At 40.4% G+C, this 288,358-nt stretch overlaps 2 protein-coding genes and 1 pseudogene across 6 annotated transcripts; 2 read left to right on the top strand and 1 right to left on the bottom strand.

Moving 5' to 3' along the window:
- The first annotated feature begins 36,376 nt into the window (after nucleotides 1–36,376).
- Nucleotides 36,377–63,359, top strand: LOC116753203 (annotated as a pseudogene).
- Nucleotides 63,360–85,027: 21,668 nt separating this feature from the next.
- PIK3CB (phosphatidylinositol-4,5-bisphosphate 3-kinase catalytic subunit beta) lies at nucleotides 85,028–280,652 on the top strand. Of its 5 annotated transcripts, none has more exons than XM_032630188.1 (24): nucleotides 85,028–85,259; nucleotides 132,098–132,202; nucleotides 174,399–174,585; nucleotides 177,593–177,818; nucleotides 187,118–187,341; nucleotides 190,079–190,258; nucleotides 192,696–192,866; nucleotides 193,819–193,896; nucleotides 210,967–211,218; nucleotides 212,611–212,707; nucleotides 216,537–216,667; nucleotides 218,953–219,003; nucleotides 232,675–232,863; nucleotides 237,134–237,255; nucleotides 240,503–240,646; nucleotides 241,896–241,995; nucleotides 255,719–255,897; nucleotides 256,723–256,832; nucleotides 258,724–258,802; nucleotides 271,815–271,982; nucleotides 273,385–273,508; nucleotides 277,177–277,322; nucleotides 278,655–278,787; nucleotides 279,158–280,652. In XM_032630188.1, exons 3-24 carry the CDS (start codon nucleotides 174,433–174,435, stop codon nucleotides 279,293–279,295), a joined length of 3,195 nt encoding a protein of 1,064 aa, XP_032486079.1. In that variant the 5' UTR covers nucleotides 85,028–85,259; nucleotides 132,098–132,202; nucleotides 174,399–174,432; the 3' UTR covers nucleotides 279,296–280,652. The 5 variants fall into 5 exon arrangements, with proteins under 5 accessions (XP_032486079.1, XP_032486080.1, XP_032486083.1 ...); XM_032630192.1 differs by lacking the exon at nucleotides 85,028–85,259 and adding an exon at nucleotides 120,422–120,482 and having other exon boundaries at nucleotides 256,723–256,793; XM_032630189.1 differs by lacking the exon at nucleotides 132,098–132,202 and having other exon boundaries at nucleotides 85,054–85,259.
- Nucleotides 103,376–104,199, bottom strand: LOC116752954 (60S ribosomal protein L7-like). Its single transcript, XM_032630194.1, is given in 2 exon segments — nucleotides 103,376–104,049; nucleotides 104,052–104,199. Coding segments are annotated over 2 exon segments (741 nt in total). The 5' UTR covers nucleotides 104,185–104,199; the 3' UTR covers nucleotides 103,376–103,441.
- Nucleotides 280,653–288,358: the final 7,706 nt, after the last annotated feature.

Raw genomic sequence — 288,358 nt, 5'->3', positions numbered from 1 at the left:
GGTAATGAGTTGCTACACATGGCATTGAATGAGGAGTATGTGCGCACTTGTATGCGTGTAAACATCCTCACACTCAGCACTGACAAGATGAGCCCCTCTCCTCACATTTACACACAAATTCTTGGTCATCCCCACCCCCTAGAACTGCCCAGCCAGAGTACTTGGGTTCTGGTGGGGGAGAGTGTCCAGTTCTCAGGGGGACCTGGGAGAAATCTTTGCCAGTGCAGTACATGCACCAAGGGACTGTAAAATGGGGACCTAGGAGGTTCTCTGGGATGGCTCTGCACCCTACTCCAGAGGGTGTTCTGGGCCTGTTTCCCCCTTGTCTAAGTAAAGCGTTCACTGCTCTCCCTCCTGGCTTTGGGCAGGCAGGAAGCCCAAGACCTTTCGCCTGAGGTTAGGTGTCCTTCTGCCCTTGCCTGGGCCTCTCACTAGCCAAGGCTGGAGCTCCAGGCTGGGAAGAGCCCCCTGGTGGTGGGTAGAAACCAGGGGTGGACCAGGGCTTCTTGCAGCCAGATGGGCAGGAGAGGATGGGCCAGGAAACTGGGTCAGACCCAAGACAATCGGCCCATGAATAAGCTCTTCCCGTAATGGAGGTCTGGTGCACCAGAACCGCTGAGCCAGGCTCCTGGTCTCCAGGAGTGGGTCAGGCTCCAGGAAGAGCGGCTTGGTCAGGCTGAGGTTTCCTGCGATGCTCCCAGTCTGTGGAGATAAGCCAGCGGTGACTATGCCTTGTCAGTCCCGCTGCCTCTGGAGGGCAGCCCCTGCTTCTGGGAGTAGCCTGTGGAACCTATATGAAGGGGTGGGCCCAGGAGCCCACACCTCTCCTCTGTGGTGGGGACCGGAGGCCTGGAGTGGTTGGGAGCGACCTTCATGCCCCAGAACCACAACCAGAAATGAAAGATTCTTCACTTCACTTCTGAAGGATTCTTGAAACCAAGTGATCTGATTGGCTTTCTGCTTTCTGGAGAGAGGGCTCCATTCTGTCACAAGAGTGTCTGGGCCCCAGGAACCCCAAATCTTGTTTGGGGTCCTGAGAAGAGAAGGAGCCAGACAGAGGTCACCCAGCTGTCTGTCAGGCAAACAGCCTCAGAAGTTTTAAGGAGAGGCCTGAGAGTACCGAGCCCAGCTGCCCACCTGCCAACCGATGTTCGATGTTGGGGAGCTCAGTGGGTGAAGGGGGAGCCATCCAGAGGAGAAGGAAGCACAGGGCTGGGTCTGAGCTGTGGGCAGATTTTACTCTGGAAACGTCTGCTATGCCAGCTGTTTGCTGCTCCCTCCTCGGTGGTAAGCTCTCACAAGCTTGTTCTGGGACCATGTCACCCCAGGGAGATGGTTTGTGCAGGAGGGGGCAAGGACAGGGACTGTTCAGCCTGGAAGGACTAGTGTGGAGGCTGGTGACCTCCTTTAATAACTGTGGGACCTTGGGGGAAAAAAAAAACCCTTCTGAATTTCAGTTTTCTCGTCTGTAAAATAGAATTACACATACCTTGCCAGGGTTATTAAAATAATTAAATGTTCTCATGTCAAAATGCCCAGTTTATAATAGATAGTCAATATGGTTTTCCTTCCCCTATTGAAAGAGGAAAGTAAGAAAGAAGGGAGGACGGGAGGGAGGGATGAAGAGAAGGGGGAGAATGGGGAAAGGAGGGAAAGAGGAAGAAAGGAAAAGCCTTTGGTAGTAAATCTGTAGAGTATGACATACAAATGCAGCAGCTGTGGCCACCCCTGCACGGCCCAAGAGCCCAGGCCACTGATCACCTTGGCCATCCGGGCTCGGACGATTGCATCCACCCTGCCTCAGCCCCTTGACCCTGGGGGTGAGGCACGTTCTGTTGCTGTAATACCCGATTCGTGGGGGCACAGACGGAGAGCCTGGTCCGGGGCTCCTCCAACCGCCCTCTCGCTTCTCCTAAGCCAGTCTTCACCAATACATGAGGTTTTCCCTGAGAAAGGCCCACTGACCTGCGAAGTGACACCGACTCAGGCGCTTGGGACCAGCAGCAGCCGCCACTCTCAAGCTCTTGGGCCGACGCCCCCACGCCCTCAGGTGCCTCCCTCTGGAACGCGGTGCTGTTAGAACTTTTTCAGAAAAGCAGTAGGTAGCCACGAAGTGGGAGGTGGCGGAGGTCAGCTTGTGGGAGAGGCTCTCCCCGGTCTTTGTGGAGAAACGGGAAACCTGAGGGGTAAACGCAGGAAACGGGTTGGCCGAGCTGCGGCGGGCAGAGGCGCAGCCCGCGGGTGACAGCGGAGACCGCATGGGGCCGTGGCTCCGCACAGCCGGGCCCGGGCGCCAGAGCCTCCAGTCCGCGGGCCTGGTGACGGCGCTACAAGCGCGGATCCCCAGGCGCGGACCCGGTGCCTCCTGGCAGCTCTAAAACTTCGGTGAGAACGACTGGGCCCGTCTGAGCTCAGGGTGCTCCGGACAGCAGGGCGAGCAGGGGAAGCGCAGGAGACCCTGACCGTCCCCAGAGGTGGCGGGGCGCACCGGGCATTGGCCGCCCGAGCCCCCGCCACGCCGGGAGACTGACTCCGCTTCTCCGCGTTGGGAGCTCAACCTGACCTCGTTGTCCTTAGTAATAGCACTATCGAACCGAATAAAATAAAACCTTTTCCGGATTCTCCACGGAAAGTTTTCTTTAGGCAGGCGAAGAAAAGGAAAGGACAGGATCCCGGGAAACTTCAATCCCTATGGATGAGGAGGGAAGGTGAATGTGCTTTTTGCTTTTTTTTGTTTGTTTCTAGGGAGAAAGAAGGAAATTCGACACATATTTTTAAAAATCTACCCCCAACAAGTCCCAAAGGCTGTGAGTGTGAGCAGAGTCAGGAAACCGAGCCCCTGCCCGCAGTGACATCGGGCCTTTGTCTTCTTTCCTGAAGCCCCCATGACTGCTGACCGCGCCAAGATAAAGGCCGGGTCAGAGCCCTGTGGAATCCTGAGGGAGGGGGCAGCGGGGCTGTCCATTGGCCGCTTCCAACAGGCCGGCCTTGCCGGAACGGGGCTACCCAGCCAGAGGCTGCTCCCCCAGCCCCAGGCCCAACTGAGGCACGGATCCGCGTTTCTCGACTTGCCCTGAGTCTTCTGCCACTAAGTTCCCTGGACCTAGTCCCCACCAGCGTTATATTTTCCTATTTAAAGGCTCCAGGAGGGGTGAGGGGCCATGCCCACCGTCTCCCCCCACCTCCCACCCCCGGGACGGACGTCGCCTGATTTGGTCCTCTAGAGTGGAATCGTGAGCAACTTCTGCTGCGTCTCTGGCGTTTGCGGCCGCTGGGCTCGGTTGGCCAACAGGATCCGAACCCGTGCCGTGACTTCGCCGCTGCGCCTCTGTGCCTTCTCGCGGTCCTGGAGACCCCTCCAGCTCTTGGCCTCAAATTTTCGGCGTAACGCCCTCCTGTCGGCCGAACGGGTCTGCGGAGGTGGCAGGAGAGCATTTGTGACCCTATCCTACCGCTTTTTGTGATTTAGTAACGCGCGTCGCCGCGGAGCTCAAGCCTCCGTGCTGTTGCCTTTGCACGGCGGTGTGGAGACCCCAGGGTACGCGTAGGGTCGGTTTCTCCGCAGACACACGCAGGTGATGCGAGTGCTGCGCAGCTCAGACTTCTTCCGAAGAAAGAAGGGGAAGACGAGCCCGGCGACCTGCGCGTGCGGAGATGGAGGGATCTTCAGCAGTCAGGCTGCGCGCCTCCCGCGTACACCAACAAGGCTGTGCGCTGGGGCCCCCAGCCGGCGCTGCAGCCGCACATTTTCCCAAGCTGAGGGCGAATCCTCGGTTCCCTTCCCTTCATGATGGCTTGTGGGGGTAGGGGCCCGGGCCGTTCTCCCTGAGCCTACTGGAAGATCCGGGCCCCTCTTTTATCTTCCATGGGGACGCGACCTGGGGAGGAAAAGGAAAGGCGACAGACCAGGGAAGTGAGGCCCTGCAGCCTCGCGTGCCGGGAGCGCCCTCCACCTCTTCCTCTCTCGCCCCTGGCCCCCACCCGCTGACTCGGGGATCTTGGTCCCCACTGAAACTGGAGCTGCCCACCGGCCATCAGATGAGAGATAAAGGAGCCTGGCGGCGCCGAGGCTCTGACCGGATCCGGGCATTGCCGCACCCTGGAGCGGCACCTGAGATCCTACTTCCCCAGGTGGCACTGACTCAGTTGGAGAGAAACGGGTCGGCTGAGCAGTGTGTACATTCTGCCTCCAGGCACCAACAGTCGCGTCCGCGTGCTCAGTGTGCCTAGACACCTCTGCACGAGGGTATCCCGTATCCGTGTGCGTGTACACGCATACGTGTGTGCATCTGTTATCAGTCTAGAAAGACAGGCAGACACATTTACACACGCGTGGTATACCTGTGCACACGTTTGAACTCTGTTGCATCTGCCCTGTTCGCGCGCTGCGCAGACGCTGATGGAGCCGGCTGCTCGTGAGTAGTAATTGTGCCTCATATTTACATAGGCCTTTACAGTTTCTAATCACGATTTTTACAACTACCCTGGAGATACTGTCCTCTCGAATTTTAAGTGGGTAAACAAGCCAAGACAAGTTAATGGGTGCCCGTTTGCATGCAGACTGTGAGAGAGCGGGGCCAGCCAAAGACCTCGCCCGCTGTTGAACGTGGATGTGTTTGCTAGACGCGCTCCGAGGTTGGCCCGTTTACCGCCCTAAGCTACCTCCAGGCCCGGCGGGCCTTGGCCTTTCGCCAGGCTTCCAGGGAAACCCACAGCGCCGGGTGTCTAGTCTCAATTCGTTCGCTGATAAAAGTGCGCACTGCTAGAGCTCGGTGACCCTGGTGCCCAGAGCAGGGGAGCTCGGGGCTCGCCGGACTGCCGCGAAAGAGAACCCTAAGAGTCCAGGGCCGTGACCGCCCACGCGCAGCTGGGTCCCAAAAGTCTGGCTGGCCTGCATCCCCAAGGCAGCCACGACAGGCAAATGCGCGATCCTTTCACCCCAGCCGCAAAACCAGGAGCCCTGAGTTGTGCCAGAGCAGAAGACGAACGAATTCTGCTGTCTTGAATCTCTAATGACCCTGCAAGAGCCGGAGCTCACCATGCCCATTTTACAGAAGTGATTAGTCGGAGGCAAGAGAGGTACAGTAAGTTGCCCCAAATTCAACAGCCGGGAAGTGACCAGGGTCGAGGCTGGAATCCCCAGTTAGCTGAGTCTGGATCCCTTGACCGCGGCTCCGATGCCCGCAGCCGGGATCGCCAGGTCCTTCCTTGCGCCACGTCTCCTGTGCGCGGCTCGAGACATCCGGCTCTTAGCCTCCGACTTCCCCCGCCAAGGACGCGAAAACTATTCTAGCTCTCACCAACATAATTTTAAAAGGTTCCTACACGCTTGGAACCTGTTTCTTATACATATATTCCCTGTGTGTTGGGCTTGGCATCGTGCTTTTTCTCCTGGGGCATTTGGTTGCCCCCCCGCCGCTTCCCCGCCCCAAGCCTTCGCACTCGGAGACTAAGGTTGCCCGAGGGCTGCAGCCTGACCACATCTCGCCGGGTGCCCTTGGGTCTCGGCGCCCGGCTCCGGCAGACTGAGGTCGCTGGTCCCCGGGCTCCAAGGCCGCCCCCATCCCGCCGAGCAAGGGCACTGGAAGGGAGCCCGCGGCACGGCGAGGTCGCCTTGCGGCCTCGCTGCCTCCAGGCTGCCCTCTGCTGGCATTAAGCGACATCATCGCAGACTCCCTCAGAGGCCCAGGAGCTGAGCCCACGAGAGAGGCTCGCGCAAGGCAAGGCTACCCCACAGCGCAGAGTGGCTGACACCACTCTTGCTGGATCCCGGGAGTGACCGACGCGCCTTCAACCACTGCCGATACCCTCTGATATCTCTCAGTTTCTGGTCCCTGCTCCCCGCCGGCCCCGGACTCCGGGTGCTCCAACCAGGGGCTGCTCAGAGAGCCGAAGCTCTGCGCTGGCAGTCCAGCTGCTCTGGGGCTTCCGTCCGGATCACCGTCCCTCGGGGGAAGCGGGGGAAGGGTGGGAAGCCGCAACCCGCAGGCGTCCACCAGGCACGTCGCGTCAGGTCATTTGGCGGACTCTGGGGAGCCCGAGGAGAACCCCAGTCTGTGCTCAGGCCCCTTTCTTCTCAGCACCATGGCACTAGCACCCCTGGGTCAAGACCTAGAAAACCCTGCCCTCCCACTCCGTTCGACTTACAACTCCACTACATAGTCTCCTTGTCGCTTGGCTGCCTCTATTTCTCGCAGAGCACTTGTCTCCTCAACCAAATTAAGGGAGCCCCAAGGATCCGAAAGGACCAGTTCCCGACCCGCACAGTTCCCGACCCGCACGGCACACTCGCTCAGAGTCGGCCTAGTGGTGACCGCGCCTCCGTAGTCACTCTTGAAACAAGCCTTGGGCCATGAGGGGAGAAGACGCTTCCGCCTGCTGGAATCTAAGGTGGGATAAAAATTATTCAGTAATTATACCTGTGCCCTTCCAGTGCTACATATTAGGACTTTGCACGTTTTCCCTTTTCCTCTTATTTACAAAGATAATTCAAATTGAAGAAAATTGAGAAAATAGAAAATTGAGAAAAGAAAACAAAAATTACAGGTGATCCCACCCCTCCTCCACGAGGTAACCACGGTGAACATTTTGGTGACTTTCCTCTGATCTTTTATTTATCTATTTTAATAAGTCTAATTTCCATAATTACAAGAATATATTTTATATAGGATTTGCCATTTTGTATCCTGCTTCTTTTAACCTCTCACTATGGGGGTTTCTCCATATCTGATTCTTTGAAAGATGATTTGGAATGAATGCTTAATAATTCATCATATAGGTGAGCCATAATTTTTTAATATAAAAGCACTAATCAGATTTTTTTTTTTTTTTTTTTGGCAGTATGCGGGCCTCTCCCTGTTGTGGCCTCTCCCGTTGCAGAGCACAGGCTCCGGACGTGCAGGCTCAGCGGCCATGGCTCACGGGCCCAGCCGCTCCACGGCATGTGGGATCTTCCCGGACCGGGGCACGAACCCGTGTCCCCTGCATCGGCAGGTGGACTCTCAACCACTGCGCCACCAGGGAAGCCCACTAATCAGCTTTGTTTCAGGTCTAGGAATCACACTCTCCTGGTCATTAACTATGGAATCAGTAGCTGATCAAAAAATCTTGAGTCCCTTGCTGGCCCAAAAAGGAATGTTGTGGTCCCACTCTCAGGGCACAAAGGATCCACCCAGAAATTGGGAATTGCCTTGAGCTGGGAGAGGGCCTTCCAGACTCTGCTGACAGCTATTATTTCTCTTTCCTGGAGACCAGTGGAGCTGGGGTGCTGGAAGAAATGTCCTGAAAGAGAGCAGGGACCAGCAATGTGCCTGAAGAGCTGCCCTGGCCTGCCTCTAGGACCAAGCCCTGTATCCCCAGCTGGCACTCAAGACGGTATCTGCAGCCTGGGTTTCTGCATGCAGTATCTTGTAATAGGAGTCAAACATGCATTTATTTGGATCCTGGATCTTCCCTCAGAGGCTGTGTGACCTCGGAAAAGCTGCTCAACGTCTCTGAACCTCATTCTAAAACTCGGAATAATAATGCTCTCACACTGAGCCTTTTTAAAGTATTCAGCTAAATTATTGCATCACTTAGCCTAGCGCCTGAACAAAGAAATTCTCAATACATGGTAACTACTGCTCCTACTGCCTCTGCAGCTGCTGTTGCTTCTGGCATTAGCTTTGGTCTTGGGGATCACTGCAGTTGCCCTCTCCCTCAACTCCTGACCCCATTGCTACTGTTAAACACAAGCCTGAATCCTGGCACTACGCCGGGTCCAGGTTCTCAGGGCTGAAGGAGTCATTTCCAGCACTCTGGTTGGGCTGCTCAGGACCTACTGACAATCAGGCCTGGGCTTGGGTTGTTTATACTAGAACCGTTAAAACAGGAAAATATGCAAACCCTTCATTCACAGGGATCCGGCTATTGTTGGGTCAGAAATGATATTTTTGTTTCTAAAATAAAAAGTACATTTGCTGCTTTACTCACACACACATACAAACACTTTTTTGGGGGTGGGGGTTGGATGGGGAGGAGTTGAGTCTATAGGCAAAGTAAATGATCTAATTCATTTGACCAGTTCAACAAGCCTGAACTTCACGGGGCTCTTTTGTATATGTCCACAGACTAGGCTCTTATCCATCTCTCAAACAAAATGCCTTCAAAATCCATCTCCCAGGGACTTCCCTGGTGGTCCAGTGGTTGAGACTCCACGCTTCCAATGCAGGGGGCGTGGGAACTAAGATCCTACATGCTACACGGGGCAGCCAAAAAAAAAAAGAATCCATCTCCCAGACATGATGGGGGGATACCATCTCCAACTAGAAAAGAGGCTAAAGGGGAATTTCATAAGTTACACTAATTCAGCCAGCCTGATCCCAGTAGACTCAAAGGCACATCAAAATCTCAGAGAGAGGACTTCCCTGGTGGCCCAGTGGTTAAGACTCCATGCTCCCAATGCAGGGGGCACAGGTTCAATCCCTGGTCAGGGAGTTAACATGGTGTGGCCCCCAAAAAAAATCTCACAAAGAAAGTTTTAAAAGTGTGGATTTCATGATCCTCTTCAAACTGGATAGCTTTTGCCTCTCTGGGGCTAGTGCTTGGCAATCCTTGTATGTGTATCTGTAAGTCAGTTCCTCCAGGTGATTCTGATGAAGCCCATGGAGGCACATTAGGGAACCACTGCTGTTCCCAATTGAATTGAAAGCTGAGGTTTCTCCAAGTGGACTCCGGAAAATACAGATTCCAAAGAGTCTTCCATTGGGACCACATGGAGTTACAAAAAGCCTGGTTCAAACACCGGATGTATGTATGAGTGTATGTGTGTATGTGTGGGGTGGTGAATACACGCTTGTTTTTGTGTGCTTTTGTTGTACTGTTGCCTTTGCATATGTCAGGCCTCTTCGGTCACAAGTAACGTAAACCCACTAGAGCTGGCTTAAGCCAAACAGTAGGGGCAGGGGGAGATTGTTATAAGGATTTGTGGGTGACCTCTGGTGCTCCTGGCAGGGTGGCAGCCACACTTCCTGAAGGACTGGGACAACAGGGGCTGAAGTGATGGCAGAAACAGAGGTAGCTTCTCTCTGCAGACCAACTTTTTTCTTTTTAATATATATATTTTTTTCACTTTGTCAATCTTTTTTAAATTTATTTTTGGCTGTGTTGGGTCTTTGTTGCTGCGGTCAGGCTTTCTCTAGTTGCGGCGAGCGGGGGCTACTCTTCAGTGCAGTGTGCGGGCTTCTCATTGCAGTGGCTTCTCTTGTTGCAGAGCACGGGCTCTACGTGCGTGGGCTTCAGTAGTTGTGGCATGTAGGCTCAGTAGTTGTGGCTCACGGGCTCAGTAGTTGTGGCTCACGGGCTCTAGAGCACAGGCTCAGTAGTTGTGGCGCACGGGCTTAGTTGCTCCACGGCATGTGGGATCTTCCCGGACCAGGGCTGAAACCTGTGACCCCTGCATTGGCAGGCCGATTCTTAACCACTGCACCACCAAGGAAGCCCCAGATCAACTTTTCTTGCTGCTCTGACCAGGCCTCTCCTCTGCTCTGTTCCAGGGAAGAGCCCAGTTATAGCTCAAATCTCTGAGTCCCAATTCCATTTTCCTGTGAGAGAGAAACTGACCCACCTGGGTTGGGTCTTGTCATCTGGAGCTGTTGGTGATGGGGAGGGTCTTGTAGTAGTTTCTGAAGGTTCCTTCCTGCGGGGAGAGAGCAGTCGTGGCACTCATTGAAGGCTAAGCAGACACCCCAAAAGTCTGATTTGCTTCAGAATGGCCCCTTCAACCACTCAATCTGTAGCTCAGGGGTTCATGATACTAGCTGCACTCCAAAAATCACCCAGGGATCCTCAAAAACTATTGTGTCCAGGTTCCATATATGGGGTATAACCAGGGCATCAGGATTTTTCAAAGCAACCCTGGTGATCCCAACATACAATAGCAATAACTAAATAGGGAACCTAGAGCAAATTTAGCCATTTCCTAAATATGCAGTGTCAAAGTACAACCAATTAAAAGAAAAAGTTTGAAAACCTAATGGGTTGCACATGGCTTATTTTCATCTTAATTGGAGACTGACATCCTAATCCCAATGTTAAATGCCATGATTATTCACATTTGACGTTTTCTAAACCTCCTAGTGTAAATGTTCATTTACATTCCTAAAGAAACTTGCCTTTTCTGGAGACCCTGAGCTACTAAAAACAAAGGATGCCTCCCTGTGGCTTTGGTTGACCCCAGCCCACTAAGGACCACCTGCCCCTTCTTTTCCTTGGTCTCCAGCTTGCTGAGACAGTCCCAAAGCTCCCAGCACTGAAGCACACTGACCTTGCTGGCTCCCACTCCAGGCTGGTGCTTCAAGGTTCCCACCCAGGGGCCTCTGACACAGGAGACCAAAGAGGAGAGACCCTGCCTCCTTAGCCAAGCTGGCAAACGCCTATCAAAACTTTGTCCTAGTCCATGGCAGGCTTGAGGAGAATCTTCATTTTATTCTATTTCCCCTCCTGGTAAGTTTCCCCAAACAGTTAATCAGCCGATCAGCAAGTATCTCATAAATAGCTACGATGTGCAAAGAAGGGAAAAAAAAAAAAAAGCATCACGCCCAGGACATCTTGTCGCTGGCAGAAGTGCAACAGCGACCCCTCTAGGCCTGGCCTTGCATGAATCTAAAGGAGCACATCAAAGGGATCCCTTCCTCAGGCCCTTTCCAGCCTGGCCCAGGGCTAGGTCTCAAGCACACCTAGAGGGTGAGGGATGGCAGGAAGGAGAAGGTAGCTATCAGCAGAGAGCTGTTCCCTGCCCCAAGAACCAGACAGCACAGACAGCAAGACCAAATTGTCTCTGAAAGCCGGGAAAGGCAGTCAACACAAAGGCCAGTGACTGATGGAGGATGTACAGAGGGTGGGGCTGGGCACACACAACCATGACCACTTTGCAGCTACAGTAAGGGCTTAGAGATGCCAAAAGAAGCCTAGGGTAGTGGTTTTCAAAGTGTGGAATCCAGATCATCAGCGTCACCTGGGACCTTATTGAAATGCAAATTCTCAAATGATTCAAACCCACTGAATTAGCAACTCTGGGGGTGGGGACTGCAATCCAAGTCCTCAAGTTGGAGAACCAATGGTCTACTCTACAGAATGCAGGGAGAGGAGGCACTCTTTCTAGACGTGGTAAGTCTAACTCTTCCAGGTTCTTAGATCTCTAAATGGGTTCCATGAAGCCAAACAGGACCTCAGAGATGTCACCCCAGCAAGAATTACTGCCCCTGTCTTCCCTAGTACCAAACCACTCACCCACCCAACACACACACGCACACACACACACACAATCACTCACTCACTCCCTGCCAGGAACTTCTGGCACAGGCAGGGTGACACAGAGCCAGGAGACTCTCTAGAGCCAGGGAAGTTGGAACAGAAACATCACCCAGATGCGTTGCCTAGAGTCTTAGAGCTGTTACCAGTTCTTTTCCAAAGGCCTTTGGCAGTCGCCAGCTTACCTGCACAGGCTGCTGGGAAATTCCAATCCTTGAGCTTTGGAGTGGGACTTAATTGGTTCACTTTTGGACAGAGGTCTTTTAAGCAGTTACCAGATAGTTGACCCCCTGTAGACCGCGAGACTCAGCCCTCTGAATGCCAGGGCCATGTTTGTCAGATGGTTCTCAAAGTGCTGTCCATAGACCAGCAGTACCAGCAGTACCTGGGACATGCAAATTCTCAGACCCCACCCTACCTCACCTACAAATCCGAAATTCAGGGGGTGGGGCTCAGCAATGCGCACTTCAACAAGGCCTCCAGGAGATTCTGAGACTCCCTAGCCCAAGTCTGAGGACCACTGGCCTGGGGGTGATTTCGGCTCAACCGGGAACCAGCCCAGAAGCAGGGTGTTCAAATGACTTAAAGGATTCGGACCCCCGAGGGTCAGGGATCGCCTCTCCCCGCTGTAGTGCAGTGGGCGAGCAGACCAAGTGCTCGGTCCCTGCGAAGCTTCGCGGGGTCGGCAGGTCCCGGGGCCGCCGGCAGTGGCCTTGCGGATTGGAATGACGGCCGTGAGACTCCACTCTGACTTGTTTTGTTCCATTCCGGGAGGAATAATTTGTTTCGTATTGGAATCAAAGCGCCTCTCGCGGCGCTTCCGTTTTATCTCGGAGGCTCTCCGGCCGGGGCGCGGCGGCTGCTTCCCATTAGGACGGGCATGGTCCCCATTACGTGCTGAGCCCGTCCCGCCGATGGGACTGCAGCTGACCCGCCTCTGCGCCGCGACATCCAGAGACCCACCCCTCCCCCTCCCCCCCACCCACCCACCCAGTTACAGTTGGCCCCAGAGAGAAGCTGGAGCGGCCCTGGCCGTCCCAAGAGCTGGCCTCCACTGCTTGGCTGTCCCTTGCCTGCCAATACACCATCAGGGCGCTCCTTGGGGTCAGGCACCGCCCTCCAAAAGGGTACTTACAGGCCCCTAGCTCTTCAGTGGAAGTAAGTTCAAAGAGCTCTCAGATTTAGGACTTGGGCCTACCAAAAACGGCCCCTAAAGAGGAAAGCATCACAGGGATTTTCTAGCCGGGGAAGAAAATGTTTCCAGTTTACCTGTTTACCCAGTACCTGAGCCCAGACCCTTTACAGCTGCTCAGGGAAATCAGGCCGACCTGGTTTTCTCCTACTTTGGTATCCATTTTACAAACAGTATAGAACATCAAGGAAGAGAAGATTAAGAAAGAAAAGCCACACCCAGTCCCCCTGACTTAATGTCCCCTGCAGATAAGGGGACGCTGAAGGCTCTCCACCACCTACTGAAGGAGGGGTCTCCACACACGCCAGCCAAATCAGGGAGCTGTGCCTGCCACATCCTGGCTTCCCCAGGATGGCGAAACGTCTGTGCTGGGGACCTGCCAGGGCTTGGGAACACAGCCAGCTATCCCAACAACCACCAGAGCAAAGTGTAACAAATGGCCCTCATGTTCCCGTCAAACTTCACACTTATTTTCTTTGATTTCATTTATTTTTTTATTGCACAAACAATACTCTAATAATCACGACAACTTTAAATTAGGATGGAAAGCCAATAATCATCCTAAGTCTGACCACTAACAAAGCAATTATTTTCATTTTTCCATTTTGCTACACAGTTCACAATATTTAACGAGGTGTGAGACTCAGCCATGTGGGTGTGGCCTAATTTTTTTAACTCTGCAATTTAAGATGCTCGCAAGCTTTTCACCGTTATAGAATGGAAACACTTGTTGAGGCGTGTGTACTGTATCTTAATAACTTTTATGGGATTAGGCAATGGATTTTTTTTGCAGGGAATTTGAAAACTTCATAACATTATAAAAATTAACTATAATCCCAACTCCCCTTTTGTCCATCAAGCTTTCCTCACCTCTGTACTCCTATAGCACGTGTCTCTATACTCTTACGACTTTACTCCCTTTCAGGTTTTGCTTTGTATTTAATGGTGGTTTGTCTTTTCCATACTCTTTGATTAATATTATTGCTTAACATTATTGAAGCAAAGACCATACCCTTTTCATCTCTATAATAATCATAAGAGCTAGTTTTTATTGGGTGCCTAGTCTGTGCCAGACATAATACAACATTATCTCACTGAATTCCCACAGGCTATATTTTATTTCCTTTTACTATATGAGGAAAGTGAGGCTGAGCAAGATTAAATAACTTGTGTGGGGTCACCCAGCTTGTAAAGAGCAGCCAGGGGACAGAAACTGACTTCACATTCATGCCCTTTCCCCTGTATGAACTTAGAGTAGAATCGCATTGATAGATGACTTCTCAAATCTTTACTCGTTCAGAATTATATTAATCTAGTTGTAATTAATAACCTGCTGTATCTTTGCATCAATGACAATGCTTTTGGATTTAAAAAAAAAGAAATTTTAACGATGAAGTCTTCATTATCTCACAAAAGAGAAGACTCAGAGATTAATGGCTCCTGGCTTTGGTTAGTCATTCAAAGATTTGGGTATGAGCCCTCATCATCTTTCTCCTTTGTAGACTGTAGCCAGTCCAAGCATCACATTCAGATTTTTAAATGTCCGATGGGAAAAGGAACCATTTCTTCCAGGCCCTTTCTTAGGAATCTGGACCGCTTTCCCAGAAGCCCTCAGCACACCTCCCCACTCATCTCATGGGCCAGGACTGAGCCACATGCTTGCTCCTATTTGCTGACAAAAAGATGAGAGCACCATGGCTGGCTCAGACTAACTGTGGTCCGCCCAGGAGCGGGGCCAGGGTCTCCGAAGCATTCGAATTACCTGCGTCGCTGAAGAAAATTAGGGTTCTCTGAAGAAGGAAGAGAGGCGGAAAGGGCGGTTAGAGAGGCAGCTAACTCGGTAATCTTAAAGGGCAATGTACCGAAAAATTAATGCATGTGAGCTAAAGTGAAAGCAATTTGAAAATTTCCTCCCCCGACTTGAAATACTATTATTTGTCTTTAAATCTGTCTATAGTTTTAAGTAAATCAGTTAAATGTAAACTGTCAAATGATTGTGTTTTAGTTAGACTATGAAGTGACGTTGGGGAAAGAAAAGGGGTTCAACTGTATGGCTTTGAGACTGAACAGCCATTGGGATCCGAGATTGCTCTGCTGTCTGGCCCTGTCTTTCTCCTCAACTGCCTGGTCTCTCCCAGGGCCACCCTGCTTCCCTTGCACATCCCCCTGCTTCCCCTGTTTTATCAAGTGCTCCCTCAGGCCACTGGCCCCCTCCTGGATTTGGTGGCCACCGAGGCCCCTCCAACCACCACTGCCACTGCAAATTAACAACCTCTCTTGGAAGCTCCTAATTCCAGTCTCCAAGAGAGGCGGCTCTGTTTGGGGCTGCTCATCCTGTCAGTACAGCCACTTCAGAGGCTGCTGACCCGGCCAGCATCTGGAGTGGCTGCCCTGGGGTCATGAGCTACCCCAGGTCCAACTGGCTGACCAAGGAAGGAAGCAGGTTCACTTGTCACAGAAACTGACTGCTGAGATCGGCCCCTTTGGGAAGGCGCTGGCGCTGGCGGTGGGGTGGTGAGGCTGGGCACCTCCCATTAGAAGGTCTGACACTTGGAGTTCATTTTGCTTTTCTATGGCTGAACTTCCACTGCAGATGAGTCTGCTCCTTATCTCGTTCAAATCTGAGCACACAGTATGTGCTCCATAAATGCAAGCTGGTTGGTCTAGTCATCCTAAGAGGCTGTTATAGGCCAGTGTTTATCCAACTTTAACATGCATGCAAATGACCTGGGTTTTATTAAAAATGCAGATTTTAATTCAGAAGGGCTGGGGTGGGGCCTGAGCTCTGCATTTCTAACAGGCTCTGCATCAGGCTCATGGGAGCAGGTGCAGCGCATCTGGGACAAGGTTGTAGGTGACCTTGGGACTTTCTTCCAACCCAGGACATCTGTGGTTTTAAGATTCTATCAGCATGCACCCTCCCCTCCTGCCAGGCTGCCTATGACCTGCCCCCATCAACCAGACACTTCTTCCTCCTTCAGTTCCTTTGCTTAGAATGCCCTCCCTTGGTTCCATGCTCTCCAGACTGCCACATTACTACTGACATTTTGAACCAGGACTTGGCTCTGAAGGGCTGTCCCGTTTGCTGGAGGATGTCTAGCAGCAACCCTGGTCTCCACCTATTAGATGCCAGGAGCCCCCTTCCTCAGGTGTGACAACCCAAAATGTCTCCAGACACTGCCAAAAGTCTCCTGGGGGGGGTGCTGGATGGAGGCAAAATTGTTCCTGGTTGAGAACTACTGCTCTGAGACGTTGAATCAGAATCTACATTTTAACAGGGCCCCAAGTGATTCACATGCATATTAAAATTTGAGAAGCACCGCTCTATGACACAGCTCCAGTCCGAACATTCACTCCCTCCTCCGAGCTCTCACAGCCCTTGCTCTCTGTGCCTCACGTCTGACGGGTCCTCGCACCTCTTCTGTACCGGTATTTAGCAGGATGCAGATGGGCCTGGATGTAGCACACACCTGAGATTTTGGTCCTACCTGACATCTGTCCTCCTCTCTTCTTCTAAGAGAACCTTGATTTTCTAGGGGAACTACCTCTCCCTCACTCTCATTCCAGTAGTTCAGATGGAGCCATACACACTCCTATCTCCACTCTCATGGGAGGGATGTATATTTCACCCCCCTCTTCCACACGGATTGCCCCAATAGCAGGCAAGTGATTTAAGCCAAGAAGACCCAATTCCAGAACTTTTGTAGGGACTGAAGGCAAAGAGAAGCTCTCTTTCCACCAAGACTGATAGCTCTAGAGAAGACATAAGCCTGGAACTTTTTTTTTTTGGGGGGGGGTTACGCGGGCCTCTCACCATTGTGGCCTCTCCCGTTGTGGAGCACAGGCTCCGGACGCGCAGGCTCAGCGGCCATGGCTCACAGGCCCAGCCGCTCCGTGGCATGTGGGATCTTCCCAGACCGGGGCACGAACCCGTGTCCCCTGCATCGGCAGGCGGACTCTCAACCACTGCGCCACCAGGGAAGCCCAAACCTGGAACTTTTTAGGGCACCCAAGTGGAGAAAGTCTGCCTGACAGTGAAGCCAACACAAAGGAAAGCAGAATAGACAGGAGAGACTGAGCTCCAACCACATTGTTTGAGCTCCTGGTTCCAGCCATACCTGAAAACTTGCCATGAGTTTTCAGTGATATAAACCAATAATATTCTTTTTTAAAAAAAATTGTAAGCAGCTTGAGTTGAGTGCGCATCAACTGCAGACAACAGACTCATGACTAATATGCAGGGCCTTTCTGAGGAGTTAGGTCATCACGGATGTATGGCAGGGTCCTATGGAACCACAGGCTGAGGCGGAAGTGTCCTCATCAGGAAGGTCCTCAGAGCCCCAGGACAACAGGCAGCACTACATCTGTGCCCAGGTCACCAGGTGCAACCCTGAGCAAGGGAGGGGGCATCCTCCCACTTCCGCCGAGGTCACTGCCTGGCTGCAGGGAGACCACAACCTTGTGGCCCCCTGGATCCTCAAGGACTGCAGCTTTGAGAGGCTGGCTGATGCCCCCTGGACAGGAGAAGAGCCTCCCAGCCATCAGAGGCCTGGGCAGCTATGGCAGTGAAGAGTCACCACCCTCAAGTGGCATCACAGGCAGCCACATTCCACCAGGGGGCGGGGCAGACCAGAGTAGAGGAAGGTGAGAGCCATGTCTGAGCTCTCCTGAAACATCGCCAGGCAACCCCAGAAGCACGGAAGGCCGGCAGCTTTGCGGCAAGTTGAGGTCTTGCATCCCGCAGATGGGGATCAAAGCCACCCACGTCGGGGTTAGAAGTACGTACCCTTAGCACCCACACACAGAAGAGGCTCCATAGCTCTAAGTTTCAATAAGTTTTCCTGAAGATGCCCTGGGGAGGTGGCAGATAATCAGAGGGGATGACCACGGGCTACCTGTGACCTGGGCACTGGTGTTCCCAGCTCCACCAGCATGGCACTGAAACAGCAGAGATGCCAGGCCCAAAGGGACCGCACAGCTTGGGACAGCAAATAACTCGGCAGTAACGTCTGAGGACTGATGTCCCAAGGCCCCTGATATCAGACAGGGTGGGTGATTAGAAAAAATTAGGATCATTTGAAGAGGACCACAGCTGGTGCTGTTTCTTTCACACCTGAGTTTTTAGAACAGCATTCAGTCCTCTGTGTGTAGTCTCTGCCCTGTCCAGGGCAAGCTGTCAGGGAAGGGAAGGTCCCTGAGCGCCTGAGCAGACTTAGGAAGGGTATCCGAGCAGCAGAGACCCGTAGGAGCCCAGCTTTCCCGTATCCCAGGGCCCCTGACCCTAGGAGCCTGGGTGTGAGGTCTGAAGCATCCTTTCCAGTTGGGAAAGGGCAGCCATGATTCAGCCACGCAGCCTCTCTCCTGAGCATAAATACAAGTGCCCCAACCTGCAACCACTTAGCAAGCAGAAACCAAACTCCAGCAATAAACAGACTGGCGGGAAACCTGCTCTGCAAGTGGAAGCATCAGAGGAAATTCTAGATTCAGAGGCTCTGAGATGGAAACCTCCTCACACACATCACCCAGCCCAACCTGCTCAGGAAGCTAGAAACCAACGAAGGCAGGGGACTTGCCTAAGGTCACACAATGAGTTGGTGGCACAGCCAGGAGCCAAAACCAGGCCTCCCCACCCCAGGTCTGGGGCTCTGTGCCCTGGGCTTCAGACACCCCCTCCCCACCCCAGGGAATCTCCACGTTTCAGAGGAAGAAAGGGACAAGGATTTTTTTTTTTGCGGTACGCGGGCCTCTCACTGTTGTGGCCTCTCCCGTTGCGGAGCACAGGCTCCGGACGCGCAGGCTCAGCGGCCATAACTCACGGGCCCAGCCGCTCCGCGGCATGTGGGATCTTCCCGGACGGGGGCACGAACCCACGTCCCCTGCATCGGCAGGCAGACTCGCAACCAGTGCGCCACCAGGGAAGCCCGGGACAAGGATTTCTATGCCATGTGTTTATCTTTGCACTTGGACTTCACCCTCTGGAATTTTATAGTGGGAGCTCATAGCTATCTCTTCCTTGGGATAATGCCCATTGCCCTGACCTATAAAGCTGCAGCCTTATTTATTGCCTCAAACCAGCCTTAGCCAGAATTCAGTTATATGGTAACAATAGTGGTCACCACTGATTGAACACTGTATTAGGGTTCTGCAGATAAACAGAACCAATAGGGAGAGAGAAAAAGAGAGTGATTGATTTTAAGGAATTGGGGGCTGGCAAATCTGAAATCCTGAAATCTGCAAGGATGCCAGCAGGCTGGAAATTCCAGCAGGAATCCACATTGCAGTCTTGAGTGGAAAGGCAGTCTAAAGGCAGAATTGCTTCCCCGTGAGGGGACCTCAGTCTTTTCCCCTAAGGCCTTCAACTGTTTCAAGGCCACTCACACTCTGGAAGGTAATGTGCTTTACTCAGACTCTGATGATTTAAGTGTTAACCACATCTAAAAAGTAACTTCATATCAACATCTGGATTGGGGGACTTCCTTGGTGGTGCAGTGGTTAAGAACCCACCTGCCAATGTAGGGGACAGGGGTTCGATTCCTGGTGCGGGAAGATTCCACATGCCGTGGAGCAACTAAGCCTGTGCATCATGACTACTGAGCCTGCGCTCTGGAGCCCATGAGCCGCAACTACTGAGCCCACGTGCTGTAACTACTCAAGCCCACATGCCTAGAGCCTATGCTCCGCAACAAGAGAAGCCACCACGATGAGAAGACCGCACACCGCAAAGAAGAATAGCCCCCACTCGCCGCAACTAGCGAAAGCCCGCGCGCAGCAACGAAGACCAAACGCAGCCAAAAAAAAAAAAGAATCTAGACCAGTGTTGCACCAAATAACTGGGAGCCATCACCTAGGCAGTGACACATAAAACCAACCATCACAAGTACTTACTCTGTGCCGGGTACTCAGATAATCTTGACAAGACGCTATGAGGGGGCTTCCCTGGTGGCACAGTGGTTAAGAATCTGCCTGCCAATGCAGGGGACACAGGTTTGATCCCTGGTCCAGGAAGACCCCACATGCCGTGGAGCAACAAAGCCCGTGCGCCACAACGAAGAGTAGCCCCTGCTCACCGCAACTAGAGAAAGCCCGCGTGCAGCAGTGAAGATCCAATTCAGCCAAAAATAAAAAAATTAAATAAATTAAAAAAAAAAAAAAGAATGCTATGAGGCGGCCAGCATCATCCCCACCTCACAGAAGGAAAACCGAGGGCTTAAGCCCACAGGAAGTTGTGGACCAGGCCTGGAACCCCAGTCTCCCTTCCTTATTCAGAACTTCCCCCTACCCCACCATTTCCTTTCGCTCAGTTGCTAGAGCACAAAAAGATGCTTCTAGTCTACAGGCCCTCAGTCACTGATGCAAATTAGAATCACCGGGGAAAACTACTTTAAAAAACAAAGATGGGGGGCTTCCCTGGTGGCGCAGTGGTTGAGAATCTGCCTGTAATGCAGGGGACACGGGTTCGAGCCCTGGTCTGGGCACATGCCGCGGAGCAACTAAGCCCGTGCGCCACAACTACTGAGCCTGCGCGTCTGGAGCCTGTGCTCCACAATAAGAGAGGCCGCGATAGTGAGAGTCCCGCACACCGCGACGAAGAGTGGCCCCCGCTTGCCACAACTAGAGAAAGCCCTCGCACAGAAACGAAGACCCAACACAGCAAAAATAAATTAATTAATTAATAAACTCCTACCCCCAACATCTTCTTTAAAAAAAAAAAAAAGATAGGGGAATTCTCTGGCTGTCCAGTGGTTAGAACCCCACGCTTTCACAGCCAAGGGCGTGGATTCCATCCTAGTTAGGGAACTAAGAGCCAACAAGCGGTGGGCCATGGCCTAAATAAATAAATAAAACTACATAAACTTCAAAAAAAAATTTTAAAAACAAAGACACACTATTATATATAAAATAAACAACAAGGACCTACTGTATAGCACAGGGAACTATATTCAATATCTTGTAATAACCTATAATGGAAAAGAATCTGAAAAAGAATTGATGTATACATCATATATAACTGAATATACAACTGAATCACTTTTCTGTACACCTGAAACATTGTAAATTAACTATACTTCAATTTAAAAAAAAGAAAGCAGGGCTTCCCTGGTGGCGCAGTGGTTAAGAATCCGCCTGCCAATGCAGGGGACACGGGTTCGAGCCCCAGTCCGGGAAGATCCCACATGCCGCGGAGCAACTAAGCCCGTGATCCACAACTACTGAGCCTGAAAACCACAACTACTGAAGCCTGCATGCCTAGAGTCCATGCTCCACAAGAGAAGCCCGCGCACCACAAGGAAGAGCAGTCCTTGCTCACCTCAACCAGAGAAGGTCTGCGCACAGCAACAAAGACCTAACGCAGCCAAAAAAAATTTTTTTTAATAAAATTTATTTATTTATTTATTTTTGGTTGCGTTGGGTCTTCGTTGCTACCCACGGGCTTTCTCTAGTTGTAGAGAGCAGGGGCTACTCTTTGTTGTGGTGCGTGGGCTTCTCATTGCAGTAGCTTCTCTTGTTGTGGAGCACAGGCTCTAGGCACGTGGGCTTCAGTAGTTGTGGCACATGGGCTCACTAGTTGTGGCTCACGGGCTTAGTTGCTCCGCAGCACGTGGGATCTTCCCAGACCAGGGATCGAACCTGTGTCCCATGCATTGGCAGGCCGATTCTTATCCACTGCGCCACAAGGGAAGGCCAATATAATTTTAAAAACAAATAAAAATTTAAAAACCAGACCAGAAAACAAACAAAAAAACAAAGCTCAGACCCCATCCCCAGAGATTCTTATTCCATTGGTCAGAGGTGGAGCCCAGAGCATCAGTATTTTAACCTCTCCCAATTGATTCTAATGTGCAGCGAGGCTGAGAACCCCTGTTCTAGAAGATGGAGCGGTGAAAGGCATGAGTTCCTCTCTTTTGTGGAGTGTAGGTTGCCCAACAGAAAATATACATCCTAAAAGGAAATCAAATAGCTATAAAATAGCCTGCGGGAAAAACTAGCAAATACATTTCCTCTCTCAGCATGAAATTAGCTATTTCCCCTCTCATTCTGAAGTAGCTTACAATGAGGACTTCCTTAATTATTTAATTGGAAATACAAAAGAGTGAAATGGAGTATAATTCATTGGGGCAATAAGCATTTGGTGAGCACCTGCTGAGTGCTGGGCACGGTGCCGGGCAGCCAGCAGCTAGATCTAACGCAGTTCCTGTCTTTAGCCAGCAAGGCTTTAAGTGGGGCAGTCAGAACCACAGAATTATGTGGGGAGGAAAATGACAAACACCTGTCTCGAAGTTCCCAGATTCCAGAGATGGTGACCTGCCGCAGACCTGGCAGGTGGAACTTTGATACAGTGGAGTCTGTGTTTTCAGAGACTTACACCCTAAATGGATGTTCCTTCTAGGTCAGCAAGACCTCAAATGCTCAGGGCAGCCAGCCTCCTATGAAGGAAGTCAGCCAGGGCTCCCAGATGCCCAAGAAGCATATGGGAGCCCTGTTACGCCAGTCCTTGGTGAAACGAAAAAAACTTCATTTTTTGAGTTTTCTTAAAACTCTTGGGGTTAAAATATCCCTTTTCTGAACCCATCATAGAATTTGTTTTTGCTAATGTCCTGGTGTGCCGAAGCAACAGTGGACAAGTCTATGTTGTTTCCCCAATAACCACAGGGGATACTTCACTGGTTTCCAAAACCTGGGAACCGCCAGACTAGACAATGACCTGAGGCCTCATATGAGCAGAAATCTCTGGAAACATCGTCTTCTGCACCCAGTCTTGTCCTGATCCTGTCCACCCACGGGCTCCTGAATAAATCACATGACATACATAGGTTGTCAGCTCTTTGAAAGAGGACACCTGTGTTTTGGAGCATTTTCTGGGCAGAATTGTTGAACTGGTATTTTCAGGTGTTTATTAGGAACAAATAAATACAATTTTGTACTATGTAAGGTAGAAAATGAGCATAACTTTGGTACTATTGGAACCTGGACTTCCGGGACTGGACACCCCTGACTAAACCGGGAGAGTGGGCCACAAACTTGGCCTCTGACACCCCAGATCTGGGATACTGGCCCATCATTGATGTGGCCCTTTGTGAGCAACTCAGATCAACTGAGAAAAGGGCTCACCCATGGTATGAGTGACTACTAACATGTCAAGGTAAACCTACTTCAATAAAATAAAATTGTCTTTGAGTAGGCAAGAACCTGACAAGGACAAAAAATACCAAAACAATCAAGTTATGCAAAAAGAAAAAGAGAACAGTGAGAAACCTTGAGGGAGGCCCCTTGCCTTCCCCTCTGACTGCCCCCAGACTCCTCCAGTTCTAGAGCTGCCTCCAATGTCGTTTCCAGCCCTACCAAAATGAGGAAGGGAATGCTGACCCTGAGTTAACAGTCCTGCCAGGATCTAGGAAAGAGAACCAGCAAACTTGTACTTCCAGGGAGCACAGACCTACGTTCCAGTGAAGGGGAGGACTTCTAACAGAAACCATAAGATATTTTCTCCGTTTTTTTTTTTCTTTTAACAATGATTATGCATTCCTTTTATAATCATACATGCCTTGTCCAAACTAGAATAAGAAGAACAATATAAGGACTTGCCTGGCAGTCCAGTGGTTAGGGCTCCACGCTTCCACTGCAGGGGGCACGGGTTCCATCCCTGGTCGCGGAATTAAGATCCCACAGGCTGGTGGCAAGGGGGGCAGAATCAGAGATACCAAAGGAAAGAAGAGTACAAAATACTAGAAACATGTAGGTAAATAAAAGTAACTATTAAAAACAAGAAAAGAACAATACATATGGGGGACAGGAGACAGTGTAGAGGGGAGGGAGGCTCACTTGGAGCCCTCACATGATCCACGAAGGCAGGAAACTAGAGTGCCAACACCAACAGGAACCATCCTGTTTTTGCCATTCCTCGGCAATCCAAAACCTGATCCCACCTTAACGTACCCAGTTCCAATGATCCAGGACCCCAACCACTAAGTGAAATGGACACGGGGATCCTGCGTTAAGGGCAGGGCCTGGGAAGAGACGCCCCAACCAAGGATCCCTCTGACCAAATAGCCCCTAAGGCGCACCTGGGCTGCGGGATGCGGGCTGCGACCGCCAGGTGGCGTCCTGACCTCGGCTGGGGTGGCCGCCGGCTCTTCCCTCCCAATAGTTCGTGAGGCAGGGCTTCCACCAAATCGTGCCCGAGGGGACGCGCCTAGTGCCCGCAGACCGTGGAGCTCGATCCCAAACACAGAGGCATCGCCTCCCTTGACCTCAAAGCCCTTGGACAGGACCGAGTGACGTCAGGTCCCAGGGAGGACACTGGCACGGCCCTCGCCTCCGCCTTCTGACGTCTCAGCCCCTCGCCTCCCGGGGTTGGGGGCGGGGAAAGGAGCGGAAGATAAGACCGGAGGGGGGCCGAGGGAAAAGCAAGGCTGTCCCAAAATGAGGAGACCTCGCACTTGAAAAACCACTTCTTTTTTTTCAAATGTATTTATTTTTGGCTGTGTTGGTCTTCCTTGCGGTGCACGGGCTTCTCATTGTCGTGGCTTCTCTTGTTGTGGAGCACGGGCTCTAGGCGTACAGGCTTCAGTAGTTGTGGCCCATGGGCTCAGTAGTTGTGGCTCACGGGCTCTAGAGCTCAGGCTCAGTAGTTGTGGCGCAAGGGCTTAGTTGCTCCATGGTATGGGGGATTTTCCCGGCCAGGTCTCGAACCCATAGTCCCTTGGCATTAAGAGGGGGATTCTTAACCACTGCGCCACCAGAGAAGACTGGAAAAACCCGTCTTGCGGATGACGTGGTGGAAAAAGGCGCAGGACCCCGACCTCCCTCCCGCCTCCCCGCCGGCCCCGCGCTTCTTCCTTCCCCAGTCCTCCTCCCTCTTCCCGCGCTGGGCAAAAGCAGAAGCGTCTCAAAGGCCGGAGGAAGCGGGCCCGGAAGCTCCAGGGCTTTCCAATGCGCCGGCGGTAGGGAGGTCCCTCCGCAGCCCAGCGCGGCGCCCGCTCCGGCCTCAGGGAGGCCGCCAGAGGGCGCTGTGGGGCAGGCAGGCCGCGCCCCTTGAGAGCACTTGCTGCCCTTTTCAGATTTCCTTAGAAACGCGCCCAGTGATCTTGAGCTCAGCGGCGGAGACCCTCCCCGGGCTCCTAGCCCGGGGCAGGATTCCTGTCGGGCCCTGAGGGCAGGTCGTCTGTCCCACTGGCTGCTGCAGCTCCAGCTCCTCGAACAGAGAAGAATAAGTGCCATATTCACCAAAAATTGATTGAAAGCTTGCTAAGGCCAGGAAATGTCCTCGGCACTGATGATAAATGAGTGATCAAAACAGACAAAGCCACGACCCTTGTGAGGTTAATATTCTGTTGTGGAAGCAGGGAGGGGAGACAAGGAAGATAGGCAATAAACAAAATAGAAGCGTTAAAAACTAGTAAATAGGTGTCAGAAGGGGATAGGTGCTATGGAGAAAAAGCGGAGTAAGAGGGATATGGAGACCGAGACCTAGGGTGAGGTGGGGTTTCTTATTTTATACAGGATGATTACAGAAGGCCTCTCTTATCTGAGGGAGACGCTTCAGCAGATACCTAAAGGAGGGGCCGAGGGCAGCCAAGTAGCTGTCTGAGGTAATAAGGAACACTTCACACTTGTGTTAAATGAATGAGTTCTCAAGGCAGGAGCCCACGCTGGGCAACGGCCCCTCTGATGTGACCTAGGTCACACCTGTCTGCCCCACTTCATCCATCCGACCATTTCTGAGCAGTCCTCAGGCACCCTACCTTCTTTATGGTAGACCTTATGCTGGGTGTATTTCATTTCGATATCCCCAAAACCCAGGATATGGAAATGAAGAAGACATAGTCCTTGGAGGAAAAAGAGGCCTTCATGGTCGCTCTGGTAGGATCAGAGAATGAAACAGCCTTCTTGGAAAGTAATTTGACAGCATCTCACTCTTAAATGTGGGCACCCTTTGAACCAAATTCTCAGTCTGGGACTCCAGGCCAGGCGTCTCAGCATGGTGGTCAGGACCACTGGTTGGAACTAGACTGACTGGGTTCTAACTCCAGCAGCAACTCTTATCAGGTCTAGGACCCCGAAAATATTATTCATCTGTGCCTGAGCTTTCACGTCAGTAACATTAAGCTAATAACAATATGACCTAACTCATAAGATTTTTGAGAAAATACATCTCAAATGGTTTAGAGCAGTGCCTGGCTGATTGCCAGTGTTTGATACATGTTAGCTATTATTATTTGCTTAGGCAACTGTTTGCACAGAAGTGCAAATTGACCTGTTCACCAAAATGCTCTCTGCAGGATTATCCACATAGCTCCAGATGAGAGCAACCTCAGTAAATATCCAACAATAGGGAGATGACTAAGCAGATTATAGTACATCCATTCTATAGAAGAAAATGTAATTTTAGAAAGATTGTGCTGGGATTTCTGTGGTGGTCCAGCGGTTAAGACTCTGCGCTCCCAATGCAGGGGGCCTGGGTTAGATCCCTGGTCAGGGAACTAAAAGATCCCGCATGCTGCAACTAAAGATCTCGCGTGCTGCAACTAAAGATCCCGCATGCTGCAACTAAAGATCTCGCATGCTGCAACTAAAGATCTCGCATGCTGCAACTCAGCCAAATAAATAAATAAATAAATTTTTCTTTAAGGAAAGAAAGATTGTGCCAATGAGAGACATCATATCAGCAAGTCAGACCAAATGTCAGAAAGTGGTGAGTCTCATGGTATGCTGGAATGTGTGTCATGGAGGACTGGGGAAGACTTGTCTTTGGGGATCTCTGTTCCTCTGATAAGAGCTATTTGGACATGTTACTTGAATAGTCAGTCAATATCAATCAAAATTTTTAAATGTACATATCTTTTGACCCAGAAATTCTACTTCTAGGAGCTTATCGTAAAGACATACTTGCACATTTGCCCAAAGACTCATTAACAAGAAGGTTTGTGACAGCATTGTCAAAGACAGAAAGAACATTATTGTCCATCAACAGAGGATTAGTTAAATAAATTATGATACATCCATCCCATGAAAGATTGAGCAGCCATTAAAGTTAAAGAAGCAGATCTATATGTGCTGATGTGGAAAAATCTCCAAGATGCAAAGTTAAAAACACAACATGACAACAATGAGATACCACTTTATACCCATTAAAATGGCTAAAATTAAAAAGACTGACAACACCAAACATTTGTAAAAATTTGGTACAAATAGAACTTATGCACTCTGCCAGTGGTTGTATAAAATGGCACAACCATTTTGGAAAACAGTTTGGAGGGTTGTGTTTGTCTGCTTGTTTTTATTTATTTATATATTTATATTTGGCTGTGTTGGGTCATCGTTGCGGTGCGCAGGCTTTATCTAGTTGCAGTGAGCGGGGGCTACTCTTCGTTGCAGTGCGCGGGCTTCTCATTGTGGTGGATTCTCTTATTGTGGAGCATGGGCTCTAGGTGAGCAGGCTCAGTAGTTGTGGCACGCAGGTTTCAGTAGTTGTGACTTGCAGGCTCTAGAGCGCAAGCTCAGTAGTTGTGGTGCACGGGCTTAGTTGCTCCGCAGCATGTGAGATCTTCCTGGATGACCAGGGCTCAAACCCGTGGACCCTGCATTGGCAGGCGGACTCTTAACCACTGTGCCACCAAGGAAGCCCTGTTTGTTTGTTTTTAATAAAGTTAAACGTGCACATAAGCAGAGACCTAGCAAATCCACTCCTAAGTATTACCCAAGAGAAATAAAAATATATGTCCTCATATGTTGTACACAGATGTTGATAGCAACTTTATTTGTAATAGCTCCAAACTAGAAACAACTCAAATGTCCATCAGCAGATAAGTGAATAAACGGATTGTTGTATAACTATTCAACTATAAAAATGGTGTTCTTGGAACTTCCCTGGCGGTCCAGTGGTTAAGACTTCTCCTTCCAATGCAGAGGGTGCAGGTTCAAGCCCTGGTCGGGGAGCTAAGATCCCACATGCCTCGAGGCCAAAAAAAAAACCCACAAAACATCAAACAGAAGCACTATTGTAGCAAATTCAATAAAGACCTTAAAATGGTCCACATCAAAAAAAATCTTTAAAAAAATGGTATTCTTCCTCCAGGAGTTCACCACTATGAACTTACGTCTCCCAGTCAACAATAAAAAGGAATGGACTGCTCATATGCAACAAATGAATGAATCTCAAAATTATTATTCTGCGTGAAAGAAGCTAGAACATAAAGAGTTCCATTTTTTGAAGTTCTATAACAGGCAAAACTAAGCTAAGGCAATAGAAATCTGACCAATGGGTTAGGGTTGGGGAGGTTTAACTGGAAGTGTCAACTGGGAACTTGCTGTGGTGACTGAAAGTTTCCATGTCTTGATTGGGATTTGGGTTATAAGGGTGTACGCATTGTCAAAAGTCAGAAAACACGGGCTTCCCTGGTGGCGCAGTGTTTGAGAGTCTGCCTGCTAATGCAGGGGACGCGGGTTCGTGCCCCGGTCCGGGAAGATCCCACGTGCCGCGGAGCGGCTGGGCTCGTGAGCCATGGCCAAAAAGTCAGAAAACTCTTAAGATTTGTGCATTTTATTGAAAGTAAAATATTCCTTAACTTGGAAAAAAGCAAAGAAAAGAAAGAAAAGGCTAGGCCCTCACAACAGGAGCCATGAAGAATTTGAGAGAGAGGGGGCTGCCCTGGGGACCCCAGGGAGAGGTTGCGTTCTCATAGCGGTGAGCTCCTGGGGCAGAACCCATCGGATTCTGCACTGTTCTTCTCTCCACCCTCAGTGCCCAGGACAGGACAGGGCAGGACAAGTATTCACAGAGCACCCCAGGGAAGGGGGAGACCATGAGACGGGCACAAGGTCCTCTGAGCCTCACAAACAGCGGAAAGGACAGAATGTGATGGGGCAGCCCTTGGAGTGATGCCGAGTCAGAGCTCAGGAGGGCGAGTTCTGTGGGCCTGCGAGAAGGCTGAATGTGCAGACCCCAGGGCTCCCATCCCTTGTCCCTGCTGGTGCTCGGGGCTGGGCTTGCAGCAGCTTGTTTCTGGTAGATTTGGAACAAACACACGAGAGCTTGGAGGTGGCCTAGTAAGACATACTGATCCTCTCAGGCTAGCCGAGCACAAGGACCTCCCTGGCTTTTCTCACCATACATACCCTCTGAGGCTTCTTATCTGGTTCCTGTAAGTCTTGGCCTCCAGCCCATCTCCTGGCAGAGGGTCATCTCAATCCCAAACACCCAGAACCTCTCCCCTCGATAACCTGAAGTCCATAAACTTTCAATGAAGCAAGGCAGATCCCTTGCTGCTGCAGTTTTCAGTCCCAGAGCAGTGATTCCTGAAATGACTGATTTCACCTAGTACACGTGCTCCAGTATGAGAAGAAATTCACAACAAAATTCTCATATAATCTTGGAGGGAAAAAAAAGGCATTTTTAACTATGACCTCAATCACATTCCATAAAACAAAAGACTGATAAATTCAACTAAATTTAAAAAATTTTATTTCTTAAAATTATTTATTTATTTTTGGCTGCCTTGGGTCTTTGTTGCTGTGTGCGGGCTTTCTCTAGTTGCGGCGAGCGGGGACCACTCTTCATTGCAGTGCACGGGATTCTCATTGCAGTGGCTTCTCTTGTTGCAGAGCATGGGCTCTAGGCACGCAGGCTTCAGTAGTTGTGGCTCACGGGCTTAGTTGCTCCTCGGCATGTGGGATCATCCTGGAACAGGGCTCGAACCCGTGTCCCCTGTATTGGCAGGTGGATTCTTAACCACTGCCCCACCAGGAAAGCCCTAAAATTTTAATTTTTAAAGTGTTTTTTTTTTTTTTTAATTTCTCTTTGGTCGAGCCGTGTGGCTTGTGGCATCTTAGTTCCCCGAACAGAACAGCAATCGAACCCAGGCCCTTAGTAGTGAAAGCGCTGAGTCCTAACCACTGGACCACCAGGGAGTTCCCTAAAAAATTTAATACTTGACTGTAAAACCTGTGTAAACAAATTCAGAAGACAAGTAGCAAACTGGGAAAATATTTTTAAATTCATATAACAGAAGAAGAGCTTAATTTCTCTAATATAAAAAGAGATCCTCTAAATAGGTAAAGAGCAACCCCCTAAATTTTAAAATGGTAAAAGTTATGAGAAGAAAAATTATAGGTAAACGACTCTTAAAATTAAAATATTCTCAGGACTTTCCTGGCGGTCCAGTGGTTAAGACCTCACCTTCCAATGCAGGGGGTGCGGGTTCAATCCCTGGTCCGGGAGCTAAGATCCCACATGCCTCTCGGCCAATAAACCAAATCACAAAACAGAAGCAATATTGTAACAAATTCAATAAAGACTTTAAAAAACTGTCCACATCAAAAAAAAAAGATTAAAATATTCTCGGTCTTACAATGAGAGAAATAAAACTACGTAAAGTTGGTGATAGTCAACAATTATTTTTACCTAAAATTCACGGCAATTTCCTATGGCTAACATCAATACAAATTAAAACAACATTGAGGTTACTAGTTTCATCCTTTCCTATTGACAAAGGGTTCATGTTGGCAAAACTGCTAAAGTAACACAGACCTTGAGGGCAGAAGGCTAACTCATACAATCTCTATGGAAAGTGATTCAGCAGTTTTCTCTTAAAATGACAAATGTAAATACCCTTCGACCCAGCTATTCCTCCACTAGGAATGATTCTACAGATCTACTCACATACTTGAAATGTACACAGTTATTTGCCACATTGTTGCAATCTCAAATGATTAGGAAAAAATAAATGCTTGTCAGTTGGTAAACTGGTTAAATAAATTATGGTACATTCACACACACCCACATACCACAAAGCAACAGTAAAAATAGAATGAAATGATCTCTAAGATACACTGATAGATTTTTAAAAACCATACACACAAGGCTCAGAACAATGTGTTACCATCTGGGTAAACAAATATAAATGTGTGCCTTATGGTATCTGGAAAAACTGAAGACGTTTGTTTTGCCTAGAAAGGGGACCTAGGGTGAATGAAAAACAGAGGTAGTAGGGAAACATTTCACTAAATATTATTTTGTGCCTCTTCGATTTTGAACCCTGTGAATAATTACCCCGTTCAAAACGACACAACAAACAAAACAACCAGCCCTGGCAGGGCTCTCAGTATATCCTATCAAAGACCCTTCCCTCTATACCAAGGCATTAGCATAACAAGAAGTAGAAAGATAGATAATCTCAGCAATTCGGGGTCCTCCCTCCAAAAGTCTGCTCTATTCTTGTTTTGTGTATTGTCCCGGGACATTCTGACTGGGCAAAGTTCTGTGGAGCCATTTGGTAACACTAGACTTAAGGTCTTAAGCAGATTGCTAGTCTGAGCTTCCTGAGCTCTGCTGGGGCTGGCCCTGGCCCTTGAGGAATCAATGAGGCAGGAAGCCAGGGACCTGATGGCAGGAGCTTAGAGGGCAACCTGAGGAGTCAAAACTAATCCAAGCTGGAGACCTTGAGTTCATGGACAAGGTAGGAAATCTGCAAAGTGAGACTGGGGAGCAGCCTGCCAAGAGACAACAGGCCAGCTAAGCCTGAGAAGGTGATCTGCAGTGGACCAGGAAGTCCTCCTGGGTCTGGGAGCCAAAGCGGGGATAGCAGGAGTGGCCCCATTAACCATCACTCCCAGGACCCACTTTGTGTCTTCCCATGCCTGCAGCTCAGCTCTGCGTGGTTGAAGGTTCTGGCCCCCAAAGGGGCTGTGTTCTCGCCAGGGGAACACAAGCAGGGTCCTCACACTGAACTACGAACCACAGCTCCTCCTCAGGGTCCTGCCAATGGAAGGAGTCACCACACTGGCAAGAGAAATTGACCCTGCTGAGGCAGATGCAGGTAGAACTGCTTTTACACCGTGACGGGGGTGAGGGGGTGGGAACCCACGTGATCCACATCAGTGCCCCTTGGTACTCCCTGTGAATGGACACGTGTAGCAAACACCGGCCTCAGATGGTTATGATTTATATTGACTGAAAAAAATGCAAAAATTCTCAACCCTAAAAGTTGAGAGTTATGTTTTATTTGGCAGACGTTATGGGGACTTCCAAGCCCGGCAGGCAGCCTCTCAAATAGCTCTAGGGTCTGTTCCGAAGAGGGAGAGGAGGAACCAGGATATATAGGAGTTTTGCAACAAAAATCAGATAAAGAAAACCAGACACCAAGTTAATTTAGTGCCTTTTCTAGTGTATGGGAAGATGCAAGAGTCAGGGCTCTTTGAAATCATCTTCACCTTTGATTTGCACCTTAGCTACGTAGGGCATGTATCCTGTACTTCCCATCCCCAGTCCCCTCAGGGTGTGCCGTTGGGGGCAGCTGTAGTGGCTGGAATGGCTTGATGGCCACCATCCCTTTGTTTGCTCATATGGCAAGCAGCAATTTCTTAGTCCACAAGTAACAAGAGTCATACCACCAGGTAAGCTACAGCCTGCAGAGGTGACCAATGAGGGTGAGTGAAATTTAGAGTAAGTAGTGGAGCAGAGAGAGGATAAGTGCCAGTTGTAACCGAGAGATCAGCTGCATGAACGGGGACTGTCATTGTCCAGTAAGCTCCTCTGTTCCCCTCAGAAAGAGAGACCTCCAGGAGCCAAGCAGGAGCTGCTCCCTGGACCTGTGGAGAAGAGAATTTGTACAGTGAAGTGGCCATGAGACTGTGCCTCTCATATCTCCAACTGCGGGAGTGTGTTTGACCATCACGACTTCCTTCAGGCCACTCACAGTCAGTGACTGAGCACAACAGGGGCCCCAAGGTGGGCCTGTACCCTGGAGACATGGGACTCTGCTGACTGGCAACTTCAGCTCAAGGACCCCTCATCAGCAGAGCCAGAACTTTTTTAGAAGTGCACTGCTCTCTGAGACTTCGTGTCTACCCTTCTCCCTCCTCCCCTCTCCTCCACACAGCCTGATGCTCTCTCAACCTCTTCCTCCAGCTTCCTAACTGGTCCCCTCTCAGGTCTTTTCCCAGTGAATCTCTTGGGGTCTAACCTCATCTTGGCATCTACTTCTTGGGAGACCTGAACAAACACAAACGTTATTGCTATTGTGTTTAAAACATAGTTCTGAGCTTCTCGGCAACCAAAGGAAAAAGCCTGTATTATTGTGCGATAACCATTAGTGCTCTTCATCAAATAATTCCAGTTCCCCCACTTCCAGGCACATTGGTAAGATTGCTTCCTTGAAATAAGTTGCTCCAAGTCAATAAGGTTCTTGGGACCCTTTTTATAACCTTAACCCAGGCTTTCCTGACTAATATACATTGGTTTCTTTTATCTTATTCATTGTTTGCCAATAGCCACACGACTGCCATTTTGGATCAGACTACTCTTTGCTGTGGGAGACAGAACTTTGCATTGTAGGATGTTTAACAGCATCACTGGCCTCCACTGACTAGATACGAGTAGCCCTCCCACAGTTGTGACAACCAAAAATATCTCCCGACGCTGGCAGATGTCACCTAGGGAACAAAATCACTGTCAGTTCAGAATCACTGACGTAACTAATAGCAGCAAAACGTTTCTTCAAAAAGAGATAAAGTTTAAAATGGAATTATATAAATGCTCAATTAAAACCAGACGGTAGGGACTTCACTGGTGGTGCAGTGGTTAAGAATCTGCCTACCAATGCAGGGGACACTGGTTCGAGCCCTGATCCGGAAAGATCCCACATGCCACGGAGCAACTAAGCCTGTGTGCCACATCTACTGAGCCTGTGCTCTAGAGCCCATGAGCCACAACTACTGAGCCCATGTGCCACAAGTACTGAAGCCCTCGTGCCTAGAGCCCATGCTCCACAGCAAGAGAAGCCACCGAGCACACTGCAACAAAGAGTAGTCGCTGCTCGCCACAACTAGAGAAAGCCCGCACGCAGCAATGAAGGCCCAACGCAGCCAAACATAATAAAATAAATAAATTTATATATATATAAAAAAAAAGACAGTAGAAAGAAGAGGAGAGGAAAGAAATAAAGAACAAGTACAACAAAGAAAAAAAAGTTACCAGCATGGTGGATATTAATCTGATGATACTAATAATCACTTTATTTTATTTTTTTATTTTGACCGAGCTGTGAGGCTTGTGGATCTTAGTTCCCCACCCGGGGATCGAACCCGTGACCCCTGTAGTGGGAGCGTGGAATCCTAACCACTGCACAGCCAGGGAATTTCCCCCCAATAATCACTTTAAATGTTAATTGTCTTAAGCGAATGAGAAGGCAAGCCACAAACTGGGGAAAATATCTGGGAACTCTCTGCTTTCTGCTCAGTTTTTGCTGTAAGCATAAGACTGCCCTAAAAAATAAAGTATATTTTTAAAATAGATTAAAAATGTAAGTGGGCTAAATACACAGATTAAAAGACAGAGATTGGGCTTCCCTGGTGGCACAGTCGTTGAGAGACCGCCTGCCGATGCAGGGGACACGGGTTCGTGCCCTGGTCCGGGAAGATGCCGCGGAGCGGCTGGGCCCATGAGCCATGGCCGCTGAGCCTGCGCGTCCGGATCCTGTGCTCTGCAACGGGAGAGGCTACAACAGTGAGAGGCCCGCGTCCGCAAAAAAACCCTTCTGCACAGCAAAGGAAACCATCAACAAAACAAAAAGAAAACCCACAGAATGGGAGAAAATATTTGCAAACAAAGTGATTAGCAAGGGATAAGTCTCCAAAATATACAAATGTTAGCGGAAGTTCATGTACCCAATGCACAGTGAGGCCAAACAAACCAAATGTCGGAGTTTGGAGCAGAGAAAGGCTTATTGCAGGGCCATGAAAGGAGACGGGTGGCTCATGCCCTAAAAAACCCTGAGCTCTCTGAAGGGTTTCAGCAAAGCATTTGTAAAAGCCAGGTGAGGGATTGGGGGTCACAGGGTAAGTGATCAACTGGTACACACTTCTCTGACTGGCTGATGGTGAGGTAACCAGGCAGTGTCACAGGGGTTAACCTTATCAGTCCTTAGGCTCCAGGAGGCTATGTGCTCATGGTCATCAGGTAGTTAACATCTTCCATTTAATGGGGGGTTTTCACTTCTGTAAAACAACTCAGGAAATGTGCATCAAATACTGTTATCTAGGTACTTCAGAGAGGAGCTAAAGCAGAGGATACGGGGGAAGGCCTGTCCCAGGAAGCCCCCATAGGGTCCTGCTCGGTTACACAAATAGCTCATGCAGCTCAATATGAAAAAAAAAAAAACCCAATCAAAAAATGGGCAGAAGACCTAAATAGACATTTCTCCAAAGAAGACATACAGATGGCCAAAAAAGCACATGAAAAGATGTTCAACATCACTAATTATTAGAAAAATGCAAATCAAAACTACAATGAGGTATCACCTCACACCGGTTGGAACACCCATCATCAAAAAGAATACAAATAATAAATGCTGGAGAGGGTGTGGAGAAAAGGGAATCCTCCCATACTGTTGGTGGGAATGTAAATATTCTCCACTACGGAGAACAGTATGGAGGTTCCTTAAAAAACTAAAAATAGAACTACTGTATGATCCAGCAATCCCACTCCTGGGCATATATCTGGAATAAACCATAATTTGAAAATATATATGCACCCCAATGTTCATAGCAGCACTATTTGCAATAGCCAGGACATGGAAGCAACCTAAATGTCTATCAACAGATGAATTGGTAAAGAAGATGTGGTGTATAAACAGTGGAATATTATTCAGCCATAAAAAAGAATGAAATAATGCCATTTGAAGCAACATGGATGGACCTAGAGATTATCATATTAAGTGAAGTAAGTCAGACAAAGACAAATAACATATGATACCACTTACATGTGGAATCTAGAAAATTGATACAAATGATCTTATTTACAAAACAGAAACAGACTCACAGATTTAGAAAACAAATTTATGGTTACCAAAGGGGAAAAGTGGGGAGGAGGGATAAATTAGGAGTTTGGGATTAACATATACACACTACTATATATAAAATAGAAAATCAACAAGGACCTACTGTATAGAACAGGGAACTCTTCTTAATACTCCGTAATGAACTATATGAGAAAAGAATCAGAAAGAATGGCTATATGTATGTGTATAACTGAATCACTTTGCTGTGCACCTAAAACTAACACAACATTGTAAATCAACTATACTTCAATTAAAAATAAAAATAAAATAAATAAAATTGAAAATACATAAATAGGAAAGATGTGATAAATCTCCTTTGCAGAAGAATTCCAGATAATTTATATAGATATTCTCCTGTGTTATGGGTTGAACTGTGTCCCTCAAAAAGATATTTTAAAGTCCTAAACCCCAGAATTTCTGACTGTGACCTTCTTCGGAAAGAGTGTTGCGGGTGGAATCAAGTTAAGATGACGTCATTAGGGTGGGCCCCAATCCAATGTAACTGGTGTTCGTATCAGAAGAAGAGAAGGCCACAAAGACAACAGGGGGAGAACACTGTGTGCCAGTGGAGGCAGACTGGAGTGATGCATCTACAAGCCTGGCAATGCCAAGGGTCGCCAGCAGCACCTGATGCCAGGAGAGAGGCATGGAGCAAATTCTCCCCTAGAGGCTTCAGTGAGAACATGCGGGAGAATAAATTTCTGTCACTTAAAGTCACCCATTTGTGGTACTTCGTTACAAAACCCTAGGAAACTAAGTCATGCGTCAAGGAGCTAGAGCATAATTCCCCAGTCCTTAAGTGTGTGTTGGGCATAGTGATTTCCTTCCAAGGAGCACAGTGTGGAAAGGGGGGAAAGAGTAACTTTCCAATGGAGAAACCTGACAGACACGACCTCAGCCAGGTGATCAAGGTCAGTATCAATAGAGATCACATGTTGACCGTGTGCATCTTCATAATATACAATGAATATTGGACGTTATCTTTGTGGTCTTCCTCGCAAGAACCCGTAACTCCAGTCTAACCGTGAGAAAAACACCAGACAAATTCCAACAGAAAAACATGGTACAAAAGGGACTCATGCTCCTCAAAATCGTCAAGGTCATCAAAACCAAGGAGAAGTTCTCACAGCCAACAGGAGCCTTAGACATGATCACTCAGTGTAACTCAGTGTAATGGGATCTTGGATCAGAAAAAGGACATTAGGTAAAAATTAAGGAAATCTGGGCTTCCCTGGTGGCGCAGTGGTTGAGAGTCTGCCTGCCGATGCAGGGGACACGGGTTCGTGCCCCGGTCCGGGAAGATCCCACATGCCGCGGAGCGGCTGGGCCCGTGAGCCATGGCCGCGGAGCCTGCGCGTCCGGAGCCTGTGCTCCGCAACGGGAGAGGCCACAACAGTGAGAGGCCCGCGTACCGAGAAAAAAAAAAAAAAAAATTAAGGAAATCTGAATAAAGCATGGTTAATGATTAATGATTATTTATCAATATTGGTTCATTAATTGGAACAAATGTACCATATTAACATAAGATGTTAATAGTAGAGGAAGTTGGATATATGGGAACTCTCTGTACTAGCTCCTCAATTTGTATGCAACTGTTCTAAAAAATAAAGTGTATTAAAATAAAAAAATTTTTAATGACAATAAAAGCCAATGCTGCCAATATGTCAGTATTCTCCAAACTATAAAAGTTGACAGATTTTGTTTAGAAAAGAGATCAAATTTTCTCTGGTGCTCACTCAAAGAAAATTTGGCATTGGCTCTTTATACCAGTGCTGGTGGTCGCTGTAACAGGGCCACTTGTCTTCTACTGAGGCTTTGTGTTTTTTGTGACAGGAGTGTTCCCTGTGTCACTTGATGACTGTAGATGAAAGATAAGGGCCAGAAAACCAATCTGACCAGGTGATCTCTTAGGAATATGCAGAAGCAATAAACAAGTCTAGGTAACGCATAGAACTTGCTATGTAAGCATTTTAATTATAATGACTCTTTTTTCTTTTTTTTTTTGCGGTACGCGGGCCTCTCACTGTTGTGGCCTCTCCCGTTGCGGAGCACAGGCTCCGGACGCGCAGACTCAGCGGCCATGGCTCACGGGCCCAGCCGCTCCGCGGCATGTGGGATCCTCCCAGACCGGGGCACGAACCCATGTCCCCTGCATCGGCAGGTGGACTCTCAACCACTGCACCACCAGGAAAGCCCTATAATGACTCTTTTTATCCTCACAATATCCTTATAGAATAAATATCATTAATTCCCCATGTTACATTATGGAAACTAGCGCACAGAGAACTTTTAATAACATGCCCAAATCATATAGCATGTAAATAACCTAGCTGGGATTTGAACCCAAGCCAGCTAGCCCCAGACTCTGGATCTAGACATTATAGCATACTGTGGGAAGCCAAAATGTAATAGAGAATTTCATGATAACTTATGAAATCATGGGGAAAGGGTGGCTGGAGGGATTATGCAAGTCATAATAAACTATTCCAAACCTGTTACTTAGTACGTTTGTATAGGAAGCATAACATAGGGATCAAATTAACTGTACTTCAATAAAATTTTTTTTAAAAAAGCAAAACATAGGGATCAAAAATGTGGGCCCTGGAACCAGACTTCCAGAGCCTAAATCCCAGCTCTGCTACTTACTTGCTGTGTGAACAAAGCAAGTTACCTTCTGTGGTAGCCAGAATAACGGCCCCTCCAAAGATGTCCAAGTCCTAATGCCCAGAAACTGTGAATATATTAGGTTATATAGCAAAGGAGAATTAAGGTTGCAGGTGGAGTTAAGGTGGACTAATCAGCTGGCCTTAAGATACGGAGGTTGTTCTGGGTTATGCAGGTAGGTCCAGTGTCATCACAAGGGTCCTTAAAAATGGATGAGGGAGACTGAAGTGAGATTCAGTCAGGGTCAGAAGAGTTGTGGCAATAGAAACAAGATCGGAGTGATGCTATATGAGAAGAACTCGACCCACCATTGCTGGCTTTGAAGCTGGAAGGGGACCATAAGCCGAGCAATGCAGACAGCCACTAAAAGCTGGACAAGGTCAGGAAATAGATGTTTCCCTAGATCCTCCAGAAGTAAAGCAGCCCTGCCTACACCTTGATTTTAGTCCAGTGAGACCCATTTCAAACTTCTGACCTACAGAAAGCTAAGATAATAAATGTGTTGTTTTAAGCCACTGAGTTTTTGGACTTTTGTTACAGCAGCAATAGGAAACGAATACACCTCTCTATGCCTCAGTTTCCTCACTTATAAAACGGAGAAAATAAAATTATCTCATAGGGTTATGGTGATGATTAAAGAAAATACAGGTAAAACCCTTGGAAGAGGGCACAGTACATAGTAAGTTGCTCAAGAAATGCTAGAAAAATACTTAATATAAACAGTTGAGGGAAGGAACCACAGTGGATGCTAAAAATATTAGGTGAAATATTGGTCAGGAACAGGATGTCACAATGGTGACCAAAGGTTACCCCATAGTTTACATACTCATTGCAAAAGGGGCAAGTGACTTTATGATGGAGAAATCTGCAACCACCACCTAAGCTCAGTCTTCAAACATAACATCACCGTAGGTGGGACCCCAGACGTTGATGTCCCTCCTGATAGGATGCAATATAAAGTACAACATTAACTTTGAAATACTTCTTACTAAAAAATGTTAATCTGAATCGAATCAAGCTACAGAGCTGACTTTCCATTTGCAGCAAATGCAAGGAATAGAGGAGGAAGTTAAATAACAACATGAAGAAACATTGAGATAAATCCTGTACGTGGGGATACTCTACAACTGTCCTTTTCTCTTCAAAACTGTTGTGTCATGAACCAAAAAAAAGGTTGTGCAAAGATGGTTCTCGACTCTACCCGTCATTCAGGAACCCAGGCCTCTCCCATCTGTGATGCTGCCATGGTTCACACTCCTCCTATAAGGAAGGAGAAGGGGGCAGGATGTTGTGGGATGGCTTTTAGTACCATGCCTTAAAGTGACATCCTTCAGCTGCCACTTACATTTCTTTGGCCATAACTTCACCTGGCCCGTACCTAACTGGAAGAGAGCTGGGAGATGTGCCTGGACTCTTGGAAAGGTCAAGAAAGGGGTATGGTGACCATCCAACCAGACTCTCCACACATGTTAACACCACTTACCCCCAGTAATGCAGCACTCAGCATGGCCCCTGCCAGGCGGTCCTAAGCCATGCACACCTTCAGTGTCGTGGTATTCCTCGCTCTGAGATGGACCAGCAATCCAGGGTCCTCCCTTCCCCCTTACCCCCACACAGCCAGTCGGTCACAAATCTGACAGGTTTTACATATCTTTAAATAGCCTTCCCCTCTCCCACTGCAACTGCCAGACCTAGTGCAACAGCCTGTGGTCTGGCCTCCCTTCACGCAAGGATCCTGCTCTTGGAGGAGCGGGTGGGAGGTGGGACTATATTCTTGTAACAGGCGGCAAGTGAGCAAATAAATGGGCAAGACAACTTGCTGTGAATAAGCCAGAGACTGAAATGGTAAAGAATGACTCTGCGGGGTGAGGAGGAGAAGGGAATTTATATCGGGCTGTCAGGGAAGGCTGCACTGAGGAGGTAGCCGTGGCAGAGAGAGTCATCCGGAAAAGCAGTATTCCTATTTGTGTGTGCTGTTGCAGAACCCTGCCGCTCCGCCTTCAAGTGGTAGAGCCTGTGTTTCCTGTTTCCTCCACTTAAACTTGCACAGGTGTTTCTTTTTGTTTGTTTGTTTGTTTTAATATTTATTTATTTATTTACTTTTTGGCCGCGCAGCGTGTGGGATCTTAGTTCCCTGACCAGGGATGGAACCTGCGCTCCCTGCAGTGGAAGCCCGGAGTCTTAACTGCTGGACCGCCAGGGAAGTCCCTGGACAGGTGTTTCGACTTGCAAAATTAATAAAGTACAATAGAAGTGATGCTATGTGACTTCTTAGGCTGGGTCATAAAAGACATCACGGCTTCCACCTGACTCTCTTGGGACCCCTTGAACAACCAAGGCCCCTCACCTTCAACCCTGGTTTAACTAACAGACGACTGCCAGCCCCAGCGTGCCAGCCATGAAAGTGAGCCATCTCTGAAGCAGATCCTCGGATCTCGGTTGATTTGCCCCAGCTGTCGCCATGTGGAACAAAAATGCATCTTCCTCATCAAGCCCTACCCATATTACAGATAGATAATAAGCGAAATAGATAACTGCTGTTCTGAAGCCACTGAGTTTGGGGGTGTTCCATTAGGGAGCGATAGTACTGAGTTAAGTTCTAAATACTAAGGAGCCAGCCATGAAGAAATCTTCACAAAGCATTTTAAGCATTGCTAACAACAAATCCCATGGCTCTAAGGCAGGAACAAACTCGGCACAGGTAAGCAGGTAAGGCCATGTGGCTGAGGGGGAGAGTAATAAGACGTGTGGCTGGAGAGGAAGGCTGGAGCCATATCACGCAGAGCCTCGCGCACTGTGGTAAGAAGTTTGAAACGTATCAGAAGTTCTGTGGGAGCCTTTGGAGGGTTATGAGCAGAATAATAGTGGGATGGGCTTGTCCCTGAAAGATGGCTCTGGCTGCTCTGGGGGGAGTGATCTACAGCAGGACAAGAGTAGAAGCAGGAAGACCAGTTAGCACATCACTGCAGTTGTTCAACACAAACACAACGGTCACTAAGCGGTGAAGAGAAGAAAATAGATTCTGGGCATATTCTGTAGACACAGCAGGCCTTGTTCTTTTTTTGTTTTGTTTTGTTGTGTTGTGTTTGTTCTTTTGTTTTTAATGATTTTTTTTTTTTTTTTTTGCGGTACATGGGTCTCTCACTGTTGTGGCCTCTCCCACTGCGGAGCACAGGCTCTGGACGCGCAGGCTCAGCGGCCATGGCTCACTGGCCTAGCCACTCCGCGGCATGTGGGATCTTCCCGGACCGGGGCACGAACCCGTTTCCCCTGCATCGGCAGGCGGACTCTCAACCACTGCGCCACTAGGGAAGCCCTGAATTTTTTTTTTTTTAAGTATAGTTGATTTACAAAGTAGTGTTAATATCTGCTATACAGCAAAGTGATTCAGTTATATATATATACACACACACACACACACACATATACCTTCTATTTTATTTTTTTAGTTTTAAATTTTTGATTAATTAATTAATTTATTTATTTATTTATTTTTGGCTGTGTTGGGTCTTCGTTGCTGCGCATGGGCTTTCTCTAGCTGCAGTGAGTGGGGGCTACTCCTTATTGTGGTGCGTGGGCTTCTCATTGCGGTAGCTTGTCTTTGTTGTGGAGCATGGGCTCTAGGCACACGGGCTTTGGTAGTTGTGGTGCATGGGCTCAGTAGTTGTGGCTCACGAGCTCTAGAGCGCAGGCTCAGTAGTTGTGGTGCACGGGCTTAGCTGCTCTGTGGCATGTGGGATCTTCCCGAACCGGGGATCAAACCCATGTCCCTGCATTGGCAGGCAGATTCTTTTTTTTTTTCCTTTTAAAAACACTTTTTTTATTATGAAACATATCATACACACAGATAATTATTTAAAACCTACATGTTCAACTTAACAACTAGGTATAAAATAAACACCCATGCCACTATCACCCAGGTCAAGGCAAGAACATGGCCAGCAGTCCAGAAGTACCCCCAGTTATAATTATTTTTCAGCTGAATTAGTTGTCAGCACTTCAGATTCAGGAGATTTTATACGAAAACCCACTTTCTGGCCTCTCTTGAAAAATCAGACAATGCAGTCGCACTGGGCCCACATCCAGCAGGCAGATTCTTAACCACTGCGCCACCAGGGAAGTCCCTATACCTTCTTTTATAAAACATTCTTTTCCATTATGGTTTATCATAGGATATTGAATATAGTTCTCTGTGCTATAAAAGGACCTTGTTGCTCATCCATTCGGTATATAACAGCCCACCTCTGCTAACCCCAACCTCTCACTCCATCCCTCCCCCAACCCCCTCCCCCTTGGCAACCACCAGTCTGTTCTCTAGGTCCGTGATTCTGTTTCTGTTTCATAGACAGGTTCATTTGTGTCATATTTTAGATTCCACATATAAGTGATATCATATGGTATTTGTCTTTCTCTTTCTGACTTACTTCACTTAGTATGATCATCTCTAGTTGCACATACAGTACGCCTTGTTGATACACAGGATGAGAGGTGAGGGATAAGGAAAAATGAAGGTGAACTTCTAGGTTTTTCTCTCAAGCAGTCAGGTGAATAACACTGCTACTGGCTGGAAGGGGAGGGCTTGGGGAGGAGCAGGGTTGGGGTGGGGAAACTTCCCTTTCCCTCAGGATATCCAATTTTAATGTGGTTGTAGAAAGAATTTCAAACTGCTTAAACAATGTTCACTAAGTTATGGGGAGGCGAGTATAGAGCTTCTGGGTCTGGTGGGGTTGGAGATTCTGATAACTACTTGACTTTCCTTAAGAACTCCTTTCTGTTTGTTTGCCTATATAGCTTTAAGATCCTCCATACAGAGTGTGGTTATTATAATTACTATGGCAAAGATCCCAGTTGGAAGCTAAAACACATCCAGAGGAGGAAATTGAACTCAACAGGTAGGGGACCCAGCCAAGCACTTTCTCCAAACCAAATTCCATTAGCTGGTCTGGAGAAGAGTCCCTGAGTGACCAAGAGAAGGGGACCAGGTCTTAGGTGCCTACTGGAAGAATGGCTAAGAAGAGTCAGGGGAAAGAAGGATGAACTTCTGGAAGGGCTCTTAATATAGGCAGAAGACCCAGACTGTTGGAAGCAGCTGCTGGGTCTCCTATGGGGAGAGGGAGGAGAAGGGGACATGGGGCTGCCCAGCAGCAGAGGAAGCAATTTCAGGCCAAGCCACACCTAGATGCCTTCCTTTACTTTCCTCTTCAGCCCAAGTTCCAGGAGCTTGCCTGATTCACTCAATTCCCTCCCTCATTGGAGGCATCTCTGAAGCTCAGAAGGAAACTGCTCTTCACCTGGTCTTCGGTGAGGGTCATTCACCTCCAGCCTTCATGGAAATCACCTCACAGGACCCCAGGTTGGATGGGTCAACAGAGGGAAGCAGGGTATCCATCCAGGCTCTCTATACAGGCAAAGGATAGGCAATCACAACAGCAGGGACAAGGACACTCAGTGACCTGGATTGTCTTTGCTGATTCCCACTCAGAGTCCCAATTCTACTGATTCCTCTCTCCTGTATTTTTCAAGTTTGCTTCAACTTTCCACCCCATTGTTTCCTCAATGGATCCACAGTACTTGCTGCCCAAATACTACTTCTTCCCACTCTCTCTCCAAAATATGGTAAAGAGTCTCAAGATTAACCATGACCCATCAAACAGCCAAAGATAACTCATACCTGAGAATTGCTTCATTTATTCATTCAACAATTATTTATTGAGGTCCTACCATGGGTGACTGTTAAGGAGGTTATTGCAGTAATCCAAGTAAGAGATGATGGAGACTTGGACCAGTATGGTAGTAGTGGAGGTGATGAGAGGTGGTTGGATTCTGGATATATTTTGAAAGATAGAGCCAACAGGATTCCCTGATGGATTGGACATGAGGAACAAGAGACAACAGAAGAGAAAGTTGCTTCCAGGTTTTGGGCCTAAGCATCTCAAAGGGTGGAGTTGCCATTTTCTGAGAGAGGAAAAAGAGCAAGACAAGCAAGTTGAAAGGACTAAATCAAGAGCTTGATTTTTGGACATATTAAACTTGAGATGCTTATTTAGACATTCCAGTGGCAATATTCAGTTAGCAGCCTGGAGTTCCTGAGAAAGGTTCAGGCTGGAGATAAAAATTTTCAAAACCTTATCCTGCCTTACTCTGCTCATAAGCAAAAAGAAATGCTGGAATCAGAGGGAAACTGCAGAATTTCAACCAACAAATAGCAGGAAGCATAACACCAACCAAGATATCTAGAAATGTTGTGGTTGGCATTGTCTAACAGAGTTGGTGAGCAACTTCTCTCAGAGACCGAATGAGATCATGTATCTAGAGTTCTAAGCTCCTATACAATGGGCACCATCACTGAAAGTGTCTGCAGTGGTCCCCTGCCCATAGAGACTGATGTAGGAATAATCTTACCCCCCTAAAATGGAACCAATGGCTTTTCTAGATCTCTTCCCTCCCAAGGTCAACATCACTATTTAAAACCAAACACCCTTTCCTCCCTCAATAAACTTTCTCCTCTCTTCCTTCACGTTGGCCTATCCCTTCTCCTACTTAGAAAATAAAAGCTACCATCCACATTAATGAGGACAAACAGAGGGTAGGGGTAAGGGAGTAGGAAATACGGCATGACCATACCTAGCAATAACCAACCTTAAATTCTTGTTATGTGTATTTTATTTTATTTAAATTTTGTTTGTTTGTTTTTTTGGGGGTACGCGAGCCTCTCACTGTTGTGGCCTCTCCCGTTGTGGAGTACAGGCTCCGGACGCGCAGGCTCAGCCGCCATGGCTCACGGGTCTAGCCGCTCCACGGCATGTGTGATCTTCCCAGACCGGGGCACGAACCCGCGTCCCCTGCATCGGCAGGCGGACTCTCAACCACTGCGCCACCAGAGAAGCCCTAGTTTTTTATTTTTGTCTGGATTGGGTCTTCTTTGCTGCGCACGGGCTTTCTCTAGTTGCAATGAGCGGAGGCTACTCTTCATCGCGTTGCCTGGGCTCCTCACTGCAGTGGTCTCTCCTGTTGCAGAGCACAGGCTCCAAGCGCACGGGGCCAGTAGTTGTGGCTCACGGGCTCCAGAGCACAGGCTCAGTAGTTGTGGCACACAGGCCCAGCTGCTTTGCTGCATGTGGGAGCCTCCCGGCCCGGGGATCGAACCCATGTCCCCTGAGTTGGCAAGTGGACTCTTAACCAATGTGTCTCCAGGGAAGTCCCTGTTATGTGTATTTAAAAAAAAAATTTTTTTTTTGCAGCTTCTCGAATTTATTTGGATTTGCTTCTTTTTTTTTAAATGGATTTTATTGAAGTATAGTTGATTGACAATGTTGTGTTAATTTCTGCTGTACAGCAAAGTGATTTAGTTATACATATATATACATTCTTTTTCATATTCTTTTCCATTATGGTTTATCATAAGATATTGAATATAGTTCCCAGTGCTATACAATAGGGCCATTTTGTTTATTCTATGTATAATAGTTTGCATCTTCTAATCCTAAACTCCCAATCCAACCTTTCCTCAACTCCCCCTCCCCCTTGGCAACCACAAGTCTGTTTGTTAAAAATTTTTTTAAATTATTGTTTTGTTTTAAGATATTTGCTGTCAGCGTAATTGTCCTTTTATTGTTGGTTATTTGTTTTTCTTTCTGGATGCTTGGGTGTTCTTTCATCCTCTTGGATTTTTTTTTTTAATTTATTTTTATTTATTTATTTTTGGCTGTGTTGGGTCTTCATTTCTGTGCGAGAGCTTTCTCTAGTTGTGGCAAGCGGGGGCCACTCTTCATTGCAGTGCACGGGCCTCTCACTGTCGTGGCCTCTCTTGTTGAGGAGCACAGCCTCCAGATGCGCAGGCTCAGTAGTTGTGGCTCATGGGCCCAGTTGCCCCATGGCATGTGGGATCTTCCCACACCAGGTCTCGAACCCGTGTCCCCTTCCTTGGCAGGCAGATTCTCAACCACTGCGCCACCAGGGAAGCCCTCTTGGATTTTTTTAATAGACTTTATTTTTCAGAGTTTTAGACTCACAGCAAAATTGAGTGGAAAGTACAAGGAGTTCCTATTTACCCCAGACCTCTACACACACACAGACTGTCTTTACTATCAACATCAGTCACCAGAGTGGTAGGTACATTTGTTACAATCAATGAACTTCCATTAACACATCATTATCATTCCAAGTTTATAGTTTACATCAGGTTTCACTCTTGGTGTTGTACATTCTATGAGTTTGGACAAATGTATAATGCTATGTATCCACCATTATATTATCATACAGAATAGTTTCACTGCCCTAAAAATCCTGTGCTTCACCTATTCATCCCTCCCTCCCCAATAACCCCTGCCAACCACTCATCTCTTTACCATCTCAATGTTTTTGCAAAACTTTTTTGCATTCTTCTGGAATGTCATATACTTGGAATCATACAGTGATGTAGGCCTTTTTCGGATTGGTTTTTTCACTTAGTAATATGCATTTAAGTTTCCTCCATATCTTTTTACAACTTGATAGCTTATTTCTTTTAGCACTGACTATTCCATGTATTAATGTACAATGTACACATTGTGTGATGTACCATTGCCTACTTACCCATTTACCTACAGCCTTCAGTAGTTGATCATGTATCTGTGTTGCTCTCAAGATGCTATTAATATAGTCTCCCTGTCTTCAATCTTCTGCAGTTTCCCTATAAAGGACTGTAGGTTTGGGGAAATTCCCTGGCGGTCCAGTGGTTAGGACTTGGAGCTTTCACTGCAGTGGCCCGAGTTCAAAACCCCTGGTTGGGGAACTAAGATCCTACAAGCCATGCAGCACAGCAAAAAAAAAAAAAAAAAAAAGTCTATAAGTTTGGATTTATTTTTATTTATTTTTATTCTTGAGATTCATTCTGATTTCCAAACCATGAGTAGTCATATTTTTCACCAATTCTGGAAAATTACTCAGGGTATTTTGTGTTTGAAATAATATCTCTTTTCTATTTTCTATATTCCTTTCTTCTGGAGCCCAGTTGTCCTGTGTGTTAGACCTCTCACTGCATCATTCATGTTTTCCTAACATCTCTTTGTTTCTCTGTTTTGCATTCTGAATAATTTCTGCAGCTATATCTATCTAGTTTATTAATTCCCTCTTCAGTTATATCTAATTTGCCTTTTTGACCTGTTCATTTGGTGTTTTATGTTTTTTAATTGTAAAAACACATACTTAAAAATTTATCATCTTAACCATTTGTTAGCGTACACTTCAGTAATGTTAAGTGATATTCACATTGTTTTGCAACCAATCACCAGAACTTTTCCATCTTGCAAAACTGAAACTTTATGCCCATTAAACAACAACTCCCCGCATTCCCCTCCCCCTGGCAACCACCATTCAACTTTCCATCTCTATTAATTTAACTAATTTAGATACCTCATGTAGGTGAAATCATACATACAGCATTTGTCTTTTTGTGACTGGCTTATTTCACATAGCATGATATATTCAAAATTCATCCATGTTGTAGCATGTATCAGGATTTCTTCCTCTTTAAGGCTGAATAATCCTCCATTGTATGTATATAGCACTTTGTTTATCCATTCATTAATTAGCTGACACTTGGCTTGCTTACACATTTTACCTATTGTGAATAATGCCACTGTAAACGTGGGTGTGAGAATATCTCTTTGAGACCTTGCTTTCAATTCTTCCAGATACATACATACTTCCAGAAGTGAGTTTGCTGGATCGTATGGTAATTTCAGTTTTAATTTTTTGAGGAACTGCCATAATGTTTTCCACAGAGGCTATAACATTTTATGTTCCTGCCAACAATGCACAAAGCTTCCAATTTCTCCATGTCCTCAACAACACTTGTTATAAAGCACAACTGTCCTGGATCAACAAACATAGACAATTTTGAAATTCCTCAGTTTGAGGGAAGTCCTCCAACCACCCAATTTGTGGTTAATTGTTCATTGCCCAACCTGAGCTATTGACTCCTAAATGGGGAGTTTCATGATGTGTGACAATAACTAGTGAGAGAGGTGTTCCCCACAGCTTCTGGAGATCAGTCCCCAGGGAAACCTGAGAATACAACTCTGGAGAAAAGTTTGGGGAGGAAGTCACTCCTGGGCAGCTGAGGACCACAGATACTTCCTCAGGGCGACCAGAGATTAGCAGATCCTTGAACAGGTTTCTCTATTCTCTTCTCATTCCAAGGACCAAGAGTTCCTCTGCCCTTGTCAGAAGAACAGACACACCTGCTCTGTTCATCCTAGAGGAGGATACTAATCAGAGAATATTCAGCCTTTAGAAAATGGAATGAATTCCCTGGTGGCCCCGTGGTTAGGAATCCACTTCCACTGCAGGTGGCAGGGGTTCAATCCCAGGTCATCCCACAAGCTGCATGGCGTGACCCCCCCACCCCAACCCCACAAAAGAAAGAAAAAGAAAATGGAGACTTTCTTTGGTGGAAAGAAAGCTGCACTGAGAATCTGCAGCTCAGAACCCTGGATTTCAGTTCTGCTCCTTTGGCTCAGAGGCTGTGTGATATCAATTGAAGTTCCTCCAGGAATTTCCTTTTTCATGGAATACAACTCACTCACCCGCTCTGGACCCAAGCGGGAGACAATGGCTCTCAGAATGCTCTGAATGCCTGTTCTGGTTCAAGTGTGCCTTGTTCTTTTAGCATTCATATAGAGCAGTGAAAAGTCCACCTTTATGAGAAATCTTCATTACTATGTGGTTCCTTCCACCACAGCAAGCCAGGCAAAAATATGACCATGTGTGATCCCTGCTCAGGGCAGTACATAGAAATGAAATGACTTGTGCTACAGTAGTGAGACTACTGGGTGGGAAGGGGGAGAGTTATGGGGGCATGAGAGTTTCTTTTTTAAAAGTTAGCTCAACCTTGTTCTTATAGTTTCTATTTAATGGTAATATTTAAACACAAATTAAAAATTATATAAGTCTTATAAATAAATTATTCCAGTTTATGTAAGGGAGCAAAATGTGAAAAACCCACCCACCTACACTCCACCACTCAATAATTTATTGCCTATGGCAGGAGGCTGGGTACCCCAAGAAATAGACTGTCAGACAAACTTGTGTGCGGATGGGTTATTAGGAAGTACTTTCAGAAACATCTGTGAGGGAATGAGAGAAGTGAGACGCGGCCAAGAGAGAAGTTAGGTTGTCAAGTAGTAGCAGGTTGCAGCAGAGGCTGCAGCAATCCCTGGGGGAGCTCTGAAGCTAGGATTGCCCTTCATAACTGTCCCAAACTGAAGCAAAGAAGATATGCATTTATACTGCATAAGAACCAGTCATTAGGGCTTCCCTGGTGGCGCAGTGGTTGAGAGTCCGCCTGCCGATGCAGGGGACACGGGTTCGTGCCCCGGTCCGGGAAGATCCCACATGCCGCGGAGCGGCTGGGCCCGTGAGCCATGGCCGCTGAGCCTGCGCATCCGGAGCCTGTGTTCCACGACGGGAGAGGCCACAACAGTGAGAGGTCCGCGTACCGCAAAAAAAAACAAAAACAAAAAAAAAAAAAACTTAAAAAAGGAAAAGGTAGGGACTTCCCTGGTGGCGCAGTGGTTAAGAATCTGCCTGCCATTACGGGAGACATGGGTTCAAGCCCTGGTCTGGGAAGATCTCACATGCCACAGAACAACAAAGCCCATGCTCCACAACTACTGAGCCCCCGCGCCTAAAGCCAGTGCTAAAAATAAATAAATAAATAAATGGAAAAGGTAACACCTGCTGGTAGAAAGGATATAAAGAAAACTGAATCACTTTGCCCTGTGCAGCAGAAATTAACACAACATTGTAAATCAATGATATGTCAATAAAAAAGAATAATTATTTTTTAAAAAGAAGAAAAATCAGGGGCTTCCCTGGTGGCACAGTGGTTGGGAGTCCTCCTGCCGGTGCAGGGGACATGGGTTTGAGCCCTGGTCCGGGAGGATCCCACATGCCGTGGAGCAACAAAGCCCGTGCGCCACAACTACTGAGCCTGCGCTCTAGAGCCAGCGAGCCACAACTGCTGAAGCCCATGCGCCTAGAGCCCGTGCTCCGCAGCAGTAGCCACAGCAATGAGAAGCCCCGTGCACCGCAGAGAGGAGTGGCCCCTGCTCACCGCAACTAGAGAAAGCCCCCTCGCAGCAATGAAGACCTAACGCAGCCAAAAATAAATAAATAAAATATATAAATTTATAAAAAAAAAAAAAAAAAAAAAAGAAGAAGAAAAATCAGCTGTAATCTCATATTAAAAGAAAAATCTGGGGCTTCCCTGGTGGCAGTTGTTAAGAATCCGCCTGCCAATGCAGGGGACACAGGTTCGAGCCCTGGTCGGGGAAGATCCCACATGCCAAGGAGCAACTAAGCCTGTATGCCACAACTACTGAGCCTGCGCTCTAGAGCCCGCAAGACACAACTACTGAGCCCGTGCGCCTACCGCCCGTGCTCCGCAAAAAGAGAAGCCACCGCGATGAGAAGCCAGCGCACTGCAATGAAGAGTAGCCGCCCACCCCCCGTCACCGCAACTAGAGAAAGCCCGCGCACCAACGCAGCCAAAAATAAATTAAATAAATCAATTTTAAGAAAAGAAACATCTGTCAACATTTTTTTTTTTTTTTTTTTTTTTTTTGCGATACGCGGGCCTCTCACTGTTGTGGCCTCTCCCGTTGTGGAGCACAGGCTCCGGACGTGCAGGCTCAGCGGCCATGGCTCACGGGCCCAGCCGCTCTGCGGCATGTGGGATCTTCCCAGACCGGGACACGAACCCGCGTCCCCTGCATCGGCAGGCAGACTCTCAACCACTGCGCCACCAGGGAAGCCCTGTCAACATTTTAATGTTAATCTTTTCAGCTCCTTTTCTATGTATGACTAATTTTTTAACCTAGCTGACAGACTGAATGGTATTCAAATTCTGTTTATCCTTCTTTCTTTAACTTTCTCCGGAGCTTATCTCTAGTCTGGAATTCTCCCTCTTCCTTTGAAGTCACTATCTTCTTTCAAGCTCTGCCTTTGGGTGAAAGACAAGGCCACTAGCTCAGGAAGGACTCTCCCTTGCTGATGACTTGAAACTCCAGATCCTAGCCCCAGGGCACAGGAATGGCCCAGCAGGAGCCACTATCTTCAGACTGCTCTGGGGTAAGCAGGAAGAAAAGGCATTCCAAGGTGCAGGACTGATTGGGCTTGAGGATCAGAAAAGGGGACTGAGGATCCCCTGGCTGTGGCTGACGCTGATTATCGAAAACAACTATTCAAAAGACAACAGTTAGTAAAAGAAGTCTCCCCAGGTGAGACTGGTCACTGCTTCTGCCAGGATCAGGACCCCACAGAGCCTAAACTTTGCTCCCTTTAATCGGGTTGCAAGGTGGTGTGAACCTGAATAAGGGCATTTACTGCACCATGAGATTCCTTAACACTTGAGCCTAATTCAGAAGGGAAGGTGTTTACCTAGACCACAAGGGCAAATCTACATTTCTGGTTTAGAAAAGACCCTTGGAAAATGCTCCTTTAAACTTAACCGCAGGAGAAGCAAGCCAACCTTCGGTCAGTCTTAGTCAGAAAACTACTCCTTAGGGGTTCCAGCTGCGCCTGCGCAGGACTGCATCTGCTGGGGTGCGCAGAACCTGCACCTCAGTGAGCGGGCCCTGACGTCTGGAGAAGGAGCCACCAGTTACGCTAGCATCTGAACTTTCTATAATAGTGATCTTATACACTATGGGATAAGAATCCATGGATACATTTATAATCAGAGGAAATAAACATTTAGTATACAAGAGTCAATAAGGAGATGAAAATCCATTACAGAACCAAAAATGAAAGTTACCGAGATTGTTTCAAAATCCCTTAACAGTAATCATTTTGCAAGCTTCATATATCAAATCATTATGTTGTATACCTTAATATAATGCAATGTTATGTCAGTTATAGCTCACTAAAACTGGGAAACAATAAAAAATAAAATCCTCTTTGGGAATTCCCTGGTGGTCCAGTGGTTAGGACTCCGCACTTTCACTGACGAGGATGTGGGTTCAATCCCTGGTCCGGGAACTAAAATCCGCCAGCCGGCCAACATGGCCCCCTCCCCCAAAAAATCCTCTGGTCCTCTGCCGTCACAATCTAGACCCTAGAATATTTTAGAAGTTCCTATAGCAAACATACTTGCTGATTTATAAATGAACACTATGGCAGTAATATTGTCTTTGCAATGGCCAAGGTCTTCATGATTAAGGTTTGGACCTGCCACCTCTTTACATCCCCTGCTCTTCTACCATAGTCTGAAGCTTCATAAATGTTTTTGGTTGATGGCAAAGCTGTTGAGTTTCAGTAGACAAATCCGATTATTCTCCCAAAGGAGTGGGGAAAAGGCACAAATAATTGACTCCATGAATATATTTGATTTTGAAGTATAGTGTGATCATTTTATGATAAGTTCACCTTGGTATTCACTTTACTAGTAGCTCCTGAGCATAAATTAATTACTAGGAAGCTGCAAGTGTCCCTAGAAGATTCTTTTTTTTTTTTTTTTTTTAATTTATTTTATTTATTTATTTTTGGCTGCTTTGTGTCTCTGTTGCTGTGCGCGGGCTTTCTCTAGTTGCGGCGAGCGGGTGCCACTCTTCATTGCGGTGCGCAGGCTTCTCTTTGCGGTGGCTTCTCTCGTTGCGGAGTACGGGCTCTAGAGTGCAGGTTCGGTAGTTATGGCACACGGGCTTAGTTGCTCCGCGGCATGTGGGATCTTCCCGGACCAGGGCTTGAACCCGTGTCCCCTGCACTGGCAGGCGGATTCTTAACCACTGTGCCACCAGGGAAGACCTCTAGAAGATTCTTTCAATAGGAAGTTCCTCTCACTGCCCCCTTGGGGCATGTGACAGAAGCTCTGCCAATCAAATGCTGTCTTCCAGGGTTTTGATATTTCAACAAACAGGAGAGGAGGGGTATAACCTTTGGTCTCAGTGGACTAAGAGTGGGGTAGAGCTCTAAAGACCAAAAGGAATTTACTGTCCATATAGTAAACTCAAAAAGGGACACTAGGATTCAATTCCCTCATTAAATTATTCATTTCACAAACATTTACTGAGCATGCAATGTGTGCCAGGCATTGTACTAGATGTTTGCACCTACTCATTTCATTTAACAGACGAAGACAGATTCAAAAACTTTCAAGAAACTTGCACAAGGTCACACAGCCAGGCGAGGATCCGGGCCCCTGAGTCTATTCTAGTGCTTTATCTTCTATTCCACAGTTTACACCAAGGCTTGCCCACATCTAGTTTTAGGGGTAAAATGAAAGAAAAACACCAAACAGATTCTTTTTAAACAGATGAGGCTGACTTAAAAAGTAGAATTAACTTTATTTCAAGTGAGTATTAAAACTTATGTACAGTTCCTGAGAACACATGGCTGGTAGGGGCGGAGACTGGAAGGGAGATTTCCCAGGAAAGAATGGGTGAGGCCACACGCACACACACCAATACACACAAAACAGAATTCTCCCCCATCAGAAGGGATGAACCTCAAATAGAAAGCTGATGGTTGAGGTGCTTGGAATGAAAACGGTAAACAGTTAGCCTGCCAAGTGAAAGAAACCCAGCTCTACTAGCTTAGACAACCACAGAAACAGCCTCAAGGGCAATGGCAAGTAAGACTGACTCTCTCTTTCTCCCCTTCCTTTTCTTGTCTGTGCATCTCTCTGTAGGTCAACCACTTTGTCTCAGTCAAGTTTCTACAAGTGAATGGAACAATAGCTGTTGGCAGTTTTCAGACTGCACCTCCCAGCCAAGAAGTTTATTCCTTTCCCTAGTGCCAGTTCAAACATCCTGGTGTACTGCCAGATTGTGTGTGTGTGTGTGTGATTAGCAGTGAGGGAGGGGGAAGCAGCCAGTGGTGATAATTATCCAGGAGAAATGGGGAGATATGAGCCTGCAATGAAAACTTTAAATGTCCTCCACGTGGAGTTATCATTCTAATTAGCCTCTGTTCTTTCTGGTTATAATTGCAGCATGGTCTCCACAAGTTCGGGAAAGATGTGACTGAAACAGGAGGTTAATCAGCTCAACTGTATCCCTCATCTACATTTTAAAATTTTTATTTATTTAATTAATTTATTTTTGGCTGTGTTGGGTCTTTGTTGCTGCGCACGGGCTTTCTCTAGCTGTGATGAGCGGGGGCTACTCTTTGTTGCAGTGCGCAGGCTTCTCATTGCAGTGGCTTCTTTTGTTGCAGAGCACGGGCTCTAGGCGCGTGGGCTTCAGTAGTTGTGGCGCGTGGGCTCAGTAGTTGTGGCTCGCGGGCTCTAGAGTGCAGGCTCAGTAGTTGTGGCGCACGGGCTTAGTTGCTCCGCGGCATGTGGGATCTTCCCAGACCAGAGCTCGAACCCATGTCCCCTGCACTGGCAGGCAGATTCTCAACCACTGAGCCACCAGGGAAGCCCCCTCATCTACATTAATAGCATCATTATTTTCATTTATGGGTCTATTCTGTTTATTAGCTTTTATACCTATTAGCTTTAATGGACTGTAACATATGGAAATTTGAGTGTGCTGATCATCTCTGATAACCATCCTAGACTTTTCTGTAGATTTTCTTTCTATATTGACTCAACTTCTATTTCTGTATGTGGCCCATTAACAAGAATAATTCCAAAGGCTTAAATATAACATTTCAGAATTGATTAAGCATGTTATATCCCAGTAGATAGATTCAAACCGATGTTTGCTTGCAAAAGAATTCATTAGACTGTATAGCAAAGGGAACTATATCCAATCTCCTGGGATAAACCATTATGGAAAAGAATATTTTTTAAAATGTATATATGTGTGTAACTGAGTCACGTTGCTCTATAGCAGAAATGAAGCACAACATTGTAAATCAACTATACTTCAATTAAAAAAATAGATTGGGGCTTCCCTGGTGGCGCAGTGGTTGAGAGTCCGCCTGCCGATGCAGGGGACAGGGGTTCGTGCCCCGGTCCGGGAAGATCCCACATGCCGCGGAGCGGCTGGGCCCGTGAGCCATGGCCGCTGAGCCTGCGCATCTGGAGCCTGTGCTCTGCAACAGTAGAGGCCACAACAGGGAGAGGACGGCCGTACCGCAAAAAAAAAAAAAAAGTAAAACAACAAATAGATTAGACCCCTATATTTGCATTTTCCTCCTCATTTAGCGTAGGAAAAGAAAGGGGGAGCAATTGGGGTGGGTGTGTGGGCTGGATTGACTCCCTGCCTTATCACACACCCTGTGACCTTGGGTAGGTCCTTTAGTCATTTAAATTTCCTTTTCATTCTCTCTGAAATGGTTAACATCACCAACTTAGGGGTATTGGGAGGAGTAGAGATAACAGATGCTTAGCACAGGGTATGTATGGGAGGCTTAAAAAATGGTGCTTATTGATTTTAACCAAAGCCATTCTCCTACAATGCCCTGAGAGATCTTTATCCCAGGTTGGGATGACCCAGCAGTGCTCCACTATACACTCACTCACCTGTCCAAGGTACACAGAAAGCGATCAACCATCAGTTTACTGGGATATTCCCTCTCTGAGCCCAAATTGCCCTGCACGGCTCATGGTCCATTTGATCTTCCTATTGCACTGCTGTATGACATGGCTTGCATTGTTAACTCAGACTGTTAACTCTTACATTGTACAATGTTTCACCAACAGTTGCCAAACTGACCTCATTTCCTGCCAAGTTAACCTCATTTCCGTTTTCGATAAGGTTACTAAACTGAACGGATCCTGAGAATACTGCAGACAGTATTATCTGGGTTCTGCCAGGGAGATGATAAGGTCCTGTGGTGTCTCTGTGGCCAGGATGGCCAAAGCAGTGGGGAGACAGTGTAGATAGCAGGAGTCATAACTGGCTGGACAGTTCCTCCAGCAGCCCTTTGATCAGACCAAGAAGTTTGGTTGTGGGAAGTAGGTAGGTAGGTACAGAGAGGTCAAGCTGGGAATAAGAACTGAAGTGGTCATGAAAAAGATCCTTCAAAATCCAGAGTAGGAAGCCCTTTGGCTCATTCACAGAGCAAACTGAGTGCATGGGCAGGGCACTGAGTAAGGCTCTGGGGACAGAAGAGAACAAAACAGACATGACTTCTGCCTTTTTGGAGCTTATATTCTAGTGGTGGGGGGAGAGACAACAAACACACAAATCATCTGGAAATTTCTAAAACTGATGTGATACCAAGAAAGTAGCATGACTTGGGGCAGGAGAGGGCTGCTCCTTTAGGTATGATTGCCCAGTGAGCTAGAGAATGAGTAGCCAGCTGTGCAAACTTCTGGGGCCATAGCCAGCTAGGCAGAGGGAAGAGCAAAGGCAAAGGTCCCGAAAAGAGAACGTGCGGGGCTTCCCTGGTGGCGCAGTGGTTAAGATTCCGCCTGCCAATGCAGGGGACAAGGGTCCGAGCCCTGGTCCAGGAAGATCCCACATGCCGTGGAGCAAGTAAGCCCATGCACCACAACTACTGAGCCTGAGCTCTAGACCCTGTGAGCCACAACTACTGCGCCCATGAACCACAACTACTGAAGCCCGCACGCCTAGAGCCAGTGCTCTGCAACAAGAGAAGCCAACACAATAAGAAGCCCGCGCACCACAACGAGAAGCCCGCGCACCGCAACGAGAAGCCCGCACACCGCAACAAAGAGTAGCCCCCACTCGCTGCAACTGCAACTAGAGAAAGCCCGCGGGCAGCAACAAAGACCCAACGTAGCCAAAAATAAATGAAATAAATAAATTTTTTTAAAAAAAGAGAGAGAGAATGTGCTTGGTATATTAAGGTCTAGAAAGAAAAGCAGGTCTGGGGAGCAGAAATGAGGTGGAGAGGGGCAAGGAGTGGAACTTCTAATGAAGAGCCTCCCAGATGATGTGCCCTAGGGGGGTTTCACAGGGTCCCAGCTGTAGCTCCCTCAGCAAGTCAGCAGAACTAGGGCTTGGAGCAGCCTGCTTCTCTCCTTACCAACACCATCACCTTGGATTGCAAAAAGTTCATCTACTTACCCCAGTGTTCACTGCACATTTACAATTTCCTTTGTGTTCCATGATGTAGAAGGTTGAGAAGCGCTGATGTAGCTTTTTGTAGATCATGTTTAACACTTTAAATGTTAACTCCTGTATAGTTTCAAATGACAAAATTAGAACTATTGCTTAGAAAATATAAAGAGATATACCTCAAAACAACGGGAAATTGAAAAACTATCAGAATCATCCAATGATAGAATGGGTTGCCTCAAAAAATAGTCTGATAGGGCTTCCCTGGTGGCGCAGTGGTTGAGAGTCCGCCTGCCGATGCAGGGGACACGGGTTCGCTCCCCAGTCCGGGAAGATCCCACATGCCTCAGAGTGGCTGGGCCTGTGAGCCATGGCCGCTGAGCCTGCGCGTCCGGAGCCTGTGCTCTGCAACAGGAGAGGTCACAACAGTGAGACACCCGCGTACCACCAAAAAAAAATAGTCTGATAGGAGGAGGAAAATACATATATTGGGTAGGAAGACTCAGTATTATAAAGATGTCAATTCACAATAAACTAATCTACACATTTAACATAACCAGGATTAAAACATCGAGTTTTTTTTAACTACACAATTTTAAAATTTATATTCTAAGAATATCTGGGAAAATTCTGGAAAAAGAAAGATGACCATCTCTTCTAGGTATTAAACATATTAAACACAGAATAATAAAAACAGTGTGGTAAGGGACATGAGGAAAGTTAAAAGGAAAACCACAGTCCCAAAATGGCATCACTCATGTTAAAAGCCCATGACGCCAAACCTAGATTTAATACCTGATCTAATTGCAGTTTCAACCTCTCCCAGAAATGTAATCTTAACCAACCAGTCTGGAATTTTCCAATCAAGCACCAGTAAGGTAATCTGTCACATGGGCCCTCTCCCTTTCCACCCCGCCTCCCCCAACCAAGAAAAGCCAATCTGCATGATAAAACCTTTGCTGCTCCCTTCCTCTAAAAAAAGATGCCCTAGCCTAAAAATAATCTTTTCTTTTCTTTTGCTAATAGCTGCCTTTCCCCACCCTTCTTCCCATAAAAACCTTCCATATTGTACAACTCCTTGGAGGCTCTTCTATTTGCTAGATGAGATTCCACCCAAATAAAGTCAATTAGATCTTCAAATTTACTTGGTTGAATTTTGTTTTTTAAACACTAGGCAGGGAAAAAAAAAACAACACAAAAAAAACACTAGGCAGGGGACTTCCCTGGTGGTGCAGTGGTTAGGAATCCTCCTGCCAATGCAGGAGACACGGGTTCCAGTCCTGCTCCGGGAAGATCCCACACGCCACGGAGCAACTAAGCCCATGCTCCACAACTACTGAAGCCCGCACACTGCAATGAAGAGTAGCCCCCGGTCAGCACAACTAGAGAAAGCCTGCGCCCAGCAACGATGACCCAATGCAGCCAAAACAAAAAGCAAACAAACCAAAAGAAACAATAGGCAGATAGATCAATGAAACAAAATTAAAAGCCCAGAAACATATATATGTGTAAAATTTTATATATAATTTATATATATAAATTTAGTTTATTATAAAGATAGTATTCTAAAAATAGATTATTCAGGGAATTCCCTGGCTGTCCAGTGGTTAGGACTTGGCGCTTTTGCTGCCTTGGCCCGGGTTCAATCCCTGGTCAGTGAATTAAGATCCCACAAGCCATGCAGCGTGGCCAAAAAAATAAATTAAATAAAAATGGATTTTTTTTTCTTTTTTGGCTGTGCCGGATGGTTTGTGGGATATTTGTTCCGCAACCAGGGATTGAACACATGCCCCCTGTGGTGGAAGCACAGAGTCCTAACCACTGGACTGCCAGGGAATTCCCCAAAATGGGTTATTCAATAAAAGATGTTAAGAAACTGAAGAGCAATCTGGAAAAAAAAATACAATTGGATCACTACTTTATAGTTTAAAGCAAAATAAATTACAGATGGAGGAAAGGTTGGAATGTGAAAAGTGAAAGAACAAATGTACTAGAAGAGAACGTGGTAGAATTTTTGTATCTTGCTATAGACAAACTTCGCTCAGTATGGTAAAACAAACACTAAAATAAATAGGTAAAACAAGATGTTGTAAAAGAAAATACTAATAAGTTTCATCTTTTTTTCCCCCAGTTTTACTGAAATACGATTGGAAAGTGAAATTGTATATATCTAAGGTAAACAACATGATGTTTGGATATACATTGTGAAATGATTACCAAAATCAAGCTAATTAACAAATCCATCACCTCACCAAGTTACCTTTTTTTTTTTTGGTGATGGTGGTAAGAACCCTTGAGATCTACAATGTTAGTTGATTTAGTTGATAGTTGATAGATAGTTTAGTTGATAGTTAGATAGTTAGTTTAGTTAGTTGATCTACAATGTTAGTTGACTTCAATACAATACATTATTATTAACTCTAGTCACCATGCTATACATTAGGTCTCCAAAGTTATTCATCTTTTTTTTCTTTTTTTGCGGTACGCAGGCCTCTCACTGTTGTGGCCTCTCCCGTTGCGGAGCACAGGCTCCGGACACGCAGGCTCAGCGGCCATGGCTCACGGGCCTAGCCGCTCTGCAGCATGTGGGATCTTCCCGGACCGGGGCACGAACCCGTGTCCCCTGCATTGGCAGGCAGACTCTCAGCCACTGAGCCACCAGGGAAGCCCAAAAGTTATTCATCTTATAACTGAAAAGTTGTATCCTTTGACCAACATCTCTCCATTTCCCCCACCCCCAGCTTCTAGTAATGAGCCTCCTACTCTGTTACTATGAGGTCCATTCTTTTAGATTCCACATATAAGTGAGATCATATAATATTGGTCTTTCTTTGTCTGGCTTACTTCATTTACATTCACTGAATTGAACAATTAAAAAATTAAAAAAATTTTTTTTTAAATTCCTGCATGGAAAAAAAAAGTCATAAGAGAAATAACAAACTGGAAAAAATTTTCAATTTAAATTGTTCTTATTTTCAAAAACGTATGTATATATAAAGCCTAATATTTACAAGAAAAGCAGCAAGGAGAAAAAAATAGAAAAACAGGTAAAGGATATGAACAGACGGCACACAGAAAATAAACACGATGACTCTCACATATATGAAAGGATGCTCAACTTCATTCATAAGAGAAGTGCAAATGAAAACAGCTAAAGGTAACTATTTTTAACCTACCAAGTTGGCATAAGTTAAAAAAAAAGTAATTAATATCCTAGTAATAGCTTGGGGAAAAAGTACTCTCATAGTTGATGAATGGAATACAAATTGATACAACATCTACTGAGAGCAACCGGCAATATCTATCAAAATAACAAATGTATCTGCCCTTTGATCCAACAATTCTACTTTTAGATATTTATCCCACAACCTTGCGTGCATATGAAAAATATGTAGTATAGTCAAAGTTATCCATTGCAGCCTTGTCTGTAATAGCAAAAGGGCAGAAACCCCAAAATAGTCATAAATAGATTGATTTATTAAATTATGACATATCCATATAATGAAATGCCATGTACCTGTTAAAAGGAATAAAGCAGCTTGCTCTAAGTATGGAATAACTTCTAAGATATGTAATTAAGGGGGAAATATTGTATTTAATCTGCTAACACTTGTGTTAAAAAAAAAAAGAGGGATTTCCCTGGTGGTCCAGTGGTTAAAACTCCATGCTTCTACTGCAGGGTGTGTGGGTTTGATCCCTGGTCAGGGAACTAGGAACCCATATGCCATGCAGTGTGGTCAAAAAAAAAAAAAAAAAAAAAAAAAAAAAATATATGCTTGTAAAACGCACAGACTATCCCTGGAAGGATACATATAAAAGTAGTAACAGTGGCTGCCTCTGGAGAGCGGAACTGAGGTGCTAGAGGAAGAGGGATAGAAGAGACTTTCTTTTCATTGTATATTCTTTCATACCCTTTGATTTTTATATTGTATATGTTATCTAATTTAAAAAACAGATTACAATTGAAAGTATGGGGTGCAAATGTCCATATATGTGTTTGTACAAGTATAGAAAATAACCATTCTTAGCATCCTGTAGCAAATGGTAGGGAGGTGAGGGATTTGAGGTGAGGCTTGACTTTTTACTTTGATACTCTGCCATATTTTTTCAATGTGTTACATTAAGCAAATACAGCTTTTCTTTTTTTTTCTTTTTTTTTTTTTTTTGTGGTACGCGGGCCTCTCACTGCTGTGGTCTCTCCAGACGCACAGGCTCAGCGGCCATGGCTCACGCGGCATGTGGGATCTTCCCGGACCGGGGCACGAACCCACGTCCCCTGCATTAGCAGGCAGACTCTCAATCACTGCGCCACCAGGGAAGCCCAAATACAGCTTTTCTAATTAAAAAAATTAATAGTAGTTTCCTCACCAGAGGAGAGTTGGTACAAAGCTGAAAAGACTATTTGCAAAGTACTTTGTTTTTTTGTTTTGTTCTGTTGTTTTGTTTTTGACTTTATTTATTTTATTTTTTTACATCTTTATTGGAGTATAATTGCTTTACAATGGTGTTAGTTTCTGCTTTATAACAAAGTGAAATCAGTTATACATATACATATGTTCCCATATCTCTTCCCTCTTGCGTCTCCCTCCCTCCCACCCTCCCTATCCCACCCCTCTAGGTGGTCACAAAGCACCGAGCTGATCTACCTGTGCTGTGCAGCTGCTTCCCACTAGCTATCTATTATACGTTTGGTAGTGTATATATGTCCATGCCACTCTCACTTTGTCACAGCTTACCATTCCCCCTCCCCACATCCTCAAGTCCATTCTCTAGTAGGTCTGTGTCTTTATTCCTGTCTTACCCCGAGGTTCTTCATGACATTTTTTTTTCTTAGATTCCATATATATGTGTTAGCATACGGTATTTGTCTTTCTCTTTCTGACTTACTTCACGCTGTATGACAGATTCTAGTGCAGAGTACTTTGTATGGGGAGTTCCACCTTGGTAGGGAATTTCAGACCAGATGGGTCTTTAGCAGCTTTCAACATAAAACATTCCTTAGTTCTATGATCTATAATACTAGGTGGACTGGCCTTATTTCTCCAACTGGATTATAAGCTATTTAAGGATGGGGAGTGTCAATTTTGCTTAAAAAAAAAAAAATGTCCGTCATCTCTTAGCACAAAGGTACATAACTTGCCAAATAAATTCTGCGACTTGAACGGAGGGACATCTCTTTTTTTCACAGGTGACATAGTGCAGATTCAGTGCCCAGAGTTGTTAAGGTCACATATTGTTGTTCTAACCTTTCCTATCACAAAGAAATGTAATACAATTTTACTGGTAAAGAAGACTTAGTCAGCACATTTTGCTTTGGGTTTAGTAAAACAAGAATTTACTTGGTCAAAGTTAGTGGGCCAAGAACGGCTGGCCAGCGCACAGTCGTGATCTTGATTTACACAATGCCAGCAAGAGGACTGTAGGTCTGGAGCCTGGGACTTTTCCCTGGGCACCCACTTGGGTCTCTAATTATCATCAATCCTTCTGGCATCAAAGTAAAGAGTCATAACTCTTTTTTTTTTTTTTTTTTTTTTGCGGTACGCGGGCCTCTCACTGTTGTGGCCTCTCCCGCTGCGGAGCACAGGGTCCGGACGCGCAGGCTCAGCGGCCATGGCTCACGGGCCCAGCCGCTCCGCGGCATGTGGGATCCTCCCAGACTGGGGCACGAACCCGTGTCCCCTGCATCAGCAGGCAGACTCTCAACCACTGCGCCACCAGGGAAGCCCATAGCTCTTTTTTTTAAAGTCACAACTCTTATAGTCGATGTGTACTAAATAAACGACTGTGCTAACGTATGAATACATGCCCAAATGAATAGATGGATCAATTATTGGGTAAATAAGTGCATAAATGCATGCATTAATTAATGAATGAAACACTTTCTCATGGGGCAAACAGACATACTATGTATGGGTCATGGACACTGACAGACCTAGAAAGTAGAGATAGGAACTATGGAGTGACAGGCACTCGGAGCATGTCCCCACGACTGTCCACAACCTGTACCTGTTTGACCGGAATGGAGTGTGTCTGCATTACTGCGAGTGGCACCGCAAGAAGCAAGCAGAGATCCCCAAGTAGGAGGACTACAAGCTGATGTACGGGATGCTGTTCTCTATCCTTTCCTTTGTCAGCAAAATGTCCCCACTAGACATTAAGGACGGCTTCCTGGCCTTCCAAACTAGACATTACAAACTCCATTAGTACAAGATGCCTGCTGGGATCAGCGCTGTCATGAATACTGACTTGGGCGTGGGACCCATCTGAGATGTGCTGCACCACATCCACGGTGAGCTGTACGTGGAGCTGGTGGTCAAGAATCCCCTGTGCTCGCTGGGCCAAACTGTGCAGAATGAGCTCTTCCGCTCCCGACTGGACTCCTGTGGCCACTCTCCGCCCTTCTTCTCCGCCCAGGCTGGCTGACGGAAGCACTCTACCTCACCCCTCAGAAGAATCTCTGTCTGGGGCCCTTCCTAACCTGTTTCAGCCGAGGGCCCCCTACTGCAAGTGCCACCGTCCCAGCACCCCCAGCCCAGTCAAGCCCCTCGGTAGCCCTCCCAAGGGAACAGCCTAAAACCGTCCCTGGTGCCCTCCCCGGCACAGAAAGAAAGCCTACCAGAGTCCCTACACCTCCGAACCAGGCCCTCTCCAGTTTTATCCCCTACCTGATGCTTCGAGAAGTACAGAATAAACTTCTTATCACTAAAAAAAAAAAAAGAAGAAGAAGAAGAAGAAGAAAGAAGGTAGAGATAGACACAAGAAGCACATTGAGCCCAAGACTGGGGCCCTTCCTGTGAGGACCACAAGTGGCCCCATCTCCTGGTCAGTGCCTAAGAGTGTACTCAGCCAAGCAGAGTACATAGCACAGGGTCAGAGCCATACATGCCCAGATGGGCTCCCACCAAGGAACCTTTTATCCCTCCTAAGGGCCAAGATTAGGCTGCCACTTCAAGAAATACCTACCTAAGCCCTCTGATTAAAAATATTTGGTTTCCTCTGTACTTGGCTGTTTATGATTCCAGATATTGTATCCCCAGTTTTTTTCACAACAGGAAACATGTATATGTCAAAGTGTGGTCATATCAAAAAAAAATTTTTTTTTGCCACTTAACCTCTCTCTCCCTCTCTCTCTCTCTCTCTCTCTCCCTCTCTCTCTCTCTCTCTCTCTCCCTCTCTCTCTCTCTCCCTCTCTCTCTCTCTCTCTCTCTCTCACACACACACACACACACACGCACACACACGCACACACACCCCAGAGCAACAGAAAATGGCAATTACAGCTCAAAAGTTTACAAAGTCCAAAAGGTGGTCAAGATAAATGACAATATAACATTCTACCTTGATGAAAGGTATCCAGACTCACCTATTAAATTGGCAAAGGTTTTTTTTTTTTTAATAAGAAGCTCAGTGTTACTATGGTCAAAGCAGCTCATTTGGCGAACTCCTGCTGGTGGTGATATAAACTGGGAAAACTCTTGGGAGAGCATTGGGCCATCCATCCATCTTGAAAGCTTTAACAATATTCCTATCCTATGTCCTAGTGATCTCACTTCTCAAACCAGGGATGTGATGCAAAAGAAATAATTCTTTATTCTTAGAACATAATCCCAAAGCATTTTTTTAAAGACTTAAAATAGCAAACCCCAGCCCTCCACCCCAATCCGCCAGGCTCTAATCTCCTTTCCCTGCTTCTCTTCATAGTACATATTATATATTCATGTGTTTGTCTGTGTTTCCTCCCCACCCCTCCCAAAGAATCAAAGCAAACTGTGTCCCTAGCGCCCTTGAATAACTCCTTACACGTAGTAGGTACTCATAAATATCTGTCTAACTAATGAATTATTTATAATAGTGAAAATTAAAACAAATGTAAAAATAGAGTAATAATGATTAAGTACATTTTGGCAATCCTTTGATTGGCTGTTGTGTAGTCATTACAAATGTAATTATAAGAACTATATCAACTTGGAAAATAAATATACTGTTAAGTGAGAAATCAAAATGCAAAACAGGGGACTTCCCTGATGGTACAGTGGTTAAGACTCCGCGATCCCAATGCAAGGGGCCCGGGTTTGATTCCTGGTCAGGGAACTAGATCCCACATGCCGCAACTAGAAGATCCCGTGTGCTGCAACTAAGACCTGGCACGGACAAATAAATAAATAAATATTTTAAAAATGCAAAATAGTATGTAGGTGTGGCTGATTGTTACAGTAATGACCCCAACGAACCATGCCTACCTGTATCTGTATTTTCTTTAAGTCCCCTCTCACACTGACTCTAGGCTTCGCCATGTGACTTGTGGATGATGGGACGTGAGCAAAGATGATTCTGGCAGCAGCTTGAAAGATGTTTGCACAGTGGGTCTTGACCTCTCTCCCTTGCTGCTTTTGGAACCCAGCTGCCCAGGTAGCATGCTGGACATATACCACCCAGCCCGCAGCCAGCGCCAGACACTGAATGTCTCATTCATAGAAAGAGGCCATATTATACAGCCTCCAGCTATAGTTGAGCCAACAGAAGACTGCAGTGGCATGAATGACCCTAGCTGATAATAGCAGAAGAAAAGCCCAGCTAAGCTCTGCTCAAATTGATGACTCACAGAATTGTGAGCAAGTGAAAGGGTTGTAGTAACAAGCAGCAAGTTTGGGGGTGGTTTGATATAATATCTGCGTTGTTGAAATAGGTGTGCATATGGAGGAAAAAAGTACAGTGCAGAAAGAACTCACAGCAATCCTGTGATGAAAAAAACTCAGGTGAGGAGACCTCTTGACTAGGCATGACTTACCAGGCATGACTCTGTCAGCACAGGGACCAATATATTCTAGCGGAAAAACAAGCACAGAAATGAGTACAGAGGTTCTGTTTAGAGTGATGAAAAAGTTTTGGAGATAGATAGTGGTGACGGTTGTACAGCATTGTTAATGTAATTAATGTCATTGAATTGTACAATTTAAAAATGGTTAGTTAAGGGATTTCCCTGGTGGTCCGTGGTAAAGAATCCGCCTTCCAATGCAAGGGACTGCGGTTCGTCAGGGAACCAAGATCCCAAATGCCTCGGGGCAACTAAGCCCGTGTGCACCACAACTACTGAACTCACACGCCTCAAATAGAGAGCCTGCATGCCACAAACTACAGAGCCCACCGCCCTGGGGCCCGTGTGCCACAACTAGAGAGAAGCCAGAGTGTAGCAACTAGAGAGAAGCCCAAGTGCTGCAACGAAGAGACCACGCACCGTAACAAAAGATCCCGCATGCCTCAACGAAGATCCTGTGTGCTGCAGCTAAGACCCGATGCAGCCAAAAAATTAAGGAAAATAAATAAAATAAATAAATATTTTTTTAAATGGTTAGTTAAAATGGCACATTTAGTGGAATTCCCTGGCTGTCCAGTGGTTAGGATTCTGAGCTCCCACTGCAGGGGGCACGGGTTCGATCCCTGGTGGGAGAACTAAGATCCCACAAACTGCAAGGCATGGACAAAAAAAAAAAACCCCACAAAGAAACAAAACAACTGCCTGCCCCAAAACCATATAAGCAAAGTCACCTGTCACAAACTTCCTCCAAAGATGGCAATCTTTCCCTAACGCGCAATACAATTGGCTCCTCAGCCACTGTGAACAGCTCTTACAGTGGGCCAATATCCGCCCAGGATAACTTTCTATCTTTCCCTGCAGACCTCGGCTGAGTGATGCAAGCTGGTCCTGCCATCCTTTCAACAGCTCTGAATGTCAGGATGGGGTGGTGGAACTTACCTTCCTCAAAGGAACCTGATGCCAGTTGGCCGATCCCCACACCCACCGTTCCTCACTCTCTCCCGTGAGGCACACACTGCACTTACAGCCATGCCCGTGACCAAGAATGTTCTTTAGTTTCAGAGCGTGCTTCCTTGCCTCCTGCAGCAAGCAAGATGTGACAGTCACCACATCATCTGTTACTCACCACTTTGCCCTCTGCGCTATGCCAACCCTGGCTTTAGACAGCTCTGTGAAACCGACGGGCGGCATTCCCCGCTGAAACTTCCTGCAGGGGAAGCCAAGGGGGATTAACAGGGCATCTCACTCTCACCCTCCCCGAGAAGGAGCTCTTCCTCAGGGTCCAGGGCCCCTCTAGTTTCCCTCATCTGGCTGAGGTTCCTCACTGGATAGTCAGCGAGCCCTCTCACAGGAAATATGTTTGCCCAGTGCCTTCCCAGTGGCTTTTGCCCTAAACTTGAATCTGGTGGCACTGACTCATCTTTCCCTTGCGACACCGATACTCAATACTAGGCCATGGCAGCCGCCGTGAAATACCGGCCTGGCTTGTAGTTTTCTCTCTTCCTCTCCCGATCCTGCCTCGGCTCAGACCTGGCTGCCTACCTCAGCTTTCCCCAGTGCCTGTGCTTCAGCGCTGAGGTTTTTTACTTTTTGGCTTCCCTGCACAAGTGAATATTTGTTACTAATTTCCCCACTCTTCATCTTTGTGGGCTGTCTTTAGCCCTTCTTTCTGGGAGCTACTTTACCTCTGCTCCAGGGTCCTGGTAATTACCCTTCTAACTCAATTAGATGACCTTATTCTTTCCCACTTCCTCTTTCCTTCCATTGTTATGCAGGGGGCGGGGAGGTGGCTGAACGTGCGCGGAGAATTGGATTAGGTAACAGGGTAACTCAGCAGGTCTCTTGGGGGTTATGCCTCTGCCCCTGCTTCCAACGAGCCCTACACCCGCTCCACACTGTCTTCCCACCTGCAAAACCAGGAACAAAGGAGCCAGGAGTGTGGGAGAAATGAATAAGGGGGCCTTGGCTGAGGCACTGGAGAGGAGGAAAAAGTTTCCCTCTTACGGCTCCTGGCTGGGTATGAAAATTAAACTGACAAAGACAGATTAACAAGAGAACTGCATACAACTTTTATTAAATTTTTATTAAATTCTTCGCAAGAGAATGAAGACCTGAAGAAGTGACCAGAGCAGGAAGATTTTATATCCCTTAGACAAATAATAAATGTGTGAAGAATTAACAACACAAAGGGGTTTGGGCTAGGAGTAGTAAATGGTGAAAAAGTAACTAGGAAGATAAGGGTTAGTTTAACGCACTTTATACAGCCTCGGTCCCAAATTCCCTGTCCTGGTGACAAGGAAGTCCTCCTTCCTCCTAGTACAGGGAGGGTACTTTTCACATGGGAGTTTTATGACCTGTTTCAGGTAAGAAGGGCACAGAGTGACCCTCCTACACCTGCCACTTTTTTTTTTTTTTTTTTTTGCGGTACGCGGGCCTCTCACTGCTGTGGCCTCTCCCGTTGCGGAGCACAGGCTCCGGGCGCGCAGGCTCAGCGGCCATGGCTCACGGGTGCAACTGCTCTGCGGCATGTGGGATCTTCCCGGACCGGGACACAAACCCGTGTTCCCTGCATCGGCAGGCGAACTCTCGACCACTGCGCCACCAGGGAATCCTTCCTGCCACTTTTAAAAATTCCTTCAGCTTAAAATATTTAATATGCCAAGGTGCCATATTTTGGGGTTGCGTGTCCTGAACCCTGTCAGCATCTTATTACGATTTCCTCAGATGAACGGGAGATTGTGACATTACAAAATAAACGCCAAGAGACTATGTACAGGAAGAAAACAGTAGTGTTGGGAAGAAAAAGTAATTTGGTCCAGGGAAATCGATGCAGAGAAAATTTATATAAAATCTCCGTCTTGGACTACATTCTCAAGTGATTCTTCTTATCCTTCTGGGGGGACACACACCCCTTTCAGATGAACGATACAGGATCATATCCCCAGGAAAATACATGTAAACACAGAAACCAAACATTAGGGGCTCACTACCTCCTTGAATCCCGACGGCACAGGGTAAGTGGGTAATTTCCTTCTTTGTAACCCCATCTAGAAGCTCAGTGTGGTTTGTAGAAAGCATTCATTTGTTCATTCATTCAACAAGTAACTCTTTGAGAAACTTCCAAGTGTCAGGCCCCACGCTGGGCCACATTGTGAGGCAGAAAGAGGTGAATCGGACACAGTGCCTGCTCCCGGGACGCTCATGGTCTGGTGGGGAGACCTACAGAGAGCACACAATGAGTGTAACAGTGATGGAAGAGGCAGCCGAGCGAACGGTGGGAGCCTGGAGGGAGGGGGCAGAACTGCTTCCCACCCTTCCCCCTTCGCCCTTCCCCCTTCCCCCAGCAGTCAGTGCTGCACCTCTGACTACAAAGCAAAGAGGTTTGAGAAAGCCCAAGTATGCCCTGAGGGGCTAGCTGAGCGGTCCGGGTCTGAGCTCTCACGCCCCACCCACGCCCCAGCCCCCGTTCACACCTCCACTGGGATGGACCCGTTTTCCTCTCTCCCCACAGGCTCCCTGGGCGCTGTCCATTCACAGCCAGCCCACCGCCGGCTACCCCATCTGGGGCTGTTCTCAGCTCCCCAGGCCAGCTTTTAAATAAGTAGCCAACCCCCCATTGCACTTCCTCCTTTCGTTGCTTAAACCCTATTCATTTTACTAGTTAAGCTGCGTGGAAACAAGGAATAACAAAAATAACTAACTTTAAGGAAGTTACAGATTTGCAAGGAACCTGGGGAGTCTTGGTATGAGCTGGTCTTTATTCACTTGATGGAAGGCTGGGCTGGGCTGGGCTAGGCTGGACCTGGCCCTTCTTCCTCTCACCTCTTCTCCCTTCTTAGAGTCCCAGGAAAAAGCCACTTGATACAAGTTTGTGTGTCAACCATTCTGCCTGTCTGGGTTGGATGCTAAACTACTCCCCTTATTCCAGCTGCTTCCCTATCACACCTTTGGCTACTGGAGCCCCAGAGCACCCATTGGAAGGCTCTGGCTGCCCCTCTTCCCTTCCTCGTTTCAGCTCTTGACTCCTGAGGGAGAAAGTCCCTTTCCTCCTTGGTTTTGTTTTGGTTTTTTAAAATATATTTATTTATCTATTTTTGGCTGTGTTGGGTCTTCGTTGCTGCGTGCGGCCTTTCTCTAGCTGTGGCGAATGGGGCTTCTCTTCGTTGTGGTGCACGGGCTTCTCATTGCGGTGGCTTCTCTTGTTGCAGAGCACGGGCTCTAGAGCACGGGCTCAGTAGTTGTGGCGCATGGGCTTAGTTGCTCCGCGGCTGTGGGCATGTGGGATCTTCCTGGACCAGGGCTCGAACCCGTGTCCCCTGCATTGGCAGGTGGATTCTTTTTTTTTTTTTTTTGGCAGGTGGATTCTTAACCACAGTGCCACCAGGGAAGCCCTCTGGTTTTGCTGTTGTTCGTTTTTCGTTTCTTTTCTGAATGTTAAGGGCCCCTCTGCTATAAACTCCATGAAGGCAGGGACTGTTTTCATCTCTGCTCTCCTAGCTTCTACCACAGGGTCTAAGACATTCCAGCTGCTCTGTGACTGTTTAACTCAGCATGTGTTAATTTATCCATTTTATTCATTTGTCTTGACAGTTCAGTCCCTTATATCTAATCCATAATGACCGAGTACTAGCAGCTTTACTAAAACTGTTCTTAAATTTTGCTTCTCTTGATCTTCTATTACTTGGCACCACACCTTCGTCTAAGCCACTCTAGCTAGATATTTTTGTAGCTGGGAATATATCATAGCTTCCCAGCTTTGTCTAAAAACTCCGTAACGTTTCTTCACTCAGCTGATACAGTAATGATAGAGAGAGAGATGGAGTTTGAGAGAGAGAGAGAGAGAGAGAGAGAGAGAGAAGGAAGGAAGGGAGGGAGGGAGGGAGGGGATGAAAATGACCAACCTCATAAATCTGGAACTCTTGAAACCTGGCATATTCCAGGCAAATTTCCCATTCGTGGAAGTATTGGTCTGTGACCCCACAAACATTTCTGTTCTTCTTTTAAAAAGAAATTAATTGGCTTTTCTACCCTTCTTTCACACTTGCAAGTCAGTTGCAAATAGCGGAGAACCAACTAAAACCAGCAATAGGAAAGAATGGAGTTAATAGCTCAAACAATTTGAAGTGTTTGCTGGTCTGCTGGCTGAGGCCAGTCTGGACCAGAGTTCACTTGATGTTCTTTCTCCCGCTATTGCTCCTGCTTTTAGCACTCTCTTCTTCTGTATGTCGGTTTCATCTTTTTTAACCCACTCTCTTCACACAATGACATAGAGGTCTGGCTTTACTTGATCTTACAGAGAAAAAGAGACCCTCTTCCACATGCCAATCTATAAGGTGACCTCGATTGGTCCAGTTAGAGTCACCTGCTCAGACTTCCCTGGTGGCACAGTGGTTAAGAATCTGCCTGCCAATGCAGGGGACACGGGTTCGAGCCCTGGTCTGGGAAGATCCCACATGCCGCGGAGCAACTAAGCCCGTGCGCCACAAGTACTGAGCCTGTGCTCTAGAGCCTGCGAGCCACAACTGCTGAGCCCATGTGCTGCAACTACTGAAGCCCACGTGCCTAGACCCCATGCTCTGCAACAAGAGAAGCCACTGCAATAAGCCCACACACCTCAACGAAGAGTAGCCCCCACTCGCTGCAACTAGAGAAAGCCCGCACGCAGCAACGAAGACCCAACGCAGCCATAAATAAATACATTTATTAAAAAATTAAAAATAGGGTTCTGTGGTGGCGCAGTGGTTGAGAGTCCGCCTCGCCGATGCGGGCACACGGATTCATGCCCCGATCTGGGAGATCCACATGCCACGGAGCGGCTGGGCCGTGAGCCATGGCCGCTGAGCCTCTGCGCAGTCCGGAGCCTGTGCTCCGCAACAGGAGAGGCCACAAGAGTGAGAGGCCCACGTATCGGAAAAAAAAAAAAAAAAAAAAAAAAATTAAAAGTAAAATAAAGTCACCTGCTCCTCCCCGAACTAATCACATTCATCATTATTGTCAGGAAGGTTCAGAGCTCTGATTGGCTGGGCGCCAACTCATGCGTGTGGGATAAGCGCAAAGCTCCCACAAAGCAGTCCTACCAGGCCCATGTAGAATAAACGGTCAGGGCTTCCAAAGGAAAAGTTGGGACACAAACAACACAGGTCCAGGCCCCTTTTTGCAGAGTGGGTATGGGGAGGGATTTTACATGTGCCCAACTCTTTCTTGCCTCTGTTCATTGACATGAGTGCTCTTTCCTCTGCCTGGAATGCTCTTTCCACTCACATCCTATGTACCTAAATTTTTTTTTTTTTTAATTAATTAATTTATTTATTTTTGGCTGTGTTGGGTCTTCGTTCCTGTGTGAGGGCTTTCTCTAGTTGTGGCAAGCGGGGGCCAGTCTTCATCGCGGTGCGCGGGCCTCTATCGCGGCCTCTCTTGTTGAGGAGCACAGGCTCCAGATGCGCAGGCTCAGTAGTTGTGGCTCATGGGCCCAGTCGCTCCGTGGCATGTGGGATCTTCCCAGACCAGGGCTCGAACCCATGTCCCCAGCATTAGCAGGCAGATTTCTCAACCACTGCGCCACCAGGGAAGCCCCATAAATTTTTTTTTTAAAGAGATTTATTTATTTGTTTGTTTGTTTCTTGGAGGCGTTGGGTCTTCGTCGCTGCACGCGGACTATCTCTAGTTGCAGCGAGCGGGGGCTACTCTTCGTTGCAGTGTGTGGGCTTCTCATTGTGGTGGCTTCTCTTGTTGCGGAGCACGGGCTCTAGGCGCGTGGGCTCAGTAGTTGTGGTGCACAGACTCAGTTGCTCTGCGGCATGTGGGATCTTCCGGGACCAGAGCTCGAGTCCGTGTCCCCTGCATTGGCAGGCATATTCTTAACCACTACACCACCAGGGAAGCCCCTATGTACCTAACTTCTACATGGACTTTAAGTCTCAGCTTAAATGTCACTCCAAAAGATGCTGCCCCTGACCCCATACATTGTCACCTATATCTGACTGACATTCTCATAGCAATTTAAAAAAAAAATTATTATGAAAGGTCCTTTTTATCTGTAAGACTCTGACTCTGAGTATTGAACACCCACATCATGGAAAGCACTATACCTGATGTTGGCTTTTTTTTTAATTTATTATTTATTTATTTTATTTATTTTTGGCTTCATGGGGTCTTAGTTGCAGCACGCGGGATCTTTGTTGAGGCACGCGGGATCGTTTTTTGTTGCAGTGCACAGGCTTTTCTCTGCGGCGCGCGGAGCCTCTCTCTAGTTATGGAGTGCGGGTTTTCTCTTCTCTAGTTGTGGCGTGCAGGCTCCAGGGCACATGGGCTCTGTAAGTGTGGTGCGTGGGCTTAGTTGCCCCACGGCATGTAGGATCTTAGTTCCCTGGCCAAGCATCGAACCCGCGTCGCCTACATTGGAAGGCAGATTCTTTACCACTGAACCACCAGTGAAGTCCCTAAAAGGTTATTTTTAATTTAATTTCGTTTTGGTTGAAAGTCTGTCTCCCTCAGTAAGCTCCACCAGGGCAAGGATTCCCTCAGCTTTGCCTCTTAGTGTTGCTCATGATTGCATTCCTAGCTCCTGGTTCAGATGCACATGGTAGGTATTCACTCCTTCATTTATTCAGAAATAAATAAATAAATAAAAGGGGGTGTGTGATAAGTGCTAAAGATTCAGGTAAATAAGATATATGTATCCCTGACTCAAGGAGTAGCAACTTCTATATCTCCATTAGACCAGTGTTTTTCTTTTTTTTTTTAATTTAATTTTATTTATTTTTTTTATGGCCGGTTCTTATTAGTTATCTATTTTATACATATTAGTGTATATATGTCAATCCCAATCTCCCAGTTCATCCCACCCCAGCCCCCTGCCACTTTCCCCCCTTGGTGTCCATATGTTTGTTCTCTACATCTGTGTCTCTATTTCTGCCCTGCAAACCGGTTCATCTGTACTATTTTTCTAGGTTCCACATATATGTGTTAATACACGATATTTGTTTTTCTTTTTCTGACTTACTTCACTCTGTATGACAGTCTCTAATACATCCACGTCTCTACAAATGACCCAATTTCATTCTTTTTTATGGCTAATATTCCATTGTATATATGTGCCACATCTTCTTTATGCATTCGTCTGTCGATGGGCATTTAGGTTGCTTCCATGGCCTGGCTATTGTAAATAGTGCCGCAATGAACATTGGGGTGCATGTGTCTTTTTGAATTATGGTTTTTCTCTGGGTATGTGCCAGTAGTGGGATTGCTGGGTCATATGGTAATTCTATTTTTAGTTTTTTAAGGAAACTCCATACTGTTCTCCATAGTGGCTGTATCAGTTTACATTCCCACCAACAGTGCAAGAGGGGTCCCCTTTCTCCACACCCTCTCCAGCATTTGTTGTTTGTAGATTTCCTGATGATGCCCACTCTAACTTAGACCAGTGTTTTTCAAATTGCAAGACTGAATGGATGGTGAAATTAACTTGGTGGATTGCAACTACAATTTTTAAAACATATTTAAAACAATTTTTAAGCAGTATAGCATAGAAAATAGAAATGACCTAGAAAACATCAGAGTGCATCACACATGATAAGGGTGTTATTCCATCACAGTTTTATTTCAGCGTATAATATCAATACACACACACATACACACACCTCCTTATGTATTACTTACTGGGTTGCAGTAAAATGCTTCTTTTACTAGAGGGTGGGTCAGAAAGTTTTGGGAGACTTGCATGAAGCTGCTTGGACTGAAGTGTGATAAGATAGTATCTTTCCTGTTCAGATCAATCCAGAGCTCCAGATGTTGTCATGTCATCACTGGAAAATAACACATGGGAAGCTCATTCTCATTCAAAAACCCAGAGTGGAAGTAGACACAATTTCAAGATGCTCTTGTAGGGTGAACTCTGGGTTTCTGTGCTTTGGTTGGCTTGTGTTACATCCTCAAGGCCATTTAATCATATGTACAGTTAAGTGTGTTTTCTCTATTCTTTCTTTTTCAAATGACAGATGACTTGGGCTTCCCTGGTGGCGCAGCAGTTGAGAGTCCGCCTGCCGATGCAGGGGACACGGGTTCGTGCCCCAGTCCAGGAAGATCCCACATGTCGCGGAGCGGCTGGGCCCGTGAGCCGTGGCCACTGAGCCTGCGCATCCGGAGCCTGTGGTCCGCAATGGGACAGGCCACAACAGTGAGAGGCCTGCGTACCGCAAAAAAAACACACACAAAAAAACAGTTGACTTAATGGTTTTCAAAGTTGAATACAAAATTTAAAAAAACTTTTTCTTGCTGCCACATATGGTTGGGCCATAAACTGCATATTCCTAGAAATCACTGAATTAATTAAGATCCTGGAGGAATAGAACTCAGGGAGACTGGGGTGGTGTGAGTGTGGTGTGGAAGGAACTGGGGCTATTGTCCTGAACAGATCGGGCTTGAATCCCTATTTCAGGACTTGCTATGTAGATTTGGGTGAAGGGATCTAATACGCATTTGCTAAAGACTCATTCAGAGCTAGGCCCTGTGTCAACTGTGGGAAGTATAGAAATAAACACTATACCATCCACTGTCTCCAAGGAATATACAATCTGGTAGGAGATACAAGTACAACTGAGCCTCAGTTTTCTCATCTGGAAAATGCATATAATAGACCTTCATTCAGTCTATTAGGAATGTGAAATGAACAAATTCAGATACTTAGCTTGGTGTTAATAGACAGTAGAGAGGCATGTGATAAATGTTTTCTATTCAGCTTTATAAAATGAAAAAAACAGTCTTCAATGTTTATGACATCATACAGAAAATCAGATGGTACAAATCAGGTGCAGTTTTGAAAAGCTAGATATGGAAATTCATAACTGAATAAAGGTCTGTGAAAGCAGATGAGGTGTAGATATAGTTGTAGATGAAAGAAAGTGTGTAAATTTTGAATTATTTTAATGGTCTTCCTTTGGGTTATGTGCTTCCTTTGTGGAGTTTCTCAAATTTGGGTCTATATCAGTAAGATATAGGTTTGCTGCAGTTACAAACAACTCCTAAATCTCAGCGGTTGGATATGGCGAAGGTTTATTTCTAGTTCACACTCAGTTGGCTCCTGTCAGCTCTCCAGGGTAGCCATCCTTCATGTGTTGTCTCCAAGATCCACAGCACTGATCCATTCTTGTGGTACCTTTACATCAGCATGTGGGAAAGAGGATCTGGAGAAAAACACACTCCATTGCTCTCTCTTCTTTTTTTTTTTTCCTGACCATGCTGCAGCTTATGGAATTTTAGTTCCCTGACCAGGGATTGAACTCAGGCCTTCATCAGTGAGAGTGTAGAGTCATAACCACTGGACTGCCAGGGAGTTCCCTCACACTCCATCTCTTAAATGCTTCCATTGAGAGGTAGCAGATGCCACTTCTGCTCACATTTCCTTGGCCAAAGCAAGCCTTATGGCTCTGCTCAACTGTAAGGATTCCATCTAACTTCAAGGGAGCAGGGAAGTACAATCCTCCCAAGTGCTCTGCAGGGGAAGAGAACTGGAAGTATTAGCAAGTGGTGGTAATCTCTCCTGAGGGTCTCATACTGTTACCAAGGCTGTTGCCCCAGAATCATACTCCTGCCCCTCCCTCAAATGCAAGCCAATTATTCTTATCTAAGTTTCAGGAGGGAGATGCAAAGAGAAAAAAACAAGAACTGCTTAGGCCTAAGATGGTGTAAGATTCAACTTCCGGTAGATCTTGAGCTTCATTATATGCTCATTGTGATGCATTAGAATGCTCAATGACACAGCCACCAGGCCACGACAGTTGACAATTGCCATGACCACAACCAGAAAAGCCCACACAAGAACTGAAAAGGAGATCTGCATCAGTTCCAGGTCCAAACCACACCCCTGTTCCAGGATAACTCATGAGTATTCCTCCTACTCTTTCCAAATCCCTCCCTTTTACTTTTTTTTTTTAAGGCCTATTCTGTGGACTTTTTTTTTTTTAATTAATTAATTAATTTATTGGCTGCATTGGGTCTTCATTGCAGTACGCAGGCTTTCTCTAGTTGTGTTGAGCGGGGGCCGCTCTTCGTTGCAGTGCCCTGGCCCCTCACTGCAGTGACCTCACTTGTTGTGGAGCACAGGCTCTAGGCGCGTGCGCCTCAGCAGTTGTGGCAAGCGGGCTGTAAAGCACAGGCTCAGTAGTTGTGGCACACGGGCCCAGTTGCTCCGCAGCATGTGGGATCCTCCCGGACCAGGGCTCGAACCCATGTCCCCCGCATTGGCAGGCGGATTCCTAACCACCTCGCCACCAGGGAAGTCCCTCCCTTTTACTTTGACCCTCCAGTATATTTGGTGTCTCCACCAGAATTGGAATGAGAAGTTGATTTGTGAACTAGGTTCCTGCTTCTCCATTTTCTGGCTATTGAATAAAGTTTGTGCTCTTCTAGTCTTAGTATAGGTTTCGTTATTGGTTGTGGGAATCTGGTTGGAAAAAGAACCTCCCTGTCTGAGACAAGGGGTCTCGGCCTGGGTTAGGATCCTGGCGCAGGTTCAGTGGACCAACTTGGTAAGAATACCATGCTTCCTGCACTCCAGCTGGTCTTTTTGGTTTTTCAAGTGGCCGCACAAAGGACCCTTGCCTTGGCTGTTTTTTCTGATTGCGATACTCTGGGCCTCCACTCTTTGCCTGGTCTCATCTTCCTTCAGACTGAGGCAAGTTTTCCCTTCCTTAGAGAAACTTGCTTTCTCCTCTCAGTAAATTCCTCCATTATTACTTACTTTCAAAGTGTCAGGCACCCCTCCACCTTATGGTGTGGGGCCTTTAGGGACTTTCCACCCCCTCACTTGTTCCCGTAAACCAATTCTTCTCCCTATCGTGCGCCACTCCTTCTCCCTATCGAAACCAATTCTTCTCCCTATCGTGCGCCACTCCTTCTCCCTATCGAAACCAATTCTTGGAGTTTTTCAGTTGACGGGGACTTGCCAGACAGCGGGTAATTTTCCAGTTGCCCGTAACAGGTATACGCCCTAACCGCCACAATGAACAGACAACTATAACGGCCAGAAGGTGGGACAAAAGTTCCTAAGCCAATGAATTCAAAAGTCACCACATTTACCCAATCATTGTGAGAATATACCCGCCCTATGAGTAAATAAACCTATAAAAAGTATGTGATTCCGCTTTTAGGGGTTCCCCATCGGCCTCCTGCGTGAGGTTCAGGGAACCCCGGTGCATCGGCTCCTAATAAACCTCTTGCGTGTTGCAGCGGCTCTCGACTCTTGGCGGTTCTTGGGCGAGTTGGAATCCCTCGTAGACCGTTTGGGTCTAACAATGGCACTTAGGTAATTTGCAGTTATTCATGAGATGTAATTTGCAGTTAATCATGAGATGACTTCATTAATGACTGTTTCTTCCTTTGCAGCAGATGCTGTATGAATCATGTTGTTTTGCTCACCCCCGTATCACCACCATTTATCCAGTGCCTGGGACTGTTGCTGGTGAATGAAGAAGAGAATATTCTCAAGAGTCTGGGACAATTTTTTTTTTTAACCCTCCAAACAGTCTGTGTATTATTGGAATTTAACTGTTTTCTATGAATTTCTCGTGGTATCTATTAAGGAGACACTTGACAAAAACTTGCTGATTTCATTGTGGAAGTTCTGTCCGGATGGAACATCCCTGAACCCTCTGAATATGTAAATCTTTTTTAAAAAAAATAAATTTATTTATTTGTGCCTGCGTTGGGTCTTCATTGCTGTGCGCGGGCTTACTCTAGTTGTGGCGAGTGGTGGGCTACTCTTTGTTGCGGTGCGTGGGCTTCTTATTGCAGTGGCTTCTCTTGTTGTGGAGCATGGGCTTCAGTAGTTGTGGCATACAGGCTCAGTAGTTGTGGCTCGCTGGCTTAGTTGCTCTGTGGCATGTGGGATCTTTCCGGACAGGGCTCAAAGCCGTGTCCCCTGCTTTGGCAGGCGGATTCTTAACCACTGTGCCACCAGGGAAGTCCCCAGAATGTGTAAATCTTGATCCTTGTAAGAGGAACATTTATCCACCCCTTGACCAATCTGGGGGATTGAGGACTAGAGGAGTCATTTCACATTGTGCTCTTGTCCCCAGTCTTTCAAATTGGGCGATCCAGGTTTCTGTTTTCCAGAGCCATCCTGTACCTGCTATTTTCCCCATTCATTTGCATAGGTATTTCAATCCTGCTCTAGACATGTGAGCTCGGCTTGATTGAAGTATCAAAATTTGCTACAGGGACTTCCTGGTGGTCCAGTGGGTAAGACTCTGAGCTCCCAATGTAGGGGGCCCGGGTTCCATTCCTGGTCCGGGGAACTAGATCCCCCATGCTGCAGCAAAGATCCCACGTGCCACAGCTAAGACCCAGAGCAGCCAAAATAAGTAATTAAATAATTAAATATATTTTTTAAAGTTGCTACAAAAAGTCAAACTGTCTCTTCTACTTACATTTGGAAATATTGACTTGATTAAAAAGCAGAAGTAAAGTCAACTCTTTGGTTTGGTGTTTGCTTAAAGGAAAAAAGGCTCTGATGAAGCTCATTTTTTAGCTAAAGGAATTCCCTTTGAAGTTAGGGCTTTATTTTGCAAATATAAGGCTCTGTGAGCTACCACAGGAGCTGAGTATAGGCTCTCCAATAAAATTTCAGTAGTGGGTGAATCAGGGTGAAACTGCAAATAGGCCACTGGCCAGTTTGAGACATTTCTGCTTCTGATGCCTTCTTAATGGGCCAGAAATTTCTGGATTCCAGCTCTTTAAGGTAGCAGGTTATTTAAAATGTTAATTTAATTACATTGCATCCTTTTTTATAGAAACAGGTTAAACTGCAGTTTCAGGTGGCTTGTCCACAACAACAAACAGGGCAGAGCCTTTGTTGATAAAGAGCTCACATTCCACAAGGCAGAGTCACACCCAAACCCCTTGGGAACCAGGGGTACAATCTTTGATCCAGCTAACACTGCATACCAGAGCTAATTGGTTTTAAAAGTGCCTGATTTATTATTTTTCAACATTCAACTTATATTTCTTTAGTGAATGACACCATTCTAGACTTGCAAGTTAATAAGGCTGAAGACAAATTGCACTTAACATACAATGTGATAAGCATTCTCAATTTGCAAGGCTAGTCCTTGAGTGTCCTTCCTGTCCTTTAGTGCACCCATTGCCTCACTGGCTCCCTTACTAGGGCTCCACCACTTCCTTTCTTGTTTTTTGCCTCTCCTTACTCAATGATGGTCAAACTTCTGGCTAAATTACAACTCTTTTATATGCTTTCTCTATACATATATTTATCTATCTATATTTATATAATAGGTAATATGTGAGCATGATAAAATTTCAAACAGCATAAAAGACAATAACCATAAAAATTAATTCTCCCTTCCACTCTTGTTTCCCAACCTCTAGTTCTCCTTTTCCCAGGCAACCACTGATAGTTTCTTCTGTCTTTCTGATAATAATCTATGCATATACAAATTGTAGCTGACTTTACTGTTCTGCATCTTGCCTATTTCATTAAATAATATTTTGGAGATTGTTCCAGATCAGTTCATATAGAAACACCTCATTATTATTTTTAAAAAAAATAAATTTATTAATTTTATTTATTTATATTTGGCTGCGTTGGGTCTTTGTTGCTGTGCGCAGGCTTTCTCTAGTTGCAGTGAGTGGGGGCTACTCTTTGTTGCGGTGCGCGAGCTTCTCATTGCGGTGGCTTCTCTTGTTGCGGTGTGCAGGCTTCAGCAGTTGTGGCTCATAGGCTCCAGAGCGCAGGCTCAGTAGTTGTGGTGCACGGGCTTTGTTGCTCTGCAACATGGGAGATCTTCCCGGGCCAGGGCTCGAACCCGTGTCCCCTGCATTGGCAGGCAGATTCTTAACCAGTGCGCCACCAGGGAAGCCCCTGCCTCATTATTTTTACAGTTGTATACAGTCACATAATTCAGTTATGACCCGTGTGTATGTATGTGTGTGCTCACCTGTGTGTGTAATTGTTTTATTGAATTTCCCTTCAAAGCCTTATATATATCTTACTTTGCTTTCCTGGAGAATGTGTCTTGTTCCCCCTGAGTCCCTTCTGTCCTCCACTGCCTTTCACTTTCTGTCTCCTTTCTCCTAAGGTTCCTGGCCTTGATGTGTGTGTGTGTGTGTGTGTGTGTGTGTGTGTGTGTGTGCACCTTTTTGAAGTGGTCTTTGAAAGCACTTGGGGAAGAGGAGGAGAGAGAGGCAGCATGCCAATAACTGTGGCAGGACAGGATGTTTGAGGCTTTGTTGGCTCTCTCTGATATGGAGACGAGCATCCCGGCCTCCTCCTTCAGAATCTGGGGATGGTAAGTAACTTGTTCTAGGACTCTGTGCAACTCTTTTCATCTTTAAGGGCTTAGATTTCTCCCTGTATAAGATGAGTAGGCTATACAATGTAATTTCTAAGTCTCCAAGCTCCAAGCTCTAAAATTCTAAGAAAATAAGCTCTCAAGTATTCTGCTGGTGGGAGTGTAAAGGGTACATTCCAGAGAGAGGGCAATTTGGCAATATCCTTCAAAATTACAAATACCTATACCTATTGACCAAATAATTCTACTTCTAAGGATTTATTCTGTGGTTACACTTGCATATGCACAAAATGGTATAAATTCAAGGTTGTTCATTGCAGCATTGTTTGTATATCAAAAAATTGGACATAGTCTAAAAATATTCATCAATAAGGGACCAGATAAATGTAGTATTGATATATCCTTACAATGGAACATTATATAGCCTGAAAATAAATGCAGATAGAATGAAATACTGTATCACAATGAGAATGAGCAAAATACAGTTATATGCAGTAGTGTATGAATATCAAAGCAGTGTAGAGGAAATGTAGGGCAAAAGCCAAACTCAAAAAGAGCACACACCGTATGAATCTGTTTAATTAAAGTTCAAAAACAGGAAAAAGGAATCTCTAGTGATAGAGATTGTGGTAACCCCTGGGGGTAGGGCAGTGACTGAAAGGGATCACAAGTGGGTTCTGAGATATTTGTCATGTTCTCTATTGAGGTGAGAAGTAATTACACAGGTGTGTTCCGTTTGTGAAAATTTATGACGTGGGCAGTTTTTTCTATTCTGTATACCAGTAACAATGTAAAAGAATAGATAAACTCTATAAGCACTGATATCAAACAACCTGATAGATATTATGTGGAAAAAAAACCAAGCATGAATCAAACACTTCCATATGTGTTAAAAATGGAGAAATAGGGCTTCCCTGGTGGCGCAGTGTTTGAGAGTCCGCCTGCCGATGCAGGGGACACGGGTTCGTGCCCCGGTCCGGGAAGATCCCACGTGCCGCGGAGCGGCTGGGCCCGTGAGCCATGACCGCTGAGCCTGTGCGTCCGGAGCCTGTGCTCCGCAACCGGAGAGGCCACAACAGTGAGAGGCCCGCGTATCGCAAAAAAAAAAAAAAGGAGAAATATACCTGTACTTGCTTATAAATGTATACAATACGGCTGGAAAGATGCTCAAGAAGCTGACAACTTTGGTTGTGAAGAGCGAGTAATAGCTGAGAGAGAGACTTTTACTGAACGTTCAGTTGTACATTTTGGATTTCAAATCATGCATATTTACTACTTATAAAATGAAGAGGAAGCACTCAAATTCTAAAAAGGAAAAATAAAAAATGTTTCTGAGCCTAGGAAATTCTCAGAAGTGAGGAAGTACTCATAAGTAAGAAGAAGGAAAAAAGGGGAAAAACACTCCCTAAAAAACACCAAAAGATTATATATTGAATGTATAACTCAGAACTCAGTAGTGGGGAAGTAGAGAACATTTGAATCTTCTAAAATTGAACAGATAGAACCTTTTCTTTATGTTCACCACTTTTTTTATCTTTAAAGCTGTATTTATTAAATGCATAAGATAATACATACAATTTTTTTCACATCTTTATTGGAGTATAATTGCTTTACAATGTTGTGTTACTTTCTGCTGTACAACAAAGTGAATCAGCTATATGTATACATATATCCTGATATCTCCCAAACAATGGTTTTAACAGTAAGATATCAAATATCTATAAAGACATTTCAGCCCTCTGAGCTATCCAATGTGATCAGCCTAGTACAAATTCTTCAATCCCTTTCTCTATGCCCCCATGGATATACCTATAAATGGTCAGCAATATACTAACAGGATCATACCACTCTTTATCCCTCTTCAGTTTGCATTTTCCACTTTAGCAATATATCAAGGACATCCCTCTAGGTCAATACAGATAGGTCTAACTAATTTTCATCATTGATCAGTGTATAATATTGCAGAGTATGGAGGGAGTACAATTGGTTCATATATTCCATTACCTATGGACAATCACATTGTTCCTAGTTTGTGTTTGTTTTGCACTTCACATAACACAATAAGCATCTGTGTTAGTTTCCTGTGGCAACCACAAACTGAGTGGCTTAAAATAACAGAAATTGATTCTTTCCCGGATTTGGAGTTCCAAGTCTGAAATCAATGTGTTAGCAGGCTCTGCAAACCTGTTCTGTGGCCCCCTCCTAGCTTCTGGTAGCTGCCAGCAATCCTTGGCATTCTTTAGCTTGTACATGCATCATTCCCAACTGCCTCATTCTTCACATCCCCTTTATCTCGGTGTCTCTATCTCAAATCTTTCTCTGCCTTTCTCTTGAAAGGATGCCTGTCATTGGATTTAGGGCCCACCCGAAATCTAGGATGATCTCATTTCAAGATCCTTAACTTAATTACATCTGTAAAGATCCTTTTCCCAAATAAGGCTATGCTCACAGGTTCCAGGTGGGCTTCTTTTGGAGGGCCAACATTCAACCCACCACAACATCCTTGGATCCATCCTTACAATTAGTATTTTCTTTAGTTTTTCTATAGGGCAGAGTTAATGCATTTTTGGGTCAATGGATAGGTACATGTATTTTAAATTTAAATAGGTATTCTCAGATTACTCCTAGAAAGTTTGTGGCATTTACACTCCCATCAGAGCTTGTTTCCTATGTATCGATTGGTCTTTTTGCCAGTCTAATGAGTGAAAAATGGATTACTGTTTTAGTTTGCTTTCTCAATAGAGACTCTTTTATGTTAGAGATATGTGTTTGCCATGTGTTTTGTGCAGTTCTATTCCGTCTATTGTTTTTTGTTTTAACTTGTCTTAGTGTGATGTTATGCAAAACTTTCAAAATATTTAGGTAGAAAATTTTTTTTCTTTGATGATTCTGAGCTTCCTGTCTTGCTTAAAGTTTCCCCTCGCTAACGTTATATTACTATTCTTTAAAAAATTTCCTCTAAGTCTTTGTTTTGTATATTTTTAAGTCTAACTCTTCTGGAACATATTTTTGAATATGGTATGGCTCTAGATTTATTATGAATAGTCAATTAAATCAGGATCCTTGATCAAATAAACTATTCTTTTATCACAGGCTTGTTTGCCACCTTTGCTTTATATTAGGTTTACTTGAGATTCCATCCCAGACTACTCAACTATTTGCCTGAGCTATTACAGTAGCAATAAGTTACAATAACCTTACAATATAGTAGCTTTACAATAAGTTTTGGTTTTCAGTAAGTGAAATTGAAGTGTGCCATTAAGAAAGAGGACCATGAGATTTCCCGGTTGAGGTCAAAAGATAACAGGAGATAAGGTATGCGAACAGGGCTGGGTAAACTGTAAGCCTCTGCAGATAAATGTTAATTATCGCAAAAATGAACACACAGAAAAAGAATCTTGGGCTTGGAATGCTGGACTTTTGCTTTATAACCAGTGCAGGGATTGAAGGGCCAGCTGTGGGTCAGCCGACCTAGCGGCCCCACCCCCAGAAGAGGAGTGACACAGGGGGAGAGGGAAAAGCAAAGTGTAGGGCCCAGGAACCGAGATATCAGTTCAGAGTCGCAGAACTGGGGAGAGTGGCTGTGAAGAGAAGGCCGGCAAGGAAACTAGGAACAGAGAAATCTCTCGGAGGCGGCTACGAAGGCCGGGGCAGGTGGTGGGTCTCTCCTGAAAGCGGATTGCTGGGGATTCCCGATTCCGAGTCCTCCGGGAGCCTCAAAGAGGAGCTGCCGCACAGCAGCGCCGCTGCTGGGCGGACAGCCGGAGAAATCTAGGCGGCGGTTCAGCCTCCCAGCAGGCACCAACCGGAGAGGGCTAGGCGGCGGTTCCCCTCCCAGCCGCGACCAACTCTGCCCCGCCCAGCCCGCAGACCTGGTATTGGCCGGAGCGGCTCGCGGGGCGGGGCGAGGGCTGCTGGGAGGCGGGCCCTTGAGGCGGGCGGGCGCGCGCGCGCGCGCTCCGTCAACGGCGCGCGCGTGCTCCGTTGGTCGGTGCGGCGGCGGCGGCGGCGGCGGAGCTGGCCATGGCCGTGGGCGACGGGCTGGTGTAGCGCCGCGCGGGGCAGGCGGGTGGCGACTGAGAGAGACGGGCATGGGAGCGCCGCAGCTGGACGGTCGCGGTGGCCTGGGCTGCTAACTGCGCACCTGGAGCCGAGAGCCGGCGGCAGCGGCGGCGGCGGCGGCGGCGGCGGAGCGCCGGGCAGGTGAGTGCAGTGGAGCGGGACCCGGATGCGGCGCGGCTGACGGGCGACGCGGTCGCGGCGGGCCTCTGAGGTGCCCCCGCGCGGGCCGGCGGCGCGCTCTTGCCCGCCACAGCCTGCGGCGCCGGCGACTGAGTGGCCGCTCCGCGCTTCCTGCCGACGCGGAGGACGCCGGCCCGCGGGGGTGCCTAGCTAGCCTGCGGCCCTCCCGGGGCTCTCCAAGGTGAGCGGCTCTCCCCGGCCTCCGGGCGGCAGGGACGCGGCCCTTTGGGTTGCGTTCCTGAGGGGCGTCTGGGGAGAGGCGGCGTCCTCGCCCCTTGTGTCTGTGCGGACACCCGCGAGCTCCTGATCCTCAGATGCCTTTTTGCGCAGGGTGTATTTTAGGGGCGGGGATCCTGGACTGTTGGGATAGGGTCGTGTTTTCAAATGCCGGCGCCGCCACTGAGCAGCCCTGGGGCTTTGGGCCAGAGTATCCGGATTTGTTAGTGGGAATAATTATACGTACTTCACAGGGTTGTTGTGAAGCTAGGACAGGATGATGTACATGACCGAAAAACGAGTGGTTGGTCAGTGGTAGGCTGTTAAGAGTAACTCTGCTGCAGCATCTTCCCTTGTTAGCTATTGCTGATTCTTGGCTGCGGGTGTACTTTTGGGGGGCATTTATTTCCGAAGCGCTTTGATGTTGCAGTAACCTCCACTGGAGTTGTTTAATACAGGAGCCTGTTATCTTAACAGTGGCCAAAATACGAATCCTATAGCCTCATCCTAGAATGCTGGAGTCTCTCTTTTTATTTTTTCTAAGGCTGCCTTGGAATACCTGTCTCAGGTACCGAGTGGGAATTGCTGTTTAAATAAAACAGCGAGTTTTAGGATTCGCTTCAGATGCAAGGTGCTGGGACATATCAAACTTGAAGTGCTTTGCTGTTTAAATAATCTTAAGTGACACTTAAACTGTCACTTGTTACAGAGTATAAACAGAGAAGAATATGGAAACAGACTCCTTTTTTTGCATTGCTACATACGAAGGGAGTGACAAGTGCTTTTGTAAACATCATCGTGGGCAGTGTTATTTCTGGTGAAGTCATCATAGTTAAATTAGATGAGTACTTATTTTGAAGCACTGAATGGGTGTTTGGAAATATGATTCCTAATAAAATCATCTCCAACGAGTCAGAATTCTCAGCAGTTCATTAATCATTTGGGGATTTTTTGGTTACACTGTAAGATTTTTATGGTAAAAGCAGAACTGCTTAAGTCATGATAAAGTAGCATAGGAAAGGGTGGTCAGGATAAAGATCTTAACCTAGTTCCAGAGGCAAGTGTGGAACAAAGTAAAAATCTTTAGCTTTAAAACTGGGATTGTGTTCACTAAAGCAAAAATGACTGAAATCAAAAAACTTTTTTGTACAACCCCTGATTCACATCCTAATGAGGGTCTTCTACCTTCAGAGTGGTTTTTTTTTTTAAATTTAATTTATTTATTTTTGGCTGCGTTGGGTCTTCGTTGCTGTGTGCGGGCTTTCTCTAGTTGAGGCGTGCCGGGGCTACTTTTCGTTGCGGTGTGCGGGCTTCTCATTGTGGTGGCTTCTCTTGTTGTGGAGCACGGGCTCTAGGTGCGTGGGCTTCAGCAGTTGTGGCTGACGGGCTCAGTAGTTGTGGCTCTTGGGCTCTGGAGTGCAGGCTCAGTAGTTGTGGCCCACGGGCTTAGTTGCTCCGCAGCATGTGGGATCTTCCCGGACCAGGCTCGAACCCATGTTGCCTGCATTGGCAGGTGGATTCTTAACTACTGTGCCACTGGGGAAGACCCACAGTGTTTTTTAGAAGTGGAGAAAATCGAGTTGGGTTTTGATTTATTGCCTTTTTTCACCTCTTGTCTGTATTTCTTACTTTTCTTAGAGACTCATCCATAAAGGCTTTTGATCCAACTTGCTTTGTGAATGTAAACAAAATACATAGGAAAAAAAATTAACCTTGTAATCTAAATTATCTTCTTCCTTGTAGTCTCATTGTGTTCTTCCTAGATTATAACCTTCCCTGTTGTCTCACTGGTGAACCCAACAGTAGAAGCGCTGCTAGCCACTGTGAAAAGGCTAGGGGTCAGAAGTCACACCTTGGCTCTTAGGCCTGGTCCTGGGTCCCAGGTAGCTGAGACTTTGGGGATGTCACCCAGTCTTTCTGGGCCTCAGTTTTTTTTTTTTTTTTTTGTTTATAGAATTTGAGAGTGTGTGGCCAGCAGGATGGGAGGGTGGTGGTGGATTAGAGTATCATATTATATAAAGGAACCTTCCAGGATACTCCACTTTTATGGTTTTCCTTCTCTTCACTCTGTTTCTCTATCTCTTTTGTTGACTTTTCCTTCTCTTCTTGAATTCAAAAAGTCCTAATGCCTCAGGGTGTCCAAGTCCGTCCCTCTACTTTTTTCTACCTGTATTCTCTCTGAGTGATCTCATCAAGTCCTGTGGTTTAAATACTGTCACTGTGCTGTTGACTCTCAGATTTTTATCTCCAGTTCTGAGCTTCACATTTCTTCTACCTGCCTACATATCTTCACTTCATTTGTCTATCTTAAACTTGACATGTTCAAAGTGGAGCTCTTGATTTCCATTCTTCAACCTGTTCCTTCCCCAGCAGTCTGCATTTCATAAGAGCACCCCTCTACCCCCCTGTTCCACCTACTTAAGTGAAAAATCTGGTGGTCATCCTTAATTCAACGCTTTGCCTCACTGCTCCCCCACTGCCCCACACAACCAGTCCTTCAGCAAACCCTGTTGATTTTGCCTCCAAAATGTATCCCGCATATATTTACTTCACTTTATTTTTTATTTTTAAAAAATATTTATTTACTTTTTGGCTGTATCGGGTCTTAGTTGTGGCACATGGGCTCAGTAGCTGCAGAATGTGGACTTAGCTGCCCCGTGGCATGTGGGATCTTAGTTCCCCTGACCACGGATTGAACCGGCGTCCCCTGCATTGCAAGATGGATTCTTAACCACTGGACCACCAGGGAAGTCCCTACTTCACTTTATTTTTTATTGTCACCACCCCAGTTGTTCCTAGGTAGTAGCTTCCTAACTAGTCTCCTTGCCTCTGGCCTTGCTCTCCTACAGTCCATTTTCAGACAGCAGTCAGAGTGATCTTTACTTAGTCTCCTGCTCCAGGGGCTTCTTATTGCACTAAAAAGTAAGTCCAAACTCTACCTACATTATCAGCTAATTATCTTGCTTATTTTCTTGTTTGTTTATGGTCTTTTCCCTCCAACATATTATAAACTCTCTGATGGAAGGGACTTGGTCTTCCCTGGGGTATTCTCAGTAACCAGAACAGTGTCTGGAAAATTTAACTAATGTTGAATGAATGAATGTGTGAATGAAATACATTATAAAATCTTCCGATTCCAAGTATAACATGTACTGAACACACTTGACCCTTTTTTGGTCCCAGATTTGTGCAAATGAGGAAGTGATCACAGGGCCTAGAGTTATTCTATTAGGTATCCTTACTTTCTCAGTCTTCATTAAGGTACTGTACCTCCTGAAAAGGCTAAGCATTTAGACGTCAAGCCGTTAATAACAAAAACAAATGTGGATTTTGTTCATTGTATACTGGATCATTAGTATTTTTGTGAATAAGAAACCATACAAGTTTTCCAGCCTTGTTTTGTTCTTTAGAAGCGTTGAATTTTGGTCTTGACTGGAGGGGACTGGTTCTATAGAATGTGGTAGTTTAATCCAGTATTGCATACCAAATCCTATAGGGTAGCAGTTGCAATTTTTACAGAGAACAGGTGTGTTTATTTATTTCAATTACACTATTTTTTAAAAATCTGAGCCCCCCCCTTGTGTGCATTTATGTAAATATCCTCTGAACCATTTGATTCAGTTATCATATCTTACCATATCTTGGAGAGATAAGTCCCTATCATTTGGCTTCTGCTAACTGCTCACTTGCAAGCCTTGTCATGTTGTAGAAAGAGGCAAATAATTTAGGATTTTCCCCCTGCCTGAGACTGAAGCCCCAAAGACTATCTAGTAGGTTTGTGAAGAAAGAAGGGTATGGAAAAATCAAGGTGTAGAATTCCATTGTCAGAGTAGATAATAGTAAAAAGATACGTTGGAGAAGGAAATCCTAGACTAGAAGAACAATACTGGAAATTTAGTAGAAGAGAAGAAAAAAAGGAAGATAAAGGAGAATATTATAGATTTTCAGGCTTGTGTGGGGCAACTTTGCTTCTCACTCCTTTTACCTTCTCATCTCCCTCTCCAAATTTTGACACTTTTTTTTCCCCTCTGCCTTCTCTCCACTGCCTGATTTGTATGGGCTGTTTTTCTAAGGAGTGCCTATGTGCTTTTGGTAGTTTGATGTCTGCTGGGACACCTTGTGTGAAAGGATACTATCCTTACTTGAAGAGGCCTTTCTGCTTTCTCATAATCAAAGTCTGACTTCCTGTATTTTCCAGCCACTGGGTCCAGCTTTACCCTTTGGAGTGATTCTAAACTGGTGTACTTCCTTTTTAAGTTGTTCTCTCATATATTCCATGGTAACCTTTATGTTATCATCTCCAGGTTAAATAATCCTGAGTCACAAGCTTCCAGTTGAGAGAGGAAAAATGAAAGGTATTAGATGTATGTTTGGGTGTGTATAGTGTGTTACCTACCGGTTGCTCTGATAATGCAGATTGCGTATCTCTAATTTAGACCTTTCTTTTTCTGAGTTGATAGTTGTTTTTTTTTTTTTTTTTTAATAAAAAAGACATTTCTAAAAGGAGAGTGACATTGAATTTTAAAATTTTACAAAAACTTTTTCATGTACAGTCCTATGAGTTTTAACACATGCCTAGATTCTTGTAACTATCACCACCATTAACAATGTACAGAATAATTCCAACACCCCAAAGAATTCCCTCATGTTACCCCTTTGTGGTCAGCCTCCCCTTCATTTTTAACACTTGGAATTATTTTTTTATTTTATTTTTTGGCCGCCACACGGCTTGTAGGGTCTTAGTTCCCTGACCAAGGGTTGAACCCAGGCCCTTGGCAGTGAAAGCGCAGAGTCCTAACCACTGGACCGCCAGCAAATTCCCTGGATTTATTTGTTTTTTTAAAGGGAAAGTCTCTCATGCATAGAATATGTTAGAACTTGGAATAAGTGGATAATTGATCAACCTAATTGTTGGTTTTCTTTTAGAAATATAAATGAAAGAACTCCAGTCTTCAACGTAATGGGTTTACATGCAATAAAGTAATAAACTTTGTAGATGGAGGAATGTTTAAAAGGCTTTAAATTAAAAAAAAAAAACTATTGTATAACTTCTGGAACCTGTCAAGTGAGGCAAATCCCATGATGTCAAGTTACAATAGGGAGCATCTAACAAAGAAATTTGGAGGCTAAGTCTGTGATAAAATCATAAAGGATGGCATAACATATCTTCTCATGTGTCTTTGATAAACCCAGAATCCCATTTACTGCAATCGCAGGGTAAGCTAGGGTAAACTGGAGATTAATTTTGCCAAGGATTATGTTATGAAGTCTCAGCTTTTCTCTGTTCTCTCTCTCTAGCATTGTCACCTCTGCTAGACTATCCATTTTATTCCAGCATTTAGTTGTTTCAGGTATTCAACTCTCCTAGGGTTTGAGGGAAAGATGTGCTATCTTTATAGCTATGGTGTATTGCAAAGGTAGCTTTCCATTATTCGTTTAACTTTTTTCCAGCCTAAAGCAGTCAATAATTTAGAAATTCCCTCATTTCCTCAAAAATTTACACATCCTTCCCCTGAGTCCTGGCTCCATGATCTGTCTTTCCCCCGCTTCTTCACCAAGAATGTATATTTCCTTATTTTCTTGATTATTTAAAGTAGGTCACCTGAGGTTATTATCTGTTGAGCCTTTAATAGGGGGAATTTACCGCCAAAATAAAGAAAGTTAATCTGACAGTCCCCTGTGTTGTGGTATTGTTAGAGCACAGGTCAGCAGCTCACAGTCTCCTACTGCAAACCCTGGAGGGACTGCTGCATCCCTGACCCTGTAGCTTGTCTCCTGCTGCTCTGGCTACTTGGGAGACCACCGGGCAAATGCTCATTTGCCTTCAATGGAAATGCGAACCTGATTATCCATGCCTTCAGGAGGAGGATTATGTGGATTAAAAGAAATCCATGGGTAATCCAGAAGCTTTATTTAAACTGCAGTTTAACCACATTCCTGACCATAGTTTTTCTTTGCATTTCTAATAACTAATTTATAATATTTACCAATTTCATGTTTACCTCTTTGTACCGTTTAGAAGTAATGGTAGTTATGAAGTAGAGAATATGTGGGAAGGGACAAAGGAGTTAGATAATCTACAGGCATTGCCCCACATAACTTGGTGTTGACTGGATGGTTTAACCAGTAAGGTTTAGTAATGCTTACTAGACCTTGAAGCCCTGAATTCCATGAATTCCTTACCTGCTGAGCCACTGGAAGAGATTTGAGGTGACTGTCAACAAGAGGCCAAACTCCATTTTGAGACATTTGTACTTTACTAGCTTAAATGATTGAGCTTTTGTGATTTAAATGAGTATTGCAGATTGTCAGAATTATAAATTTACTACAATTTGAAGTTCTCTTTAATGTTTATTTAATCACTTAACCTGTTAAACATTTTCATAGGAGTTAAAATGAAGACCTTCTATTTGAGATAGAGGTGCTCATTTCTTGTAGCCAGGCCACTACTTACTACCTCTGACATGTTACTTACATGTAGTTACACAGTAACTAATTTCTATTAAATAGTTGAAATATGGTCATTTAAAATTGCTTATTCTTGAACTACTGATTTAGTGTAGATCTTGTATTTAGATATCATACTATTAAAATCGGTGTTTTCCTCTGACTTTATAAATCATTACAAATTGCTGCCCTTATGTTATCTGAACACAAATTTATTTAAAACTTATTTCTGCAGTTGTATATTTTCAAAAGTTAGGTTCCATGTTTATCAGCTACATGGACATCATTCCTCCAATGAGATTCATTGTAGTTAATTATTAGAGGCATGTCCTGGGGAAAACCAACTGGAATTCTCTTAACACACTTGTTTTTTGCACTAAGGAAACATCCATAGAAGATGGTTGTTGATTTTGGACAATGTTATGATCAATTATAATTATTTTATTTTTGTTTTTTTGATGGCTGTGGAAATTTCACATTTTCATTGGAAATCATTAGTTCTTAACTCTTGATGTACTTCACTCAACATTCCATTATTAAATTATTAAAATTTTCCCTAACTGAGAGGCTTCTGGGTTTTAGATTCTCATTCTACCTACAAGGAATGTCTACTGTGTGTGTGTGTGTGTGTGTGTGTGTGTGTGTGTGTGTGTGTGTTATAGAGAACTATATATGCTGTACCAACCAGTAACAATTGTTTTACCTTTAACTTATGAAGAATTTACTATCTTCTCCTTGAGAGCCAGGCAATTATTTTTTAATCAGTGACTTGTTTAATTCTATGTATTCTATTATTATCTGCTTCCTTTTATCAATATGTTCTTTTGTCATTTAAAGCTGTGACTGTCAATATAGCCTATTAGAAAAACTCCTCTGTGTGATTTACTATATAGGATTAAACTATAACCAAAGTTAACATTATTGAATGCTCACCTATGTGTCATGTTATGCTAACTCCTCTTTGTGCATTATTCATTTTATCTTCATAACAAACTTGTAATGAAGGTACTAATGATATCCTCATTTAAGAGATGAGGAGGGCTCCCCTGGTGGCGCAGTGGTTGAGAGTCCGCCTGCCAATGCAGGGGTTCCGGGTTTGAGCCCTGGTCCGGGAAGATCCCTCATGCCACAGAGCAGGTAAGCCTGTGTGCCACAACTGCTGAGCTCGCGAACCACGGCTGCTGGGCCCACGTGCCACAACTACTGAAGCCTGTGCCTAGAGCCCGTGCTCCACAACAAGAGAGGCCACTGCAATGAGAAGCCCACGCAGCGCAACAAAAAGTAGTTCCCGCTCGCCGCGACTAGAGAAAACCTGCACACAGTAACGAAGACCCAATGCAGCCATAAATAAATAAATTTATTACAAAAGAGATGAGTAAACTGAAGCTTTGGGAAGTTAACGTGCCAGGTGGCACACAGCTTTTAAGTGGGAGAGTCAGGTTTTGAACTCTGGTCTGTATGACTCTAGAATTTATGCTTTTGCTTATTTATTTATTTTTAAATTTATTTTTTTTGAGGAATAGTTGATTTACAATATTATATAAGTTTCAGGTGTACAACGTAGTGATTCACAATTTTTAAAGGTTATACTCCATTTATAGTTATTATAAAATATTCCCTGTCTTGTACAATGTACTCTTGTAGCTTATTTATTTTATACATAGTAGTTTGTACCTCTTAATACCCTACCCCAGGAGTCCCCAACCCCCAGGCCACAGACCGGTAGTGGTCCAAGGCCTGTTAGGAACTGGGTTGCACCGCAGGAGATGAGTGGCAGGTGAGCGAGCAAAGCTTCATCTGCCGCTCCCCATGGCTTGCATTACTGCCTAAAGCATCTTTTGCATTATGACCTGAACCCCCTCCTGCCCCCACCCCCCCGTCCCTGCCCTGGCCGTGGAAAAATTGTCTTCCACGAAACTGGTCCCTGGTGCCAAAAAATTTGGGGACCGGTGCCCTACCCCATCTTGCTCCTCCTGCCTTCCCTCTCCCTACTAGTAACCACTAGTTTGTTCTCTATATCTGTAAGTCTTTTTTCTTATATTCACTAGTTTGTTTTAATTTTTATATTCCACATATAAGTGTTATCATACAGTATGTGTTTCTCTTTCTGACTTATTTCACTTAGCATAATATCCTCCATATCCATCCATGTTGTTACAAATGGCAAAATTTTGTTCTTTTTATTTATAATGGAGTAGTAATCCATTGTATATATATATATATATATATATATATATATATATATATATACACCACTCTTCTGTATTCATTCATTTGTTGATGGACACTTAGGTTGCTTCCATATCTTGGCTATTGTAAATAATGTTGCTGTGAACACTGGGGTAGAATTTATGCTTATAACTGATTGCCTCAATAGTTTTTTTATTTGTTAGGTCCTTCAGAGGAAGGTTGAAAGAGACTATATATATATATATATATTATTTTTTTTTTTTTGAAGAGGGCTCTTTCCTTTCTTATTTTTTTAATTAATTTATTTTTGGCTGTGTTGGGTCTTCATTGCTGTGCGCGGGCTTTCTCTAGTTGTGGTGAGCAGGGGCTACTTTTCATTGTGGTGTGCGGGCTTCTCATTGTGGTGGCTTCTCTTGTTGCGGAGGATGGGCTCTAGGCGTGTGGGCTTCAGTAGTTGTGGCTCGTGGGCTCTAGAGCGCAGGCTCAGTAGTTGTGGCGCATGGGCTTAGTTGCTCCGCGGCACGTGAGATCTTCCCAGGCCAGGGCTCAAACCTGTGTCCCCTGCATTGGCAGGCAGATTCTTAACCACTGTGTCACCAGGGAAGCCCGAGACTATATAAGTTTAAAGTGTTGCTTTTTAGTGTAATAATCACCACCTTCATTTTACAGTACCTGGGTATTTGAAAACAGGAAGCAATTTTCTAATCATTTAACCATTAACTTTCACTCACTACTCTTAAACAAGTTTTTATGTGTATAGTCCTGTTTTATGGATTAGAGTTAACAGTTAAACAATGAATTAGTTATGTGATATAGTGTACCTTTTTTTAAAAAATAAATATTTATTTATTTATTTTGGTTGCACTGGGTCTTAGTTGCAGCATGCGGGATCTTTAGTTGGGGCATGTGGGCTTCTTAGTTGTGTCATGTGAACTCTTAGTTGTGGCAGGCATGCGGGATCTAGTTCCCTGACCAGGGATCAAACCCCGGCCCGCTGCATTGGGATTGCGGAGTCTTACCCACTGGACCACCAGGGAAGTCCCATACCTTTGTTTTGAATGTAAGATGAGCTTTTCCTTTTCCCTTGGCTTTACAATTGGACTGTGGTTTTGTGGTTTGTCATATATGTGTAAGTAACAAAAATACTTAATGTATGACTTTGTATAGTTAGAGGTCCTAGTCCGCTTGTGTAGATCATCTCTACAGATTTTTTTTTTTTTGCGGTACATGGGCCTCTCACTGTCGTGGCCTCTCCCGTTGCGGAGCACAGGCTCCAGACGCGAAGGCTCAGCGGCCGTCCAGCCTCTTCGCGGCATGTGGGATCTTCCCAGACCTGGGCACGAACCCGCATCCCCTGCATCAGCAGGCGGACTCTCAACCACTGCGCCACTAGGGAAGCCCTACAGAGTTTTAAAATAAGAAAACACAGGTTTTTTTTTCCTCTTCTGCTTAGGTAATTTGTTTGGGTGGTATATTAAAACATGTTGCTAAGCTTGATCCTAAATTATTGGGAATAGAGGAAGTTAGACATAAATTTACTTTTTTTTTTTCATAAATTTACTTTGAATAAATGAACCAATAGACTACAGTTGTTAATCCCTTAACTTAAAAAAATAGTGAATTGAGAAGCATTAATACTATTTGGCCTTTTTTTTCATATTCACAGGAGAAAGGAATGTGAGCGTTAACATTACATCTACCATTAGTAGTACTCAGACACATAGAAGGAGATGCATAGGATACAATGGAGGTTTTCTTTCTAACTCTGGAGCCCAGTTAACTTGTTTCAGGCAAGTTTCTGGTTGTGATGCCATTATAAGCCATTATGACAGCACATCCAATCTGCAAATGGGGGATTTGTGATTATTTTCTTTACAGCTAAAGAGTTGAGCTCTTACTGAGTATGCCTCTTCCCATAGACAAGCCGTGTGTGGGCCCAAATTGGGGCAGGTGGGTCACTTTTCCCTCTTAGAAGTCTGAACTTTTTTCTGTTGACAGTAATCTCAGTGACTCACAAATGTTATTTTAGTTACCCAGTTCGCCTTTAACATTATTTCCCAAATTGTGTATTATTTTACAAAATAAAATGCAAGCGCTTAGAACAGGAAAATCCTATCTTATAAATTCCATAATAATTGTTTTGAGCTAATCACTATTTTAAATTCATTTATAAGCAATGGTGTCTATAGATGAGAACTGTGTAGTTACAAAATTACAGGTATTCTTTCGTCATTCCTGAGTGGGTGTGGAGACCTAAAGCCACTGATGTATTATCCATTTTGAAAATGAACTATTTAATAACTTAAGAGAAGTTTTGGACTGACTACATCTAGTTAGTTGTATGCTGAGGTTGGGATCTGATTTTAGTAAAGGAAAATATTTTTAAGGAATACAATTCTTCTTGAAGTCTTCATATATTATTGACAGTGTCAATAATGTTTGCCTTAAAATGTAATCTTAAAAGGTAGCAATCTTTTTTTTTTTTTAGAAAATTGCTAAGGTCATTTTATTTTTTAAATTAATTAATTTTATTTTTGGCTGCATTGGGTCTTTGTTGCTGCACGCGGGCTTTCTCTAGTTGTGGTGAGTGGGCTTTCTCTAGTTGTGGCAAATAGGGGCTACTCTTTGTTGTGGTGTGCGGGTTTCTCATTGTGGTGGCTTCTCTTGTTGTGGAGCACAGGCTCTAGGCACGTGGGCTTCAGTAGTTGTGGCCCGTGGGCTTCAGTAGTTGTGGCCCGTGGGCTCAGTAGTTGTGGCCCACGGGCTCTAGAGTGCAGGCTCAGTAGTCGTGGCACATGGGATTAGTTGCTCCGTGACATGTGGGATCTTCCTGGATCAGGGCTTGAACCTGTGTCTCCTGCATTGGCAGGCAGATTCTTAAAGCACTGCACCACCAGGGAATCCCTAAAAAATTTTTTTTAAATTTTTGGCCGTGCCACGCAGGTTGTGGGATCTTAGTTTCAGGACCAGGGATCAAACCTGCGCCCTCGGCAGTGAAAAGCGAAGAGTCCTAACTGGACCGCCAGGGAATTCCCTGCATTATTATTTAAAATGGAAAAATTCTTTATTTTTTAATGTACAAAGTAGTTTATTTTTTTCAGGAATTTAAAAATACATACCAATTTAAACTGAATACACGTTAAGTTAGTGTTTTATTTCCCAACTATGCAGTTGATATTATAAGGAACTGCTCCATTCAGTTAAAACCTAATGAATAACATCAACTTTTTCTGGCTTACTTTTCTGAAGATAATTGGTACATAAACATATAATTTAATCCTTTTTATTATTTATTTATTTTTATTTTGGCCACGCCGTGTGGCTTGCAGGATCTCGGTTCCCCAACCAGGGGTTGAACCCAGGCCACGGTAGTGAAAGCCCATAATCCTAACTACTAAGCCACAAGGGAACTCCCTTGATGCAGGCTTTCTGAAAGGATACCCAAAAACTGTTATACGTTGCTTGCCTCTGGGGAGTGTAACCTCGGATGCTGAGAGACATTTGTGGTAGGGAGACTTTATTGTATATCCGTTTGTGCTTTTGAATTATGTGCCTTTGAATTTCCTTTTGTGCTTTTGAATTTATGTAATCAATGCATGTAACTACAAAGTAAAGAAATTCAGCTATTTTGATGATTAAAAAGGTAATTTTGTAAGGTATTACAGAATTAAACACAGTGGACACTATAATGTTTAGTTTAAGTATCATTAAAGCTTAAGAAAATTGTATTTATTCTGTCTTCTACCTTGACTTGTATTATACCTGTACAATTAATGCATAGGTGGGTAAGATGGAGGTCTAACCCTGTGTTAGGCATATTAATAATGATAGCCAAGGTTTATGGAATGCTTACAATATAGCAGGCACTTTGCTAAATCCTTTATGGTGGCATTGCTTGTTTGCTGCTTTCCCTCTGAGGGAAGGGCAACTATCAAGAATATTAATTTTGGGGGCTTCCCTGGTGGCGCAGTGGTTGAGAGTCCGCTTGCCGCTGCAGGGGATACGGGTTTGTGCCCTGGTCCTGGAAGATCCCACGTGCCGCCGAGCGGCTGAGCCCGTGAGCCATGGCTGCTGAGCCTGCGCGTCCGGAGGCTGTGCTTCGCAAGGGAAGAGGCCGCAACAGTGAGAGACCCGTGTACCGCAAAAGGAAAAAAAAAAAAAAAAAAGGAATATTAAGTTTTCATTTCAGTTGTTACCTCTTTCCTGTATTGAGTTGTCAAAAGCAATTTTAGGGCTTCCCTGGTGGGGCAGTGGTTAAGAATCTGCCTGCCAATGCAGGGGACACGGGTTTGAGCCTTCTGGGAAGACCCCACATGCCGTGGAGCAATTAAGCCTGTGTGCCACACTACTGAGCCTGCACTCGAGAGCCTGTGAGCCACAAATGCTGAGCCCACGTCCCACAACTACTGAAGCCCACGCGCCTAGAGCCTGTGCTCCGCACCGAGAAGCTACCACGGTGAGAAGCCTGCACACCGCATTGAAGAGTAGCCCCCGCTCGCCACAACTAGAGAAAACCCGCATGCAGCAACGAAGACCCAATGCAGCCATAAATAAATAAATTAATTTAAAAGGAAAGTAATTTTAATATCAAATCCTCACTGGTGGCAGTTCTCAGATGTATTCACATTTTGCTACACACCAGGATCCAAAGCTATTACTGTCTCTTTGAAGGAGATATCAAACCGATCCAGAACGAGCAGGATAATTATTTTAGTCAATAGTTTCTACTCCATACGCTTCAATCTTTTTATCAGACTGCTTTAGCAGCTATTAAAATTTGTCTGAAATTTTAAAAATAGATTAATTTGGTTGCCTCTAATCATCAGATTATTTGGAGAATTGCTCAACTGTCCCTTGATTGCATTTGTACAAGTAGCCCAAGATCCTTGGAGTAGAATTATAAAATATACTTCTGTGATCTGAGGGCAGACTTGGAAGGATTCCCTTCAAAGGTAGGGAGACAGGGAGGGGAAGTATTACAATATATGCAGTCCAGAAGAGCAGTGAGGGATGCTTAACTATGACAGTGGGTTTGAGAAGGGGAAATTTGCATTAGAGAGATATTGAACATTTTTTTTTAAAGATTTATTTATTTATTATATATTTATTTAATGTATTTTTGGCTGCATCGGGTCTTAGCCGCGGCATGAGGGATCTTCGTTGTGTTGCGTGGGCTTCTCTTTAGTAGTGGCATGCAGGTTTTTGCTTCTCTAGTTGTGGCGCACAGGCTCCAGGGCGCAGGCTCTGTAGTTGTGATGCGTGGGTTCCAGAGCACGTGGGCTCTTTAGTTTGCAGCACGTGGGCTCTAGTTGAGGTGCGTGAGCTCAGTACTTGTGGCATGTGGGATTAGTTGCTTGGCGACATGTGGGATCTTAGTTCACTGACTAGGGATTGACCCTGCATCCTCTGCATTCATTGTAAGGCAGATTCTCCACCACTGGACCACAGGGAAGTCCCGATATTGAACACTTTGCAAGTTACTGGGTTTCTGGAAGGAATAGAAACATCAGGAGGAAAAGGAAAGTTTCTTTAATTTTGTTTAACAGGACTGTGTTTAGGTACATATATGTGTGTGTGGTGTGTAAGAGATTCACATTTTGGGTAATTTCTTCTGTTAGAAAAAGTAATGCTTTTAGAAAAAGATAACACTCCTGCTACTTTCAGGTTTTATTAAAAAAATAAAGTTAATGGGAATTAGCTTTTAGGTACATTTCACCTTTCCTGAAATGTCCCTAGTTATTCAGTAACCATATACTAGTTGTAAAAAATTCAAATAAAGAAGGAAAATACAAGAGAAAGTGGAAGTCCCCTTTCAGACCTTTCTACTCCAACCTCCTCTGTTCTCCCCATTCCCATTGCCCTCCTCAGAGATAATTATTATTATATTTTTTAAACATCTTTATTGGAGTATAATTGCTTTACAATGGTGTGTTACTTTCTGCTTTATAACAAAGTGAATCAGTTACACATATGTCCCCATATCTCTTCCCTCTTGCGTCTCCCTCCCTCCCACCCTCCCTATCCTACCCTTCTAGGTGGTCACAAAGCACGGAGCTGATCTCCCTGTGCTGTGCGGCTGCTTCCCACTACTAGCTATTTTACGTTTGGTAGTGTATATATGTCCATGCCACTCTTTCACTTTGTCCCAGCTTACCCTCCCCCACCCCGTATCCTCAAGTCCATTCTCTAGTAGGTCTGCATCTTTATTCCCGTCTTGCCCCTAGGTTCTTCTGACCACTTTTTTTCTTTTTCCTTTTTTTTTTTTTTTTAGATTCCATATATATATATGTGTTAGCATACAGTATTTTTCTCTTTCTGACTTACTTCACTCTGTATGACAGTCTCTAGGTCCATCCACCTCACTACAAATAACTCAGTTTCGTTTCTTTTTATGGCTGAGTAATATTCCATTGTATATATGTGCCACATCTTCTTTATCCATTCATCTGTCAGTGGACACTTAGGTTGCTTCCATGTCCTGGGTATTGTAAATAGAGTTGCAGTGAACGTTTTGGTACATGACTCTTTTTGAATTATGGTTTTCTGAGGGTATATGCCCAGTAGTGGGATTGCTGGGTCGTATGGTAGTTCTATTTTTTAGTTTTTTAAGGAACCGCCATACTGTTCTTCATAGTGGCTGTATCAATTTACATTCCTACCAGCAGTGCAAGAGGGTTCCCTTTTCTCCACACCCTCTCCAGCATTTATTGTTTGTAGATTTTTTGATGATGGCCATTCTGACTGGTGTGAGATGATAAGAGATAATAATTGTTATACTCAGGCATATAGCCTGCATTCCTTTCTCTGTACATTTTCATATCTATCTATGTATCTATGTATGTATCTATCTGTTTTCCTGGGTTATCTTTCCTTTATTTCTTTGGCAGAAAGTAGTAGGTACATGTATATTTTCTTAATTCCTCTTTACAAAGAGTAACATATTACAGATATATAATTTATTTTAAATAGGATCATTTTACGTTTTCTATAAGTATCTCTTTTATATTTGATTGAAGTTTACCAAGACAGTTATCATTTTTGACTTTAACACGTATTTTTCCAGTTTATTATTATTTTTTTTTTGCGGTATGCGGGCCTCTCACTGTTGTGGCCTCTCCCGTTGCGGAGCACAGGCTCCGGACGCGCAGGCTCAGCGGCCATGGCTCACGGGCCCAGCTGCTCCGCGGCATGTGGGATCTTCCCGGACTGGGGCACGAACCCGTGTCCCCTGCATCGGCAGGTGGACTCTCAACCACTGTGCCACCAGGGAAGCCTCCAGTTTATTATTTTTTAAAATTATTTTTTTGGCTGCGTTGGGTCTTCTTTGCTGCACGCAGGCTTTCTCTAGTTGTGGTGAGAGGGGCCTACTCTTCGTTGTGGTGTGCGGGCTTCTCATTGCGGTGGCTTCTCTTGTTGCAGAGCATGGGCTCTAGGCACGCGGGCTTCAGTAGTTGTGACTCATGGGCTCAGTAGTTGTGGTTCGTGGGCACTACTAGAGTGCAGGCTCAGTAGTCGTGGCAAATGGGCTTAGTTGCTCCACGGCATGTGGGATCTTCCCGGACCAGAGATTGAACCTGTGTCCCCCTGCATTGGCAGGCGGATCCTTAACCACTGTGCCACCAGGGAAGTCCCCACATATTTTTCTAACATCTATTTATGTTTTCAGATTTGTGCTACACAGACTTTTTCCTTAAAGAGATTCTTTGAAATCTGTTCAAGTTGGGGAGGGGATATGTGAACAGGGGAAACCTAGAGACACAGATGTGGTTGGCTCTTGGATTGGAAGAATCAACATTGTGAAATGACTATACTATCCAAAGCACTCTGCAGATTCAGTGCAATCCCTATCAAAGTACCAATGGCATTTTACACAGAACTAGAACAAAAAATGTTACAATTTGTACGGAAACATAAAAGACCCCGAATAGCCAAAGCAATCTTGAGAAAGAAAAACAGAGCTGGAGGAATCAGGCTCCCTGACTTCAGACTATACTACAAATCTACGATAATCAAGACAGTATGGTACTGGCACAAAAACAGAAATATAGATCAAAGGAACAGGATAGAAAGCCCAGAGATAAACCCACGCACATATGGTCACCTTATCTTTGATAAAGGAGGCAAGAATATACTGTGGAGAAAAGACAGCCTCTTCAGTAAGTGGTGCTGGGAAAACTGGACAGCTACGTGTAAAAGAATGAAATTAGAACACTGCTTCACACCATACACAAATGTGGTTGGTGAAATATCATTTAATCTCATAGGTTCTCAGAATTTAAGAGAAGACTTAGGGATCACTTAGTTGCTAGACTAGGAAACTGGTTCTCTTGTGTTTACTGTTCAGGAGGAATATCTCCAGTGTTCTGTGTTTCCGCTTACATAGAGTTTCACTCTCTGGAACTCTGGTGAGAAGATGGAGATAGAAGAATGGATGATATAGTACCATTGCATGGCTTTAGGCATGTTTTTTTTAACCAAGCAGCTATAGAGTAGTTGCTTAATGGATCTGTGTCAAGCTGGAGGGCTTTCAGACTCACTGAAAGATATTTTTTATTCAAATTCTTAACTTTTTTGGTTACATGATAGATACTACTTTCAAAATTTGAAAGTACCAGAAACACCCTTCCTCTCTTCTGGACAGGCAGCCAAAGCCATCAGTTTCTCATATGCCCTTCAGCGAGATTTTGCTTTTTCCAGTATATACATGTGTATGTATTCTACTCTTCCACACACTGTTTATGTAAATATCATATTCCCTTCTTTTAAATTACATAAATAATTAGTAGAGGTTGGAATTATGGACGGAAAGGGAAACTGATGTATATTGTACCATGAATGATAGCTAGCCTTGACCTACAGAAATAATATGCATAGCTCTTTAGTTGATCTGTATAAAGTATTCTAAGACCAGTTATTACTTCCTTCATCCATTTCTGTACTCATTAGACTTGATTCAGTTTTGCTTCTGCATTTCTGTCACTAGGTATATGTGAAAGAATTCTGTACTTCTTTCTTTTTTCTATATAAGCACTTAATCCTTTCACTTCATTTTTAAAAAATTTTTATTTTACTTTTTGGCTGCACCATGCAGCATGCGGGATCTTAGTTCCCTGACCAGGATGGAACCTTTGCCCCCTGCAGTGGAATCTCAAGAGTCTGTTAAGTGCTGGACTGCCAGGGAAATCCCCTCACTTCATTTCTTTATTTTTTAAATTTATTTTATTTTTCAATTTGAAAGCAGTCACTGTTTATTAACTGACCGGATTACAAAAATAATCATGGTAGATACCTTAGTTCATTCTTCTTATAAGTCTGTTGATCTGGTCTTCCCTGTTGCCAGCATCTCCACCTTCTACAAAATGAGTAGTCTTTTTCTTCATTCCACCTCGTGGAGAAGACAATTTGAAGGGCCACAGGAAGTTGTTTTCTTCTTTGAAACGTTTTCCAACAGTATAGATCTCATGAATCAGATCCTCCATGCAGATAATACCGTATTTGCCAAGAGATCCAGCAATCAACACGTTATCCGTCAGGGCAGTTTGCTTCTTGTTGATTTTGCCATAACCACGCTTGTAGATCAGTTCATTTACTGACTTCAGGTTTGGGTACCTCCATGCAATGTATGGTTCCACAATTCTCAGCATGTTAATTGAAGCCTCGTTGAGCTTCACAAAGGTGCCATTGAAAATCTGACGGAGGCGAAGAAGCTGCAACACCTTTCGAACCTTTGGGCTCATACCATTGATACCTCTGATCCTGATGACAAATGCCAATTTGGGTTCCGCGGGTACGTAGAAGTTGCCAGCTTTTCTTGCCATCCTAGCCATTCGAATTTCAGTTCTGTACATCTGTCAGTATTCCTTGTGATAGCGCTTAGCTTTTTCATAGATAAGCTTCTCCTTGCCTTTCGAAGCATCTTCTGGGCAAATTTCTTTCTCAGGCGCTTGATCTTAAGCTCTGCAAAATTCTTTCGCTTTTTCTTAAGGGTTTCTGGCACAGCAGGAACCTTCTTTTTCTTCTCAGCACCTTCCATGGTTCCAGCCGGGAAAGAGCCATTTCTTTATTTTTTGTTATATATTTAGTAAGCAGTTACTGTCTACTATCTGTGGAGCCTGATGCTGTTTCTTCCCCCCCCCCCCCATTTTTTTTGGCAGCAGCTTTATTGATATATAATTTGCGTATAATGCAGTTCATCCATTTCAATTGTACATTTCAATTTTTTTTGTATATTCAGAGTTGTGCAGACCTACCAAAATCAATTTTGGAAAAATGTTACCACCTCAAAAAGGAACCTTTTAGCTGTCATTTTCAATCCCATCCTTGCTCCCAGCTCTATGCAGTGAATAATTTATGTCTGTATAGATTTGCCTCTTCTGGATATGTCATATAAATGGAATCATAATATGAGGTCATTGTGAATGGCTTCTTTATCATGTTTTCAAGGTTCATCCATACTGTGGTATCAGTACTTCCTTTTAATTGCTGAATAATTCTGTTTCCTCTTTCAATTTCACTAATAAATGTGTTTTGCTACGTATTGGGCTGTTAATCAGGAGTATCCATGCCCTAGGTTTTCCTTCTGTGTATCACCTAGTTGTTAACATTTTGCTGTGTATTGATAAGTCTCTAATAGTATTGGCAAAGAGAGGGAAAAGAGTGAGCTGTTTGTTAATATCATTGGCAAGCATTTTATTTTAAAAGGAGTGTGAAACTTGGGAATTACTCTTGGATTTAATTTTTCATGTTTTTTCCCACAACCCCTAGTATTTGTTTATTTTTCTCGGGAGAAGGATTTATTACTTGCACAAGTAAGGAGAACACTGGGGGTCTTTTCCAAAGCAGTGTCTCTTCTATTATTTATTATTTAATAAATTTATTATTTATTTGAGCTAATAAATACTGTCTATAATATCTCCACTTGAACTTAAATTAAGGTGGAAGATAGTCAGATGTAGAATTATAGTGTTGGAAAAGAGACAGTTTCATATCTGGAGCACTCTTATTGTGAAACCCAGTACAGACTAGTCTCCTGTAAAGAGTTTCACAGAACACCTTGAGTTGCCTTAATTTTTTTTTTTTTTTTTTTTTTGAGTTGCCTTAATTTAATCTGAGGTATTTTGTTGTGTCTCCCCCCACCGCAACATGGCTTGTGGGATCTTAGTTTCCTGTCCAGGGATTGAACCTGCGTCCTCAGCAGTGAAAGCTGGAAGTCCTAACCATTGGGCCGCCAGGGAATTCCCAGTATTTTAAATAGTGATTTCTGAGTTAATCTATCAGGCATCAAAGAACATTTAACATATGTTGTTTTTTATAAAGAGATTGGTTCCTGAAGTGTTTTGTTTTTGTTTTTTTGGCTCTGATGGGCTTTTTCATGAATAGATAGGAGGTTTTTTTCCCCCCACATAAGTATTTTAAGATCTTTTTCAAGAACATGAGAAGTATCTCTTTAACCAGATGATGTCTCTGTTGAATTTTCAGGAGATGGAACTGGTGTGGTAAGAACTCACGAGTAGGCTTAGTTGTGTTGATGCATCACTGCTCAAAAGTGTGATCCCAGTGCCCATTGCCATGCCCACTGTTATAGCCTTCAGAAATCAAAAGTTAATAATAAGAAAATATGGGTTTATATTTTATCTTCATTTTTCTATTAGTTCTTTTTATTGTATTTTAGTAAAGCACTGGATTGCTTCAATTGTGGGGGAACCCCACTAGTTCATTACTACTGACAGTTTGAAAAGCACAAGGAACTGTCAAATGTCTAGGCTCCAGCTTTCAGGGAGCCTCTGGTTACGTGGATTTAGGTTTTCAGGATTTTATTTTATTTTATTTTTTTTCAGGATTTTATTTTATTTTATTTTTTGCAGTATGCAGGCCTCTCACTGTTGTGGCCTCTCCCGTTGCAGAGCACAGGCTGTGGACGCGCAGGCTCAGTGGCCATGGCTCACGGGCCCAGCCACTCTGTGGCATGTGGGATCTTCCCAGACTGGGGCACGAACCCGTGTCCCCTGCATTGGCAGGCAGACTCTCAACCACTGCGCCACCAGGGAAGCCCAGGATTTTATTTTTAATTGAAATTTTAATTGAGATAATTGTAGATTCATATGCAGTTGTAAGAAGTAATAGAGGTCTTTGTATACTTGACCAGGTTTCCCCCAGTGGTGACATTTGTAGAACTATAGTATAGTATCATAACCAGAATATTGACATTTATACAATCTACTAACATTATTCAGATTTCTCCAGTTTTACTCGTACGTGTGTGTAATAAGTTCTACACAATTTTGTCACCTGTGTAGGTTTTTGTGTGCACCACCACAGTCAAGGAACCTAACAGTTCCAACGCCGTAAGGATCCCTTGTGTTGCATGTTTATAACCACATCTACCTCTAGCACCCACCCTGCCCACCTCCATTCCCCACTGTGGTTCTTTATGTAAATGAAATCATTCAGTATGTAACCTTTTGAGATTGGCTTTTTTCACCTGGCATAATTCCCTGAAGATTCATCCAAATGTTGCATGTATTAGTAGTTTGTTCCTTTTTATTGCTGAGTAGAAGTCCATGATATGGATGAACCACAGTTTGTTTAACCATTCACCTGTTGAAAGATTTGGATTGTTTTCAGTTTTTGGCTGTTAAAAATAAAGCGAGTATGAACATTTGTTTTTTGTGCGAACATAAGTTTTCATTTCTTTGGGATAAATGCCCAAGAGTGCAGTTGCTGAATTGTATCGTAAATGCATGTTTAGCTTTTTATAAGAAACCGCCACAGTCCCTTTTATCATACAAGAACTAACTGAGAAGCCTTCTCTAAACAGATGCTAGCTGCAATATATAAACAGATCCTAGCTGAGCTGCTGTTCTGGTTGAAGTAAGCTTAGAGTTCCACCTACTTGATCACCACCCAGGGACTGTGCCAGCCTTGTCTGCTCTCTTCACCCAGGCTGGAACGCAGAGCTGGACAGGTGAAGTCACTTTAAGGAATTAAAAAAAAATCAGAAGTGATTTTAGGCTTGTTACTGGCAAAACTGGTATTGGAACTCAGGTTTCTTTCTTTTTTTTTTAAAGTTTTATTTTTATTATTTTAAAAATACGTATTTATTTATTTTGGCTGTACCGCGTCTTAGTTGCCGCATGCGGTATCTTTAGTTGCAGCATGCGTGTGGGATTTAGTTTCTTGATGAGGGATTGAACTCGGGCCCCCTGCATTGGGAGAGTGGAGTCTTACCTACTAGGCCACCAGGAAGTCCCTGGAACTCAGGATTCTTGATACCTAGTTTTTGTTGTCTTTATAAATCAGTTATACTTTCATATGTATGGTTTGAAGGATCAAATAGTCCTCCAAGGTTTGTTATCAAAAACAATAGCATTGGGCGTCCCTGGTGGTGCGGTGGTTGAGAATCTACCTGCTAATGCAGGGGACACGGGTTTGAGCCCTGGTCTGGGAAGATCCCACATGCCGCGGAGCAACTAGGCCTGTGAGCTACAACTACTGAGCCTGTGTGTCTGGAGCCTGTGCTCCGCAACAAGAGAGGCCACGATAGTGAGAGGCCCGCGCACCGCGATGAAGAGTGGCCCCCGCTTGCCACAGCTAGAGAAAGCCCTCACACAGAAACAAAGACCCAACACAGCCAAAAATAAATAAACTAAATAAACAAACAAACAAACAAACAAAAAAAAACCAATAGCATTTTTTGAGGGTCTATATAGCATCCAAACAGTGTTTGAAAGTAATGATACAGTCCTGTCCAGTTGGTTTAAAACTTGTGTCTAGGGCTTCCCTGGTGGCACAGTGGTTGAGAATCTGCCTGCTAATGCAGGGGACACGGGTTCGAGCCCTGGTCTGGGAGGATCCCACATGCCACGGAGCAACTAGACCCATGAGCCACAACTGCTGAGCCTGCGCGTCTGGCTCCTGTTCTCCGCAACAAGGGAGGCCGCGATAGTGAGAGGCCCGCGCACCACGATGAAGAGTGGCCCCCGCTTGCCGCAACTAGAGAAAGCCCTCGCACAGAAACGAAGACCCAACACAGCCATAAACAAATAAATAAATAAATATAAAAAGAATAACAACCCAAGCCAAGCTGTAGGATTTATTTTAAAACAAACAAACAAAAAAACTTGTGTCTAAATTGTCATCAGTGGCACATTGCAAGCAACAACATTAATAAAAGTATAACTTCACAAAAGACAAACAAAAACAAACAAAAAATAGCATTCTGCTGCTCCACTCCCATCTAAAGTAATTGTACCAGAGCATTTACCATTAACATATATATATTATTTGGTACTGAATTATGTTCCTTTTACTTCTACTTTATAATACTTAGGACTGTTCCTAACCTATACATATTTAAAATTATGTTTAATTTGCATTATTTGTAAATTATGTTTCAGAATGTTAAAGGGATATTATGAAATAATTGTTATTTTAAAAAAAGGGAGCACCGGGTCTGACGTGACTGCGAACCCGACGGTAGGTGTGATGTGGTGGTGTGCAGCACAGGGGAAAACTTTGGTGACAGGGAGCCTGGCATCTTGGAGAAATGAAAAAGGAGGCCATATATAGCTTGAGAGGAGAGGGATAGGGAGAGATGTGTAGAATAAGGGATATATAGGATGAGTTCAAGAGGGAGGTAGAGTCTGTGTTGGACCTTGTAGGAAGAAGCTTGGAGATTTGTTTGACTAGAACAAAAGCTGAGGTGTTGTGAGGTATGGAGTTGTTTGACCAAGCGAAATTATATCTGAAATGGACTTTAAAGATCATGTAATTTAACCATCCCATTTTACAAATAAGAAAATGAAAGTTAAGGGAACCTTCCCAAGGTAAAACAATTAACAGATGAGTGGGAGCTTGAACTTGATGGTGTTAGTTCATTAGTTTGGGAGCATTTCAGGTTTTGAGCAAGAGAATTCCAAGATTGAGGAGATGGCTGGATGGCTGTGTGCAGGCTGGAGGTAGTGGGGAATGGTCATCTGCAAAGTCAGGCCCGTGATTTTATCCTTTGGTTAAACAGAATCACTAAGTACGAGTTCGTTCTTGACTTATGCTCAGTTATTTAATAGTTTTGTGTGTTAGTGTGCTTGTCTCCCCTTCTAGATAGTATGCCCTCTACTTTTACTTCCCATACATGCTGGCTCAATAATTTATTTTTAAGTAATGAGTTTTACACGTATGTTCCCCAGCATCAGGATATAAATTGGGCCACCAGCTTATTAGAATCTTCATTTCTTCTTCCTGCATTGACTTTTTACCTAGTTATATATTTTAGTTCAATAGAATAAATGGTTACCTGCAAAGATTAGTTCATGTTCTCTATAGCAAAGCTCTTCTCTAGCAACCGTACTTTATTTATTATTATTATTATTTTTTTTTTTTTTGCGGTACGCGGGCCTCTCACTGTTGTGGCCTCTCCCCTTGCGGAGCACAGGCTCTGGACGCACAGGCTCAGCGCCCATGGCCCACGGGCCCAGCCACTCCGCCGTATGTGGGATCTTCCCGGACCGGGGCATGAACCCGTGTCCCCTGCATCGGCAGGCGGACTCTCAACCACTGCGCCACCAGGGAAGCCCTAGCAACCGTACTTTAAAATAATACTGAAAATCAGGAAATAGGAACTTTGTGGTTGAGATCTTGTTCAGAAGATTTTTTTTTTTTTTCCGTTACGCAGGCCTCTCACTGTTGTGGCCTCTCCCGTTGCAGAGCACAGGCTCAGCGGCCATGGCTCACGAGCCCAGCCGCTCCGCGGCACGTGGGATCTTCCCGGACCCGGGCACGAACCCGTGTCCCCTGCATCGGCAGGCGGACTCCCAACCACTGCACCACCGGGGAAGCCCCAAAAGATTATTTTTATAAATTTATTTATTTGGCTGCACCGCATGACTTGTGGGATCATAGTTCCCCGACCAGGGATTGAACACGGGCCGTTGGCAGTGAAAGCTTGGAGTCCTGACCCCTGGACCGCCAGGGGATTCCCCAGAAGATTATTTTTAAAAAAGAGTTTAGGGCTTCTCTCGTGGCGCAGTGGTTGAGAATCTGCCTGCTAATGCAGGGGACACGGGTTCGAGCCCTGGTCTGGGAAGATCCCACGTGCCGCGGAGCAACTAGGCCCGTGAGCCAGAACTACTGAGCCTGCGCATCTGGAGCCTGTGCTTCGCAACAAGAGAGGCCGCGATAGTGAGAGGCCCGCGCACCACGATGAAGAGTGGCCCCTGCTTGCCACAACTAGAGAAAGCTCTTGCACAGAAATGAAGACCCAACACAGCCAAAAAAATAAAAATAAAAAATAAAAAAATAAAAGATTACTATTAAAAAAATGTTTATGTGTACTTAATTCTCTGTATTATTAGCCATGTTTTTGTCCTACACTGGTGGCATTATGTGCTCACCCAGGTTAGGTGAATAGGCTCTCAAGAATCCCTGGTACTATTTCGTGACTCAGAGTGAATGCAGGCCCATTGTTACTAAGCAAGTAAGTAATAGTCTCCAAGGAGACAACCACCTTCGGCCTTTAACTTTTATCTATTTTTTAATTAAAATTTTATTTATTTATTTTTTAGTTTCATCTGCGTTGGGTCTTTGTTGCTGTGCGTGGACTTTCTCTAGTTGCGGTGAGCAGGGGCTACTCTTTGTTGCAGTGTGTGGGCTTGTCATTGCGGTGGCTTCTCTTGTTGCAGAGCATGGGTTCTAGGTACGCAGCCTTCAGTAATTGTGGCAGGTGGGCTCAGTAGTTGTGGCTTGCAGGCTCTAGAGTGCAGGCTCTGTAGTTGTGGCACACGGGCTTAGTTGCCCCATGGCACATGGGATCTTCTCAGATCAGGTTTCGAACCCATGTCCCCTGCATTGGCAGGCCGATTCTTGATCACTGTGCCCCCAGGGAAGTCCCTATTTTTTTTTTTTTGCGGTACGCGGGCCTCTCACTGCTGTGGCCTCTCCCGTTGTGGAGCACAGGCTCCGGACGCGCAGGCCCAGCAGCCATGGCTCACGGGCCCAGCCGCTCCGCGGCATGTGGGATCCTCCCGGACCAGGGCATGAACCCGCGTCCCCTGCATTGGCAGGTGGACTCCCAACCACTGCACCACCAGGGAAGCCCCCTATTTTTTTTAATTTTTAAAAAAATTAAAAAAAATTTTTTTGAAGTATAGTCAATATACAATATTATATGTTACAGGTGTACAATATAGTGATTCATAATTTTTTAAGATTATATTCCATTTATAGTTATTATAAAATATTGGCCATATTCCCTTGTTGTACAATGTATCCTTGTAGCTTATTTTATACATGGTAGTTTGTACCTTTTAATCCCCTACCCCATCTTGCCCCTCCCTACTTCCATCTCCCCACTAGTTTGTTCTGTATATATGAGTCTGTTTCTTTTTCATTACATTCATTAGTTTGTTGTATTTTTTAGATTCCACTTATAGGTGATATCATACAATATTTGTCTTTCTCTGTCTGACTTATTTCACTTAACATAATGCCCTCCAAGTCCACCCATGTTGTTGCAAATATCAAGATTTCATTCTTTTTCTTGGCTGAATAGTATTCCATTGTGTGTGTTAGGTTGCTTCCATATCTTGGTAATTGTAAATAATGCTGCTATGAACATTGGGTGTGTGTATCTTTTCAAATTAATGTTTTTGTTTTTGTTCTGATATATACCCAGGATTGGAATTTCTGGATCGTGTGGTAGTTCTATTTCTGTTTAACTATTTTATTTATTTTTAATAGTTGATGCATGCATATCATATAAAATTTAAAACAAATACAGTGGAATGTAAGTCTTCTGCCTCTCCTCATTCTCAGGAGGAAATCACTCTTTTAAGTTTTTGTGTGTTGTTCCTTAGATAACCTATGCCTTTATGAATATACACACACGTAAACCCCCACCCTCACAAATGGTAGAGTGGCATACTCATTGTTCTTTGTGTCTTTTCTTATTACTTAAAAAGATATTTGATATTATGGATCTGTAGTTTCAGAACGGCTTTATTCTTTTTCATGGTTTCTTAGTATTCTGTTGTATCAATATAACATAAATTTTCTCTATTTGTATATGAATTGACGTTGAAATTGTTTCTAATCTTTTGCTATAGTTTTTGACTAGTTTTGAAGTGGCCAGATTTGAAATCAAAGTTTGCAAGGTATGTGTGGGCACAGAGAGAGAGAAGGGCCATTATAATGATTGAGACAAGGGAGGAGGATGAGTAGGAGAAAATCTGGAGAGCTAGGAGAATGAAGGAAGAGAAAAAGTGAAGGAGAGAGGAATAAAGGATAGGAGTGAAATAACCCAGGTCTTTCCAAGGCAGATACTAAAACCAGCCTCAACCTTTCTATTACTGTCTTGGAACCAGATGGTTCCAAGTTATTAGCCATGTGATCTTGGGCAAGTTATCTGTTCTCTCTGTGCCTCCATTTCCTCATTTGCAAAATGGGATAGTAACACCTCATCATATGTTAATAACACATACAGCTGTTGGTACAGCATCCATCCACATTGAGAAAGCTTTCTGCTCCCTCCACCCCCAGCTTTGCTCTTATTCAGCCTTTTATAGCTCAAGTGTACTCCTCTACAAAACCATCTAGGTTGCACCAGGAGCCCCACTTCTGTATCCTGTACCTTTGTCTTAGATTTCACCTCATTCCTTTGAAATTCCCATATCTAATTATTTACCCCTGTCTGAGGGTGGGGAACCATCTCTTGTAGTGTCTTGTATAATTTAGTTTCACCCTGCAACCACCACTAAAATACTTAGCACAGTGCCTGGCATATAGTAGGCACTTGATAGTGTTTGACCTAAACTGAAGAAAGCCTTGGGCCTTAGGAACATTGAACCTAGAGAAATGCTAATCTTTCCACCCTTTCCCCCACCGCCTAATTTTCATTCCCTGAGGCAACCGTTTTTCCTCGGTTTATATAAACAAATATATATATATACACACACACATATATATACACCCCCACACATATTTATATATCTCCTCTCTTTAAAAGTAAAACAATAGCATACTCTAAACATTGTTTGTACATTGTAGTCATCCCAAAAAGGAATGAAGTTCAATTCTGTGGGAACTTCACCCAAATGAAATTGTAAGCATTGTTAGGTTTTTGTGTAAGACTCTTGCTGGAGCGTGGATAGGTGTGATTGGTGAGTCTACCATCTATCAGTTACAGTGGGATTGTAACAGCATTTTTTCCTGCACAACAAAGAAGCTTTGTAAATAAAATTTTAACATTTTGAAAAAAAATGGTAGGTACCATTTAATTTTTTTTAAATTTTGAGATAACTGTAGATTCACATGTTGTAAGAAATAATATGGAAGAATCCTGGTTACCTTTTACTCATATTTCCCCAATGGTAACATCTTGCATAACTATAGAAAAAATCAAAGCCGGGAAATTGACTTTGATACAATCCATCCACCTTATTCAAAACTCACCAGTTTTACATGTACTTATTTATGTGTGTATTTAGTTCTGTGCATTTTCATCACATGTATAGATTTGTGTGATCACCACTACAGTCAAGATACAACAGTTATATCACAAGCCTCTCCCATGCTACTTCCATCCCTCCCACCCTTTTTAACCTCTGGCAACCAATAATCTGTTCTCCATCTCTATGATTTTGTCATTTTAAAGAATGCTATGTAAGGAATTCCCTGGCGGTCCAGTGGTTAGGACCGGGCACTTTCACCACCAGGGGCCCAGGTTCGATCTCGCTGTTTGTGGAAGTAAGATCCTGTAAGCCGAGTGGCGTGGCCAAAAAAAAAAAAGAATGCTATGTAAATTCTCTAGTATGTGACCTTTGAGATCGGCTTTTTTTCATTCAGCATAATGCCCTGAAGATCCACCCAAGTTACTGTGCATTATCAGTAGACATTCTCTTACATAGCCATATTATAGTTCTCAAATTTAGGAAATATAACATTGATAAAATATTATTATCTATAATCCATATTCCAGTTATACCAGTTGTATTAATTATACTCTACACTATTGCCACCATTGCCCAGTCCAGTATCACATTATGAGTATGATTGTCAGGTCTCTGTAATTTTCTTTAACATGGAACAATTCCTTTTTTCTTGTCTGTAATTACTTTGATATATTTGGAAAATACAGATCAGTTTATGTTGTAGAATGTCCCTTTTTTGGGTTTGTTGTTCTTCATGGTTAGATCCAGATTATTCATTTTCGTCAGGAGAACCATGGAAATGATATTGTATATCCCTTAGCATATGCATGATGGCAGTTCATTCCATTGTTGGTCATTTTAACTTTGATTACTTGATTAAAGTGATGTGAGCCTGATTTCTCCATTTAAAGTTATTAATTTTTGCTTTTGTCATTGATAAGTATTTTTGTGGGAGGATACTTTGAGTCCAAGTAAAGACCCTGTTTCTCATCAAACTTTCACCAGTGTTAGCATCCCTTGAGGGTTTTTTTTGTACCTGAATTATTATTATCATGGTTGCAAAATGGTGATAAACTTTTAAAGGCCAGCAAAAAGGCAAAGCTGACTTCCACTTGAGCATCCAGTTGACAAAGTAGAAAAAACAATTCTTTCTTATATATATGTTAATAATAAAAAAGCAAGCCTAAAAAGGCAAGGGGTAAATTGTATAGAAAAGGATAATAAATTTAGACCCTCCCCAAGAGTATAATTTTTAAGAGAAAAATGTTACAGTAAGGGGTAATTCTTTTATTTTTTAATTTTTAAATTTTATTTATTTATTTTTGGCTGCGTTGGATCTTTGTTGCTGCATGCAGGCTTTCCCTAGTTGCGGCAAGTGGGGGCTACTCTTCGTTGCAGTGCGTGGGCTTTCCATTGTGATGGCTTTTCTTGTTGTGGAGCATGGGCTCTTAGGCGCGTGGGCTTCAGTAGTTGTAGCACGCGGGCTTCGTTGTGGCTCGTGGCCTCTAGAACACAGGCTCAGCAGTTGTGGTGCACGGGCTTACCTGCTCCACGGCATGTGGGATCTTCCTGGACCAGGGCTCGAACCTGGGTCCCCTGCATTGCCAGGTGGATTCTTAACCACTGCGCCACCAGGGAAGCCCAAGGGGTAATTCTTGAGAAGTTAAGATTGGATCGTGAATTACGGAATGATAAAAGCATGTTTGAGAATCTGAAGGCAGAGGTAGTTTAAAAAAATTTTTTTAGGACAATGCTAGGTTTACAGAAAAATTGCAAAGATTGTCCAGAGTTCCCATATACTCTGCATCCAGTTTCTCCTATTATCAACATTACTGTGGTACATTTGTTACATTTAACAAACCAGTGTTGATAAATGGTTATTAACTGAAGTCCGTATTTTATTCATATTTCTTTGGTTTTTACCTAATGTCTTTTTTCTGTTTTTGCATTTCGTCCAGGATACCACATTGCATTGAGTTGCTGTATTTCCTTAAAGGTCCTCTTAGCTGACAGTTTCTCAGACGTTCTTTATTTTTGAAGACCTTGACAGTTCTGAGGAATACTGATCAGGTGTTTTTGCACAGTATCCTTCAATTGGATCTCTCTTGATGATTTTTTAAAAATGCTTAGACTGTAGTTATGACTTTTTGGGAGGAAGACTACAGAGATAAAGTGCATTTTCATCACATACTATCAACATGACTTACATTGTTGATGTTGAGGGTGATCACCTGGCTGATATGGTGTTTGTCAGGTTTCTCCATTGTAAAGTTATTGTTTTCTTCCCCTTTTCATCTTATGCTCTTTGAATGAAAGGCACTATGTGCAGCCCACACTTAAGGAGAGGGGAGTTGTGCTCCATCTCTTTGAGGGGGGTGCATATCTACATAAATTACTTGAAATTCTTCTGCATGGGATATACATCTCCTTCCCAACTCCCATTTACTTGTTTGTTTAGTCATTTATATTAGTGTGGACTTGTGGATTTTTATACTTTAGGTTATAATTCAATACTACTTAATTCTGTTGTTCAAAATGTTACAGCTTGGCCACTGGGAACTTTTTCAGTTGGCTTCTGTGTCCTTTTGACGTTGTTGTTGTTGTTTTAGCACTTTCTTACTTTCTTGTACCACAAGATGTTCAGGGCTTATCTTGTTTATTTCCTTCTTCACTCCTAGGATCAGTCATTTCTCCAAGGGGCCCTGGTTCCTTTCATTGGAGGATGGTATTTAGAAACTAAGATCTGAGCACTGTGCGCTTATTACTACTAGGGTATCGTTGCTTCAAGGCCTTCTTGGCTGACAGAGCAAGGAAATATGTGAATATCTGAACCTGTGAATATATAATTTCTATGGATATTTCTTTTATTGTGTTTATTAGTTTTTAATTTTTTAATTTTTAATTTTTAATTTTTTTGCCATGCTGCGTGGCATGCGGGGTCTTAGTTCCTCAATCAGGGATCAAACCCATGCCCCCTGCAGTGGAAGCGTAGAATCTTAACCACTTGACCATCAGGGAAGTCCCTTGTTTTTAAAATTTTAAATAAATATTTTTAACCATCTCATTCCATGTTAAACTAAACATGAGTTTCTACTAATGTTTCCAACTCTAAATCATCCCAGCTTCTTGTTGCTTAACTGTGCCACTGCAATGGTAAGTAACCTGGCTTTTGGTTTTCTTAACAGTGTCTTTCACAGAACAGAAGTTTTTAATTTTAATTAGTCCAACTTACCATTTTCCCCCCAATGGATCGTACTTTGTTTTCTTTTTCTTCTTTTTAAAAATTTTTTGGCCATGCCATGCAGCACGTGGGATCCTAGTTCCCCAACCTGGGATCGAACCCGTGCCCCCTGCATTAGAAGCACGGAGTTCTAACCACTGTACCGCCAAGGAAGTCCCTGGATCCTGCTTTTGATGTTGGCTGGAAAACTCATAGTGAAACCCAGGGTCACGTAGATTTTCTCCTGGAAGTTTCATAGTTTTGCATTTTACATCAGAAATAGCTTTTTGAGCTTCTTTTAAGTGAGAGATTTTTAGTCGTTGAATAAGTAATATATTTTGGCTTTTTTTTCTCCCTTTAATTTTTTGGATGGGATATAGATGTCAGTCTTAAGTTTCATGGTTAGAAATGGTGAAATGAAGTTTTAGAACTTCTTTAGAGGTGAATAAAAAGTTCTAATAATTTCAGAATTGAATTATCATATGTCATATGGAGAAAATGAATCCATCTTTTCCCAGCCATTACTCTGATTGAGGGTACAAGACATATACAGTAAAAATCAACATTAAGAGACAATATATAGGGCCTTCCCTGGTGGCGCAGTGATTAGGAATCCTCCTGCCAATGCAGAGGACAGGTTCGATTCCTGGTCCAGGAAGATCCCACATGCCGTGGAGCAACTAAGCCCATGGCCACAGCTACTGAGCCTGCACTCTGGAGCCTGCAAGCCACAACTACTGAGCCCACGCACCACAACTACTGAGCCCACGCACCACAACTACTGAAGCCTGCATGCCTAGAGCCCGTGCTCCACAAGAGAAGCCACCTCAATGAGAAGCCCACACACTGCAACGAAGAGTAGCCCCCGCTTGCTGCAACTAGAGAAAGCCCATGCGCAGCAATGAAGACCCAACGCAGCCAAAAATAAATAAATAAATTTATTAAAAATAAAAAAAGAGAGAGACAACGTATAGGGTAATGTTTAATTGTGTTTTAAAAAACCCTAAAATTCTGAGGAGACCAAGGTCAATGTGAGCTAGACTAGTAAGGGAAGGCATCCTGGAAGCCAGACTTGAATTTGGTCTTGAAGGACTTGGCAATAAAACTTTCTTAATTGAGGGGTGGGACAAAATATAGATTGTAGGCAGTAAGGGAGCTAGTGGGGAAAGATAGGTGGAGATAATCTTGGCTGATGAGGAAAGGAGAAAAAGGATGGAAAGAAAGCAAGGAGACACATATGAGGTGTGTGTTTTTGCATTCAGAGGTGAAAGAGCCGATTGGTAGAGGGGATTGAAAATGCCCTTTCCTGTACTTGGCAGGAATCAGATGCCTCAAGTACAGGAATTAGATGCCTCAAGATGCTGGATTTTGTGGGTTTTTAAACAAATTTATTGTTTTTGAACAAGTAGTACACTCCTATGATTCAAAATTCAAAAGGAAACAAAGAGTGTACAGTGAAGTCTCCTTTCTGCCTGTCTCCCAGCTACCCAATTTGCATTCCTTGAAGCAACCAGTGATTACAAATGCATTTTCCTAAGTGCTGTATAAGCAAATATATTCGTATTTATATATCCCCCTTCTTTTTTTTAAAAGAAACAAAAACATAGCATTCTCTAAACATTGTTCTGCACATTGCTTCCTCCCCCACACTTAATGTACCTCTACTTAATGTAATGTGTCAACTCATTCATTCCTGGGGTGCCTCTTTCTGCTGAGCATGTATAGTTATCATGTGGCTGAATGAATGAAACAGTGATAGTCCTCTGAATGTTTCTTTTCAAGTCTGAAAATCACTAAAGATTTTATAAACAAACCACTGATGTGCTTATAATTGTGTGTTAACATATCTATCTCTTAGTCTATATAGAAACTGTTGCCTTGCTGATGGAATTAAGGAAATCCTGATTCTTTTTGTAAGGGGAAGAATCCTTTTGAAATGGGAAATGGACTTCCTAATGCTGATTTTAATACTTGCTCAGTTTTATTATTTTTTTTGTTGTTTTTTTTTGCGGTATGCGGGCCTCTCACTGTTGTGGCCTCTCCCGTTGCGGAGCACAGGCTCCGGATGCACGGGCTCAGCAGCCATAGCTCACGGGCCTAGCCGCTCCGCGGCATGTGGGATCCTCCAGGACCGGGACACGAACCCGTGTCTCCTGCATCGGCAGGCGGACTCTCAACAAATACGCCACCAGGGAAGCCCCTCTTTTTTAAGAACTGGCTCTGGGGGCTTCCCTGGTGGCACAGTGGTTGAGAGTCTGCCTGCTGGTGCAGGGGACATGGGTTCAAGCCCTGGTCAGGGAAGATCCCACATGCCGCAGAGTGGCTGGGCCCGTGCGCCACAACTACTGAGCCTGCTCTCTAGAGCCCGCGAGCCACAACTACTGAAGCCCGCACGCCTAGAGCCTGTGCTCCACAAGAGAAGCCACCGCAATAAGCCCACGCACCATAACAAAGAGTAGCTCCCACTTGCCACAACTACAGAAAGCCCCGCACACAGCAACAAAGACCAAAGGCAGCCAAAAATAAATAAATATATTAAAAAAAAAAAAAGAACTGGCTCTGGAGTCAAACTGCCAAGCTTTTTTTTTTATTATTATTTTTTATTTTTTTACGGAACGCGGGCCTCTCACTGCTGTGGTCTCTCCCGTTGCGCAGCACAGGCTCTGGACGCGCAGGCTCAGCGGCCATGGCCCACGGGCCCAGCCTCTCCGCGGCATGCGGGATCCTCCCGGACCGGGGCCCGAACCCGCGTCCCCCACATCGGCAGGCGGACTCTCAACCACTGCGCCACCAGGGAAGCCCCAAGCTTTTTTAAAAAAATTTATTAAATTAATTTTTTTTTTGGCTGCATTGGGTCTTAGTTGCGGCACTCAGGATCTTTTGTTGTGGTGGGCGGGCTTCTCTCTAGTTGTGGCGCGCGGGCTCCAGAGCGCGTGGGCTCTGTAGTTTGCGGTACACAGGCTCTCTAGTTGAGGTGCATGAGCTCAGTAGTGTGGTGCGCGGGCTTAGTTGCCCCGTGGCATGTGGGATCTTAGTTCTGTGACCAGGGATTGAACCCGCATCACTTGCATTGTAAGACGTATTCTTTACCACTGGACTACCAGGGAAGTCCCCTTACTGAGTTTTCTAAAGGCTGGTGCTCAAAGTATGCTAGGAAAGAAATTGCAGAAATTAAGAATTCTTAAGGAATTGTGTGTCATGCATTTAATGACCAGATTTTAGCTAATTTTATAGAGATGTTCTTAACAGTTGGTGAGAATATCAAATGAGAATAATAATCATTGTTGTATCCACTTAATTTAAAGGCCGTATGAGGCTTTTCTTTCTTTTTGGGGGGGGGCGCGTCAGGTGGCAAGCGGGATCTTAGTTCCCTGACCAGGGATTGAACCCATGCGCCCTGCATTGGGAACTTGGAGTCTTAACCACTGAACCGCCAGGGAAGTCCCTGAGGCTTTTTGAATAGGTCACATAATAAATAAATAAAAATGAGAATATAGTGAAATTGTAGTGTACATAATGGATAATAGTTTCTCTCCCCTTAAGAAAAAAAAGCCTGTTTTTCTTTCTTTTTTTTTTGGCCATGCCACGTGGCTTGCAGGATCTTAGTTCCCCAGCCAGCGATTGAACCCAGGCCATGGCAGTGAAAGCGCTGAGTCCTAACCACTGGACCACCAGGAGACTCCCGGAAAAGTCTGTTTTCTAAACTATGCCATTATTATTGTTCTGTGAACCTTGTTCTAAGAGTATGCCAAAGTGAATGTCTTTGTGTGGTACCATATTTACGGGTTGTGGTTCCAGTGAAAAATATGTTGTGATTTTAACTACTAAAAGTTTAAGTGATCTGCTTTTATAAAACATAATAGGAACTGGGAAATTATTTTAATGACTATTTTCTAAAATATTCACATGGCTTTTTCTCTTTAAGAGGTCAAGTAATTTGTCTAGAAAATGTGGTAACAGTATTAACCTGTGTTGTAAGTGATTTAACAGTAATTGAATGCTTTGCTAATATGATGTGGAATACTAGTGAGCTGACTCTGGTCAAAATTCAGACCTTTGGAATGTCAGATTTGTTATTGCAAGTGGTTGGGGCTTTCCTAGGCATGCAAGGTAGAGACTTCCTGAAAATTATGGCAGAGAGACTGCATTTTAGAGCTTTATTTTACAGTTGAGAATGGAGACCTAGAGAAGGAGGCCGCCACCTCTAGGGTGTGCAGGCTGCAGTGGCTTCCCTAGGGCCACAGGCTCCTTTAGCTCTGCATTGAATTTACCCTTCATGCTTGAGAATTGTTCCAAGAGCTTTTCTCATCGACTTGGTTAGTGTGACATCCCACCCTAACCCCATCCCTGGCCTTACTTTAAAAGGATTTCTTTTTCCCTGGCACAGGTACTTCTTCAGATACCCAGTTAATGAACAAACCTAGAGATATTGGTTGAGCATTGAGGTATTGGTCTAGGTATAAGTGAGAGAGGCAAGTATGTGTCCTATCTTCAATGATGTTATGATGTTGTTTAATTGGATTGGGAGGGTGATGTTCATTCATAGAAATGTAAGGAGGCATTGATTTGAAATCAAACAATGCAAATAAAGACAAGAAAATATGTTTTTCATATTCTAATTTGGTTGACAAAATTTTAAGAAATTCATAAGCTGGGAATGCCTGTTTGATCCTTAGTCATCCATCACGGGTGCTCTCCTTACCTTGACACCAACCCCCCCCCCCCATTTTTTTTTAAAACAGTGGTTTAATTGTCTTGTTGCAGAGGTGATACTTTTATTTAGTCAGAAGGCTGGAGCAGTGGGTGTTTGTTTATAGTCTAAGATGCTTTTTAGGATGTTCTTTTCTTTTTCCCTCAGGGCTGAACTTTGTAAAGTCTAATCTAGTATGATTATGCCAGGTCTGAATGTATCCTTTATTCTACTTCTAGCATTGTTGTCAATTTATCATAAGATTTTTCTTTTATACATTTCTGTTAGCTGAAGAGTTGGCCATGGAAAATCTGCTTCATTCACATATACCTTTATCTATTAGAGTGTGTGAATATTTTCCTATATTTACCATTTATTCATGGAATGTTTATTGAGAAGATATATGCTCTATGAGGCACTGGGGATGCAAAGTTGAAGAAAGCTCATGGCTTGAAGGAACATTAAGAGAGACAGACAAATGAACAGATAATTCTAATACTGTGTGTTACATGCAAATGATAGAACCTCTTCATGGTATTGTGGGAGGCATAGAATGGAGCAGTGATGATTTCCAATAAACAAACAAACAAACAAAAAGAATGGAGCAGTGGTTCTCAAAGTACAGTCTGGGGACCTCTGGAGGTCCCCGGGCTCTTTCTCAGAGATCTGCAAGATCAAAGCTATTTTCATAACTTAAGACATTATTTGCTTTTCTTTTGCCCTTATTTGTTTACGAGTAGACGATGGAGATTGCCAGAGGCAATATAAATTGTGTTATCTCAATTGACTGGGTGCAAAGCAGAGATGAGAATCTAGCTGTTTTCTATTAAGGCAGACGTTAAGGAGATTTGCAGAAGTGTAAAATTGTATCACTCTTCTCACGAAAGGTTTTCTTTGAAAAATGTGGTTTTTAAAACTAAAATATGTTTAAAAATAAAATGTTTTTAAGTAAACATTTAATAGGTTTACTATTTTTTACATGAATAAAAATTTAAAATCCTTGCTTTTAATTTCAAATTCAGTAAATATTGATAGATATAACCTACATAGACAAGAGCTTTTGAGTCCTCAGTAATTTTTTTTTTTTTTTTTTTTGCGGTACGTGGGCCTCTCACTGCTGTGGCCTCTCCTGTTGCGGAGCACAGGCTCCAGACCACAGGCTCCGGACGCGCAGCCTCAGCGGCCATGGCTCACGGGCCCAGCCGCTCCGCGGCATGTGGGATCTTCCCGGACTGGGGCACGAACCCGTGTCCCCTGCATCGGCAGGCGGACTCTCAACCACTGCGCCACCAGGGAAACCTCTCAGTAATTTTTAAGAGTGTGAACGGAAGCTGAAACCAAAAAGTTTAAGAACCACTGGAATAGAAATTTCTAAACTGGTCTTCAGGAGAGAGGTGGGCAAGGAAATATTCCTGTGGGAGGTGATACCAGGGCTTAGTGACAGGTGTTTAAAATTCTGCCAGCTGTAATGTAAAGAGGGAGGGAGTTTCAGAAAATAGGTAGGAAGAGGTGGATCACAGAAGGCCTTGTATGCCCGACTGAGAAGTTTGTTTCTTCTCCCATAGTCAGAAATAATAGTTTCTAAAATATGTTAATTTCTAACCTTACATATGAAGTGCTATTGGAAGTTATTTTACTATATATGTATTTTTAAATATAAGGAGGTTAGAAGATTGTGTTTTTGATTTTATTTGCTAAATTGGCTGTCAGCATTTTGTATATCAAGGGTGTTCTTTGCTTACAATACTATTTAACATTGACAACAGATGAATGATCTGTGACTTCAAGTCCTTAAAGAAATTATTGTATTTCCTATAAAATGTGGGTTTCAGGTAACCATTTGTCAGTGATACCAAATTCTTGTAAACTGTTTTTAATATGTCAGTTATGGTTGTAAGTTCTGACAGACTTCTGAACCTAGAGATTAAGTTAATAAGAAAACTCAGAGCCGAATGTTCAAATAGAGGGCCAATGAGAAAACATTAGAAAAGCATATATCTGATAAGGAATATATATAATAATATAAAGAACATTTACAACTCAATAATAAAAATTTAAATAATCCAACTTAAAAATAGGCAAACTGGTTTGAATAAATGTTTTTCCAAGGAAGATATAAAAATGGCTAATAAGCACATGAACAATTGCTCAACATTATCTGTCATTAGGGAAATGTAAATTGAAACCACAATGAGATGTGCTTCACATTACAAGTATGGCTATAATCAAAAGATGGGCAGTAACAAATGTTGCATGTGGATTTGGAATCCTCGTACATTGCTGGTTGGATTGTAAAGTAGCGCATCTGTTTTGGTAAAGCAGTTTGTCAGTTCCTTAAAATGTTAAACAGAATTACCATATGACACGGCAATTCCACTGCTAGGTTTATAGCCAAGAGAATTGAAACACATGTTCATACAAAAACTTGTACATGAGTGTTCAAAGCAGTCTTATTCATAATAGCCAAAAAGTGGAAACAACCCAAATGTCCACAGCTAATGAATGGATAAGCAAAATGCATTTTATCCATACAGTGGAATAGTATTCAGTCTTAAAAAGGAATGCAATTCTTATACATGCTGCAGTATCGATGTTCCTTGAAAACATTATGCTAAGTCAAAGAAGCCAGTCACAGAAGACTATGTATTGTATGATTCCATTTATATAAAATGTCCAGAATAGGCATTTCCATGGAGAAATATTGGAAACAATTTCAGACTTAATAGAAAAGTTTAAAAAATAATAGAGAGTTAAAGTTACATGGATTACAAGCTATCCTCAAGACTTTTCATATTTTCCTGTGGAAGAAAAAAACATGTAAATAATAAATGAGAATTGCAAGTACTGTTAAGTATTATGAAGATAGTAAAGTGGTAGGGAGTGAACCAGGTTACAATCTTAATTGTGGTGGTACACAGGAAACTTCTTAGAAGAGGTAACTTTTGAATTGAGACATGGATGTTAGAAGGTGGTAGATGACCTGGGGCAGAACATTCTAAACTGAAAGAATAGCAAGTACAAAAGCACTAAGTTAGGAACAAAGTAAGTGTGAGAGGAACAAAAAGCAAATCATTATGACTGGAAAGAAGTCAGTGAGGAAGAATGGAAGATGAAGTCAGAGGTAGACAAGTACCAGATCATAAAAGGTCTTTGTAGTGCATAGTTGCAACTCAGGTAGGGTTACAGTGGGAAGTTTTGTAAGGTATTAAGCAAACAATCGGAGTAAATCTGATTTCTGCTCTGTGAGGTACATTGTAGTTACTCTGACACAGATAAACTGTAGAGCAGCTAGAGTGGAGACAGAGAGACTGATTAGGAGGGTGCTGAAGCAGAACAGCCCAGAAATGCTGGTAGTGGCTTTGACCAACGGTCCCCAACCTTTTTGGCACCAGGGACCGGTTACATGGAAGACAATTTTTCCACAGAGGGTTGGGGAAGGGGGTGGTTTCAGGATGATTCAAGCACATTACATTTATTGTGCACTTTATTTCTATTATTATTACATTGAAATAATTATACAACTCACCATAATGCAGGATCAGTGGGGCCTTGAGCTTGTTTTCACTTGCCACTCACTGATAGGGTTTTGATATGAATCTGCAAGCAATTGATTTATTATGGTCTCTCTGTGCAGTCAGACCTCTCTCTAATGATAGTCTGTATTTGCAGCCGCTCCCCAGCACTAGCATCACTGCCTCAGCCCCACCTCAGATCATCAGGCATTAGATTCTCATAAGGAGCACGCAGCCTAGATCCCTCGCTTGCGCAGTTCATAGTAGGGTTCGCTCTCCTATGAGACTCTAATGCTGCTGCTGATCTGACAGGAGGTGGAGCTCATGTGGTAATGCGAGCGATGGGGAGCGATGGGGAGCGGCTCTAAATACAGATGAAGCTTTGCTTGCTTGCCCGCCTGCCACTGTGCAGCCCGGTTCCTAACAGAGCATGGAGTGGTTCCGGTCCATGGCCTGGGGGTTGGGGACCCCTGGCTTAGACTGAGGCTGTGTCAGGGACAGTGGGAGTGTTGGTTGAGTTTGATATGTTTTGGCTGGTAGAGCCAGTTTTTTTTGTTTTTTTGTCTGAGATGTTGTTTGAGGAGAAGCGGAACAGGAGGATATCAATAGTTTACACTGTTAAAATATTGGAAACAATCTAAATACCCATAAACAGTGGTATATCTACACAGTGAAGTACAGTCCAGATGTAAAAAAAGAATCAGGAAGATCTCTGTGAACTGATACAAAGTAATTTCCAGGATTGTTAAAGAAAAAAAGCAGAGTACAAAAGAATAACTATCTTTTATGTTAACTAGGTTAACTAGGATGTATTTAAAAGGCATCCTTAAAGTTTGCTTTTCTCCTTCTTTCCCAGCTTTTGCCAGTATTTGATAAAATTTGAAAACCCATTTTGAATTGTAAACACCTGTCTGTCGCACAATTCTTAGGTGTATTTGAATAGTTGATTATTCTGTTCTCTGCTTCCTTTTCCTCAAGCCACATGGGACAGCCCTTATTGGAATGTCTGTATCAGTTAGTGTTTGAGACTCTGGGAGAAATGCTTGGTCCCTGTAACGCTACCTTCTTAGAAAATGTTATATATACTTATTTCTTGTTATCATTATATCTCATAATTTCTTTAAAACAAAAAATGAACAAAAGTTCATAAAAATTTAGCATTCCAACAGCAGCTGTTTTTCTACTTTATTACCATTTCTTTTGTGGGGGGGAGGTCATGCCATGTGGCATGTAGGATCCTAGTTCCCCGACCAGGGATCCAACCTGTGCTCCCTGCAATGGAAGCATGGATTCTTAACCACTGGACTGCCGGGGAAGTCCCTTTATTAACTTTTAGTAGACATACTTAACTTTTTATTGATTGATTGACTGATTGATTGATTGTGATACACGGGCCTCTCACCATTGTGGCCTCTCCCGTCGCGGAGCACAGGCTCCGGATGCACAGGCTCAGTGGCCATGGCTCACGGGCCCAGCCGCTCCATGGCATGTGGGATCTTCCCGGACCGGGGCACGAACCCGTGTCCCCTGCATCGGCAGGCGGACTCTCAACCACTGCGCCACCAGGGAAGCCCTAGTAGACATACTTAACTTTTTACATAGGTTTATGTAACACCTCTAAAGTGATTGAGATGTTTTCTTAATATTTTCAGTGATTCTATATGTATGAAAGCTTTACATCTAAGATACTGATATATTTCAGTGAGGAAAAGTGTTATTGGAGTTGCTGTTTTCTTCAAAACAGGGACTGAATGAAGTAAAATGCCTTTGGGGTTAAGCAGAACATTAAGTGGGATTTTAGCTACACGTGTAGTTTCTTTAATTCATTCAGTGAACATTTTTGATTACCTGCCCTAATCAAAGGCATTTTGCAGGTACTTGGATTGTAAATATGAATATGACTCTCTACTTGCTCTGAGGGATCCACAGTCCTGCAGGGGAGATAAGCAAACTAATATTTGTAATGCACTGTAATAAATGAGTTACATACAAGTCATAGCAGGATCCCATGGGAGTAAGCCTTGGGGGATCAGAAAGGGCTCTAGAGAAAATGCCACCTGAACTGGTGTAGGTGCATAGGAGCTGGCCTGATGGACAGACAGCAGCATCTGCACAGAGGCTTGCACCCCAAACTCTCTCATACTTAATCTTGTCGTTACCAGAATTTAGTCAAATAGTGTCTTGCATTTTAGGTAAATGAGAGATGAATGATATAATTCAGTATGGAGGACAATTCAGTATAGGGATTATCTCATTGTTTTAGTTTAAGGAGGAGATACTATTGGCGGCAAACACTAGATGCCTCCCTTTTGTACATTCCCTTATTTATTAGACCATGATTTAGTTATTAGGGTGAATTACTGGTGAGTAGAAAAGACTAACCCCTGGACTTACCAGGTGAGAGTATGAGAATCCTTAGGTGAGGCTTTTGTTCAGAAGAGACATGAGGCTTTATATAACTGTTAGGGGAGAGGAGGTTGACCATGACAATGAGAGAAGCAAAATGGAATTTCGGAGGAAACATACTTTCTCAAGGAAAGTAATATTAGAGATCTTGGGCTGATGACTTAGGCCAGATAGATGTGTTCACACTACAGACTTCAGTGAGATGGATAATGTTGTTGCCTCAGTTACAGAGACAGTAAAAGAATAGTTTTTGTCATCGTGTGTGTCTGTTGATAGTATTTGGACCCTATTTTGGTTTATTAATTTACTAATCTATGGATAATAGTAATAGATTCCCATGGGATTAAAAACCTTTTAAATATAAGAAAAACAGTAGAAACTTTCCCACCTCTAGCCCTCAGCCACCCTGTTCCTATTTACTGCATTCCTCCAACACTCCACTCTGTCCCGGAAGCTATTTATTAGCCTCTTAGGGATTCTTCTAGAGTTTCTTTACATAAATAAAGGCAATAAAAGTAGACACTTTTTTCTACCAAAAAACTCACCAACTCCAAAGGTAGCGTACTATCCCTGTTGTTCTGCAGATTGGTCTTCTTACCCTCCCCTTTGTACATTGTGTTTTTTACTTAACAGTGGAGATCTCTACCAAAGACCTTTCCATAGAGTATATAGTTTTGTTTTGTTTTTTAACTTGTATGATTTCCCTTTGGATAATTTATTTAACCAATTCCCTGTTGGTAGACGTTTGGCTTGTTTCTGGTTTTTTATTATTGTAACAGTATTGCAGTGAACTACCTTGTACATATGGCATTTTGCCCATATGCAAGTATATAATTATGGAATAAATTCAGATGTGGTATTACTAATAAGAGGCCATATATCGTTGTAATTTTGATAGATATTGCTAAATTGCCCTTATGTTTGGACCCTGACTCTCCCACCAATGAAAAGAGATAATGTGTGTTTCTCTCCTCCTTCCCCAGCTTTATTGGGATTTAATTGACATATAACATCGTGTAAATTTAAGTTGTACAGTGTAATGATTTGATACAGGTATATATTGCAAAATATTTACCACAATAAGGTTACATAATTCACATACTTACCATTATGTTGTTGTTATGCTGGATGACGTATATTTCTTCACAGCCTTGCCAACAATGTACCATGGTAAACAGGTTGAAAATTGTGTAGTTTTAATTTACATTTTTCTAATGCATGAAGTCGGGAGTCTGTCCATATTTTTAAGACTCCCCCCACGTCCTGTGTTCTGTGAACTTAACTATTTCATGGGGTTTTTGAAGCAGAAATTGTTATCCTTATTTATATATTTTTTTTCTAATTCAAGTGTAACATATGTACATCAGAGTGTATAAATCTTAAGAGTGTAGTGAGGTGGATTTTTTATAAGCCTCTGACACTCATTCTGGATGTTTTTTGGTGATTTTTACCAAAAGATGTCAACAAAGATTTCAGACTACAGCCAGGATATATATTCTTTTTTCAAATGGTCCTTACATGGTTTGTGTACTAAAATATTAAAGGTTGTAGTTGTCTTATTAGGACATCAGGGAAAAGAATCAAGTTCACATGAGGCATTCCTGCTACCTGATAGTGACTGTAAGATGCATTTCTATATCAAAGGTGTTAAAATGTGGAAAACACTTCATCTTAAAAATAATGAAATATGTTAGATAATGCCAGATTGATTTTTCCTTAGAGGTCATACTAATTTACACTGTCACCAGGAAGGTAAAATGTTTTGGTTATTCCACATAATCTCAAACAGTTGATACTGTCAGATCTTTTTGTCAGTCTAACAAATGCGATATAGTGGTTCACTGTGTGTTTTTTCTTTTAACTTTTTTCAGTGAAGTATAACACATACAGTAAATGGCAAAAAATCAATATATAGTATCATGATTTATCACAAAGTAAACAGATCCACGTAACCATCACCAAGAAGTAGAACACTGCCAGGAGACCAGAAACTCTGCTTTTGTGTACCACCTCCCACCCCACTCACTTCTGCTTGCTTCCTTCCCAAGGGTAGTCACTATTCTGACAGCTAACACCCTAGAATTAGTTTTGCCCATTAGTTTTTGCCCTATATTGTGTCAAATTGGTTATTATTTTTTGCTTTCCTTTTCTCTTTTCCCTTTTAAATAAATATTATTTTTTTAGAGCAGTTTTAGTTTTACAGTATAATGGAGCAGGAAGCACATAGAGTTCCCATTTATCCCAGCCCCTCCCCCCCCCACAGCCTCCTCAGCTGTCAACATCCTGTACCAGCAAATTGGTTATTTTTGAGTTGACTAATTACCTTACTTTTGGGAAAGTAAACAGTCTGATACACTTTGACATCATTCTAAAATTTGTTTTATAACATTCCTTTCACTTTAAAAGCATATTATTGACCTTATTTCAAAAGAAAAGAAGCCAAGACTAGAATTAAATTATTTGCTTCCTAGCCAAATTTTATTTTGAAGGTTCCAAATGAAAAAGATTTTCAACTTTAATAACAACAATCATGCTCTCCTTTGATTCCTGCTAATTTAATGAAACTTGAAGATTTTTCAGCCTTTTCTCCCTTTTTTTTAAACGTAAAATGTTCTAACCAGATGGTTGAAATTTTTTATTAAAATTTGTGACTTGGAGTATTACTGACAAATGTGAACAATTCCAGACTTGGCATGTGGCACAAGTTCCAGTCCAATTTGGTTTTTTAAAATTAATTTGTTTGGCTGCGTTGGTCTTAGTTGCGGCACGTGGGAGGTGTGTGGGCTCTTTGTTGTGGTGAATGGGCAGCAGAGCATGCGGGCTCAGTAGTTGCAGCACGCCGGCATGTGGGATCTTAGTTCCCTGACCAGGGATCCAACCCGCGTCCCCTGCATTGGAAAGGCGGATTCTTAACCACTGGACCACCAGGGAAGTCCCTCCAATCCAACCTGAGTGGGCTTGCCCAGAAATGAATTCAATGATAATGACTAGGACGCAACTATCACAAAGGTCATAAAGTCCTGAAATGTTGTTTGTGAAGAATGGGGCATAATGGCTGAGAGGAGAGAGCTGTGAGCTCACTGATCCTTGGAAAGCACTCATGAATTAGGGCTCAGGTGAAAAGGCAAAGCCATAAAGTTTTATGAAGGCTATAGGATTTTCTCAGTGAACCAGAAAACTGACTCAAAAAATGATTGATATTTTTGACTACATTAAAATTAACGTCCATCTAAAAACACCGTAAGGAAGATGAAAAGATAAAGCACAAACTTGGGAGGAAAATTGTAATATATGTAATAGAGAATTAGTGTCCTGAACAGGGCCACCTTTATGGATGTACAACCTGTGCAGTCATACAGGGCCCCACACGTATTTTAACGCTAAGCTGTTACTGTCTTGAAATTAATTTTTGAATAAGTGGCCCTGCTTTTTTATTTTGTACTGGGCACTGCAAATTATGTAGCCAGTCCTGGTCCTGAATATACAAAGCATATTATTTCATAAGAAAAAGACAATCCAATAAAATTGCCTAAAAACTGTGAACAAAGGAATGCAGAAACAAACATGGATCATTAATAAACTTGTGAAAAGGTCTTCAACCTTATTAGATCTTCAACCTAATCAAGTACAAACAGATTACAGTGTGATGCAATTTTATGTGTTCTGTATTGCTACAAATTAAGAAATCTGACTCTACCAGGTATTGGAGAAGATGTGTTAGCGATTCATATACTGCTGGAGAATTGGTAAGGTGATTCAGTTGAAGACATGTTGGCATTTTTGGTAAACTTGGGAATTTGGATGTCCTATGTATAACTCACCAATTTTCCACTTCTAGGTTTAAAGCCTAACCCTTAAGAAATTCTTCTGTAAGTGTACCTGGAGACGTGCATAGTAATGTTGATAAAAGCAAAAAACTAAACCATCCAAATGTTTGTCAACAGAGTAGATAAATACACTGTGGCATATTTATATAGTGAAATACCATATAGAGCAATGAAAATGTAACATGGATAAAGCTTAGAAAAATATTGAGTGAAAAAATTCAAGTCCCTGAAGACTTGGTATGCTGTGATAACTTAGCATACCAAGTTATCAAGCTGAAAAAGGGAGCAGGGGACACAGAACTAAACAAAATATTGTTTAATGACATAATACATATGTGACAAAGTATGTTTTAAAAAGTAGTGGAATAATAAATATTTAGGATAAAGGTTGGGAGGAGAGGAGCATGTAGGTAATGTTACTGATGTTCTTATGTGGCATGGTGATTTACAATTTACAGTGTTCATCTTAATGCTTGCTTACATTCATCTTTCCATATATTTTGTGTGTGTCAAATATTACATTAAAGAAGAAAAGGGGAAAAATGAAATAAGCTACTCATGGTTAGCAGCTTATGATCCAGTTGGAGGAATGGGTTGGGAAATAGAAAGAAAACTAGCATATTACAGAAAAGTTTTCAAGAAAGAGGAGGTAATCCACATAAGAGAATCCAGATAGTTGCACAGGACGTCCACTTAACTCCCTTTCAGCTGTAATGTTCTGTAACTTAAATATCGTGGTTCATGTGTTTTCTATATTTTCCCCATATTTAAAAATACAGTTATAAGCAATTATGTCATATAAGTAGTAAAATTATTTTTAATTTAGTCCATTTAGGTGTTAATATCTTTTATCTTCACCCTTTTTGGCAGCATATCTTCTAATCTGAAAAAGTCTTCCATGAAAACTTCACTTTTAAAAAATAAGTAATGCCATCTGTTTTCCTAAAAGACTGAAATGGGGGTTATCATTTCAAGGTAAGTATCCAATTTCGTATCTTTAATTACTTATATCATTTTTTCAGAAGTTAAGTATGGAAGGAAGATGTGAATCTTGCTTAGATCCTAAATCTTTTAGTTATTCTGGGGTGGGGATGGGAAGGAAGTCCTAGGCCTTGTTTTAAGATATTCAGTTACTTAGGATTATGTTTACCACAGATTAAACCCAACTTCATGAAGGAGAGAGGAGGGGTCAGTAGTGTTTAAAGCTTTTTAGAGAGGTTAATTGAAAACTGAGAGCCTTTTGGATTTGGCAGTTAGGAGGTCATTGCTGACCCCAGCAGAGGCCATTTCAGGACAATGTTTGTGGCTGAAAATAAGTTTGCAGTAGAGCAAAGAGTGAAGAGAAGGTGATAAAGTGAATATTTTAGCTCTAAAGTGATTTATTAAACCAATATATGATATGTACTTAGGATGCAGCAGTCATTTCCCCAAGCACTGGAGTTATAGTGTGACAATATATATCTTTGTTTAAACCTCTTGTAGATAATGTAATGCCCAAATATTTTTTCTCCAACATTATTTAGATATAATTGACATAAAACATTGTGTAATTGCTGAACTATCTTATGCCATTTTTTACTCTTGTCTTCTGTATGATAAATTACATGGTCTACCCTAGTTATACTGTTAACGAGGGCAGATATTCCCTGCCAGGGGAATGTTAACTTGTGTGTTAGACTGGGCTGATAGTCCAGCAGGCAAGTTAGGTGCTTAGTGGCACTTGTCACTGTGATAAGTGATGCAAAAGTGAAATAATGACTACCTGAATGAGTGGTGGGAGTGGAAGCTGGTTGTCTGTGAGTTCATTTGGCAGGATAGATTTCAAAGGTAGATTTGGCAGGGAATATGGAAGAAAGAAATCATATATATGAATCCAAGATTTTGAGTGGCTAGAAGTATGATGGTACCATAACATAAGTAAGGAAACCACAAGGAAAGACTGGTTATTAGGGGGCAAGTAGATGGGACTATAACATATGAATTCTGTGAGACACATTTTGATTTTGGAGGTACAGGTAGAACTTTCAGAATATCTCCTTAAATGTGGAAATATGAGACTAAAATTTAGAAAAAAGACAATTTAGGGCCCGAAGATACAGATTTTGGAGCAATTCGCATAGAGTTTAAGCTGTGGAAGTAGATAGCATTTCCAGTATCCTAGCAGAGAGAAAAAGGTAAAGCACAGAACTTTAAATGTTGTTAAAAAGAATCAGTAGAGGAAAAATAAGAGGAAAGGTATGAAGGTATTGTGTCTTTCTTTGAAGCATAGTAAAGAATTTCAAGGAGAGGTTCTTGAGAGGGATGAGATGCTTAGAAAGATTAAGGATTTTAATACCCTAGAAGGGCATTAAATTTAATTAAATTCAAGAACCCCTCTAGGGCATTAATATAACCTAATAATAATTATTAGGTTCATTATGTAATAAAATAAGATAATAATTATTAAGAGTTTCTTGATAACTGAGAGAACAGATTGAGTAGACCAGGATGAATTATAAGAGGTTAAGTAAATGGTTTTACAAAATACAAAAAAGCATGAAGTATAAAATAGAATGTTTTTCAAGAAGTTTGTGCAAGAAATGAGACAGTGATCATTTTGAAGAGTTAGCCACATAGAAGATATTTTAGCATTAGCACTTGGTATATTTTACATGAAAGGGAATGATCCATCAGAGTAGTTTAAATATGTAGAATAGTTTAAATATTAGAGTGATTAATTGCCTGAAGGAGGTAAGAAGGTTTGAGATCAAGGACCTGGACAAAGGGCTTAACTCTTACGAAAGAGTAGCAGCCATTCTGCTTAGAAACCAGAGGAAGGGAAGAGAGGATGAATCAAGGAGTTTTTAGGCAAAGAGGAAGAAAACTGTAGAATTTCTTATCCTGCTTTTCAAAATAAGATGGGGATTGAGGTTATCTACAAGGCAAATCGTTAATCAGTGGTGGGGTTGGGATTCTGGAAGGAGAAAACATTTAGGAAAAATGTTATAGGGTAATTTCCAACTTCAGCAGATATTCATTGAACACCTGCTTTGTGCCAGGTGTGTTTTTATTTATTTATTTTGTTGAGTTGGGTCTTAGTTGCAGCTCGTTGGCTCCTTAGTTGTGGCATGTGAACTCTTAGTTGCGGCACGCATGTGGGATCTAGTTCCCGGACCAGGGATTGAAGCCGGGCCGCCTGCATTGGGAGCGTGGAGTCTTAACCACTGCGCCACCAGGGAAGTCCTGATAAGTTTTCTCATGAAGCCGATCGTTGAAACGAACAATAAAAATACCAAATTGTAATGTGATCTGAGGAGGGCAGTTGATAAAGTGACTTATTGGCTACTTCTGAGGAGGTGACTTTAAGGTAAGGTATGAAAGACAAGGATTCAGTCACTTGAAAATAAAGCTAGCATGAAAATCTCAAGGTAGAAATGAGCTTGATGTATTTGAAGAATGGAAAGAAAGCCAGTGTTCTGGAACAGAGTGGATGAGAACCATAGAGTCATGAGATGAAGTTAAAGAAGTAGGCAGGGCCAGGCCATGTTGGTTCCTATGGCCATGGTAAAGAGTTTAGACTCAAGGAAACCTTTTAAGGAAAGGTTTTACACAGAAGAGTGTCATGATATGATACATGTTTTAAAGATTCCTCTGGCTGCTTTATTAAAGATGGGCTATAGGAGTACAGGAAAAGCAAGGAGATCAGTTAAGAGACTGTTAGAATTGACCAGGTCAGAGACCATGGTGGAGGAACTTAATATGATCACCAGGATAGGATAGAAAGGATTGTTGACCAATCATAAAGGCTAGTTCAACATAAACAACTTGACATGGCAGGCACTGTGAATTTAGCTAGCATAACCTTTAAGATGGAAATGAGAAATTTGGCATTGGTGGTTGGAATAACTGTCTATGGAGATATAGGCTTGGTAAAAGGTAATGCACAAGGGATTGGAGGCCATGATTGGTTCAACACATATTTATTGATAATATATTCACCTCCTAATATACCAAGAACTGTGCTAGCTGCTGGGGTTATGACAGTCAACAAAAACAGAGGCTCCTTTCTCATGGAATTGATGTTCTAATGAGGGTGGGAAAGATAAACAGTAAGTAAATATATACTGTGTTGGATGGTAATCAGTACCATTAAAAATATATTAGGGAAATGTATTAGGGAAAGGTAGATATTGATGGGGGAAGGGTAGGCTTACTGTTTTATAAGGTGTGATTAGGGAAACCCTCTCTAATTAGGTGACATTTGGGCTCACAGCTCTAAGTGAAGTTAAGGGAGCAGACCAGGTAGATATTTGGCTTAGGGGTGGGGGAGCTGAGGATGGACTGTACTTGATGTGTTCTAGGAGCAGTAAGAGGGCCAGTGTGACTGGAATGGAGTAAGTGAGGCAGGAGGAAGTAGAAGCTGACATTGTGAAGGTAGAAGAGCTAGAGTCAGGTTGTAGACTTTGGGTGTTCTTCTTTTTGATGGTGGAGGTGCAGATCCAGGGATGAGGATACAGGAGGGGTGAAAGGCAAGGCTGTGGCTGAGCAGTGTAGCTTGTGGCTAACCGTGAGGCCAGATGTTTGAAGTGTCTGAGGCAATGATAAGAGAAGGGGATGTACAATAAAACAGAGTTTTTAATCCCACAGGGAAGTAGGAAGAGTAGAGAAAGGTGGATTGGATGCACGAAGGCCTTGTAGTTCCTGATAATTAAGTTTATTTTGATTTGGGTTTTTAAAAATTAATTAATTAATTTTAAAAAATATCTATCTATCTATCTATCTGGCTGCGCCGGGTCTTAGTTGCAGCATGCGGGATCTTTTACTTGCAGCATGTGGGATCTAGTTCCCCGATCAGGGATCGAACCCTGGCCCCCTGCATTTGGAGCGTGGAGTCTTAACCACCGGACCATCAGGGAAGTCCCTGGATTTGGGCTTTTTTTTTTTGTGGTACGCCAGCCTCTCACTGTTGTGGCCTCTCCCGTTGCGGAGCACAGGCTCCAGACGCGCAGGCTCAGCAGCCATGGCTCACGGGCCCAGCCGCTCCCCGGCATGTGGGATCTTCCCAGACCGGGGCACGAACCCGTGTCCCCTGCATCGGCAGGCAGACTCCCAACCACTGCGCCACCAGGGAAGCCCCGGGCTTTTTAAAATTGTAAAGTGTGCATAACAAAATTGACCAGTTTGACTTTATTTTTTTATGCTAAGTTAACACTTGCTATACATGAATTAGGTAAGCTTCTTCATGCGTACAAAGCATCTGAATGTTCAGTTTCATCTGCACAGTATTGCTCACTTTTCTTTACTCAAAGCAGATATACGACTGAGATGGATTGAAAGAATAAGTTGACTCATTTCACCTTGTCAAGGGGGCCTTCTCTTGCTGTTGCTTCTATCTGTAAATTGAGAAATGAAATACCCAAGAGTACTCCCTTTTAAAAAACTTTAATAAAAAGGGGATTTCCAAATCACATCATTGATTGAGAGATGGTGTCAGGAGTATAGAAGCAACACTCATGATCAGTTAAAGACCTCTCCCTGGGAATTCCCTGGAAGTCCAGTGGTTAGGACTCCGAGCTTTCACTGCCGAGGGCCCAGGTTCAATCCCTGGTGAGGGAACTAAGATCCCGCAAGCCACGTAGTGCAGCCAGAAAATAAAGTAAAGACTTTTTCCTCTAAATTGAAGGAAGAGGTCTGGTTACTTTGCTCATTGACATTGAATACTAAGAAAAAACCCCCCACAGCTATAGAACTCCGAATTGTCTCTAAATCCAGTGTTCCTTAGCTGCCTAAAGCTAGTGAAGTAAAAATACATTAGCCTCACCCTTGACATTTTCAGATTTAACATATTCAAAGATCCTCTGTGAGCTCCAAAACACATGATTCCAAATTGTGTCCCAGTAAAATGGCATTTATTACGAGTGCATCGTGACAAGTACTCAGCATGAGTGAGCTTAAATAAATGTTAAGCATCTACAACTCTGTGTGACCTTATTGTTCTTATTTTATCATCATATTTCATCCTATCAGTAACTTCCCTCTGAAATAAGTAATGAAGGAACTTTATAAATTTCATAAATGAAGGAATCATTAAATTTGGGATATGTACAAATGTGGGCATTTGGAAAGAGCTCAATGTGTTCTTCCTGAACATTGACCATTTTAACTGTTTTTTTTTTTTATTTTACTTATTTTTTATTTTTATTTTAATTTTTTGGCTGCATTGGGTCTTTGTTGCTGCGCACGGGCTTTCTCTAGTTGTGGTGAGTGGGGGCTACTCTTTGTTGTAGTATGTGGGCTTCTCATTGCGGTGGCTTCTCTTGCTGCAGAGCACGGGCTCTAGGCACGCGGGCTTCAGTAGTTGCAGCACGCGGGCTTAGTAGTTGTGGTTCGCGGGCTCTAGAGCACAGGCTCAGTAGTTGTGGCGCATGGGCTTAATTGCTCTGCAGCATGTGGGATCTTCCTGGACCAGGGATCAAACCCATGTCCCCTGCATTGACAGGCAGACTGTTTAACCACTGCGCCACCAGGGAAGTCCCTAACGGTTTTTAAATGTACAATTCCCTGGCATAAATATATTCACAGTGTTGTGCAACCATCACCACTATCCCTCTCCACAACTTTTTTATCAGCCCAATCCCTGATAACCATTATTCTACTTTCTGTTTCTGTGAATTTGCCTATTCTGAGTAGCTTGTATAAATGGAATCATACAATGTTTGTTCTTTCATGGCTGGTTTATTTCACTTAGCATAATGTCCTCAAGGTTCATCTGTGTTGTAGCGTGTATCACAGTGTCCTTTTTAAGGCTGAATAATATTCCATTGTATGTTCATACCATATTTTGTTTATCCACCCATCTATTGAGGGAAATTTGAGTTGTTTCCACCTTATGGCTATTGTTAATAATACTGCTATGCACGTGGGTGTACAAATACCTGTGTGACTTCCTCCCTGCTTTTAATTCTTTTGGATATATACCCAGAAGTAGAATTGCTGGATCATTTGGTAATTTTGTTTAAATATTTTAAGAACTGCTATATTTTCTTCCACAGTGGTTGCACCATTTTACATTCCCACCAGTAACATACAAGGGTTATAATTTCTCCATATCTTTGCCTGGATTTGGTTTATAGTTTGTTTTTGGTTTTGAACAGTGGAATGTTTTACGTATATTTATTTCCTTAAAAGAAGGTTTATCTTAGATCATTTTCTAGTAGGTTTAGAATTAACACATCCTCATGCTCTGCTATAAGGTCAGAACTGGTAAAGAAAGTTGTTACCTGGTTAAATTTTAGTGAGAGATCCTCACAGGAATTAAAATTATGGACCCTTGAAAAGAATTCATTGCCAAAAACTTACGGTTATTCTGTCTATGTAACCTGGCTGTGGTGTTTAATGTACCAAGTACCTTCACTTGGCTTAGGAGAAAGCTATGTGTTTTGATTACTGGGCAGGAATAACTATGATCTCCCAGGATAGGACAAGATGATTAAATGAGTTAGAATGCTTTTTTCCCCCCAAAGGATACACTTGAAAATTGGAAATTTTATAAGGAGGTGGAGAAATTTTCATCATGCTGTTGACTGACACACTGTCTGTGTAACAGTTGGGAAAAGACATTACTTGTTCAGATGGATAATAGACTGATAAAAGTTACTAAGGGAAAAAAAAAGTGCTGATGGGATTACAGCTCCTGCAGAGAGGATTTTGAAGCTTTGTACCTTGTTTGCAATTGTCATTAAGATTTGGAAATTTTGAAATAGATCATATTCATGCTTCAATATTGTTATAGTTACGTTTTTCCTTGGTAAATCACATGTTTTAATTTGAAAAAGTTTACTGTAGAAGCTTCTTATCATGTTATATGAATATTATGAATAAACTGAGTGGTTTAAACTTGCCTTCCAGATTTTACTAGTTCCTCTTCCCCCAGTTCTTTGTCTTTGACTCAGGATTCTTTTTCTTTAATATGCACTGGATGTTTCTGCATTAGAAAAATGTTCATAAAGATTATATTGTTGAGTGCCTACTGTTTCTGGTTCTTTGATAACATGCTTTTTGCTTTTACTCAGAAAATAACTGTGGTTAGATTGTCATATAGTCTACCACAGACAGTAAGGATATTGTGAAAGAAATTCTGGCTATCTGTGTAGCATGACCTTTCAAAACTGTTTTCTTTGCTGTAAGCATCTCACTTAGCCTTTTGACTGCCACATGACAGGGGAAGTAGTGTATAAAAGGCAATATAAATGGCTGCCTTGTTGATCTCAGTACAATTTTCCAATATAAGAACTTGCTAAACAGTCACATGTTATCAAATATCATCGTTTTGTTTATGTAGAGGATGAACTAGTTTTATGCATTATACATAGAGTACATTTTAAATGTAATTTTTAAAATAAAATAATAGTAAATTATAATTGTAAAAATTGAAATGGAAAATCATTTTTGTTACTTTGAAGAAGGATCTAAATTTTTTATTCAGAGTTTTAAGAATTATTAATGAATGGAGATTATTATATACAGTTGATGACTACACATCTACTGTTTTTGTGGGCAGAGATTTTAAAGCAACTTTGGAATTGTCTTTCTGTTGTTCCTGAGCAGCCAAGAGAGTCTTTAAAACTGTGAAAGGGCTTAGAGAACATGAGGAAGCACCAGCCTGATTTTAAACTTTAATCTTATTTTCACTAGTAGCTTAGCTCTGTAATGTATTTATTTATCCATCAATCAGCAGATAGTTACTGAGGTCCTGTATCAAGCACTGTGCAGAAAGAACTGCAAAGATGAAAGAGCCTGTAACTGTCATTCAGGAACTCACTCTCTAGGTTTCAGCAAGGGTGGCAGGAATGGAGATGAACAGGATCACGATTCCTTGCTGTAGATGCTAATGTCACTTCCCTCCTAGAATCCAGAGTTAAAGACAAAGGTGATAAGGAGAAGTAGTTAGGGGCATGAGGACGGTCAGGATTCTTAGGTAGGAATAGAGGAGAAGAAGCAACTGTGGGTGATAGCAAAAATCTAGAACTTAGGTTTATCAGTAACACTGAGGTCATAGTCACAGTAAAATGGGGAGTGGGTTCCCATCAAATGGATTCTCCATGCCAGATGCTGCCGAGGGGCTTTACATCTGTTATTGCTGTTAATCCATTTTTAAAAAGTGTGAAATTTAGCATCTATACAGAAGAGCACATGAGAACTTAAATTTATAGTTTAAAGAATGATGAAAAATGAACAACTCTGCATAACAGCCAGATCAGTAATAAGTGCCTTCTTTTTTTTTTTTTTTTTTTTTTTTTTTTGCGGTACGCGGGCCTCTCACTGTTGTGGCCTCTCCCGTTGCGGAGCAACAGGCTCCGGACGCGCAGGCTCAGTGGCCATGGCTCACGGGCCCAGCCGCTCCGCGGCATGTGGGATCCTCCCACACCGGGGCACGAACCCGTGTCCCCTGCATCGGCAGGCGGACTCTCAACCACTGCGCCACCAGGGAAGCCCAATAAGTGCCTTCTTTGATCGTATCTCCCTCCCTCTCCCCAAGCTATACTTTGCTGAATTTTTTTGTTATTTTCTTAAGCTTTTCTTTATAACTTTACCATATCTGTTTGCATCTCTGAACAATATTTGACTTTATGTTTATGTTTAAGTAAATGGAATCAAATATTCTTTTTTTGATTTTACATTGTTAGTACGGTTCATTCATGGTGATGTGTATAGCTGTATTAATTTCCTGTATTGTAAAATATATAATTTATTGATCCATTCTATTAATGCACATTTAGGTTGTGTCTAGTTTTTGGAGACTGTGAAAAATTTCACATTGAATACCCATGTACGTGTGACAGCCTTGGATAAGAGTTTTCCTAGGATGTATACCTAGTAATGGAATTTTCTTTTTCTAATTTTATTTATTTTTGGCTGCATTGTGTCTTTGTTGCTGTGTGCGGGCTTTCTCTAGTTGCAGTGAGCAGGGGCTACTCTTTGTTGCTGTGCGTAGGCTTCTCATTGCTGTGGCTTCTCTTGTTGTGGAGCGCGGGCTCTAGGTGTGCGGCTCAGTAGTTGTGGCACTGGGCTTAGTTGCTCCACGACATGTAGGATCTTCCCGGACGAGGGATGGAACCTGTGTCCCCTGCATTGGCAGGAGGATTCTTAACCACTCTGCCACCAGGGAAGTCCACTAATGGAATTTTTTTTTTTTTTGCGGTACGCGGGCCTCTCACCACTGTGGCCTCTCCCGTTGGGGAGCACAGGCTCTGGACGCACAGGCTCAGCGACCATGGCTCATGGGCCCAGCCACTCCACGGCATGTGGGACCTTCCCGGACCGGGACACGAACCTGTGTCCCCTGCATTGGCAGGCGGATGCTCAACCACTGCGCCACCAGGAAAGCCCCCTCTAATGGAATTTTTGATGCCAAACTTCTTGGAAGAGGTTGAATCAATTCATTCTCCCTCCAGCAGTGATCTATGAAATGGTATCTCATTGTGGTTTTAATTTACATTTCTTTGGTGACTAATGGGTTTGAATATTCTACCCCTGCCTCATATGCTTATGGGACTTTTGGCTCCTGTGAAATTTCTATTTAATTATTTTGCCCATTTTTCTGTTGGGTTTATGTTCTTTGCCTATTCATTTTCTCATAAATAAATAAAATTAATTTATTCTATCAGTTTTTATTCACTTGTTGAACGTTCTTCATTGAGTCTCCTCTTGTTTTTTGCATGAAGAGCAATACCTTAATGTGGCCTACCAGAATGGAGATTTGGCCAGCCCCTCCACTACCATTCTGCCTCTGTTTTCCATCTCGCTGTGTTCCAAAGGGTAATCTTTGAATTCCTCAAATACTTAAGGTTTCTTAGGTCTTTGCGTATGTTCTTTTTCCCTTTGCCTAGCCAATTTCCTCTTCAAGTCTGTGTTAAAATATCCCCTTCTCTTGGAAAACGCTCTTGGCTCTACTTGCCTCAAATTCAACATACTTTGTGTCTCTACACTTACTTATGAAAAATACAGTAATTTTAGTCAGATGACTAGTCAGGAGGAGAAAGAGAGCTGTCAACATGTTCTTTTCTACCAGGGGATTAAAAAATGTATGTGTAAAGTGATAAACAAGGATTAAAGCTGTTGAGTTTAAATAGTGAATGATTTGGGGACATCATAATGTTAGCCTCATCAATGTTGTTGCCCACTCCTCTTCATAATTCCGTTTTCTGTTTGGTTGGAGAAGGGTGATAAGGAAAACACAGTGGTAGAGTACACAGAGCATTGGACTGAATGTAACTGAGGGAGCATATATGAGGTTTTTCTTTTTTTTAATTGAAACAGTTTATGTACAATATTATGTTAGTTTCAGGTGTACCACATAGTGATTTGAAATATGCGTACATTATGAAATGGTCACCAAGTCTAATAAGCATCTATCCCTATACAAAGTTATTATTGACCCTATTCCTTATGCTGTATATTATATACCTGTGACTTATTTATTATATAACTGCAGGTTTGTACCCTTTAATCCCCTTCACTTATTTTGCCCATTCCTCACCCCCCTTTCTTCTGGCAAACACCTGTTCGCTCTCTGTATCTATGAGTCTGTTTTCATTTTGTTTTATTTGTTTGGTTTTTAGATTCCACTTGTGACTGAGATCATGCAGCATTTGTTGTTTCGTCTGACTTATTTTACTTAGCATAATGCCCTCTAGATCCAGTCATGTTGTGAAAAATGGCAAGATCCCCTCCCCCCTTTATGGCTGAGTAATATTCCACTATAGATACAGATATTACATCTTCTTTATCAATTTGTCTATTGATGGACACTTAGGTTGCTTCCATATCTTGACTGTTGTAAATAATACTGCAGTAGACATTGGAGTGCATATATCTTTTTGAATTAATATTTTGATTATTTTTGGACAGATTACCCAGAAGTGAAATTGCTGGCTCATATGGCAGTTCTATTTTTAATTTTTTGAGGAGTCTCCATACTATTTTCCAATAATGTCTGCACCAGTTTACAATCCCACCAACAATGCACAGTGTTCCCTTTTCTCCACATCCTCGCCAACACTTGTTACTTGGTTTTTTGTTTGATGATAGCCATTCTGACAGGTGGAGGTGGTATCTCATTGTAGTTTTGGTTTACATTTCCCTGGTGATTAGTGATGTTGAGCATTTTTTTTTTGTGTGGTACGCGGGCCTCTCACTGTTGTGGCCTCTCCCGTTGCGGAGCATAGGCTCCGGACGCGCAGGCTCAACGGCCATGGCTCACGGGCCTAGCCGCTCCGCAGCATGTGGGATCTTCCTGGACCAGGGCACGAACCCGTGTCCCCTGCATCGGCAGGCGGACTGTCAACCACTGCACCACCAGGGAAGCCCTGAGCATCTTTTTAATGTGTCTGTTGGCCATCAGTATGTCTTCTTTGGAAAAACATCTGTTCAGGTTCTCTGCCCATTTTGTAATTGGATTGTTTGTTTTTTGATGTTGAGTTGTATGAGTTTATATTTTGGGTGTTAACCCCTTATTGGATATCTTGGTTCTAGATATCTTCTCCCATTCAGTGGGCTGCCTTTTCATTTTGTTGATAGTTTCCTTTGCTGTGCAAAACCTTTTTAGTTTGACGTAGTCCCACTTATTTTTGGTTTTGTTTCCCTTGTCCGAGGAGACATATCCCTCCAAATATTGCCAAGACCAATGTCAAAGAGCATGCAGCATGTGATTTCTTGTATGAGTTTTATGGTTTCAGACATTTAAGTCTTTAACCCATTTTGAGTTTATTTTTGTATACTATGTAAGAAAGTAGTTTAGTTTGATTCTTTTTCATGTAGCTGTCTAGTTTTCTGAACAACATTTATTGAAGAGGCTCTCTTTTCCCCATTGTATATCCTTACCTCCTTTGTTGTAGATTAATTGATGTGTAAGTGTGGGTTCATTTTTGGATTCTCTATTCTGTTCCTCGATCTGTGTGTGTGTTTCTGTGCTAGTACCATACTGTTTTTTTTGTTTGTTTGTTTTGTTTTGTTTTGGCTGTGCTGCATGGCTAGTGGGATCTTAGTTCCCCATCCAGGGATCAAACTTGGGCCCTTGGCAGTGAAAGTGTGGAGCTCTAACCGCTGGACGGCCACGAATTCCCCCATACTGGTTTTTTCTTTCATAAAAATATTTATTTGTTTATTTGGCTGCACTGGATCTTCGCTGTGACTTGCCTGATCTTTGTTGTGGCATGTGGGATCTTTGCTGCGGCATGCGGGATCTTTAGTTGCAGCACGCAAACTCTAAGTTGTGGCGTGTGGTATCTAGTTCCCTGACCAGGGATTAGACCTGGGCCCCCTGCATTGGGAGTGTGGAGCCTTAGCCGCTGGACCACCAGGGAGGTTCCCCCCCCCCCACCCCATACTGTTTTGATTACTGTAGCTTTATAGTATATGTAGTTTTATTTCAGGGGGCATGATACTTCCAGCTTTGTTCTTCCTCAAGATTGTTGCGGTCTTTTGTGTTCATATGTGATTTTTTTTTTTTTTTTTTTTGCGGTACGCGGGCCTCTCACTGCTGTGGCCTCTCCCGTTGCGGAGCACAGGCTCCAGACGCGCAGGCTCAGTGGCCACGGCTCACGGGCCCAGCCGCTCCACGGCATGTGGGATACTCCTGAACCGGGGCACGAACCCATGTCCCCTGCATTGGCAGGCAGACGCTCAACCACTGCGCCACCAGGGAAGCCCTCATATGTGATTTTTAATCACGGTCTTGCAGCTACCTAAACTATGTGTTTGACTAAACTAGTGAAGTCCAAATTGCTGTAACAGACTGAAAATGAATAGTATCTCAAACATAATAGATGTTTATTTCTTACTCATGGAACAGTCCAAAGTGGATGGTCCTCTTTGGTAGGTGGTTCTATTCCAGGTGGTTTCTTTCGTCTCATGACTGTTTCTTCCTCTGTGACCAGTGAAAGAGGAAAGAGAAGGTGTAGGTGGCGTACAGACTTTCTTAAACGCTCTAACCTGAAGTGACACAGGTCATTTCCACTCAACATTCCACTGGAGAGAACTTAGTATATGATCATTCTTACTGCACAGGAGGTTGGAATATCTAGTGTGCCAAGTGCACCGCCACAGTCCCATAACTGTGGAAGGAGATAAGCAGTCTCTACCACAATGGTCTTCAGAAAGTCATCTTATTTCTGTAGGTCTTAGTTCTTAATGTATAAAATAAAAGATCTGTACTCAGAAGATTTATAACACACACATCCTACTTCCTTAGTGATTCACATTAAAAGGCACAAGGAAAGTGTTTCCATTGTGTCTCCATTCACCTTCCTTATTTATTTGGTTGCACTGGGTCTTAGTTGTGGCCGACGGGCTCCTTTGTTGCGGCTCCAGGGCCTCTTAGTTGTGGCTCACCAGCTCTTTAGTTGTGGCAGGCAGGCTCCTTAGTTTAAGTGGCTCGTTGGCTCCTTAGTTGCGGCATTTGAACTCCTGGTTGCAGCATGCGTGTGGGATCTAGTTAGTTCCCTGACCAGGGGTTGAACCCAGGCCCCCTGCATTGGGAGCGTGGAGTCTTATCCACTGTGCCATCAGGGAAGTCCCTACATTCACCTTCTTTTAAAGCAGATTTTAAGGAATATGAGGCGATAAAGCTGCTTTTCATCACTGTTCGTTCTTTGTTATCACAGCCAGGCTGCTTATAGTTCTATAACTTTATCCAGGTCCTGGGTACAAACCTCATCATGGTCCTATAGTGAATGGAAGCTTATTATGGGAGATGAAATAATTCTGAGGTTATGTGTTCATGCCAGGTTGTAGACAAATGTATTAGTTGGTTTTGATATATTAAATTAAGAACTTGTTTAAATATTCTATATTTTCTTTGGAAAACTTAAGAATTTTACATACAAACATCTAATTAAGGAAGCTGACTAGAGCTTGTATCAGTTTGTTCATAAATTTGGATTCTACTTTTCAGTAGTTATGATTTCAAGAAAATTGTCTTCATAGTTTTTGTAACTGAAGTTTGATAGATCAAAGTTGAGTAATGGAAATATACCTCCTTTTTTGAGGGAAATGACACTAGATTACTAGACAAGATTATAACTGGTAATTTAATTTTAGCTTTTATTTCTCAGTTCCATTTAAATATCAATAGGATTTTGGTCTGAGTGATTATAATTTCAGAGGTTAACTTATTTGCTAATATAATGAAGCTATTTGTATATAAGTAGAAAAGATTTCTTATGAGAAATGCCGTTGAGAAAAATATGTATTTAAGGAAGTGTGTATGTGTGTGTGTGTGTGTGTTTAAAGAAACAAATGAGGGCTTCCCTGGTGGCGCAGTGGTTGAGAGTCCGCCTGCCGATGCAGGGGACACGGGTTCGTGCCCCGGTCTGGGAAGATCCCACATGCCGCAGAGCTGCTGGGCCTGTGAGTCATGGCCGCTGAGCCTGCGCGTCCGGAGCCTGTGCTCCGCAACGGGAGAGGCCACAACAGTGAGAGGCCCGCGTACCACAAAAAAAAAAAAAAAAAAAAAGAACTTGAACAGGGCATAGCAGGGTAAGCTTGTCTCTGGTTCATGATGTCTGGGCCTCAGATGGAGAAACTCAAAGTCTGAGGGTCAGAGTTGTAAAGGCCTAGTCACTAAGAAGTCTGGCTGTTGGTGCTGGCAGTCATTGGGGGTTGGTCAAAACACCTATATATGGCTCTTAAAATGAGCATCTCACAAACAAATGTTGGAATAGATAACAAGTGGAAGCTGCCAGTTTCTTAAACCTGGGTCTACTAGTGTATTACCTCTGCTTTATTTAATTGGTCAAGCAGTCACCAAATTCAGATTCAAGGGGAGGGAACATAGCCCTCGCTTCTTAATAGGAGGAAGGTAAAAGAATTGGGGGGCTTGTTTTAAATTCATCGCAGGTCATTAGGCAAGACTCTTTATCATGTAATTATAAGTCTTTTTGAGTTAGTTTTCCATGTTCTGTTAGATAATTTGGATTCTTAAAGCTCTCTTTCATTGCGAATGTTTTAACCAATACATTTTAAAATTCCTTGAGAGTATTCCCTCAGTTTCCACATGATGTCAGTTTTGAAGCTGAGACGTGAAGTCAAATGGACCTCTAATGGTAGCTTTTACTTAAAAATTAGACAGCCTAAAATAAATGGATAAATTTTCAGAAACATACAACCTTCCAAGACTGAATGATGAAGAAATAGAAAATCTAAACAGACTGATTACTAGTAAAGAGATTGATCTGTAACAAAAACCTCTCAACAAACAAAAGTTCAGGACCAGGTAGCTTCACTGGTGAATTCTACCAAACATATAAAGAAGAATTACCAGTCTTTCTCAAATTCTTCCAAAAAATAGAAGAAGAAGAACACTTCCAAACTCATATTATGAGGTCAGCATTACCCTGATACCAAAACCAGACAAGGACACCACAACAAAGGAAAATTACAGGCCAGTATCCCTAATGAACATAGATGCAGAAGTCCTCAACAAAATATTAACAAATCAAATTCAGCAGTATGTTAAAAGAATCATACACCATGATTAAGTGGGATGTATTTCAGGTGTGCAAGATGGTCCACATTTGTAAATCAGTCAATGTGATAACACCACACAGACAAAATGAAGGATGGAAATTATGTGATCATCTTAATAGGTGGAGAAATTTGACAAAATTTAACATCCATTTATGATAAAAACTCAACAAACTGTGTATTTAGGGAACGTACCTCAACATAATAAGGGCCATATAGGACAAGCCCACAGCTAACATCATACTCACTGGTGAAAAGAAAAAGCTGAAAGCTTTTCCTTCAAGATCAGGGACCAAAGATGCCCACTCTTGCCATTTTTATTCAACATAGTCTGGAAGTCCTAGCCAGAGTAATTAGGCAAGGAAAAAAAAAAAAGGCATCCAAGTTGGAAAAGAAGTAAAACTGTCCCTATTTACAGATGACATGATATTCTATATTGTATGTAGAAAACCATAAAGACTTCACCAAAAATATGTTAGAACTGATAAATGAATCTAGTAAAGTTGGCAGATACAAAAACCAATATACAAATATCTGTTGCATTTCTGTATGCTAACAATGAACTATTAGAAAGAAAAAATAAGAAAACAATCCCATTTACAATTGCAAGAAAGAGAGTAAAATATCTAGGAATAAATTTAACCAAGGAGGTCAAAGACTGAAAACTTTAAGACATTGATGAAAGAAAGTGAAGAAGACACAAACGGAAAGATACTACATGCTCATGATTTGGAAGAATTAATGTTGTTAAAATATCCATTCTGTCCAAAGCAATCTACAGATTCAATGCAATCCTTACCAAAATTCAAATGACATTTTTCACAGAAACAGAACAAAGAACCCTAAGATTTCTGTGGAACCACAAAAGGCCGCAAATAGCCAAAGCATTCTTGAGAAAGAACAAAGCTGGAGACACTATACTTCCTGATTTCAAACTATGTCACAAGGTTATAGATATCATAATAGTATGACATTGACATTAAAAACAGACATATAGACCAATGGAAAATAATAGAGAGCCCAGAAATAAATCCATGCATGTATGGTCAATTAATTTATGACCATAACAAAGGAGCCAAGAATATACAATGGAACATGGCAGCCTCTTCAATAAAAGGTGTTGGGAAAACTGGACAGCCACATGCAAGAGAACGAAACTGGACCACCATCTTACACCATACACAAAATAAACTGAAAATGGATTGAAGACTTAAATGTTTTAGACCTGGAACTATAAACTCCTAGAAGAAAACATAGGATTTAACCTCATTGTTGTTGGTCTTGGTGATGATTTTTTGTATTTGACATCAAAAGCAAAGGGAACAAAAGCAAAAATAAACAAGTGGGACTACATCAAATTAAAAACCTTCTGCAGGGAGTTCCCTGGTGGTCTAGTGGTTAGGATTCGGCACTTTACTGCCGCGACCCAGGTTCAGTCCCTGGTTGGGGAACTGAGATCCCACAAGCCACATGGCGTGGCCAATAATAATAATAATGATAATAATAATAAAATAAAAGCTTCTGCACAACAAAGGAAACCATCAACAAAAAGAAAAGGCAACTTAACAAATGGGAGAAAATCCTAAATGCAGAATGAGTGTTGTATGTGGAGAAAAGGGAACCCTTTAGCAGTGGTGGGAATGTAAATTGTTGTAGTTGCTATGAAAATAGTCGGAGGTTCCTCAAAAAATTAAAAATAGATCTATCATATGATTCAGCAGTTCTTCTTCTGTGTATTTGTTTGAAGGAAACAAAAACACTAAAAGATAAATGTGTCCCCATGTTCATTGTAGCATCATTTACAATAGCCAATACATGGAAACAACCGAAGTGTCCATTGATGGATAAATAGATAAAGAAATTGTGGTGTATCTATATCTATCTATAGATAGATATAGATACACACACAAAGGAAAATTATTCAGCCATAAACAAAGGAAATCTTGCCTTTTGTGACAACCCGGATGGCCCTTGAAGGCATTGTGCTATGTGAAATAATTCAGACAGAGAAAGAGAAGTACTGTTTGATCTCACTTATATGTGAAATATAAAATAAGCAAACAGGGCTTCCCTGGTGGCGCAGTGGTTGAGTCCGCCTGCCGATGCAGGGGACACGGGTTCGTGCCCCGGTCTGGGAAGATCCCACATGCCGCGGAGCGGCTGGGCCCGTGAGCCATGGCCGCTGAGCCTGCGCGTCCAGAGCCTGTGCTCCGTGACGGGAGAGGCCACAGCGGTGAGAGGCCCGCGTACCGCAAAAAAAAAAAAAAATAAAATAAAATAAGCAAACAATCAAAAAACCCCAAACTCATAGATACGGAGAACAGGTTGGTTGTTGGTTTCCAGAGGCAGGGGAGTGGTGGGGGAAGTGCAGAATGGGTGAAGGGGATCAAAAAGTACAAACTTCTCGTTATAAAATAAGTTATGGGGATGTAATGTACAGCATGGTGACTATAGTAATAATACTGTCGTACATTTGAAAGTTAAGAGAGTAGATCTTAAAAGTTCTCATCACAAGAAAAAAAATAATGCCATTTTAGAAATAATGCTGTTTGACGTTTTTGAAACAAAGTGTGATTTATTAGATTACCTACAATGTAGTCTTGTAAATTAAATACAGCACAGTATCCAAAAGCCGAGTTTGAAGCATAGATGAAGATTTCGGATTTCTTTGGAACCTAGAAATAGTGACCTATGGTGAATTATTATCCTCCAAGCCGTGTAACTCCCGGTAAGGCAATGAAGGGGTTTCGTGACAGTGATACTGTGGTGCTACCTCACCATTTCAGGTGAGGTCTCCTGATCCCCAGCTAATACTACTTTCTGTCCCACTTTGTGAAGTTTAAACAGGTACTCCATACTTCCCCTTTTCAATATTCCATCCTCATCTCTTGTGGTTGAGATTCTGTGTGGGTTGAGGTGGAAAACACTGCAAGCAGTCATGTAAGCTTCAGTATCTGTCTTTATTTTATATTCCCCAGCAGTCTGAGAAGGAGCACCTTGTGAATGAAACAGAACACATACCTCCTCCCACTAGTCTCTTTCAGCAGACCTCAGTGCTCTGGTACACACTGGGTTGCAAACTTCTCCATTTTATTTTTTTGATCCCCTCCTCCCCCAGTCAAGTGTGTGATATGGCATCTTAAACAGAACGAGTACTTAGTAAATATTTGTTAACTTGCATTCCAATCATTTTTGCTCTCTTCTCTCTTGATTGAGGCCTAGCACTGAGATGACACTATCAGCCTGCCTCTCCTGATGTGTTCTGTAGAGAGAATAGGCAGTGAAAGAAAAGTTGGTACCAGGGACAGATATCTCTTCAATTTTTCCTAGGTTTTTTTTTTGTATTCCCTGTTTAATGTCGGTAGTAAAGGGGCTGTGAAGACTACACACAGAAGCATTTTGTCATTCATGGCTGGATAGTTTATGAGGAACATTGGTCTCCAAGGAAGAGTTTTAAAACAGACAAACAAGTACCTGCATAGACCAAACTTACACCAGTGTGCAGAAGAATAATCCTGAAATGGCTTGGGAGAAATGCTAGTATTTTAGGACTCTCATTTAATTTTTACATCGTACAACTTATGTTCAAAATGACAGCAGACGGAAATAACTAAAAGGTTCAGAGCCTGGGATAGTGCTTTTTCTACAGCTGTAAGCTATTTAACATTCTTCTCATGTTACTGTTTGCCATTCAGATGGCTTTCTGGCACTGGATCAGTTCCTAGATGTTGGTTAGTTACTCACCAGCATCACTACACACTTGTACAGTCTGGCTCATGACTCACTCTCACAGCACTTATATGTGGGTACCCTTTGCTATACAGTCATTGCTGATTATTTGATGTCACTTGTTATGAACAAGTACCAGGATTGATTGAATACCATGTCTTGAATGAAGGTTTGTTGTCATTTAAAAAAACCAAAAAACCCCACCCTAGTTAGTCTGTTGGTTCCATTGCTACTGGATTGAAAAACAGAAGCAGTTGTCCAGACTATGAAACCTTTGTCTAAAATATGTATCCCATGATAGGTACAAAATTGTATCCAGTAAGCCAGAATTATTTGCTTCACTTTAGTGCTATTGCCTAAAATGATTAAAATGCAAAAATGGGCTGCACAGAAGTCAGAATTCCTGAGAGATGAGGGAGGGGGTTGGTATCTGGAACAAACATCCAAGGAGTCTCTGAGGTGCTGGCAGTGTTCTAATTCTTGACCTGGCTTGTGGTTTGTTTTACAGGAATTCGTTTGTTACTTTTCTGTTTATATATTATTTTAAACAAGAAAAATATTTTAAAATAGAAAGAAAGTACTTGCTCATCATGTAGGAGAATTCCCTCAGCTGTATCTTCAATGGCTACAGAAGGTCACCATATTTTATAGTAGATATTAGTAGTAAGTCTTTGTCCTATTAATATGATATATTTAGGAAAATAATCACCCTAAAACGTGGTAACAGTCTACCAGTGATTGAAGTAGGTTTAACAGTTCCCATGCCCCAAACACTATTCATTTGGAAGTGGAAGAGAAGGGACAGGGTGAAGGGAGAACATTGTAGGGATGAAATATATCTTTCTTGGTAATATATACCCAATTAGAATAATTTATTATTTCTTTCTTGTTGGTAAGTATGATTGAACATTTAGATTAGAATACAGGAGAGCAGACTGAAAACTAGGAACACTGAAAAAAATTAATTAGCATTATTTAATAAAAATTAAATATTTGAATCAAAACCACTTAAATAATTTTAAATTGAGTATCTTAAAGAGGTTAGCAGTATACAATCTATTGGAATAGTGGGGTGATGTGACTTTTTATTTTTATAATCTTTGTAGGAAGATTGTTAACATTCTTTAGACCTGGGAATCTGCTGAATTAAATTTTTTCATTAGCCCATTTGGTCTGAAGAAATAATACCAATAATGACCTGTCTCCACTCCCCATTGGCGTCATTGTTATGGATTATGTATCTAAATTTCTATTTATACTTTTATCTGACAATAATGACTTAAAAAGTTGTTGGGAATGTGGTAGTTATTTAAAATTCTTTAGTATCTTTTAACTAATTCTAATTTATATGGCTTGTTTCAAACCTTATTATTTGTTCAGAGATTATCAGTGGAAGGAGCAAGAAAAAGGTAGGGTAAAAAGTATGAATTGTAGAGCACGCTGTGGTTTGACATTCCACATGCATTTTGAGATTCACTGCATTTCTAAACCTGTCTTAAAGCGTAGACTACTGCTCAGACTCTGCTGCTCTGTGTGACCTTCAAGATTGTGAGTTCTTAGATGATAGGCTTCTGGGATTAGCCTTGACTGATTTTGGAGAGGCCTAAATTCTTACCACATAAAAATCCTCAGAGAAAGATACCATACCAGTTAGAAATGAAAAACACTGACACTCCAAAATGGGCCATGGGTGACAACAGTTGGTTTAGTTTGATTTAATTTATTTTAAAAACAGAATGTCTTTTATTTGAATACTGAATACATTATGTTAGTACACAGAGTATGCTGAGAATGGAATTTTTTAAGGAAAAAACTAGCAGCAGCAATACAATTAAAATGGAAAAAACGTAGTTCCTAATAATTTTTTAATATAACATGAATGACAAATAGATATGTCAGCATTCTGTGAAGTCCACTTAGGACATTACATTATCTGATAAACTGTAGTTTAATTTAAATTTACTGCAGATGAATATTTGGAACTGGAGTGTATTTGGAATTTTTTTTCTCTTGGAAAACAGGATTTTATTGTGGGGTGCTCTATTTTATCACAATAAGAATTATTCTCAAAGCAAATAATCTAAGATACTGAAGTATTCAGTTTATTTGGATAGTAGACTTTAATATATTAAAAGTTTAAAAGCCTAAGGTAAGCAAGCAACAAGTCAATAAAATCACAACTCAGTTCTAACATTTTCATGCAGTATCATTCACTATGAAATGCAAGAAGACAATGTTGAAATGAAATGACCTCTAACATAAATTACATCAGTGTGATCAAACATATACAGAAATACAAATTCTAGTAAATATAAAAAATTTTTGATTTTTTAACATCTCAGGCAAATTTTATTGATAAGCCACATGCCTAAAACCAAAATATGGAGAGATTGAAAATAACCCTCTTCTCTTTTCAGCAGTTGCCCACTGCTTTGAGTGTATAAGGACTTGGGAGAGGGAGAGGGAGTCACGATGTTGTGGGTGGTCCCAAGTAATGCTTCTGTTGGGTCTCCTTCTTTCTCCAGAAGAGCTCTGGGGCAGCCTTCATGTTATCTGTCCACTCACCCCTATAGTACTGGGCTCAGTCTGCTGTGTTATTATTATTTTTTTAAATTTTTGGCCGCGTTGGGACTTCCTTGCTGTCTGAGGGCTTTCTCTACTTGTGGCGAGCAGGGCTACTCTTCGTTGTGGTGAGCAGGGGCTACTCTTCGTTGCAGTGTGCGGGCTTCTCATCGTGGTGGCTTCTCTTGTTGCGGAGCATGGGCTCTAGGCACTCAAGCATAAGTAGTTGCAGCACGCGGGCTCAGTAGTTGTGGCGCCCGGGCTTTGTTGCTCCGCGGCATGTGGGATCTTCCCGGACCAGGGATGGAACCCATGTCCCCTGCAGTGGCAGGCAGATTCTGTAACCACTGTGCCACCAGGGAAGCCCTGCTGTGTTATTGTATACTGAAATACAGCAGCAGCAGCAAGGCAAAGAGCAAGGCCTGAACTCAAAAATCTGTTGTAAGACAGTTCTTTGGGAATGGTTTCTTACCCTCCTACACTCTGCCTGTTCTCTCCCTCCCCATGGAGTTCTTGTAGTCTTTAAAAAAATTTTGATTTTGCAAGTAATCAGAAATGCAGATTAACTCAGATAACTTCAAATAATTGACTAAGATTAAAAAGCTTTATTACAGTTCTGTTGATGGATACTGTGTACATCCATTAATGTAGTGGGGATACAAATTGGTAAAACCTTTCTTGAAAGTACCTTTCTAAGAAGTTTTGCAATATGTATAAAGAATCTTAAAGAAGTTTATAGTAAAGATTCTAAACCCTGTTAGACCCAACCCCCTTTTTGTAGTATGTTTTGTAATACTTGTTTTACTATACTGAAAAGAAATTTATAGGTAACATAATCTACTTACACACATAAGAAAAATATGCTTTAACTATAATATAAAGGAAGTTCATTTGTGATAAAAAAATAGCTTGATATTTACATGCTAAAAAATATGTAAACCCTCAGATACAACTGTAGTAGACCATAGTCAGATGCCTGTATCTGTAGTTAGATCACTTGTGAATGCATTGACTACAAGTAAAGACTGACACAGGGATGTTGTGTTGGTAACTTAAATTCCATGAGAAGTACATGCAGCTGCTATTTTTGATTCTACATCATGGCTCACAAAAAACAAACCAAATGAAAAATCCTTGCTCTGGTTGCATGGCTTTTCATTCACAAACAGAACAAAAAGTCACTGAACACTTCTCTCTCGGGAGCTGTGATAGATACTCCAGGGGTTTTGGCCTTCATAAAGCAAAATGTCTACTAATGTACACACGAGGTAGTAATTGCTCTGTCAAGTTCTATGCCATTGATATTATGCAGCGCCTAGTGTGTAGTTTGATGAAGGAATTTTCTTTTTTTTCGTTTTGAATTTTAGAATTTTATTTTTTTATACAGCAGGTTCTTATTAGTTATCCATTTTATACATATTAGTATATATATGTCAATCCCAATCTCCCAGTTCATCCCACCACACCTGGCCCCGCTCTTCCCCCCTTGGTGTCCATATGTTTCTTCTCTACATCTGTGTCACTATTTCTGCCCTGCAAACCGGTTCATCTGTACCGTTTTTCTAGGTTCCACATACATGTGTTAATACATGATATTTGTTTTTTTCTTTCTGACTAACTTCACTGTGTATGACAGTCTATAGATCCATCCACGTCTCTACAAATGACCCAATTTCGTTCCTTTTTATGGCCGAGTAATATTCCATTGCATATATGTACCACATCTTCTTTTACCATTTGTCTGTCGATGGGCATTTAGGTCACTTCCATGACTTGCCTATTGTAAATAGTGCTGCATTGAATGTTGGGGTGCATGTGTCTTCTTGAATTATGGTTTTTCTCTGGGTATGTGCCCAGTAGTGGGATTGCTGCGTCATATGGTAATTCTATTTTTAGATTTTTAAGGAACCTCCAAACTGTTCTCCACAGTGGCTGTATCCATTTACATTCCTACCAACAGTGCAAGAGGATTCCCTTTTCTCCACACCCTTTCCAGCATTTGTTGTTTGTAGATTTTCTGATGATGCCTATTCTAACTGGGGTGAGGTGATACCTCATTGTAGTTTTGATTTGCATTTCCTAATAGTGATGTTGAGCAGCTTTTCATGTGCTTCTTGGCCATCTGTATGTCTTCTTTGGAGAAATGTCTGTTTATGTCTTCTGCCCATTTTTTGATTGGGTTTTTTTTTTTAATATTGAGCTGTACGAGCTGTTTATATATTTTGGAGATTAATCATTTGTCTGTTGATTCATTTGCAAATATTTTCTCCCATTCTGTGGGTTGTCTTTTCGTTTTGTTTGTACTTTGCTTTGCAAAGGCTTTTAAGTTTCATTAGGTCCCATTTGTTTATTTTTGTTTTTATTTCTATTACTCTAGTAGGTGGATCAAAAAAGATCTTGCTGTGATTTATGTCAAAGAGTGTTCTTCCTATGTTTTCCTCTAAGAGTTTTATAGTGTCTGGTCTTACATTTAGGTCTTGAAGCCATTTTTTTTTTTTTTTTTTTTTTTGCGGTACGCGGGCCTCTCACTGCTGTGGCCTCTCCCGTTGTGGAGCACAGGCTCCAGACGCACAGGCTCAGCGGGCATGGCTCACAGGCCCAGCCGCTCCGCAGCATGTGGGATCCTCCTGGACCAGGGCACAAACCTGTGTCCCCTGCATCGGCAGGCAGACTCTCAACCACTGCGCCACCAGGGAAGCCGTCGAACCCATTTTGAATTTATTTTTGTGTGTGGTGTTAGGGAGTTTTCTAATTACATTCTTTTACATGTAGCTGTACAGTTTTCCCAGCACCACTTACTGAAGAGACTGTCTTTTCTCCATTGTATATCCTTGCCTCTTTTGTCATAGATAAGTTGACCAAAGGTGTGTGGGTTTATCTCTGGGCTTTCTATCCTGTTCCATTGATCTATATTTCTGTTTTTGTGCCAGAACCATATTGTCTTGATTACTGTAGCTTTGTAGTATAGTCTGAAGTCAGGGAGTCTGATTCCTCCAACTTTGTTTTTTTCCCTCAAGACTGTATAGGCTATTTGAGGTCTTTTGTGTCTCCATAAAAATTTTAAGATTTTTTGTTCTAGTTCTGTAAAAAATGCCATTGGTAATTTGATAGGGATTGCATTGAATCTGTAGATTGCTTTGGTAGTGTAGTCATTTTCACAATATTGATTCTTCTAATACAAGAACATGGTATATCTCTCCATCTGTTGGTATCATCTTTAATTTCTTTCATCAGTGTCTTACAGTTTTCTGCATACAGGTCTTTTGTCTTCCTAGGTAGGTTTATCCTAGGTATTTCATTCTTTTTGTTGCAATGGTAAATGGGAGTGTTTCCTTAATTTCTCTTTCAGAGTTTTCATCATTAGTGTATAGGAATGCAAGAGTTTTCTGTGCATTAATTTTGTATCCTGCAATTTTTCCAAATTCATTGATTAGCTCTAGTAGTTTTCTGGTGGCATCTTTAGGATTCTCTGTGTATAGTGTCATGTTATCTGCAGACAGTGCAGTTTTACTTCTTCTTTTCCAATTTGTATTCCTTTTAATTCTTTTTCTTTTCTGATTGCTGTGGCTGGGACTTCCAAAACTATGTTGAATAATAGTGGCAAGAGTGGACATCCTTGTCTTGTTCCTGATCTTAGAGGAAATGCTTTCAGTTTTTCACCATTGAGAATGAAGTTTGCTGTGGGTTTGTCGTATATGGCCTTTATTATGTTGAGGTAGTTTCCCTCTATGCCCACTCTCTGGAGAGTTTTTATCATAAATGGGTGTTGAATTTTGTCAAAAGCATTTTCTGCATCTCTTTCTGAGATGATCATATGGTTTTTATTCTTCAATTTGTTAATATGGTGTATCACATTGATTGATTTGTGTATATTGAAGAATCCTTGCATACTTGGGATAAATCCCACTTGATCATGGTGTATGATCGTTTTAATGTGCTGTTGGATTCTGTTTGCTGGCATTTTGTTGAGGATTTTTGCATCTATATTTATCAGTGATATTGGTCTGTAATTTTCTTTTTTTGTAGTATCTTTGTGTGGTTTTGGTATGAGGGTGATGGTGGCCTCATAGAATGAGTTTGGGAGTATTACTTCCTCTGCAATTTTTTGGAAGAGTTTTAGAAGGATGGGTGTTAGCTCTTCTTTAAATGTTTGATAAAATTCACCTGTGAAGCCATCTGGTCCTGGACTTTTGTTTGTTGGAAGATTTTTAATCACAGTTTCAATTTCATTACTTGTGTTTGTTCTGTTCTTATTTTCTGTTTCTTCCTGGTTCAGTCTTGGCAGGTTATACCTTTCTAAGAATTTGTCCATTTCTTCCAGGTTGTCCATTTTATTGGTATAGAGTTGCTTATAGTAGTCTCTTATGATGCTTTATATTTCTGCAGTGTCTGTTGTAGTTTCTCCTTTTTCATTTCTCATTTTATTGATTTAAGTCCTCTCCCTCTTTTTCTTTTTTTTAAAAAATTTTATTTATTTGTTTATTTATTTTTTATGGCTGCATTGGATCTTTGTTGCTGCGCACGGGCTTTCTCTAGTTGCGGTGAGCAAGGGCTACTCTTCGTTGCTGTACATGGGCTTCTCATTGTGGTGGCTTCTCTTTGTTATGCAACACCGGCTCTAGGCACGTAGGCTTCAGCAGTTGTGGCACTTGTGCTCAGTAGTTGTGGCTTGCCAGCTCTAGAACGCAGGTTCAGTAGCTGTGGTGCACGGGCTTAGCTGCTGTGCAACATGTGGGATCTTTCTGGACCTTGGCTTGAACCCATGTCCCCTGCGCATTGGCAGGCAGATTCGTAACCACTGTGCCACCAGGGAGGCCCTCCTTCTTTTTCTTGATGAGTCTGGCTAAATGTTTATCAATTTTGTTTGTCTTCTCTAAGCACCAGCTTTTAGTTTTATTGATCTTTGCTATTGTTTCCTTTGTTTCTATTTCAGTTATTTCTGCTCTGATTTTTATGATTTCTTTCCATCTGCTAACTTTGTGTTTTGTTTGTTCTTCTTTCTCTAGTTCCTTTAGGTGTAAGGTTAGATTATTTGAAATTTTTCTTATTTCTTGAGGTAGACTTGTATTGCTATAAACTTCCCTCTTGGAACTGCTTTTGCTGCATCCCATAGGTTTTGGATTGTGTTTTCGTTGTAATTTGTCCCTAGATATTTTTTGATGTCCTCTTTGATTTCTTCAGTGATCTCTTGGTTATTTAGTAACATATTGTTTATCCTCCATATGTCTGTGTTTTTTACGTTTTTTTCCCTGTCATTGATTTCTAATCTCATAGCATTGTGGTCAGACAAGATGCATGATATGATTTCAATTTTCTTAAATTTCCTGAGGCTTGATTTGTGACCCAAATGTGATTTATCCTGGATAATGTTCTGTGTGCACTTGAGGAGAAAGTGTAATCTGCTGTTTTTGGATGGAATGTTGTAGAATATCAATTAAATCTGTCTGGTCTGTTGTGTCATTTAAAGCTTGTGTTTCCATATTAATTTTCTGTTTGGATGATCTGTCCATTGGTGTAAGTGAGCTGTTAAAGTTCCCCCACAGTTATTGTGTCACTGTCGATTTCCTCTTTTATAGCTGTTAGCAGTTGCCTTATGTATTGAGGTGCTCCTATGTTGGGTGTATATATATTTATAATTGTTATATCTTCTTCTTGGATTGATCCCTTGATCATTATGTAGTGTCCTTCTTTGTCTCTTGTAACATTCTTTATTTTAAAGTCTATTTTATCTGATATGAGTATTGCTACACTAGCTTTCTTTTGAAGATATTTTCTCGGGTCCTTTCTCTCTCTCTTCTCCTTCTGGGATCTGTATAATGTGAATGTTGGTGCATTTGATGTTGTCCCAGAGTTCTCTAAGGCTGTCTTCATTTCTTTTCATTCTTTTTTCTTTATTCTGTTCCGTGGCAGTGAATTCCCCCATTCTGTCTTCCAGGTCACTTATCCGTTCTTCTGCCTCACTTATTCTGCTATTGATTCCTTCTAGTGTATTTTTCATTTCAGTTATTGTATTGTTCGACTCTGCTTTTCTTTAATTCTTCTAGGTCTTTGTTAAACATTTCTTGCATCTTCTTGATCTTTGCCTCCTTTCTTTTTTCGAGGTCCTGGATCATCTTCACTATCATTATTCTGATTTCTTTTTCTGAAAGGTTTCCTATCTCCACTTCATTTAGATGTTTTTCAGGGGTTTTATCTTGTTCCTTTATCTGGTACATAGCCCTCTGCCTTTTCATCTTGTCTGTCTTTCTGTGAATGTGGTTTTTGTTCCACAGGCTGTTAGGACTGTAGTTCTTCTTGCTTCTGCTCTCTCCCCTCTTGGTGAAGGAATTTTGCAGTAGCTTGTTCTGCTTTCTCTCCGAGTATTATCATTGGAACCTTTTTTTTTGGAGTTGTGAAATTGTGTTTGTCTTGTTACAAGGAATGTAACTTTAATTTTTGCCTCTCTGATTTTGGTCTCTTTGAATTAGTTTTGAGCCACTGAACTAAGGTGAATGATACAACATGATACTAACAATAAATACTTAACAAAAGTAAATGCTGTAGCAGAAGTGAAGTAAAAATATATTTGCTAAGATTTGGAAGCATCCCATTAACTGTTACCCAAGGGAAATTGAACAGCACAGCTCTGCTAGCATAGAGTTGTGTTGTGGGATTTTTGTAGAAAATTTTATTAATTTTGGGAAATGCATGTGAGCAAACCACCTGTAGATCACTAGAGACCACCTTTTAAGAATTACTGTTTTAATTTCTTTCACATCAAGCAAACAAGACTGATGATTTATGCTGTGAATAGGAGGCATGGCTTTTCCTTTTGTTGGGAAGAAACTGGTCTCACTGTAAATTAATATGTCATCAGTTATTGAGATTTTGTGTTTTGTTGTTTGTTTTTTGCCACATGGCATACGGGATTCTAGTTCCCCAAGCAGGGATCAAACCCACGTCCCCTGCAGTGGAAGTGCAACGTCTTGACCAGTGCACTGCCAGGGAAGTCCCTTGAGTGCTTTTTTATGTGAAGTGCTATGCAAAGTTCTTTTCTGTATGTGCTGTTTTATTTAATCCTTTAGCTTTGCAGGGTGGAAAGTTCTTATTCATAAATTAGTTATCTAAGGTTATGAAATCCAAGCTATACAAAAAATATGTTGGTGAAACAATATTACAAAAAGGACTACTTAGTGTTTCATTAATAAATCTTCGTGGATCTGGAACTTTATACTAGATTAAAGATAATGACAGAATGACGGGTTCAGTGACTTAAGATTAGACTTTATTTTAAAGATTCAAAATAGAAAATGTAACATTTACATACTAGATAATTTTATGAAATGATTCCTTTATTGAATTTGAAGTTTATGCTTTGGAGCTGTGTCTTTTAAGATCTTAGGATAGTAATCTGGTTTTTGGAGGGGAATTTAGTAATATTATATATTTCATTTAAATTTGTACGATTTTGAAATTTGAAAAAAAAATTTTATTTTTGCCATGCCATGTGGCTTGTGGGATCTTTGTTCCCCAGCCAGTGATCGAACCCGGGCCCCCTGCAGTGGAAGTTTGGTGTCCTAACCACTGGATTGACAGGGAATTCCCTGTACTATTTCAGTTTTAGATATATACTTACCTCTTCAGGATATTTACTGTGATTACCAGCTGTTTGTGCATTATAGGTTGCTTGTTGGGAAAAGTTTTAAAAGAGAGGAATTGCTTAAGCAATACAGGAGTTAGTTTTGTCAGTGTTTAGGTTAGACACAGAAGCTGTCTTGGTGTATTGTGTTGTGGTTTTAAAAAATTGCTCTGCATTCATAGAGATTGAAATAAATCTGGCTTATAAGAAATATACTTGTTTTATAGAGGCATGTTAAGTACTTATAAATGTATTCTGTTTATATTAACGTTAACTACTAAGAATGAAAATCTGACTTTGGAAATACTGATGAACACCGACATATTAAGAATAGGTAGCCTAGCTGTAATCTGAGTTCTTCCTTTGGACTATTCTAAGTGTCTTGAATAATAGAGCTTTTTAAAAAAGTATGTAATCTGTATGCTCTCATTAATGAAACATTGAAAAAACATATTTATTTATAGTTACTTTTTTTGTTGTTGTTTTTTGTTTGCTGTACATGGGCCTCTCACTGCTGTGGCCTCTCCCGTTGTGGAGCACAGGCTCCAGACGCGCAGGCTCAGCGGCCATGGCTCATGGGCCCAGCCGCTCCGCGGCACGTGGGATCCTCCCGGACTGGAGCACAAACCCGTGTCCCCTGCATCGGCAGGTGGACCCTCAACCACTGCAACACCAGGGAAGCCCCTATAGTTACTTTTGAACTATATTAGTATATTTCCTTCCATCTTTAATTTCTTTCTTTCTTTTGTTCTTTTAGTTTTGTTGAGATATAGTTGATATCCAGCACTGTATAAGTCATACAGCATAATGATTTGACTTACATACATCATGGAATGATTACCACAGTAGATTTAATGAAAATTTGTTATCTCATATTGACACAATATTAAAGAAATAGAAAAAATATACATTTTTTTCCTTATGAGAACTCTTAGGATTTACTCTCAACAACTTTCATATATAATGTATAGTAGTGTTAGTTATTTTCATCATGTGTACATTACATCTCTAGTACTTATTCATCTTATAACTGGGAGGTTATACTTTTGACTAACTTCATCTAATTCCCCCTTCCTCCCTTTCCGCCTCTCAGCCTCTGGTTTTCCAGCCTAAATTTCCATGCATTAGATTGTACATATGATTTTTTCCTTTTTACAGTTAACAGAATTCTAATTATACTTTTTGTACTGCTTTACATTTTACTCTCTCCATATCATCTATAAACATGTCCATAGTATTGTACACATATGACAGACTTCAGTATAAATAGCTGCTTAATATGCCATCAAATGGGTATATCATTGTTTGTTTAACTATTTTTTGATATTTGGACCGTTAGGTTATTTTCAAGTTTGTCACGTTTGTATGTTTTTGCTTTGTGTATGAAAATTTTCCTGAATTCAAGTTTTTAAATAGGCAAATTACTGGGTTAGTAGGTTTAAAAAGTTTTCAGGGCTCAGTGCATATTTGCAAATATTTTCTAAAGGCTATTTAGAGTGCCTCCTCCTCCTCTCCCTCCCCCTTCTCCCCGTCCCCCTCTTTTTTTTTTTTTGCCACACCACACTCCTTTTTTTTTTTTTTTTGCCGCACCACGCGGCATGCAGGATCTTAATTCCCTGACCAGGGATCAAAACTATGCCCTCTGCAGTGGAAGCGTGGATTCGTAACTACTGGATTGCCAGGGAAGCCCCCACCTTCTATTTTAAGAGGATAAATTTGAATGTTATTTCAATATAAATGATAAGGGATACAGTACTGTTTTAGCAGTTATTCTTTAATAATTTGTAGAATTACTTTAGAGAGACCTTTTACATGGAATTACAGTAATTCAGATAAAATAACCATCTTTAACAAATGGAGTTCTATATTGTTCAGTTTTTCAGTGTTCAGTATAATGCATACTTCATTGTAAACAAATCAGCAAACAAGGCTGATTTCTTGTCTTTGAACAGTAGAAGTGGGGGGAGGGGAAGGACAGAAACCCAGGTAAATCAAAATCCCGTCACTTAAATTGTCCGTTATTGAAACCTGAAGGTTGAGATAATAAATGTGGTGTTCATGATAAGTGCACTGCCCCTTCCAGTTCTTTTATGAACATTAACCTGTCTTCTAGCTATATCTTATAGTAGTAAAATAAATGCTAGGTAAATACTATTGCATTTAATATTTTTAAAATATTCACTTTAAATCTCTCTTAAATTTTTTTTCCATGATTTTCCAAAGAAGTTTTTGTGTGAACTACTTGTTCATCTGTCTAACAAGTTTATGTTGGTTTCTACTTATCACTTGATTGAAAGAAGTAAAATCCTGTAGTTCTGCTGGCACATTGCTAGGGAAGTTGAGAGTATCTAAACCCTTTCCTCTCTTTCTGCTCGTGAACAATTGGCAGGATATGGGTTTGTAATTACAGTCTAAGTGTTTAGTTGAGCTAATTGTCACTACTGAAGTTCCTGTGCCCTCTGATAGCTTCCTTGAAAAGTTGTTTTCATAAGTAGTTTCATGCTTGTCCTCATCCTTTGATCATTTGCTTAATGCTCAAACAAAAGAGTGATACTGTACTAGGTTAACCCTGTGCTAGAGTCACCCTGTGAAGGATTGTTGTGCTAAGGCACCCCTGTGAAGAACATTTCCTTTAAAAGAAGGAAAAAAAAAAAAAGGTAAAGAAAATATAATTATAGAGTATGTTAATTGCTTGGAAATAAATCTTACTTCTGTCCTGGCTTTGTTTTTGTGTTAACTGGGTAATTTACTTGATTCATCTGGGCCTTAGTTTTCTTATCTTTAAAATAGGAAGGGTCTGTCACTCCTAAGGTACCTTCCAACCTGAAACTCTGAGTTACTTCTCAGGCTGGACTCTTGTGTGTGATGCTCCTATAAAATAAGGGTGACTAAGGGAAATAGGAACCAGAACTAGAATATATTTATTTTCAATTATGTAGCAGTAATTTCATTTTCTTCAGAATATCTTTATAAAAGATTTATCTGTTACCACGTGATTTGTTACCTTATTTGTTTAGCAACAGTGTCAGTTTTAGATCAGATAAAGGATATACTATTTTTAATTACAGCACGGCACATTTTGTAAGTATGCCCCCTCTCTCAATACTTACCTTAAAAGTTATGTGTATAGGGGTGGGATAGGGAGGATGGGAGCGAGGCTCAGGAGGGAGGCTCAAGAGGGAGGGGATATGGGAACATATGTATACATATGGCTGATTCATTTTGGTGTACAACAGAAACTAACAGTATTGTGAGGCAATTATACTCCAATAAAGATCTATTAAAAAATATTGTACAGTACAGAGAAATACAGCCATTATTTTGTAATAACTTCAAATGGAGTGTAATTGAGTATAATATAGAAAAACATCGAATCACTATGTTGCACACCTGAAACATATTGTAAATAAACTATACATCAATTAAAAAAAATAAAATTAAAGGTTAAAAAAAGAAAATGTATATGTATACATATAGCTAATTTGCTTTGCTGTACAGTAGAAACTAACACAACATTGTAAAGCAACTGTACTCCAATAAAAATTTTTTTTAAAAAGTGTTATGCAAGAAGCTCTTAAGTGCTACAAGTTACCCTGTAGTTTTTTGTTTTGTTTTTTAAAAGAATTTTAAAATTAAGTAATTTTTGCCTGAGTTGGGTCTTCGTTGCTGCTTGCGGGCTTTCTCTAGTTGTGGCGAGTGGGGGCTACTCTTCGTTGCGGTGCGCAGGCTCCTCATTGCAGTGGCTTCTCTTGTTGCGGAGCACGTGCTCTAGGCAGGCAGACTTCAGTAGTTGTGGCGCACGGGCTTAGTTGCTCCGCGGCATGTGGGATCTTCCCAGAGCAGGGCTTGAACCCATGTCCCCTGCATTGGCAGGTGGATTCTTAACCACTGTGCCACTAGGGAAGCCCTGTTTTGTTTTGTTTTGTTTTTAAAACTATGTACTTCATTTAATAATAGTACATTGGTTCATCAGTTGTATCAAATGTGTTGCACTAATATGAGGTAATAATAGGGGAAGCTGTGGGGGAGACTTTCTGCTCAATTTTTCCATAAACTTAAAACTGCTCTAAAAACAATTATATGAATTATTTTTTAAAAACTGTAAATCATCAAGACATAGAGGAATGAGGCATCTCTTAACTTGGGGGGCCATTTTTTCTTTCTAAAATATTAGAACTGATGCACCTCTCTTTCTTTACTGATTAGAAAGGAACTAGGAGGAATTGAGAAGAGAACCATTATTTTCCTGTATCAGACAGAAATAAAAGTGAATTGTAGCCATCAGTTCCTTTATGCACACTCCAAGCTGGGAGATACAGGAGAAAAAAGATCCTTCTTTAACTTTTCTGCCAGGTAATAGATGACTTATGTTCTTTTTTTAATTTTTTTAATTAATTTTTATTGGAGTATGGTTGCTTTACACTGTTGTGTTAGCCTCCACTTCATAACAAAATGAATCAGCCATACACTCTCCTGTAGTTTTAGTTAGACTACCCCATCAGTATGTTTAGTAAGGATCTTGAAAACTAAGAGCCAATTATACTGGCCTTACATTCCTCTGATTGGTTAGGGGGCTAAAGTTTTCTTGACTTAGACCTTCTTTTACCCTTCAAGAATTAGCCAAAGATAACATAGCCAAATACAGGAAACACTGTTGATTGTCAAGTAGAAATGTATGGTAAATTAATGTTCATTATTGTTTTAAATACAGACTACAGTTAGGTCTACTTGGATTTTGGAGACCCCATTAACCCTTTGAGAAATAGTAGGAATTGTCCTAGAGCAGGGGTTCTGAAACTGGACAGTGTGAAATCCCCCCCTATAAGATGCTTTTGAAATTTGTAGGGGGTGATATTGTTGTACCTGTTGCTGATGCAGTGACTGGGGTAGGTGCCACTATTATATAATGGTTAAAAGTCTTACTATTATCTGAGCCTAGATCTGAACTTCATTTATTTACATAAAAATATAATACACAGCATTTTTTACATGATTTTTTTTTTTTTTTTTTTTGCGGTATGCGGGCCTCTCACCGTTGTGGCCTTTCCTGTTGCGGAGCACAGGCTCTGGACACACAGGCTCAGCAGCCATGGCTCACGGGCCCAGCCGCTCCGCGGCATGTGGGATCTTCCCGGACCGGGGCACGAACCCGTGTCCCCTGCATCGGCAGGTGGACTCCCAACCACTGCGCCACCAGGGAAGCCCTACATGATTTTAATACATTAATTTTGGAAGATATAAACTTGGAAGATAAAGATTTGTAAAATCAATGGCACCAGTGGCTTTTATGGCATTTGATCAGTGTGCATTTGTAGTTGTCACATCCATGGTGATTCTATGTATAGATTCAAACCTCTGACTACTTCATTGTGTAGGGGTATGGTTATGTCCAAGTATTCACATACTGAAATATACAGTCTTATTTTCTTTTATTTTCCCTTTATATTATAATTAGGACATTATATATTTTGAAATTGGCTATATATGTATGTAAATTATATGAATAATTTCATTTCAGATTTTTAACGTATTTGTAAAATGCTTATTTAGAAAGAATATTGAATATGAAGATTGAGAACCAGTCTCTTAGGTAGTATTTAACTCAAAGTACTTTGAAAACCTTGAGAAGTGGTCTAATAAAAGTGCTTTTATTAAAGTGACACACAAGTACAGCCTATATGTTAGGCTGTAATTACATGGTATATGTCTATCTGTAGTGTTTATAAAGTCTGACAACCATTCTAACTCAGTTATTAGTAACTTATTAATATGGTAATATCAAGGTAGAAATTTATGTACCTGGACGTAACCTTTCATTACAGTTCACTTTCAGTATCTACAGAGGTTTGGTTCCAGGAGCCCTCACAGATACCAAATCTGCTGATGCTCAAGTCCGTCATATAAAATGGTGTAGTATAATGAATAAATACAGTCATTATACTGTATCTGTGAAATTTTGATACGTGGTTGGTTGAATCTGCGGATGCGAAAGGCATGGATACAGAGGGCCTACTGTATTTCCTTTGATAATTCACTCCTTTTTGAGAAAAACATTTCTAGGTCTCATTTAAACACAGTATTGCTTTTCAAGCATCATCAATATTTTGATGAATCATTAGAATCTTTCTGATGATTTTATGTCAAAAAGTTGATATTTTCAATATGAGAATTTTGTCTTTGAAATAGAAGATAGAGGGATAAACAGCAGGGTCCTACTGTACAGCACAGGGAACTATATTCAATATCCTATGATAAACCATAAAGGAAAAGAGTATGAAAAAGAATGTACTTGTATGTGTAACTATCACTTTGCTGTACAGTAGTAGTTCACACAACATTGTAAATCAACTATACTTCAATAAAATAACTTAAAAAAAATTAAAGATAGGGGAATTGATTTTGGAGATTGGTGTGATGTTGCTTTAGTAAGCAAAGAGCATGGTTAACTGTAAAGCTAAAGGATTAAACTTTACGATGCATTTTGAGATGGCAGGAGAGAAATACTTGACTCTTGTAATTTACTTTGCCAGTTCCTAATGCTATTTATTTATTTATTTTTATCTGCGTCCGGTCTTTGTTGCGGCCCGCAGGTGTCTCTCTAGTTGTGGCATGTGGGCTCCAGAGCACGTGGGCTCTGTAGTTGTGGCACGTGGGATCTTAGTTCCCTGACCAGGGATTGAACCCACATCCCCTGCTTTGGAAGGCGGATTCTTAACCACTGGACCACTTGGAAAGTCCCTAAATCACATTTTTAAGGGGGACTTCCCTGGCGGTCCAGTGGTTAACGCTCTGTGCTTCCACAGCAGGGGGCATGGGTTCGATTCCTGGTCAGGAACTAAGATCCCTCATGCCGCACAGCGTAGCCAAAGGAACAACAACAACAACAAAAAATTACTTTTTTTTTTTTTTTTTTTTGCGGTACACGGACTTCTCACTGTTGTGGCCTCTCCCGTTGTGGACCACAGGCTCCAGACACACAGGCTCAGTGGCCATGGCTCATGGGCCCAGCTGCTCTGCGGCATGTGGGATCTTCCTGGACTGGGGCACGAACCTGCATCCCCTTGATCGGCAGGCGGACTCTCAACCACTGTGCCACCAGGGAAACCCAAAAAATCACTTTTTTAATGATCAATATAATTGTTCTAGTAATTTGCATAGAATTCGAATTCATTCATTCAGACAGAAGTAAATATTTATTGAGCCAGAAATGGTAGGAGGTTGGGAAGCTCTCACTAAGCAACAAGCTTCAATATAGTGTGGTCCTGCTTTGACATAGATATGCCCTGGTGCTTGAGTGCACAGAGGAGTATTGGGGGTGGATTCCAAGAGTCTAGAAGACTAAGAGTTGGTCAGGACATATGTAGCTGAGGACAACCTAGGGAGAGGGATGATAGGTTAAAGGTAGGAGGCAGGAGAGAGTATGGGAAATGCTGGCAAGTATCAGCAGTTCAGCAAGGCTGGATTAAGGATAGTATGTGTGGGAGTGTTGAATGACATATCTAGAAAGTAAGAAAGGTAGGGGCCCATTAATTCATTCTTGTAATTCATTTTAGGTATGACTACTTCATCAAGAAATTCTTAAATCTGCCATAGTGGTTTTGCCTCTAATACCCAAGAAGTTTAGAATTTGAATCTGGGAAGTTGATGCTGTTGGGTAGCGAGGTGCAATAAGTCTCCTTGAAAAGGTTGCTGCTCTGGGCTCCAGGGTCTCAGGAAGTCTCATCATTTCCAGTTGTCTGGTAAGGGTGAGGTCTCAGAGTTTTTGTTTTTATAGTTTCGTGCTCCTGTATTACTATGGATATTCATCAGGTGATTTGGCTTCAGTTGTGAGAATCTTGCCAAAAATCTATGCTGAAGAAACCAGGGGAGTATACAGGTTTATCTTGATTGTAATTCTGTGACAGTTGGCTGATGTTTCATAAACTCATCTCAGTTTTAAATGCTAACTTTAGTTTGTCCTGTCAGCTTTGTTGACAACTCTTAACTCATATGTAGTACTTGGTGTTCAGGAGATGGCTTTTCCCTGTTTGTCTTTGCATGGTGATATTTGAAGGTAAGCAAAGCATGGTCTTTAAAATTAGATGTAGCATGTTTTCGTTCCTCAAATATTTCTTGAATGCCTGATACTTGGAAAGTTGAGAAGCTCCTCCACTGAAGACAATCTCTAAAGGCTGTTCTGCAGTGATTTGCCTAAAGCGTTTCTAGGATCAGCGACAGTTAATGACATCTGTAGTAACTTTGTGTAATTTTGTTCTTGTCTCTGAAAGTTTATCTGTTCAGAATTTCTATGTATAAACGTATAATGATTTCTCTGTACACTGTGGTGAGAGACAGTATTTTAAGAAGCATGGCACAAGACCTCAAGGAGCTTACAGCCAACGTAACGTGGTTTATTATGGTTAAATGTCTCAGACTCTTTTTATGGTGCTTTAGTAGTCATTACGTAGAGTGTGGTGTTAGGCTCACCCTCTAGAGTTAGACCCAACTTCAAATCCTAGGACTGCTGCTTTTTATCCGTGAGATCTCAGATTTTCTAAGTCTCAGGTGCTTCTTGAGGAGTAGTAGTATTACCACAGGGTAGTAGTAAGGATAAAATATAGTAACACATGTAAGACTTTATTAGAATGCTGACACATAGTAAGTACTTACCTTTAGGTGTTATAAATTCTATTATCCTGTGAGCTTTTTTTTTTTTCCTTTTTTTAAAATTGTTGGAGTAGGGACAATACTGTTTGGTCTTAAGTTCATTAAACAATTACAAATGGCTACTATCTGCTAATCACTTTTGGGGAAACAAAAGTAGTTGAATATATGTGGCTCACAGCTCAAAAGAACTAACAGTTTTTGAATTAAAAAAATTAATAAATAGCAACAAACATGGGGCTTATTATATTCCAGGCATTCTTTACTCAGTGTTAATAAGTATGCTATGAGGTAGTTACTGTTGTTTTCACCATTTCACAGATAAAGGAATTTAAGTAGGGAGAAGGCATGTGATTTGCCCAAGATCTCTCTGCTAGCGAGTGATGGAGCCAGGTTTTACAACTAAGCTGTTATACTCTGAGAACACAATATTTAATCGTTGTTCTGTTCTGCCTACAGAAACAAGGCTTGCACATCTGAAAGATTCAGGACCTTTATGACAGTGTCAGTGTGGTGGATCTAGGCTATGGGGTGTAAGACTTAGGAGGGAGGAATCAGTAACGGCCAGGATGTTCAGTAAAGGGAGAAAGCTGTCATTTAGCAGAACTTGCAATGTGTCAGGCTCTCACATATTAGCTCCTTCATTTGTCACAGTGTTCCCAGGAGGAGCATTTTATTATGAATCCCTTTTTTAGTTAATGGAGGCTCAGGAAGTTTAAGTGACTTACCAAATTCACATAGCTGGTAAATGGTATAGATGGGATTTTTTTTTAATCTTTTATTTTTTTAATTAATTAATTTTATTTATTTATTTTTGGCTGCACTGGATCTTCGTTGCAATGCGCGGGCTTCTCATTGCAGTGGCTTCTCTTCTTGCGGAGCATGGTCTCTAGGCGCGTGGGCTTCAGTAGTTGTGACGCACGGACTTCAGTAGTTGTGGCTCGCGGGCTCAGTAGTTGTGGCTCACAGGCTCTAGAGCGCAGGCTCAGTAGTTGTGGTGCATGGGCTTACTTGCTCCGTGGCATGTGGGATCTTCCCGGACCAGGGCTCAAACCTGTGTCCCCTGCATTGGCAGGCATATTAACTGCTACGCCACCAGGGACGTCTTTAGATGGGATTTAACAAAATCTTTTTTACGAAAATAGCAAACATACAGAAAAGCAGAGGAGTAATACAGTGTACTCCTCATCACCCAGATTCAGTAAATACCAACATTTTGCCTCTCATTTCATCTATTTCTGTCACTTTTTAAAAGTTTTATTGAGGGATAATTGACTTAAAGTAAACTGCACATATTTAAAGTGTATAATTTGATATATTTTGAAATATGTACACACTCCTGAAACCGTCATCACCATAATCAAGGTAAATAAACATATCCACCACTCCCAAGAGTTCCCTTGTGTCCCTTTGTAATCCCTCCTTCTTACCTTTTCCTGCTTCCCTGCCCTCTCCCACACAAGGCAACCCCTGATCTGTCACTATAGACGAGTTTACATTTTCTAGACTTTTATATAAATGGAGTCATACAGTATGTACTCTTTTTGTCAGGCTTCTTTCACTCAGCGTAATTATTTTGAGATTCATCCACATTGTTGAATGTGTCTGTAGTGGATTTTTGTTTGCTTTTGCTTTTTTGAGTGTGTAGTATTCTATTGTATGAGTGTACCACTTTTTAAAAAATTCATTCACTTGTTGATGGACATTTGAATTTTCCCCAATTTTTAGCTAGTATAAATAAAGCTGCTATGAACAGCTATATACAAGTTTTTACATGGATATATGCCTTCATTTCATTTGGGTATATATTTAGAAGTGGGATGACTTGATCATATGGTAGGTGTATGTTAAGAAACTGCCAAACTGTTTTCCAAAGTAGCTCTAGTGTTTAACATTCCCATCAGCAGTGTATGAGAGTTCCAGTTCCTCTTCTTTCTTGTCTACACTTAGTATGGTTGGTCTTTTTAATTTTAGCCATGTAAGAGGTGTGTAGTGGTGTCTTACTGTTGTTTTAATTTATATGACTAATGATATTGAGCCCTTTTATCATCCATCTATCTCCTTTGATAGCCTCTGTTCAAATCTTTTGCCAATTTAAAAAAACTGAGCTGTTTTTCTTTTTTTTAAACAAATTTAGGAATTCAGGATTTTCTTTTTTTTTAACAATTTTTATTTATTTATTTATTTATTTATTTATTTATTTATTTATTTATTTATTTATTTTCGGCTGTGTTGCATCTTCATTGCTGTGCGTGGGCTTTTCTCTAGTTGCAGTGCGCGGGCTTCTCATTGCGGTGGCTTCTCTTGTTGTGGAGCACGGGCTCTAGGCACGTGGGCTTTAGTAGTTGCGGCACGCAGGCTCAGTAGTTGTGGCACATGGGCTTAGTTGCTCCACGGCATGTGGAATCTTCCTGGACCAGGGCTCGAACCCATGTCCCCTGCATTGGCAGGCCAACTCTTAACTGTGCCACCAGGGAAGCCCTGAGCTGTTTTCTTATTATTGTATGTTGAGAGTTCTTTATGTATGCTGGATACAAGTTCTTTATATGATTTGTAAGCATTTTCTCCTGTCTGTGGCTTGTCTTTTTATATTATGGACAGTGTCTTCCTTAAGAGCAGAAGTTCTTAGTTTTGGTGATGTTCATTTTATCAATTTTTTATTTTATGAATTGTGCTTATGGTGTCATATCTAAGAATTCTTTGCCTAATGCAAGATCACAAGCTTTTCTCCTATGTTTTTTTCTAGAGGATTTACAGTTTTAGCATTTACATTTAGGCCTACAATCCATTTTGAGTTTATAATTTTTGATGTGAGATACGGATTGAGCTTCATTTTCTTAGCATATGGATGTCTCGTAATTCCAGCACCATTTTTTGAAGACTTTCTTTTTTCTCATCGAATTACCTTTACATCTTTGTTGAAATCAGCTGCCCATTCACGTTTTAAAAAATGGAATAATTTAAAGCAAATGCCAAGCATAGTGTCATTTTATCCCTATATATACTTCATTATGTGTCTCTGACTGATAAAGACTGGTTTTTAGAAACATAACATTCCATTATTATACCTCACAAAATGAACAGTTTCCTTACAATTGTCTGATATTTAATCCATATTTAAATTTCCCAGGTTGTTTCAAATCAGTCTCCAAAGTTGACCAATAAAGGGTTTTTCTCTATCATCATTGTCTCACGTTTGTATATATTTCATGTGTATCAATCCATGGATGTCGTTATTGTTTTTGATGCCCCAAAATGCTTCAGGTTGGTGTCTGTCTCTTTTGACACGATACTTGAATGTTTTGAATAAATGGAATTTGAACCTTGTTTTGTTTTTTTTAACTTCAGTGCCCATGTTCTTCCCAGGATTATTGTTGTGCTTTCTTGAAGGAAGCCCTTAAGGAATAGATGACACTTAAATGGTCCAGTTGAAGGGTGCATTTGTTGGAATAGTGGTTTGGTACGGGCAGTGTCAACATATCTGTGAACATAGGTCTAGCAGCAGGAGGCAAAAAGCACTTGTGGCACAAGAGCCTGGATTGTGGAGTAGTCAGAGAAGCAGAGGAAAACAGGCCAGAGTCATAGCATAAAGCGCCTTGCCAGCTGGTTTGGGGGATTTGGTCTTTTTAATACTTTGGTGGTGGGTCATGGGACTAAGTTCATGACATTTTGTTTCTCTCGTGAGCTTGATAGAAAATTATTTTTGAAGGAAGGCCCTCTTGATTGCCATTTTTCATGGAGTTTGCCAAGAAAAATTTGGTTGAAGAAGCGGATATCAATTCTCTAAGTAAAGTCTGGAGAGAATCCCCTGTTGAGTGGTTGTTAACTGGATTTCTCAGGAGCCTGTACTCCTTAAACCTTTCATCTTTCACATAATAAGTCATATACTTATTATGTTGAATTTGAATCAGTATGATATATATACATAATTTATATAGTGATAACCAGAAGTATTTTTAAGTTATGGTGGCTTACTCTTGCTTAACTTAATTGACCTCCTGTTACATTGTTGGCTGTATTGAAATCCAAGGACTAATTATGGATTGGTGAGCTTTATCATGTTTTAGTATAAAATTTGGCTAATTAATTCACTAAGTTTTACTTACTGATTTCTAGAGCCCCATGGTTATGAGTGTGCTTCCGCTTCATAATGCCTCCTGCTATGGCAGACATCCTTGACATCTGGGCAGTGGATTCACAGATAGCATCTGATGGCTCCATACCCGTGGATTTCCTTTTGCCCACTGGGATTTATATCCAGTTGGAGGTACCTCGGGAAGCTACCATTTCCTATATTAAACAGGTATGTTATCAGGCTGAATTTCTATAAACATAGCTTACTTACTATATCACTTAGGGGAAAATGTTCCTCCATTTTAGAATGTTATTAATGTAAATCATATGGTAAATTTGAGAGAAGTTTATAAGTCATTATATTTTAAAGATTTTGATCCATACTGTGTCTTGGATCTTGTTTATTGGCTATATAAAACATTCTCATTCTCACTCCCACTCACTTTTAATTTTTAAAAAAATCCACGTGTGATACCTGAATGAAGACAAATTAGTTTATGTTAGCTGGTTTGAAAGGCTTGTTCAGGTTATCAAAAGGAATTTGACATTGTTCTAGAAAGTTTTATTTTGAGGTAAGATCTTTGTATGAATTGTCTTTGAGCTTATCACGTTTATTTTTCCTCAAGTGATTTTTCGTTGGTTGTCTCTTCTCTCCTTTTCCTTCCCTTTCTAATCCCCATTTCCTGTCCCCATCCCCACTATTTTTCATGGTCACCCTGGGGGAAAAAAACGTTTTCTGCTGTTCAGTAGATTTTTTTCCCCCAGTGATCAATGCTATGTCCTCATTTGAAAGCAAATTCTTTCACATAGCAAGGCTTGCATGTTTTGTTGGATGATTTTTTTCAAGCGAATTGATGAGTACTATTGATTTGTGAAGATTATGACTTGTAAGTAAAATTATTTTCCTAAACTTTCTCTTTAATGTTTTTCAAATAGCTGAACCCAATATGGAAATTGGGGTTTATGACATATTTAAGAAAAAGTATTTATGACAAACCTTTTTAAAACGCTTGACTTTGGACAGCCTTTTAACTCTTTTCCAAGCTTCTTCATCAGGGAGACGTAAGAATTCTAGAACTGCATAATCCCTTAAGTGAAAAGGGATCACTTTTTAATTGTTTTGGGCACCCTACAGGGGCAGATAGTACACTTATTTTTATAGTCACAAGTGACAGGTATGGATGCCTGTGGCTATAGCTGAAGCTGAATTAACCATTGAAACCATGCTCCTTTAAAAAAAAACTTATTGTTGTAAAATACGTATAACATAAAACTTACCGTAGGAGTCATTTTTAGGCACACAGTTTCTTGGTATTAAGTATATTCACAGTGTTGCCCAATCCATCACCACTATCCATTTCCAGCACTTTTCATCATCCTAAACACAGACTCTGTACTTAGTAAATAATAAACTTCCCTTCTCCTAGTCCCTGGTAATCTCTATTCTAGTTTCTGTCTATATGAATTTGTATATTCGAGCTACCTCATGTAAGTGGAATCACACAGTAGTCGACCTCTTGTGTCTGGTTTTCTCAATTAGCATTTGTATATATTTTAAAAGTTCATTCATGTTGTTACAGGTATCTGAATTTCGTTCCTTTTTAAGACTGAACATTATTTCATTGTATGGATATACCACATTTTGTTTATTCATTCATCTTTTGATGGACATTTTGGTTATAACCATCTTTTGTCTTTTGTGAATAATGCTGCTCTGTACATTGGTGCACAAGTATCTGTATGAATCCCTGCTCTCCATATGTTGGATCATATGGTAATTCTGTTTTAACTTTTTAAGAAACTGCTAAACTTTTTTTTTTTTTTTTACAATGACTGTACCATTTTACTTTCCCACCAGCAATGAAAAGGGTTCCAGTTTCTCAAAATGCTAGCCAACACTTGTTTTCCTTTTTTGTTTTTTTTTTTTAAAGTAATAACCATTCTTATGGCTGTGAAGTGGTACCTCATTTTTTTTTTTTTTTTTGCGGTACGTGGGCCTCTCCCTGTTGTGGCCTCTCCCGTTGCGGAGGACAGACTCCGGACGCGCAGGCTCAGCAGCCATGGCTCACGGGCCCAGCCGCTCTGCGGCATGTGGGATCTTCCCGGACCGGGGCACGAAGCCGTGTCCCCTGCATCGGCAGGCGGACTCTCAACCACTGCGCCACCAGGGAAGCCCTCTCATTTTAGTTTTTATTTGCATTTCCCTAATGACTAATGATTTCAGGCATCTTTTCATGTTCTTATGGACCATTTGTAGAATTGTCTGTTCAAGACCGTTGCCTATTTTTTAATTCAATTGTTTTTTGTTGTTGAGTCATGGGAGTTCTTTAATGTATTCTGGTTGGTAATCTCTTATCAAACATATAATTTGAAAATAATTTCTCCTATTCTGTGAGTTGCCTTTTCACTCTCATAATAGTGTGCTTTGATACAGAAAAGTTTCTAATTTTGATGAAGTCCAATTTACCTATTTTTTTAATTTGTTTTTTGCCTAGCATCAGTTTCTCTTGTTTGTTTCATATAACTGAATCTGAGGATTGGCCACGATTTTTATCCCTCAGCTGTTGACTTTTGTCCTGGTTGCAGTTAAAATATGTAATCCACCTTGTGTTTGTGTGGTGACCTTTTATGTGATCTCATCCAGGAGACTTCAGGGGAGATCATGAGAAATTGATTCTGGTCATCCTAACAGGACAGTGCTAGTTAATGGAGATAACTCTGGTGAATAGAAAAGAATTCAGGACAAAAATAATGTAAATTTTGTATGGAGGTGATAGATGATACATAATTTAAATGTTCTTTTTTTTAATTAGAAATTATTTATGTCCACCAGAATGCTAAATATGGAAGTCTTCAGTGATTCTTATTCTTCATAGATTTTCACATTTAATACTTTTGTTTATATAAGTGCATTTTTTTGCATTATACCATTATATTGCTTTACAAAAATGGGTTAAATACCATTCATATTCTCTTACAATTTGCTGTTTTTAAAAGGAACCAACCGTAATATATCTCGTATAGCTTTCCATGTTACCGTGTTTTTCTGTTTTATTTTCACAGTTCTGTAATATTCCGTAATTCACTTAACTGATCCCTTATTGCTAAGCAGTTTGCTTGTCCTCAGTTTTTGAGTTTTCCAAAGAGTGCTGCAGTGAGCATCCTTGTAGATATATCTTTGTACACTTGAGCAAGTATTTCCATTTCAGAAAATGTCTTATTACTTTTTCCTGCAGATGTTATGGAAACAAGTTCATAATTACCCAATGTTTAACCTCCTTATGGAAATTGACTCCTATATGTTTGCATGTGTGAATCAAACTGCTGTATATGAGGAGCTTGAAGATGAAACAAGAAGACTCTGTGATGTCAGACCTTTTCTTCCAGTTCTCAAATTAGTGACAAGAAGTTGTGACCCAGGCGAAAAATTAGACTCAAAAATTGGAGTCCTTATAGGAAGAGGTAATTAAAAAAATTCTTATTTTGAATTTTTAACATGTTTGTTGCTATCTGTATAAACATGTAGTAAGTATGATCTGAGACCTTGCTTTACAAGGTGTGGTCCATGGACCAGTGCTGGTCTGTACATTGTTACCAGTCTGAGATAAAGTAAGTATAGAAATCGAGAATAAACTTCTCTAGCAATGTGATATTGCCACAACATCCAAGGGTGTGTGTATTTTTTATCTTTTTCTTTTCCACTGACTTAGTTTTTTAAATTTATTTATTGAAGTATAGTTGATTTACAATGTTGTGTTAATTTCTGCTGTATAAAGAAGTGATTCAATTATGCATAAATATACTTTCTTTTCCATATGGTTTATCACAGGATATTGTATATAGTTCCCGGCGCTATACAGTAGGACTTGTTGTTTATCCATTCTATATATAATAGTTTGCCTCTGCTAGTCCCAAACTCCCAATCCATCCATCCCCCTCCCCTACCCCTTGAAAAACCACAAGTCTGTTCTGTATGGCTATGAGTCTGTTTCTGTTTTGTAGATAAGTTTTTTTATGTCATATTTTATTTTATTTTTTATTTATTTATTTACTTTTTGCGGTATGCGGGCCTCTCACTGCCGTGGCCTCTCCCATCGCGGAGCACAGGCTCCGGACGCGCAGGCTCCAGACGCGCAGGCCCAGCGGCCATGGCTCACAGGCCCAGCCGCTCCGCAGCATGTGGGATCCTCCCAGACCGGGGCACGAACCCGCGTCCCCTGCATCGGCAGGCGGACTCCCAACCACTGCGCCACCAGGGAAGCCCTATGTCATATTTTAGATTCCACATGTAGGTGATATCATATGGTGTTTGTCTTTTCTTTCTGACTTACTTCACTTAGTATGATAATCTCTTGGTCCATCCATGTTGCTGCAAATGGCATTATTACATTATTTTTTATTGCTGAGTAGTATTCCATTGTGTATATATACCACATTTTTTTTATCCATTCAACTGTCAACGGACATCTAGGCTGTTTCCATGTCTTGGCTATTGTGAATAGTGCAGCTATGAACATAAGGATGCATGTATCTTTTTGAATTATAGTTTTGTTTGGATATATGCCCAGGAGTGGGATTGCTGTATGAAGTGGTAACCCTATATTTAGTGTTCTGAGGAACCTCCATATATTGTTTTTCACGGTGGCTGAACCAAGTTACATTCCCACCAACAGTGTAGGAGGGTTCCCTTTTCTCCACACCCTCTCCAGCATTTGTTATTTGTAGACTTTTTAATGATGGCCATTCTGACCAGTGTGAGGTGATATTTCATTGTAGTTTTGATTGGCATTTCTTTAATAGTTAGCGATGTTGAGCATCTTTCATGTGCTTGTTGGCAATCTATATGTCTAGTGAATTATTTTTATTTTATAAAAGTGTTGTTTTTTGCAAACTTGAAATAAAAAAGTTGTTCCTTTGCCTCAGGTACTTTGAAAAGCCCTTTTTAAGAGATGCATCTTAAGTTTCTTATGAACTACCCGTCTAGTATGAACGTAATTTATGCACAACTCTATGCTAACCGAGACTTTAAGCTGATTGATGTTTCCATAAATTTTACTCCATAAGTAAAATTATGTTTTAAGTAGAAGTTACTTTTATAGCAAGTCAAGATATATCATGCCCACATTATTCTTTGCATATTAATTTCAGGGAGAATTGTGAGTAACACAATAAACACGGAGCAGTCTCTCTTGCTGTAGTAATCTTAGATGTCTAAAGGGCCAATGGTATCCTGCCTTAGACAGGGTATTAACTTGAATTTGCAAAGTGCAAGGGATTACTGAAGAGGAGGCTTAAAGTACAAAACCAAAAATATCTGAAGAGTGTTGGATCTGGATTGGCTACCTGTATTGATCACATTCACTCTTATAGGATAATATAGTACCATCCCCTTTAAGATAGTAAGTACCTTTAAGATACTATTCTTTGATCTTGACCTATAGTTAATTCAGGCTAGCTAATGATTACACAGTGGGACTAAACTCTTCCCTTTGAGTACTTAGAACAGAAGCTTGTTTATTTACTGAATGACACCCTGGTATTTAAAAATGTTTGATTATTTCAGATGTTAGCTAGTTTGCTTTGGCAATGACTTTTCCCCCCATTAAATAGGCTTGTAATTGTATACCATACAGATTTTTCAAAAATATATTAATAGCTTCAATAGAAAGCATTCCTTTCTGTTTTTTAGAGCTCCTAAGATTGTTTTTAAACTTTTAATTATTCTCCATTAGTAAAAATTTTTCCTCTGAATTAAAGTATATAAAAGTACTGAATTAAAGTAAAAGTAGAAAGAATAAAAAAATCACTTAGTTTTATCCAGGAAAAGAATATCCACTAATAATATTTTGATATAGTTCTTTTTAAGCAGTTTTGTGTGCATGTTTGTGAAAATATTGTTTTTCTGTATTTTTCTGCTGATATTTAGGGAAGCTGTAATATTTGACAATTCAAAAGGTTAGCATCACAGAGAGAGTTAACTTTTATGAGAATATAGATGTCTTTTTGAGATTTACCATCTTCTCAAAACTTAGATCACTGTGCTTTCTTTGGGTCTTGATCTCCAAAGCATATGGAATCATTAGCCACCATTATCTGTACCTAAGCTTGTCAGATTTACCAAATAAAAATACAGTAGATCCATGGGATACTCTTAATGCCAAAAAGTCATTCACTGTTTATCTAAAATTCAAATAGAACTAGACATACTGTGTTTTTTTTGTTTTTTTGTTTTTAAATTTGACAACTCTAACTTCACCCTACTAACAGCACAGAGATCTAATATATATTAGAATTGAATTTCTCTTTCTATAAACAATGTACCATATTTCATTTAGTGTATAAAGCTTATCGTACAAAAATTTTTTTATGCAATGTGCCCTGCAATTTGAATGACTAAGAAAATGCCACGAGTGTTTTATTGCATTGAATTAAACAGTTTATAAGCTCTTAAAATTTATAAATTGTACTTTAGACCCTCAGCAGTTTAAGAAAGCTGGCCTTATGATCATATACACAAATTCAAATGTTAACAGTCATTTAGGAAGTTGAGTAAGTCTGTTCTGATGTTTTAGAATGAAATTTTACTTTAAATACCTAACAAGTCATTTTTTGCAGTTACTGATTTGTATGTGATGACTACAACCGGGACTTTGTGAGCTCATGCCTCCTGGGAAAACAATGAACAATTATTTCAATTTAACTTCAGGAACAAGTTTGCTGCCTCCTCCTCCCCAGCGAAAACAATAGAACCTTTACAGACATAACTGCCCTGACGGGTCTAAAAATACCTTTTCCTGAAAGATGATATGCCTAATTATTTCATTTTCTGTTTATTCTAATAATTATTTATAGAGCTACTGCTGGGGTTCTGATTATTCTCTGTAGAGAAGATACTTGTTACTCCTGCATTAATTTCTCCAAATACCCAGTATTAAATCTTGATCAGAGGATTTTGTCAGCATCCTGAAAAAAGTATTTGAACACTTCCTTTTTCTCCTCACCTATCTAAAGCTGTGGCATACCTTAAAGTGAAGGAAATACATAGTCTGTAGGATTTTAACAGTATCTTCAATATGAAGAAATTGTTCATTCAGTACTTTTTTAATATCAAAAATTTATATTTGACTGTAAACTATACAGTACTCTTATCTTAAAATTTAAGCTTTGCTATCAAATTTTCATACCACAAGACATATAGGCAATTAACTAGGCTTAAAATTAAATTCCTTAGCCTAACTTTTTATTTTTGGCAAAGTTTCTACTTTTAAGAGATCTTTATAGTAGTTCCCCAATTCAGGCTTCATCCATTTCTTCCTTTTTCTTTCTTTTTTTTTTCCTTCCTTCCTTCCTTTCTTTTTTCGTTTTAATTTTTATTGGAGCATAGTTGATTTACAATGTTGTATTAGTTTCAGGTGTACAGCAAAGTGAATCAGTTATACATACACATATATCCACTCCTTTTTTTTTTTTAGGTTCTTTTCCCATATAGGCCATTTCAGAGTATTGAGCAGAGTTCCCTGTGCTATACAGCATGTTCTTATTAGTTATCTATTTTATATATAGTAGTGTGTATATGTCAATCCTAATCTCCCAGTTTATCCCTCCCCCTGCCGTATCCCCTGATAACTGTTTTCTACATCCATGACTCTACTTCTGTTTTGTAAATAAGTTCATTTGTAATCCCCCCTTTTTTTTTAAGATTTCACATATAAACAGTATCATATGATATTTATCTTTCTGTGTCTGACTGACTTCAGTCAGTATGACAATCTCTAGGTCCATCCATGTTGCTGCAAATGGTGTTATTTTGTTCTTTTTTATGGCTGAGTAATATTTCAATGTATATATGTTCCACATCTTCTTTATCCATCCCTCTGTCAATGGATATTTAGGTTGCTTCCATGTCTTGGCTATTGTAAATAGTGCTACAATGAACTTTGGGGTGCATGTATCTTTTCAAATTATGGTTTTCTCTGGATATATGCCCAGGAGTGGGATTGCTGGGTCATATGGTAGTTCTATTTTTAGTTTTTTTTTTGTGTGTGTGTGTGTTTTAGTTTCTGCTTTATAGCAAAGTGAATCAGTTATACATATGTTCCCATATCTCTTCCCTCTTGCATCTCCCTCCCTCCCACCCTCCCTATCCCACCCCTCCAGGCGGTCACAAAGCACCGAACCAATATCCCTGTGCCATGCGGCTGCTTCCCACTAGCTATCTACCTTACATTTGGTAGTGTATATATGTCCATGCCTCTCTCTTGCCCTGTCACAGCTCACCCTTCCCCCTCCCCATATCCTCAAGTCCGTTCTCCAGTAGGTCTGTGTCTTTATTCCTGTCTTACCTCTAGGTTCTTCATGACATTTTTTTTTCTTAAATTCCATATATATGTGTTAGCATGCGGTGTTTGTCTTTTTCTTTCTGACTTACTTCACTCTGTATGACAGACTCTAGGTCTATCCACCTCATTACAAATAGCTCAATTTCGTTTCTTTTTATGGCTGAGTAATATTCCATTGTATATATGTGCCACATCTTCTTTATCCATTCATCCGATGATGGGCACTTAGGTTGTTTCCATCTCTGGGCTATTGTAAATAGAGCTGCAATGAACACTTTGGTACATGACTCTTTGAATTTTGGTTTTCTCAGGGTATATGCCCAGTAGTGGGATTGCTGGGTCATATGTATTTTTAGTTTTTTAAGGAACCTCCATACTGTTCTCCATAGTGGCTGTACCAATTTACATTCCCACCAACAGTGTGGGACGGTTCCCTTTTCTCCACACCCTCTCCAGCACTTATTGTTTGTAGATTTTTTGATGGTGGCCATTCTGACCAGTGTGGGGTGATAATGTCATTGTAGTTTTGATTGCATATCTCTAATAATTAGTGATGTTGAGCATCTTTTCATGTACTTTTTGGCCATCTGTATGTCTTCTTTGGAGAAATGTCTGTTTAGGTCTTCTCATTTTTTGATAGGGTTGTTTGTTTTTTTGTTATTGAGCTGCATGAGCCATTTGTATATTTTGGACATTAATCCCTTGTTGGTTGCTTTGTTTGCAAATATTTTCTCCCATTCTGAGGGTTATCTTTTTCTTTTGTTTATGGTTTCCTTCTGTGCAAAAACTTTTAAGTTTAATTAGATCCCATTTGTTTATTTTTGTTTTTTATTGTCATTACTTTAGAAGGTGGATCAGAAAAGATCTTGCTTCGATTTATGTCAGAGAGTGTTCTGCCTCTGTTTTCCTCTAAGAGTTTTATAGTATCTGCCCTTACATTTAGGTCTTCAGTCCATTTTGAGTTTATTTTTGTGTATGGTGTTAGGGAGTGTTCTAATTTCATTCTCTTACATGTAACTGTCCAGTTTTCCCAGCACCACTTATTGAAGAGACTGTCTTGTCTACATTGTATATGCTTGCCTCCTTTGTTTTGTTGTTGTTTAAAATATTTATTTATTTATTTACTTATTTATTTTTTGCGGTATGTGGGCCTCTCACTGTTGTGGCCTCTCCCGTTGCGGAGCACAGGCTCTGGGTACACAGGCTCAGCAGCCGTGGCTCATGGGCCCACCCGCTCCGCGGCATGTGGGATCTTCCCAGACCAGGGCACGAACTTGTGTCCCCTGCATTGGCAGGTGGACTCTCAACCACTGCGCCACCAGGGAAGCCCTAAAATATTTATTTATTTTGGCTGTGCTGTGTCTTAGTTGTGGCACACAGGATATTTGTTGTGGCATGTGGGATCTTTAGTTGCAGCATACAGACTTCTTAGTTGTGGCATGTGGGCTTCTTAGTTGCAGCATGCAGAGTGTTAGTTGTGGCATGCATGCAGGAACTAGTTCTCCGACCAGGAATCACATCCTGGGCTCCCTGTATTGGGAGCGTGGAGTCTTACCCACTGGACCACTAGGGAAGTCCACTTGCCTCCTTTGTTATAGATTAGGTAACCATTCATCAGTTTCTTAAAAAGCAGATTGTCAGAGATTGGGATTTAGTGAGTCTGGGATGTATGAAAGAAATCTGTACTTTTCAGTTGTCTCTCATAGTTATGTGAAAAGAGTCCCTTATTTATATTATATTGAAAAAAATTACCAAAACAATAGCAATTGCAATTCAACAGTTTATATTGAGTGTTTATACTTGAGAACCACAGCACTGAACTTGGGTAATGTGGTCTTTGTCTGCTTGGAGCTCACAATCCAGTGGGAAATAATGGATCAGTAAGCCGACAGTTACAATACAATGTATAAGCTGTTATAAGTCAAAGAGGGTCACTTAAATCAACTGGGTGAGTCAGGGCCTTCCTCTTTGCAGACAAACAGCTAAACTGTGACTTAAGCGCTCATTAGGAGTTGAGTAGGTGAAAGGAGATGGAAGAAGGAAAACCAAGTGGGAATGGCATATAGGAATGATGGCCTATTCAAGGAATAGAAGAAATTGACTATGATTTGCTTAAGGGGACGGCTAGGATAAGCAGGAAGTCCAGAGAGGCAACCGGCTTCAGAACATGCAGAGCCATCCAGGCCGTGTAAAAAGTAGAGATTTAATTCGTAAGAGCAATTGGGAAGCTATTGAAGGGATTTAAGTAGGGGAGTAACATCATCAGATTTTCATTTTAGAAAAATTATTTAGGTTGGGGAATGGAAATGGATTGGAGGGATTAAGATTGTGAGTAGAGAAATTAATGAAAAACTGATGTAATAATTAATCCATGGGAGAGATGATGGTAGCTAGGATTAAGGTAATGGCTATAGGACCTAAGAGAACTAGACGGAGTTGAGAGACATTTAGAAAGTGGATTAGACATGACTTTTAGTAGATAAAGGGAGATAAAGAGTTTGATTTTTGTTAGATGTATCTATTATTAGGTATCCATTTCCATGTCCTTATCTGTAGTACTGATGATCTGTGAATAGAAATAGTTTGAACAGTGCAAAGGAAGAAGCTCTAAGATACTTAAGGTAGTTCGCTTAAATTACAGTTCATTCACATAGCTGATTTAGAGTAATATATTTTATTCCAGATCTAAAACTATCCAAGAAATCATATTTTACCATCAAGATTTTACCTTTGTTGTATTATGGAGCTTAAACATTTTAATTTTTCTATATTTAATACCTCAAATCAATGCTAATATTTATTTTAGAAATAATGACTGTTTTAATAGACGTAAATATACAATGCAGGTAAGTCTACTATCAAGATAACACTCATTGATGTGCATATATTCAAATGATATAGTATTGATTTGGCCCTAAAGAATGAAAAGTAACAACTTGCCGCACTGTGCTTCCCTCTCCAACACTATGAAATGCTGTTAATATTATCTCAATTTTCAAGGCAAAAATTTATATGCATTCTATATTCTTTCTTTTGAATTTGCATAAAAGGAATCTTGCAAGACCCATTGTGTCCCTGCTTTATATATTTAATATATCTGGGACTTTTATCCTAACAACACAGATCTACTTCATTCATTTTAGCACTTGTACCACTCTATCATGGTATATGGATGTATCTTAATTTTTTTAACCAGGTCTTAATGATTATCTTTAGGTTATTTCCAGTTTTTTGTTTATTATAAACAAAGCTACAGTGAACATGCTTGTACTGATAATCATGTTATCTGTACAATTATTTCCATAGATTTGTGGGAATAAACAATCATGCAAATGAGAACAGAGTTTTTACTCAGAGCTTGCTATAATAAAGGAATTTTGTGTTTGGCAGTGAGTCAGAGTCAGGCAGGGGAGTGATAAAGTTTTATGGTAGAGAAAGTGGATGGCTTTCATGTATGCCTGATGGAAGTTCCCAGCAGGAGGAAGTGCAAGGTGGGCTCACGAGAAGCTGGGCATCTTACGTGGTTGGTTTGGGGAACATATTTGACTTTCACTAGTTGGTCCTGAGTCTCTCAGGTTGCACTTCCTCTTGGTGGAATACCAGGGTCAAAACGTGTGTGTGTGTGTGTGTGTGTGTGTGTGTGTGTGTGTGTGAGTTCTAATAAATATTAAATATGCCTATTTCTCTTCTGTCCCTTCCAGCTTAAGGTTTTGTCCAACTTTAAAATGTTTGCCAATCTGATAGGTAAAAATTAATGCACATATAAAAATTTATACATGTTCTTCTATTATTTTAGATATCTAGAATTATTTATTAGAATAATTATAAGCTTATGAACAGGCTGTTATATAGTTATCTTCATGGCAGAAGTGGTTCATAATTCAGTACAACAAAAAATAGTTTTATGTTTATGAGATTTTTGACTAACTGATATGCTATAACCATTGTTGAAAAATCACAGTAAACTGAAAGTTTATAAAATTGAAGTTTACTGAGTTTTAAGTAATAACTTGAGTTTTAGGCTTATTTGTAAAGTTTTCAGAGTCTTAGCCTTTCTTAAATATTTTACATGTGATTAACTTGATTTGTAAAGAAAAACTGGCTTTTTCATATGTGGTTTTAAAATAGTACTGTGAATTTCAGTGATTATCTTTTTTAAATTGGTAACCAGCTATATTTCTTTAAGAGGTTTCAAGTTTGTATTCTTTAGAAATCTAATTGTATGTTCATCTTCTATACATGAAGTTCGTTATTTCATCTTGAATATTTTTTATCTTTCATAATATTCTCTTTATCTTTCATAATATTTTCCTTTTCAGTTTTGTTGGCTTCATAAAAACCAAGCATCCAAATTATCTTTTTTTGAGTATATTTTGTATTCTCTTAGCTACTCAAAATGACACGTTTAAAATTTTTGTTTAGGTTTGCATGAATTTGATGCCTTGAAGGATCCTGAGGTGAATGAATTCCGAATAAAAATGCGCAGATTCAGTGAGGAAAAGATTCAGTCACTTGTGGGATTGTCTTGGATGGATTGGCTAAAGCAAACCTATCCACCAGAGCATGAACCATCCATTCCTGAAAATTTAGAAGATAAACTTTACGGAGGAAAGCTCATTGTGGCTGTTCATTTTGAAAATTGTCAGGTAGTATTATATTATTTTAAGAAATACTTTATAATAAATTTGTGAATTTTAGCAAAATGCAGCACCAATGTTAGAGGAGGCTGTTGCTCACCTAGTAAAGACTGACATAGATCATTTTTAGATTTAAGATGGAAATATATTTAGGATTATATGTGACAACCTAAAGTGACACATCCTTTGCACATATATGGTTTTTTGATGCATTTTTGTCTAGATCGGGGTCTGCAAACTGCAGTGGTTTTGAATGGTTTTTATATTTTTTGTGGGATGTAAAAAGCTCAAAGAATTTTGAAGGATGTTAAAAAGAAAAGAAAGAAGAATATGCGACAGATACTCATATGTTGTTAGCAAAGCCTAGTTCTTTAGAGAAAAAGTTTGCCAACCCCTGGTATAGATAATGTTGTTTAATGTAGATATAATTTTATTTTCTCATGTGATTTTTCTCTTGTTTATAAAATGAAAGGTTTGATCAAAGAGCTCTTTTTTTCCATTTTCTTACATTTGCATTCTGTGAATACGTGAACTAAGTGCCGGTTCGGAATTGGGCATTATAATAGAGTGTATATACAGTTAATCTGTATCTGAATGTTCATAGCAATTTTACAAACTAGATTATGCTACTGCCTTTGTATGAAGTGTGCTCATTTTATCATCTAGTCTCTGGCCTTGGAATTAGGGTAGGAGTACAAGGATATTTTGTTTTGTTCTTCAGTTACTGTGATAACAATAACAAAACCTTTATCAGTAGCCCTTCTCTGTTAAGCACTTTACTATGCCAGGAATTATGAAAGATATTTTTGAAATATATTCTCTACTTCTCACAACAACCCAATAAAGTGTTGTTATTTTAACCCCATTTTATAGTGAAGAAACTGAAAGGGAGAGAAGTTTGAGTTCTTTTGTGCCCTGCTTCATAGGTGGTCAGTGGTAGAGCCAGGATTTTTTCCAGGTGTTTCTCATTTTATCAAGTCGGCCTCCTTGCCAAAAACATGTTATTAAGTATTTGTTAGGTCATATGTAAAAAAAGGATCCTACATTCAGGCATTTTGCAAAGGAAGTTTGTCTAGAGAAAAAAAAAAAAGAAAACAATTTGTCACTCTATACTGAGATATGTTGAGACTCAAGTTCAATTTAAGCCAAGAATTGGATATCATAAAGTGTAAAGATCAAATTTAAAATACCGCTTAAGGAATTCTGCATTGTTGAAAGAGTTGAAATAGGGAATTTTACTGTTAAAAGGTGATTAGAATTCAACTTGAAAATACCTGCTCCGAGCAATTTGTCCATCTAGGTCAGTTTGAATTTCATCACATATGGGTCAAACCTCTACTGGATATACAAATTTTAATGTGATCATCATTGTAACAAAGTATATGTGAAAAGAAGTGTTTTGAAGTTAGAAGAGAAATATAGATGTAAAATCTTATTGGATTCAAGCAGTCATAGAACTTAACGGTGAAAGGAGTTTAGACATCATCTAGGCAGACTCTTTATATAACATAATAATTCTTTTCACCATCCTTTATATCCTGCGTCTCTAACCAAATACATCCAGTTGCTATGGGAGCCCTCTGCCTACTGAAGTAGCATGTTTTCACTGTGAGCAAGCACACATTTAAATTTTGAATTAAAAAAATTAAATTCAAACTAGCTTTCTGTGACTTCTGCTCATCTGGTTATACTTTCTTATTTAATATGTATCCATTCAATCTCCCTTTATTCTACATGCCAGATATTCAGATAATTGGAATATAGCTATCATATGTCTCCTTAGTCTCCTTTTCTTTTGGCTAAATACTTCCCAGGGATTAAACCAAAAATTCTTAGAGTTTTTGATCATACAGAATAGTAAATATTTAAGTCATGAAATAATTTTAGGAAGTCACATAGAGTTTATAGATTTTTTTAAAAAATAAATTTATTTATTTTATTTATTTATTGTTGGCTGTGTTGGGTCTTTGTTGCTGGGTGCAGGCTTTCTCTAGTTGCGGTGAGCGGGGCCTACTCTCCATTGTGGTGCACGGGTTTCTCATTGCGGTGGCTTCTCTTGTTGTGGAGCATGGGCTCTAGGCACGTGGGCTTCAGTAGTTGTGGCACGTGGGCTCAGTAGTTGTGGCTCATGGGCTTAGTTGCTCTGCGGCATGTGGGATCTTCCCGGATCAGGGCTTGAACCTGTGTCCCCTGCATTGGCAGGTGGATTCTTAACCACTGTGCCACCAAGGAAGCCCGAGTTTATAGATTTTTATTTAGGCTATTATTGCTTTAAAAAAAAACCAACCCCCATACCGTAATTTATTGCCAGCACTATTTCATAAGTGAATAAACATTTTACCATCAAAAAATAGGAATGACAGAATCTCAAAATAAAGGATGTTTGGCAACTGACTCCATCATACATGCATCTCCCCGCCCACCCCCCCCTCAAATTCTTTAAATTCTCATTTGGCCATTTCACCATCACTGCTGATAACCAGCATTGGGAAGCAGCATGTGGGAACACTAAACTAAAAATGAGATGAACTGTAACAAGGTATTCATTTAGGTTAATAAATGATTTTCCAGGATTGGTAGGGGGAAAGAAAATTTACTGGAAATTAAATGTAAAGGATGTACATGTGTAAACATTATGTATAGTTGTGTACACTGTAGTACTTAATAATAAGTACAAATGTAAAGAGTGGTTTTTTTTTTCCAGTGTAAATACAAAATTGCTTCTTTTTTCTACCCCCGTTTTTAGGATGTGTTTAGCTTTCAAGTATCTCCTAATATGAATCCTATCAAAATAAATGAATTGGCAATCCAAAAACGTTTGACTATTCATGGGAAAGAAGATGAAGTTAGCCCCTATGACTATGTGTTGCAAGTCAGTGGGAGAGTAGAATATGTGTTTGGTGATCACCCACTAATTCAGTTCCAGGTATGTGTTTTAACTATCAATTTAACATTTATTTACATTTAGTCATGAATTCTTTGTGTAGATGTTTTATGCAGGGAATTGATGTGCCTCAGGTTATATTTGGAGTATAGTGGAGTTTAAATAAGATATGTGCATTGCGACACCCCTTCCCCCAGCATAAGGTATGCTATTTAAAGAAGCTTTGCCTTCAAGAAACTTGAGGATATTTTTGTTGAAATTACATTTGGAGACCAAAAAATGGTCGTTACATAAAGAATACTGGGTTAAGTGCCAAGTTAGAGGTAAATAGTAATAGAATTTTAGGAAAATATGTGATTACTCTTTCTTTAAAAATTTATTTTATTTATTTATTTATTTTTGGCTGCATTGGGTCTTCCTTGCTGCGCTCAGGCTTTCTCTAGTTGCAGCAAGTGGGGGCTACTCTTCGTTGCGGTGTGTGGGCTTCTCATTGCCATGGCTTCTCTTGTTGTGGAGCAAAGGCTCTAGGAGTATGGGATTCAGTAGTTGTGGCACGCAGGCTCAGTAGTTGTGGCTCGTGGGCTCTAGGCTCACGGACTTCAGTAGTTGTGGCGCATGGGCTTAGTTGCTCTGCGGCATGTGGGATCTTCCCTGACCAGGGCTTGAACCTGTGTCCCCTGCATTGGCAGCCGGATTCTTAACCACTGTGCCACCGTGGAAACCTGTGATTACTCTTATTTGTTATTTTTGTTGTTTGTTTTAAGCAAGAGGGATACAGGCATGCCAGTTATTAAGTGATGTCTGTTTGAGAAGGAGCTCTGATTTATTACCAGGTAACGGGATTTTGTATCCTCCCCTTCTTTTTTTTTTTTTTCTTCAGATTTTTAGTGTAGCCCTTAATCCTTGGTTTAGTAGGTAGAAAGTCTAGCAGCAGTTATAACCTCTGTGCACAGCTTTGGCATCTGTGACATTCTGACAGTAAGTGCTTGAACTCTAGCCCATGAGAGGAAGAATGAAGATGAAAAGTGCTTGGTGGTAACATCTAAGTACTGACTTCTTCCCTTCATGTTCTGCCATCTTTTTTTTTTTTTTTTTTTTTTTTTTTTTTGCGGTACGCGGGCCTCTCACTGTTGTGGCCACTCCCGTTGCGGAGCACAGGCTCCAGACGCGCAGGCTCAGCGGCCATGGCTCATGGGCCCAGCTGCTCCGCGGCATGTGGGATCCTCCCGGACCGGGGCACGAACCCGCGTCCCCTGCATCGGCAGGCGGACTCTCAACCACTGTGCCACCAGGGAAGCCCTCTACCATCTTTTAAGTAGGCTCCTGCTTCTTTAATTGAACACTTTTTTTTTAAACCTTAATAGGAGGAAAGTACATTGTTTTGCTCAAACTGGAATTTTTTATTACAAAGAAAACTAAAGACGTGTGTTTTTTGTACAAGGTCATGTGAGAAAGAAAATATACAATGAAGGTGAAGGAACCTGAAGGAAATGAAATGATACATCTTTCATAGTGAAAAGTTTTTGAATGAATTTATTTATCATAGTATCATGTTAACTCCCACTTATAGGCCATTCTGGAATTCTTTTTTTTTTCCAGAAGTGTATTTTCAGTGGTTCTGAATTGAATACAATATACTGAGTCACACTTTATATCTGTATAGGAAATTTATTATAGTGAGGAGTACATTGGATTTCTATTCATTATGTTAGGAATCTTTGGTAATGTGAATAACCACCCCTCTTTTTATATGCCTCTGGAGAATCATCCTGGTTTCATGGAAATGAAACAGAGCATCAAGCTCAAATGGCCAGTAAGTTTTTGAATGAAAGGCAGTAATGGGTGCCTGGAGGCCTGTGCTGAAAAGGTACCAGGTCTGCCTCAGGGATCCATGGAAATGTGGCCACCTCAGGAGTTATAAAAAATGGCTACATGTGTACTACATATTCACCTTTCCTGACTTACTGGTCAGAGGTGGCAGTGTGGCATCGCAGTCTATGACGATCAAGTCCTGCCCCTGGAAAGGTGTGCCAGTTGGTGATACTGTCAGGTCTTAAGTGCAGAGAAGAGAAAATAAAACATCTGTACTGTGGCACATATTTCTCCAAAGTTTAGCAAACAGAAAAGAAGTCAGACAAATGGATTTAAATCCAGGTGTTAAAGATACTAGCTGTGTAATTTAGCTTTCTGATTTTCAGTTCTTTAGTCTATTAAAAGGGGAAAATCTGTCTTTGAGAGTTATGAAGATTAGCTCTAACATATAAGAAGTATCTAGTTCAGTTCTCAGGTATGTAGATGTTCAATTAATTTTAGCAATTTTATGTTGTGATTTTTATTTCTCATATTCTTGACATTGAGTTGTTATTTAAGATACTCTTTCACAGTGAATTTGTTCTAGTGTTGTTCAGCTTAATTTTATTCTTCTGTTGATTTAAGTTTTGCTTGAAAATCCTTACCTTATTCTTTCTTGCCACTGTAGTATATCCGGAACTGTGTAATGAATAGGACCTTGCCCCATTTTATACTTGTGGAATGTTGCAAGATCAAGAAGCTGTATGAACAGGAAATGATTGCCATAGAGGCTGCCATAAATCGAAATTCATCTAACCTTCCTCTTCCTTTACCACCAAAGAAAACTCGAATTATTTCTGTAAGTTTCACGTGTGAACCTTTGGTAACCCCAGAAGGCACGCGATTTTTTTGGTTAGGTTGTGTGCTTAAGCCTCACACGTATATTCTTTGCTCAGTTTTCCTTCTGTGGAAAATGCATATTTTCTACAGAATATTAATATGAATTAATATTAATATTCCACAGAATATTAATGCATATTTGCCAAAGATACATCACCATTTATTAGTAATTATCTTTTTAGCTACCCTTCTTTTTCCTTACTCAGGCTACATATGATTGTAAACAGGCCATTTATGTTTTCGTTTATCTTTTGGTGCTAAAGAAAGATGCCCTCAAATTTGAGATATTTTGAGATTAGAGCTAAATGGGACTTCAAAGAGCAAGTTGAGCATTCTAGTAGAAAAGTTAGATGTGCAGAGACAGTTGATTTTCTGGTATATCTCATTTCTTTCAGTTTATCTATAATAGTGTTTTGGTCTAATTTGTCTGTTTTCTTCTTTCTTATTGAATACTTTTAGACTTTAAATGTAACAAAGCCATCATTTTTTTCTAGAATGTAATATATTTGTATAAAGCAAATCTTAAGTTTGTATTCATTAGAACACAACAGTTTTAAAATAGTTCTTCAGTCTTAAGAAATTGAATGTTTAACCATTACTTGATGATTAAGTTATTATCTTTATATTAATTTATTGGTCAATTCTTAATTTATGCAAAACTTTTAATACTATTTTTTGATGGTGTTTAGTGAATTTCTTAGCAATACTGGAATGCTGCCTGTTTTGCCTTGAGAACTAAGTGCTAGTGGTTGTGATGGTTAATTTAATATATGTGATTTTCAGTTGTTAGTTCAGAGGTGTATTTTCATTCTTTTACCAATGGAAATGAGAACTGATAAGGCGATTTCATTGCTAGCATAGAATATTCATTTCTTTGATTAAAATACTCTGTTTATTTCATTTTTTTACAGCATGTTTGGGAAAATAACAACCCTTTCCAAATTGTCTTGGTTAAGGGAAATAAACTTAACACAGAAGAAACTGTAAAAGTGAGTACTTGTTAAGATTTGAATTTATCTTCAGCTCCATTATTTGAATAAGTCACTGATATGCTCAGTGAAAGTCACATTGGAGACGAATTTTACCCATATTGGTTAACTACAGGAGATAGAGTATGGTATATAGGACAATTAAGAATTTTTGTTTTAAAATATTCTTTGAATAGTTTGAGATGTACTGGATAGATTGACATTTTCCCAGTGTATATTATGGAAAAGAAATGGGTTTAGATCAGGAATTCAGCAAGTGAAATTTAAGCCAAACCTATAGGTCACAAGTTTCTGTTCAGGCTTACTCTCCTTTCTCAGCTTTGCTTACAGCTGCACAATAGCCTCTCTTACCCCCTCCCCCCTTTTTTTTCCATTTAAACTTGCTGAAAACACAGAAAATGTAATATTTTTTCCTGAAATAAAATACATGACTGTTGTAGACCACAACTTGTTAACACATGAGGATTTATTGCACCACCCCTACAGTTAAGACTTAACAAGGCATTTTGTCTGAAAGTGTAAAGCATACATTTTCCTCTATTTAGCTTGGCAGGAAATTAAATGAATAGTTTTGTGATCCAAGAAAGAGATTCAGTTAGTTTAAGATGTTTGCTGGCATGAGGATATATTCAGGAGCACCTTGCCAAAGATTACCAGTGGCTTGCTTTTATAAATGGACATTAAAGATTCTTTGGGTAGCTGTCATTAAAATAAGGGATTTTTTTCACTTTTATTCTTAGCTAGATTTTAATTCTTAATGAGTATGCTTATGGCCAATTAGCCTTTGTTTTCTATTTTAGTGGTAATTTAATTTTTCCCTTTAATTTAAATTTTCTTTATTAATTTTTTCCAGTGGCAAAAGTATAGCATGATTGTTGCAACAGGCAAAAAAAGTCCAAACATTATTTAAGAAAAAAGTTGCTGATCTCTCCTCCCCATCTCTTTACCATCATATGGGATTCAAGGTCAACAGGCTTTGAGTGACCTCCATGTTTATACAAATATATATACACATATGGTTTATACAGATATATATAAACATATGGTTGTGTTTATTTTGTTGATTGGTCGGTTTCTTAAAGAAAAGGGATGATGTTATATATATTTATTCTATAATTTGATTTCTTTACTTTATATCTTGGATGGTCCTCTGGATTATTAAATATTTAGTAGAGTTCCTCAGGAATTATATTTCTTTTTTTTTTTATGGTTTTTGGTTTTTTTTGACTTTTTATTTTATTTTTTTCATGCACACACACTGTATTCTATTTTTACAAGAGATAAACTGACACCAAGCATTGTAAATGGATGACCACAAAAGCAACAATGATTGCAATTACCAAACACGAAACACACTTATACAATGTCATAATATTGACATTCAGTCCAGTAATCCTCCACTGTAACAGCTCCTTCACTTTGCAGTGAAAATTGATTTGTATATTTTTTGCCTCTGAGTCCTTGTGGGATTTTTTTTTTTATTCAAACAGAAAGTCACAAAAATTATAATCATCCTCATCAGTTCACTCAGTCCCATGTAATTAATTTTTTTTCATCTTGATCTTTTGTTAGCACTTTTATTAATTCATCAGTTTTCCATTAGAGTTCTGAAAATGCTTATTGATTCAGTTCAGCAGTATAGTCAGTTACCAGAAACCTGTACTTGTCAGTCTTTTCCATGAATTCCTTGAAGATGAAACCCCTTTATAGGAACATTTTTGTGAAAGCATCAGACTACACCCAGAACTGTCTGTAAATGACAAAAGACTAAAAAATGACCATGGTTAAAGGTTTGATGAAAGTTCATAATAATGCAATTGACAAGGAAATTTAGTTATTTCTGAGATATATATTTTAAAGTAATAACTAGAATTATGACTTATAACATTATACCAGAATGTATATGATTTTTAGAAATTTCATGTAATGCCTGAAACATTTATATTAACATATTTCCATACAAATAACCCAAAGAAAGTTTAATATTAGTTGTTTTTTGTTTGTTTGTTTATACTGCAGGTTCTTATTAGTCATCAATTTTATACACACCAGTGTATACATGTCAATCCCAATCGTCCAGTTCAGCACACCGCCATCCCCACCCCACCACGGTTTCCCCCCTTGGTGTCCATACGTTTGTTCTCTACATCTGTGTCTCAACTTCTGCTCTGCAAACCAGTTCATCTGTACCATTTTTCTAGGTTCCACATACATGCGTTAATATACAATATTTGTTTTTCTCTTTCTGACTTACTTCACTCTGTATGACAGTCTCTAGATCCATCCACGTCTCAACAAATGACTCAATTTCGTTCCTTTTTATGACTGAGTAATATTCCATCATATATATGTACCACAACTTCTTTATCCATTTGTCTATCAATGGACATTTAGGTTGCTTCCATGACCTGGTTATTGTAAGTAGTGCTGCAGTGAACATTGGGGTGCATGTGTCTTTTTGAATTACGGTTTTCTCTGGGTATATGCCCAGTAGTGGGATTGCTGGATCATATCCTTTAGTTTTTTAAGGCACCTCCATACTGTTCTCCACAGTGGCTGTATCCATTTACATTCCCACCAATAGTGCAAGAGGGTTCCCTTTTCTCCACACCCTCTCCAGCATTTGTTGTTTGTATATTTTCTGATGATGCCCATTCTAACTGGTGTGAGGTGATACCTCATTGTAGTTTTGATTTGCTTTCTCTAATTATTAGTGATGTTGAGCAGCTTTTCATGTGCTTCTTGGCCATCTGTATGTCTTCTTTGGAGAAATGTCTATTTAGGTCTTCTGCCCATTTTTGGATTGGGTTGTTTGTTTCTTTAATATTGAGTTGCATGAGCTGTTAATATATTTTGGAGATTAATCCTTTGTCCGTTGATTCGTTTGCAAATATTTTCTCCCATTCTGAGGGTTGTCTTTTCATCTGTTTATGGTTTCCTTTGCTGTGCAAAAGCTTTAAAGTTTCATTGGGACCCATTTGTTTATTTTTGTTTTTATTTCCATTACTCAAGGAGGTGGATCAAAAAAGATCTTGCTGTGGTTTATGTCAAAGAGTGTTCTTCCTATGTTTTCCTCTAAGAGTTTTATAGTGTCCAGTCTTACATTTAGGTCTTGAATCCATTTTGAGTTTATTTTTGTGTATGGTGTTAAGGAGTGTTCTAATTTCATTCTTTTACATGTAGCTGTCCAGTTTTCCCAGCACCACTTACTGAAGAGACTGTCTTTTCTCCATTGTATATCTTTGCCTCCTTTGTCATAGATTAGTTGACCATAGGTGCGTGGGTTTATCTCTGGGCTTTCTATCTTGTTCCATTGATCTACGTTTCTCTTTTTGTGCCGGAACCATATTGTCTTGATTACTGTAGCTTTGTAGTATAGTCCGAAGTCAGGGAGTCTGATTCCTCCAGCTCCGTTTTTTTCTCTCAAGACTGCTTTGGCTATTCGGGGTCTTTTGTGTCTCCATACAAATTTTAAGTTGATTTGTTCTAGTTACATAAAATATGCCACTGGTAATTTGATAGGGATTGCATTGAATCTGTAGATTGCTTTGGGTAGTATAGTCATTTTCACAATATTGATTCTTCCAATCCAAGAACATGGTATATCTCTCCATCTGTTGGTATCATCTTTAATATCTTTCATCAGTGTCTTATAGTTTTCTACATACTGGTCTTTTGTTTCCCTAGGTGGGTTTATTCCTAGGTATTTTTTTGTTGTTGTTGCAGTGGTAAATGGGAGTGTTTCCATAATTTCTCTTTCAGATTTTTCTTCATTAGTGTATAGGAATGCAAGAAATTTCTGTGCATTAATTTTGTATCCTGCAGCTTTACCAAATTCATTGATTAGCTCTAGTAGTTTTCTGGTGGCATCTTTAGGATTCTCTATGTATAGTATCATGTCATTTGCAAACACTGACAGTTTTACTTCTTCTTTTCCAATTTGTATTCCTTTTAATTCTTTTTCTTCTGTGATTGCCGTGGCTAGGACTTCCAAAACTATGTTGAATAATAGTGGTGAGAGTGGACATCCTTGTCTCATTCCTGATCTTAGAGGAAATGCTTTCAGTTTTTCACCATTGAGAAGGATGTTTGCTGTGGGTTTTATATATGGCCTGTGTTATGTTGAGGTAGTTTCCCTCTATGCCCACTCTCTGGAGAGTTTTTATCATAAATAGGTGTTGAATTTTGTCAAAAGCTTTTTCTGCATCTTTTTCTGAGATGATCATATGGTTTTTATTGTTCAATTTGTTAATATGGTGTATCACATTGATTGATTTGCGTATATTGAAGAATCCTTGCATCCCTGGGTTAAATCCCACTTGATCATGGTGTATGATCCTTTTAATGTGCTGTTGGATTCTGTTTACTGGTATTTTGTTGAGGATTTTTGCGTCTATATTCATCAGTGATATTGGTCTGTAATTTTCTTTTTTTGTAGTATCTCGATGTGGTTTTGGTATCAGGGTGATGGTGGCCTCATAGAATGAGTTTGGGAGTGTTCCTTCCTCTGCAATTTTTTGGGAGAGTTTTAGAAGGATGGGTGTTAGCTCTCTTCTAAATGTTTGATTGAATTCACCTGTGAAGCCATCTGGGTCTGGGCTTTTGTTTATTGGAAGATTTTTAATCACAGTTTCAATTTCATTACTTGTGATTGGTCTGTTCATATTTTCTGTTTCTTCCTGGTTCAGTCTTGGAAGGTTATACCTTTCTAAGAATTTGTCCATTTCTTCCAGGTTGTCTGTTTTATTGGCACAGAGTTGCTTGTAGTAGTCTCTTAGAATGCTTTGTATTTCTGCGTTGTCTGTTGTAACTTCTCCTTTTTCATTTCTAATTTTATTGATTTGAGTCCTCTTCCTCTTTTTCTTGATGAGTCTGGCTAATGGTTTATCAATTTTGTTTATCTTCTCAAAGATCCACCTTTTAGTTTTATTGATCTTTGCTCTTGTTTTCTTTGTTTCTATTTCATTTATTTCTGCTCTGATCTTTATGATTTCTTTCCTTCTGCTAATTTTGGGTTTTGTTTGTTCTTCTTTCTGTAGTTCCTTTAGGTGTAAGGTTAGATTGTTTACTTGAGATTTTTCTTGTTTCTTGAGGTAGGGTTGTATAGCTATAAACTTCCCTCTTAGAACTGCTTTTGCTGCATTCCATATGTTTTGGATTGTCATGTTTTCATTGTCATTTGTCTCTAGGTATTTTCTGATGTCCTCTTTGATTTCTTCAGTGATCTCTTGGTTATTTAGTAATGTATTGTTTAGCCTCCATGTGTTTGTTTTCTTTACGTTTTTTTCCCCTGTAATTCATTTCTAATCTCATAGCATTGTGGTCAGAAAAGATGCTTGATATGATTTCAGTTTTCTTAAATTTACTGAGGCTTGATTTGTGATCCAAGATGTAATCTATCCTGGAGTGTGTTCCTTGTGCACTTGAGAAGAAAGTATAATCTGCTCGTTTTGGATGGAATGTCCTATAAATATCAATTAAATATCTCTGGTCTATTGTGTCATTTAAAGCTTCTGTTTCCTTATTTATTTTCATTTTGTATGATCTGTCCATTGGTGTAAGTGAGCTGTTAAGTCCCCCACTATTATTGTGTTACTGTCGATTTCCTCTTTTATACCTGTTAGCAGTTGCCTTATGTATTGAGGTGCTCCTATGTTGGGTGCATATATATTTATAATTGTTATATCTTCTTCTTGGATTGATCCCTTGATCATTATGTAGTGTCATTCCTTGTCTCTTATAACATTCTTTATTTTAAAGTCTATTTTATCTGATATGAGTATTGCTACTCCAGCTTACTTTTGATTTCCATTTGCATGGAATATCTTTTTCCATCCCCTCACTTTCAGTCTGTATGTGTCCCTAGGTCTGAAGTGGGTCTCTTGTAGACAGCATATATATGGGTCTTGTTTTTGTATCCATTTAGCAAGCCTGTGACTTTTGGTTGGAGCATTTAATCCATTCACATTTAAGGTAATTATCGATATGTATTTTCCTATGACCATTTTCTTGATCGTTTTGGGCTTGTTTTTGTAGATACTTTTCTTCTTTTGTGTTTCCCACTTAGAGAAGTTCCTTTAGCATTTGTTGTAGGGCTGGTTTGGTGGTGCTGAATTCTCAGCTTTTGCTTGTTTGTAAAGCTTTTGATTTCTCCATCGAATCTGCATGAGATCCTTGCGGGGGGAGAGTAATCTTGGTTGTAGTTTCTTCCTTTTCATCACTTTAAGTATATCACACCACTCTCTTCTGGCTTGTAGAGTTTCTGCTGAGAAATCAGCTGTTAACCTTATGGGAGTTACCTTGTATGTTATTTGTCGTTTTTCCCTTGCTGCTTTCAATAATTTTTCTTTGTCTTTAATTTTTGCCAATTTGATTATTGTGTGTCTCGGTGTGTTTCTCCTTGGGTTTATCCTGTATGGAACTCGCTGTGCTTCCTGGACTTGGGTGGCTGTTTCTTTCCCATGTTAGGGAAGTTTTCAGCTATAATCTCTTCAGATATATTCTCTGGTCCTTTCTCTCTCTCTCTTCTCCTTCTGGGACCCCTATAATGCGAATGTTGTTGCATTTAATGTTGTCCCAGAGGTCTCCTAGGCTGTCTTCATTTCTTTTCATTCTTTTTTCCTTATTCTGTTCTGCATCAGTGAATTCCACCATTCTGTTTTCCAGGTCACTTATCCGTCTTCTGCCTCACTTATTCTGCTATTGATTCCTTCTAGTGTAGTTTTCATTTCAGTTATTGTATTTTTCATCTCTGTTTGTTTGTTCTTTAATGCTTCTAGGTCTTTGCTAAACATTTCTTGCATCTTCTCGATCTTTGTCTCCATTCTCTTTCCGAGGTCCTGGATTATTGTCACTATCATTATTCTGAATTCTTTTTCTGGAAGGTTGCCTATCTCCACTTCATTTAGTTGTTTTTCTGGGGTTTTATCTTGTTCTTTCATCTGGTACATAGCCCTCTGCCTTTTCATCTTGTCTCTCTTTCTGTGCATGTGGTTTTTGTCCCACAGGCTGCAGGATTGTAGTTCTTCTTGCTTCTGCTCTGCTCTCTGCCCTCTGGTGGATGAGGCTATGTAAGAGGCTTGATGAGAGGGACTGGTGGTGGGTAGAGCTGACTGCTGCTCTGGTGGGAAGAGCTCAGTAAAACTTTAATCCACTTGACTCTTGATGGGTGGGGCTGGGTTCTCTCCCTGTTGGTTGTTTGGCCTGTGGCAACGCAACACTGGAGCCTACCTGGCCTCTTTGGAGGGGCTAATGACAGACTCTGGGAGGGTTCACTCCAAGGAGTACTTCCCAGAACTTCTTCTGTCAGTGTCCTTGTCCCCACGGTTAGCCACAGCCACCCCCCGCCTCTGCAGGAGACCCTCCAACGCTAGCAGGTAGGTCTGGTTCAGTCTTCCCTGGGGTCACTGCTCCTTCCCCTGGGTCCTGATGGGCACAATACTTTGTGTCTTCCCTCCAAGAGTGGAGTCTCTCTTTCCCCCATTCCTGTCAAAGTCCTGCAGTCAATTCCCACTAGGCTTCAAAGTCTGATTCTCTAGGAATTCCTCCTCCTGTTGCTAGACCCCCAGGTTGGGAAGCCTGACGTGGGGCTCAGAACCTTCACTCCAGTGGGTGGACTTCTGTGGTATAAGTGTTCTCCAGTCTGTGAGTCACCCACCCAGCAGTTATGGGATTTGATTTTACTGTGATTGTACCGCTCCTGCCGTCTCATTGTGTCTTCTCCTTTATCTTTGGATGTGGGGTATCTTTTTTGGTGAGTTCCAGTGTCTTCCTGTCGATGATTGTCCAGCAGCTAGTTGTGATTCTGGTGTTCTCACAAGAGGGAGTGAGAGCACGTCCTACTCCGCCATCTTGGTTCCTCCCTCGGGTATTATATTTCTAAAGGCAGAAATCATTTATAGGCAAATATACCCTCAAGTCATATGGAGTGTTTTTTTTAACATATATGTATGATTTTGCTTAGTAGTTTGTATGTATACATGTATAATTTACATTTTAAAAATGGGATTTCCTACTTGTTCTCATTTTTTAGGTTATTGTATTTATTACTTATTTAATGCTTTTGTAGTTATTATTTCTCTACAGCCTTTTGTTGTTACTTAGTTTCTTCCTGAAGGAGGACCAAATAAGCATTCACTACATGCTTTATTTTTCTTGAGCATTATGCTTTATTTTTGTCATTGACAGATTATTTGTGAGTGACATTTTATTTTCATAGGTTTTAACAACTTCCATCAGCTATTTCAAGCTGGATTCATTCTATTGTTTGTGGTCATATATTCATAGGAATAATCGGCTTAATTTAAAGTACCCTCCCCCCCACTCCAGCTAATTCTCTAGTTCCCCCTCCTCCACTTTTTTCTCTTTCCAGTGGGGTTACATAGTTGAATTTAAGTAAATTAATGCAATTATGGCATGACTTTCTTGTAGGTACACCTCATTCTTTTTAATTGCTACACAGGTTAGGAGTTCCTTTACAAAGTTGAAGAGAAATCTGGGGGGAAAATAGAAGGCGAGGGGTAGATGCGGAGCAGGGAACTTTCTTTCCAGACTTTTTCCTTTTCTTAATGTACTGGCTAGGACTTTCAGTATGATGTTGAATAGAACTGCTGAGAGTAGATGGTATTAGTCAGGATTCTCCAAAGGGGGGGGGGGAATAATAGGGTGTGTGTGTGCACGCATGTTTGTGTTCACACACACACACACACACACACACACACACACACACACAGATTTATTTAAGGAATTGGCTCACATAAATAGTTGGCAAACTGGAAATCCAGAAGAACGGATAGTTTAGTCTGAGTCTGAAGGCCTGATAACCAGGAGGCACGTATCATGAAGTTCCTGTTGAAGTTCTGTAGGCTCAAGACCCAGGAAGAGCTGAGGTTAGATAGGCAAAAGTTCTTTCTTACTCTAAGTAGGACAAGTGTTTTTGTTCTATTCATTTCTTCCACTGATTGGATTACCACCACCTACTCTAAGGAGGGTAATCTGCTTTTGTCAGGCCACCATTTAAATGTCAATCTTATCAGGGGAAAAAAAAAACCACTCTCACAGAAACAACCAGAATATCTGAATGCCCCAAGGCCCAGTCACACGGGCAAACGAAATTAACCATCGCAGTAGACATTTTTGTTTTGTTCTTAAAAGCATTTAGTCTTTCAACTTTAAGTATAATATTACCTGTAGGTTTTTCGTACGTGCCCTTTATTCAAGAAGTTCTCTTCTGTTTCTACTTAGCCAAGAGATTTTATCCTGAAAGGGATAGAAAAAGTTGCACTTTGTCCACTGCTTTTTCTGTATTTATTGAGGTGATTGTGTAGTTTTTATATTTTGGTCAGTTAATTTGATTGATTTTCAAAAGTTAAGACCAACCTTGCATTTCTGAAATATGTACTACACATTGAAGATGTAGTAGCCCTTTTATATATTGCTGGATTTGATTTATTAATATTATGTTATGAATTTTTATGTCTGTGTTCACAGGGAATATTGGTCTGCACTTTTCTTTTTATGTAATGTCTTCCTCTGGTTTTGGAATCAGGAAAATGTTGACCTTATAAATTGAGTTGAGAAACCTTACCCTCCTCAATTTTCTGAACAAGTTTATGTAGGATTGGTATTATTTCTTCCTTAAATATTTGGTAGGATTTACTCCAAGCCACCTGAGCCTGGAGTTTTTTTATGGGAAGGTTTTTAATTAGAAATTTAATTTCTTTAGTAGATATATAGATAGTCATATTTTCTGTTTCTTTTGTGTCAGCTTTGATAATTTTTGTCTTTTGAAGAATTTAAGTTGATAAATTTTTTGGCATTAAGTTCATAATAACCCCTCAAATTAGTTTTATGTTGCTGTGTAACAAATTACCACAAACCTAGCAGCTTAAAACAGCACCTGTTAGCTCATATTTCTGTTGTTCAGAAGTCTGAGCATGGTGTGGCTGGGTTTTCTGCTTATGGTCTTACAAGGTTGAAATCCAGGTGTTAGTTGGGCTACATTCCTTCCCGAAGCTCTAGGGAAGAATCTGCTTCCAGCATGATTCAAGTTATTGGCCACATTCAGTTCCTTGCAGTTGTAGGCCTGAGGTTTTCTTTGCTTGATGGCTTTTGGCTAGGGATTGCTCTCAGTTACTAGAAGCACCTTTCAGGTCCTAGCTGTGTGGCTCTCTTAAGCATTAAATCCTTTCCTTGCTTTGAATCTCTTGCCAGAAGATCCTGATCCCTTTTAAGGGCTCACCAGTGGGTCAGGCCCATGAAGGATAATCTCCCTTCCTTTGTTTTATTTTGTTTTGGCCATGGCGCTCAGCATGTGGGAACTTAGTTCCCAGACCTGGGATCAAACTGGCGCTCCCTGCAGTGGAAGCACAGTCTTACCCGCTGGACCGCCAGGGAAATCCCTCCCTTCCTTAAAGTAACCTACGTCATATAGTAAAACATAATCACGGTAGTGAAATCCATTGTAATGGCAGTCCCAGAGATCTTACTGGGCACACGATTCTCTGGAGTCTGTAATGAAATCCCAGGTGTTTCGGTGAAGATTCACTACTCTGCCTGGCTGGCATTTGAATGTCTTTCACTGTTAAAGTGCTTAGAATTCTGTAGTATACAGCTTCCTGGTTGATCTTTTCCCCGCCTCGTGGCATTTCCCTTTTCAGGTCTGCATCTTAATATTCAGCAGAAGCCTTACATCAGTGTTGCTCAAAATCTAGAAGATGGTATTAGCGCAGATAGAACTCAGAAAGCCCTCTAATTATAGCACTAGTTGGAATGGGTTCTTCTAACTCTCAGAGAGAGTGGGGATCTCCCCATTTTTTCCCTCTTTTTTTGGTTTTCTGTTCTTTTCTCTGTTCTTATTTGCCCTAGTACCCCAAGAAGTCCTGTGGCAGCAGTAGCAGAGCGGCAGTGGCAGAAGCAACAGCATTGGGGACAGGCCTAAAATGCAGAGTTGAGCCTTCCTCTTTGACTAGAGGAGTTGCAGCCCTAAGAGAATTGGGCATGTCCTGATTGGCCTCCCCCCTTTCCCTTTCTGTCCTTCTCTTTTTGGCATAGTTGTAGGAAATGTGGGTGAATAACGCCTCAGATTTCTGGCTAGGTGACAAGAAGAGGGGAGCCCCAGGCAACCAAAAAATACTTGGATGATTTCAGAGTGGGACGAGCTCAGGAAACTTCTAGGTTTATTCCTGAGCTGTACATCTATGGATCAGAGTCATAACTGCCTGTATACTATGAGAACTGAACTGTGGCCTAAACCACCACCCAAGTCTCAGACTAGTCACTGTATGGTGCACATGCAGGACAGATCCAGATAGCCCTGCAAAGGATTTGAAAACTGAACTGGTATTGGAACCACAGCTCACAGAAGGTTTGTTGGAACTTGCAGCCTGAACCTAACCATTGTCTCCTAAAACAAACATCAACATTCTCTGTAGAATATAAACAAAACCGAGTGTCTTATAACATAATAGTCAAAATGTGTAGGATATATTTCAAAATTAATTGGCATATAAAGAACCAGGAAAATCTCAAGTTGTATGGACCATGAGAATCAACAGGCATCAGTGCTGAGATGACATAGATGTTGGAATTATTCACAAAGCTGTTAAAGTAGTTATTATAAAAATGCTCTAACAACTAAGGGCAAAACACAAACAATGAAAAGGAATGGAGAAATAGAAAGTCTCAGCCAACATATACAGTTGTCCATCAGTATCTGCAGGGGTTTGGTTCCAGGACCCCCAGAGGACACCAAAAGCCCCAGAATTTCAAGTAAGTTCCTTATATTAAATGACATAGTATTCTTATACAACCTATGCATATCCTGTACTTTATTATTATTTTTAAAATTAATAAACTTATTTTATTTTTGGCTGCATTGGGTCTTTGTTGCTGCACGTGGGCTTTCTTTAGTTGCGGCAAGCAGGGGCTACTCTCCATTGCGGTGCATGTGCTTCTCATTGAGGTGGCTTCTCGTTGCGGAGCATGGACTCTAGTTGTGTGGGCTTCAGTAGTTGTGGCACACGGGCTCAGTAGTTGTGGCTCATGGGCTCTAGAGCGCAGGCTCAATGGTTGTGGCACACAGGCTTAGTTGTTCTGTGGCGTATGGGATCCTCCCAGGCCAGGGCTCGAACCCATGTGCCCTGCATTGGCAGGCGGATTCCCAACCACTGAGCCACCAGGGAAGCCCCACATCCTGTACTTTAAATAATCTGTAGATTACTTATAATACCCAATACAATGTAAATGCTACGTAAATAGTTACTGGAGTGCAGCAAATTCAAGTTTTTCTTTTTATCACTTTCTAGAAGTTTTTTTCCGAAATATTTTTGATCAGTGGTTGGTTTAATCTGTGGTTGCAGAACCTGTGGATAAGGAGGGCCAGCTAATTAAAAAACTCTGGGGGGAAAAAAAACCCTCAGTGGGGCTTCCCTGGTGGCGCAGTGGTTGAGAGTCCGCCTGCCGATGCAGGGGACACGGGTTCGTGCCCCGGTCCAGGAAGATCCCACATGCCACGGAGCGGTTAGGCCCGTGAGCCATGGCCGCTGAGCCTGCGCGTCTGGGGCCTGTGCTCCGCAACAGGAGAGGCCACAACAGTGAGAGACCCGCGTACCACAAAAAAAAGCCAAACAAACCCTCAATGGACTCAATAATGGAAGTAGTGTGAAAGGAAAGAGTAGTGAACTTGAAGATTAATCAATAAAATTTTCTAGTTTGAATGGAGAGAAAAATAGTTTGAGGAGAAAAAACTTCACAGAGTCTCAGATACCTGTATGACAATATCAGAAGGTCTAACTCGTGTGTAATCTGCATCTCAAAAGGAAAAGGGAAGGAATGAAGCTGAGAAAAACGAAACTAAAGAAATCATCACTGGGAGCTTTCCAAAGTTGGCAAAAGACATAAATATAACATGTTTAAGAAGCCCAATGAACCCTAAGCGTGATAAACCCAGAGAATTCCAAGCTCAGATATACTCCATATCAAAAATCATAACTTGACTCTTCCTAGTTAAAAATCATAACACCTCATAAGCCTAGTTACATGGCTCTCACCACTCCTAACCTGTTAAAATAGATATAACCTAGGAAAGAAAAAACTATCTTAATCTTTTTATCTTATTTCAGTACCTAGAACACTCAATAAATATTTGTGCAATGAATGAATACATTTTAATGTAACTGTCTCTAACATCTTTATATCCTTAGTTAAAGGTAGCACAGGACTCCTCCCACTAAGCGAGAACAAACCTGCCTTTTTATTGTGATATACTTCATGAAACCCTGGGAATTTCAGCCTATTCATGTTACTGATTTTTTTGTGTGTGTCTAATATCAGAAGGGTAAATGTAGTGGATTTTGGCCATATCGTCGAACAAGAAGGAAATTAGGTGTTGATGTTGGGAAAAAGTTTCACATCTTGGCCAACACGACATTTTTAATTGGTGAGTTCAGGAATGCGGTCTCTGCAGGCTTGGCACACCCTTGCTGTGGCACAGTTGAACGTCCTTTACATAACAAAGCCTGCCTTCTCTCCATCTCCAAGTATTCTGGGACTTGTGAAAAAGTATCTTTGGAAGCTTACTGAAGTTGGACAATGAAACATGTGACTGTAATTAAACATGATGGTCCTTTAAAATTCTTAACTTTTCAGAGCCTGAAGGTGATTGAGACAAAGCATCAGGAAATGTGACAATTTTGACAAAATTTCACATGATATAAATTTAGAGAATGGTTTTTCTTACTGCTTTTTCTGAAAACAAAACCCTTTTTTTAATGTCTTCTACTACGGGAAATTCTAAGCTCAGAAAACACAGATTTTTTCACTTTATTTTAAATGTAGATAGTTTTTTCTTCTCTTGTTTGTTTTTAACCATGTATGAACTTCAGTCATTTTAGTGAATTACCAGGAGATTTTGCAATCAGACATAGTCCTGATGACTTGGTCTTAAATATATCACACTTTAACTATTAGAGAATGATATTTCAACAGTTTTCTTCAGAATGTGCAGGGTCATTTTTGTTTATTGTTACCACACCCAAGTTAGATTCATTCTTTATTGTTATTCTTTCCCACACCACACCCTTGGCTGTTGCTGTTTACAGCTAGTATAGGACTTTCCTAGGTCATTATACTTGAGTTCTTTTTTGAGCTTTGTATCCAACCGATCCATAATTTTACTGTGTTCCATATATCTGAATTTTGCCAGAATTTGATTGATAGAACTATAACCAGCATTTTTTGTTTTGGTTTTTAAGTATAAACATTTATTGAGTACTTACAATGTAGTGGGCTCATTTGTTTCTATTTCTCAAAAACTGTCAAAAACCAAGAGACACAAATGTTTTTAAGCTCAGCAATTTAAGTAGCTTGTTTTTATCACAAAAACATGGAAAAATATTTATTTTTAAACTTGTGATTTTTCTGAATAAACTATATATTCTTTATACAAAAGGTGATAAATTCATAAGTCTTTAATGTCACTGAGAGTAAGAATTGAATATCACTTTTGTTCAGAAATGCCTATCTTCCATCCTATCATACGAAAGTTTTATGTGTGTTTTGTTTTATTTATGATTTATCCAATCTCATTTCACACATGGTTTGAGGTAAACTTGCTTGCGTGTCCCCCCCGCCCACGCACACCCAGTCTCTCATATATACACACAAAAATATACAAAGTGTGACTTTTTAAAAAATAATCGAGGATATTTATTAGTTGAAAAAGCCAAGAGCAAGATTTGCAGCAGGTAGTTATATAATAGGATCCTGTATAACTGCTTGATGTGGACTACCGATTTCACTCTCTGTTGGCAATGTAGATAGTAGCCAAAGCAAAGGAAACATGATCAGTTATAATATTTAGAATCTCTTGAGATAAAAATAATCTAGTTATTCATATGGTTGTGGTTCATTCTTATGCTGGAAATGGAGAGATGTTTAGCAGTTCCTTATGAAGGAGACACAGTGGGTGATAAAGTGTGCACCAAAATCCCTGCCAACATCATTATAGTAGGTAAAATAATGTTTCACATATCTGTCTCTTACCCAGTCTTTCACTGGGTAGACTTAAAATATAATATTGACAGTGCAATTCAGAAAAAATCATTCTGTGTGATACCAAAGTCATTCTGTGTAATTCAGTCTAAGTGCTATACTCAACCATGTGAGTATTTAGTTGAATGGTAATATTTGGACTTTCCAAAGAAATAAATATATTGCATGACTTTCTGGAAGTTCCGTATATGTATTTTTACTCAAAAATGGGTTTGGATAAAGATTGGGCAGCAGAGACTTTGTTGTGGCCATTTAAGCTCAGATATATATATATATATCTGATATTGATTATTGAGATATATATATATATATATATATATATATATATATATATATATATATAAGATCAAAGCCTAGAGTGGAATTAAAGTAGTCTTATAGACATGAATTTCCTTTGTGGGTTTTACGTATGAATAGATGACAACCCCATCCCATCAGCCATACACCTTTACATGGAGATCTGTGGAGTGTCAGGTGTCTATGAATGAACCTGCATTTTTCAGGAAGAAAATACACTTTAAGCCTTCTACTTCATGTAACATACACCCTATCCTCAATCTGCCGCACCCACATGACTTCAGAATTTAGTAACAATGATCTGTCTGTAGTTGGTAAATATTGGATTATGATTTTTATAGTCGGTACATAATTTGGTGTTCCTCATTACTTGTTTTCCTTATAAATAATAGTTGTTTAGTATTTTATTGCCCTAATGTTTCATAACTTCTAAATAGAGTAGATTGACAGATCGGACGTATCCTTCAGAACATGTCATCTTCAAGTAATAGACAACCAGACAAAACAAGTAGCTTAAATAGGGCTTTCAGAGGAGAGTAACTCTGGAAGTTCTCAGCAGTGAAGGAAAGGTAAGAAATAGTTCTTGTAGTGATGAAAGAATTTTACATTTGGCTTTGGTCGGTCATGGTGCTGGTCTGCCTAGTAATATTTGGCATGGAGGAGAGGCAGATAATCAGGTTTATCCAGGACATGGGCCTCAGATGAGTGTGGCAAAGGAGAGACAGGCACTGGCAGAGGGTTTTGGTGAGGGTGAAGGCAAACAAAGCTAATGGAGAAATGGGGAGGTGTTGATTATTGAAATGGAGGCCTTAGTGAGGGCAGGGAAGTGTTCCTTTGGGAGTGTTGGAGTGAGTTGGAAGGTGAGATAGTTGGAGAGTAAGATGTAGGAATTATTGATTTGGAGGTGCTAGGGTGTGGTAAAGTCAAATTCAGGGTGAGATTGTGGATTGTGTGGCTGAAGGGAGTGAGAGAAAGTACTGTGGAGATCTTGATGGCAAGGTCCTCAGAGGTCAGATGGATTGTTTGCTTCAGGCATGTGGACCCTACCTCAATACCTCTTAGTGGTTTGCCTCCTGCTCATATTCTTCAGATCTTGGAAAACAATAACTAATACCTTCTTTGTAAGAAAATTGAAAAAAACTGTCCTACCTTTGCTTATGGTTCTCAATCCTTTGCTTCCACCCCAGATATCTATTCAGTTCCATTCTCTATTTTCACATGGTACATACACATTTTTTTTTTTTGCGGTACGCGGACCTCTCACTGTTGTGGCCTCTCCCATTGCGGAGCACAGGCTCCGGACGCGCAGGCTCAGTGGCCATGGCTCACGGGCCCAGCCGCTCCGCGGCATGTGGGATCTTCCCGGACCGGGGCACAAACCCGTGTCCCCTGCATCGGCGGGCGGACTCTCAACCACTGTGCCACCGGGGAAGCCCGATAGTAGTTTTTGTATTTATGGTCTTGGTTTCTTTAGACCCATTTATACCATTGAGACCTTTGGCATTTTTTAGCTGGTCTGCTTAGTAAGTGAAAAATAGGTTATACTAACAGTGTGGTGAATTATATGCTGATGAATTATAGTCTAATGGTTCTGTGGATGAATATGCTTTCCTAGAGTTTGTCTGCTTCTGCCAGTATGTATTTCTTCATTCTCCCAAATAAAGGTGTTTTAGTGGTGCAGTATTCATGATTCTGTATTTGTTTTTGTCTCCATCATTACAGGTTCACGTCAGGGCTGGCCTTTTTCATGGTACCGAACTCCTGTGTAAAACCGTCGTAAGCTCAGAGATATCAGGGAAAAACGATCATATTTGGAATGAACCACTGGAATTTGATATCAATACTTGTGACCTGCCACGAATGGCTCGATTATGTTTCGCTGTTTATGCAGTTTTGGATAAAGTGAAAACGAAGAAATCAACTAAAGCTATTAATCCCTCTAAATATCAGACCATCAGGAAATCTGGAAAAGTGGTAATTATATACTAACTTCTGAAAAGTTTTTATAATGGACTAATAATAACATAATGGAATAATTTAAAAACTTTGAAATAATAGAGTAATATAAATGAAATTATGTCATATAACTTTTGTCCCTAAGAACTGATTTCTAAAAAAGACAGTAAGTCTCCATTTTATGTCCTTGTCATTTTTCTTTTGGCAACTTTATTTTAGTATATGTCATACTGTAAGTGTTCTATTATAAATGTAATCCTTTTTAGAAAATAGTTTAAAAAGAATGAAGAGATTTAAAATATTACAGGTCCACAGTCCTTTAACTGAAGTTTCAGGTGCCAGATATGTTTGAGAATTCAAAATTTTATGCATTTTAGAAAGATCATAGATCACTCAACACACCTTGTAGGGTCTGGGACACAACTCTGTAATCAAACACATCAAGTTTCTAGCAGTGAAATATATGAATATTCTCACTAAATGAGACAAATGAAGGCTGTCATTTAGCTTCATGTTATTTCTGGTCATGTTTTACTGTTAAATGAATTATGAACAAACCTTTAGTTGTCAGAGTTTCTTGGACTTTGAAATTGTGGATAAAGGATGGTGAATGTGTTCTTATGTTCTCATCTTCCATTTCATATTTTTATTCAAGTCTTTTTAATTTTCTTCTTTATGGAACGTTTCTTTTTGGAGGATGGAGACATGAATTTTATGCATTTTAAAAAGTGTGGTGACTATATTTATCTACATGAATTTGTATCCTTTTATTCTTAGCATGAGAATATAAGCCTTTCCTCTGGTTATTATCATATAGTTTTTTTAAAAATGAATTTTATTGTCTAAAAAGTCACATAAGAGTTATTTCCTTAGTTTTTTTTCTCCACTGATAGAGAATTTTACTCAGAGTGTTCAAGTATTTATAGTTTTTTCATAGACTGCGACCAGATTAATTAGTCTGAGTGCCTACATAAAAGTCCTATTAGCTTGGTGCCTCCTTTTTAGAAATATAAATAAATTCTACAATACCTAGAGACATTGCCTTCTGCTAAATTAAGATTTATATAGGCTGAAAGATCTTAAAACATAAAATCTAACATATCGCACATATTTTCTTGAATCATTAAAAATTCCTCATCATTTGCAATGGCTGCACAATAAATATTCTACGTTTTGGATACTGTATTTTATTCTGAGACATTAATTGGCTTTTAGGATTTTCTTTAACCATTATAAAGATGTTGAACATCTTTCCATGTACATCTTGTTTTTATATTGGATGGTTTTGGAGGAAATCATCTAGAAAGCTAGAAACTTCTAAAACTAACATTATTGAAGCAAAGGGTATGTGCGTGTTCACACCTTAAAGTTTATTCTTAGTATATTTACGCAATGGTATCTTTTCAACAGGATTATCCTGTAGCCTGGGTAAATACGATGGTTTTTGACTTTAAAGGACAGTTGAGATCTGGAGATATAATATTACACAGCTGGTCTTCATTTCCTGGTAAGATTTACATCCTAATCCTTAGTGTTAAAGAATAATTTTTGGCATGTGGACTAGTTAACATTTTTTTATGACTCACTCTTTTTTCAGTCCAGTTAAGAAACCATATTTTTATTGTTTATTCTAAAACAGATTTCCCAAGATTATTTTAATATACTTAAAAGTGATTTGTATCTGAATATATTTATTTTGATAACTGTTTTCTCACTTCAAATGTTTTATTGTTACAGGTTTTTGAGACATTCTTCTAAGGAACAATGTCTTCTTTATAACAATCTCTGTGGTTCCTAGTTGTACTGAATTTCTCCTCCTGCACTAGAAGGAACATTCTAACATGGGAAGGATAGTAAAGACACTTCCTCTTTAGTTGGCGTTATCTTGAAATTTGAGCTAAGAGGAACACCTTCCATAAGCCTATATTTCTCAAATACTACTCAGAGTATCCCTGTGAGGTAGATGGCTTTGTCCCATTTTATAGATGAGAAAAGTGAAGTTCAGCCGTAAGTCAGTCTTACATAATTGGTTCTTCAAACCTAGGATTTGTGCAAAAGATTGCTTGACTCTTTCCATTGTTCCTACTGCTTTCCCAAATGTGGGAAATTTTCAGTGTTATCTTTGCATTATAATAGGGTTTTTTTTTTGGTCTTCATAGTTGGTTAATATATATAGTAAAATTGTGCCCTTACTTGCATTTAAAAATTATTTTGTGGGTGACAAACATTTAAAAATGTTCTATTTTAGTAGCTGCTACCTGAGAAATTGCTTTTGGATAATCAGTTATCCATGAACATATTTATAAACTGCTCATATCCTAGCAGTTTATTTGTGTATATTCTTTTATTCCTACCCTTTCCTGCATATACCTCCAGTAATTTTCACTAATCACATTATTCCCCAAATATAGGAGAGCAGTGTGCTCTTCTTAAGAGGAACTGTAGTTTCACAGTTAGAGTAAAAATTATTCATTTCAGCAGTAAACTTTTTTGAAAATCTTAATTTAGACTCACACATGTTCTCCAAGATCAGTAAGCAACTTAACTGATATTTTTAGAAAAATTGACAATTTTTTGCAATTAACTTGGCATATCATGGACCTGAATTTATCTCTAACAAAATGTTAGAGATGTTTGTTCTGCATGTTTGGTTCTAGAATTCACATTTATCCTAGTACGAGCAAGCCAGAAACACAGGAACTACAAATACTCTAATTTCTAGAGTACCTAGGTCATCATTAGAAGGTTTATAATCACATTTATTGGTTGCTTTTGTATTTCCAGAATTCTTCATGTATATAGAAGAAAATACAAATATAAATTTCTACGTTTCTCCCTATTCTTAAATAAAATAGCATATTCTGTGCAGTGTTCTGTTCTCCATATGTTTGGGGCAGATAATACTAAATTGGTACACTTGACTTTAGATAGGTTGCATTTGATAGGACTAATAAATATAATGCTACTAGATAGCACAAATATAGGATATTAATTTGCTGAGAAATCAGCTTCAGAAGTGTATAAATTATGAGAATTCCTTCAGTCCAGGTCAAAATGGAATCCGTGAGATGTGAGAGTATTAAACAAGATAAGCAAAGGGTTGATTAAGGAGCTGAAACTTGTAAATATTGGATGGGTCAAAAAAGTGCCTTCGGTTTTTTAAGTAAAAATAAAAGATACATTTTTCATTTTCACCAAGAACTTTATTGAACAACATATTCACCTTTTTGTTCCACCACCTTCTGCCATTTTCCAGGCAACTTCATAATTCCATCTTCCCCAAACTTTTTATCTTTTTGAGAAAAGAACTGTTCCAGGTGCCTTTTACAGTCTTCCGGGGAATTGAAATTTTTTCCATTAAGAGAATTTTGTAAAGACCAAAATCAATGGAAATCCAAAGGTGCAATATTTGGCGAATACAGCCGGATGAATCAGAACTTTCCAGCCAAGCTATAACAGTTTTTGCCTGGTCATCAAAGAAACATGCAGTCTTGTATTATCCTAATGGAAGATTATGCGTTTTAGATCAGTCTGTTGACTAATTCCAGACGCTTTTTGTCGAGTGCCGCTTTCACTTGGTCTAATTGAGAGCAGTACTTGTTGGAATTAATTGTTTTGTTTTCCGGAAGGAGCTCATAACGGATGACTCCCTTCCAGTCCCACCATATGCACAACATCACCTTCTTTGGATGAAGACCGGTCTTTGGTGTGGTTGGTGGTGGTTCATTTCGCTTGCCCCGCGATTTGTCCCATTCCACATTGTCGTACAGCATCCACTTTTCATTTCCCGTCACAATTTCTCTTAAAAACGGAATGCTTTCATTACGTTTCAGTAGAGAATTGCATGCGGAAATATGGTTAAGAAGGTTTTTTTTTTTGCCTAACTTACGTGCAACCCAAACATCAGAGCAATTCACATAACCAAGCTGGTGCAAATGATTTTCAGCACTTGATTTGGATATTTTGAGTATGTCGTCTCTCTCTCGTGTGGTATAACGCTGATTGTTCTCAATTGATGTCTCGATATAATAGCTATCAACTTCAACTGTTCCACCAGACCGCGGAGCATTGTCCAGCGAGAAATCTCCGACACGAAAGTTAGCAAACCCCTTTTGACACATTCGAACAGTCAATAGCACCTTCTCCATACACTGCACAAATCTTTTTGTGTTTCAGTTGCGTTTTTACCTTTCTTGAAATAATAAAGCATAATATGCCGAAAATGTTGCTTTTTTCCTTCCATCTTCAGTATTAAAATGTCTACACAAAAATTCACCAATTTTGATGTCTTTTTTTAAATGCACGCTGATATGACAGCTGTCACATAAAGTCTAACAAAATTGTTTCGAATGAAGTTAAAGACAACTAAGTGCTACTAGAGCCATCTAACGGAAAAAACTGAGCGAACCTTTTGGACCACCCTGTACTTTGTAAAGATTTTCTAGCTTTGGGAGATAATTCTCAGTGTGCATACCACCTGGACATTAGGCCTGGACAGAATGTACTTTTATCTTTTATTTCCTTAGGAAGTACAAAAGGACAACTGTGCAAAAAATCAGTTATAAGAAGAGAGAAATTAGTTTGCAGAGGGGAGACTTTAGTTTGTACTGCTAACTCTTGTTTTCTCAGAGTTTAATGTCTCTTCAACAGTTTACTTCTCTGTGAAATGAGAAAATTATATGAGCTCTAGGGTTTAAGATAACATTGAAATTCTGATTCACATGCCCAGTCTGTGAATGGAACATATTTAGGGTGGTAGAGAAGAGGAAGGAGTGCCTTGAAGAATGTCACAGTTGGTGAGGTTAAAGAAGTACCACTTGGATGGAATGTTTGAGAAACTACCAGAGAAGGTGTTTAACTACATCAGCAGTTATGAGATCATAGAGGAACATTACCAACATTAGGTTTGTCAAAAGGAATGTTATTAATGACTGTCAAAATATCAGTTTGGGTACTGTGATGACCATGGAAATCAGAACATATGTGATTAAGAAATTGATATATAGTGATGAAATAATAAAAATTCCTATGGACCACCTAATTTTGAGGGGACGAGAGCAGTTCCAATTTTTTTTTTTTGTAGATTGAGAATACTTGAACACATTTGAAGAAAGAGGTGAGGTAGCCATTAATTTCTGTTAACTTTTTCATTTTAAAGATGTATATAAACTCATCCAAATTTTGTGCCAAGCATTAAGAAAATTAGAGGCTTACTGATACTGTCTGCCAAACTTCCTTAGGTGACACACTTTTAAAGTAATGGATTGAAATCCATTAAAGTTTTGTTTTAGTTTCAAAAACATTTCCTAAGAATCAAAATTATTTGCATGTTTTAGATGAACTTGAAGAAATGTTGAATCCAATGGGAACTGTTCAAACAAATCCATATACTGAAAATGCAACAGCTTTGCACATCAGATTCCCAGAGAATAAAAAACAACCTTATTACTATCCTCCCTTTGATAAGGTAAGCTAATTATTTAAAGGTCCACTGTGTATGAAATAATTGGATTTTTAGTTCTCGGCTCTATATGTTTATCATTTACGTGATATATGTCTTTCTCTTTCAAGACATCAAATACATTTACATCTTGGTTCAGTGGAAAGACCACTGAGCAGGAAGCCAACTGTATTTAGTACTGGCTTTATCACTGACCAAGTGAGACATGGCCCCTCTGGAGTTCAGATTCCTCATTTATAAAATGAGGAAATCATAATTGTTCTCTGAGGTCCTTTTCAGTTACAGGGGCTATAAATGCATTCATATGTAACTCTAATAAACATGTGAAACGTGCCCAGCATGTTGGTCCAGATTAAAGACAATCACTACTGTGTTAGAGTTGGTATTCAAAGAACAGATTATTTATGTTGAAAATATAATAAGACTTCCTAAGGTGCTCTTATTTTTGTAGAATCTATAGCAAGGGCTTCTATTTCTTAACACATTTCCTTAGTCTACAAGCTGCATGTTTTGGGGATATGGAGAGTGTCTGGTGGGGGTTGAAAACTGGGCTGTGATCATTTATATGTTAAGAGAGCTGAGCTGTCATATGTTGTACCTTCAGGTTTGGCCTCTTTGTTTCAGGTATGATTGATGCTGATTTTCGTGAGGAAATCTTTGAGCAAATTCTCACATAATAAACAGGAATTTTATTTGATTTACTTAATCCATGTGAGACCAAGCTGCCTTTAAAAATTGGTATTATACTAAAATTTCAACTAATCTACCTATACACTTAATTGTATTTAACATTCAGCACTATCAGACCTATACAGAGTAGATTTTAAATATAGTATGTAAATTAAATTAACGTAACTCAGATGTTTCTTTACTTTCAATTTAGTTGAATTTTATCCACATTAGAAGTAATTTTTCATTTCATTTTTTAAAAATGTTCTTCCGATCAGTAATATACAACAAAATTAAAATTTGTGATTGTTACAATAGTAGAAATCTCACATGTCAAGAGCCATATACCTTGTGTTACACAGAGTAGAAGAAGGTACATTTTGATGCATCCATTACATTTCTGCTATGGCTTTATTTCTTAGAATAGGAATTTATCCATAAACTATAGCTACTTGTGATACAGTTAAAAGTCCAAGCTCTGACTTTTTTTGTGTTCAATTATGGTATGTGTTCAGCAGTCATTTATAGTTTCTTTTGGATCAAATGAGGTGCTTTTTGAAGTGTTTTTACAAATATAACATCTTGGGCAAATTTAAGTATTTTTAGTCTAATATTTCAAGATAAGTCCAGTTTCTTTAAAATGTTCTGTTTCAGCATTGTTGTCAACAGAGTCATCTACAACTGGCCACTAAACTTTCCTTTTGCCTTTCTGATCCCTTGGAGAGTCTGTCTTTGAAGATCTACTTGGGATGGAGATTTTAGTCTTTAAATATGTATAATATATTTATATTTATTGGTTTTCTTTTAATTGTACAATTTTATATATGATCATTAAAAATATAATGCAGATATAAAAAGTGAAAGTTCCTTGTATTTTTATTTAATGTTTTTTGCTGTACTTGTATACACTTTGCTTTTCAAATCAACTTTTATGGTTATTGCTTAATTTTATTAAATATAATCTCATTTTATCACATAACAACCTTATGAAATAGGATGGAAATTACCAGTACATTTTACACATAAGGATTCAATTAAATTATTTGTGGAGAATTAGTCAACTCAGTAACTGGACATGGATCTTCAGATTTTTTTACCTGCTGAGTCTTCCCAGTAGACTAGTGGGTTCCCCATCTTTTCAAGAATCAAAGCCTCTTTTGAACTTAATGAATTTAAAAAATATTTTTAGGTTCTCCCTTGACATTACTTCTACTTTTGATATGTTAATTCAGAAGAAAACATGACAAATGACAAAAACTTATTCTTTGTTTTGTAACTCTTACATAACTTTGCATTTTCTTAACCAGAAAATATTTACCTATATTAAAATTCTGTTCACATATACAAGCCACTGCTTATTTTATCTATAGACAATCCTAGTGTACCCTGGGAGTTAACAGTCCTTTATAGTAATACCATTGCTTCCTGGTTGTCAAGAGTTTGAAGACTGGGAATCACTGCATAATACTATTTTGCATTTAAAATTCATGCTTACGTTATAAACCATAGAAATGCCAGATCATATGTAGCTCCTTATAGTGTATGTACAAGTGTAGTAATTTACACTTAAAATTTTATGAATACAAGAGCCAAATTTTAATTTTCTTAATTTTTTTAAACAGATTATTGAAAAGGCAGCTGAGATTGCAAGCAGTGATAGTGCTAATGTATCAGTAAGTATCAAGGTTTTAAAATAGCCCTTATTACAAAGTTGTGTTCATTATTAGTTACCTTCATGTCATACAGGAGACCATACTCATAAGCAAGAACAGTCTGAGTGTGCGTGAGTATGAACATGCTAATATTTTGTTAAATGGCAGCTGTTTGTGGTTGGTCTGTGTTCAGGTGGTAAGCCCTTTTCTGATACAAGCACAGGTTCAGCAGGTAGTCTGTAAGGGATGCTATGACACTTCATAGATTAACAATACCATCTTTTAAAATATTATTCAGTTGAATGAGGAGGCTGTAATTTTCTTTATTTCTCTGATATAACAGAGCAGGTATATTCAAGGCAGGTTTCACAATGCTGGGGACCCAGGTTTCTTGCATCTTGGCGCTCTTCCATGTTAATATGTAGTTTTTGTCTCATGTAATATCGGTGCTTCAGCTTCCTATATTACTACTTTCCAGCCCACAGGAACAGGAAAAGCAAGACTAGAGGCCGTACCCATTCTTTTTGAGGATATCATTAATATGCTTCATTTCTGCTCACGTCTCATTAGCCATAACTTAGTCATATGGCCATACCTAACTATAAGTGAGGCTTGTAAATGTAGTCGTTAGCCGGGCAGTCCTGGGCTTGGCTAAGAGTAAGAGATTGTAGTTAATAAAGTAAGAAGGGGAGAATGCATATTGAGAGACAAATAGCAGTCTCTGCTACATACATCATTCCCATAGTTTCTGCCCAAAGACAGATTATTTAGTTTACAATATATATAATATTTCTACCATCTATATTTTTTAATTTAATTTTTTGACGTTCACTTTAAGACTTTGCTGAGTTTTCATCTGTTTTTTTCTTTTCATGTCACCAGTTTATAACTTTCAAGTGACTTTAGTAATGCCATTCTGTATAGAATGGTAATTAGATAGAAGCCAGGAGGCAAATGGAGATAATGTATATCCTTTTGTTATTTGCACAGAATGAAAGCACTATTTAATGTTGGTTAGTTGGAGAAACATCTGGCCCAGGCTGTCTCCTTTTTTTGTTTGCTTCCCTTTTATTCTTTTCTTTTTTTTTTCTTTTTGCGGTACGTGGGCCTCTCGCTGTCGTGGCCTCTCCCGTTGCGGAGCGCAGGCTCAGCGGCCATGGCTCACGGGCCTAGCCGCTCCGTGGCATGTGGGATCCTCCCGGACCGGGGCACGAACCCGTGTTCCCTGCTTCGGCAGGCAGACTCTCAACCACTGCGCCACCAGGGAAGCCCTTGTTTTCTTTTTTAATTGAAGTATAGTTGATTTACAGCGTTTCAGGTGTACAGCAAACTGATTCGGTTTCATATATATTTATATATATTTTTTCACATTCTTTTCCATTATAGATTATTACAAGATATTGAATATAGCTTCATGTGCTATACACAGGAAACTATATTCAGTAGTTTGAATATAGTTGATTATCTATTTTATATATAGTAGTGTGTATCTATAATCCCAAACTCCTAGTTTATCCCCTCCACCTTACCCCTTTGGTAACTGTATGTTTGTTTCCTATGTCTCTTTCTATTTCTATTTTGTAGATAAGTTCATTTGTATGTTCACTTAGTATGATAATCTCTAAGTTCATCCATGTTGCTGCAAATGGCATTATTTCATTTTTTAAAAAATCTGTTGAAGTATAGTTGATTTACAATGTTGGGTTAATATCTACTGTACAGCAAACTGATTCAGTTATACATATATATACACATATTCTTTTCCATTATGGTTTATCACAGGATATTGAATGTAGTTCCCTGTGTTATACAATAGGAATTATTTCTTTCTTTTATGACTAATACTCCATTGTGGCGTGTGTGTGTGTGTGTGTGTGTGTGTGTGTGTACATGCAAATACCACATCTTTATCCGTTCGTCTATCATTGGACATTTAGTTTGCTTCCATGTTTCGGCTTTTGTAAATAGTGCTGCTATGAACATTGGTGTGCATGGATATTTTCAAATTAGAGTTTTCATCTTTTCCGGATATATGCTCAGGGGTGGAATGGTTGGATCATATGGCCACTCTATTTTTAGTTTTTTAAGGAAACTCTATACTGTTTTCCATTGTGGCTGCACCAGTTTACATTCCCACCAATAGTGTAGTAAGGTTCCCTTTTCTGTACACCCTTTCCAGCATTTATTAATTGTAGACTTTTTGTTGATGACCATTCTGACTGGTGTGAGGTAGTACCTCATTGTTGTTTTGATTTGCATTTCTCTAATAATTAGAGATGTTGATCATCTTTTCTTGTGCCTGTTTCCATCTGTACGTTTTCTTTGGAGAAATGTCTATTTAGGTGTTCTGCCCATCTTTCTATTGGGTTGTTTGTTTTTGATATTGAGCTGTATAAGCTGTTTGTATATTTTGGAAATTAATCCGTTTTTGCTTGCATCGTTTGAAAATGTTTTCTCCCATTCTGTAGGTTGTCTTTTCGTTTTGTTTATGGTTTCCTTTGTGGAAAAGCTTTTAAGTTTAACTGTGTCCCATTTGTTTATTTTTGCTTTTGTTTCAGTTACTCTAGGAGACAGATCCAAAAAAATATTGCTCTGATTCATGTCAGAGTGTTTTGCCTGCGTTTTCCACTAGGATTTTTATAGTACCATTTTGAGTTTATTTTTGTATGTGGTGTTAGAGAATGTTCTGATTTAATTTTTTTACATGTAGCTGTCCAGTTTTCCCAGTGCAACTTATTGAAGAGACTGTCATCTCCATTGTGTACTCTTGCCTTCTTTGTTGTAGATTAATTGGCCATAAGTGTGTGGATTTATTCCTGAGCTTTCTGTTCGGTTCCATTGATCTATGTGTCTGTTTTTGTGCCAGTACCATGCTGTTTTGATTACTGTAGCTTTATAGCATAGTCTGAAGTCAGGGAGCGTGATTGCTCCAGTCCATTCTTCTTTCTCAAGAATTGTTTTGGCTATTCTGCAGGCTGTCTTCTGCTTTACCATTAGAGTTCTCAAAAATTTCAGTAGCCTTTCATTGCAAGTTATCTGCTACTACAAATACTTTAAGAGTACAGTTGACCCTTGAACAACACGGGTTTGAACTGTGTGGGTCCTCTTAAACACAGATTTTTTTTCATTAAATAGGTACTGCAGTACCACATGATCTGCAGTTTGATTGAATTCATGGATGCAGAACCTTGGGTACAGAGTATCAACTGTAAAATTATACATAGGTTTTCGACTGTGCAGGTGGTCTGCATCCCTAATCCCCATGTTGTTCAAGGGTCAAGCGTGGTAGCTCTCTTTAATGAAATAAGTTTATTATAAGTATACACTTACTAGCTTGTCTGACAATTACTGAAACATATAATTACAGTTTAAGAAATAACACTTATATAGGCCTATCTTCATTCTCATGCCTATTTTTAGTTACCTTTTATTAGTCTTAATATTGCTCCTTGAACATCAGAAGTGTAAATTAATTTTTATTATTTCTGCTGTGATCTACTGCTACCTTACCTAAATCAGAGAGTTCCCTCCTTACTGACGATGCAATATTCTTGCCTGGATTTTTTTTTTTTTTTAAAATAATCCCATGTTCAAGATCTTTGTGGTATGTGGGATCTTTTTTAGCTGCGGCATGCGGGATCTTTAGTTGTGACATGTGGGATCTTGTAGTTGCTGCATGTGAGATCTTTAGTTGTGGCACGCAAACTCTTAGTTGCGGCATGTGGGATCTAGTTGTCTGAGCAGGGATCAAACCCAGTCCCCCTGCATTGGGAGTGTGGAGTCTTAGCCACTGGATCACCAGGGAAGTCCCTCTTGCCCAGGTTTGACGTACACTTTTTTTGGTGGGTACATTAATAAATTGTGTGAAACCAAAAATGAAAGTTTTAAAAATAACTGCCACTTACCTTTCTTGCCCAGAGATAACTATACAGTTTAGCTTTGTGTGTAAATATCTATATATTTTAAAAATATATGAGATCTTTATATATGTAGTTTCGTCCTTTTTCATGTAACGCATTTTATGGATCTTGTCATGTCTGTATGAAGAGCTCCACTGCTCTCTTTATAAAGCCTTGTTTCTATTTCATGACATTAATTATTGGTGGCCATTAGTTATTAAATATTCATACCTCTACTGATGGATGTTTTGCTTATTTCTAATTATTTTCCACTGAAGCTGTGTTGCAATGAATACTTTGTACATCTTTATATACATGTCTGTATTTTGTATGATGGATTCCTAGAAATGAAATTATAGATTGAAAGGTATGTCCCTTTTTAATAAGAATTCTGCCAAATTGTATACCCTAAAAGAGTTAAAATTTACGACACACCCATACTGTGAACATAAAAATGGTGTCACATTATTTTAACTTGCATTCTTTTCTTATTAGTCAGGTTGGAGTTCGTTTCTTTTTTCTTTTTAAAATTTTATTTATCTTTTAAAAGATTTCTGTTAATTCCTTTTTCATGGCTATAATGTCACCTTAGTTCTCTCTGAGGAATTAAATAATCTTGTTTTTGAAGTGGTCTTGCTTCTGCTTTTGACATCTATCTATCTTCATATGGGTTTTTCTCAATATTTGGTGATTCTTAGTTTAGCTCTTTTGTACTTGTGACTCCCTGGTTATTTGCTTATTCACTGTAATCTGTGTTCAATATCTGTAAGACTTAGGGTAGACTGTGCTGACAGTGGGTCTCCTGTATGAAGATTTCCATACCTTCTGAGATCAGGTGGATCCTTATGACTCAGTACCCATGCTCCTCACCTCAGTCTAGGGCTGATCCCATTGCTGTTTCAGCTCAGCATAAACAGAGCAAGGGGCATGCCTGACCAAAGCAGCTGCTCCGTATGCAGATCCTGGGATAACTCCCCTGACGATCCCCCCCTGCCCCCCCACCGGCCTCCTCTCATCCCTTGTATCCTCTGATTCTGAGCCGGAATGCCTCCTGGAACTGTGTGTTTCACTACTGCTTGAGTCTCAGCACATCTGATCCCTGATCCTATCTACTTTCTCTCATTAAAGGATTCCTATGTTACACATTTTCCCTTGTATCCTAGAACTGTTACTGATTTATATTTTTATATTTATATATTTATTTATTTATTTGGCTGCGTTAGGTCTTAGTTGCAGCCCACGGATCTTCGTTGCAGCATGCGAGATCTTTTGTTGTGGTGCGGGCTTCTCTTTAGTTGTGGTGTGCGGGCTCAGCAGTTGCAGCATGCAGGCTTAGTTGCCCCGTGGCATGTGGGATCTTAGTTCCCCGACCAGAGATCGAAACCGCGTCCCCTGCATTGGAAGGTGGATTCTTAACCACTGGACCACCAGGGAAGTCCCACTGATTAGTATTTTTAAATACTTAAGGCACTTCATGGTCTTTTGAATGAAAGGAATGAAGAGAACTAAGTTCTCATTCCACTGTTTAATCCACTTTCATGTATATGCCAAGAGCATGTTACATTCCTTAATAAGATCATGGTAAGTTGACTTGTTGAATTGTGTGTGTGTGTACATTTATAGGTATATATATATTAAACATGTATACGTATAATATGTACACACATACAATTTATTTTTGAATTTACCAACACCTTACTAAGGAACTTAAACCTGCTCTTGGAATTAAAAGAAATTTTTTTTAATTGTGGTAAAGTACACATAAAATTTACTGTCTGAATCATTTTCAAGTGTACAGTTCACACGTGTTAAGTATATTCACAATATACTTAAAACATTGTTATGCAATTGATATCCAGAACTTTTTAATCTTGCAAAATTGAAACTCTGTATCCATTAAACAACTCCCCATTTTCCCTTCCCCTCAGACCGTGACATCCACTGTTCTACTTTCTGTCTCTATGAATTTGACCATTCTAGAAACCTCATATAAATGTAATCATACACTATTTTATCTTCCTGTGACTGGCTTATTTCACTTAGTGTAATGTCTTTAAGGTTCATCCATGTTATAGCATGTCAAAATTTCCTTCCTTTTTAAGGCTGAATAATATTCCATTGCGTGTATGTACCAGATTATGTTTATCCATTCATTCATCAATGGACCCTTGGTTCGTGTCCACATTTTAGCCATTGTGAATAACGCTGCTATGAACATGAGTGTACAATATATTTTTGAGATGTTGCTTTCGATTCTTTTGGGTATATACCCAGAAGTAGAATTGCTGGATCATATGGTAATTCTATTTTTCATTTTTTGAGGAACTGCCAGTGTTTTCCACAGTGGCTGTACCATTTTACATTCCCACCAACTGCAAAAGGATTCCAGTTTTTCCATATCCTTCCCACCACTTCTGTTCTTTTGATGGTGTTAAGCCTAATAGGTGTTGGCAATTTTTTTTTTTTTTTTTTTTTTTGTCTGCATCAAGTCTTAGTTGCGGCATACGGGATCTTTGTTGCTGTGCACGGGCTTCTCTCTAGTTGTGACATTGAGGCTCCAGGACACGTGGGCTCTGTAGTTGTGGCATGAGGGTTCCAGAGCCCATGGGCTCTGTAATTTGTGGCACGCATGCTCTCTAGTTGAGGCTCATGGGCTTAGTTGCCCCCATGGCATGTTGGATCTTAGTTCCCTGACCAGGGATCGAACCTGCATCCCCTGCATTGTAAGGTAGATTCTTTATCACTGGACCAGCAGGGAAGTCCCAGTGTTGGCATTTTTTTAAACAGGTGGTTGCCAAGGATCGTGGGTCTGTAGAATAGAAAAAAATGTGACCTTTGTGAATTATGATTATTGAATTGACAGCTTTTGATCTTCCTATCCAGTGGTTCTCAACCTGAGGCTGTTTTGCCTTCAGTGGGGCATTTGGCATTGTCTCAAAATTTTCTTAGTTATCTCAAGTCATGGGAGGTTGTTTCTGGCACATAGTGAGTAGAGTTCAGGGGCTGCTAAACTGTCTACCATGTACAGGACCATCCTCCTACAACAAGATAGCATGGGGGCTGAGAAACCAAATCTTAATGGCTGGCTTTTGTTAATGAAGATGATGACTCAGCCTTTAGTTCAGAGGTTCTGGGGATCTACCTAGAATGTTTTCTTAGTAGAATGATTTGGGGTCTTTACAGCCTTCAATTTTAGGGAAGGAAAGAGCAAACATTTTTTAAAAAAATTCAAACTCACTGAAAACTTGGGAGAAGAGTACAAAGAATTCCCATACAACTTTCATCCAGCTTCCCCAACGGTTAACATTTTACCACATTTGTTTTATTGTTTTGAGTGTGTGTATTCAGTTCTTTCTGAATCATCTGAGATGAGGTGGCATACATCATGACATTTTATCCTTTAATTCTTCAGTGTATATTTCCTAAAAACAATGACATTCTCATAACTAACCAGAATCAATTCATAAAAATCAGGAAAATAATACTGATAGAGTTCTGTTGTCTAATTCACACATTCCATTCATATTTAGCCAGTTGTCTCAATAATGTCCTTTATAGGTCCAGGATCCAACTCAGGATTACTTGTTGCATTTCTTTAACATGTGTCTTTAGTTTTCTTCATTCTAGAATAGTTCCTCAGTCTTTCCTTATCTTTAATGACTCTGATGTTTTTTAAGAATACAAGCCGGTTACTTTGTAGAATGTCACTCAGTTTGGATTTGCCTAATGTTTTGTCATGATCAGATTCCAGCTACGCATTTTTAGCATAAATAGATTGAAGTGGTAGTTTGTTCTTACTGCATTTCACTCAAAGGCAAACAATGTCAACCTGTCCTATTACTACTGACGTTAATTATTACATCACTTGGTTAGGATAGTGTCTACTAGGTTTTTCTACTGTAAAGTTAATAAGTAAGTAGTTTGTGGGCATATTTTGAGACTAAGTAAACATACTGTTTCACATCTAACTTTCACCCACTTGTTTTAATATTAATATATCTTGCCTGAACCAGTATTATTACAGTGGTTTGCCGTGCTGATTTTCAAATTTATTTTCCTTTTGGATTTGTTAGTTGACATACCATAGGGTCGAGGTTTTTCTTCTCCCCCATTTATTTACTTACTTAAAAAAATTATTGGATTTGTGATTCGTTTTATTTAATGACTTATAATTAGTAACTGTCATTAATTTTGATGTTCAGATTTTACCTAGATTGGGCCAGTGGCAACCCATTCATGTTCCGTCTTGAGTCTTTTTGGCATGTCTTTATCATTCTTTGAGCGTTTCCTTCTTTCTGGTACAACAAAGTGTTCCAAGGCTCATCTGGTATTTTCTCTACCCTAGCTTTGGTTTCAGTCATTTTTCCCAGAAGATCTGATTCCTTTTACTTGTTAAAAGTATTTAGAATCCAAGTTCTGGGCACTGGGTATGCTCATTACCCTTGGCATGCAATTGCATCTAGGCCTTTTCCTGAAACAGAACTAGGTAGTATGTGTTTGACTGCATACTATTTGAGCATATATAAGCACAGAGATATATTTCTTTGTCTGTTAAAAACTATGAGTTCTTATCAATGTCTCCAATTTGGATTCACCACCACAGGATTTTTTTCTAGCCTCTGCCTTAACATATTTTAAATTACCTTTTCTGACAGTGAGAAGTCTGGATTCCTATGAACCTTAGCATATTTACTTATTTGCTCAATCCTCTGTAATCAATCTCCCAATCATATAAACATCTTCTCAGTCTCTTTCCCACCAGCCCTGACTACATGGGCTGTCTCATCCCCAGTTGTGTGTTGGTCAGTCTGGCCAACACATAGTTAATTCCATCCTTGACAAGCACATGGCTAACACGCTGTTTTGAGTTTCTAGCCCCTCTGAATATGACGGATGAGTTTTCCAGGCCCACCACCCCAGTAAGGAATGGGAAAGAGCCATAGTCTTTTTTTTCATTTGCCTATGGCAAGATATATATGTTGTGTTTTATTTTGGTTAGTAATCACTATTATATCATAATGTGTATATAATTACGAAAAATCTAAACAAAAACAAAGCAGAGAATATAGGTGTTAACTTTCATTGCTTTTTATTTTAATGCAAGCATTTTAACATGTGTGTAAGTTCATCAGTTGCACTACAGTGTAATTTTTCATTGCTGATTGTTTTGAGTTTTGTAAAAGGATGTAAGATTCTGTGGGTTTTTTTGGCTTACTGCCACATTTCTGGTAGTTGTTTGTTTTTACTTTGGCTTTATCCAGTGCTGTACTTTTCATAGCTCAGTAAACAATCACACTACAATTATACAGCTAACCCCCTGCTCTTCCCTCTTCATTTATTCCTAGGTCTTCAGGATATTTACTTACAGTAGGTCTGTAGCGTCTAATTTTGATCCATGAAATTACAGTAGTCTGCTAGGTTTTGCGCTATTTAACCTAACAGCAGTCTGCCTTTCTCCGGCATGAACAATTTATACTTTTTGTTGTTTGCAGTAACAGGTTTCACTTTTATATGTAAGTGTAGGAGTTACATTTTCAAATTCTGATAACTTCTCATGATCATTTTGCAAAGAAAAAAGAAACTCAGTCAATTTTGTAAAATAAAGCATACCTTTTTAGATTGAGGCTCTGAATATAAAACTGTAATCATACATAGAGAGAGTATGTGTGTGTGAGAGTGTGTGTGTGTGTGTGTGTGTGTGTGTGTGTAAGACTTTATTTTTGCTAAGAGCATTTTAGACTCACAACAAAATTGGGAGGACCGTACAAAGATTTGCCATATATCCGTGCCCCTGCACATGTATAGCCTCCCTCATTATCAACATCACTTACCAGAATGGTATGTTTATTACTAAGGATGAATCTACATTAATACATCATAACACTCAAATGTCCATAGTTTACCTTAGGTTTCATTCTTGCTGTTGTGGATTCTATGGGTTTGGGCACATGTATAATGACATATATCCATCATTATAATATCATACCAAGTAGTTTCTCTGCTTTGCAAATCTGTGTTCTGCCTATTCATTCCCTCACCCTACCTTCTATCCCTGGCAACCACTGATCTTTTTATTGTCTCCATAGTTTTGCCTTTTTCCAGAATGTTGTAGTCAGCATCATTTTACCTGTAGCCTTTTCAGATTGACTTCTTTCACTTAGTCATATGCATTTAAGGTTCCTACATGTCTTTTTGTGGGATGATAGCTCATTTCTTATAGTGCTAAATAATATTCCATTGTCTGTATGTATTACAGTTTATCCATTCACCTACTGAAGGACATCTTGGTTGCTTCCAAGTTTTGGCAATTTTGAATAAAGCCAAATAAACATCCGTTTACAGGTTTTTGTGTGGGCATAAGTTTTCAACTCCTTTTGGTAAATAGCCAAGGGACATGATTACTGGATTGTATGGTAAGAGTATGTTTAGTTTTGTAAGAAATCGCCAAATTGTCTTCCTAAGGGATTGTAGTATTTTGCATTTCCGCCAGCAATGAATAAGAGTTGCTCCACATCCTTAGTAGCATTTGATGTTGTCAGTGTTCTGGATTTGGGCCATTCTAATAGGTATGCAGTCATATTTCATTTTTGTTTTAATTTGCATTTCCCTGCTGACATATGATATTAAGCATCATTTTATATATATATTTTTGCCAACCGTATATCTTATTTGATGAGGTGTCTGTTCAGGTCTTTGATCCATATTTTTTTGTTTGTTTGTTTGTTTTGTTTGTTTTTTGCGGTATGCGGGCCTCTCACTGCTGTGGCCTCTCCCATCGTGGAGCACAGGCTCCGGACGCACAGGCCCAGCGGCCATGGCTCACGGGCCTAGCCACTCCGCGGCATGTGGGATCCTCCCGGACCGGGGCACGAACCCGCGTCCCCTGCATCGGCAGGCGGACTCTCAACCACTGCGCCACCAGGGAAGCCCTGATCCATATTGTTTTGTCTGGTTGTTTTCTTGTTGTTGAGTTGTAAGAGTTCTTTGTATATTTTGGATAACAGTCCTTTATCAGGTATGTCTTTTTGCAAATATTTTCTCCCAGTCTGTGCCTTATCGTTTCATTCTCTTGACAGTGTCTTTTGCAGAGCAGATAATTTTAAATTTAATGAAGTCCAAGGTATCAATTCTTTCAATGACGGATTATGCATTTGGTGTTATACGTTAAAAGTTATTGCCAAACCCAAGGTCATCTAGATTTTCTCCTGTGTTCTTCTAGGAGTTTTATAGTTTTGCTTTTCACGTTTATTTTTATCTAAGTCAGGTAGTATCGGTCCTTCAGCGTTGTTTTTATTTTTTTTTTTTTGCGGTACACGGGCCTCTCACTGTTGTGGCCTCTCCCGTTGCGGAGCACAGGCTCAGCGGCCATGGCTCAAGGGCCCAGCTCCTCCGCGGCATGTGGGATCCTCCCGGACCGGGGCACAAACCCACGTAACCTGCATCAGCAGGCAGACTCTCAACACTTCGCCACCAGGGAAGCCCTGTTGTTGTTGTTGTTTTTTTAATAAATTTTATTTATTTATTCTTGGCTGTGTTGGGTCTTCTTTGCTGCGTGCGGGCTTTCTCCAGTTGTGGCGAGTGAGGGCTACTCATCCTTGTAGTGTGCAGGCTTCTCATTGCGGTGGCTTCTCTTGTTGCAGAGCATAGGCTCTAGGCGTGCGGGCATCAGTAGTTGTGGCTCACGGGCTCCAGGGTGCAGGCTCAGTAGTTGTGGTGCACAGGCTTACTTGCTCCGCGGCATGTGAGATCTTCCCGGACCAGGGCTCAAACCCATGTCCCCTGCATTGGCAGGTGGATTCTTAACCAGTGCACCACCAGGGAAGTCCTTGTAGTAAGTTTTAAAATAAGGAAATGTGAAACCGCCACCAGGGAAGTCCCTCAACCTTGGTCTTTCTTCTTCCATACTGTGTTGACTATTTTGGGTCTTTTGCCTTTCCATATAATTTTAGAATCAGTTTGTTGATATCCACATAATAACTTACTGGGATTTAAATTGGGTTTAAATTGAATCTGTTGATATTAAGTTGGGAAGAACTGACAATATTGTGATTGTCAGTTCATGGATAAGAATATTGACAATGTTCTTATCCGTGAACATGGAATATATCTCCATTTGTTTAATTCCTTGATTACTTTCGTAAGAGTTCTGTAGTTTTCTCATATAGATCTTGTATGTATGTTGTTAATTTCTTACCTGTTTCCTTGTTTTGGGGTGCTAATGTAAATGTTATTGCATTTTTAATTTCAAATTCCGCTTATTTATTGCTAATACATAAGAAAAGGATTTACTTTTATATATTGACCTTGTATCCCACAATTGCTGTAATTGCTTATTAGTTCCAATGGTGGTTTTGTTGATTCTTTCAGATTTTCTACATAGACAATCATGTCATCCTAATTATTTTTACATATGCATGTACTATTTTGAATCTCACTACTTCAGAAAATTAGTGATATGACTTTTATTTATTTTAATGTTTATATGAAATCCCAGTTAAAATAATTTCAAGTACAAAATAATATGCTAATGGAACATAAATCCTTACAGAATCTTGTCAGATAATTCTGGAGATTTTTTTGTGGGGGTGGGGGATAAGGAAGGGATATGCTTTCACCTAAATGGTTTAGTTTTTCTTTAAGTATGGGGAAATGTACCTTTTTCATTTCCTTTTCCTTATTTAATAAATTTCTTTTATTTATTTATTTTTGGCTGCATTGGGTCTTCATTGCTGCGTGTGGGCTTTCTCTAGTTGCAGCAAGCAGGGGCTTCTCTTCATTGTGGTGTGCTGGCTTCTCATTGCAGTGGCTTCTCTTGTTGTGGAGCACAGGCTCTAGGCACGCAGGCTTCAGTAGTTGTGGCACACAGGCTCAGTAGTTGTGGCTCGCGGACTCTAGAGTGCAGGCTTAGTAGTTGTGGCGCACGGGCTTTGTTGCTCCACGGCATGTGGGATCTTCCCAGACCAGGGCTCGAACCAGTGTCGCCTGCGTTGCTAGACGGATTCTTCACCACTGCACCACCAGGGAAGCCCCCCTTTTTCTTTTAATGTTAGTGTAATTCAGAGTCTGGATCTAAAAAATAGTATGGTCCATTTTCTTTACTTTAATATATTCTTATAAGATTTGGGAAAGAAAATGGGATAACTGTATTTTTTTTATGTTTACTTTTAGCCAAGTTTCAGTCCTTACTCTAAATGTTTTAATGCCTCAGAGCCAAGAAGGCACCTATTAACTTTTTTTAAAACTATAAATTTGGTTCATCTTTGATTTTGTTTGTTTTTTTCTTTATAGAAATTAAAAATTAAAAAAGGAAGATGAGAAAAGTCAGTTCAAATAATGACTTCTTTTTAATCCAAATTACAATTCTGCCACCTAGTGTTTGCATACGGATTTTTTAACAGTATTCTTTTTTCTTTTAAAAAACTGAGAATAATATTTTCCTTCATCCTTAGCTTACTAATTTAATATTCAGCTTAGTAAAAACTTTAAAAGGGGTATCCAGCTTTTTACGGAATTAGATTGTTAATATCTCAAATTTTAAAGCTCATAAATTGTTGAAAAATTCATTGTGTAGTTAACCCTTGAACAACATGGGTTTGAAGTGTGCAGATCCACTTACAAGTGGATTTTTTTCAATAAACAAGTACTGCAGTACTACGTGAACCGTGGTTGGTTGAATCTATGAATTTAGGGATTTTCTACTGCTTGGGGGTTGGTGCCTCTAACCCCTGTGTTCAAGGTCTGCCCGTGATGTTCACACAGTTTTGTTCTGTAATGAGTAATCTTACTTTCTTAGAGTCGAGGTGGAAAGAAGTTTCTTGCTGTACTGAAAGAAATCTTGGACAGGGATCCGTTGTCTCAACTGTGTGAGAATGAAATGGATCTTATTTGGACTTTGCGACAAGACTGCAGAGAGAATTTCCCACAGTCATTGCCAAAATTACTGCTGTCAATCAAGTGGAATAAACTTGAGGATGTTGCTCAGGTAACAAAAGATCATTTCTGTAACTCCATTCAGCAGTATATGTTACTTTGTTGATTTCATGTAAATTGTCCTTTCCTACATAGGTATGTTTCCAAAGGTTGGGTAATTTTCTGCAGGAGAAATTTTGAGGTTTTCAACTCTTACATATTCTGGTCTAAATGGTAAACCAGAAAGTTTTAAGATTTCAAAATCCCAGATTCTGGGTAGGTTTTCTATATCTTTTACTAAAGATAGTTAAGACTTAGGTCTTGGTGTAATCATCTGTAATTACTACCAGCATGTGGTAGGTTCTCGGCTACTTCTAACAGTTTCATCAATGAACTCCAAGGTTTTAATCTTAAGACCCTTTGCAGTGAGTGTCCTAAAATGAATATGTATTGTTTGAAAATTACCTCTATTTGTAAAAGTTAACATTTTAGATCATAAGCCATTCAGATCAATTTTACTGTTTTTTAAAGTTGGTCAGTGTTGATGAATATTTGTCTTTAAGCAGAAAAGCAAAAGGGGAAAAAATGTTTGATCCAAAAAAGTCACCAAATTTTAGCTACTTGATTTAATTTTCAAGACTATGTGAAAAAGCACTGGCATTATTAAATTCACTTGGTTATCAGTGCTCTACAGAAAGATTCTTGAAATTATTTCTTAATCAGAATGAATACATGTGGCATATTAAAATAATGATATTCACCTTCCTTGAATTCAACTGATCTTTTAAAAATTTTTCTTATTAAATCTATAATGACTTTAAAAATTTAGTCAAGAAATGTATATTTCTTTTAATCAGGTATATTTTTTTTTTTTTTTTTTTTTTTTAAACATCTTTATTGGGGTATAATTGCTTTACAATGGTGTGTTAGTTTCTGCTTTACAACAAAGTGAATCAGCTATACATATACATATGTTCCCATATGTCTTCCCTCTTGCGTCTCCCTCCCTCCCACTATTTTTTTTAATCTTTGATTTTATTGTTTTACTTCGGAAATTAAATTTAGAAAGTATTTCATTTGAATTTATTCCTAGGGTCTAACAATCTTTTTGGAATCATGTTACAAAATTATATGATATGCCTTGTTTAAACTGGTTACACAGACCACATGAAAATTACTTACTCTGAAAAGGAACTATTTTTGTCAGCTAGATAGATTTTAATTGTTCTGACACAGTTGTCTTCTAACCATTTATTTATTTAAATTCAAGGCTAGTTTTCTATGAACCCCCCCTAATGGTTGAATATAAGCATTTTTTAACTGGCACATTTGCCTACTTCTCAATGAATAGCATTCATTTCTAAGTGCCTATCCAAGAAATGCATCATATTATTATTTTACATATAATTAGAATAGAAAAAAATTTCTTGCTCTAAAGATATCTGAGAGGGAGGTTTTGTATGTCAACTGTCAGAAAATGGAATGAGACAATTCAGGCTTAATATTTCTTTATTCGAACCCCAGGGGCAGAAATTTTTACACTGAGGAGTTTAGTTTAGTATACTTGTCTCATTTCCATGAGTAAATCTAAAGCATTGTTTTCAGATATAACTTACCTTCCTCCATTGTGGTAGAAGAAAGTCTGTAGTGTAACTTAATATTCTTATAGAAAAACCTAAATGTGTGTAAGGAAGTATAGGAAGGCATGAATTTCATGATCCTAATCCCCCCTTTTAGTAGTCTAGAAAAGAAAATCAACGGAATAAAAAGTAATGTGTTTTGGCTTCTCCCCCAGCCCTATCCCATTGCCAGTTACACTGAGCTGGTATAAGAGAATATAAACTGTATCTTCAATGAATTGACTACCTAAGAGAAGTGGAGAGTCAGAACCTGGTGCACATATTCTGCAGGCATATGCCACGGGTGAAAATTCTATAGAAGGGTAGCCTCCCATTAATCCACAGGAAAACATTCTGTTGGCATACTGCAGAAGGGGTTTCAATAGTCTCTTGCAGCAGACAGGTAATTAATTAGTCAGCACTGCTTTCACTATTTATATGGCTGAGTCAGATTTCCCTTCCCTGTTTGCTTCCATAGCTTTCTCCAAACTGAAGCGATGAGTTTTGGTAATTTATTTAATTTTATGTTTATATTATTGATTTAATAATTTAATAATCTTAGCAAAAGTTATAACTTTTCAATAGTAGGGCTGTTTTTAACCTATACCATAGTTGAACCTTTGGTATTACATAACATTATCTATCCTTTACAGTATTGTTTTTGTGGAGCAGTGTATATTCCACGTGTTAACTGGGGATGCTAGGAGGTTTTTTTTAGCTATCATTTCAGACCCTCAAGAAACAGTCCCCTTTATCCATAAGGAGGACGACTAGTCCATTAGGGCCTTGGGGAAAGTGGGCAGGGAGCCCCATCAGTGATAAAACGTGGGGTGATGTAGGTGTATCATATCTTTAAAGCAGTATTGCTCAAACTTTTGTTCAATTATTACACTCCTTAGGACCCTTTTTACATATTTTCCCCAATAGCCCCATCCCCATGGGATTTTGATACCACAGATAAGTGTATGTCTGCCTATGTAGTGTATGCATATATGTACTTTGTATATTAAAAGAGCAAGTATAAGACAATCTTCTTATTCAGTACAAGTTTAAGAATAATTGAACCAAAATTTAAGGTAAAGGTTAAAATGTAAAAACTAACATTTTGTTGTATTTGTTGAATAACTGATGTAATTCATTATGTAAATTGTAATGTATCACATTTCATATCCATGTTAGTAATTTATGTAAATATATATTAAAAAGGCAATGCAGTCAACTTTTAAAAATTACTCAAAAGGGTTATTTTTTCTGCTAATGTAAAATAATTGAAAATTAATTTTTTAAAAATTATATCATTAGAGAACTTAACTTTTAAATTTGCTTCCTATGAGAAGATACCTTTTAACTTAGCTGCTAGATACTCATTTAGATATTGACTTTTTTGAGCACTTGACAAGTTAATGAGAGGTTGAATAATTTGGAGAATTAAAATAATAAAATATAAATTATTTTAATGTAATTTTCAAAGCCCAAGTCTCTCACAGATGCTCAAGTGACAAACGACAAGGCAGGCAGCAGGTACTGCAAGCCATCTCTTGCAACATGACTTTGAGATTGAGCAGGCAACTGAGAGAAAAGCCTCCTACCATTGCCATCTATTTGCCATATTCTTGTAGCTCTCATCTTGCATACATTTTGTGTTTCTTCCTTGGACTTGATGTCAGTGCTACATAAGTGATACCCAAGAAAACCCAACAATATAAATCAGATATTAAGGAATAAGATTTTGTCCGATAAGGTTGAGCTTTGGAGGGCCACAAATCATAATTATCAAAAAATGTTTTGCTTTCCTCCATAACCACTTTTCTTCCCACTTACCATCCCTGATAAGAATGTAAGCTATAAACATATCAAAACCATGAGGAGGAAGGGACTCTTTCCAAAATCGACCCTTAAAAAAAAAATCAACCCTGATGAGTCTCACTGTGTTCTGATGGGAGGCAGGTAAGAATCCTTTCTAGAGATTTGGGTTTTCTGGAACTAGGGTTTCCTAAGATGTGGCCATGTCCACCTGAACCCACCCTTCACCAGTACTCCCAGCTCATTCCCCCATGGGACTCTTTTTTATCCTATATCTAGGTCATTTCTAAGCGGCATCTGTAAATGGGAAAGTGGCTGTATTTATCTTGTGTATATAAAATAACTAGGTACTGTGATTTAATGGATTTAAACATGTTATAGTCAATAAAGTTTTGTAAAGTGATACTCTTAAAAATATTAAGAACTAAAAGTAAACTTCCTCAAGATAATTTTATGTTGTTATAATGCACTTTTTTATATGTAAATTGCCTTTCATTAGTTTGAGCCTTGCAGCTTATATTTATACTTTGAATTTGACCTTTAAGTATTTCTTGATTATTTCCCTCTGCTGTTTCCCCTCTCCCCTTTCTCTCACCTTCCCCCCTACCTTCTGCCCCCATCTTTTTTTCCTTTAAAAATTATTTAATGATTGTAGAATTCATATATTCAGTGTATCATTCTACCTCCAGGTAAGTACATAATAGCTTTTTCACTTGCTTACCGATAGAATCTTTCAACAGAGAATCTTTCAACAGAGACAATCTTTATTAATCTGTATTAACAATAGTGGATTTTTGAGGCCTTAGTTAACTGCAAGTATGCTTCTCCTTTCTTTTGACCCATCTCTGCTCCTGTGTACCAAGGAAAAATAGATTACTTTTCTCTGCTATAATTTCTGAACCACTTTCAATTTTTAAACAGCTTCAGGCACTACTTCAGATTTGGCCTAAACTGCCCCCCCGGGAGGCCCTGGAGCTTCTAGATTTCAACTATCCAGATCAGTACGTGCGAGAATATGCTGTGGGCTGTCTGCAACAGATGAGGTATCTCCTGCAGGAGGCTTTTTTGGGTCAAGGAATAACTTGTGGGTGGGAAGAGAAGTTGATGTCTGCTTGAATGTCTTGTAAGAAAGGAAAAGGATAGGAATGACCGAGTTCAAAGCATCTGTTCCCTCCTTCCTCCCACTCTCTCCCACAGTCTCTCCTGTTTTCTCCCCCCACCCCGCCCTATCTCCTCCGATCCTCCCCGACTCTCGCGCTCTCTCTCTCTCTGTTTTTTTTTTTTTTTTTTTTTTTTGGCATGGCTGCCTGGCATGCAGGATCTTAGTTCCTGACCAGGGATCGAACCTGCGCCCTCTGCAGTGGAAGCGTGGAGTCTTAACCACTGGGCCACCAGGGAAGTCCCCACTCTATATGATAAAACAAAAAAGCAAGCAAAAACTGCATCGGGTGGTCCCCAAGAACACCCTCAGGTTCCATGACTTACTAGGAGGACTCATAGGACTCAGCATATAGTCACTCTTGGCTAAGATTTATTACAGAAAAAGTATACAGAGCAGAACTGGCAAAGGAAAAAAATTCATGGGGCAAAGTCTGGAGGAAACCAGGGAGATGCTTCTAAGAGTTCTTTCCCAGTGGAATCACACTGAATACACTTAATTCCCCCAGCAACAAGTTGTGACAGCACACCTGAATACTGTCTACCAGGGAAGCTTGTTAGAGACTTGGTGGCCAGGGTTTTTTTTTGCGGGGAGGGCAGTGCTAGTCACATGAGCACCCTCTGCCTAGTATATTCCCAAATTCTAGACTCCCGGAACAAAAATGCTTGTTGAGCATAAAACATACTGTTTGCAAAAACAGTTTAGGCATAGTAAGCCACTCTTATCTGTTAAGGTGGTGGGAAGCCTTCCGAAATCTACATTCCCAGATGCCAGTCAAGGGCTAACCTTGTAAGCATGCTTTATCAAAGGATAGCAGTCAGGCTTGCTCCTCTGTTAACTCCTTTCTGTCCACTACCCACAATTAAGAAATGTTAATATTTTTTCTTTTTTTAAATGTTAATATTTTTGACTTTTTTTAAGTTTGTATTTTATTTATTTTTTTAAACTTAAAAAAAATTTTTTTTTTATTCTTTGGCTGCCTTGGGTCTTCGTTGCTGCATGCAGGCTTTCTCTAGTTGCAGCAAGTGGGGGCTACTCTTCACTGCGGTGCGCGGGCTTCTCATTACGGTGGCTTCTCTTGTTGCAGAGAACGGGCTCTAGGCACGCAGGCTTCAGTAGTTGTGGCATGCAGGCTCAGTAGCTGTGGCTCGCGGGCTCTAGAGCACAGGCTCAGTAGTTGTTGCCCACGGGTTTAGTTGCTCCGCGGCATGTGCGATCTTCCCGGACCAGGGCTCAAACCTATGTCCCCCACATTGGCAGACAGATTCTTAACCACTGTGCCACCAGGGAAGCCCTAAGTTTGTATTTTAAAGCAATTAACGTTACAGCTAAAGTCCTCATAGTTTCCTTACTCAATCCTGATTATTTTCACTTCCCAGAGGCAACTGTTATCACGAATTTGGTGTATATCCTTCTATACCATAATTTTCTGTTTTTACCACATTTATATATCTATAAAATACAGCTATGGGATAATATTGTACATTTAAAAATCACACAACTGTGTCTTGCCATATATATTGTTTTACATAGTTTTTTTCCTTTATTCAACATTAGGTTTTTGAGGTCAGTCTCTCCTGTTACATATAAATGTAGTTTATTCCTTTCACTACTGTGTAATATTCTTTCATAGAGATGTGTCGTATTTACTCCATTTCTCTATTGAGGAACATTTTAAATTTTCTCAAAATTTCCCTCTTAACAAACAATGCTACAGTGAACATGCTTGTACAATCTCTTTAGCGTAGTACATGTGTGAGAATCTATGGGATTTCTTGGATGAAATGTCATTATTGAGACAGTCTCAGACAATGGGCATTTTCAGGTTTATCCATTTTCTTACTAGCCTCAAAATGAGGGCTTATACCATATGGTCATTTGAAAAACAAAAGTTCTCAGAAAATTATGGATACTGTGATACATTTTTTTTCCTTTTCTTCTTTTTAAAATAAATCATTTATGTTTTAAATTGTGTGCTCTCCAAAACAAATTATACAAACTCTTTAACAGTGGTTATTTTGGGGGAGTGAAATAAGAAGTGTAAGGAAAGAGGAAGCCTCTTCTTTTCTATACTTCTATCTTTTACACTACTTATAGATTTTATAGTGGGCATGGATTCTACAATAAACTTAAGATGGTCTTATAGATAGTTTTAAAAAATGAGGCTCCCAGTTGTTCCTCAGTCTCTCTGTTTGCACTGGAGATCTGAAGGGGAGGGGCTACCTGGCCCCCCTTGGACTGAGCTAAGTGTTTTTCTTAAATATATTGATCCCTAGGAGGAGATTGCTGTGATCCCCATGTTCCATATAGGTAATTCTAATGTGTCTTCCTATGTTAAATTTTCTGGTATGAGGTTTTTTTCTGGTGTATAGTATCCTAGGTTTCAGTCCCAGGTCAGTCTCCTAGGTTTCATTCCCAGGTCTGCTTTAGACTACTGCTTAACCATTTATTGTCCAAGACTATAGTCACCAAGTAGAGGACTTGGGATACATATCTTACCTGACTACTGGAATTGCCTTTGATGGGAGTGTGTTTACATGTGAATGGTTTGGAGATGGATACAAAATAGAGAGCCCGAACATTAATTAATTTAGCTCATTTAACTACAATATTATGTCAATTCAATGAATCCATTCCCACTTACAAATACACTGTTTATCCTTCAAACTATTTGAAGATTTTAATTGTTCATTCATTTTCTAGGAGCAAAAATTACTTAATCCCAATGATATGAAAGGAAAATAAGTTGAAGTACTGATGGAATTTGTATTTTAAAAAGCTGGTTGGTTGACTGAGCACGTAACTTTTTCAGCATGAACAGAAAATTATTACCTAATTTTATTATAACTCTCGGCTGATTATAAATACAATCATCAGTTGTATAAACCTAGTTAACTTAATAAAAATGCCCCATATATCTGTTCTTTGCTCCTTTTCACTCTTCTGCCCATCAGAAATTCTCAGCTTTTCTTATGTTATTGTAACAGTGAAACAGTGAATGTAAGTGTGCCCCAAGCTTGACACAAAAGAACCATTGTGTTTCAGTAAGTTAGTATTTGATAAGTTTGATAGGAATGGGTCTTTTTCCAGCACCGATTGTTGAGTGACTTACTGTGTTTTGTTTTTTTCAGTGATGAAGAACTCTCTCAATATCTTTTACAGTTGGTGCAAGTTTTAAAATATGAGCCTTTTCTTGATTGTGCCCTCTCTAGATTCCTACTAGAAAGAGCACTTGCTAATCGGAGGATAGGGCAGTTTTTATTTTGGCACCTTAGGTAAGTCTTTTATATTTCAAATCAAATCCACCACGTGCTTTTGTAAATATTAACCAGCATAATACAGGGCATGTAGTAAAGCAGTCTAGCTGCTTTAGTTGTTTCTGAGTCATCCATAACATTTATGCTTTCTTAGTATCTACTCCTATTTCTTGATACCCAGACTCTCAATTTTCGTGATTTGGCAGAGTAACTGAGATAAGTGTCCCTTTATGCCTCGTTGATTTATAACTGAAATTAATAATTTTTATTATGATAATTATTATAATTAATAATTATTATAACGTATTGCTATTTTCCAGTAAAGTTTACTTATTGTGTTAATATTTTTGGACTAAAAACGTACTTATTGGGTAGTGGTATCATCATTGCTACTATTGCATAAATAAAGATTTTAAAGTTTTCCTATAACAACAGCAACTTTATTTTTAACTTCTTTATTAACTAGGTCATTTTCAGAAATACATGAATCTTATTAAACCAAGTTTATATAGGAGTAAAATAGGGAAAGAGAACTAAAATTCTTTTGTTGCCTAGGAAGGTTGTCAATTCCTCATTTCTCACTCTATACTTGGACATTTGTGATTTTTTTCCATCTGGACTTCAGAGTACTGAAGCTAATCATTAACAGAAAAAAATAACTTTTCTCCTTTTTGGCTAAGCTTCTTAAGGAAAATAAGCTGTATAGTATTTTGATGTTAATTTTAGGAGTTATATTTCTGAATCTTGATTTCTTTATTATCCATAGTTTTTCCTTTCTTATTTTTAACTTGTCTTCTTTTCTCATCCATTTCAATCTTCTTATTTTTAAATCCCTCAAGGAATAACAAAATAAGGTATTCCTTCCTTTTTCAAATGTGTACACCATTCTTTAAGTGAAAAAAAAATCACATAGAAGCTAATTGAGGAATTAGTCAATTGTGTGATCTGAGTCAGATCTGTGTTTCATCTGAGTTGTCTGTAAATTGGTAGTATTACCATTTCACTCCAAAAAAACAAATAAGATGTGATAACTTTGGATTTCTTGGAGTAAACAATTAACTAATGATAAAATCACATATCTTTTTGAACTGTAGTGTTTAAAGAATTAAAAGTTGAGCATCCCGTCTGTGATTGTGTACAAGATGATGTGTTCTCCCTTTCTTTGATTAGCATAATAAATTAATTTCATAATAGAATAAAGAAGTCAGTATTTTTATTTGGTGACCTGAAGTGTTTGATAAATCTTCATAATATTAACTTTCTGCAGGTCAGAAGTGCACATTCCTGCTGTTTCAGTACAATTTGGTGTCATCCTTGAAGCATACTGCCGGGGAAGCGTAGGTCACATGAAAGCGCTTTCCAAGCAGGTATCAGCTTATTTTAATCTTCATGTTCACTTTGTCACATGGTATTTGATAAATTGTGTCATATGCTAGTTCTCCTATCATAGTATTTCATAGAAGTTTCAATAACTGAACCCAGTTAATACATTTTTTAATCAAAATGTAAGCCAAGAAATGAAGTTTCAACAAATTCAGCAGAATATTATTAATTGAATGCTATCTGAAAAATTAGAATTCCTTATAGTATTAACACCATGCCTTAAATTTTAGTAGGAAATACCTATTTAGACGTGCTTAACAATGGATTTGATGGTAACAAAGATTATGAAATCTTTAGACGCTGTTTTTCCATACCCCTGAGTTACTCTTTCCAGTTAGTATAGTATTTATGATTCATACACTCTGCCATTTGTTTTAAGCTGAGATATTTTGACACCTAAGTTTGTAGGTGTTACAGCTTCTAGAATTCAGAATCCTCAAGCTGCTTTTTCTTTTTTTTTAAACATTTATTTATTTATTTTTGGCTGTGTTGGTTCTTGGTTGCTGCACACGGATTTTCTCTAGTTGCGGTGAGTGGGGCTACTCTTTGTTGCGGTGCTCAGGCTTCCCATTGTGGTGGCTTCTCTTGTTGCGGAGCACGGGCCCTAGGCACGCGGGCTTCAGTAGTTGTGGCTCACGGGCTCTAGAGCGCAGGCTCAGTAGTTGTGGCGGCCAGACTTAGTTGCTGCTCCGCGGCATGTGGGATCTTCCCCGACCAGGGCTCGAACCTGTGTCCCCTGCATTGGCAGGCGGATTCTTAACGACTGCACCACCAGGGAAGTCCCTGCTTTTTCAAACTATATATACATGCCTGAAATTGTGATGCTCTCCCACATTCCCTCATTTTCTTCCTAGGCCTTCATTTTCTAATCATTTCAGGTGATGAGTTATTAGTGATACTAATAGGTCAGATATTAAATGCTTACTGTATGCCAGGAAGTATACTAAGTGTTTAAAGTATGCTATTTTACTCTCCTAATAATGTGCCACAGTATTTACTGTTACTGTCTGGACTTGACAAGGTGAAAAAACAATCTCTCCAAGAGATTAAGTAACTTGCCTAAAAACCCACAACTATTAAGTAAAAGAGTAAGTTTCAGACTTAGCTCTCTGTCCAACTATAAAACTAAATCTCTTTTTATTATACCGGGAGTTTTCAAACCTTTTAAGCAAAACCTCTCTTTTTAAAATCAAAACTCAAAGATAGACCCATTTTACAAAATAGACAACAATGTCATTTTATCAGTATAAATGTATTTTTGAAGCTAAAATAAAACATAAGCCATTAAACAGAATCATGATGCTGTTTTATTGAACACAGAATTTCATCAGGCGTTATTGTTGACAGTTGTCTCAGTATCCAGTTATTTGTGTATTTTATTTTGGAGATAATCCTGACTTATACCTCTAAGTAATTACAAATAGTAATGGTTTTTAAAGAGCTTTCTTGCAAATGAGAAACATAACCTTGGCCCAAGCTTGATTTGTTGCTGTCTTCTTGGTCCCCTGAAGGATGAGATGAGAGCATTTCTGCCGTCAGGTAAAGCAGCCCTGTATTAGCTTCTTCATGCTGTAATCCTTCATTGACAGATAGCAACGATATGCTCTTGTTCTCTAGCAATAGTTTTTCCTAAATTGAATATTATCTAACATAACTCAAGAAGATTTTAAAAAATGGTTTAATATATATTTACTCAGAACCTGCTACATGCTAGGGTTTGTGTTGCTGTTGGTGATGTGAAGTCATATTAGCTATGTTGCTGTCATCAAGGATTTTATATTCCACAGAGTAGGTACACAAATTAGTGATATTATGATGGCAGTGTTATTAATGGGAGTATTATGTATGGTAGCAGAAAAAAGAGGCACATATTCTAGCTTAGGGCATTAGGCAAGAGGTCACAGTGCAGGTGACACTTGTGGGTTTTGATGATCTGGTTAGCTAGTTGGAGAGTGTGGTAGTCAGTACTCTACAGAGAGACAATTGTGTTTGTGTCTATATAGAGAAAGAGTGAAGGGGGCAGGTGGGTGAGATTGAGATTTATTATAAAGAATTGGCTCATGTGATTATGGAGGTCAAGAAGTCCCAAGATCTGCAGTCAAGCAAGCTGGAAATCCAGGAGAGCTGGTGTAGTTCCAGCCTTGAGTCTGAAGGCCTGAGAACCTGGAGAGCCAACAGTTTATGAGTACCAGTCTGAAAGCAGACAGACTTGACACCCAAGAAGAGCCATTGTTTCAGTTCAAGTCTGAAGGCAGGAAATGAACAATGTCCCAGCTCTAGGCAGTCAGGCAGGTGGAATTCCTTCTTTCTTGCAGGAGGGCCTGCCTTTTGTTCTATTCACATGTTTGGATGAGGCCCACCCACATAAGGGAGGGCAATCAGTTATATTCAGTCTACCTATTCAAATATTAATCTCATCCAGAAACACCTAGAATAATGTTGGTCCAAATATCTGAACACTCTGTGGCCCAGTCAAGTTGATATGTAAAATTAGCCATCACAGGTCAACTTGGCATCCATATGTAGCTCCTTAAACCCTTACTTAATCTCTAAATAAAGCCAATAACAAGGTCAAAATTCCACCTAACATGATACAACGAGGCTGAGTACCACCAATTACTCATTAACTTCTTTCTCAGAGGAGGAGATAATCTCCTTGAGTGGCGTTTGTTCTTCTCCTTAATTCCCTGTAAATTAAATAGTATGTTGTAAAATTAATAATACTTAAATATTAAGATTTAAGTAATGATATAAAGTTAATGTATCTTATGTTACATGTTAAGGGAATAAGAGTGAGAAGGAAACAAAGATATTTGTTATATATGTGTGTATATATGTGTGCATACACCCATATTCATAACAAAATAAGATATTCATGACAGTCCTCATTTCTGTAACTGATCACGTGGTTATATCTGGTATTTATCACTACCATCTTCTAACCCATCCTGTATTCCCTTTGTCTTCGGCAAGCACCTCAGTTGGTTGTGTTCTTTGCATGCTGGGATGACCTAAAGCTTCATTCTTGAAGAGTCTAGGCCATTAGTAGTCCTACCTGGATTGACTTGTAATTTCCCATTGATCTTAATCACTGGACATGGTAATACTAAGAGATCACCTATATTCTAGACATACTCTTCCCTAATTTCTGCTTTGCAGTCAGGATCAATCATTCTAGCCAGCACCATAATGTACTTCTTTGCCTGTTGATCCAGAAGCATGAGGAGCCCAAAATGGCTGGGCAGGAGTCTTACCATCCAGTTCAATGGAATCGTTGTGTCTCTCAGTAGAATCATTCTTCTCTCTGAAACTAAGACCTCTGTGCCAACAGATCTCAGGAACAGGAGGCAAAAATTTTGTTAGTCGGTCATTAGGGGTAATAGTGAGAGGGTACTACTTCCATTTTCACACCTTCATGGACCTGTGAATCCTGGCTATTGGAGAAACAGCATCATATATTGGATGCTGATTCAGAGCATATACAGCCTTCTACAGAACCTTGCCCCAGCCCTGCAAGGTATTCACATCTAGCCAGCACTGTAATTGTCTTCAAAAGGCCATTCCACTGTTTTATCAAGGCAGCTACTTCTAAATGGTAGGGAACATGGTAAGACTAGTGAATTCTATGAGCATGAGCCCATTGCTGTACTTTATTTGCTGTGAAATGAGTTCCTTGTTCAGAAGCAATGCTATGTGGAATGCCATGATGGTGGCTAAGGTGTTTTATAAGTCCATGGATGGTAGTTTTGGCAGAAACATTGTAGGCAAATTCATATCCAGAGTGTTTGTTCCAGTAAGAAGAAGACACTGCCCTTTCCAGAAGGGAAGCAGTCCCATGTTATCAACCTGTCGTTCCATAGCTGGCTGATCACCCCCAGGAAATGGTGCCATATTGCACGCTCAGTGTTGATCTCTGGTGCTGGCACATCAGGCACTCAGCAGTGGCCGTAGCAGGTGGGCTTTGGTGAGTGGAGGTTCATGTTGCTGAGCACATACATAACCTCCATCCCTGCCACTGTTCTCCATTGGATGGTGACCGGGTTGGCTGAGGAAAGGCTGGCTGGTATACATGGAATGGGTCATCCTATCCACTTAATTATAAAAATCTTCCAAGGTTAAACTTTGGTGAGCATACAGTGGGACAAAAATATCTTTTATTTTTTTGCCCATTCAGAGAGGTCTATCACATACCTCTTCCTTAAATTTCCTTGTCACTAGTTTTCCAATCATGTTCCTTCTAAGTCTCTGACCATCAGCTAAGTGTTGGTCACAGCTCGTGAATTGGTATATAATTGCACATATGGCCATTTCTCCTTCCAAGCAAAGTGAACAACCAGGTGCACTTTCTGAAGTTCTTCACACTGGGAGTATTTCCCTTCACCACTGTCCTTCAGGAATGTTCCAGAAGGGGGCTCTAGTACCACAGTTGTCCACTTTTGTATGGTGCCTACCTATTGTAATCCAATAATCTGTAAACCATGGTTAAGTCTTCTCTTCCTGTGTCAGCTGATCATAAGGAACTCCCCATGAGGCCATGCTGCAGGATAGGAATAGAGAAGGTAGTATAACAGGAGTGAGAAACCACGGACATTTGGGCCACTTCTTCATGTCACTTGTGCCTTCAGGACCCGATTGGGCCCAGTTTCGTATATAACCACGTTCACTTGATGATGGAGTGCCACTGTGCTTGCCCATCTTTATGTGTGGTGGGTCAGATAACACCTGGTTCATGACAGGCAGCTCAGGTTGCATGGTTACTTCATGGCCAGTGGTTAAGCGTTGTCTCTACTAAAACCCAGAAGCAAGCTAAGAGCTAGTTCTCAAAAGGAGAGTAGTTATCAGTAGGGCATGGTAGATTTTGTTTTTCCCCCAAATCCTAAGGACCTGTGCTGTGATTCACCTATAGGAGCCTGCCAAAGACTCCAAATAGCATCCCTATATGTCACTGACAGATCTAGCACCATTAGATCTGCTGGATCATGTGGCCACAACTTGTATGGCAGTTTGGGCCTGCTGCAGAGCATTCTCTTGTTCTGGGCCTCACTCAAAACCAGCACCTCGGGCTTCCCTGGTGGCGCAGTGGTTGAGAGTCCGCCTGCCGATGCAGGGGACACAGGTTCATGCCCAGGTCCGGGAAGATCCCACATTGCCGTGGAGCGGCTAGGCCCATGAGCAATGACCGCTGAGCCTGCGCGTCTGGAGCCTGTGCTCCGCAACAGGAGAGGCCACAACAGTGAGAGGCCCACATACCGCAAAAAAAAAAAAAAAAAAACCAAAAAAAACAAACCGGCACCTTTTGAGGTGCTGGGTCACTCAGTAAACAGGCCAGAGTGCATGAGGAATATGTTGCCTCCAAAATCCAAAGAGGCCCACTAGGTGTTGTGCCTTATTTTTGGTTGTAAGCAAATAAATTATTCTTCACCTTAGAAGGGATATCTTGACATGCTCCATACCACTTTAACCCTAGAAGATGCACTGAGATTGAAGGCCTCACATTTTTGTCGGATTTATTTCCCACCTTCTAACATACAAATTTCTTTAAGTCTAGAGTAGTTGCTACATGTTACTTACTAGGTTCAGTCAGCATAATGTTATCACTGTAATGGATCAGCATGATATCTTATTGAAAGGAAAGTCGATTAAGGTTCCAGCAAGCTAAACTATTACATAGAGCTGGAGAATTGATGTACCCCTGAGTTAGGACAATGAAAGTGTATTGTTGGCCTTGCTAACTTAAGCAAATTACTTATGGGGGTCCATATTGACACATATGGAGAAAAAAAGCACTTGTCAGATCAGTTGTTGCATACCACGTATCAGGGGGTGTGTTTATGCAGTGAAACTACATCTGGTATACCACCTGGTTAATGCTGTAACAATCCACTGTAATTCTCTAAGAGTCATCTATCTTTTGCACAGGCCAAATAGGCAAGATGAATGAGGATGTGATGGGAATCACCACCTTGCATCTTTCAAGTCCTTGATGATAATACTAATCTGTACAGTTGCTCCAGGAATGTTTTTACTGTTTTTTTGGGAAGAGACAGTTGTAATAACTTCCACCTGGCCTTTCCCATCATAATAGCTCTCACTCCACGGGTCAGGGAAACAACATAGGGATTCTGCCAGCTCCTGAGGATATCTGTTTCAGCTATGCATTCCAGAACTAGAGAAATAACCACAGGATGGGTTTGGGATCCACTGGGCCCACCATGGAACAGATTTGTGCTAAAACTCCATTGTTAACTTGGCCTCCATAAGCCCCTACTTTGGTGGACCTCTGATGTTTTGGATCTCTTTGAATTAGTGTCAATTCAGAACCAGTGTCCAGAAGTCCCTGAAAGTTCTGATTATTTCCTTTCCCCCAGTGTGCAGTTGCTATGGTAAAAGGCCATGGGTCCCTCTGGGAAAGCCAAGGGAAAGTCAGTTTCAGTCTGGTTGATATAGGAGAGTTCACAGGCATCATTCAGCGTTGATGAAAGTATTGGGGGATTTATTAACTTTTTAGTGTGTCTAAGCCTATGAATACATGTTAGAGAAGTGAGGTGTTTATTATTGTCATGGTGTAAATGTAGACCATAAGCTGTATGTGACTGTAAGTATTACAGTATGTAAGCTGTAAGTATTAGCAGGGGAGTTTCATCTAGCTGATATAAACTGAAATCAGTATATTCAGTCCACCTAACTGAAATTTTCTGTAGTATTAAATATTCTCTCCCAGACTTTACTTTTCGGTACTACATTGTTTTTTCCTTGTGGCAAAGACTCCCCTACTTTTTACCTTTTCTAACTTCTCTATCTCATTTGAAGGCCATTTGTTTCACCACTCCTAACCTGCTGTTCATGCCTATGCCTCTGTGGTATCACACCCTAATTTTATATCAGCTCTCTGTAGTATTATAATTTCCAGTGCCACTACACCTTTTTTTTTTTTTGCAGTATGCAGGCCTCTCACTGTTGTGGCCTCACCGTTGCGGAGCACGGGCTCTGGACGCGCAGGCTCAGCGGCCATGGCTCACGGGCCCAGCCGCTCCACGGCATGTGGGATCCTCCTGGACCAGGGCACAAACCTGTGTCCGCTGCATCGGCAGGTGGACTCTCAACCACTGCACCACCAGGGAAGCCCCCACTACAGTTTTTTAACTCATTTGCATTTCCAGAGGAACTACCGTAGGTTTTCATAGATGATTTTAATATTTACGGTTTTTCAACAGAATACACATTTTTCTCAAGTGCTCATGGAACATTCTCCAGGATAGATCATATCTTGGGTCACAGATCAAGCCTTGGTAAATTTAAGAAAATTAAAATTGTATCAAGTATCTTTTCCAACCACAAAACTATGAGGCTAGGTGTCAATTACAGGAAGAAATCTGTAAAAAATACAAACACATGGAGGCTAAACAATACACTACTTAATAACGAAGTGATCACTGAAGAAATCAAAGAGGAAATCAAAAAATACCTAGAAACAAATGACAATGGAGACACGACGACCCAAAACCTATGGGATGCAGCAAAAGCAGTTCTAAGAGGGAAGTTTATAGCAATACAATCCTACCTTAAGAAACAGGAAGCATCTCAAATAAACAACCTAACCTTGCACCTAAATCAATTAGAGAAAGAAGAACAAAAAAAACCCAAAGTCAGCAGAAGGAAGGAAATCATAAAGATCAGATCAGAAATAAATGAAAAAGAAATGAAGGAAACAATAGCAAAGATCAATAAAACTAAAAGCTGGTTCTTTGAGAAGATAAACAAAATTGATAAACCATTAGCCAGACTCATCAAGAAAAAAAGGGAGAAGACTAAAATCAATAGAATTAGAAATGAAAAGGGAGAAGTAACAACTGACACTACAGAAATACAAAAGGTCATGAGAGATTACTACAAGCAACTCTATGCCAGTAAAATGGACAACCTGGAAGAAATGGACAAATTCTTAGAAATGCACAACCTGCCAAGACTTAATCAGGAAGAAACAGAAAATATGAACAGACCAATCACAAGCACTGAAATGGAAACTGTGATTAAAAATCTTCCAACAAACAAAAGCCCAGGACCAGATAGCTTCACAGGTGAATTCTATCAAACATTTAGAGACGAGCTAACACCCATCCTTCTCAAACTCTTCCAAAATATAGCAGAGGGAGGAACACTCCCAAACTCATTCTACGAGGCCACCATCACCTTGATACCAAAACCAGACAAGGATGTCACAAAGAAAGAAAAGTACAGGCCAATATCACTGATGAACATAGATGCAAAAATCCTCAACAAAATACTAGCAAACAGAATCCAACAACACATTAAAAGGATCATACACCATGATCAAGTGGAGTTCATCCCAGGAATGCAAGGATTCTTCAATATATGCAAATCAATCAATGTGATAAACCATATTAACAAAGCAAAGGAGAAAAACCATATGATCATCTCAATAGATGGAGAGAAAGCTTTTGACAGAATTCAGCACCCATTTATGATAAAAACTCTGCAGAAAGTAGGCATAGAGGGAACTTTCCTCAACATAATAAAGGCCATATATGACAAACCCACAGCCAACATCATCCTCAATGGTGAAAAACAAAGCATTTCCACTAAGATCAGGAACAAGACAAGGTTGCCCACTCTCACCACTCTTATTCAACATAGTTTTGGAAGTTTTAGCCACAGCAATCAGAGAAGAAGAGGAAATAAAAGGAATCCAAATCGGAAAAGAAGAAGTAAAGCTGTCACTGTTTGCAGATGACATGATACTATACATAGAGAATCCTAAAGATGCTACCAGAAAACTACTAGAGCTAATCAATGAATTTGGTAAAGTAGCAGGATATAAAATTAATGCACAGAAATCTCTGGCATTCCTATACACTAATGATGAAAAATCTGAAAGTGAAATCAAGAAAACACTCCCATTTACTACTGCAACAAAAAGAATAAAATATCTAGGAATAGACCTACCTAAGGAGACAAAAGACCTGTATGCAGAAAATTATAAGACACTGATGAAGGAAATTAAAGGTGATACAAATAGATGGAGAGATATACCATGTTCTTAGATTGGAAGAATCAACGTTGTGAAAATGACTCTACTACCCAAAGCAATCTACCGATTCAATGCAATCCATATCAAAGTAGCACTAGCATTTTCCACAGAACTAGAACAAAAAAATTTCACAATTTGTATGGAAACAGAAAAGACCCCGAATAGCCAAAGCAATCTTGAGAACGAAAAACGGAGCTGGAGGAATCAGGCTCCCTGACTTCAGACTATACTACAAAGCTACAGTAATCAAGACAGTATGGTACTGGCACAAAAACAGAAACATAGATCAATGGAACAGGATAGAAAGCCCAGAGATAAACCCACGTACATATGGTCACCTTATCTTTGATAAAGGAGGCAGGAATGTACAGTGGAGAAAGGACAGCCTCTTCAATAAGTGGTGCTGGGAAAACTGGACAGGTACATGGAAAAGTATGAGATTAGATCACTCCCTAACACCATACACAAAAATAAGCTCAAAATGGATTAAAGACCTAAATGTAAGGCCAGAAACTATCAAACTCTTAGAGGAAAACATAGGCAGAACACTCTATGACATAAATCACAGCAAGACCCTTTTTGACCCACCTCCTAGAGAAATGGAAATAAAAACAAAAATAAACAAATGGTACCTAATGAAACTTCAAAGCTTTTGCACAGCAAAGGAAACCATAAAGCAGACCAAAAGACAACCCTCAGAATGGGAGAAAATATTTGCAAATGAAGCAACTGACAAAGGATTAATCTCCAAAATTTACAAGCAGCTCATGCAGCTCAATAACAAAAAAACAAAGAACCCAATCCAAAAATGGGCAGAAGACCTAAATAGACATTTCTCCAAAGAAGATACACAGACTGCCAACAAACACATGAAAGAATGCTCAACATCATTAATCATTAGAGAAATGCAAATCAAAACTACACTGAGGTATCATCTCACACCAGTCAGAATGGCCATCATCAAAAAATCTAGAAACAATAAATGCTGGAGAGGGTGTGGAGAAAAGGGAGCACTCTTGCACTGTTGGTGGGAATGTAAATTGATACAGCCACTATGGAAAACAGTATGGAGGTTCCTTAAACAACTACAAATATAACTACTATATGACCCAGCAATCCCACTACTGGGCATATACCCTGAGAAAACCGTGATTCAAAAAGAGTCATGTACCAAAATGTTCATTGCAGCTCTATTTACAATATCCAGGACATGGAAACAACCTAAGTGTCCATCATTGGATGAATGGATAAAGAAGATGTGGCACATGTATACAATGGAATATTACTCAGCCATAAAAAGAAATGAAATTGAGCTATTTGTAATGAGGTGGATGGACCTAGAGTCTGTCATACAGAGTGAAGTAAGTCAGAAAGAGAAAGACAAATACCGTATGCTAACACATATATATGGAATTTAAGAAAAAAAATGTCATGATGGACCTAGGGGTAAGACAGGAATAAAGACACAGACTTACTAGAGCATGGACTTGAGGATATGGGGAGGGGGAAGGGTAAGCTGTGACAAAGCGAGAGAGAGGCATGGACGTATATACACTACCAAACGTAAGGTAGATAGCTAGTGGGAATCAGCTGCATAGCACAGGGAGATCAGCTCGGTGCTTTGTGACCGCCTGGTGGGATGGGATAGGGAGGGTGGGAGGGAGGGAGACTCAAGAGGGAAGAGATATGGGAACATATGTATATGTATAACTGATTCACTTTGTTTTAAAGCAGAAACTAACACACCATTGTAAAGCAATTATACTCCAATAAAGATGTAAAAAAATATTTACAGTTTTTTATTCATGTTAAAATAACTTCATCTGATCCCTCCTTTTTGGAAAGCCCTTTAATGATGGTAATAATAGCTAACATTTATTCACTGCTTATTGTGGGCCATTTATGCTTCACAAGAATATGAGATAGATACTATTAGTCCCGTTAATTTTATAGTCAGATACTATTAGTCCCCTTAATTTTATAGTCCTTTTAAAGATATCTCGTACCTATCAATTTCTCTTGTGTTCATGCCTACCATCCTTGTCCAACCCACCATCCTTTCTTACCTGGATGTCTTCATTAACCTCCTAAATTGTGCCTCTTGTTTCCATTCTTCTGCACGCACGCATGTGTGCACACGCACACACAGACACACACACACGTACCTTTATCCTCTACCCAGCAGATAAAATGATCTTTTTAAAATGTATTCCCTTTTTAAAATCCCTGCAGTAATATTCATTGCATAGAGAATAAAATCCAAATTTTAACAAAGTCTATTAAGACCCCACTTGATGAGGTCTCTACTTCTTTGGCCTCATTCATATGAGCAGACAACACTGGACGTTTTTTTGGTTCTCTGGGAACCTCAGTTTGACATTTATACCAGCAAACGTATGACATATTGTGTCATATTATGTCATATGTCATATGACATATGACATATGATCACATTATTCTTACTCTTTTCTTGACTGATGAATAGCCAGGGGAAGATTGTACCCTTTACATGGCAGTTCTTGTTATCACTGTAAACCTATAGTGTGACAAGGTGTTGAAACACTTAAAGTATTTGACTTATGGCCATGTGGGTATTCCGAACGCTGTTCCAGGAAATGGATATCAACATAATTAGGGTTAGGCCCTGAAAATTCACAACTGTACAAACATGGAAGAAATTCAAATTTGAAATACTTTAAAAAGTTCTTGTTTGCATAGCCCATTTTTCAGCGAGTTCCCTTTTCACCAGTGTTTGTACAGCTCCTGAAATTGTTGAGAAATGGGGTGTCTGTGGTTTTGACAGATGGCTAACTTGGCAAGCTTCAGCAATCTCAATTTTATCACCAGGCTACATAGAACCTTCCCAGTTTCCTGTGAGCAAGCCCTCAGCCTGTCTGTAGAAACTGCATGCCGAATTCACCTCCCTACAGAGTCTTAGTGGTTTCCTTGCATAGAAGCAAAGTTCAAAAATGAAAATATGGTGTAAAATAAATCTCCTGTTCATCAAAATGCAAGCCATGGTGTTCATAATGTTTGTGCCTACATATTTTTTTTGCCTACATATTTTATATGCTTGTTATACACAATTCACATGTTGATATATGTATTCTGTTTTTATCATTTGTTGTTTCCAGTTTTAATGACATAATGATAAAATAAAATACTCCTTTTTATGTTTTATACCTGGCTGAGGCTGGGTCTTACAGAATTTGACATAATATTACATGGAAAGACCTTGAGTTACTAAACAATAAAGTTGACTTCTCTTTCCTTGTTTTTTTTTAATAAATTTATTTATTATTTTTGGCTGTGTCGGGTGTTTGTTGCTGTGTGCGGGCTTTCTCTAGTTGCAGCGAGCTGGGACTACTCTTTGTTGCGGTGCGCGGGCTTCTCATTGCAGTGGCTTCTTGTTTCAGAGCACGGGCTCTAGGTGTGTGGGCTTCAGTAGTTGTGACTCTCAGGCTCTAGAGTGCAGGCTCAGTAGTTGTGGCGCATGAGCTTAGTTGCTCCGCGGCATGTGGGATCTTCCCAGACCAGGGCTCGAACCCGTGTCTCCTGCATTGGCAGGCAGATTCTTAACCACTGCACTACTAGGGAAGCCCAGTAAAGTTGACTTTTAAACACATGGTTTTATTTATTTATTTATTTATGGCTACACTAGGTCTTCGTTGCTGCATATGGGCTTTCTGTAGCTGTGGCGAGCGGGGGCTACTCTTTGTTGTAGTGCGCAGGCTTCTCATTGCGGTGGCTTCTCTTGTTGTGGAGCACGGGGCTCTAGGCGCGAGGGCTTCAGTAGTTGTGGCACACAGGCTCAGTAGTTGTGTCTTGCGGGCTCTAGAGCCCAGGCTCAGTAGTTGTGGCGCATGGGCTTAGTTGCTCCACGTCATGTGGGATCTTCCCGGACCAGGGCTCGAACCCGTTTCCCCTGCATTGGCAGGCGGATTCTTAACCACTGCGCCACCAGGGAAGTCCCAAACACATGGTTTTGATCCAGTTGGCCATTGTTGATTCCCCTTGTACTACTTGCATGATTTTTTTTTGCATAAGTTTTGATAGCCAGAGTTACCTCATTATAAAAACCAGTTAATTTAGACTTGAACAATAGCTACTGTTGTCTATATTCATATCTATTTTATTGCACAAAAATTTACTTTATACTCTTAGTGGAAAGAGAATATACTGAGAAGATGTTATAGAAGAGTGATGACAAAGGTAGTAAGGTTGAATGTCAACCCAGGGTTACTTGTACATAGATTTTCCTTTCGTACTATGGAGTTGCCCAATTACAGTGGTTCAGATTAATTGTATTTCAAATTCTATTACTCAGTTAGTTGCAGAGTTCTGAGTAAAGTTTCATACTTATCTTCTTACCTATAATCTATGTCTCTTTACTTTTCTCTAATTTATAAGATTTTATTTAAGAAAAGGTTCAAGAACATTTGAAAAATGGTGCTTTAAGTAACAAGAGGTAACAATTAATTTTTTTCGTTGTATCTAATATTCTTGTCATAAAGCAAGCACTGTTTTTACGTTAGCTGGTTGTCCTGCCTGTGTATTGTGGGGAGGAGGGTGGTGAGGGAATGGTATTGATTAATATTATCACATGATATTATTTTTAACATAAATGAATTTTGGTGGTGGGGAAACTTATTTTTCAGGTTGAAGCACTCAATAAATTAAAAACTTTAAATAGTTTAATCAAACTGAATGCAATGAAGCTAAATAGAGCCAAAGGGAAAGAAGCAATGCACACTTGTTTAAAACAGAATGCTTATCGGGAAGCCCTCTCTGACCTGCAATCACCTCTGAACCCATGTGTTATCCTCTCAGAACTCTAGTAAGTGACCTTCTGTACTGTGCTTAGTGAATCTCCCATTAAATAGCAATGCAGAAGGGATTTCTGAGTGACTGCCTTAGGGGAGCAGTAGGGACAGCTGTTACCCTCAGTAAGTGGAATATAATTAAAAAAGGAAAATGTTAAAGTTCTCAAAAGTTATTCTTGTGTTAATAGGACATATGCCTTCTAGCTAAATTTACCTGTGGGATTAGTGAAAGTTAATGCAAGTTCATTTCCTTTCAATTGTATGTAACTAAATTTGCTTTCTATATTACTGGTTTCTAAGAGTTGAAAATCCTATGTAAGCAAAATGTTGGCAGCCATCATAGATTATTTACCAATTAAACTTTCCTATTTCAAAATGAGATTTTTGAATGAATTTAGAAAATTATTTCTCATTTTTACTTTTCCTACAAAAGTAATAATGGGAAAGTGATAATTATGTTCAGTATATCAGTATGCAAAATTGATCCCTCTTTAAGAAATCAAGAATGGAGTTACAATCCAGTGTTACATTCTGATTTTTATTGTTTATGTATAATAACATAAAGTTAAGGAAGAATAAGGGAAGGAAAGGAGGAATTTTAAATGTAGCCATGAGAAGGGCAAATCTGGGTTTTCAGTCCAGCTCACCTGGCGTCACTACATGCCAGCCAAGGCTAGCATTGCGGTTGCTTTTCTGCCAAGAGGAAATGTTCTCGTTCTGACTTCTGTATACCTGGAACAGGTGAGGGGTTTTCCCAAGCCTAGTATATCATGGCAACGTTACAGTCTTGCCGTATCTTTAAATTGAAGTGGGCTAATTTTCCCCTTTCTTCCTTTCAGTATTGAAAAGTGTAAATACATGGATTCCAAAATGAAGCCTTTGTGGCTGGTGTACAACAACAAGGTGTTTGGTGAGGATTCAGTTGGAGTGATTTTTAAAAATGGTGATGGTATGTACGGAGGTTTTTACAGTGCCAGATTCCTTAGTATTTTTCATTTGCTGTCCATTTGCTTTATCTGAAAGGTGATGTGTAAATGTATAACAAACAGATGGCAGCCAAGAGGTAGCTATCAGTGGTCATAAATTTGAATTTGGCATGTCATAAATCCCCCTTTTTTTTTTTTCGCTTTGGAGAATGATTTCTACAGCTTACTTACATACAAGCCTTCCTTTTTTCCTACAAAATACAAAGCTGTATACTCCTTTGGTAAAAAGCTTCTGAAATGCAAGAGAATATTTTCAATAATATATTCATACATCCTGTTTCATAGTTTTGTGTTTTAATTAAAATATCTTACCCATACTTCATAAAGGAAATGCCTGTGAAGTAATCACACCAACCAGAAGGCAGTCATGACTGCTACCACTTGTTAGTTTTGTGATTTCAGGCAAATCACATAAAATTCATTGAGCTTCAGGATCTTCTTGTCCATGAGGATTATAGCATCTCTGTGTTGGGTTTATTAAATGGAATTAAGTGGGATAACATAAGTATATGTGTTTAGCATAGTATATGCTTACAACTTTTTTTTTTTTTTTGAATATAGTTGCTTTATAGTGCTAGTTTCTGGTATACAGCAAAGTGAATCAGTTATACGTATACACATATCCATTCTTTTTTAGATTCTTTCCCAGTTAGGTCACCACACATCACTGAGTAGAGTTCCCTGTGGTATACAGTAGGTTCTCATTAGTTATCTGTTTTATACATAATAGTGTATATATGTCAATCCCAGTCTCCCAATTCATCCCACCCCACCTTCCCCCCTTTGTAACCATAAGTTTGTTCTCTACATCTGTGACTCTATTTCTGCTTTGCAAATAAGTTCATGTGTACCATTTTTCTAGATTCTACATATAGGCAATATTATACAATGTTTGTTTTTCTCTTTCTGACTTCATTCTGTACAACAATCTCTAGGTCCATCCACATCTCTGCAAATGGCACTATTTCGTCCCTTTTTATGGCTGAGTAATATTCCATGGTATATATTACCACATTTTCTTTATCCATTCCTCTGCTTACAACTATTTTTAAAAGAAGTTTTAGTATTTCCTAGACATTTAACCCCACTTGATAGTAGAAATGTCATTATGTGGAAGTCTGTACTTTCACCACCTCTTACTTAAAAATTACCCTTGGACATGATAATAAATAAAATCAACTATTACAGTTTTGTGAACCCATCATACAGTTACTTATGTGATTCTTAAGAATTTCTTCTGCATCCCAAAAGACAAACAAGAAGAAGAAAAGTTAGCAATGTGAATTGTATGGATGCTGTAACACAGCATTACTGTATTATAGCAGTATTACAGCACCCGTACAAGTAGTATAGTAGCTTGCACATGGTAAACAACTAAAAATATTTTTTTTTTTTTTTTTTATCTTTTTTTTTTTTTTTTTTGCGGTACGCGGGCCTCTCACTGCTGTGGCCTCTCCCGTTGCGGAGCACAGGCTCCGGACGCGCAGGCTTAGCGGCCATGGCCCACGGGCCCAGTCGCTCCGCGGCATGTGGGATCTTCCCGGACCGGGACACGAACCCGTGTCTCCTGCATTGGCAGGCGGACTCTCAACCATTGCGCCACCAGGGAAGCCCCTAAAAATATTTTTAAACTTAATTTCTGAAGTAGTTACTGGAGCATGCTAACCAACAAACCTAGTATTTAGCATATTGAGTATGGTCAGCATTAAAATTCTGGAAAAAAATTAACAGAGCAGTTATTTGTCAATGTTTCTTCCCAGCCAGTTAATTCTGGTTGAATTAGCTAATCTTGAATAAATGTTATTAAGCCAAAGTGGAAAGCACTTATAACATAGCAGGGTTCTTTCCCCTTAGATTTACGGCAGGATATGTTGACACTCCAAATGCTGCGCTTGATGGATTTACTCTGGAAAGAAGCTGGTCTGGATCTTAGGTGAGATTTCTAGTGAATTTATTTTTATCTCATGTTGTAGTCCTTCTACAATAGAATTTAAAAATTATAAAAACTTGATGTTTTGATTTCTTGCTGCTATTATTATTGGTCGTTCATAATTATATTTATATAACGCTTTATAGTTTACAATATGCTCTCAAATACATTATCTTATTGAACCCTCATCAAGTGTAAAACTATACACGTGACAGCAAGAGTCATATCCCAATCTGTGGTTTTGAAGGTGGTCTCAGGAAGGATGACTGGTGGTCATGGGAGTGATAAGACAGAGAAGGGCCTGCCTTTCTTCTTAGTTAACTTAGTAACATTGATTCTTCTAACCTTCCTGAAAGGGAAGTGTTTAGGTGGGCTTTCAGGGTTTTTTGCTGGCCACCATTGTTAGGGGTAGACAATGAGTAGAACAGGTTTATGGAGACAAAGAGGAAACATAATGGATTTTAAAGTTTAATTATTATAAAATCTTTCAAGATAAAGAGCAGATGAAGATAATTGCAAACAAGACCACATAAAAATATAAGATTTGAATGTCAACAAAGAAAAGTCAAGCCTCTGGGCATTATATTCATAATGAACAGGACAGGGGGATAATAATTCTAAATATTTAAAGAGTTCATAGAAATAAACATATGGGGAGAAGATATGAAAAGGCCATTCAAGTTATAAAATAAAAAAACTAATAATTATGCGAAGACTGTCAGTTCTAATGTAGAAGTATGAATTAAAAGAACAATTATATAGCATTGATTTCCTTGCAAAAATTCTGTTAAGTGAAATGTAGTCTGGAACACGGTTGAAGTAACAAAAACACAAATATTGTCATATACCATTTTGAATGAATATAAACCTCTCTGAATCAAGTTTATTTATTCCCTATATCCAATATTTCCAGAATTTAATTTAAAATTAGAAATGTGAACAGTGACTTATGCACAGAGATATTCATCCTTGACTTATTTACAGTAAAAAAAACCATTGGGACACTCTTTTGAACATTTGCTCAATAGAACAACAGTTTTAAAGATGATTAACTTTCACATATGACCAAACATCTCAGATATTTAAAAGTATTGTTTATGGAGAATTGCTAACAATTTAGAGAAAGTACTATCTTCAAATGTCAAATGAGATAAGTGAGATGCAAAAAAATATTTTTATAGAATGATTTCAGCCAGTTAAAAATCCCTGAAAAATGACACACTAAAATGTTGACAGAAACTAAAATGTATAGTAGACATTACTTCTGGGTGGTAGGATGAAAGGTGATACAATCTCTCCTCCCTGTCCCCCCTTTTGGTATACCTGTTTAGCTAGTTTTCTATGGTGTACTCCTTTTTTAATCAAGGGGGAAAAAACATTAAGCATATTTCATGATACAATACAGGGCCATACAATTAAAAAATTTTTTTCTATGCTAGTTATTAATGAATAACTTCATCTTTTACCTAATTCTTTTTTTAATTGTGAAATATTTCAAACATGAAATATAGATGATAATTGACAACATTTTTTGTGTTCTTAAACCCAGACTTGAGTATACATTTAGCTATTAAATGACAGATGTTAACATGTTTCCATATTTACTTCTTTAAAAAAGGAATTAAATATTCAGATAAAATTAATGCATTCTTATCCTCTTCTACTTTCTCACAACTCAGGATTTACCATTATTCTAAACTGTAATATATATGTTTTTGTGCTTTAATTATAAATTATATATCCATTGAATGCTTTGAACTTCCAGTAAATACTGTCGTATCACATGTAACTTTTTGAAGTTTACTTTTTTTATTACATTTTTTGAGATATACTAAGATTAATATGTGAAGTTCTAATTTGTTATTGTCACTTCTCTATTAATGTTTTGAGTAAATACAAAAATTTATCCATTCCCCTATTAGAAGCTATTTGTATTCATTTGTTTTTGTTTTTTATTTATTTTTTAAACCTAAAGTTTACACAGTTCTCTTACGTTTGGAAGAGTTCTTCAGTTTATATAGCCAGAAGTGGAATTGCCAGGTCATAAGGCATGCATATTTTCAACCTTACCACCATTGCCCAACTGGCTTCCAGAATGGTTGTACCAGTGTTATGTTTCTACCCAGAAATATCTCCTTGCCAATCAGACTTGTTAATTTTTTGCAAATCTAATGGATACAACACAGTATCTCATAGAATTTTAATTTGCATTTGTTTGGTTGAGTAATTTTTCAATGTTTATTAGTATTGTGTTTTCTCTCTGCTATAAGTTACCTAGGTTACTTCAAGGTTTATGCTTTTTGTTTTATTATTTTTAAAAAATCCTTCCCTGTACAGTTATCTTAAAGATGCTGTCTTATATTTTATTTTCCAAATTTTAAACTTGATATGCTTTCTTCTCTTCTGTCTCTGCAAAAGTTTGGTCCTGGTATTGATTTTTTGGAATCTAGGTTTTTTTGACTACTGATTTTCCTTAATGGTTATTGGACTCTTTGGGTTGTTTTCCCTCTTGAGTCACTTTGAGGCTAAGAATTGTCCAGTTCATCATTGTTTTTGAATTTATTACCATACTTTTTTTTATAACATCCTCTTGTAATTTAAAAACCTCTGCTATGTTTAACTTTTTTCTCCTTTTGCATTTGTAAAATTATTTTGTATGCAATATTTTTTCCTTATTAGCCTTATTAGAGGTTTCCATCTTAGTATTTTAAAACAGTGTCCTTCTAGTTTTATGTTTTCATTTTCTGTTTTATCATTGATTACATCTTTATAGTTTCCTTCCTTTTACTTGTGTTAATTCTGTTCTGATTTTTTGAGATGAACACATAGAACATTAATTTCCATTTTTTTCATATATACAACTTAAAACCATGTTTCCTCTAACTACTGCCTTAGCTGCATCCCATAAGTTTTAAAATATACTTATTTGGGCTTCCCTGGTGGCGCAGTGGTTGAGAGTCCGCCTGCCGATGCAGGGCACATGGGTTCGTGCCCCGGTCCAGGAAGATCCCACATGCCGCGGAGCGGCTGGGCCCGTGAGCCACTGCCACTGAGCCTGCGCGTCCGGAGCCTGTGCTCCACAATGGGAGAGGCCACAACAGTGAGAGGCCCGCGTACCGAAAAAAAAAAAAACAAAAAACTTATTTGTGCATTTTCATAATACATCACACTATATGGAATTCAGTTCTAAATGTTTTATTTCCATTTGTATTTTTCAACTCCTGAACTAGTTTAAATTATTTTGACTCCCAAATTGCACTGGACTTTTTTTGTTGTTCTTGTGACGTCTAATTTTATTGTACCTGACTATTGTCAGATTATGTGGTCTGTATAAGATCAGGGTCATATTTCTTAAGATTATTTATGCCTTACCATATGTCTAGTTTTTCTGTCACATTTGTGATTGAAAAGGTTCCAGTTGCTGTAATTATTAACCATAAGATTGTAAATTAGTCCATTAGATCAAATTTGTTAATTATGCCCAAGTCTTTATTCTCATCAAACTTTTACCTGTTTGTCACTTCAGACATATGTTAAAACCAACCATTATAAGTGGCATTTGTCAATTTCTGCTTGCAATTTTGTTAATTTTCTAATTGTGGTTTTAATTTGTATTTTCCTAATGACAAATAATGTTGGCCAGCTTTTCATGTGCTTGTCATTTGTATATCTTCTTTGGAGAAATATCTATTCAAGTTCTTTGCTCATTTTTGAATTGGATTATTTGTCTTTTGAGTTGTGAGTTCCTTATATATTTTGAATTCTAGACTTCTAGTAAATAAATTACTGGCAAATATTTTCTCCCATTCTGTGGGTTGTCTGTTCACTTTCTTGATAGTGTCCTTTGATATACAAAATTTTTTACTTTGATGAAGTCCAATTTATCTATTTTTTTTCTTTAGCTGCATGTGTTTTTGGTGTCAGGTCTAAGAAACCATTGTCTAATCCAGTGTCATGAAGATTTATGCCTATCCTTTCTTCTGAAAATTTTAGTTTAGCCCTTATCTAGGTCATTAATCCATTTTTAGTTAATTTTTATATGGTATGTGGTAGGAGTCCAATTTCATTTTTTTTGTATTGGTATCCAGTTGTCTCAGCACCATTGTTTAAAAGACTGTTCTTTCTTCATTGAATTATCTTGGCACTTGTGTCAAACATGGATTGACTGTAAATGTGAGGGTTTTTCCCTGGAGTCTAAGTTCTGTTTCATTGACCTACATGTCTGTCTCTGTGCACAGTCTTGATTACTTTGTAGTAAGTTTTGAAATTGAGAATTGTCTGCCTACATTCTCTTATAGGAGTTCTATGGTTTCAGGTCTTACATTTAGGTCTTTAATCCATTTTAAGTTTGTTTTCATATATGGTGTGAGAAAATGTTCTGTTTTCATTCTTTTATATGTAGCCGTCCAGTTTTCCCAGCACCACTTATTGAAGAGACCGTCTTTTCTCCATTATATATTCTTGCTTCCTTTGTCGTAGGCTCATTGACCATACACGCATGGGTTTACTTCTGAGCTCTCTATTCTGCACCATTGATCTATGTGTCTGTTTTTGTGCCAGTACCATGTTGTTTTGATTACTGTAGCATTGTAGTATAGTCTGAAGTCTAGGAGTGTGATACCTCCAGCTTTGTTCTTTTCTTCCTTAAGATTGCTTTTGCTATTTGGGGTCTTTCGTGGTTCCATATAAATTTTAGGATTATTTGTTCTAGTTCTGTGAAAAATGTCATGGTATTTGGTTCATTTAAATGATATCTATTTATAGTCTCTGGTAATTCATCATTCTTGTACTTCTCTTTTGTTCTTTAGACGTGGTTCCTTTTACTTCTTTGAACATACTTAAAATAGGGGTTTTAAATTTCACAACCCTGCAAATCAGATTCTCTCCCCTGTTCAGGATTTTTTGTTGTTGCTGTTTGTTTCATGACTTCTCATTTAATTATGTAAGGTTTTTGTTCTTTGTCATGTGTTGTCACTGATTTCTCTGCCTGGTTAGTTTATTGGTCAGCTAATGATTGACCACAGATTTCCTTAAATGCCTGGAATTCTTAAGTCTTTCAGTCTTTACTGAGGGGTTCTGTGTGCATGTTGGGGCATTCTGTCAGGAGTCAGCCAGGTAGTTCAGAGCTGTGCCTTAGCCTTAACTTGTGTAAGCCTCAGAGTTAGTAAGAGGTGAGAGCTAGGGCCTTCTAGCTTCTTTCCTGTCCATTTGCACAGCCCCAGGAATGCATACAACCATCGCCATGCACATGGCTTCTAGATTCCTATGGGAATGTTGTAGTCTTTAACTGTCCCCTGTGAACATCTCATTCCACAGTTTATTCTTTAAGTTTTTTAGTTAGCTTATTGTTTACCCCAACTATTATTTATCCCTAAGACAGCTGCAGTGTTAAACAATTGATTCAGATTATTTTTGAGAAACACCTCCAGCTAAAAGGCAGTTCACAGTAGGCAAGGTCTGAGTCAGGTCAAAGAAACAGTGTGAGTGGGATCTTCCTGGAAACTACTAGAAAGTTCAAAGAATGACAGTTACGTTGAAATGAGGCTTTGAAGGAGCTCCAGCCCCATTTTTGCCCCCTCTAGTGGCTACCAGATTGCTGTAGTCACAATGATTATGTGCCATTTGTTGCCAAGTCTACTGCAGAACTGGGAAGTAGGTAAGATTGGAATAAGTAACAGTAAAACTCAACTGAGATTCAGCCATTTTCTTCAAGAAACACTCCCCAGATTGTTGCAACCCATTTTTGTATTTCCATATTACTGAAATAGTTGATCCTTGACAATTTTTTGCCAATCTTCTTGTTGTTTTTATGGAAGAGTGGATTTTCAAATGTCCTTAACCCCCTGTTTTTGCTGACATTACCTGGTTATACAGCTGCTTTCCAAAGACACCTTGAAGATGTTATTCCATGGTATTCTGACGTCTGTTTTTTTGTTGTTTTTTTTTTTACGGTACGCGGGCCTCTCACTGTTGTGTCCTCTCCCGTTGCGGAGCACAGGCTCCGGAGGCACAGGCTCAGTGGTCAAGGCTCACGGGCCTAGCCGCTCCGCGGCATGTGGGATCTTCCTGGACCGGGGCACGAACCTGTGTCCCCTGCATCGGCAGGCAGACTCTCAACCACTGTGCCACCAGGGAAGCCGTCTGTTGTTATTTTTAAAAGCCTGCTGTCAGTCTAAACTGACATTGCAGAAAAAAATTTCTCTTTGCCTTTCATTTCTGCAGTTTTATTGTAATTTGTCTGTGTATGGATTTCTTTTTATTTTTACTTCCCCATTCTTATTGTATCTTTTCAATCAAAGAAAATCACCTCTTTTAGTTTCTACAGAATGTATCCATGTTCTTCAACACTGCAGTTCTCTCACTCTCACAGTCTTCTCCTGCAACTTTAATAGATGTATATTGGTTTTCCTTGTTCTGCCTTGCATTTCTCTTAACCTCTTTCCTATTTCTCTCCTTCTTTATGCAGCATTTTTTTTGTAGTTTCTTTTACTCTTCTATTTTACTAATTATCTCTTTAGTATTGTCTCATCTCTTGTGTATCAGTGTAGTATGTTTATTTCAATGACTGTTTTTATTTAGGAATTGTATTTGATTTTGTTTTGTATACCTGTTCTTTTTTTAATACTGTACTCTCCTTATGCTTTCTGTTCCTCTTCATGCCTTTCATCATTTTACCATCTCTTTCATATTGTTCTGTTTTATCTCTTAGGGTGTCACCTTTTCATTTATCTGCTTAATCTTATTCATTTCCTTGTGTAGTTAATAATATTTGGTTTTGAATTCGTTATTGGTGAGTTTTGTGTTTTCTGTAAGGGTCCTTTCCTCCCTAGGGTGTGAAAGTTTGCCCCCCAAAATGAATTTTGGTCTAGTTTGTGCTTTTGCCCAAGCTCTTTATGCACGATCAATCAGTTTTTATGTTAATTCTTTGCCTTCAGGCTCTCATACTTCATAAGTATTTATATTATATTTGAATCTCATAAGAATATGGGAAGGCTTGGGTTTTTTTGCACATTCATGCACCCCCCCCCCCATTTTTATTGCTCACCCAGGGCCCAGGTTAGATGGCAGACTTTCATGGTATATCGTCTCATCAATGAGCAGACCTTTTCTAGTTCCCTTCATACATTTGACAGCCCTTTTAGAGCCCCAGCTCCTGCCATGTCCAGATCCTGCCTCTCGGACTCAAGACCATGTCTCTTTTCTCATGGGCATTAAAATGTTAACCAAGTCAGTAACTTCCTGAGCCATTACTATGAATAATCTATATTTCTGAGATATAGAAGTCTCCTTTTTTTCTTTATTAATCATAACTTTTAAAAACCTTTTTTACTTTATCTGTTATTTTTTAATATGTTTTAGTATCTACAGCAACTTTGTCCACAAGGTTGCTAGAAACAGTTACACTTGTGATTGACTTTATCCCTGCAAGATTATAAGTATTTCTTGATTTCATTTTAAGTTTAATTTATTTAAAAACTTAAAACAGTTGATATTTATTGACTGAAACAGGTTTTGTATTAGGTTCTTCACATGTGTAATGGCATATAATTTACAACTTTATGAAGTTGTGTTATTCCTTTTTAGCAGATGAGAAATTTAAACTTAAGGGACTTTAAACAGTTTGTCAAAGGTTACAAAAATAATAAGTGGTGGAGCTGGATTCAAATTGGGGTCTGTCAGACACTAAACTTGATTTCAGTTCTGTTATTTTGGTAGTGTAAGTGAGAAAAATTGTGGTAAGACCTATCTAGTAACTATTTGTTTATCAAAGTATTCTGGTGCCCCAAATATGTAATTGTCCATTGATTTTTTTTAAGAGGTTTTTAGTCTTTAGATTTTTTTTCCAGCATACACTTTTCTAGTGCTATTGAGGTAGAAAGAACAATTTGCTGTGGGTTTTGTTCCTTGAATGGGACTTGTAGGAATACCGAATACAGAAGTATTGGAATATAGAAGTGAGATTATGGTTCATATATAAAGGACCTTTGAGTACCATAAATGACAAAGAGCTTTGCTTTTAAATTAGCAGTAATTTCTAATATGGCTGTGTAAAAATAGAATAGGTAGTTTTGAATAGGTAGCAAAACTTTTGGTCAATCACTTACTCATAAGAAATACTATGTAGATAAGAGGAGAATGGGTGATTTTAAGAAACTCCCTGGGGAACACAAACCCAGAGGGTTCTGGCCTACCTTTTTTCTTTTTCTTTTGGTTTTAGTGGCACACAGCCACAACCCGTTTGTTAACATATTGTCTATGGCTGCTTTTATGCTATAACTGCAAAATTGAGTTAGTTACCTTATAGTCTATAGCACCTAAAATTAAAATATTTACTATCTGGTTCAGTCCAGTAAACGTTTATTGACCCTTCTTATAAAGTAAACCCCAGTGAAAATGATTTTACTTTATTTGTCCGTAAAAAATGGGGAAAACTTTTCAAGCATAGGCTCGTAACTTGTTGGTTCTTTCCAAGGTCAGCACATAAGCTACATAGTGGTCTCCTTTGCTAAGAGCAGATTCTGGCCATATGATGTCTTGTTAATTATGAAAGGCTGAGCTAAAGACTTTGTCCTCAGTTCAGTCAGACTAATTGAAAGCCTCAACTAAGTTCTTTTCTCTTAGTTTTTTGTTTTACCCATTCTGTTTAACTGTAAAGCACATTTAGCATCAAATAAAGTTCATTGTGACCTCAGGCAAAGGGAGGCAGCCACATGTGGGAGTGCTAGAAATAAACCTGGTATCTGTCTGAGGGGAAGCAATATGTGTGTAACAAGAAAAAGGAACTTGTCTGTTCAGTGAGATCTTTGCTGACTTTTTGTACTCTGACCCCATGTTTAAAAAAATATGCAGGACTTCAATTCTTTTGAGTTCATTTTCAAACCAATAGCTTTTTTTTCCCACCAAACATTTTTTACTGTTTCTATAAATATACATGCCCCAGTGTTCCTGTTGTACGTGTTTTTCTTTTGGCCAGCTGTTTAGGTTAAACCTGTTCATGTAGCACACACTCTTTTAGGTTCAATGTCAAATCTTCAGATACCTTCTACAGATTACTATTTTGATCAGAATATTTTAGCACCTGCAAAAGTGCCATGTTAGCATGAATGAAAGTGCATATTTCTCATTTTCATTTTTCTCTGATGTCTCAAAATATTCTTTTGGTATCTTCCATGCCAAATTAGAACATTTGTAAGCCATCAGTATGTTAGAACACCCTGACCTTTGGTCAACAAATAGGTAATTAGACTTTTCTGTCAAGTCTGATAGGTTGCATGTAAGTCTACCTGGATTTTTGGTAGATTTGACAGTCCCATCTCGTGCCCCCCCCCCACCCAATACAGTTGACATTGAATTTTGGAGAGTTGTCTTCACTGTGACTTTATATTTGAGTTGCACTAATGGGGTTTACTTCCTTTTAAGAGAGCCACACAGCAGTTCTAATGACACTGGTTTCAGTAGTTAGAAGGATGAAGGAAGAAGATGGAAGCAATGCAAGCCTTAGGTAAAAGAATTATACTTGCCTCCTTTTGAAGCAATGGGCTAAGGTACCACTGAGACTTGGAGTCAAGGCCAGAGAAAACTTTCTACATACTCATTCAGAATAGGGTGATGGGGCTGCCATCCCCACTGCTGTAGAATTTATCTCATTTTACAATTCTAGCTTTAATGGAAAGATAACAAATTGCTCCTTGGGTCAGAGAGTCTGAGAAAGGAAGATAAACATTACTAAGCGTTGTCATGGCCTTTATAAGAAGTTGAGTGCAAAGGGTGCCCCCGTAAGGTGGTCAGGGCTCCAAGAGTTTGTCCCCAGCTTGACTTCTGTCAAACTGTCTCTATGACAAGGATGTTTTTTCCTTCCCATTGTGAGCATTCCATCCTCAAGACACTAAATGCTTTCATCATTGTCTGCTTTTGAAGAGGAAATTGTTGGACTTTTGCCCAGTTTGACTGCAAGTAGAGTAGGAGGAGATGTAGGAAAGTGAGCCAAAGTGCAGTTTAACCAGTGTTTACTTCACATGTGTTGTGTCACGATAAGGATAGGGGTATTGGTAAAAACTTTCACGCTCCATAGCTACCTTTTCTAGTGAAGCATAAACTTTAAAAAAAGAGAAATAAATTAATAATGCATATGTAAAGCAGGCTATTGATATATCAGGCTGTCAGCATGAAGTTTCACAATTTTGCTTCCAACCGTATTTTGCTAGAACTAGGGAAGTGCTTAAAGAGGCATAAAATTGAATTGTTGGTTGGAAGGAAATTTAGGAACTATTAAATGAAACTCTCCTCTTTTATCTGATTATTACATGGCTACCACACTCATTCATTCCCCCAACACACACACACACACACACACACACACACTCACACACTCACACACACACACACATTTTTTCTCTTTGGTAAAGTCCTTATGTGGCAGATAGAGGTCTGCATGGTCTTTCCAACACTGACTTTTTTCCCCTCACCTGCTCCCTCTGTACTTTCCTCTGTCCCTCATGTCCTTCCTCCTCACAGAGATCTTTCTTGACTGTTGACACGTTCTACTGGCACTTCTCATTTATCCATTGATCACATGCACATTGTGCATTTGTGGTTTGTCTGATCAGTGAGAGCAGGGACTGCATTTTTGGCTCATTTCTGTGTCACCAGCAGCTAACACAATGCTTGGCACATAGCTGCACTCATATATGTATAGAACTCGTGAATTCCATCCATTGCATTTTCTGTAGTCACCTGACTTTTATTTGAACTTTACGAGGTATTTTATTCCATTTTGTATTTGCTCTAGTGATAATACCATTTTTAGAAAACTGAAGAAAATGTTGACAACCAAAATGAGAAAAGGATAATATTAATGTATGAAGAACTCATATAAATCTCTAAGGAAAATGTTTAAAACTCTAATAAATAGACCGAGTATGTGATTAGCTAATTCACAAAAGAAATTCTACATAAAATGGCTAAAAGAGACGTGAGAAAATGCTTATTTGCACTAGGGATCATATAAATGCAATCCTACCTATAGATTTAGCAAAAATTATTTGGCACAAGAAGTAGCTTGAGAGACCTCTTATACAGTGACTCTGTAGACTGTGTTAGGTTAAAAAGATAGTTTTAGAGCCACTCAGACCTAGTTTTAAGTCTTAGATCTTCCACTTGGTTAAATGTATGACTTTTTTGCAAATTAATTTTATGTCTCGTTTATAAAATTAGGAATTTACCTATTTATAGGGATATTGTTATTGTTTGTTTAATTCATTCAGAAATACTTATTGAGTGCTTGCTTTGTGCCCAAACACATTCTCAAGTACTGAGGATACACACTGAACAAATTATCCCTGGCTGATGGAATTTACATCCTAATGGTAGAGACAGACAATAAACAAACACATAAATAAAATGTACAGGATGTTGGATAGTGTTGAGGGCTATAGAGGGAAATAAAGGAGGGAAGAGATGGCAGTTAGTATGTCACCGTGTTGCTATTTTAAATAGGATGATTCAGGAATCCCTTACTGAGACGGTGACATTTCAGCAGAGATTTCAAAATGGTAAGGGAGTAAACCATGTAGATGTTTTGGGGAAGAATGTTCCAAGTAGAGAAAATAACACAGATAAAGGAATGAGGGAATGCTGTACCTGATATGTTTGGGGAATAGCCATGGAGCCAGTATAGTAAGAACAAGTGATCAAGTGGAAGATACTATGAGAGGTGAAGGGGGACGAGATTGAAGGCCTTGTGAGCTACAACAAGCGGGTTGGCTTTCACTTAGGTGGGAAGTCATGGCTGAAATTTCAATCAGGGGAATGACATAATATGAGTATATTTTAAATGGATTATGTTGCTGTTGCATTTAGAACAGACTATGCTGTGGAAGCAGGTAGACTAATTAGGAAACTTGAATTTTGAATAGGGGTTGATGGTGACCTGGACTAGGGTGGTAGCTTAAGGAAGGGTGGAGACAGAGAACTACTTAGACTCTGCACATTTTCAAGGTACATAAATATTAGGCATGAGAGGAAAAGTGAAAGATTACAAGGTCTTGGGCTTGAACAACTGGAAGGATGGAGTTGTTGTTAACCAAGGTAACGTGTAGAGTGCTTAGCCTGCTGTGTGGCATCTACTAGATGCTACATAAAAGGTGGTTCCCGTATACACACTAACAAACGTAGTAAGGTAGATAGCTAGGGGGAAGCAGCCGCAAGGCACAGGGATTTTAGCTCGGGGCTTTGGGACAGCCTGGAAGGGTGGGATGGGGAGAGTGGGAGGGAGGGAGACGCAAGAGGGAAGACACATGGGAGCATATGTATATGTATAGCTGATTCACTTTGTTATAAAGCAGAAACTAACACACCATTGTAAAGCAATTATACCCCAATAAAGATGTTAAAAAAAAAAAAATGTCTGAGACAAAAAATATACAGCAACTTAGGAAAAACATTTATTCTCATTCTCAAGGCTTAAAACTGAACACCAATGCTCTCTGCAGCAATCTTTTGTTTTTCACTACCTTCTGAAAGAATGTTTTTTCTTTCTCATTTTTTCTCTTACCTATTATTTTCTTCCAATATGAACAGTAAATAGATTGTTTGCTGAGTTCAGTAAATCGCATATTATAATCCTTCAAAGCAATAAATGTTTTTATTCAAAAAAAAAAAGGTGGTTCCCTTCCCCAAAATTTAGGGTAAAAATGAAAGACTTTTCCTTTATCTGATGTGCTTGTGTCCACCTACACAAACAAATAGAATATTTCACCAGAATAATTAGATAACAAATTATACATTTAGCTAGCACATTGGAGTTTAGTAAATTACTCCATCTGTTCACTAAGGTATTTACAGTCTAATAGAAAGTGGAACTAATATTTTTCTATATGACTAATACAGTAATGGCAAGGTTATCAATAGTAATAAAACTTTTTTAAAAATCAAAGAAAAAACATACTCTCTCAGTGTTTCATTTTATGGGTAGCATACACATGTGACTCTTTATGCCCCTTTTTTTTCTTTTCAGGATGCTGCCTTATGGCTGTTTAGCAACAGGAGACCACTCTGGCCTCATTGAAGTTGTGAGCACCTCTGAGACAATTGCTGACATTCAGCTGAACAGTAGCAATGTGGCTGCAGCAGCAGCCTTCAACAAAGATGCCCTTCTGAACTGGCTTAAAGAATACAATTCTGGGTTAGTGTTCTGGGTTAGTGTATTTTGTTTGATTATCATTCTTCTGAACAAACTCCCAAAAAGTAACTGTTCTCGCAGTTAGAATCATCAGTGTCCTAGAGGAAATATTAGTGTTATTTATTGCTTCATTTCAGGTTAGATCAAAATGACAAATAGGCCTTCCTAAAATCTTACAGAAGATTAGCATTGAATTCTGCTTCATCTAGATCAAATTTCAGAGCTGGGCAGTAGTTTAAAAATCTAAGAACTTAAGTGTTTAACAAATAACATATAACTTTTTAAGTGCATGAACTTCCATAATTATGTGAATGTATGAACCTAAGTAAATTTTCAATAGATTTTTAAAATAGAAGTAAATGAGTTTGTAGGCTGATCTTTCCAAACTAAAAAATACAGTGCTAGGAATTGTGTTACTTACAATTATTGTGTTGGAAAAGCCCTAATACATAGGAAATTAAGGAATTTCACAGTGAGGGGAAAACACTGCAAGTATTTTTGGCTGAAGATTTTGAAGTCAGACTTAAATGTTATCATTGGCAAAATCCAAGAACTTGGACTTCCCTGGTGGCACAGTGGTTAAGAATCCGCCTGCCAATGCAGGGGACTTGGGTTCGAGCCCTGGTCAGGGAAGATCCCACATGCTGTGAAGCAACTAAGCCCGTGTGCCACAACTACTGAGCTCGCATGCTGCAACTACTGAAGCCCGTGTGCTGCAACTACTGAAGCCCACGCTTCTAGAGCCCGTGCTCCGCAATTAGAGAAGCCACCGCAATGAGAAACCCGTGCACCGCAACGAAGAGTAGCCCCTGCTCGCCGCAACTAGAGAGAGCCTGCGTGCAGCAGTGAAGACCGAATGCTGCCAAAAGTAAATAAATAAATAAAATCCAAGAACTTGTATGTGAGAATTAATTTTCAAATTTTGATTTTAGGGCCTTGTCCCTAAAGGGTCTATATTAGTTACTTCTGATATAAGTCAGTGACTTTAATGGTTGGCACTGTAATACTTAACTCTTAAATATGGAATTCTAGTCTTCAGTCAAAACTACAAAAATGTTCCAAAGCCCAGCATCATTCAGCCAAGCTGATGGTCTCCTCTCATTACTATGCATATGAACCTACCCCTGTCCCCGACAGAAATGTGAGCCCCAGGACACAGCAGTTTGAATAGTTGATGTCCAGTTACCTGATGTCTTTGAGCAAGCCTGCTGGCTCCTCCCTGCCCTGCTCCTCTGATCATCATCCTCACTCTTGGCTGATCCAGCATCTTCTCCTTATATGGTTTTGGCAGCTCTGTGTTGCAGTTGTTCTCACATTAAAAAGGAAACAGAAGTGTGGATTGGCTCCGTCCCACACATTTGGAGGCTGAAAACCTTCCTTGCTCCTATTTTTTTCTCTCATTCAGGGATGACCTGGACCGAGCCATTGAGGAGTTTACCCTGTCCTGTGCCGGCTACTGTGTAGCTTCTTATGTCCTTGGGATTGGTGACAGACATAGTGATAACATCATGGTCAAAAAAACTGGCCAGGTAAGCAACTTCCCAGAGTGCCAAGGGCCTCAGTGATGCTGTTACTTATGTGCAGCACAATCTCTTGTGAAACTCAGATTCTTTATGAGTCTCAGTCATGCCTTTGTCTTTCCTTTTATTTCCCACCCCTTGTTTCATGTGCCATCTGCTTCATATATCGGTTTGTTTGCTTGAAGTTAGGTGATAAGCATTTATTTAAATGTTTAAAAAATTATTTAGGTTATTTACAAGTGACCTATTCCTTCACTATAAGAAATTGTATTTGGGACACATGTGCCGAAGAGCAGAAGGAGCAGATAATGTGCAGGATATATTAACTTTAAAGAAGATAAGTGTTAAAAAAAGAAAAAGTTGAGACAAACCCCACTTGAGGCATTTTTTCTTTTAGAATATCAGATATAATCATCTGCGGGAGTAAGGCGATACGGAGTATGACTAATATCATTTTGGGGTAGCTAGGAAGCTAGACCAGGTTATATAATATAAAGAAGCTCTCAGTTTTGAAGTGAAAATTTTCTTATTCAGAGTGACTTTTGTTTGTAAATTCTTTAATATTAAGCAAAGACAGATGAAATAATTTGAGACGTTTTCAGTTTAGCCACCCTTAGAATTCCCTGACACTAGGGGCATTCCAGAGTAAAGACTCTGAGTCACTCTGTGAACTCTGGCCCTAGGTGGGACCCAGAGTTTTACACCTCCTTGGAGATCTGGGTAGTTCTGGCTTGATCTTTTGAGAGTTGAACCTTGTGTTCACACTTAAAAGGATTCCCTCCGACTTCTGGTTAATCACGCTGAAACACAGGTTTTCCTCCATTCTTTCTTGATGCCCTTCTAATATATTGAGGAATAAGAAATATGTAAATCCAAGAAGTCAAAGATAATAGGAAAAGAAGCCAACAATGGGTGAAAGACATCAACAGATTTGGGGATGAGCAAAAGCAAAATGGAAAAATAGCAGTGACTCGGCATAACTGAGAAAATGGCTACTTGTGGAAGGGTGTGTCAGTCTGAGGAAAGCTCTGGAATCAGGGGCACTAGGTGCTGCTGAAGGTGGGGAAAGGGGAAGAGGCTGAAAACAGGATTGATTGGCAGTTTATATATGGAGCAATTAGGTGCTTGTATCTCCTTTCCAACTCCAAGAAGGGCTAGAGGATTTATTCTCTGAAGAAACCAATTCTTCTGACTCAAGGACAAACAGCTTCTATGGAAGCTAAGGGTAAGATGCCATATTAAAAATAGGGATGGAGTGAAAGTTGGCATGATAAATGGTATGATTCCCAGCCATTTCTGCTTGCTTTGCTCCAAGAACAGTAGCAACCAGGTGTATATTCCCACTCTCGCAATAGACTACATGGTTCTTCTCAAGAGAAAGTGATCAGTTCCAGTGAAAAGGCTTACAGATGCTGACTTTTGAGGTCTTTCCCCAGATACTCTGCAAGGAAGCCCACTGATCAACAATCCTACCATGTCCATAGATTTTTCATTCATCTTGTTAGTGACTCATTCTTAAATATGAATGGTCAGCCAAAGATTATCAGACATTTGTTGAAAGCCTCCACCATGAAAGAGACCAAATCAAGCAAAATGGGGGGAGGGGGAAAGAAGAACTCTGGGAAAACAGTACCTGCAGTAAACAGAGGATGATTTAAGAAGTAAAAACAGAAAAGATATTGCATCTATGAAGTAGTAAGATTCTATTTTTAAAAATTAGAAAATGGAATTCCTATAAATTAAAAAGAGGAACAAATAAAATAGAAGTATAAACTAAAGATCAACTAACATTTCTTGAACTCTTTAACTTGTGGAAAGCACAGTGCTTTAAGTTCTTTATATACGTTAACTCCTTCAGTCCTTATGATAACCGTACAGAGTAAGTGGTAGTGTTATCCCCATTTACAGGTGAGAAGATTGACACAACAGAGAGTGGACATACCAGGATTAAATCCTGGCAGTTTGGCCCAGATTCTGTTTTTTAGGCACCAGGCAATGTATTGCCCTTTAATATCCCGAAGAGGACCAAGATATCTGATAAGTAGAAGAAAGAGGATCCAGAAATGATAGAGGATCAGTCCAGGGAGGTTCACCATCTAGCCTAATAAAAGTTACAGAAAGAAGTAGCACATAAGAGGAAGGGAAGGAACTTACCCAAAAATAATACAAAAACATTTCCCAAAGCTGATGTTTGTGACTATCCAGTCAAAAGGGCACGAAAGTTCCCTTACAGTAGATGAAACAACCCTTACTAAGGCCATGCACCGTGACATTTCAGTGCATCAGGCATAAAGTGATGGTCTTAAAACCTTCCCAGAGATACAGCAAGCCACTTACCAGGGTTCAGGAGTCAGAAAGACTTGACTTCTAAAATAGCAGCGTTGGAAACTGTATAAGACAGTGGGAATTAGCCTTCATGATTTTGAGTGAAAATGATTTCTAACCTAGAATTCTATACCAGACTTTCAGTATGAATGTAGAACAAAGACATTTTCAAACATAAGGTTTCAAAAGCTGTGTCTCTTCTGCATCTTTTTTCAGGAGGATGCCAGAATAAGGACATCCATGAAAATAAGGGTCTCAACTGGGGTGCTTTTGCCCTTGGAGGACATTTGTCAATGCCTGAAGACAATTTTGGTTGTCAGGATGCGGGAGGGGGTATTCTACAGGCATCTGTGGGTAGAGGCTAGGGGTGCTGCCAAACATCTTATAGTGTATGTAAGGTAGAACCTCACAACAAAGAATTTTAGGGCCTAAATGTCAGTAATGCCAAAAGTGAGAAAGCCTGGTCTACACCAAAAGAGAAATGATGTGGAACCCAGGAAACAGGGACTGCAAATGGGAGGAGAGTGAAGGTTGAGCACGGGGTGATGGTTCTTTGGCAGGCTTAGAGAACAGCCAGCCCAGACAGGAGCTAACAGGTTACCTGACCATGTGGAAAACCGTTGTGAAATGATTTTTAGATTTTTAAGATTTTGCGAAGAATTAATGACCAGATCATAGAACACTAAGACAAAAAATAGTTTTGTCAAGGAAAAAGATGAGCAAGAAAAGGAAGTGTAATGATAGTATAGTATTACCACATGGCTTATGTACTTTGAACAGTAAACACTGGATATTGATTTAACCATAAATTATGATATAATGTGTTGCATTATGAGGCATGACATCAGCACAGGAGTACTAAATCTTTACCTTCCATAATAATCCAAAATTAGGAAGTAAAAAATAATTATAAACATACTGTTTAGAAAAATGGAGACATATATCAGGAAAAACACGTGGACGGGTGGGGAGAAGTTACCTCTAAGTAGTAGCGCTTAAGGTGGTGAGGGAACTGGTGGGGCAAGGATGTACTCTCTCTTTGTTTTATTTCTGTGTATAAAACTATTTGATTTTTTAAAATCAAACATGTTTATTATTTGGATGTATTTTTCTTTTTAAAGATTCATCTTTCCCACTGTGTATATGCAGTTTAATATCAGGGTTATTATTGAATATAAAAGACCTTCGAATGTCAGAGCACTCTTTTCCCAAATGATCCAGGAGGCCGTGTAGTGTGTCTACTACTACTCCATTTGATGTAGTGCATGGGCATCTAGGACTGCTGAGGCCTTGGATTTTTATTTGGAACCCACCAGAAAAAAAGGGGAAATTAAATCCCATTTGTTTTCCAGCTCTTCCACATTGACTTTGGACATATTCTTGGAAATTTCAAGTCTAAATTTGGCATTAAAAGGGAGAGAGTGCCTTTTATTCTTACTTATGATTTCATTCATGTGATTCAACAAGGAAAAACAGGAAACACGGAAAAGTTTGGCCGGTGAGTATTGTCCTCGTGTCAGCGTGAACACATCTAATGTTTTCTCAACTGACCAGCTAGACTAGCATTTAGCTGAGAGGTATATGTAGATTGGGGAGATAGTCAGTCTGCTAACAGGAGGCTTTGGGGGAACTTGCCTGTCAGATCCTGTTCTGGTTCAAAGAAGAGAAAAAAAAGTGCTAGAGGGCTTCCCTGGTGGCGCAGTGGTTGGGAGTCCGCCTGCCGATGCAGGGGACACGGGTTCGTGCCCCGGTCCGGGAGGATCCCACATGCTGCAGAGCGGCTGGGCCCGTGAGCCATGGCCAACGAGCCTGCGCATCCGGAGCCTGTGCTCCGCAACGGGAGAGGCCACAACAGTGAGAGGCCCGCGTACCGCAAAAAAAAAAAAAAAAGCTAGAAATTTGAAATAAATTATTGTTTTATTCCAATAGTATACCACCTTTTACCTGTATTAGAAAATTCTCTGAAACTGTTAAGACATTTGATAGTGAGATGCTGAGAGGGACTGGCATTTTGCTGTCATTCTATGTGAAGTGCAGTAAGAGAGTCAGGGTTCAGGGAAAGACTTTGTAATCTCTGATCTTTTCCTTGCTGTTTGTAGGTTTCCAAGCACATTACTTGTCATCTTGTCTTTACTTCTTCATTTTAAATGGGGACAAAAATAATTATATTTCAGGGATATTTTGATAATGAGAGATATGTTACATGATGTGATCAACTCATCCATATGCTTACCAAATGATTGATAGTATCATTTCCAGTTCCGCATGGGTTTCTGCAGAGTATAACTCTGGATCCATTTTCCTCTTTGGCAAAATTAGGGAGATAGGATTGGGTGGTCATCTTGAATGACCAGCTTGAAGAGGAGAGAGAGGGAAGGCAAGATGATAGAAAGGTACAATGCAAATTCATTGACACTGGTTTGGGGGACATTAAAGAAATTAAGTCTCTGGAGTCAGACCACAAATCTAGAATCTAGAATTATGGTTAGAAATCCTTATGGATTATAATCACCACTTTTTTATAATTAATTTTTGTGACACATAGAATTAAAAAGCCTAGATTAAGTGTTAAATTGCCTTTTACCATATAATTTCTATTTAATTTTGTTTTTGAAAAAGATATGTGTGGTTTTAGAGAGCTTGATTTATTTTATGTAAATTTTAGTCCTGGGACAATTTTCAAAAGGGTAAAACTCAGAAACGAACCTTTAGTTCAGTAGAAATTTTCCAGCTCTTATGGAAAGTCTAGCTATATCTCTCATTTTCCTTTATGAAATTTGCTATTTCCGTTCTAACATCATACTCTTGTGATTTGCTGCATCAACTAAAGGTTCCGCCAGTGTTGTGAGGATGCATATCTGATTTTACGACGGCATGGGAATCTCTTCATCACTCTCTTTGCACTGATGTTGACTGCAGGGCTTCCTGAGCTCACATCAGTCAAGGATATACAGTATCTTAAGGTATAAACCTCTTTTCTTTGTAAATTGGACTTTATGAGCATAGAGCTCAGCCGTACCTACCTATTTCATTCAGATGTTCAAAGCGAATGGAACAAAGTCATCTCCTGTGAGACAGTTTTACCCAGGAGTGGTAGTGACAAGCAGCTAAGTAGTTGTCTTGCAGTAATCATAAATTCATTTCATCTTCAAAAAGCCTCTGGCAGAGGTCATATTATCACCATACCTTGGTGTTCATTCTCTCTCCCATAAATGGTATTTGAATAAGGACATGGGGTATGCTGTGTGGCCAAGTCAGCCTCCTGCAGACTTTTGAGATTCGCATCTCACTACAGAGAATATATAAAATCAGATTTTTTCCCTTCATTTTCAGGACTCTCTTGCCTTAGGGAAGAGTGAAGAAGAAGCACTCAAGCAATTTAAGCAAAAATTTGATGAGGCACTCAGGGAAAGCTGGACTACTAAAGTGAACTGGATGGCCCACACAGTTCGGAAAGACTACAGATCTTAACGATCAGCCTTTGCTCCTAATGTATTTGTTGGTTTCGTTTAGTTTTCATTTTGCACTTGCACTAAATTGAACGTGACCCTGCCAGAGATGTTATAAAGGGAATGAAATCCTGGAACCCAGAGTTAAATTAAAAACAATGGCATCCCACAGAAACCTAATCTGAACAATCCCTGATGACCACCCTCTGCTTTTGAATGCTTCCAAGATTCATCATGCAAACTGTCAACATTATGGATAATCATTTCCTGCTGACTTTGCACGCCAAGGAATGCTACTAGAGATTGTTTTTTGTCTTTCTGTTTTTTGTTTTTTTTAAGTATTTGGTACTTTTCTGGAAAGGTGTAAATACTTCTTTTTCATATTGTGACCAAGTGTTATCACTCAGCCAACTTATCCACACCTGGGGACTAGTAGCTGTTCTTACTTTCCAAATGAGGCTTAAAAGAAAGCTTTCTTTCTTCCCTTTTTAAATGTGGAAACTACAAATTATAATATAATTTGAAATTATGATTTTTCAAAAATCTTTTAAACCTGTGGAAACATTAATTCTTTTGTTGATACTTATCTACTGTGATAGCATCATCCCAGCCAGACTTGATGAAAATCTACTTGGTGAGGCAAATATAATTTATGCTGCATATATATTTATAAAATTTCTAGTGGGAGTTCTACATAAAAAGGATGTTATTTTGATTTTCTTCAGCCTGTGTTTTAAAGTTTTACAAAAGCAGAGCTTTTTCCCAAGTTACTTTTTAGTTAACTATGTGATCCAGTTCTTCCAGCTGCTTCTATAATGAGGCACATATTAGTACAGTTTTTACATGGTATCTATGAAAGAGTTCACTTCATAGAGCATAGTACTTGAGCAAATGTATCCAAGACAGAAAGCAAATGAAAAGGAAACTATTTATGGAATAAACTCCAGGCCTAAAATTCAGTATTTTAGTAAAATGCCAGCTGTTCTTACTGTATTTATTAAAACTTGTAATAATGTGATTTTTCAAGGATATTAGTTCAAATTGAAATGTTTCATGCCACATGGAGTTCTTTAATTTATTTGTGGAGGTACCATATATTTAGGGTGCTAGATGGCAGAAAATGTTAATATGTGCAATAGGAACTACTGGTTTGAATGTGTAAATGGATGCTCTTCCTGAGCACTGGCAACATCCAGCAAAACTACTGCTTATTCTCCAAAGACTATTGGGAGCTCTCAATCCTCAGTGACATGGGAAAGAGAACTGAGTATTGGCCCTGCGACTGAGTTTTCTATAGGAATTTTATTAAAGATTGTTTAATTTTGTTGTCTTCCTTAATGTTCTCAGTCAAATAAATGGGTGAGCTGGTTTTGGCTGCTCTTGGGATGTGTGGGCCTCTTCTTTATGGGCAGCACAGGACCTTGGCACTGGGACTCTTTCAGAAATGGTCAATAGACAAACCAACCTCAGGGTAAGCAAGGCTCATGGTCTCTTCCCTGACTTCTCTCCTTGTTTCCCAACCCCATCAAGCAGTATGGGAGGCCTTTTGGACTTTGGTTGGGAGCCTGAGGCAAGAGGGTGTCTTCACTGAGTTTCCATGCCTTTGGGAGGTATCCTGAGGTCTGGAAGAACGTCCCTTCAGTTACTTGGTACCCAAGGCCAGACAAGCCACTTTGTAGCTCTCTTCTATTGGGCAGGTGCTCAGAGCACAGTTTCTTGGAAATAACTCAGCTGATGGTGGGGATTGAACTCTGAACTGACCATTCTCAGGGCTGCTCTAGACTTGGTGAGAGTTGCAGAAATAGGACCATAGGAGGACAGGTTTGTTCAGGGATCTTTGTCTGATAGCAGTCCACCATTACATGTACCAGGTTACGGATCAGGGGTTTGAAGAGTGGTGAGCATTGCCAGGCAGAAGTGGGCACCATTGTTTCCAGAGGGGTCTCCTCAGCCCATAGGTTCCTTGGTAAATATATGCTAAATCGGTGAATGTGAATGTCTTTAAGAGTAAGAAAGGGAAACGAACCTCCCCAGACAGTGCTGGACCTGAGGCCAGCATGGCTCTTAACCACCTCTGCCGTAGACCCCCCGTAGATAGCACGATAACCCTCAGTAGCTGCTGAGCACTCCTACCAGGTGCTCCCTACATACTTGCTGACTTGCATGTCCCTGATTCTCAGGGCCTCCGCCTGAGCCAGACAGTTGGAGGTGGAAGGCAGAGGATAGCCAACCAACAGAGCAGATTAGGGCTCTGGGCTGTAGGAATAGTTCCTTGCCTGGGGGCTGGTTACCCAGTGCCGTGGCTCCCTGTCTTTTGGTTATTTCCCAAAACAAGATTTTGGAAGCTCTATACATTTCCATACTTGAGGACAGCATCTGTGTCTACCCTGGACTGGGAAGACAAAGGATGACTTTGTTGAACAAGTTAATTCCTGAGTATTCTTCTCATGTCTATATTCAAGACCCTGGGCTGCAGAAGCTAGTATTTGCAATCCAGCTCTGCCTCTCTGACCTTGGAGTAAGGTATTTATTTTCTTTCTCAGGATCTGAGCTTCCTATTTGTAAAGTGGGATTGGTAATAACTGCCCTACTCACTTCTGTGGGAGAGACTAGTTTAAGACTGTGATTGGAACGTGTGCTGAGTCCCAACTCAGAGGCAATCTCATTTCTTTCCCTGCTTCCCCCTCCTGAAGGGAGGAATCTCAGGGAAGGGAAACCCCTTCCACAGCTCTATGCTTGTCTCCTGTCTTCCAGTGCATTTTCAGTTCTGCCTTGTGCAGCCCATATCCCTGACTGTCAGCACCAGATCTTAGCCAGGCAGCCTGTAATGCAGGATTCACTTGTGTGCAGAAGGTGAAAGATTGGTCCATGATGTGGAAAGCAGAGAGGTACCATGCCATGTGACCCTTACTATAGGGGACAAGCAGCTCTTAGGAGGGAGGAAGCAGCGGCTGTGGTTTCCTGGAGAAGTGGGCCTCTGAGCTGAGTCTTCAAGGACAGATAGGAGCTAGGTGAACAGGTAATGGGAAGAGCATATTAGGCAGGAAGGTACAGCATATATAAAGCATGATTCATGGGCATTAACAGGATCAGCAATTGCTTATTTCTACTGCCTCTTGCCCTTCCTCCACATCAGAATGCTGCATCTCTTCCCAGGTAGGATCTAAACACCAGTCATGACATCCTGGAGCCTCTTCCTCTTTCAGTAGCAGTAGCAGTTTTGTCCCCTTTTCCAATGATGGAAAAACTGTCTGTCTGACAACACTTTCTGGGTTATTCCTACATGAAAATGTATAACTAATAGATTTTTGGAACTCTTAATATCTTTCTACTTTTAGCAAAGCCCAGTTTTAACACTTAGAGGTCTGGCCTTTCAGATCTTCTCCACCTTCTCCTCTTCTACCTTTTTTTATTGTGGAAAAAGGCACATACAGAAAAGTGCATAAAACACTAACATAAATAATATTAGCATATGATAGAGCAAACATCTAGGTAACCACCACACAGGTCAAGAAAGAAGATTGACCACCTCAGAACCCTACAAATTCCCCTTCCTGGTGAAGACTCCCTCTCTGCCAAGGTAATCACCACCTCTTCTTTTATGGCAATCATCAGGATTCTTCCCCTCAACATCATGTTTTTAAGATTCAGCCATTTAGTTGCATGTATCTCCAGTTCGTTATTTATCATCACTGTACAGTATTCCATGTTATGGATACCCTATAATTTACATATCCTTTCTACTGTTGGGACACATAGGTTGATTCTAGTTTGAGGCTATTACAAATGATGCTGCTGTGATAATTATAATTTATTTCCTGTTTCACATATGTACATATTTCTTTGGATGTATATACTTAAGATTAAAATTGATGGGTCATAGAATTATGTAATCTTTTTTTTACCAAGTAATGCTAAAATGAGTAGTTGTACCAATTTATTTTTTCCTGGTACTTAATTCTTGTTGCTCCACACTCTCGCCAACACCCGGTTAACCAACATTTAAAATATTTTAGCTGTTCTGGTGTTTATAGTGAGCTAATTTGCATTTCCCTGATTGATTAGTAATGACATTGAATTGCTTTTTCATGTTTGTTTTTGGCCATTTGGATTTTCTGCTTTGTGAAATGCCTTCTTAAGTCCTTTATCCATTTATTAATTTGGTTACCTGTCATTTTGGTTTTTTGTTTTAAGGAAGGATTTTTTAATTTTGCTTTTTCGTTTTTGTTATGTGAAATTCTGTATATATTTTGTCTACAAGCCTTATCTTCTAATAACACAAGATCTTAATTTTAATGTCAAACTTATTATTATTTTCCTTTGTGGTTAATATCCCTTATGTGGTATTTAAGAAATCTTTCCCTATTCCAAGGTCATGAAGATATTCTCCTGGAATACCTTATGAAAGCTTCATTTTTTTCCTAATCCATTTAGATCTGTAGTCTACCTGGAATTGCTTTTTATATATAGTATGAAGTGTTTTTTCCTAGTATCTTTTATTTGGAAAGATAATCCTTCTTTCTCCACTGTTCTATATCCCCCTTGGTCATAAACCATCTGTCCATATATGCATGAGTGTGCTTCTGGACTCTAGAAGATATCCAGTAGATTTCATCTCCCTATTTTATTTTATTTTAATTATTAAACTCATGCATAGTACATATTGTGTGCTAGGCATGCATCTAAACTATATATATTTAACCCTTTTAACAATGCTTATGATAGGTACAGTTGTTCTTTCCCACTTTGCAAATGAGAAAATGGAGGCACTTTGTCCACAAAGTAGGAGCCAGTATTCAAACTCAGGGAGTCTGTCTTAAGTGTCCATGCTCTTTATTCACAGTTATCAATGATGCCTCAGTATACATTTCAGAATCTACTTGTCGAGATGCCCAAAATATGGAAATTTTAAATGGAATTGCACTAACTTGTAGATTAGGTTGAGTCAAATTGACATCTTCAGAATATTGACTCTTAAAATCCATGACAGTGGAGTATCTTTTATGTAGATCCTCTTCAGTTTATATCCACTGTGATTTATAGTTTGCTATGGAGAGCCTTGTCTATATTTTGTTAGATTCCTGGGTAAGTGATTTTTTTAAACATATTTGTTGGAGTATAATTGCTTTACAGTGGTGTGTTTCTGCTGTATAACAAAGTGAATCAGCTATACGTAAATATATATTCCCATATCTCCTCCCTCCTTTTTTTTTTTTTTTTTTTTTTTTTTTTTTTTTTTTTTTTTTTGCGGTACTCGGGCCTCTCACCGTTGTGGCCTCTCCCGTTGCGGAGCACAGGCTCCGGACGCGCAGGCTCAGTGGTCGTGGCTCACGGGCCCAACCGCTTCGCGGCATGTGGGATCTTCCCGGACCGGGGCATGAACCCGTGTCGCCTGCATCGGCAGGCAGACTCTCAACCACTGCGCCACCAGGGAAGCCCCCTCCTCCCTCTTGTGTCTCCCTCCCTCCCTATCCCACCCCTCTAGGTGGTCACAAAGCACCAAGCTGATCTCCCTGTGCTATGTGACTGCTTCCCACTAGCTATCTGTTTTACATTTGGTAGTGTATATATGTCCATGCCACTCTCACTTCTTCCCAGCTTACCCTTCCCCATCGCCGTGTCCTCAAGTCCATTCTCTACATCTGCGTCTTTGTTCCTGTCCTGCCTGGGTAAGTGATTTTAAGTTTCCTTGTTGTTGATCTGTTATATAGCAATTGTTCTCAAAGTGTGGTCCTCTGACTTAGGAGTATTAGCATCACCTGGGAACTGATTAGAATGCAAAGTCTTGACCCCCACCCCAGACCTACTAAATCAGAAACTTGGGAGATGGAATAGAGCAACCTGTATTTTAATAGTTTTAACTAAAGTTTCAGAGCAATCAATAGATATACAAAAAATATTTCTATTTCTCAGACATATGGAACATTCTAATTCTATTTATAGAAATTATTTTGATTTTGCTTGTATCATCTACAAATGATTAGTAGCTTTATTTCTTTCTTTCCATTCCCTTCAACATTTTATTTCTTTTTCTTGACCTGCACTGGTTAGGAATTCCAAGAAAAGGTTGAATGGAAGCAGTATTCTACCTTTTGCTGATCTCAAAGGGAAAGTCTTCCATATTAGGTATGGTGTTTGCTCTGGAATCTGGATCTTTTACTAGGTTAAGGAAGCATGTTTCAATTCCCACTAAATTTGTTTCAAAAATCATGAAGTGATGCTGAATTTTATCAAGTTATTTTCTGCATTTTACAAAGATGATCATATGGTTTTACTCATTTGGTGAGTTATATTGATTGATGTTCAAATATTTAACCAAATATTTACATTCCTTGAATGAGCCCAACTTGATTGTGATGTATTATCTTTTTAAAAATATATTGCTGGATTTGATTCGCCAATAATTCATTTGGGACTTTTGTGTCTATTTTCATCAGTGGGATTGGTCCATAAATTTCTTTTAAGGCCTGTTTCAGATTTTGTTATCAAGGTTTTGGTGACCTTATAACCCAGCTAAGATTGGCATTATTTCTTACTTAAAAGTTTGATAGAATTTTACTAGTGACTTTATGTCTGATGTTTCTTTGAGGTATGGATTTAATTTCTTTAATAGCTAGAGGAATATTCAGATTTTTATATCTTAATGTGTTTGTTTTGAAGAGTTGTGATTTTCTAGGTATGTGTCCATTTCATACACCTTTTCAAATTTATTTTTATAAAGTAACCCGTGTGTTAAGAGTTCATTAATGTTGCAGGATTGATAGTGATGTCCTCTTTCCATTCTTGGTTTTGGTTAGTGCCTTCTCTCTTTTTAGTCTCACTAGAGGTTTTTTAATTGTACTGGTCTTTACAAAAATAAGCTTTTGACCTTTTTGACCCTCTGTTGTATGTTTGTTTTCTACTCTGCTTTTACCTTTATTATTTCCTTCCTTCTACTTTATTTGTGTTTATTTTGCTGTTATTCCTCTCCTACAACTTTATAAAATGGTTGCTTAGCTGATCAATTTTAGCTTTTATAATAACAGTCTTTATCTGCATCCCGTAAGTTTTCATACGAAGTCTTTTCAAAACCATTCAATAGAAAATATTTTCTGATTATCATTTTGGTTTCTTTGTGACGTGCTGGTTACTTCAAAGTATTTATTAATTTCCCGATACAGATGGATTTTCTTATTTTTTAAATTGATTTCTAGATTAGATGGCATTCACAGAACTTATCTATGAGTTAAATTCTTTCAAATTTGTGGGACTTATTTTTTTATGACTCACAGTAACGTCAGGTTTTATAAATGTTCAGTGTGCACGTGAAAAAATCCATATTTTGCAGCTTTTGATCAGCTGTTTTACATATGTTCATTAGATCAATTCTGCTATGTTGTTTAAATTTATATATTTTTACTGAATTTTTGCCTAGCATTTATGAAAGCGATAAGTTAAAATACCCTACTATGATTTTGGATTTGCTTATTCCAGTTATGTCAATTTTTATCTTATAGAGTTTGAAGCAATATAATTAGGTGCATCCAAATTTAGAGATGATTTATATCCCTGGTGAATTGAACCATTTTAAAAAATTATTTTAAAGTGTTAAACCGTTTCTGATAATGTGTTTTGCCTCAATGTCTGCTTAACTGATATCAATAGAGTTATATTAGCTTTCATTTGGTTAGTGTTTGCATGGTGTGTTCTTGCAACCTTTTGGAATCCTTATATTATAAATGTCTCTCTTGTAAATAGGATGTAGTTTTGTTTTGTTTTGTTTTAATCCACTCTGACAGTCTTTACCTGTGAATTGAAACATTTAGTCTATTTATATTTAATGTAATTGCCTGTGTATTTGGGGTTAAGTGAACCACCTTACTCTGTAGTTTTATTTTTCCTAGATTTTCTTTCTTTGTGTTCTTTTTTGAGTTATTTTCTTTCCCATTTTAATGGAATGCTGAGATAACTTTTCCCATTAATTTGGAAATCATACACTCTTTTACCATTCTTTTATTGATTACACTAGATGACAACTTGCGTATTAGACTTACCTGAGTCTAATGTTAATTGGTACTTTTATCATCTTCCCAGACAATGCAAGAACCTTAGAACTCTTTAAATCTGTTTATTTCTCACCCAACTATATGCTATCGTTGTTGGATTTTAATGATATATCAGTGTTAAATCCCACAAGAAAGTATTGATTTATACAGCCACTGTCATTAAATATACAGTTAACCCTTGAACAACATGGGGGTTGAGGGGGCCAACCTCCTGCACAGTCAGAAATCTGAATATAACTTTACAGTCACCCCTCCCTATATGTGGTTCCATATCCACGGATTCAGTCAACTGTGAATTGTTTAGTACGTATTTATTGGGAAAAAAGTTTATTATAAGTGGACGTGTGCAGTTCCAATCCATGTTTTTCAAGGGTCAAATGTATATACATTTTTTACTCTTACCATTGCTTTTTATCTTTTTTCCTGCACTTTCAAGCTTTCATTTGGGATCATTTGTTTCTTGGACCAAGGAATACCATTTCATATTTTTTTAAGTTGTTCTACTCTTGGTTAATTCCTTCAACTTTTGTTTGTCTGGGCCCAGAAATTTAGGTTGGAAGTTGCTTATTTCAGCACGTTGAAGGGACTTTTCCATTGTCCTCTTGTTTATATCATTTCTTTTATAAAGTTAACAGTATTGGGCTTCCCTGGTGGCGCAGTGGTTGAGAGTCCGCCTGCCGATGCAGGGGACACGGGTTTGTGCCCCGGTCTGGGAAAATCCCACATGCCGCGGAGCGGCTGGGCCCGTGAGCCATGGCCGCTGAGCCTGCGCGTCCGGAGCCTGTGCTCCGCAACGTGAGAGGCCACAACAGTGAGAAGCCCGCGTACCACACACACACACACAAAAGTTAACAGTATTTTAATGTGTATTTATTTTCTACTAGCCACTTTTAAAGATTTTGTTTGTCTTTTGTTATTAGCAGTTTTCCTATGATATACTGAGGGCTGGTTGTCTTTCTATTCTTCCTGCTTGGTGTCTGCAGATCTTGAATCTATAGCTTGCTACCTTTCATCATTTGGAAAATTCTCTTCAAATCTGC

The sequence above is a fragment of the Phocoena sinus genome, chromosome 4, assembly GCF_008692025.1.
Source record: "Phocoena sinus isolate mPhoSin1 chromosome 4, mPhoSin1.pri, whole genome shotgun sequence".
Taxonomy (NCBI): domain Eukaryota; kingdom Metazoa; phylum Chordata; class Mammalia; order Artiodactyla; family Phocoenidae; genus Phocoena; species Phocoena sinus.
Note: the sequence above shows the minus strand (reverse complement) of the source record. Positions and strands in the feature narration are given on the sequence as shown.

Coding starts and splice junctions, on each gene's coding strand:
- PIK3CB (XM_032630188.1), top strand. CDS start 174,433: ATGCCTCCTGCTATGGCAGACATCCTTGACATCTGGGCAGTGGATTCA. Junction 216,668..218,952: donor ACTATCCTCCCTTTGATAAG/GTAAGCTAATTA, acceptor TTTTTTAAACAG/ATTATTGAAAAGGCAGCTGA. Junction 271,983..273,384: donor CTTAAAGAATACAATTCTGG/GTTAGTGTTCTG, acceptor TCTCTCATTCAG/GGATGACCTGGACCGAGCCA.